This window comes from Lemur catta, chromosome 1 (genome assembly GCF_020740605.2).
Source record: "Lemur catta isolate mLemCat1 chromosome 1, mLemCat1.pri, whole genome shotgun sequence".
Classification (NCBI taxonomy): Eukaryota; Metazoa; Chordata; class Mammalia; order Primates; family Lemuridae; genus Lemur; species Lemur catta.
In genome coordinates, this window is record NC_059128.1 from 5,635,828 (window position 1) to 5,920,407 (window position 284,580).

Genomic DNA, 284,580 nt, shown 5'->3' on the forward strand with positions numbered 1-284,580 from the left:
CCGGGGACATCCGGCGGGACTGAAGGCAGAGGGGCGCGGCGCGGAGCAGGGCACAGAACCCCGCACAACCTCTGCCGCTTCCTCCTGGACCCCGGCCTTTCCAAATACGGTGGCCGGGGCCTGGCCTCTTGGAAGCCCCGGGTGCCCAGCGTGTTTCCAGTTTCTGCCCGGGATACAGGTTCCTCCCCCGGGGCGCTATTTAGCCAGGGAGGCGCAGGAGGCCTGGACTCCGGGGTTCCAATTCCACCACCCACTGGGCTAGGGGAGGGACACCGTGTAGCCAGGGACCAGAACTCCCACGTAGCTACTTAAAAATGGGGGAGGGGTAAAGGGCAGGCGGTGTTGCCCCCCGGACTCAAGAAGTGAAACCTAGGCCTAGGGTTGGGGAGGGAGGATGGGGCAGCCCCCATAGTCCACCCTGGGCCCCCACCCCCTGGCTTCTTCCTGTTCTCCCTTCCTGGGCCAGCAGATTCCCCTGTGGGGTGGGACCCACTGGGCCTCCCCCCTCACTCCCACATAGGGAGCCCTGATGGGTCTACCTCATGGGGTGGGCATCTAGCTCTCCATCCTGCAGCCCCTGCCCCAGCTTCAGACCCCCTCCCTAACACCACCACACACGTGCACCCTGCCTCACCCACCGCTGAATCTCACAGCACCAGAAACACCTCTGCACTTTCCCAAGTAGATCTCAGCACTTGCTCCTCCCTGGAATGTCCCTCCCCGTTTTCTCTAGCAAACTCCTGCTCTGTCTTTGTGGCCCCAGTGCACACACTCATCCTTTGCAGGTATCTTTGGGCTCCTCTGGGGAACCTGGTCTGTGTCTTTGTGCCAGTGCCCCTGGGCGGGCTGGGGGTGGATTAGGTTCTGCAGGGCCACGAGCTCTCGCAGGGTGGTGGCTCCAGCTGAACAGGTACAGTGTATGAGTCAGGGTCTCCACACAGGGCCAAACATCTCTAAGTATTTAAAACAGAGGGGATTTAATGGAGATAATTGATGACAGAGAGGCTAAGAGGCCATATAGGGGACAGTGTGGCAACCTCAAAATCAGCATCGGTAGGAAACATCCCCAAGTTCTTGATGGAGGGACAGCAGGAGATGTTATTGCAGCCAAGGAGCCATGGTCACCTGGCCAAAGCTGGGCCCCAGTGGGCCTGTGTGGTGGGAGGCAGCCACTGTTAGATTCTGTCCAGGACAGAGGGGGAGAAATGCCCTGGCTTCTCCCTTCCTCCCGCCCTCCAGCTTCCACCTGAGCCTTTCATTGGCTGAACCTAGCAGGGGGCTGCTGAGGCAGGAGGCTGGGAAGTGCAGCCTGCAGGGGGGCCCCTGCACAGACAGCCCGGCAAAGACAGAGGTGGCCCGGCCGGGAAGGGCATCTGCAAGGATCCAATCCCTTCTTCCCAGCCGGAGTCAGAATGAGGTGATGCTAACACATCAACGTAGGGCTGGGATGGGTGTACCAAGGTGGGAGTGACATATAACCTGGACTATAGCCATGAGGCTGGAGCTCCTACGGCCACAGAAAACACTGAACACAGCCCCACCACTAGCCAGATTAACATAAATCCACACACTAAAGACCCACTCACCTCACTTCCTGTTATCTAGTACTGCATGACTGGCTTTCCAGAAAAATTACAAGGCATGATAAAAGACAAGAAAAGTTCCAGCCTCAAGAAGCATCAGAACCAAACCCAGCTATGGCACAGATGCTGAAATCATCAGACAGGAATTTAAAATAACTATGATTAATGTGTTAAGGGTTCTAATGGGAAAAGCTGACAACGAGCAAGAACAGATGGGTAATATAAGCAGAGAGAGGTAAACTTTAAGAAAAAGTTAAAGCTATATTAGAAATCAAAGACACTGTAACAAATAAAAATACCTTTGCTGAGCTCGTTAGTGGACAGGACTCAGCTGAGGAAGGAGTCGGCGCACTTGGAGATACGTCAACAGGAACTTCTCAGACTGATATAAAAAGAGAAAAGAAGTTAAGAAAACAAACAGAACATCCAAGAACTAGGGAACAATTTTAAAAGATGTAAATACACGTAACCGGAAGACAGGGCAGAGAAGAAAGATGGAGCAGAAGTAACGGCTGAGAATTTTCAGAAATGAATGACAGATACCAAACACTAAATCCAGGAATCTAAGAGAACATAGAGCAGGATAAATACCAAAAAATCTGCACCCGGCAGATCATATGTGAACTGCAGATAACCAAAGACGAAGAAAACTCTTGAAAGAAAAGCCAGAGGAGAAAACACCTGCCCACACAGGAACAAGGAGAAGAATCACAGCAAACTTCTTCTTCGAAACGGAGCAAGGAGAGAGTGGGGTGAAATATTTTGAATTGTGGAAGAAAAAACCCATCAACCTAGATAGAAGTCTATATCCAGTGAAATTATCCTTCAAGGGGGAAAGAGAAATGAAGACTTCCCCAGAAAAACAAAAATGGATGGAATTCATCACCAGGAGACCTGCCCTACAAAAAATGTTAAAAGAAGTTCTTCAAGGAGAAGGAAAATGACATATGTCAGAAATTCCATGTATTGGGCGATTATAGCATGTGGGTAATTGAATGGCATAAGGGATGGGAAGGGGGATTGGGAATACTCTGTTACTAGTTGCACTGCGCATGAAGTGTTATAGAGTTATTTGAAGGTGGACTTATATTAGCTAAAGTGTATTAATATATTTCTGGCCGGGCACAGTGACTCACGCCTGTAATCCTAGCACTCTGGGAGGCCTGGGCGGGAGGATCGCTTAAGCTCAGGAGTTTGAGACCAGCCTGAGCAATAGCAGGACCCTGTCTCTACTAAAAATAGAAAAATTAGCCAAGTGTGGTGACACAAGCCTGTAGTCCCAGCTACTTGGGAGGATGAGGCAAGAGGATCATTTCAGCCCAGGAGTTTGAGGTTGCAGTGAGCTACGACGATGCCATTGCACTCTACCCAGGGTGACAGACAGAGACTCTGTAAAAAAAAAAAAAAATGTATATTTCCTTTGTACTATCTGCTCAAATTCTTCAGTAAATCTAAAATTACTCTAAGATAAAATGTATTAATAAAAAATTACTATATGAACAAAATGTGTATTCAATACTGTAGGGCAGCCACTAAAATAATTTTAAAAAGAAGTGTAATTGACATGGTTAGAAAAGTAGTACAGTGAAATTATATTAGTATTAATAAATGCTCAATTAAAACCAGAGAAGTCAGGAAAGGTGGGAGGGGAGGGAATCAAAGAACAAGTATCATGGATAGAAAAGCCCTGTACACATAGCAGGTATTAATCTCTAGCAATAATCACTTTAAATGAGAATGACTGAAACAGGAACTTAAAAGACATAGATCGTCAGAGTGGATTGAAAAACAAGGCCCAACTATATGCAGTCTACAATACCCACTTTAAAAATGAAGACTCAGGTGAAAAATGAGAGAAGGAGAAAGATGTACGTGTCACCGCTAATGGAAACAAAGCGGGGAGGGCTACGTCCGTTTCAGATAAAGCTAACCTCAGTGATGCAGGCTCTAGTCCTCTAGTCCCCCCAGGTCAGGCACCTCCCTAAGGACAGGGGCCCTCGCTGCTGAACCCCCAGAGTACAGCGCCTGGTGCCTGGTGGACAATTTATTACTTGTGTGAACAGATGAGCCCATGAATGGACAGACGGATGAGTGAAAGGATGAATGAGGGAATGATCAAATGCTCTGACTTGGCTACTTCTGAGGCCTGAGCTCCTGCCAGAGCCGGTAGCCACGGGCTAGACGACCAGACGATGTCACAAATGCGGTCTGGAGCCAGGGCTGTTTGCAGGGGGCAGGGAGAACACCCCCAGGGCAGCTGGGACAAAGCTGTTCCTTTGAGCCGAAGGTGCCTCAAGCCCTGTCTGATGGAAACGCAGCTCAGGAGCCCTGTGGGGGCTGAGAAAACCTCCCGATTTCCTTCAGCGAGTGGTGTAGGGCCCAGAGACTCCTGGCACAAGGGGGGTGCCCAGCCCTGCTTCAGATTCCCCAGGAGACCCCATGCAGGACCCTCCCCCACCTCAGCCTCAGTTTTCTACTCCTGAGTGGGAGCGGGGCAGCTCCTGGCCCGTCTGTGTCATGAGGGCCGCAGGGGGTGCAGGAGCGTTGCCCACATTTCCAAGAGCCCAGTGTGCCGGACCGGGACGCTCAGGCCAGCGGACACCCAGCGCTTCTCTGGCCAGACTGGCTCAGGGTGGGCAGCCAAGCACCAGCCCCTGTGGGCCAGGCGACTGCTAATTACATGGCTGTCACTCCTGCAGAGAGCCGCTGAGCTGCCTGTCCCTGCCGCCCCCTTTCTCTCCTGCCACTCTTAGCTGCAGAGTAGAATGTGCTGGGGTCGGCTTGTGCGTGTGGGGGTGAGTTGCTCGCTCTGCCGCCCCGGCAGCCGGACGGCCAGTGTGGCGTGGATCACCGCCAGGCAAGCGGCCTGAGCCAGCAGAGGCCTCAGACCAGAGCCCAACATCCCACACCGGCGGGAAATTACAGGGAACACGGGAAGGAGCACCCCAGAACGCACAGCCAGGCTCCACCAATGTTAATATTTGATCACATTAACCCAGATGTCTGAAATCTTTTTTAAAACATGAACTGTGAGTTCCAGGCGCACTGTCTGGAGAATGGACACGCTTGAGGCTCTGACTCAGGGGGATGGGCAGGACATGGACAATGTATATAACCTGAGCTTTTGTACCCCCATGATGAGCTGAAATTAAAAAAAAAATTTATCAAACATGAACAAATTAACTTAAAAAAACCAAAAACAAACATGAACTGTGCACCACAGCATGAGAGGCCGTGTCGGCTGTCCATCAAGAGCCCTGGGTTCGAGTCCTGACTCTGCAACTTACGACTGTGTGGTCTCAGACAGGTCATGCAACCTCTCTGTGCCTCAACCAACTCATCTGTTAAATGGGGATAATGTATGAAGCTGTGAGAACAGTGCCTGGTGTGTAGTATGTGCTCAGTAAGCGGGAGCTATCACAGGTCCTCACATACATCGGCTGAATGACCCTTTTCCCTGCCCTGGGGGACGTTCTTCTAAAGGTGGCCATGTGCAGGCACCACAAAGAACATAGAACGTCACCTGGCATGTCCTTGAACATGGTCCCTTCTTGCGTGATTTTTTTTTTTGGTAGCTTGTGTCTTTCCCCTCCCGCCAGTGTTTGCCACTTGTCTGTGCTGAAGGGCAACTCATGTGACTTAACTGCTGTCCAGGATGCCACTGTCTGTGCAGTGCCACCTGCTGCAGATCTTGCCAACCACCAAAAGCGACTCAGCCCGTCCCTGGAGACCTGCCTGTTTGCCAATTTGCTGGTCTCTTTTCAAAACATCTATTTTTATTTTTAAACTTGGAAAAAGAAAAAACAAAAGACAGAAACGGGCGTTTATTAAAGATCTGCCACTGTGCCGGGGCTTTGCCTGCGCCACCTCATGTGGGCCTCAGGCCGGCACAGTGGCACACAAGCGGGTCCCGTTGCTGCTCCCAGCCCCACCCAGCTGCAGCAGGACCCCCAGGGCTCTCCCATTGCTTCTGAGTCTCCAGGGGTCTCCCATGAACTCAGGGGCAAGTTTGCTGAGATTCTGCTGCCCCTGTGACGTCTCACACTGTGCGCCACCCCCCACGCCTTTGTTGCCAGTACTTTCCCCGTCATGTGTAGATGGAGAAACTGAGGCACGGGGAGGTGACAACAGTGAGTCATAATCAGGTCATAAAGTGAAGGGCCCAGGATTTGAACCCAGTGCCCAGTGGCTCAAGAGGCGGGAACTGTTCCCTGAAGGCCACAGATGGAGTTGGTGGCAGCGGACAGCAGGAACCCAGGTTCCTGACTCCCAGGACAGTGCTCAGGCCTAGACCCTCCGAGACCACGCATAGTAGGGCTCCCGCTCCGCATTCCAGCCTTGCCAAAGGCTCACAATAACTCTGCATAAAAATGCATTTTTATATGAGCCATTGATTGGAAAGAGAAGCGCCACGCTGCAGCCCAGGTGTCCCTTGCCCTAGAGGCCTGCCTTGCTGGTCCACCCTAGCAGGTGGCACTTGCTCTCTGTGCCCCCATGTCCCTCCTAGGCTGCAGGGCCTGGGCTACCTTATTCCTGTGGGCCTGTGTGTGACCTCTTGCAGTTGAAGAAAGGAATGAATGAATGAATGGGATAGAATCACCACTGCAGGGAAGACTGGGGAGGGTGAAGGGGAGCCCTTCTGCTAATCACAGAACCAACGAAGTCCTGAGAGGAGACCCTAGAGTCCAGGTCCAACCCCTCTTGGCCCAGACAGGGAAACTGAGGCCCAGAAACAGAGAGGCCTGGCCCAGGGTCAATTCCTTCCCCTGGGAGTCTTCCCCTGCCTCACCCGCACCCCCACCTGACTCCCCTGCCTATCAGTCCGAAGCCCCTGGAGTCTTTAGAGCATGGGTGGGGCTGGGGTGCTCCTTAGATTGTGCTCCCCGAGATCATTTCCAAGGAAGTGCCCCATCTGTCCGAACACCTCAATCGCTTTGCCCCAAAGTCCCCGCTCAGGGCAGTGCCAGGGGCTCCTGCTCTGCTTCCCGGATGCCCCCATCCGCCCTGCAGTCGGTTTCCTCCAGGGCTGTCCTGTCTGGGCCTCTGGGGTGCTTCCTCCTTGGGTCCCCCACGTCCCCCCCCAAACCCCGATTCTGCCTTTAGCACACTGAGTGTCCCTCACCCATGGCCCACCCCCGAACTCACTAGATCCCTTCCGGGTCACCATGGGAAGATCCCAGTGGGGATGTGCTTCAAAATTACCCCACAGAGAGGAGGCAGTGGGTGGGTAGGGACCCGAGGCTGGCCACGAATTGAGGACAGGTGGGGCAGGTGACGGAGACGCAGGGCTCGTTGTCATCACGCTGCCCGCCTTGCTGTATGTGTTTAAAGTTTCCTGTTAGCGCTCCCGGTGGAATGCCAGCCTGTCGCCTCAGCCTGCCTTTTTCCTCCAACTTGCCACCAGCTGTCTGGCCCCATCCCTCCAGCCATGCAGTTCAGGGCTCAAACCTTTGCTCTTTCCAACTTACTGTGTGGTGTTAGAGAAGGTCCTCACTGAGCCTCAGTTTCTCCATCTGCACCACCGTGTTCCTCATCTGCACTGCAAGGTCTAGCTTCTTCTGGGAGATTCAGACTTCAAATGTTCTCTTCTAACATCTCAGTGCTCTGTTCTGTAAAATATGGTTTCTCGGTGCTCTTAGCAGGGGCTGGGGTCACATAAAGTACCACGGTCAGATAGGTTTGGGAAACATCACATTCTAAGCCCCTCCTAGAGATTCAATACACAACTCTGCATGCGAAAGGCTCTGAAAAGTCCTGCAGCCAAAGCCTGGTTCATTTATTTGCCTAATTAAGACTTATTTTTCCTAGCGCACCTATTAACACTGTTCTAACCCACATCTAAGTCAGAGCCCTCACAGCGTCATTTCCTCATCTGGGTGGAGAAGAGTTAAATGGGAAATGTAGCAGAAGGGGCCCCCCCCAGAGTGGGGCTGCCAGATGCCACGCCAGGCCCCCAGCACCTCTGTCCCCAGCCCTCCCCCACACTCTCTCGCTGCACGGAAGCCCTGGGAGGCACGCGTCTGCACACCCTGAGCTCAGTTCCCCAGGTGGCCTTGGGCTGGGAGATTTTCCTGAGCCAACTGCGAGAGCTCCTGCCTCCAGGGAAGCCCCTCTGCAGCCTCCCTGTCCTCACCCCGAGTCCCGTGACGAATGATGCAGCTTTGCTCCTTCCCTGCCAGGCTCCCAGGCCTCCCGGGGCCACAGCCCTGCTCTAGGACAGGCCCTGACCCCATGCCCAATGCTCTTCTCCCACACTGGGGGCTTCCAGTCCCGTCCTGGACCTGGGGAGAAGGGGCCAATGCCAATCAAAAGGTATCAGAGCGTTTGTTTCAAAACCAGAGTTCCAGGGGAAAATCCTAGCACGTGGATGTCAGAGTTACAAACGGGACTGCTGTTTGCAGATGGGAAAGCTGGGGCTGTCACTCTCCTCCTCCGTGGGGGCAGCCCCCACCCGATAAGCCTGGATTTGGCGAGAGGAGTAGTGAAACTCAATTTAGAACGTTGGCCAAAGCCTCATCTAGGTCTGTTGTCCCCATCCCAGGACCACTCCATAGCGCCCTCATCCCAGCCTCAGGGGCCCTGGCTGGGCCCAGGCCTGGCTCACCCCACCCAACTCTGCAGCTCTCCAGCCACAGGGGCCCACATTCCACTGGCTGTGACATGGCTCTGGGGTCCCTGGGGTGGGCTGTCTTAAAGGTCTGCTCAGTTACTCTGGGGGTCTGCCAGACATCACAAGCTCTCCCTTGGTTGTCCCCACAGTGTCTGCCGGCCCAGCTTCCCCGAGGCTGCAGCTGAGACAGCAAAGGCTCAAAAGGTTAAGGTTGCTTCCGTGAGGGGCTGGCAGAGGCGTGTGTGCATGGCAGCCGCCTTCCCCCGTGCTCTGGGCACCTCGCCCCTCCGGTGGGTCCCACCTACCCTGGGAGGCTCCTGGGTCCCTAATGCAAATCCACCCGGCTGGCCAGCCACTCACCGCGCGGCCAGACCCGCCCAGGCAGGTCTGAATCCCAGCCACAGACAGAGCTGAGGGTCCGGGGGCCTGCATGCCACCCTCTCCTTCCCCCACAATGTCCATGCAGACAGTCACAGGTGTGTGTGTGTGTGTGCGTGTGTGTGTGTGTGTGTGTGCGCGCGCATAATGTGAGTTTGGAATAGCCCAAGGCTGGTGAGAGAGGAAATCATCACATAACTGTCTCAGGATCCCAAAGGATTGTAATCAGCTGAAGTGATGGGCCAATATACCATAATAGAGATTTAAAGGGATTAATTTAAGTCCAAACACTTGCCTGTGTAGGAACAGCGCCTGTGAAGTAGTCCAAACAGAAGTCAGGTGGTACAGCCACCCAAAATGCCACTGTGGTCCTGGCTGCATTAACTGAGGTCTAACACTCAGAGCCAGGGGTGAGATCCCCTATCAGAGCTTGGCTACTCAGAGCCACTTGGTGATAAGGTCAAAGGCAACATATTCAAAGGCAGAGTCTAGGATGGCAAGAGGATGTGATGTTAGGTTTTATGGGAAACTTGATATGTTTAGGCAAGAGAAAAAAGAGGGGAGACTGGGGACAGGGTGAGGTTTGGGGGTCCTTGAGTGACAGAGGGAAGCAGCCCTTCTCTGTGATGCCCAGAGAGTGGAGCTGCGGCCAACAGGAAGAAAGTTTCAGTTCAGTCTAATTAACAGGGATCAGATTTCCCCCAGAGGTAGTGAGCTCCCTGTCCTCAGAGGTAAGCCAGTAAAGGCTGCCCAGATGCCTCTCCGAGTGCATTGAAGGAGATCCATGCTAGGGCCTCAATGACCCCTAAGTTCTACTCCAGTGCAAGAGTTCGGGATTCTCAAACACACACGTACCCACACGTGTGTGCAAAGCTGCTCCTCCCCTTCCCTGCCGCCCACCCGGGGTCTGTGGTCCCAGATGGATGACCGACGCTCTAGTGCAAGAGCCAGAACCTAGGTCAGGCTGTGCCTCGCAGGCAGACGGGGTGCTGGTAGCATTGCTGGTCTCACCCAGCTGGCCCTGCCCTGTGTCCTCTCCAAGCCTCCTCCTTCAGGCTCCATCCCAAGCCCTGCCCCAAGTAGGTCCTCCTGGTCTGGCCTTGCCCTTCGGGCCCCACCCCACATCCCAGGCTGTCCTGGGGGGTAGACATGGAACCCCCAAGGAATGGCCAGAGGAGGGACTCCAGGGCACTATGGCCAGGGGGACAGTCACAGCCCGCGGCGGGAGAGACCCCTTTGGACCATAAGGAAAACACAGAGTTGGGGGGTGGAGTGCTGAACCAGAAGTCACAGAGTCCCTACAAATACTGCACAGAAAGAACCCACGGCTCAGCTAATCCCACACGAGGAGACAAGGGAGACCCCCTGTCCTGTGCCCCCAACCCACACGCCCGAGGGTTCCCACACGCCCGAGGGTTCCCACACGCTGTGGGTTCCCACACGCCGTCCTGTCCACAGCCGGCAGTGGCCTTGGGCAGACCGTTCCCCTCCGTCGACACCCTGCCCCACTCCGCAGTGCCCAGCACGCTCGTCTCACTCGATCCTCACCCGACTTTGTTGGGTGATATTATCGTAAACCCCTTTTTACATATGAGGAAACCGAGGCTCAGGGAGGTTGGGCTGGAGTCTAGGGTGGCCGACGCCCAGTCAGAGCCTCCGTTGCGAGGGCAGCTGCCCATTGCGAAGGTGTTTCTGCACAGGCTGGAGGGGGCGCGGGGGGATCGGCTGGGGTGAGTGGCCTCGGGGCCTCGGGCGACAGGGCTTCCTCTCTGTTGCTATAAACAACCACCTGCTGGGGCGTGGAGTCCCGTGTTGTCTGGGGCCTTGTACCAAATGGCCTCGGAATCCTGCCCAACGCTGAGATCCCAGAAATTGGACTCTGAGCTCCTTGGGGGCTGAATCCACAGCCGCTGGCAGCCGGTGGGCGCTCAGTCAACACTAGGCGTCCTGCAGATTCCTAAAAGGTTATCCTAGGAAAGGGAGCATAGACCAGGGAGATATATTTAAGGTCATCGAGAAAGGCTCTTTCTAGACTGGGAGTTGGCCAGTTAAGGGGTGAGCACCCCATCACTGGAGGCAGGCAAGTAGTTGCTGAGTAGCCCCTGTCAGTTTTGCTGTAACTGAGGGGAAATTAGGACACTTCCAAGTCCTTTCTGTCACTGAGTCTGTGGGTCTATGACTTCTTAAATCTTTAATTTTTTTAAGTATAGATAATACTTTTAGATAGTTCAAAAGTCAAAAAGAACAAAACTAAATCAATCCAGTGACAACAGTTCCTTCTTGCCCCATGCCCGGCCTGCACCCCAGCTTCCCAGCTAGCCTTCCGGGTAACCCCGAGTGGTGCCAGTCTCTCGTGTGATCTACCAGAGAGTCTGTGCCCGCACCAGCATAATCATTCATTATTTTAAAAATAAATACATATTAATATCATTTTTTAAAGTCCTACCCCTTGCTTATCTCACTGAACAATGGGTTTGCATAGTCTATCCTGTGGATGTCGGGCAGCCTGATAATACGGAACAGTCCTGTCCAGGAGTCCACGTGTACAAAGTGAGGGCAGTGCCCACCCATAGGGCTGTTGGGAGACGATGCTGCCCTGGGCTGGCACACGGCCAAGTGCCTGGCACGTGATCCTGGTCCCCAAGAAAGGCCCTATGTCAGTGGATGTCAGGGAGGGAGCCCGCCCCGGCCTGTGTGGCTGCAGCAACTCTTCAGGCCACCAGGGGGCCCCTTGATGCTGCCCATCTTGCGGGTGGCCATGTCGCAGTCCAGAGGTGACCAGGACAACAGGGGAGGCTTCTTGGAGGGAAGCACATGGGCTGGGACTCGGCGTCTCGAATTTCCAGAAGCACTGCCCTGTCTTCTATCCCCTGCCTTCCTTCAAGTGGGCAGGGGAGGTAGGGCTAGCTCTGTGAACCCAAGGGAAACTGAGGCCCAGAGAGGGAGAATTGACCCAACCGAGGGCACATGGGAAGTTAGAAGGGACTGGCTGGACCGTGCAACCTCGGGGGTGGCAAGCAGGAGGCAGAGGGATCCAGGAGTTGGAACAAGAAGCTAGGGTCACCTGTGACCCCACTCACCTCTCCTGAAAAAAAGCAGTTTTCAGCAACGCTTTTTGGTGTTGTCTTCATGCGGAGATGACAGAAAGGAAGAGACTGTCCCCACAGAGCCATGGTGCACCTGCCCCATCCCACCCCGTGCCCTCAGCACCCTGTGCCTGATGCAGCTCTACCCGGAGACCAGGCTCCCGCCCACTTGGAAGCACGCCCTGGGGGACCCTGGGCAGGTCTCGCCTCTCTCTGGTCTCCGTCCTCCCACGGATGCTGGTCACTGGCCAGTCCCAGCAGCCCTCGTGGCCCCGCCCCCTCCAAGTCATCCTTCTCTGGGACTCCCAGTCTGAACTGGCACCTCTCCTCCACCCCTCTCCCGCCCACAGTCGGAGCAGAGCGTGGCCAGGCACCCGGCCCTTCCTCCTCTTCCTCCCAGCCATTGGCTCTGCTCACCCGTGTGCACCCCCAGCCCCACTGTCCTGCATGGGCTCGTGCTGCTGCCGCTGTCCTGGTGCCCTTGTTGCCCCCTTCTTGCCTAGTGACTTCCCTTCTGCTCGCAAGGCCTGTTCCAACGCTGCTACCCGACTGGTGTGTGCTCTGACCAGGCCCAGCTCACCCCGCTTCAGCCACACTTCCTCTCCTCCTGGGCTGCCTTCCAGAGCATCCGTTCCTCGTCCCCGCTCCAGCCCAAATGAGCACCGGGACCCTCCTCATTCAGCCCTGGCACCCTGCACCTGGCACAGGACCCAGCACCTGTGAGGGGCTTTGGAGAGGGGTGTGCAGGGATGCGAATGCCAGCCACTCACCAGGCCCTCACCCCGTGCCGGACGTGCTGAGCCCTCCACACCCAGTATCTCATTTAACCCCACTCAGGCCTGAGTCGCAGGCTCTGTGCGCCCCTGTTCACAGCTGGGAAGGGAGGCAGAGAGATGTAGTAACTCGCCTCTCATCGCCCAGCTCGCAGTAACGGTGGGCCTGGATTCGAATCCTGCCTGAGCCCACACTCTGTGCCCTCGGTGACCATGCCGCACTGCGTCTGAATGACTGGGTAGATGCACAGATGTGCACATGGATGTGGGGGTGGACAGATGCGTGGATGAACGGCTGGATGAAGTGGCTGGTGTGGCATCACCAGTGACAGCTCTGCCTCTGGGCAGATTCAGGTGCGAGTGCCCTGGTGAGCGCTAACTCCACACCGCACACAGTCCCTGGTGCCCTCTGTCCCGAGCCATTCAGTGGCACCCACTCTCGCCCTGACTGCCCCGTGTTCCCCGGGTGGGCCCTGCAGGTGGCCGGCATGATGCGGGGAGCCTGAGCTGGGCTCTGCTAACTGACCCCTGAGCCCTGGGGCGGGGCCAAGGGAGCCGTTTCCAAGCAAGAAGCTCCTGTGTTGTGTCACCTCGGCACAGGAACCTGCAGGACAGAGGCTGGGGAGAGAAAGGGAATCCTGGCCACACCCCAGGTGCCAGGACCCAGAATTCTGCACCAGGAAGGTGACCTTCTCACCCCGTGCCTACAGAGCCATCCCTTGCAGGGAGCCTATAGACCGGGCACCTTTCTGTCAGGAGTTCAGGGGAGTCCACGGGGCCAGCTCTGGGCTGACACAGGTGCTGGACTCCTTGATCTTGAGGCAACAGCCTTGGCGTCCAGGCACAGAGTGGGGGCAGCTGGATGGGCTGTGTCCCAGAGGCCAGGAATGGGCCTTGAGCAATTGCCACCTCTTTCCCGCAGTCCCGGCTGACAGGACAGACCAGAACAAGATCTGGCTGGAGTCCTGAGGGAGCAGGGAAGCAGGAACCTGTCTGGCAGGCTCCACCATGGCCTCTGGGCTCCTGGGAACCAGGAGACCCCAACCTGTGGCCTCACCAGCCCAGAGCAAACGCCTGCTGGGGCCACAGGGCTGTCCCAGCATGGCAGCCACACATTTAACGCACTGGAGGGCAACATTCCCACAGGGTCAGAGCTCCCATACGGTTGGTCTGCAATCACTCCTCGGTGAGCCCCCTCCTCCCGCAGCAGCAGGACAGATGGCAACTTTGTCCCCACTGGGAGGGATAATGATGCAGACATTTGGTGAGCACCGACGTGGGCCTGACACGGGTCTAGCTCACTTTGTCCTCACAGCGACCTTGAATTTGGCACTGTTAAGCAGATGGGGAGACAGCAACAGGTGAAGTCACTGCCCAGGGTCACATGAGGAGTGGGCAGAAGCACCAGGCTCTGAGGCCAGGCGGTCTGTGCCCGTCGTCCCTGCTCTCAACCAGCAGCAGTAGGAGCCTTTCGGAGTAGGGTGGTTGGCTCACGTGGGGGATCGTGTCTTATAAAGGCAGTGAGTGCCCCGGCTGCGTTTTCAGTGTTCTTGCCCTTGAATCTCCACAGTATCTGTCGACAAAGGCGTCCGGGGCATCTGGGCAGGCTCTGGTGGAGGCCGGGGCTCAGCTCGGTCCTCAGCGCTCTCCTGCACAGCGCGCGGCTTGGACAGGACCCCGCCTCGCTGTGGGCACTGGCCAGGCCCCTGACCCCGACGGTGCAGTCACCCAGCCATGCTCAGTGATAATGTTAATCACAACGACTTATCAGTATTCTACTGTGATGACAGTAATGACCGCGGGAGGCCGTTTGGCGTCATGGGTCGTGGTCAGGAGACCAGACTCTGCGTCAGGCAGACCTGGCTTCACCTCCCAGCCGCCTGTGGCTGCGGGGCCTTCGGCCAGTGATCTGACCTCCCCACGCCTCAGTTTCCTCCTCTGCAGAGTGAGATGAGGCTGCCGAGAGGCATCAGTTCCTGCCTGCTGCCCGGGCTGCCCGCCTGGGACGGTGCCAGGACCAGAGCCTGAGCCGCAGCCACGGGAAGGCAGGCCCACGATGCTCGCTGCGTGCTTTCGGAGTGAGCCGCCAGCATCCCCAGGAACCTGCAATTAAAGGTGCCCAGGGCTGCACCTGCCGGCCGTCAGCCGCCGAGCATCGTCGCTTCCCGTAATGACAGCACCGGCTGGTGGCTGACCCACTTCACGCTCCAGGCACCATGCAATTTTCTCTAGGTCAGGTACTAATTATTTCTCCAGACTCCTCCCCGCCAAGGAGATGTGAATCCGATGGGCTGCCTGCCTCAGAGACGCACGGCGGGCAAGTGGCCTGCTTCGGCCTTAGGGAGGGCAGAAGGTCAGTGGTCCATGCAGGAATTCTGAATTTGGCCTCTGGTGGCTCCCTGAACTAGGCACCTGGGGACAAGGGAGTAGACCGGGTAGGCAGATGGGATCATGTTTGCTTGGGGGTGGCGGTTGGATGGAGGGAGCGCAAGTCCCTGGCTTGCAGAGGCCACCAGTCCCCGAGAACAAACTCACTCAGCAGCCAGCTGCCTGGGCCGCCATCTGCATCTCTCCCAGATCCCAAAGGCGGAGAAGGGGTGGCTTGTGCCTGGGTCAGGAGTGGGAACTGTGAATGTCTAAACACAGGCGAGTCAATCACAACACACAGACTTGCCCTTTACTGAGCCCTTGGCCCGGGTGCCGTGTCATCAACTTTGCATGTCTCTTCTGTCCCCACCACAGCTCCGTGGGGCAGGTGCTGTTGTTACCCCGTCCACAGACGAGCTGAGGCTGCACAGCTAGTGGGAGGAGGGCTGCTCTCAGACCGAGGCCCAGGTGCCCAGAACCCTTGTGCTGTGTCCTCCCACACGCCAGGGGCTGGGAGCTCAGAAGGAGGAGAAGGGCTGGGTGCTGTGGGGTGGAGCTGGGGCAGAGTCAGCTCTGGTTCCAGTCCTGGCTCTGCCGAGCACCTGGCAACCTCCTGGCCCCCTGGGTCCCCATTCCCCCACCTGCCTTGCCAGGCTGCCTTGTGGATTCAAGGATGTGAGAGATGCCCATTTTGAGCTTGGCACACAGTGGGCACTCAAGTAAAGTACGTTTCCATCTTTCTTTCCCTCAATGACAAAGCAAAGCGTTCCCTCTCCCAGACAAAATATTTACATTTTAATCGAGGCCCTTGTCTCTACCAGGGGCATGAGTGATGGTGGGATTGCAGGCAGCTGAGAAACACTCTCTGAACTCCTGGAATCACAGGAGCAGCCACCCCGGGAGGCTGGCGCCGCCTGTTGTGTGCAGGATTCACAGCCTCCTCCCCCTCCAAGGGGGTCTATCGTCATCGCACATGCGTCACTTCCCAAAACTCACCCGAATTCTCCAGCGCTGAGTTCATTTCATAATCTCAAGCTAGTGGAGGATGATTTCCCTGGACTCACACCTTAAGGAATGGTGGTTCTCCCAGAGCCAGCCTTACAGGGCAGTTGGCATTCAAAGAAATGCAGAGTGAAGCTGCTCCTCTGCACCGTTACACCCCTACTAAATCACACACACAACATTAAAATGATAAAAGCCAGTGCTGGCAGAGCTGTAGGAAACTCAGCACGTGGGCAACGTGGCTCTCTGCCTAGGATGTTCTGACCTACTCTGCCGCCTGCAAAAACAGTCGCCTTTCAGGCTCAGCCATGTCTCTACCTGGTCTTCCTCAGCCCAAATCGGTGCCCTTCCTAAGGTGGCCCCCAGAGCACATTGGTCTTGTTTATGGCACTCTGCGCTGCTGCCTCCTCCTCACTCCCAGCTGGACTGTCAACTTGAGGACGGGGACGGCAGCCCATTCATTCAGTCCACAGCATGCGGAGCACTGTATGCTCTTGGCCCGTGATCCTCGTAGCTACCCTTTAATGTGACAACCATCCTCATTTTACAAATGAGGAAACTGAGGCTCAGAGACTTTCAACCATTTGCCTGAGCCTGGCTGCCCCTAAGCCAAATGACAGCACAGCCTCTGCAGGGGCCCATGCCCCGGGTGGAAAGGGGGCCGAGCAGGCAGGCAGGCAGGCGGGGCCAGCCCAACACACCGGTGCCGAGACTGAGGAACCTGGGGCTCTGTGGGAGCCCAACAGAGTGGGGAGGATAGAGATGAACTTCTAAGCCTGTGTCCGCTGTGGGAGTCAACCAGGGGAAGGAGGACAGGGCCTGCGGCAGAGAGCGCTGTGGGCAAAGGCACGGAGGTGTGACAGATAGCAGTTGTCTGGGAAACGAGCCTCTGGCAGGATGGGAAGTGTGGGCTGGAGAGCCGGGCAGTGAGGAGAGGCGAGGGCTCCCCGGACAGAATGACCCCGAGATGACACTGTAAATCGGTGCACCCTGGAGTAAGAGGGTCTCTAAGGATGGACTGCAGGTCTCCACCTTTAGTCCTGCCCGTTTCAAGAATCTGGACAGAGCCTGGACAGGGCCGCCGGAGGCTTGTTTATCAGATGTGCCAACGGCAACACCCCATGAGAACATTGCACTTCCAGGAACCTCAGCAGGGGGAACAAGGGACTGAAACCAACAGACTGGAATCGAACAGGGAGAGCAAGAATAACCTGCACTCAGCACAGAAGGTCAAGTGCACAAACTGACAAGTTGTTGGCAAGGGTTTTTTTCCTTCGCAATTGTCTTTAAAAAGTGATCTGAGGTGAGACAGAGAGACCTGTTTCCTGGGCCTGCCCACAGGAGGTTCTCTGAAGGCACCTGTGGTCAGTGGGCCTGGGTGTCCTGGCCTGGGAGAGTCCTTCAGAGGAGACAGCCAGAGCCCCCACCCAGGACGGGCCCAACCCCAGCAATGCCCGGGAGGCCCCCATGCCCACCCACAACAGCTGGGGTTGGCCCAGCCCATGTAGACGCCCCCAGTCCACTCAGGAGCGGACACCCCAGCTGCCTCGAGACCAGAGGGCCATCTCCAGATGAACAGCCACTTTGGGTGGCATGGGTGCGTGGGTGGGGGTGATTTGTCTGCTGTGGGAGTGGACAGACCGCAGCCATCTGTGCCCACAATGAACCAGGGGCAACGGCTGGTCAAACTCGTCAAGAGGAGATTCAGGAAGCAAGGAGGCCAGGCACACAGCAGGTGCTTAATATATAGGGATGACTCACGAAGGCACCAGCGTCTAAACCATTTTAGACAATGTCTAAAACCATTTTTGCCCGTGTACCTCAGTTTCCTTAGCTGTAAAGTGGGCATAACATACTGAGCAAGGTAAGTAAATATTCTCCCTTCGCTGCAAGCTCTCCCCTACACCTCTGCCAAGATGGCCATGCTGCCTTAGCTTGTTCACACCGGGGACAGGGAACTCACTACCTGAGCCTGAGACAGGGCCAGCACTGGCCCGGCCTGCAGGGAATTCGAGGTCTCATGGGGAAGTGCGCTGATGAGAGCTCTGTGGCCCTGTGGGGCCCAGTGAATGCCACGGAAGGCCTGCCCCCGCTGCTCCTGTTAGAGGGTGTTGGGGGAAGGGTCAGAGCACTCCACAGAGGGCCCTGCCCTGAGGCCTGGCCCACCCACCTCTGCAGACAGTGTGGAGACCCTGCCTTCCTGTGCCTGCAGGTGACTTTTCATAGCTCCCCTCCCCCGCCTCCCCTCACTGCTCCCCTGCCCCCTCCTCCCTGTGCTGAGCATCCAAAGCTTTCAGGGACAGCTGGGAGGGGCTGACCCCTGCCCCTGGCTCACCTAGGTAGAGGAAGGGGCTTCTTTGGGGAGGAGCCTGAACACACCCTTCCCAAGCCTCTTGGAGGCTGGGTCCCCCCCAGGAGCCATGACCTGGGAGGGGGTGTTCCCTGCAAGAGGCCCAGGTCAGTGCAGGGCTCCCCCCAGCCCTCAGTTAGCCGGTTGGTCCAGTGGGTCGGGGGGCCAGGGCCAGAGCCCCTTGTTGTCTGCAATGAGAAGGATTATCTGCCCACTGGGTCTCAAGGCCGCCTTTCTGGCCTTTCCCAAAGCTGCTGACAGGTCTACCTCCCTGGGGAGCAGAGGGACAGTTTTCCTGCTTCCTGTGACCTCCACGCAGGAAAATCCATCACTGGCCAATGAGCAGTCCAGACATTGAGTCACCTGGGCCCTCACTGCCCTGACAGCCGTGAACGTGGAGCCAGTAATTAGCTCCTACAGGAAGGGGCCAGAGCTGTCATCTTCCTCCGGAAGTGCCAGGCAGGAATAGCCGGCTGCCCCTCCTTGAAGCCGGAGAAAGGCCGGATCCTCATCCTGGGGCCAGACTCCGCCGGGGATGGGGGTTAGGAGCGGAAAGACATCCATCCTCCAGTCAGGAATCCCACTTCTGGGAACTTATCCCAAGGAAACCATCCAACAGGAAAACAAAGCTGTGCACAAACACGTCCCCGTAGGAGTTCTTTGGAACAGCACAGCCCTGGAAATAACCCTTGTGTCCAGCAGCAGGGGGGCAGCCTAGCATCCCAGCTCGGTTAAATATGGAGTTTGTGAAACAGGGCAAGCGAGGAGGGTGGGGTGGGGCTCAGAGGTCCTGGCTTAGTCACCCCATGATTCCTGACTTCCGCCTGGTGCCGGCAAACAGATGGATTCCAGGGCTCGCCTAGAGGTGGTGAGTCTGATCTCTAGGTAGGGAGGCTGCTTAGCAAGCCTCCCATGAGATTCTTATCACAGGCAGGTGTGAGAAACCCTGTTTATCCTGCAACCTCAAGGATGCTGCATTTAAACTCTGTTAAATCTTAGTCGTGGCACCTCTAAAATGGACCGAACACCAGGGCCAGCCCCTGGGGTGCCGGGAGGGGCAGTGAGATCATGGTGAGGCTCAGCGTGTGCCCAGCCCGGTGAGGCACAATCGCCAAATCCAGGCCCACTGTCTCCTCGCTCCCCCAGGGTCTCCAGGCCACACAGCCTGCTTTGAGGACATCCCAAGGCCCAGGGCTGTGAAAGGGCTGTGCGTGATGCTTCCGCAGGGTACCCTCCACCACGCTCCCCCCTGCCCAGCCAGGCTCTGCCCCTGTCTCTGGGAAGAGGAGGAGAGAGGCTCTGAGGAGCATGTGGCAAGCCCGGAGCACCGGACATGCTAGCACCTCTCCTGTTCCTTTCCTACCGGGGTCCCCAAGAGCCAGGGGCATTCCTGGGGTGCCTGAGTCCCTGCTCTGTGCCTACGCCAGTGGCTGGTCCAGGCATTGGGATGGACCCTGTGGACAGGAGGCAGCTGAAGGGAGCTACTGAGCTGCACTCCAGAGAGTCTTCTAGAGAGAAGGAAAAGCCTGGCAAAGGCCCTGCCGGAGCTGGTAGGTTTTCTGCTGAGTGGGTGAGGCCAAAGGGACATCAGGTAGGTGGCTGCGTACACAGGTCTAGAGCTGCAGGTCGGGGCTGGAGGTGTGGGCCTAAGGGGCAGCAGGCTACAGGAGGGATTGCAGAGCCACAGCGAACGTACCTCTCCTGGCACCCGTGGAGCAAGAGAACATCTAAATGCGGAGGCCAGGGAGGACCCGGTCCCTTCCGAACGGTCTCAGTGTCTCGCGTGTTCACAGGAGGACTCGGATCAGGTCGGGGCATCTCGGCCCGGCATGGACTTTCCTCGAGTCCACCAGGAGCCGGCCACTGCCCTGACAGGCTCCCGGGGACTCCCAGGACAAAGTTCTGGGGGTTCCCAGAGATGCATGTCATCAATACCGTGAGGCTCCGACTTCACTGGTGAATGAGCCATGAGAAGTCTTTGTGCAGCCGCAGCTGTGCCAGCCCTTCCTCCTTGGTAGTGAGTGGTACCCACTGTACAGGGCACCCCCACCTGCTTGGCGAAATGCTCCTCCCCACAGACACACTGAAGGTGGGATGTGTGACTAAATATTAAGAAAAATACATGGTACAGTCAAGTGAAGGGTTTGTAGTCCCACTGCCGAGTGCCTCTGGACCCGGCAGGGTGGCTCCACCCTCTGAAATTCTAGCCGTGACTGCGTGTCCCTTGCTCTCGGGGAGGGTCCTCCACCTGCCTTCGCAGACGGTGCACCTGCCATGGGGGGGACCTGTTACAGACCCCCACATACACACCTGAGCCCCAGCTTCTGTAGGTGAAATGAGCATAGTCATTCCTGCCCACCTTGCAGGCCTGTTGGGAGGAAGAACCAGCCCGTAGAGTTTCTAAACTGGAAACGACTGGGGAAAGCGAGGGGCTGACAGGCTCCCCCCTCCAGCAGGGAGGCCCCGGCCTGGGGTGTCTGATGAGGGTCAGGTCTGGGGGCTTCCTTCAGGGAACGTTCCCGGTCTCGTTTGTTTCACGTGCCACAGCCCAGAGCTAGGTTTTGTTACTACTTACATAAAGTATATTTATATTGTAAATAAAACAATGCATGCACTTAGGTTTAAAAAATCAAATGACACTGTAATGTCTACAAGGAAATTAAGTGGCTCCCTGTCCCTTCCTCCCTTTTCCCACCCCCCAGGGTAACCCGTTTCCGCTGTTAGTTGTCTTTCGGGTCTGGCCTGCACATTTCTCGTAAGACACTGACATTGCTGCTTCTCGATGCTTCAATTCCAGACACTTCTGTGGCCTTCCTGTCGGGACAGATGAGGCTTCAGCTCTCTTAAAGGCCCCCCCCCCCCCCCCCCCCCCCCCGCTGTCTGCCAGATCTCCCCTCCCTGAGCCTCTCTAGAGGGCTTTATCCCTTTCTCAGTTAATTGCTGGTCAAGGGCTTTATTATGACGATTATGTAAATGTTATTCCGTGAAAGTCAGGGAATGGTCAATGGCAGTTCCTTGAACAGTGCTGTTTGTTTATGCCGTGGAGTTGATGCACTTTTTCACTGCATTTAGGTGTCTCTTCTTAATTTTTCATCGCATCTATTCTAAACCTAGCGATGGCCTTGCCAAATGCGCTGACATTTAATACCTGGCTCCCTTTGCCCTGGGCCCACCCTCCACCCTGGAGCTGGTTCTCTGCCCAGGAAGGATCCGCCGTCCTGGTGAGTGCCGCTCCCTGGTCTCTCCTGCCTGTGACAACACGCACTCCAAAGGCTTCCTAGATGGTGCACAGCAGCTAATTTTTTTGAGACCTTTCATTTTTAAAAGTATTTATATTCCAGTCTTATCCTTGGTTGATCCTTTCCGTAGACATAGAATCCAGGCAGGAAATCCTTTTCCCTCACGATCACTGCTCTGTGGTCCTCTAGCTTCCAGCGTCAATAAGGAGAGGTCCAATGCCAAGTGGTTTTTTTAAAATATAAAAACATGTGCACAGAGTTTCAAAACTAAAATTATAAGGCTTGTTAAAAAAAAAAAAAAAGCCCTGCCTTCTCTCCCTCCACCCGATTCCTGCTTCCCAGAGGCAGCTACTGCACTTTCAGTTCCTCTGCGACTTTTCTCCACGTTTGAATACAACACGCTGGGACTGTTACTTTATTAATTCTCCAACATTGGACATTTTCAACTGCCTTTCTCTTATGGATGAAGAGGGGTTAGTTCACTTAGGTCCTCAGGCTGCAAATGTCAGCCCCTGCCCCATCCTCGCACTATGGCTATATCACGATATTTTGTTAAATCAATATTATTCACATGTTAAACTACAGTCATGCCTCACTTGACAGGGATGTGTTCCGAGAAATGAGTCGTTAGGCGACTTCGTTGCCGTGTGATCATAGAGTGTGCGAACCTGGACGGTGTAGCCTACGACACACCTGGGCTGTGAGGTGCAGCCCACGGCTCCGTGGCTGCGGACCTGTGCGTCGTGTTACTCTACTGAACACTGCAGGCAACTGTAACGCAGTGGGAAGTATCTGTGTATCTGAACACATCTAAACACAGAAAAGGTACAGTGAAAGTACAGTATTATAACCTCATGGGCCCACCACCGTGTGTGCAGACACGACTGTATAAACCGGGCCACAGTCTGTCCTGTGACTAGATTTCCTTCCTGCTACAGCTTCTGGGTTTCCCTGGGGATTAATAACTGCCTCCTTGTTTGGACTTGCTTCATTTTCTTTGGACTTATCACCAAACTCTCTGACAGGGCACTAATCTTCTTCTCCAGCCGGCCAGGCCCCCAGGGAATCCCTGAGCTGTGTTCTCTCCCCGCGGCCCTTCCCACCCCACCAGCACTGAGGCTCTGGCCGCCCCCTCACCCTGCTGCTGCCCTGTGCCATCACCCTGCCATACCGTTTCCTGAATGTCATGTCTCCTTGTTTCGTGGTTCAATTCCTAATTTTAGAGAAAGGATATCTGGGAAATAATCCTCTGTTTTATAATTTGAAACTGTCTTACTCTAGCCTCACGCTTGCTTGCATAGGTACTGAAATTGTTTTACTTTAGGAGGTTGAGACATGGCTCTGTGATCTTCCAGCTTCTGGAGTTGCTGTTGAGAATGTCTCTAATCCAGGCACTTGGGGAGGGGGATGCCCCACAGAAATGGGGGTGTCTCCTTCTAGCTCAGCCTGATGCCAGCGAACAAGAGCCTCATCTCCGGCAGAGCTTCTCAGCCTGGCTGCTAAGGCACCACCCCTGATGGACTTAGCCTGGGGTGGGGCCGAGCACCTGCATTTTACAAGCGTTCAGGTGACTCTAAGGAGTGGCCAGGGCTGGAACCACTGGGCTTACTTGCCGCCCGGGTTCTGAGAGCCCGCCCAGCCGCCTCCTCAGGACCCTGATGTGCTCACAGGGACTCTGAGTGCTCAGGACGCTTAGCTGGTGATTCTTCATCATGCAATTATGTGTCTGGGTGCTGGGGCTTGAGAATCTGCATTCCAGCCTGGCTCTGAGCACTCACTGGCCTCCCAGCCCTTTCCCTGGGAGAGCAACCCCACCTGCCTCGCAGTGTGGCCTAGGCTTCCAGCCTACCTTTCCTTGTGCACTTGAGCATCTCCCCATCCTGCAAGGAGGATGCAATGATTTCTGTTCAGTTACAGGTGCAGATGCTCAGAGAGGGGGTGTGACATTGCCTAGGGCCCCCCCCACTGGTAGTGTCAGGCCAGAGACAGAAACTCTAAATCTGGAGCTTTTCTACTTAACCCAGCTTCCTTCTTTATCATCCATTCAACAAACATTTAGTGAGTTCCCAGGCACCATGCCGCGTGGGCCTTGGGGAGCAGCAGGCCAAATGATCTGGTCATTATAGTTACTCGTGTCACCGCTTCTCTCTGGCCAGCTGGGGATTGGGGGATTACTTCATTTCAGTGCAGCCTCACCCAGGGCAGGTCATGGCAAGGCCTGGGGTGCACGAGGAAGTACTGTTACTGTTGTTGTTGCATCAAATGGGAGGGGGCTGGGAGGGCTGGGCCTGCAGCCAGCAGAAGCCACATTAACAATTAAGGTCTTTGCGACTTTCATTCCACCCTCACTGCATGAAATATTCAAGCACCAGAGGAGATTGGGCTCAGATCTCTGCAGTGGGCAGGGCAGGGCCAGGTGGGGTGGACTTTCTGGTTATAGACCTTGGGCCTAGGGCAGCACTCAAGGCCTGGCCTGCCTGGCATCTGGAGGCTGTGGGGGCTGGGCAGGCATGACCCGGAGGTGTCTGGTACAGAAGGGGCAGCTGCAGACACCCATGGAGCACCACCTGGGCCAGGCACTGAGGGGCCCAGAGGAGAGGCTTAGTCCTCAAGGAGTGCACAATCGGCGGGGAGGCAGAAGCAAGCCTCCCATGGAGGCAGGGCCACCTGGCCTGGGCCTCATCCCTCCCTGCACAGTGGTGCCAACAGTCACGGGGATACACAACCTGGCTCAGAGGCTGTGTCTGGGGCCTGGAACTTATCACCTGAAGTGAACCCTGTAATTATAAGTAGCATAAATCATGTTGCATTGCATTTGTGTATGCATGAGAGCACCAATTTGATAAATACAAACATTTCAATTAAATCCCAGGTGGGTAAACTTGTTAGGCTGTTTTTTCTTTCCTTTTTTTCCCGCCTAATACACTGGGCACCCAGAGTATGAAATTTGGCCTGGGCTTCTCTCAAGAGCATCAAGAAAGACAAAGTGGGTTGTGGAAAGAGCAGGAAGGTTCACTCACCAGAGTGACAACCCTGGGCATCAGCGAGGACGGGCAAGGCACGCACTGCATCCTGCTGGCAGGAGGGCAAATGAGTGCCACCTCTCTGGAAAGCAGTTTGGCATCACCTGGTTGAGTTGAAGCTGTGCATGCTGATGACTCAGCCATTCTGTGTCTTGATATAGACCTGAGCAAAATTCACTCTCATGTGTACCGAGACACATGTAAAAGGACGTCCATGGCAGCACTGCTGGTGACAGCAAAAAACCCCACCGAAACCAAAAACGAACTAGAAACAAATGTGCTTCAACAGAAGAAGAGAAAAGTGAGGGCAATATGTGCATGCAATGGACATTAGATAGCTTGCAGTGGTTCTCAGCCAGGGGCAATTTTGTCCCCAGGGGCCATTTGGCAACATCTGGAGATGTTTTGGGGGGCTGCTTTCATGGAATGAGTAGAGGCTGGGGATGCTGGTAAACATCTGACATTGCACAGGACAGCCCCACACAACAAAGACTTATCTGGTCCTAAATATCAATTGAGAAACCTTGTTATGTGGCTTGGAAAATGAATGAGCCACAGCAACATATGCCAGTGTAACCAGGAGTGGAAAAGCACGCTGCAAATGAACACGTGAGTGTGATGCCGTGCAAGCAGGTTGAGAAGCATGCAAAACCGAGCACTATATTATAGGGGGAGTATAGTAAACTGAGAGCACAGGCATTACCAACACAATGTTCAGATTCCTGGTTACCCCATGAGACCAGGGTGTGGGGAGGTGCTGTTTCTTTAATCTGGGTGGCCGGTTCCCCTGTGTCTGCTTTCTTGATGTTTTGTCCAATATGAACTAGTTTGTCACAAGAATAATTTTTTTGGTTTTTGTTTTAGAGATGGGGTCTTGCTCTGACACCTAGGCCAGAGTGCAGTGGTGTGCCCATAGCTCACTGAAACTTCAAACCTCTGGGCTTAAGCCATCCTCCCATCTCAGCCTCCAGAGTAGCTGGGGCTACAGGTGCACACCACTGCCTGGCTAATTTTTTTCATTTTTTGAAAGAGATGAGATCTCACTCTGTTGCCCAAGCTGGTGTTGAACTCCTGGCCTCAAGTGATCTGAATAGCTGGGACTACAGGCACAAGCCACCTCACCTGGCAGGAGTAATGTTTTTAAGTGCTTTAAAGTAAGTGACAGCCAGCCCTGCACAGAGCTCTCCTGACTCAGTTTCCCCTGTGCCTTGAATCTGGCTCTTTGTCTGGCTCCTGGGGCAAGGACATAAGGAGATGTCAGCAGCTGAAGAGGGTGTGTTTCCATGGAGTCAGTTGGGAAGGGGCAGGGAGGGGTTCCGATACTGACAGTCCACAGTCAGTCCCTTTATCTCCATCCCCACTCGGATCCTTCTCACTGTCTCCCAGCCTCAGCTGCCCCTCCCCTCACACTTCCTGTTAAGTGCTCTCTGATCAAACACAAGTTGGGTCAGATCCCTGAACTCTGCCCTTGAGGTTCCCCACATTTTGGGTCCCATCCCAAATGGAAGGAGGTGGCAGCCCAGAGCCACCCAGCATCCTTTGTATCCCAGCCTGCCAGGGGCAAGCACTGGGTTTCCTGGACAGTCCTTGTTTCACCGGACTTTAGTGTGCCCCTAGAAAATGGGTATAAATATCCTTATGGGAAAACTGTCCTGGTGTAGAGGATGGGAGGACATGCAGGGACAGGAGGGGTAGCTCTCCTCTGCCAGGTGCTTGATGCTGGCCCTGTGGGGGATGGCTTGGATGAGAAGACTGTGGCCCAGAGAGGGTAAGGGACTGGCCTACGGTCACCCAGTAAGTCAGTGATGGAGTTGTTGCTGGGAGACCGAGCTAATGACATGCAGTGATCTCTTAGCAGAAACAGCTGGAAAGCTGTGACCACAATGCTGTCCAGGGACTCCAGAGTCTCTCAGGCTTGGTTCCAACATAGAAGGCCTGGAGCAGGAGGAAGCGGGTGGGGGACATGGTCCAGGTACAGCGCAGAGCCCCACATCACAGAACCAGCGTCACACAGAACAGACATTGCAGAGCATCCAGTCCACTCCTCCTCCTCGACAAGGGGGAACTGAGGTATGGGAGGCAGTAGTTTATGAGGTAAGGCACACTCTTGGGCTCAAAGGGTCCTGGGTTCAAATCCTGGATCACCCACTTGCTTGCTGTGTGACCTTGGACAAGTGACTTAACCTGTGTGAACCTTAGTTTCCTACTCTGTAAAATGGCGACAGAGGGTTCCTCACACGGCTTCAGTGAGGACTCAGCGAGACAATCTACATAAAACCCTAACACGGTGCTGGGTACAGAGTGCCCAGTTGACACTGTCCTTTATTGGTAATACTTGTAGTCACTTTTCAATGGGCCCTGATTTCTTACTGTGTCATAGCCTTTCAGAACAAGACCCCATAGCCCAGTAAAGTCACTAGACACTTGGGGATCCTGGTTCTATTGGACTGTAAGTGCTCTAGGGGCAGAGTGCCTCTTGCTGGACCCTGTGGACGTGGGCCCTCAGGGAGGCTCTGGTCTCTGGGTCCCTTTGCGTCATGACCCTGTTCCAGCTCTGGGCCTTCTCACTCCCTCCTGTTCTGCTCAGGCATGGCCAGCCCTGGTGTGGGAGCAAAGAGACCCTCTCTTAAGTAACACCAGCACCTTGTCTTTGCTCTGCTAGGAGGATGTTAACAAAGCTATGGAGTCTTCACTGGTCTGCATAGAAGATGCAAACAAACCCACCCCATCTAGATAGAGGCTTTGTTTCTCTCTTGGAAAGAACAACTGAAGCTGCCAGCCCTGGAGGATCAGGGGACACAGACACAGGCCATGGTCAAAGTGCAGTGTTAACTGTCTCAGAAACTTCCCTGGTGAGTGAGTGTATCCTACGGTGCATCCTATATTCACCCCATGATCTCCCAGCAGCAACTTTCTGTATACAGGCTTCGTTCTGCAGGCAGCCTCCAGGGCGCTAGTTAATCTGGCTTCCTGGGGGTAAAGACAGATCTGCAGCTTCTCCCAGGTGCAAGCTGAAACCCCTTCCTCTTGAAACCCAAACTGGGCTGGGCTGGTCCTGCAGTGCACAGTGCCCCAGAAGGGAGGATGCCCCCTCCCTGCAGGAGCTGGCTCACTTGGGGAGAGCCTGGGGGACCCTCAGCACTCTGTGGGTTAACCCTGGAAGCTGTGTTCCAGCTCAGCCTCTCCCGACCATCTATTTGGAGAGAGGGGGATGGGTGGGGACAGCCGGCGGTGGTGAACGTGGACTTCTCTGTGCCCTTCTCCACAGATGGGCAGAGTGAGCCTCTTAAAAGGTAAGCCAGGTCATGTTGCTTTCCGGCTAAAACCCTCATGGTTTCCCCAGCTACCTCAGAATCAGACATGATCTGGCCCCTCTGACCTCTGACCTCATCTCTCGCCCCTCTTCCCTAGCCCACCCCCAGCCCCCTGGCCTTCCTTGAACAGGCCACTAAGGCCAATCCTAGGGCCTTTGCACTAGCTGTTCCCCTCCCCCTGGAATGCCCTCCCCCTTATCTTTGTCCTTGTCGCTCTGATCTCGGCTTAGATGCACCTCCCGAGTCCCTCCCTGACCACTGGATCTAAAGTAACTGATCACCGCTTTCTGTGACAGCAGCTTGTCTTAATTCCCTGCACAGCACCCAGTCTGGTCTCGGTTATCTAGTTTATTATCTTCTCCCTCCCCCTCCCCCAGGACGCCAAGTCCCCCCGAGGGCAGTGGCACAATCCCCGAGGGCTGGAGCGCGGTGGGGCTGGAACTGGGCCGGCGGAGGGTGCACCATGGTTGAACGAATGGATGAGCAACTGTAAACGGGGACAGCAGCTGCTGCGCGGGCGCGCGCTCCAAGCCGTGGGCCGCTCACGGTCGCGTGCGCAGGTTTGATCTTTTTGCCGGTCCTGGGGGAGGGAAACCCAGCTCGGCCGGCTGGCAGCCGACGCTCCGTAAATGCGCTTTGGGGACCAGAGGATAACGAGACAGACTTACGGGCTGTGGGAAGAGCCGCGTGGCCCGCGAGGCTGCCGGTGCGGAGGGAGTTCTGCGGCCGGCCCTGCGCCCCGGGACCTCGGCGTTGGGGCCCCCATAGGAGACCTTCCCCATCCTTCCCAGGGGTTTCCCTCGCGAGCCCCAGATTCTCCCCGGAATTCCAGGGACTCAGCGGTCGAGTGGGCGGAGAAGCGGGGCTCTGAGCGCCGCTCGGGGCAGGGGCAAGTTCCCAGCTCCCTCGCCCAGTCCGGGCAGCGAAGGGCACACGGATAGAGCTCCGGGACAAAGCTGGCAAGGCCCGGCCCTCCCGGGGCTCAGACTCAAGAGCTGCAGTCCCAGGCTGGGATTGGAAACGCAGCTCCTCCGCGAGCTCCAGCAGGGGACCTGGGTGGGGATGGGGGCGGAGGAGCCCGGGGGTAGGGAAGGGACAAAGAGCAGCCCTGCTGAGGGAGGAGAGCGACCTCCGTGTCACAGTCCTATTGTTCGTCGTATCTCAGACTACGCTGAACTCTGGTGCCCCCGGGAGGGAGAAGGGGAGCTGTCGCCCAGATCGTGGGTATTTGTTTATTTGGGGTGAGGGAGGCAGGGCGGGGGACACGGGTCCGGGAGGGGCCTAGGCGCCCATTTCCTCGCGTCGCCTTTAAGGGAAGCCCTGCCCTACCTTTCCCACCGTGCCCCCCCGCCCCGCAGCCGTACCTGCATTTTAAAAGCGCCCTGTAGCCCTGGGATTGGCCAAGGCCGCGTCCTCCGGGCGCAGAAACTTGAACCGCGGAGAGAGGGGGTTGGAAACCCAGCGGCTGGACTGTACCATGTCCACGGCTTCCCCGCGCGCGCCCCACCCCTCCCACACACCCCCAAAGAGGCCCAATCAGACGGGCAGGAGGGCGGGACTGCGGCCCGAACGCGCCTCTGGCGGGGCGCCGGGCGGGCGGGCGCACCGCGCCGGGGGACGTCGGGGCAGCAGAGCCGGGCTCGCCCCACGTCTCCCCGGGAGGCGGGGCCGGGCCGCAGCGCCCCGCCCTCTCCCCGCCCGGGGTGGGCGGGGCGGTGGGGCTCCCGGAGCTGAGCCGGGGGCCGGCCTCCGCCTGCCTCTCCGGAGCCGGAGAGCGCCCGGCAGCGCGGCCCCGACTCGGCGGCCGTCACCGCTCGCTGAGCTCCGAGGCGCGCGGGCTCCGGGGAAGCCCGGGCGGGCGCTGCGCGAGGCGCGAGACAGCGCGGGGCGGGCCGCAAGCGCCCCCGGCCTCTCCCCGCCCGCGCACGGACCGGCCCAGCGTAGCCCCCGCGCGGGGAGCGCGGGCCGGGCGAGGGCGAGGGCGATGCCGCGGTGACGGCCCCGCCATGGCGAAGCCCGCGGCGGCGGCGGCGGCGGCGTCGGAGGAGCTGAGCCAGGTGCCGGACGAGGAGCTGCTGCGCTGGAGCAAGGAGGAGCTGGCGCGGCGGCTGCGGCGCGCCGAGGGCGAGAAGGTGGGCCTCATGCTGGAGCACGGCGGCCTGATGCGCGACGTGAACCGGCGGCTACAGCAGCACCTGCTGGAGATCCGCGGGCTCAAGGACGTGAACCAGCGGCTGCAGGACGACAACCAGGAGCTGCGCGAGCTCTGCTGCTTCCTCGACGACGACCGGCAGAAGGGGCGCAAGCTGGCGCGCGAGTGGCAGCGCTTCGGGCGCCACGCGGCCGGCGCCGTGTGGCACGAGGTGGCCCGCTCGCAGCAGAAGCTGCGCGAGCTCGAGGCGCGCCAGGAGGCCCTGATGCGCGAGAACCTGGAGCTCAAGGAGCTGGTGCTGCTGCTGGACGAGGAGCGCGCGGCGCTGTCGGCGGCGGGGGGCGCGGGCGGCGGCGGCGGCGGCGGCGCGGGCTCCCGCAGCTCCATCGACAGCCAGGCCAGCCTGAGCGGGCCGCTGGCGGGGGGCGCGGCGGGCGCGGGGGCCCGCGACGTGGGCGACGGCAGCAGCACGTCGAGCGCGGGCAGCGGCGGCAGCCCCGACCACCACCACCACGTCCCACCCCCGCTGCTGCCCCCAGGGCCGCACAAGGTCCCCGACGGCAAGACCGGAGCCACGCACCGGTCCCTGGACGACCTGTCGGCGCCACCGCACCACCGGAGCATCCCCAACGGCCTGCACGGTAAGGATTGCACGGGCCGGGCAGCGCGGGTCTGCTGGGTCGAAGCCCCTAACTTTGGCTGGTTGGAGGCGGTCCTCCCTGGCCACCCTTCTCGTGCCTGGGGCGGCCGCCTCTCCAAACCCCTCCTCCACCTGACCTCGGATCCTGGGCGGGGGGGATCCCGCGCCCACCCGCAGTGGGGCTTTGGGAGGTGGCGGCTTGGTCAAGTGATAGTGCCTGACCCTGTCCAGCTGGGAATCCCCAGCCGGCCCGCCCCTGGAAAGTTTGTCGCTTGCCGAGTTGTCGGTATTAGCATCTGGCACTGCGGGGCTGGCTGGGGGTGCTGCATCCCAGCCTGGAAATCTATGCCTGGGAGCGGGAGGTAATAAACGGAAAAAAATGAAAGGCCCCTTGAGCCCAAGAGAATTTCCCCCTCTTGTTGCTTCCAGGAGGGAGCAACAGGCGTCCCCCAAACCCAGACAGCGTCCACGTGTGTGCGGTGGCTGGAATTCCGCCCCTGCTTCTCCCTGTGGCGTTGGGGATTGGGAAGGAGCCCAGCAGCCAGTTCCTGAGGCAGCCGGGCCAGAGGACGCCCGGCTCAGCGCTTCCTGGTTGGCCATAAGTTCTGCACTTCTGGTCGGGTTACCTTTCTCAGCTGAGGCTCTAATACTTTCCCGAGGTTAATGTGGGTGGAATGGAGCCTGGCTTTTCTCCTCTGTGTGCCTCAGTTTCCTTGTCTATAAGATGGAGATGATGACAACCGCTTTATGCCTTTGAGGTGGAGATAAAGCCTCTGCAGGGATTTGGAAACTGCTGATCGCCTTACAGGAAGTGCTGTGGTCACCCGAGGCGGGGCGTGGGTGGGAGGACCTTTGGCCTCAGGAAAACTCCCCACTGTCTTCCACACCTGTGTTACTGCTGGGCCTGTGCCTGGGGGGAGAGTGCGCCCAGCTGGGATCTGCGGGCCCAGCAGCCTGCTACCTGTCCCAGCCCTCTGATGAGTCCGCTCCTGTCTGGCAGATGCGCGCCTCCCTGTTCTTCCACATTTTTGGTGGCTTGGCTCCCAGTTCTGGTGGCAATTTCTACTGCCTGGACTATTTGCCTGAAGGTGGAGGGTAAACAGCCCTTTCTGGTTCCCTTTAAAGACTTTCATAATGCAGGGAAAATGTATCCAGGCCTCAAATAACTGCTCTTCCCCAGAGTGACAGCAGGAACTGGGGAGGGATGCTTTCTCTTTGGTTTGGTGGCCAAGTGACCTCTGCAGGCGTGTTGGAGTGGGGGCTGCTGGGGGGGGGGGACTATACCATGGTGGGGAGGCGTGGCAGTGCAGCAAGTTTTTCCTTTATTTACCATGCTGGCCTGTGAGTTCAGGGCAGGACTGGGTTTAGAGGGATATTTTGTTACTGATTAGCAATCTATAACTGCAACTCAGGTTTCTCTTTGTAACTCTGTATCTACCGCACCTCCCACCACAGGCTCCTTAAGGCCAGTGGGAGTAGCGAAGTCAGGTGGTTTAATTTGTTGGAGATGCACCCCGCTGTTTAGAGCACTTCAGCCTCTTTGGCCTCACCTTCCTGGGGGCTTTTGGAGGGTCAGTTTTCTGGGCCTCAGTTTCCCCAAGTGCAGTGCTAAGGAGTGGATTGCTGCAGTCCTGTGGCTGGCAAATGAAATGTTTCTGGTTTTCAGCTGCGTCATCAGTGACACTTGGCAAGAGTGGTTCTCTGCGGGACACTGGAGAGGTGGAGTGTTGTAGCAGATTTGCAGGAAAGGTTCTGTCATGTTTTGGACAGGGACATGTGGCCCCAGACTGGCCCAGTGTTTCCGTCCCAACAGTGAATGATGAGGAGGGAGGATGAGCTAGACCTGGAGGTTTTCCACCCTACGTGGTGGGGTGGGAGTGGGGTTTGGGGTGTAGGGTTTCCTGCAGAATCTATGCTCCCCCCGAGTCCCAAGTTCACTTAGAACAGGACTGCTGCAAATTTTGTGACAGCAAAGCTTTGCTTTGGGGTGAAATGGAAATTCAGCATTATGATTACAAATTTCAGTTACAGATGGGATTGTTCTTGTTTAGTTTTGTCTCAAAGTCTTGTGCAGCCTTGAGATGTCCTCCCACCAATGTGAATAGAATGACTGGAAACAAGGAGAGGCCCTTTTCTTAGAAGCTGGGCTTTTCTATACTGGCACTTGCAGCTTTGAGATGAGTGAAGGTTGTGCCTGAGCTGAAAGAGAGAATGAGTCTCTGGGTGGTGGCAAAAGTGGAGTCAGATACCAGGCTGTGCCTTATGTGCTTGGTCTCAGCTCGTTCTCACAGGAATCCTGGAGAAGCAGTGTTATGCCCATTTTACAGACAAGCAAATGGAGGCTCAGAGAGCCTCCTAGCCTTGCCTGGGAAGGCAGCTGACATTGGAAGTGTCTGTCCTGGGTGGTGGTGCCACCAGGGTCATTTACTGCTCAGGCCACAGGCTGGCTTGCGTCCCTGGCCTGGTGTCATTTTTGCTGTTACTGTTAATCAGAGGACACTAGTGACTCCTGATTCTTAGTTCCTGACCCAGGTTTGCTCTCTTTCTCCCACACTGGGAAGTGTCACTTCCTTATCAGTGACCACTGAGCAGATGGTTGATAACCCCATTACCCGGAGGGTCAGGCTTGAGTGTGAATCTCAGCTCCTCCGCTCACCTTGGGCAAATTACCAAACTTTGCTGAGCCCCTCTCTGCTCTTCTTCTGTAAGGTGAGGTGAACCCAAAGTGCCCCATTACCCACATAAGCTCTAGGGAGGTCAGGATCTGCACACAGTAGGTGGGTCTCACCGGTTGCTAGAGTCCTCGGGGGCTTGCCAAACAGACTTTGGTTTTCTCTTTAAAACTGCTGTTTAGACAGCGCACCCGAATGTTTGTGTTGGAGTCCCTTGTGTGGCTGCACCTGCTGACGAGCTGGGAGTGGGGACGGTGGCCCTGCAGTCCTCTCTGGGGAACTGGTGGTGCCTGCCTGCAGCTCCGCTGGATGCCTTGGAAGGCCTCTAGTGGCCGAGGTGGGAGGTGGCCCATCTGTATTCAGGGCAGTCCCTGCTGAGGCCGGCCTGGGGGCCTGTGCATGCGTATGCAAATATTCCTGCTCCTGGGCCCTGTCTGATAGAGGTCTGGTCTAGGCTGACTGCAGTCTGGACTGGGGTGCTCTTCGCTCTAATCTAGTGTGGCACACGGAGGCAGGTGAACCCCAAACACCAAGAAGTCAGGTTTGATTTTCAAACAAAAGACTTTTCAGCTCTTTCTCCACCTGCCCCTCCGTCATCCCGGGTGCCCCATGGCAGCCCCCTGGTCCCCAGGCGTGTCTTCCCCTCCCCCCTACCCCTTAGCTAAACCAGAGAAACCAGAACCTCCCTGCAAGCTCGTGAATGGGCCCCATTTACTTTTTAAAGTTTGGATTAGAATTTTGAGCTTCTCAAAGTGAGACGGTTTTATTCTCCTGCTTGTGTTTTTGTTGGTTTAAAAGGGAGGATGGAGCGGGTGGTCTGGGCCTTTAAAAAAGCAGCTTGCCCTGAATAGGTCTTTTCTGTGCAGCCTCCGGGCTCAGCTAATAAGGCTGCTTTTCCTAAACCCTGGCAGGCTGAGAGCAAAGGTCAGTGAAGACAATGGGGTGGGTGAGATAAGCCTTTTCCCTCCCTCCTCAGCCTGTCCCTAGGGATCTGTCAATGGCCTTGGGGTGTTGGGTCCCCAGGGCCTCACACTAAAGGAGGGCTGGCCCTGAGGAGCACAGGCAGGCAGGAATGTGAGATGTGCCCAGCACTTCACAGTTTACCACACAGAACTTCCCAATCCCAACCCCATTCCCTTCAGAGCTTCCAGATGGCCCCAGAAGGGAGGCCTTAGCACCTCTCCTTTATAGAAGGGGAAACTGAGGCTTGCAGAGGTGTGGTGACTTGCTCTGGGTCCTATGGGGCTTGTTGGGGGCGCCTGCGATGAGTCTTGGGTCTCTTGTGTCAGACGACTGAGCCTGTGGCCCTGTGCCTGGTATCCAGCGAGTTCTAGAGGGTGGTGGCCTGTGCTGTAAATTTGGGGCACCTCCTCCCAGAAAGCTAGCCCCTGAGCCTAATTGCTGCTCCCCTGTTTCCTGGCAGCAAGAGGAGGAAAGTGGCGTGACACAGGCTGCCTTGTGGGGAAGGGGTATCCTTCCTCACTTTGCACTGGGATGGCTCCGCTGGCTTCCCCCTGGAGCAGGTGCCCCACCAGACCCCTCCCCCAAGCCTGGCCTTTGCACTCCTAGGACACACACTTGGTTGACCAGCATGAAACAAAAGGAAATCAGTAGTTGTACATAATCTCTTGGGGGGGTTGGTATTTTCCATACCACGCTTGCATAGACAATTGAAAGTCTACAGCCTGAGTAAGACTGAGACTCCGTCTCTACAAAACATAGAAAAATTAGCCAGACATGGTGACACATACCTGTAGTCCCAGCTACTTGGGAGGCTGAGGCGGAAGGATCGCTTGAGCCCAGGAGTTTGAGGTTGCAGTGAGCTATGATGACGTCACTGCACTCTAGCCCAGGTTCCTGAACCTCCGTGGGTCCCTGTTTTCTCATCTGCAAAGTGGGAAACATTACCAACCTCTGGGTTGGGGGAAGAGGGGGTGTAATGAAGTGCGTAAACTCAGCAGCATAGCCGCCATGGCTGCACTACTCCCCCCTGGGCGTGCTTGGGGTGTGGAGCCTGCTGCAGAGTGCTCTGGCTCCAGGGTCCAAGCTCTGAGTGAATCTTTGTCTTGCTACCTGCTCTATGACCTTGAGAGTGTACAGAACCTCCAAGCCTCAGTTTCTGCATCTGCATCCTGAGTACAATAATACCCTGGTCCTAGATCTGGGCCTTAAAGGATAGGTTCTGTGGCCTTTCATTATTTCAGGGACCTCCTTCAGATTTGCCTCCTTGGGGTGGAGGTGGGGGTTGGGGACTCCCTGACACACACTTGTGCCCAGCCCTGTGTTGGAGCCAGCTGAGTTCTTGTCTAGTTGAATGGAGGGAAGGCGGCATTCCAGGCAGGATTAAGCAGGATGGCTAAGGTGGGAAGGGGAGAGCCCAGGGCCTGTGAGGCAGACTCAGGATGTGTGTGGGGAAATAGCCCCTGGGGGGTTAGCACTGTGTGCATCAGTCAGGGCAGGTGTGTGAGCACCTGCCTGGACCGTGGTAAAGGTCGTTCCTGAATCCACTGTGCGGTGGGCAGCTCCGGGAATATTTGGTTGTGCAAGTGGAGAATCACTGAGAATTGTCGGAGGTGGGGGGTGGGGCTGGGCTGTTGAGGGCCAGCTGGGTAGTGGGATTTGACCTCACAGGCGGTGAGGGAATTTGCTCTTGTAGCAGGAAGGGAAGCATTAGTGTTTATTGAGAGTTTACAGCATCTGGCTTCTGCGTGCCTCTCTGCACAGCAAGTCATGCCACCTGGCTCTGGGAGTGACAGTTCAGGAGCATCAGTTTGGTGACCATTGTGGTATAGACTGAGCTGGGGACAGCCAGGGAGGAAGCTCAAGCCTGGGAGTGCATAACTGTGACAGAGGCCCTAGAGACAACCTTCTCTGCAGGCTCTCAGACCTGACAGGGTTGCTATAAAGTCCTGCCCCTAGCTTTTCTGCCTCCTTGTGACCTCTAACCTCCAGGGTCAGGCTGAGCTGTGGAGGGGGAGCTCAGGTAGGGCAGAGCCTGTGGGGGATGCTGGCTGCCCCCACGTGACTGATGCGCTCTCTGTATCTGCATGCCTAGTCCTACCCCTGCGCCCACTCACAGAATAGCCGCAGCCCACGGGTCACAGCCCACGGCTGCTCTCCCTGCTCCTACAACCGGGGCAGCCAGGATCCATGTCTGGGATCCATGCAGGACTGCTCTAGATGGCTGAGCTGGGAGGCAGCTAATTCCCATCTCTCTAGTGCATGTTGATGAGGGGCCCTGGTGGCTTCCCCAGAAACTTGGGAACAGAGGAACAGGCTAGTCTCCTAAAGGGATGTGATATTCCTTTGATCATGAGACGTCATGAGTGGCTCTCTCCCCTAAGCAAGCACCCAGAACTGGTCACTCACATGTTCCTCTGCCACTGTCCCTGCCCCACAGGCGGGGGTTCTGGCCAGGTCAGGAGCTGGTCACCCAGGGACGGATGCCTGCTCTCCAGCAAGTCACCACTGACCTCCAGCTTTCAGGGGAGCAGGGCAGAAAGATCAGGAGTTTTATTGATTGGCCTGTAAATGTTCCACGGTTTGCCCTGTATGTGCTGTTTAAACAGAGGTGGAGCATCGCCTAAGTAAAGCCAGGGCGGTGGCCCTGGGGGGTAAGTGAGCCTCCACTTCCCCTTCCTTCCTTCTGATTCCTCAGCGCCGAGACATGCTGCTGTTTCCTCCTCAAGATGGGCATTTTCCCTTCTCCCTGCAGTGCGGGGCGTGTCCTAGAGTCAGTGTGTGCATTTGCTCTAGGGTCTTCCCCTCCCTGGCCCTGGAAAAGCTCTTGAGTGACGGTATCTTAGCATGGAAGAAATGCCGTGCCTGGGAGAACCGGAAACCCCTGTGCAAACTGAAGGCACCAAGAGACTTGGAAGGGGAAGGGCCCGCCCCAGGCTGGGCCCTGGTCCTCTTGACTCCCAGCCTTGGCACAGAGGTGCAGGTTCCAAAAATGTGCTTCAGAGGGAACCAAACATCTGTCTGGCATTGCACTAGCGCTCCTGGGTTTCATCTCACTCGCCTCCCATGTTAGTTGCTGGTGCCCACTGGGACTCCGTTTCAGCTGAGGAACAGGGTCAGGGCAGTGGGGCCAGTCACCCCAGGGCAGGGGTAGGGGTGGGGACAGGTCCAGGAGCTCCATCTGAAGGGCCAGGTTTGGCTCACAATCTGTCCAGGCAGGTGTCCTGGGGCGCTGAGCTGGGCCTTGCAGGCAGAGGAGGGCAGTAAACTTGAGGAGAGAAGGCAGGAAGAGAACAGGCTGCAGTGGACATTCGCCTGGCACATTGGGTGCAGTTGGGTGACAGGTGATCAGGGACTCTGGACAGGGGGTGGGGTCGTGGGCAGGGCCGGGGCAGGTGGGGTCTGTGATGCTCCCCCCAATGACCTCACGTCACTGGGCGGGGCTTCTCCTCACGCTGTGAGCAGTCAGTTCCAGCTCTGATCTTTTCTGATGGACTTTTTGCAGGGGATCCAGAGTTCTCTGTGAGGGGTCCACTTAGAAACTGGGACCTTTACACAGCCTGTACCCCCCCTTTCCTCCTGCTCCCCACTTGATAAGTGCACACATGAATCATTTGCAGGGCCTCCCTGGCCCTGAATGTGTCCCCACATCTGGGGGTCTTGGGGGCATGGTGCTGTTCCATAGATTGGACAACGCAGACGGCAACCCGACCGTGTGCAAGTCCCTTCCTCTCCCTGGGCCCTCATTTTCCCGTCTGTACAATGGGAGGCCTGGATGGGCCGTGCTGAGGGTCCCAGTGGCCCTAGCCTCCTCTGGCCCCATGACACAGGCAGAACCAGGAAAGGCCTCCCCTTCCCGCCCTGCCTCTCACAGGGCTTTGGTCACACTTGTGGCTCCAGGAGTCAGTTTTGTAATATATTCTTGGGCATTCTCTCGCTACGCCTCACCACCCAGGTTTTGTCTCTTGCCTGGTAGTTGGTCTTCAGCTTGGGGCAGGTGTGGCTGCCTGTAACCGCATAGGTACCAATGTGGGGCCTTGAGATGGTGGCCTGTCCAGACACTGGCTGGGGCTGAGACCCCTGGGCCAGCCTGTCCTCCTGCAGGGCCCGATGGAATTACCTGCCTCCCCTATCTGATCGCCTCCGCGTGAAAGGACTGGGTGACGGGTTTAGTGCGAGAGGAGAGCGCTGAGCTCCGATTCTGGTGCAGGTCTGCCGGGGACAAGGCTGCCTGGACGTGAGAGGCTCTTCCGCTTTCTGCCCTAGTCCACAACTTTCTTGAGGACACAGTCCAGTCTTCCTGACGCGTCGTAGGCGCTCAGTCAGCATTGGAGTGAGGAATGAGGAGCCCGGGAGGCCTTGGACGAGACACTAGATGTGGTCAAGCCACTGTGGTCACCTGCCTTTCTTTTTTCACTTGTACTCTTGGCAACACATGGCCTTTAGCTACCTCCCAAAAAAAAAAAAAAAAAAAAAAAAAAAAGAAATCAAACCTCCCCAAGAAGGTGGTGACATGCACAACCCTACCTTCCCTGTTTCCCCTTACTAATTACTAAAAACATACCTTTTTGCTTTTATCAGTAGTTGCTAACTGGCTGTGTGTTAGGTTTCATGCAGGGAACTTTAAAAAATACCAGTGCCCAGGCCCGGCCCCAGGTGTGGGCCCAGGTGGTCACGGGGGCGTCAGAGATTGTAACTGCTCCTGGGGACTCGCCGGGCAGAGCCATTCCGGGAAGATCCGGCAGAAAAGCTGCCGGGCCTACGGGGGCCACTCAGGCTGGAGCTGGGGCCCGTCAGCGGGTCAGCCGGGGCGGGGTGGGCTCGAGGACACTGCCCCACACTGGACATCACAGAGCCTGGCTGGCTGGGGTCGGGAGGCCGGTGTCAGCTCACGTTAGCAGTGAGGGAGAAACGGGCCCGTGTGCCGCCGCTCGCTGACCTGTGCTGCTCGGCGCCCGGGGCCATGGCTGTGGTTCGGACCCAGGCCGGGCCTTGCTGTGGACGGAGCCTGGCTCGCGCCTCCCCGGCCGCCAGGCAGCTGCTCTCACCACCCCCGCTGGTGCGGGGCTGGGCAGGCGGGAGACGGGGGAGCCCTTTTTAGGCTGTTTTCAAGGAGACGATGCAGGCAGAGCCAGTGGCACCGAAACGGCAGCTAAGGAAAAGAGTCGACCCATTTCCAAAAATAGACCATCCACTGTCAGGGGAAGCATCTCTTTGTCTCCCCAAATCCGTCTTTCCGTCGCTCCCAGGTTGTAAGGCAAGAAGGAGGCTGCTCTTGTCTGGGAATCAGAGGCTCCGGCGGGCATCGTGCTCCCCGCCCGCCACAAGGGCCCGATTGTGTGGGGCCCTGAATGCGCCCGCCTGTCACCACCCGCGCACCGGCTCAGCTCCCTAATGAGCCCGCTTTGGGAGTGGCCCTTTGTGGCGGGTTCCGGCCACACTGCCCGCGCCAAGGCTCCATTTCCCGGCTGCTTAGCGTCCCTTGGTGGCTGGTGGGACAATGGGACACTCCCCTCCCCAGCCCCCAGCCCTGGCCTGCCCTTTCTCCAGAAAATTGGGAAGCAAGTTTCTCCTTCTTCCAGCACCCACTGCCCTGGCTGGCAGAGGGGCTGCCCTGCTCTCCCCCTGCCCGGCCCCCTTGCCTCTGCCCGGCCCCCTGGGCATCGTCTCTCCTCTTGTTCCCTTCAGGTCTGTCCCCTGGTTTCTTCTCTGCAAACAGGCTCCTGTTTCCAGGGCCAAAGCAATGCAAATCCCCTCCCTCCCACCATCCTGCCTCTCTGGCCCCTCCCTTCCCTGTGGGCCGGGATTTCTGCCAGGAGCCGCCACCCCCCCCCCCACCTCCCCACACACGATGCTCCTTGGGCCCCGGGCAGTCCCAGACCCTGGAAAGGTGACTCTGGCACTGTCCAGTGGCCTCTTCTCGTCCTGACCTCTCGGTGGCACTTGATGTTTTATCTTCCAAGACAGGGTGGTGTGCTGGTCACCCCCGACCTCCCTGACAGCCCCACCTGCCCATCGTAGGAAATGTGCCTCCTGGGCTGAGCCCCAAGTCCCTCTCCCTTTTGCTCCTGGTCTCGAGGTTCAGTTTCCAGTTTGCTACTGGTTGTCACGCTGTCGACCCAGTGCCCTTCGGGTTTGGGCCCCTTCCTCTCTCACCTGTGCTCCTGCACCCTCCACCTAACCTGTGGCCACCCCCGGGCCAAGCTTCCTGGCTCTGGCCCTGAGCAGCCCACAGGCCACATGTGGCTGCTTCCCTTCAATTCAATTACTTCTAAGTAACAGGAAACATTTCAGCCGCTCAATCGCACTGGTCACCCTGGGTTTGCACATGCTTGGTACCTTGCTGACAATGAGACAAGGAACATTCCACCACTGAGAGAGCCCTGTCGGCAGTGCTGGTCTAGACGATGTCCACAGAAGGAAGCGTGTGTCAGGGGTTCCTGCTGCCTCCCCGGTGGCGTCGGCGTCTTTCGTGCCCTGGCCCTGGCCTTATAGCCCCGTGACCCGCTTGTGCTGCAGGAGGCACACCACGGGCCTGTGCACGAGTCGCCCTCTCCTGCCTCCTGCACGGACTGGAATCTCACCCTTCCTCTGAGGCATAGGTCAGCCCTTGGGGGTGGACAGGCCACAGGATGGGGGGCCTGGAGCCCTCGTCCAGGCAGGAGCAGGGCACCAGGGAGGGGCTGACAAGGTGGGAGGGCAGCTCTGGGAGGTGGTCAGGAGGCCCTGGGCTGCTCCCTGCCCTCCTGCTGGGTCCACACTCCAGGGCTGCCTGGATTTGCAGAGCCCTAATCCCTTTCCCGTGAGTTGAAAGTTTGTCCCCCATGAGCACTAGCCTGGTGTGGGCAACGTGATCTGCTCCGAAGGACGTGGAGCTGAAGTGTTGTCAGAATCCCTGGATGAAAAGACCCCTTGTATTTGGCGCAACCCAAGCAGGAGGGAGGCGGAGGGGGAGTGGCCCTCCTGCCATCAGCAAATGCTCCAGGTGGGCGGCTCACCTGGGCTCTCAGAACCCTGCAGGGCAGGCAGGAGTGCTGGAACCTCCTGGTCTGGTGCTTTATTTGGGGGGATGTGACAGGAGGGAGATGCCTGGGCCACCTCAGGGCTGTCCCTGGACCCTCGGCAGCCCCTACTGCCTTCTTAGTCAGCCTGTCCTCCTCTCTGCACTGACCGAGTGTCAGTGACCTCTGTAGCCAGTCGACCAGTGCATCCTCCGTGGACTCCTTAACTGGCGGGGGGTGGGCATGACAGGCTTCAGGGAACCTCTGAACCCTGAAATGACTGTGCACTTGTGTGGGTTCCGGGATAGACCCACAGCTTTAGTCAGGGGCTGGAAGTGGTCCTTGGTCAGGAAAGATGAAGAACTTCAGTCCGAGGGTCAGTGAGGCTCCTGCCCGTAGCCTTTAAAAAACATGTGAGCATGATATGTGCTCACGGTCGGCAAACGCCACACGGAACACAAAAGCATCGTGTAGAATAAAACCTAAAGATCTTCTGTAGGTGGCCGGGTACTCCGGACATCCCAGTGGTCCCGGCTGTACCTGTTGCCCAGCAGCTTTGGACAAGCCCTGTGCTCACCCCCACCCCGGGCGCCCTCAGGTCACCCTGTGCCTCTTTCCTGGAGTGGTTTTATTTATGTGAGGTCTTGGGGTTGGTGAATGTTGGCATGGAGGCCTTTGCTTCCCGGGCTTCTTCCTTCCGATTGTTTTCTTTCTGCCTCATCTTTGCCCGATCTCCCTGGGCCTCAGTTTACCCATCTGTGAGGTAAGGCAGTTGGACCAGATCCATGGTGCTCAGAGACCTCCATGGAATGTAGGCAGCTTCCAGAAGCCCGGGCCGTCCCTGTCACTAGCCTTGCCTAGGGGCTGCTCCTGGCCCAGCCTCTTCTCCCCACTAGCAGAACCAGTACTTTTGGGGGTTTTTCTGGACATTCCTGCCGCTTTGGGGCCTTGAGGACCTGCAGCGGCCTGTTTCCTAACCTCAGGCCTTCACCTTCCAAGTGCTTGTCTGGTGGGGGAACGACCTGGCCCAGAATCAGAGAGGGTGGCGGGGGTACCCTTGCCAGCCCCGCCTGCAGGCTCCGCTTTCCTGCTGGCTCCACGCGGGCCAGCCCCATTGCCAGCAGGAGCAGAATGAAAACGGGGGAGTCTTCTTGTTTTCTTCTTTTGAATTGCGACCTTGATCTCTCCTCCTCACGCCTACAGACTGGGCCTCTGGTGACTTTTGAATAGGTCTGTGGGCTCCCTTTTCTCTGGCTAAATATACATGCATCGGGTGTCGTTGGCCTCAATGACAATGGCAGGCTTGGGAGAAACCGGGAGGGCCTAGGGGTGAGGAGAAGGCAGTGTGTGCCCAGGACTGGCCTCGGCGGGCACCCCGGGCAGACTCCCCACCGAGTTTGACTCAGAGAGGTGCTAATGTACTCGCATGCCAGCTGCACTCGGGATGTGTTTGTCGTAGTCCTCCTCCTCCTCCTCCTGGATGCAGTGGGGAAGGCCGCCCTTCGGGGGGTGCCTCCCAGGGCCATCCCCACTTGCCCCTCGCTGGCTTGCTGACTGGCAGCTGGAGGAAGTGGAAAACACAGTCCAAATGGAGAACCCAGCCCAGGAGGCCTGTGTGGACCTCGGGGTGTGGGGGGCCTTCGGGTGAGGGCTGGCAGGCAGAGGCAGGCTGGGAGGGCCCAGGGGAGACCTGAGGCTCTGGACTGGGGCTTGCCACGTTCTCCACGAGGACAGGGACACTGAGGCTCATGGGGAGGGTGATGTGACTTTGTTTATTTGCGTAGCAGGCATTTCTGTAACTAACTGGTGTGGGACCTCCAGGCTGGAGTGGCCTCCTGCCTGCTGTGGTGTCCTGCTGTGGCACCCGGGGTGAGCCTGCGGGAGAGGTAGGATCAGCGCCCCACCCCACCCCCTCACCCCCGGGTCGGGGGGACCAGGAGGGCTGCAGTCCTTGGTCCCCCTGGCTGTGCGGAGGCGCAGTCCTGCCCCGCAGCCCTGCTTGGCTGCACCCACCTCCCAAGAACACGGCTGCCCTCAGGTGCCCAGGCCTCTCAGCCTGTGTCTTCCCACCGTGCCAGGCCGTGGCCTTTCCCACGTGGGAACGCGGCTCCTGCAGCAGTGAAGGAGGCCATCGGCCCACAGGTGGGTGAGTGATGGTCTGAGCTCCTTGGGCAGCCGGGAGGGGCAGGGCTGGCTGGGAGCCTGGGAAGAGTCTCCGTTACCTGCGAAATGGACCCTTGGCTTAGAGATCTCCAAGGGCCATTCCGTAGGGACGTGGACTAAATTCATGAACCCTGTTCTTGATTTTTTTTCCTTTCTAAAAAATTAGGAAACTAACAAAGTCTCCCTTGAAGGCCCTAAACGAGACTTAGTTCTGACCATTGATGTCAGGAACTGAGGATATTTTTTGGTGATGGAGCTCTGAGGGCTTTAGCAGAGGTTAATTTCTTTGTAGAGGATGGTGGAAGGGTCTTGAGGGGGCAAGGAGCAGTGACCAGTGGCAATGGGGGTTTTGACCGAGAGCATCCTGCTCCGAACCCCTGGGGCTCTCCTGCGACAGGGGCTGCCTGGGGTCATGAGCCACAGCACCCTTTACCTCTGTTCTGAGATTTTATCCCTGTAATGCCCCAAGCGGTGTGAGGCCCTTGGCAGGCCTGGGAGGTGGGTCTGTGGGGAAGGGGAAGGGCCCAGTGGGGAGGCTGCCCTGAGCCTTGGGCTGGTGGGGCCATTAGGGGCAGGTGGGCCTGGCTGGGATCTTGGCCATTGCTGTGCGTTCCTGTCCTGCAGGGACTGTCCCTCCCACTCCCACCCACAGGAGCAAGCAGACCCCTGGGTGGGAAGGGCAGGGCCCCCGTGGCATGGGGGTGCCTATCTGTGGCTGCAGTGCCTGGATGTGGCTCACCAGCCTGGGCTGCCTGGTACGATTTGGGGCCGTGCCCAAGGTCCAGCTTCTCTCCAGCTGGGGAAACTGGCTGGGCAGCAACAGGGGTGGGAAGGAGCAGTGGCAGGAGCTGGGGTGGCATGGCTGGGGGCACCCCGCTGTCATCGCGAGCCTTGGCACATTGCTGTTCTCCACATCCCCAGTGGCTCAGATGAGAGATGCTTGTTTTCGAGAGTGATGAGTTGGCATCTGGAAATGATGCCTCGTTAAAGAGCTTTCTTTCTTAAAATGCATGCATTTATCACAACAGCGCTTTGGGAGGAGGAATCCTTGGGCTGCCTTGGTCTTATAAACATGCAGATGAGGAAATGGAGCTCCCCAGCCCATGGGACTTCACCTGCACCCCCTCCACGCCCCACATTCTAGCACGTTCCAGTGAGTTCCCCACTGTGGCACTTAGGCAAGTGCCCCCCAAGCCTGTGCCTCAGTTTCCTGCCTGTGCAAGTGGCGGGTTTGGTGGTTCCGCACCTGGACCTGGTCTGCTCTAGGCTGGGCCACCTCCAGCAGCAGCTCCCGCTGTGAGAGACGTTAGTGGCAGAGGGGACCCGTGCCTTTGGCACCTGCCGATGGCCATGCCCCCCCCCCCAGGCTGTGCCCTGGTGGCTGGTGTTTGGGAGACAGATGGGGTCTGGTGTTTCCAAGTTGGCTTTTATGTGTGTGTGGAGGGTGGGGGCAGGGTTTGCTTTAGGCACCCTGCAGAGGGGTCAGGGTCCCGGCTTGGGCCCAGTGTGGCCCTGGACTCATTGTGAGACTTTAGCCAGGCGCCCCTCCTTGGAGCCTCATCTATAAGGGACCCCTGAGGTCCCCTCCCGCCCTGCCCCTTTCTGGGCCTCAGACTCATGGGAGGCTCGTTGTGACTTACTGCTTGGTCTGGGTGTCACCCAAGGCAGGGAAGGGTGACCTGGAAAAAAAGGTCCACCCAGGCTCTGTGTGAGGAAGAGAAAGGAGGTCACCCATCAGCAGGCCTGGGCCCTGGCCCCCCGCAGGGCCACTTCCCGGCTTCAGGCCTGAGGTCCAGGGAAGCAGGGGCTTGGGCTTGGCTGTCTTGTCTACCTCCCTGCTGTGTTTGCCGGGTGGGTCCCAGGTGAGGAGGTATTTGGTCACCTGCCTGGCACCCTGAGGGTCTGTGCCACCCAAGAGGGTCCGGAGGGAGGGTCCTTGCACCTGAACTCTGGTCATGGGCCCACCTGTTTGATCCCAGACAAACGTGCATGCCTGCACGCCTCACCTTTGTGCCTGTTGAGTGAGGTGCCCCATCCGTTCTGTCCTACGGGCTGTTGAGGATCAGACAAGACGTGTACATAGTAACAGGAACTGTGACAACAATATGAGCAGGAACAATAAAAGCTAACAGTCGCTCAGTACTCTCTACGTATTCACTCTTTTAACCCTTACGTTTTCCCCATTTGACCAGGGAGGAACTGAGGCACAGAGAGGCTAAGTAGCTTGCCTGAGGTCCCAGTCTAGAGAGCACCAGAGCTGGGCTTTGAGCCCCCGTACCCTGGCTCCGGGGTCCCCATACCTACCCCCTTTTTCCCGCCTCTCTGTGCTCTGTCCACGTAAAAGCAGCCCTTCCCCCATCAGCAACTTGTTCATCTTCCAAAACTACTACCTTTTTACTGTAGGGAATTTAGAAAAATAACTACCTTTGACCCCAGCACCCAGATCGCCTCTGCGTGTGGCTGTGGAGGTGGCCCGTGGTGACATTGTTATCATTTCTTGGCCTGTGTCCTTATCACCCCTGGGGCGCTGGCTGCGGGACTGGGCATGGTGTGGGGCAGTTCTTGTTTGGCACGTGATTTCTTCCCCCGCCCGTGGCGCAGTTGTGTGCACTCGGTAGCTGGGCACTGGCAGGAGACTCATCCTGGCTCCGAAGCCATGCAGGATTTGCTTTTCGCAGCGTGCCCCACGTTGTGGATTTCTCCTGGTGCGTCACATGCCCCAGATGTTGTCTCTGCCTTCGGTTTGATCTGAGACGCGCAGCCGCCCTTGTGAGCCTGAGCTCTGCCTTCCTGATTTATCCTGGGATTCCCCTGATGCAGCCCGGGGAGGCGAGAACCTCTGCTGATGTGACTCGCCCAGACGAGCTCTGCTGGGGGTGGGGAGCGAGGCAGCCCCCTTTGTCTGGGCTCTGCTCGAGGGGGAGTGTGCGGGGACAGTGTGGCAAGGACGCTCACACGCTCCAGGCGTCACGCTTGGCAGGCATCCTGCCCGGGTGGGGGCTCTCTCACCTGGCCCTGTCAGACCTCGGGCTCCAAGCCCCCCGTTCCCCAAGCCCCCGTTCCCAACGAGACTTGTCACCAATGGAGATACAGATTATCATCTGCCTAAATAATCTGTTGCCCATTGTGGAAAAACTTGGAAGACACTGCAATGTTCAAAATCAAAATTTAAAAATCATCTATCTGTAATCCTGCCCTCACAAGAAGCTGCAAAGGTAGTACACAGGGCTCCCGGGTTCCCTCCCTGAACTTCCCCTGATAGTGACATCTCACGTAGGTATAGCGTGTCATCAAAGCCGGGACAATGACACAGGCACAACGCAGCGAACCAGACTGCAGACCTGAACTCAGATGCACTCGTCTCTGTGTGGGGGTGTGTGTGTGTGGGCACTTTATGAGATTTTATCACATGTACAGATTTGTTACACACACTTTTAAAAAAACCAAACTTCGTTATTTAGAGCAGTTTTAGATTTACAGAAAAATCGAGAAGATGGTATAGAGAGTTCCCGTAAATTCTGCACCCTGTTTCCCCTGATACTGACTTCTTACGGTGGTGGTGTACGTTTGTTATAATGAATGGAGCGATACTGGTACCTTAGTACCGACCAGAGACCATACTTTCTGCGGATGCCTGAGTTTTTGCTTAATGTCTTTTTTCTGTTCCGGATCCCATCCAAGACACCCACTTTCAAAAACGCATTTTGCCACATTGTGTTCCTACAGTTTTGGATCCCACTTTTTTTTCACATGAGCATGTTGAGAATATCTCATCACATCCTTGTCTGTTCTTTGCACACACCATTTCAGGTGGCCCTTTGCTCATTCGTTTGTACGGACGACCCCCTGGGACCTCGGGGCGGCCAGTGGCACAAGTGATGCTGCGTCCTCGGTGCAGCCACTGGCATTGTGCTTGTTGGTGCTGGCTCTTCCTGACAGAGCAGTCAGAGGGCCAGTCCTGGCACCACGTCTGTTTAAGGAGGTGACAGTTTTGGAGGCACACGGGCCTCTCCCAGTATCCCTGCCACCTCTGGGTGTGACCCCCTGAGCTGGCTGAGCCTGAGTGAACAGGCGGGTGTGTGTGTGAGACAGCCGGGCAGGGGCAGGGAGGGGGGATTCCTCGCGTGGAGGAACAGGTTGGAGCTTGGCCCTGCCCCCGCTGGCCCCCGGATCTTGGGCAAGTCTTACCACCTCTCTGAGCCTCAGTTTCCCTCTGGGGAAGCCGGGCACACTCAGATGTCCTTCACAGGCTTCTTGGGAGGAGTAAATGAGGGTTCGCCTGTGAAGGGACTGACTGTGACTGCGTCAGTAACAATTAAGACCACAGATTTTAGTTCTGGTGTACGACCACGCAGCCCGGAGATCAATTCAGTTTAAAATAGCTGCTCACATCTGGGGACATTTCCAAAGGGTCGTCAGCCGCCAGCCCCCTTTTGTGGCCTTTCAAGGAAGGCCATGAGCAGCAGGTCTCACCAACAGGATGTTTCTCTGCCAGCCCATTGAGAAATCCCCCTGGAAATCCTCCTTTGGCCCTGCGCAGGCAGGCGAGAGAATTGGAGACAATGGGGAAGCGGGGAACAAAAGGCACCATTGTTCCGGCTGCCCAGGCAGAGGTCAGGCGATGCCCCAGGCCAGGGCAGGCGGACCATCGTGCTGGTCACTGGATTTCTGCCCGCCAGTGGGGTGGCCGTGAGCACCCTAGGGAGGAGGAGAAGCGGGGCCAGACCCCAGGTCTGGGGCTCCGTGCTCTGTCCTGTCGCCGCCAGTTCCGTCCCGGGAGGTCGAGCTTCACCCCTTGTCTTCAGGGACTGCATTTTTGCCGGTGAGGCTCAAACACCCGGTGGGGCTGACCAGCCTGGTGTGGCATAGTTGGCGGTCTGCTCGCAGGGCTCTGTCCGCCCTGCCTGGCCCCCGAGCCGGTCTGAGTGTGGGTCTGTGGTCTCACTGGGCTGGGTGCACCTGCCGCTCCTTCTCTGGTGCCGATGGTGGGGTTTCACCCTCACACACCCACCCTCTGCTCCAGAGGTCCTGGGTTGAGCCTCCCAGCCACTTCCCTGCCGCCGGGACTGCCACCTCCAGCCCTCACACCGCCCTTCTGGAGTGTTCTTCCTGAAACACAGCCCCTACCCTGCGTCCCACCCTTCAGGGACCTCTCAGCCTCAGCATGAAGTTCAGGGTCCTGGAAACAGTTGGAAATGCTCTGTGACCTGGCTCGGAGTCCTTCTCCACACTCCTCTCCCATGTCTTCTGGAAACTTCCATGACCCCAGGCTAGTAGCAGTTTTTGAGTACCACCCAGCGGTTCCATATTCCCCTGCCTTTGCCCTGGTATCTTCTCAACCCTCAGTTCCCTTGGCCTCCCCCCTCCACTTGGAAAACCCCACTTGTCTCCCCACTGAGACGCGGCCTCTCTTACTGTCCAGCCACCCCTCCCAGTGGGCCAGACACCCTCCTGCCTTCATGCTGGTGCGTGGACCTCTGTGAGGCGTGTCTCTGGGCCGTGTCTGTCCCTTGACCTCCCAGGATGGCGCCGCATCTTAACTGCGCTTGGTCTGTCCCCCATGCTCCACTTGGGCTGTGACCCTGGAGTGGCCGGCGAGTGCTGGGGACAGGTGAGGCCTGACACTGAGGGCTGGGCCTGCCGAGCTTTGGGGCCACACCCAAGTTGCCCAGCCTCTCCTTCCTCTGGAGGCCCAGGGGGTCAGGCCTGCTGCTTCCTGTCCCAGCGGTTCCAGTCGCCTTGCTGACCGAGTTCCTGGAAGGGTCTGTTGTCTAGTAGTCGCCCCAGGAACACGAGATGGAGGGGCCAGCCCTGCCCAAGTGACTCACTCCGGGGTGTGGGAGGTTGTCACTGTGGCCTGCTGCTAGGGGCCGTACCCCTGGCCGAGACACCCGGAGCTCTGGGGCTGAGCCTCAGGCCTCCCCTGGTAGACAACCTAACAACCCTGTGTGCCTCAGTTTCCTCACTAGTAGGATAAAGAGATCCACCAACCCCTCCGCATGAGTCAGGGGTAAAGGTCAGGAGAGGTGGTGGCAGGCAGGGGCTGGTGTGTGGGGACCTCTCAGCTCCAGCCTGGACTCACATCCCCCAGAGCCCCCAGGCCTGTCCCTGCCACCCCGAGAACCGCACTTGTGCCAGGCAGCTGACTGCACTGTCCCAGCCCCCTGGGTGGCTGGGCCCCTGGCCTGCCCTCAGCAATCCCATGTCCTTGTCCACGCCTTTCCCCGCCTCTTCCTCCTGGGTTTCTTGCCTGGGCCGTTTGGGGCTGGGTTCTGGGCAAGGCTCCGAGAAGAGTGGGGCATGAGTCAGGCAGTGGGGGCTGGGGACGCACGTCCTGGGGCCTGTGGGGCGAGCTGGCAGGAGCCTGGGGTAAGGGGCGCCCCCTGCCCTGCCCCAGAGTCAGTGGGCAGCTTCAGGAGGCAGAGCGGCCGGCTGAGGGCTCGCTCAGCGCCCACCCCGGGCCCTCGGCTGGCGGGGGCAGGGTCAAGGAACAGGGCCCTTGGTTTGTGGGGCCATGAAGAGCTTGGCCTGGGGAAGGTGTGGGGTGAGGTGGGAAGGAAGGGTGGGGTGTGTGAGTGTGAGTGTGCATGTGTCTCCACGCACAGTGGCACCTGTACCCTGGACCCTGCATGTCTGTGTTTGTCCCCGCTGCCTGCCACGCTCTCCTCTTGGTCATGTTCAATTGTTTAAAAGCATTTCTCTCTGCCGCTTCTATTTTTGCTTTTGACCTTTAGTTAAATGCTCACAACTGCTGGGCCGTTGGCGCAGTGGTGAGTTTATCATGTGTAATTGGGAGAGAGGACAATTTTATTTCCTTTAATATAAGTGCTGCCCCCCAGCCCCCTTCTAAGAGCAGAGCTGGCTTCTCTAAGCTCTGTCCTAGGGTGAGAGTTAATGATCTGCTGGAAGGTGTGGCTGTGCCTGAGGAAGGGTCTAGGTGGCAGGTGGATGCGGCCAGTGTAACCCTGCTAGTGTTTATGGCTCCCTGCACCCTGCCCCTGGCCCTGCCGAGGGTCTGGAGGAGGGGACCCCCTGAACTCGTCTCCCCACAACCTCCCAGGTGGGGGTTGGGTGCTGAGATTGACAGCCCCTCTCCGTTGCTTATGACATTGCTATTGCAGGTGAGGAAACTGAGGCACAGAGGCTGGAGGGAGCTGCTCAGGCCACAGCGCAGAGGCCTGGTAGCCCCAGGTGGCGCCAAGCCCTGAGATGCCTGTGCCTCGGACACAATTAGTCCTCTGGGCTCCTGAGTGTGACACGCACAGTCCCCTGGGCTCCTGAGTGTCCTTTCCCCTGGGAGATGGTCAGGGAGACTCCACGTCCTGGGCTGAGGCTCTGCCTCTGGTCGTGGTGGCAAGTAAGACAGGGAAGTGGAGGGGCTGTCCCCCCATAGGCACTATCCTGGATGAGGCATCCCCATGGCACACCCCACGGAGCCCTGGGGCAGGCCAGGGAGGCCCAGCGTGACTCCGGCAGCCATCCGCTTGCTGGGCAAATTGTCCTACCTCTCCGAGCCTCAGTTTCCTCTGCTGTTGAGTGGGCTCAGGGAAACTCACATGTCCTGTGCAGATCGGGGATGCACACCCGGCTTGCAGCAGGTTCTTAAATGGTGGCCGTGCAGCTGTTTATTTGGTCTGTGTTTACTCCGAGCCTGGAGCAGGGCTGCTGGGAGGGGGAGTGAGGGGCGAGATGCAGACCTGAAACCAGAGAGGAGACGTCCCAGGGATCTTGTTTTCTGGGGTTTGGAATCGGCCCAGCCCAGTGCAGGCCTGGCCCCGATAGCGTCTGCTCTGACTCGCGAGGCCTCCAGCTTCGGTGCTGATCGGGGAGGGGAGAGCGGGGGTCCCTGGGGCCATGGTTCACTGATGTCACTTGGTGTCCAGGTAGCCTGGGGGGAGAAGGGGAGCTTGGCAGGGGGTGTAGGTGGGTGCTATGGTGAAGGCATCCAGGACAGTGTAGAAAGAACTGCTGCCTTGCTGTGTTACCTCAGGCTTATTGCTTACCTTCTCTGAGCCCCCAGTTTCCTGTAGAGCGATTGATAGTCTGTTCCTCCCTCCGAGTCCCCAGGGTGTTGTGCGACACCCATGGAAGCCGCCTGTCTCCAGGCAATCCTGATCAGGAGCCCTGCTCCCCCCAGCTCGGGGTGGGGGTGGGGGGGTGGTGGTGGTGGAACCGTCGGCATCCTGCCTGTCCCGGCATCCCTGTCTGCACTTGTGACTTGGCTCCTCGTTTTGGATTCCCTGGACCTCAGGTTCTCAGAGGTGAAGCTTTGGGGCCAGAGGCTGGTCTCACGTGTGGTTCACGGGAGGTGCATGGACAGCACCGCCCTGTCCTGGAGAGATGACGACAGGTCTGCCAGTCGCCAGGCAGAGGCAAGGGCAGGCCTGGGAGCCGCTGCTCCTCTGGACTCAGCCCGTCTCCTGGGCCAGCTTGGCCCTGCAGGTCGCAGCAGGAAGGGGCGCCTTGAGCTATGTGGCCTGGGGACCCTCAGGACCAAGCTCAGTCAGTCTTGGGGCCCTGGCCCTGGGTTTTAGATGGGGTCAGTGGGCTTTGGGCGGGCTCTGTGCCCAGCTGTGGGGAGGCTAGCAGCCACGCTCTGGTTTTCCTAAGGGACTTTAGGAATCCCCACCAAAATGTCACAGTCTGACTTGTGATCTATTTTTGCCTTGGATGTGCCCCCGGGCCCCTCTGTGGGACTGTAGCTATTTACTCTTTGGGGATGGAGGGGGATGTGACCTTCAGTGTGAGCTGTGTCCGGTGGAGGTGCATGGACCGCTGATGCTCGTGGGGCTGGGCGGCGTGTGCAGCTGGCTGTCCCCAGGGTTTCCGCTGCAGTGCGAGCTCTGGAGGGATGGAGGGTCCCTTCTCTGCCTGCAGGTGTGATTCCGTCTGGGAAGTGATTCAGATCCCTGACGCCCACCCCATCCCCGGCGGGCAGCTGTGAAACGCGACCTGCCTGTGAGGGTCAGTCCGTGTAGGAGCATGACGACTGCGGCCCTGGGAGCCGGCTCCCCATTTGTCGTCTGGTCTGTTTCATCTCTGACAGCCGTGGCTGTCCCGGTGACTCAGGGCAGGCCCACAGAAGCCTGGGGTGGGGGGCGAGGTCACGGCCCGCACCTCCCTGGTGGCCTGCTGCGGGGCCCAGCACGAGTGGGCTCACTATGCCTGACCGTGATTCCGAGAGGGCCCCAAAGCAGGGTGGGGGCTTGCGGGGCTGCCCTGGTTGTCAATTTAAGGGGAAGAAGTCTGCCATCACAGATGTTTGTGACGATTTCCTCTGGAGTTGGCAGCTTGTATTTTGTGCTGTTTTGAGTTCTTAGAGGAGTTTTCTCTCTTTCTTGTTGGGTCCTTCTGGCCACTCTTCGAGGCGTGTTACCTACAGAAGGGGACAAGGGTCCCTAAGCAACTACTCAGGGCTGGTGCCAGCCGGGCCCTGGACATCAGACAGGATGCGGCTGAGGCCCTTCGGGGTGGGCGGGGTACTGGCAGGGCCTGGTGGCGGAGGGACCCAGGACCCATGCACATGAGTCACGGAGGCTCCCCAGGCTCCCGAGGTCTTTGCCACTCCCCTGGCACAGTCAGGGCCGACCAGTACCCGTAAGCGTCCTAGTCCCTGTGTGCTGAGTGGGCTCTGAACGTGGCCCCGCCCCACCGGGGGCTCCCGTGTGAGGGAACCCGGGCAGGACAGGGCGGGATCCCGGGGCTGCTGCCAGCACAGCAGGAAGGAGGAGGGCACCAGCCTCTGAAAGGCCACCCTCTGGCTGCAGTCCCGACCCTCCAGGAAGCCTTTCTGCCTTGTTGCTGGTTGAAGACGAGTCACTGGCTTCTCAGGGACTGTGGGTGTAAACCTGGGGACGGCCCACGGGACGGCCAGCGTCCACTGAGTGGCTGCCACATCCGGCCCCTGCGGGAAGACCTGGCCCCTGACCTCCGTAGCCTCCTGGACCCCCCGTGGCAGGCCCTCGCTGGTTCCTTTTGCAGATGTGCAAGCAGGTTCAGGAATGTGCCAAGGTCACAGAGGTGCGGGTGGTGAGGCCCCCGGCCGGCTGGTGCCACCTCGGGCAGGCATGAGGACCAACCAGGTCAGATGATGCTGCTGTGCCCTCAGCTCCGACTGCCTTTCCTCCTGTCACCCTGACCCCTAAACTTCCCTGAATTCCACACTCGCTTGGCTCCCACCTCGCAGGGCTTCCTCTGTGAGCTCCAGCTTGTCACCTCTCTGCCCAGGTCTGGACTGAACTTGCAGGGCTCCCTGTGCCTCAGCCTGGGGGGGGGTGGGTCTGGCACAGTGAGCATGTCTGTGGCTCCTGCTCCAGGAAGGATCTAACTGCGTCTGCCAGGGAGCAGACAGAAATCCCCAGGGCAACTTTTACTTCTTTATTGAGCTTTGGGGTTGCGGGGGAGGGAGCCAGGGCGTGGTAGTCCGGGGGGGGGGGGGCGGGGGGCGGGGCAGGTGTAGGTCAGAGAGCACAGCAGGGTGACAGCTTCCAGGACTGGGACTCTTCTGGAGGCTGGGCCAACACAGTGGAGCAGGAGGAAGGAGCAGGTGCTCCTGTCTCAGAATTTAACCCTTGCGCGCCCCTGGCACCCGAGCCGAGCCCTTCTGTCAATGAGGATGTCCTGTCCAAATCCAAATGAGTTGAATTCCAAATGGCGGCTCCTGAATGGGGCCATCCCCGACTGTCCTTCATATCCCTGATGAGAGGAGGTGATGCTTCCAGCAAGGGAAGATCAGGGGGACCCCCTCGGACAGCCCCTCACTGCATGTCGGCTGTAGAGGTCTTGGAGAGGTCAGAGGTCGCCCTGCAGGTTGGTGCAGGTGTTAACGTTTCCAGAGGTCTGAGGCTCAGAGAAGTGATTCAATGGGGTCTGACCAGGCTTGCCTGGGGCAGGGGCTGCTGGGCTGGGGGGCTGTAGGGCGGGGTGCATCCTCCTGGAAGGCTGCCATCCCCTCCTCTGGCAGCAGCACCCCTGCCTTGTGTAATGGGATTGCGGTGCCACCCTGGGACTGTTCAGAGAGGTGAGATTGGGGTCATTTAGAGCTGAGTGCCGCTGCCTTGGGTCCCGCCCTGCCGGGAACTCAGGCTCCCGGCTGTGCACTGCCCTTCCAGCCAGAGCGCCCAAGCCGTGGGTCCTCACCACTGATTGCCTGCTGTCAGCAAGGCTCCGTTTAGCCAGCTACTGTATGGGGAAACTGAGGCCCAAGTGGGTGAGGGGCAACTGATCTCGAAGACTGTGGTCTCAGCTGGTTCCTAAATACCCGTGACAGCCGAGTTCTGTGCTTCCACTTGAGACTAAATGACCATCACTGGAGCTCAAAACAGCACTCTCCTAAGGGGACTGTGGAAATGGGAGCAGCTTTTGAAGCCAATGGAGCCCCCCCACCCAGCAAACCAGGCAAGCCAGCTTTAGAGCCCTGGTCACCCACAGCTCAGTCCCCTGCCGGGAGCACCCGCAGGTCCTGTGTGTCCGCCCGAGTCGCTGCTCATGTTCACTGTAGGTGGGAGGCTGAGCTGACGCTGCACAGCCGAGTAGCAGGTGCTGCTGGGGACATGGGGGCGCCAAGGGGAGTGAAGTGGCATATGGGACACTGCCTGGTGTCTGAGTGCCCCCAGGAACGGCAGTGGCTTTACTTGTCCCCTCTTGTTTTGGCACCAGGCTCTGTCCTAGCCTTTGTGTGTGGTGTCTCCTACGGTCACCACGAGGCCCCGGCTCTGAGGTCGCTGTCATCCTGTCTTGTACATGGCGAAGGCAGGGCTCAGAGGTCAGGTAGCCTGGTTATGGTCATCCAATGTAAGAGACGAAGAACTGGAACCAGGGCCTCCTGCCCCGTCCACGCCCTCACCTTCCTTCCTCGCTGTTTTTTGAGCGCCTCTTGCATAGAGGCCCTATTTTCATGCTCCTGGGATGCTTCCGTGATCACGACAGGCAGGGGCCTCCTTGGAGAGGTGGATGGACTAGCAAAAAAGTCTGGGGACAGCATAGTTCCATATACTGGCGAGTGCTGGGAGAATGGGAGATAGGTGGTGGCAGGGGGTGGCACCTTGAGGAGGGGCCAGGTGAACTGCGGCTTGGATGGTGAGGAGGGAGCCGTGGGGCTTTGCAAAAGCTGGACGGAGGCCCTGCTGGCTGGAGTCTGGGGACTGCAGGGGGCAGAGGGGGAGGAGCTGTTGGAGTTAGAGTTTTATCTGCAGCTTAGCAGAGGTGTGACACCATGTCATTGACACTTCTGAGGCTCTCTGGCTTCCCTGCAGGGGATGGGCCTGGGCGGTGGGTGCCTGGATTGTAGGCTGAGACACCAGTCAGGAGCCATGCAGTGTCCTGGTGACAAAGGCCACATGCCACAGCTTTCAGTCTCCTTATGGGAAGTTGAGGGGAAGAGATGGCAGCAGTAGTGTGAATGACGCTGACATGAGGCCTTAGGAGTCACATATATGTTATTTCTTGCAAAAATCAATTCATTTTTGGAAAAGCTCAGCTGTCCCCCAGGAATGGAGGGTTTCTTGGGGAGGGGCATGGCCTGGTTATTCATAAACATTGCTGGTGCCACTGCTGGGCTGACTGCTGCCGGGCCAGGGTCATGGAAGCCCACCCCGGAGGTTCCTCTGGGGGCCATTGCCCTGTGAATGTGGGACCTGGGACTTGGGAGGGCATGTGACCTCTGCCTTTGACTTCCAGAGACCACCAAGGGCTGGGTTAGGGTTAGGGCTGCAGGACACTGCCCAGGGAGAGTCTGGACTCCATGCTCTATGCACATGGGGTGGTCTCCAGCTCCACTGCCCACACCCCTCCCCTCTTGTCCCCTTGGCTCCTCTCCCAGCGTCTGTGGGGCCAAGCTAAAGGGGGCAGAGGGCTGGGCAGGCATGATGTTCTGGGTCACCCACATGACACGAGCTCTCAGAAGCAGCAGGGGAAGGGCAAGTGGGATTTGTTCTAATCAGCCTGGGAGACAGGCTCACGGAAACAGTCACAGGGCATCAAACTGGGCATCTGCCTGCCTGAAACATTCATACCAGCAGGCCCCGGACAGGCCACAAATTACCCTGTGCGTGTGATTCAATTTCCCATCCACCTTTTTCTCCAAGGAGTTGCTGGCATCATAAACTTTACTGCAAATGGTGGAGAAGAAAAGAAACTGAGATGCTACAAACTTTTAACATCCGTGGCTGTGTGTGATCTTCCTGTTGGTGGGGCCCCCTGCTCCCCTGCGGATGTCGGCAGAGCCTCCTGGCCAGGCAGGCCTGTTCGTTACGGCCGCTGCCTTTGGACCTGTTGCCTGACGTCGCTGCTCTGGGCTGCGTCTCACCTTTCAGGTGGGGCTGCCGGTTCAGCTCTGCTGTGCAAGTCCGGTGCCTGCACTTCCTTGGTCATCACAGCCGCTGGAGCTGGGTGTTTATTAGCAGTTGGTGGCCTTTATTATCACTGGTGTTGGTGGTGGTGCTGCTGTGACTGTGACTGCCCTGGGAGGAGGCCTGGCGAGGCTTGTTGGATTTTGGCGTGCTAGTTCTAGAAAGGCCCGTCTGTGGTGTCTGCTGGCTCCTCCCCCATGTCCTGGCCCTGGCTGGCCCCTGGCTGGGCTTCCTTTGTCTTCATTCCTCCTTCCGATCTGCGTGGGGTGGTCTGCCCTGGCAGATGGGGCCACCTGGGCAGAGGCGGGACAGCAGGGCGGGGCGGGCCGTTGGTGGGGAGGTGGCGGGAACCCGCAGGGGCTGGCTTTGCGCTGGCTGTGGGTTGGAGAAGCACCTCGAGGGGTCCAGGAGGCAGGACCACAGGTCCATGAGGAGGTGGCCACTTTCCCCAGGAGGGAAGGAGACCCCATTCCATTTCCTGGGACCACCCAGGCCAGAGGTCTGTGCCCACCCAGTGGGGTCTGTGCCACCCCTCTCTTTTCCGCCAATGCCCCTCCCTTTGTGTTCAGGGGCTGGGTCTTTCTGCCCCTCATCCAGAGCTGCATAGCCTGTGAGGTCTGTGTTATCTGCCCCTAGAAGGCTGACGTCTAGATAAGCTGGATCTGGCACTTGGAGGAGCCTGGGGGCCTGCAGGTCGTCTCTGGACGCATTTGTCTTTTCTCCTGGCTGGCTTGGTGGGTTATAGCCTGGGCTCAGGCCCTACTGTGTCCCTCCTTTGCACATAGACCGGGTCCATCAGGGACCTGCATGGAGGGTCAAGGTGTAGCCAGGTGCGCAGCGGCACTGTAGCGCTGTCTGGGGTCAGCGCCCCACCTTCCTGACCGCGTTGAGCCTGCTGGGAGGAAGAGCGCCCCATGTTGGCTGCTGTGTGGCCTTGGGTGTGGGTAACCTTCCTGTGCCTCTCTCTGCAGGGGTAGAGTGGGGAAATGCCAGAACTTTCCGGATGGCGGTTTATGGTGAGGGCTGGGTGGGATGAAGTGTGTAAGGCACTCAGAACAGACTGTGAAGGCTGCGCATGGATGTCACTGCATGGTGGTGGCAGTTTGGCCTCAGGAGAACACATTTTGAGCGCCCGTCAAAATTCCCTCTTTGGACCCCCCGCCCCACGGGTCCCTGTCCCACTCGCGTTGGAGCTGCCCAGGTTCAAGCAGGGCCTGGGCTCAGGGTCTTCCTAAGCTGCAGCGTCTAAGAGGCTCTAAGTGAGCCCCATCTGGGTTTAATCCCTCGCTGGGACGGTGACTGTAGTCTTGGACAGTCACACGCCTCCCAGCAGCCTCCCCGCATCGCTGCGGAGGGCCTGCTGCTTACAGGCAGTGTGCGCAGGGACAGAGGCACGCGGAACTCACTGAATGTCTCCCAGTCTGACGCCCAGGGCTGTGTGGGGTCTGGATTTGAGGCTGGACGCACCTGGGTTCAGCTCTTGGCTCTGGAGTGTCCTGGCTTTGTGGCCTGGGACAATGGGGTCACTGTCTCTTGTCTTCTCGAAGCCTTCCTGGGTAGGTGGCGTTGGTTTTTGTGGCTGTGGGCTTTATGCCGGCGCCAGGGGCAGCTGGAACTGCTTGGATCCCCAGGCGGCAGTGGGGCACTGCCATGGGGCGGGGCCAGCCTTACGGCGCCCGGGTGCCCCGGCGCAGATGTCACGGGGACCATTTTGGAATACCGTGTGGAGCAGCTGAGCACACACCGTGGGTCCAGCAGGCTGTTTGTTTTGGGGACATCAGCGCTTCAGAAACCAGAGCCCTGTGCCTGTGTCATGTGATTCCTGTTTCCTGGTTCCTGGTTTTAGCCTCCTGCCCGCAGAACCATGCCCAGGAGTCGGAAGGATTGGGGTCTTCCTTCCTGCTTAAACAGATGGACCGACGTGGGTCTTGCTGGTTCATTCTCCCGTTGCAGTAGGATATTGCCGTGGCTGGGCCTGGGCACGGGCTCGGCAGACTGCGAGGACAGAGGCCAGGAGTGGAGATTTGACCTCCCTCCAGTGGCCTCTCTGCAGCGGCCCCCTCCTGGGTCCCCAGGAACCCTTGGGCAGCCCACCTGTGTTTCTGAGGCCCGTGGACCCGGGGCTGTTCCAGGCGCCTGCCTCCCCAGGAGAGAGCAGCCCTCCCCACCTCCAGCACCCTGCAGAAGGCTGTTAGGAACGCCCTCCCCCACCGTTCCAGTCTGTCTGCGATGCAGTAACGCTCCCCCGTGTTGACAGCCTGGCTGATGGGCTGAAGTCACGTTTTATCTGCCCTTTCCTCAGAGCCTGTGTCTGGCTTTTGGCCAAACCACTAATAATAATGCAACTCGGAGTAATCCTTGCATTTGTGGGGTGTGCGGCTGGCCTGCCCCTCCTCCTGCCCCGAGGGAGGCCCAGCCGCGCCCTGCCCGAGGGTCCTGCCCCTAGCCCCCTCAGCTCCCCTGTGGCCCCTTGGCATCGGCACAAGGTCCAGTGGCCCTTCTCTCTTGAGTGTCCTGAGCAGAGTCACACTCCTGCCAGGCTTGTCGGCCAGCACCCCGGGAGGCTGCTGTCTCTGGAGTGTCCAAGGCTTTCACAGAGGAGGGGCCTGGGGCTCACCCCCACCCCCAAGGAGGCCAGGGAGGTGGGATGTGCCCCAGACACCTTGGGCAGAGGCAAGAAGAGGGGCAGAGGACACAGGAGGATTAGGAGGGGATCTGGGGCCTGGGGCCCCGCTACCCTAGCCTTTTGGAGGTGTGCACACCGGGCTGGCAGCCTGCTACCTTGGGGACCCAGATTCCTCAGGGTGCCACGGCCCAGCATGGATGCCAGAGGTCCTTCTCCAGCATTCTGTTGAGCAGCTGGGATGCCTCCAGATACACAAGGCTGGCCCTCCACCCAGCAGTGTGGCAGAGGCAGGTTGAGATGCTAGGACTCTGGGGTGCTGGTCCCAGGCTGGCCCTGTCCCTTCTGGTAGAGGCAGGAGGGGGCTGAGGCTGGTGCAGCTGCCCCAGTTTGGATGGTCCTGGTCTGGTGGCGCCTAGTCTAGCAAGACCCACATGTTGGGGAGCACATTCATGGGCAGGAGGGAAGGGGAAGCCCCGGGGAGGTCACAGACAGGCCCTGGAGGCTACCCACCCCCCTTAAAGTGAGTTTGCACCGCAGCACCTGTCCTGTCCTGTCCCGGGCTGGGCTGGGTTCCTTCTGCTGGTGAGTGCTCAGCCCTCACCAAGCTCTTTATGAAACTCCGGGGCCTTGGCGCTGAGGTTCCTCCCCTGGTGCAGCTCCCCACCTTGTCCACCTGCAAAACTGTCCCTCTCTTGACCCCCTGGGTGAACCAAAGCCCCCTCTGCTGTGTTCCTATAGGTCCCCCCTCTATGTGGCCTGTCTCAGAAGTTAGCATGTTAGCTGTCCCTGTGGACAGACCATGCCCTGGTACCTGGGCCTGGGCGGGGCCGTGGGGTGTCTTGTGAGCACGTAAGGAGCAGGCCTGCCTCCCTCGTGGTGTTATCCGCACAGCAGCACAGATTGAGCATCGGGACGGGGCTGCTTCCCCATTTCCTAGACGAGGAAGCAGAGGTCAGGCCCAGGGATGGGCTAGATGGGGCCCGGGTGTATCGTCAAAGAGCCTGGCTCTGGCAGCCCTGGATTCGAAATCTGAGGCTACTGAGTACCATTCAGGGTGATGCGGGCAATTCACACCCCTGCCCAGAGCCTTGGTTTCCCCCTCTGTAAAATGGGCCAGCGGTAGTGCTTACCTCCTGAGATGATGCATGTGACGTGCTTGGCACAGTGCCCAGTAGACACCGGCAGTGACAGTGACTGGCATGAGTCTTCCACTGGGTCGGCGCTCAGGAAAGACCAGTTTCCTTTTAAAGTTGCATTCAGTGCAATTCTGGAACAGACAGCTGGGAATCCCCTGCAGTATCCTTCCCTCATCTCCCGTGACCCTCTGTAAAGTTGCCTGCTTGCTGTCAGAGCTGCCCCCCTCAGCCGGCCTCATGGGCAGCAGCACCCAGGACATTTTGGGGCCAAGTTACGGCAGCTCGCTGAGCCTCTGGGCTCTGGGCTGGAGCAGCCACATGGCCGCCGGCTGCCTTCCCTTGCCTTGGGGTGGAGGTTGCTGGCACGCCTTGTGTGTCATTATGCCCCTTCCTTGGGGTCCCCCTGCTCCCCACCCTGGCCTGCCAGATGCCTGTTTGTGTTTTTTGCTATTCTGGAGTCTTTTCTGCTTGGGCTGGGATGTCCAGTGTAGACTCCTCCACGAGCAGAGCAGCTGGACAATGAGCTATTCAGCAGCGGGGGCTGGTGGGGTGGGCTGGCGTGCCCCTGGGCTGCCATGTCTACCTGCACCAGGGAGCAGAGGTGGCTCTTCCCGGCTGCCCAGGCAGCCTGCCCCCCTCCCAGTCTCCCCGCAGGCTGCACACATGGTAGGGACACACGCTGCCCTGGGTTGATGCACTCGGGGCACATTATCAGCCTAATTTTTAGGCCTCCAGTTATTCTAGAACTGGGATTTGTCCCAGGCTAGTACTAGTCTGGTTTTGGATGATCCGTTGTAGAGGGTCCTAGGTTGTCTACCTTTTATGGGAGGGACTGAAGCTCCTTCTCCTTGTAGTGCCAGCAGTGCCAGGCGAGGCGTCCCCGCCGCGCTGGGGGTCAGGTCTGCAGACCTTCGGGCTCTTGCTCAGAGCGGGGCCCTGCGGTTGTCACAGAGGAGAGGACCGTGTGGGGGGTGGGCCCTGGGGGGTGGGGGGCAGCGGACCTCAAGAACAGGGCCAAGTCCCATTGTCCCCAAGAGGCCATATGTTAGTTTCAGTAGCTCTTGGTGGCACAATCAGTGGGGATGGTGAGATCATCGGTGGCCCATGACTACAAGCTGAGTGTGGCCGCCTGGCCTGAGGCTGCCTGGGGAGGGTGTGTTTCCCCTCCCCCTTTGAAGGTGGCTGGTCACCCCCGGTGGCAGCTGCCACCATGCAGGTCCCTAACAGTTCTGGAGCATTCCGTGGACACACGCACGTTCCCTTGCTACGTGTTTCTCCTGCCTCTGCCCCCCACACCTCCTGTCCGTGCACAGTGTCCCGCTGGCAGCATGCAGTGTCCGGAAGGTCTCAGATTGGCTGGATTCCTATCTTTCTGGACGGAAAATTTAATTTGGACAGTTGCCAGGGGGACTTAAAAGGCTGGATGTTGTTCCCGGTGTTGTGAGATGGGCCTGGGCACTGCATCAGCTTCCTGACCGCCTTAACCAGTCCCTGCATGCCGTGGGGACCCCGTGACAGACCCCAGAGGGTGCACACGCAGGCCAGCTGTGTCCTGCCCTGGGGGACTCGGAGTCTCAGGTGGAGGAGGCTGATGCAGGACAAGGTTACAAGATGATAGAATCAAAAAGAGCTAGAGGTGCCGGTGCTGAGGGCAGATAGACCATCTTGTGCAACTGGGTAGGGCAATCTGGAAAGGCTCCCTGTAGGGGGGGACTTCAGAAACGCACTGACTTGTTCCTGCTAAGCTCAACCCTGGCATGCACATGCCCAGCTGCTCGGTGGGCCTGGGCATGTGGGGTGTGTCCTGCTGTCACTGGCTTCTCCACTGCCTTCCATCATGTGGGTGGAGGGGAGGATGCAGGACTGAGGTGCTTCCCAGGTAAGAGGACCAGCAAGCAGCAAGGAGGCAGCCTGGGGTGTGGAAAGGTCCCTACCTGTCTGACTCCTTCACTGCACAGAACCAAGGACAGAACAGAAACTTCTATGGGCAGACAGATGCTCCCTTCCATGGCTAATGGGAGAGAGAATGGATCCAGCCTCTCTGGAAGGCCGTTGGTAATTTCTAGACAATTGCAGAGGCTTGTCCCCTTCAACCAGTAATCCCTCCGCTGGGACTTTATCCTACAAGGAAACTGGCACGTTAGTGCGCAGTCCACTCACCCAAAGTGGTGCTTGAAATGGCCAAGTTTGGAGACAGCCACTGCCAGCGGTTCCCGGGGGCCGTCCTTAGAAAGCAGGCTCTGCTTGGCCCAGTCTGGCTCATGCCCAGGAGTGGCACAGCCCCCCTGCCCCTGCGTGTGCCGTTTCACGGGCCCCCTTGCCCATGGAGAGGCATGCTGGCGATGCTGGCACATGGAGACCCGTGCAGCCCACGGGAGGGGGGGATTTATGTCACCGGCTGGCGAGCACCATGCTATCACCTTCTGCAGGCATCGTGGGAAGCATGGTGCCTGGCGTCTCCCCGCCCTCACTCTCACCCTCCCCATTTCCTCCTGATGTCTCGCAGATGTAGAGTGACCACAAAGTCACCCGGTTCTGCTGCTCCCCTTGGGGGGATGTACCTGCTTGAGGGACTCCTGATAGCCCAGCTCTGCTTGAAGCCACCTGTGCCCATGAGCTCGGGAGCAGAAGGCGGCCAGGGAAGAGGGGGACGTGGCTTGGGCCAATTTCCCAGGTCTCCTGAGCACAGCCCCGCTGGGTCCCGACAGCATGAGCGATTGGCTTGCAGAGGCTGCTGGCCACGCCACGCCATCTGGCGGGGCTATTGTTGACCACACAAAGGATGGAGTGCGGCAGGGCAGGGGCTGGGGCCGGGAGTGGACGGAGAGGCAGGAGGGAGGGTGCCTGGCCTCCCAGTACACCCGGCTCGCTGGAGCCAGCCCCATTTGTCCTGCCACGCCTGGGTGTTGGATCCGTTTTACTGCTTCTTGGGCTGGGGCGGGGGGTGGTGAGGGGGTAAGGATGGCTCTCCACCCCTCCAGAATCTTCAGCTAGAATGCTTTAAACAAGTCTGGTTCTGAACTGATTTATTGCTCCGCTAAGATGCAAAGGCAGTTTTATGTACTAGGTAATTAAGTGGCATTATAGACGGCTCGAGAGTAAGTGGCTGCTGTTTTAATAATTAAAATAAATGACCCCTAGACTGCTTTCCGGCTCGATACTATTTTTCCTCAGTGTGAGGACCCTGGGGAGACAGAATGAGTGTGTGAGTGTGTGCATACCTGTATGTGCACGGGCAGGTGTGTACCTGTGCGAGAGCATACGTGTGTGCATGTGTGGCTGTGGGAGTATGTGGGCGTGCCTGTGTGTACGTGTGTGTGCGAGAACACGTGTGCATATGTGTGAGTGAGCACGTGCTTGCACACGTGTGCATGTGTGAGGTGTGCAGGAGGGGTGGAGGAGGAGGTGGCTCCCTCATGACCTCTAGTTTCCTGAGAGCTTGGGGCACACACTTTGCCCAGGCAGGAGGTATCCTGTCCTGGATAAACTTTCCTCCCACCTGGGAGGCCAGGCCAACCCCAGGCAGGTTTGGGTCTCATTTCCTCGGTGAGGCGGCCCCTATCCAAGCTCCAGCTCTGGCTGCGTGTGGCCATGGCCAGGCTGCCCTTCCTCAGGGGCTTGGTTCTTGTGCCTGTACCACGAGGGTGACCGGGTTCACACGTTGTGTGCCTGACGCCGGTTCTGCACGCCCTGGGTTAGGGCTTGTGGAGGCAGAAAGGTGAGCCCCGCTGGCCACTGCCTCAGGGGAGCCAGAGGAGTGAGGGGCCAGAGCCCAGGTCATGGGCAGCAGAGACAGAATGGGAACAGGACCCGGGGCCTTGGCCCAGGCACCCGGGCTGTCTGCGGCTCTGTGCGGCTGCTGCCTGCTCAGGGCTGTGCAGGCCCATGGGGCAGTGGGTCAGCCCTGCTGGAGAATGGAACTCTCTTCCTCCCGATGGTACTTCTGTTTCCTGGAAGGGCGGCCTTCTCTCAGAAGACATGGACCATGACCTACTATGTCCTCACCCGCTGTGGGGCTGACACTGGGCTATCCTCCCACCCCCGGCATTTCTGTGGATGGTTGGAGTTGAAGGGCGTAAGAGATCCAGTCCTCGGCTCTGCACGGAGGTTGCTGTGTGGGGAGCCCTGGAAGAGGGACGAGAAAGCAGGGGACACACGTGCCACCATGTGCCAAATGCAGTGCCAGGCTCTCCCTGTACCATCTCCTACTGAGCTGAGTTTCATTCAGTCTCACCAACGCTGCAGCAGAGGTGAGTCTTTCCCAGCTGGGTTCCAAAGTCACAAGGCAGGGCCGGGCCCTGCCCCCATGTATGCAGCCTCATCTGTCCCCTCCACGTGTATACTGAGCTTCCTGGGCACAGTGCCGGGAGCTTGCGGGTTCTCCAGGCTGGGCCAGCACTGCACCACCTCATGGTCCCCGCCAGCCCAGGGGTCCCAGTCCCTGCACTGTGCCTGTGTGGCCATCCAAGCACACTCCCCGTCCCAGGCCTCGGTTGCTCTTTCTGAAAAACAGGAGCGTCCAGCCGTGACTGGGCTGCGTGTGCCGCACAGCCACACTGTGCAACCCGGAGGGTGGCAGAGGGAGTCCCAGGGATGGGGGTTGTGACTGGGCCCAGCCGGGTCCCAGGCAGAGGTCTGTCCTGTCCATCGTGGCACAGTGGCCCTTGGAGGACATGTGCCACCCCTGTCGGGGACTGGTGGGTGCCGCCAGGTGGCCCAGTGCGCCACCCTGGCTTCCCTCCTCTTGGCTGCTGTGAGCTGCGGGGCAGGCCCTTGTCCCGTGTCCGATTCCAGAGCCCAGCAGAGAAGAGGCACCCGATAAGCGTCGGCGCCTGGGTCTACCCACCTGTGGGACAGCTGTGGGCATCTGGGCTCTGGGATTTGAGGCCCTCCTCGCTCTGACCCTGCCAGCCCCCGTGCGTCTTCCCTGAGCGTCTTTTCAAGCCGGGTAAAGGGAGTGTCACCAGTGTTGTTTGGTTGCCAGAGCAACTCACCCAAGCTCGTGCTGTGCTGCCGGGTGCTCAGATCCAGACATGCTGCCAGCTTAATTTCCGTCACAGCAGCGGTGGCTGTGGGAAGGCTACTCTCAGGTGCTCCTGCTTCTTGGACGGCCCAGGGCTCCAGGTTCTCGCTGGATGGGGCGTGTGCACAGCCCCCGGACGCTGCCAGGTGGTGGAAGGGAGGTACCTCCAGGGCCTGCCTCCACGGTGGGCACCCCCAGCCCGTGTGAGCCCCGAGTTTCATAGGCCAGGGGAGGCAGGCAGGGGGGCTTGGCCCAGTGGATGGTCCTCAAGATCCAGGAGGGCCCCTCGCTGGGAGGTGTGAGATGCTGGAGAAGGGTCGCTGTTGCCCGAGCGTCTCTCACAGGTGGGTGGGGCTCAAGCCCAGGCAGGTTTAGGGGTGAGCTGTTGGCTGGGAAGTGGGGGACAGAACCCCCAAAGCCCTGGGGGGTCTTGGCATGCTGAAGGGTGGCCCTGGGGCGGCTGCAGGTTCGTGTGCAGGGCAGAGGGCTGCAGGCTGTGATTTTGGAGCCCCTCTCTGGCTCCCGCTCCTGTGAGCTCTCAGCCCCGGAGCTCGGGGCCAGGCTACCAGTCACCGATGAGGGAACCCTGGGGACCAGCCCGTGGAGCATCTTAGAGTGACCAGGCGAGAAAGACATAATGGGCTGATCTCGGAGCCCCTGACACTGAGGAGGTGGGCCCTGAGGGTGGGTTCCCCTGTGCCTAGATGGCCAGGGGTGGCCTCCTGCCTCCTGGGTCCCTGTCCCTGGTGTCCAAGGCATGTCCAGGTTCGGGGGGTGCTGGCGCGAGTCAGTTCCTACGGGGAGGTGAGGAACACCTACCTGGCAGTGTGCAGGTGTGAGCGGGGCCCAGGTGCAGATTTTGATTTATTTTATGTTCTAATTTCAAAGGGGTACATGTTCATTAGGGAGACATAGGAGGATGTGGAAAAGTGGAAGAAAAACCCAAACTCACACGGCCCCGTCCGCAGACCCTGCCGGGAAGACGGTTTCTCTGTTGTTCTTGTTCTCCCGGCGCAGCTGGGTGATTAGTGTCGAGTTCGGCTTTTTGCGCTCCACGAGCATCAGGTGCCTTTTTGTCTTGCTCCGTGTAAGCCCGTCAGTGGCTGCCTACCCCGCCTTCCAGCGGCTTAACCCGAGTTCACTCCCCTTTATTGGACCCGTGTGACTGTTTCCCGATGGTATAGTCGGCGGGATTTTGTTTTCTGCAGTGTTTTTGGTCAGCAGCTGACCCCGGCTGGCTGAGGTTATGACCGGTTTGGGGGCTGTGGTGGGGACCCCGAGCTCCCCCGGGGAAGTGGCTGTGGGAAGTGGGGCCGACCGGAGCCGGGGAGGCGAAGTGTGCCTGGAACTGGCCTAGCACCCGCCCTTCAGGGATTTTATTTTCATGCTTACAAATCTACAAGAGAAGCCGTATTGGTTTCCTAGGGCCACCGCCACAAAAGACCACAAAGTGGGGGGCTTCAAGCAGCAGAAATGGGGACTCTCTCAGGCCTGCAGGCTGGAAGTCCAAAGTCAAGGTGTCTGCAGGGTTGGTTCCCTCTGGAGGCTCTGGGGGAGGCTTGTGGCTGCATCTCCCCCGTCTCTGCCTCCGTCGTCACACGGCCTCCCCTGTGTCTCTGTGTGTCCTTTTCTGTCTCTTATAAGGACACTAGTCATGGATTTGGGGCCACCCTAACGCAGTGTGATCTCTGGGTTGTTACCTTGACTACACCTCCCAAGACCCTATTTCCAAATAAGGTCCCACTCTGAGGTTCTGGGTGGACATGAATTTGGGAGGACATTCCTCAGTCCACTACAGAAGGTGTGTGTCATCCTTTGTCCCCCCCGGGGAGGTGAGGGGCTGGGAGGGGGGGGAACCCGCCTACGGTCAGGTGCTGGTGCCGAGTTCTCTGCTGTGGGTCAACACGGCAGCTCGTGGCTTCTGGGAGACACTGGGAGACCCCAGAGCTGTGCCTGGGTTTTCCCAACAGCGGCTTAAATAGTTGGCTGCAGTGGGCTCAGTTGATTATTTTTCTCCCCTGTGGTTAAGCTGAGGATGCATTTCTCCTGTGGTGTTTCATCCTTCGGACGATTGCGTCTTACGTTTGGAAGGATGTGGCCTAAAACGCGCTTACTCTTCCCCAGAGGGAGGCGGGAGAGAAGCGCCTCTTTGCCAGTCACGGCACACGCTTCGCCTCCCCCGGCCGGGCGCTCACCTGGGGAGTGAATCAGCGGACGCTGCACGGGTTCTCAACGCCCCCGTTGGAGGCGTCTCCCTAAAACACCAATTGGGTGGGTGGCAGCGCCCCCGTGCCCTGCCCTGAGCCAGTGTCTCCGCCCAGCTCTGTGCTCAGAGGGTTACTGTGACGACCAGGTGAGGTCACGGAGGTGAGGTGCTTAGCAGAGCACCTCCCACGCGCTTCTATAAATGACGCCGAAGATGTCTCTTTTTTTTTGAAATCTGTTCAAACTTAGAGAAAAGTGGCAAGAATATACCCAAGGCTCCTGTACAGCTTCATTGCCGCCTTCTCCCTCCCTCCCTCCCTCCCTCTCTCTCTCTGTGGACTTTTTTTCCTGAACCATTTGAGAGAAATTGCAGTTAACGCTCCTCGTTCACCCTACATACTTTGAGTGCATTTCTGAAGAATGAGGGTTTTCACATAACACGGTGACAGTACCGTGATCAGTATCAGGAAATTCCACGTTGACACGCTACTTGTCCCGATGTGATGCTCTAGAGCGATGAGTTTCTAATCCGGGATCACACGTGGTATCTTCTCCCTTTAGCCTTCCCTCGCTTGGAACCGTGCCTCCCTCTTTCTTTGATGTTCCGTTGCTGTTTTTGAAGAGTACAGACCGGTTCTTTGCTAGAAGATCTACCGATTCGGCTCTGTCTGATGTTTCCTCGTCGTGAGGCTTGGGCTGTGCGTTTTGGGCAGGAATGGCCCAGAAGGGATGTGTGTCCTCCGTGCATCCGGTCAGGGGGCAGCTGGTGTGTGACAGTTGTGGTGAGAGGGCTTGGTTAGTTGGGTTGGCAGGTACCCCCTGCTGTAAGGTTATTGTGTGTATGTCTTTGTAGATAATAACTGATTTGTGGGAGTCACTTAGAGCCTGTGCAGGTGTCTTGATCTCCGTCGGACGTTCACGCACCTGTTTTAGCATCCATGGTTATCATTCACGGGTGGCAGTGGTGATTCTGGACTTCTGTCCTTCCATGTTTAATAGTTGGCATTCTCCTCCCTGGGCGGCTCCCCTGCCCCTCAGTGGCCTGTGTGTGGGTGCTTTTCTACCAGCGTGGACTCCAGCATTCTTATATAATGCAACAGGGTTGTAATCCCTAGCTGTCATTGTCATCATCATTGCCACCTGGCCCGGGACAGAAACCTGGCTGTGTGCCAGGAAGGAGAAGGGATTTGATGGCCAAGGTGTGTGTCCTCCTAGGGCTGTTGTGGGGCCTGGGGGCCGTGCCGCTGACCTGGCCTGTGACCTCGGACAAGCTGGTGGACACCTTAGAGTCCCCTGTGTGCCCTGTTTGTAGGAGAGGTTAGGACGGGCTAACCTGTAAGGACCCTGTCCCACGAGGCTCTGAGGGTGCCCTCCATTGCCTTGCGCCATCTTCGTGCGGAGACCAGGTGTTGGCCGTGGGGCAGTGCCCGGCGGCCTGGCTGGCTGTCAGCCGTCTCCCGTGGGAGTGATTACACAGAGGGAGGCTTCCCACACCTGCCCCTCCCCTGCAGGACTGAGGCCTGTTTGTTCTCATTAGTAACCAAGCATTGACCTCACCCTGGCACCAGCTCTGCCCTGACCTTCGAGTCTGTTCTTGTTCATATCTTTCTTAAAGAAACACAGCCTTGTGGGCAGGGCAGGCTCTGTGCATGCCGCCTCTGCCTCCAAGGGCCTGGGCCCACCTGCGTCCACCTGTGCTGGAAGGATCCTTGGAAGCTGTCACCTCCCTCGTACAGACGGGTGCTCTGGAGCCCAGAGAGGGGAGGAAACCTGCTCAGAGTCACACAGCAAGGTGGTGGCGGGGCCAGGAGTCTCAGACTCTACCCCGTTCACTGTGGGTGCCCACGTGCTCTTTTTGTGATGACGGCCGTCAAGGCGAGACCTCAGGCCCTTCCCTTCTCCAAGGGCTGAGTTAGATGTTTGGAGCTTGGAGCCTGGGGACTGTGTCAGACCTGGGTGGGGGTGGTGGCCTCCTATTGACAGGGATCCTCGTTTGACAACAGGGCTAATGGTTCCTGTTGTCACCTGCTTGGGGCCTTCAGGGGTGAGAGAAGCTCACCGTGTGCAGGGATGTGAGAGTTGCCAACATTCTGTAATTTCCTTGCCCACCTGCCCCTGGTGCCAGAGCTCGCTGCTGGGGACAACACGCCGTGCTGGACGCTCCAGTATCAGAGATGTTCCCTGGCACTGGCCCCACACACTCAGGCCTGGCGGGGGGGGGGGCAGGGGCTGGTGGGGGTGGGTCTCCCTAGAAGCGGAGGACTTGGCCAGAGGTGTAGAGCCCCAGAGGAACTTGTGTGTTGGGACAACCATGGTCACCTTCAGTTGCCGGAGCTACGGGGTGGGGGCGAGGCTGGGGTGGCTGGGGTGGGCACCGCCGGGGAGTTCAGGTGGGGAAGTGGTGTGGGCAGACCAGAGGAGCAAGCTGAGCAGGTTATGCCAGCAGCCGCAGGTGGCTGGGAGAGCAAAGAGGCTGTCTTGTCCCTCTGGTCACCTGTACTCTTCCAGAGCACAGAATTGGCTGCTTCCTGGGGCGGAAGAGGGCAGGACTGTGGTCCCTCTCTCCCCCAAGTGTGGGCTAGCCTCTGGAGAGGATGGGCAAAGGGGACTGTCCCTGGCACAGCCCTGGGGGCTGCTCCCCTGGGTGGACCTGTCCCCAGCCCTGGGCCTTCACCTTCCATTCTTATCCACCGGGGCAGCACCCAGTCACGGGGCAGCCCTGTGGGCCGCATGTGTGAGGTGCCAGACACGGCCTCCTCCTTCCTCTGCAGGGAGGTCTGGGAAGGAGGCCCCCTTTACAGAGGCAATGCCAAAGCCCCAGCGAGGTCACCTGCTCAAGAGCCATCATGAGGACCCCGATAGGCTCAGAGACGGTTAGTCACTGGTGCGAGGTCGCACAGCTGTGATGTGGGATGAGCGTTTCCATGGTTGCAGAGAGGCCCAGCTGGCCTCAGGCCTCTCCTGACCTTCTACTCTAGCTCTGCCGGGGAGACCATGGGTCCCTCCCCTGTGAGGACCACACCCCCAGCCCATCCCCGGCACCCTGACCAGCAGGACAATGGGCTCCTGGCCTGTCGGGCCTATTTTGGGTCACCCTCTGATGTCTCAGTGCCAAGAGCCATGAAGGAAGCGGAGGGTTTTTGAAGCCCTGCCCAAGGTGAGCAGGTGACCCTTGAGCCCTGGAACCTCATGCCCCCTCCCCTTGAGGGGAGAACCTTGGGTCCAAAGGACAGTAATTTCAGCTGCATTTGCTGGTGAAAGGCAGGCTGGCCTGTGGGTCACTTGGCCATGGCAGGGCAGGGAGGGACCTGGGGTGGGGTTGGCCTTGCAGCTCCTACATCTCAGGCCTTGAGAGCTCCATCAGGCCTGCACCTGCAACTGGCTGGGGCCCCTTCCAGAAGAGGGTTGTGCAGGGTGCCCCTCCCTTGGGGAGGTCTGGGGAGCCTGACCCGTCCGTCTCCTGTGTACCGAGGGGACACTGAGGCTTGGGTGTGGACGCTCCTGCCCAGCACACAGAGCCAGCCCAGACTCGCTGGATGCACACCCAGGCTCTCTGTGCAGCACCACGGTGGCTCAAGGCTTTGCCTGCCCCCTCCCTGCAAGGCCTGGTCCTGGCTCCTGTAGTCCAGGCCTCCCTGGAGCCAGCAGGGCCCCACAGTGGCCCCGTGGAGGGCGGGTGTATTAGCCTTCCCAGAGTGGTTGGGCCACATGGGGGCTTGCAGCAGCCCCCAGCGGAGCCCAGGTCCTGCCCACCTCCTCCCCAGCATGGCAGGAGTAGCAGGAGGTGGCTCATAGCCCGATGGGCCATGGGGCTGGGGACATTCTGGGGCATAGGCTCACCTGGCCTGGGAGGAGCTTCACCCCTTCCACCCCTGCTGAGTCTCCCACCTGGACCCCCACCCTTGAAGCTTTCAGTTGAGACCCCCAGGTGGCCTGGACCAAGGACATTCTCCTTGGCCTCCCCTTAGCCTCAGGTCCGCACTGTCACGAGGGCCTGGGGCCCCGGGTTCATTTCCCCTCTTGCTGCCTTCCTGTCTTCTTTAGGGGCCTGGCTGCCGTCGATGGACCCACTCTTCTGCCTGGATACGGCTGGGGCTGTCTCTTGAGCTCAGTTTCCTGGAGGCTCTGAACTCAGGAGCTGATTTGCTGGGGGCGGGGGGCCAAGCCTGACTCAGGGGCTCTGGTCTCAGCCTGCCCTCACCTGCTCGCTCACTCACTCATCTGCTCCTTTCCCTGTGTGTGGCCTCGGGCAGGATGCCTGCTCTGCGCCCATGAACACGGGGCTGCAAGGTCTGCCCAGCTGCAGTGCTCCATTCCAGCCGGAGGGCATCTCCTCTGCCGTGGCTGGAATCGGCCTTAGTTTGCCCCCATGTCCCACTAGCTAGTGGTCCTAGTACTCTGCGCTCTATAAAAATCTCAACTTTAACATGGAGATGGGGACATTCACTTTATGGATGAATGATACTGCTTTTGTTTCAAACAACCTTCCAGTGTGGCTTTCCCAAATTGGATTCATACCCCACTTTGTTATGTTTGCTGCGCCGCGCCAGCCATTGCTGAGTCTGAGAAGGAGGCTGGTGCCTGGGGCTTGGCTGTCCCCATGGTGAGCTGGTGCTGGCATCTCAGCTCACCGTCCCTGTCGCAGGCCTATGGTCAGAGTGTGGCGGTGGGGCAGTTTTTGTGGAGCATCTACGAAGTCCAGGCCCTGTGCCAGGGCTTTCTCAGCTGGAACCTCCCCTAGTCCTCCCAGCAGCTTCCAAGGTTGGCTTTTTATCTGATTCTTAAAGAAAACTGGGGCTCAGAGTGGCTAGCCAAGTAATCTTAAAGTCACGTGGCCACGACTTTTAGTTCCTGTGTTAGTTTCGTATGGAAGCCATCACAAGGGACCACAGCCCTGGCGGCCTAAACGACACGGATTTAGTCTTACAGCTGTGGAGGTGAGAATTGCAAAATCAAGGGTTCCCAGAGCTGCCTGCACCCCTGTCTGGGGAGAATCCACTTCCAGCTTCCAGAGGCCACCTGCATGCCTTGGCGAGTTGTCCCTTCCCCGTCTTTAAAGCCCACAGCACTGCATGTCTGGCCATTCTTCCGTAGTCACATCTCCCTCTGACCGCAGCTGGGAAAGGCTCTCTGTTTTTATAGGTTTGTGCATTAGGTTGGGCCTGCCTGGATAACCCAGGCTTCTCTCATGTTGAGTTTCTTGACCTTCATCTCATCGGCAGGGTCCCCTTTGCCATGTCAGGTGACAGTCTCAGATTCCGGGGATTGGGACATGGGCCTCTTTGCGGGGATGTTATTCTGCCTACTACAATTCACAAGCCCAGGCTGAGAACATTATCCAGAACAAGGTCCGTGTGTGGTCATTTGGGGAAACCGAGGCCCAGGGTTGCGTGAAGGGCACTGCCAGGCCTGGGACTTCTGACCCAGTTTCTGTCCCACGCTATGCCGCCACTTCTGAACAGAATCCCGGTGCTCTCACGTGCACTGGGCTTGTGTTTGCATTGCTCAGCGCCAATTACCTCCTCCTGCTACACGCCCTGCGTATGAAAGGGCTGGGCCTCTGCCACGGCTGAGGAACGCGCCCTCCCCGGGGCCCCCGGGAGGACGAGGACGGCACCATTAAGCCCCGCTTGATGATGATCATTTCGGTCAACAATCACCCTGCTGTTGGCTTTATGTGAAACGGGAAGCCCAGTTTGCTGTCCCCAGGCGGAGTCTGTCTCACTTCTAACTGGGCGGGTCCTCGCTGCTCTGCCTAATTGCAGGGCTGGTGGGAGACTGAGTCGTGTCCCTGTCCTGCCTTCTGAGCCCTCTGAGTTATCTGGGCCTCCTGCCCTCATTTCTCTGGGGCCTGGGAATGGGAAGGGGCTTGTCCAAGGTCACAGACCAGGTTGGGGCAAAGAGGGGACCCGCTCTGGTCCCCTGCCTGCTGGGGGGTGGCTTCCTCCTGCTGCTAGATGACTTCCCGCCTCCCAGGTGGGTCCCTGTGGACCCCCCTTCTCCCCATGGGTCCCCGGCCTGCTGTTGATGGGCTGCTCTCAGGGCGGGGGTGGGGTGGGGAGTGTGGCACCAAAGGAGGTCATCGCCGGGGACATTTGGAGTTTTTCCATCAGCAGCCTGGGAATCGGACCGGGGAGGGAGTGTTACAGCATCAGCAGTTTCCAGTGTCTTTTCTGGAGGGTCTGTTGTCTTGCCCACACTTTCTTCCTTTTTTTTTTTTTTTTTAATTAAGAAATATATAAAAAGCAGTAAGCTTGGGAATAATGAGACAATTATTTCTCTGCAGACTGCCTTTATCGCACTGTCAACAACAAAGCATTTTAGCTTCAGATCTTTTCCTTCTAAGAAACGAAGCTTGACAGGAGCTGAGGTCCCTGTGTGTCATCCGTGCCCGAGCCCTGGCCCAGCACTTGGCACCCATCGTTCTCCTCCAGCTTTTCAGGTTCTCCAGCGTGGGAGGCCGAGAGCAGCATGAGGATGCTTTGCAGGTCTTCAAACTTTGTGTAGATGGTACAGCATCATGTGTCCTTTGGGAACTTGCTCCCCGCGAAGTTCTTGAGATATGTCCCTGTTGATACACGTGACTCCAGTTCATTCACTTTTTGTTTTTGTTGCTGTTTGGTTTGGTTTTTTTAGAGACAGGGTCTCGCTATGTTGTCCAGGCTGGTCTTGAACTCCTGGGCCCAAGCGATCCTTCTGCCTCCGGCATGGCTGGGACTATAGGGGTGTGCCACCACGCCCGGCTCTGGTTCATTCATTCTTATCTCAGTATAGTATTTCATTGTTTGGTTAAACCACAACTTATCTGGTCTCCTGAGGAAGACATTTAGGTGGTTTCTAATTTTTCACTAACGTAGCTGTGTTGGCAGGCATGTTCTTGCACCTGTCTCCCGGGACGCCTGTGCCGCCGTTTCTCAAGGAGTGAGCGTTGTCGGCTGGGGGAACCGAGCTGGTTGCCTCCTGATGTGCTGAGCCAGCCCAGTGTCCCTTGGGCTGCCCCTCCCTCCTGCATGCCATCCCACGGCTGCACCACTTTCTATTTCCTGCCAATCCTGTGGCACCTCATGGTCTTCATTTGTGTTTCCTTGACCACGCGTGAAGTTGGGCGTCTTCTCACATTCTTCCTGGCCGCTCGGGTTTCCTGTTGTGTGACTCACCTCTCTGTGTCGCTGTTGCCTCTGCTCATGCACTTCCTCATTGATTTGCAGGGATTGTGTGGCCCCGAGGATCCTTCGTCCACCCTGGGGTGGGGCGTGTGCCCAGCCCCTCCCAGGTGGCCGCCCAGTCTCCTGACCTGCTCCCGTTACCTGTTGTCCTGCACGGTTTTTAATATTCACGTAGTCAGGTTGGACAGTCTTCCCCTTTATGCTTTGCTCTGTTTCTTGATTAAGAAATCCTTTTCCTACCTGAAAGCTCAAGTTTTCTTTTAAAACTTTCTTTTTTAAAATAATAGCTTTACGGAGATAGAATTCACAAATTCTAAGTATGTTATGTGTATGTGTGTGTACATATGTGTAGATAGACATATGAAAGTGTACAGCTCAGTGGTTTTTGTTATAGTCACAGAGTTGTACAACCATCGCCACTATCTAATTCTAGGTCATGTTCATCACCCCGGAAAGAAACTCCATCTCTATCAGCAGTCAGGCCCTCCCCGGCCCCTGGAAACCACTAATCTACTTTCTGTCTCTACGGATTTGCCTGTTCTAGACATTTCATATAAATTGAATCATACAGCATGTGGTCTTTGGGGTCTGGCTTCTTTCCCATAGCATAACGTTCTCAAGGTTCATCTACGATGTAGTATGTATCAGAAAAGTCCAATTTTTTATTTATTTTATTTTAATTAATTAATTATTTTTGGAGACAAGGTCTTGCTTTGTCACCTGGGCTAGAGTGCAGTGGCATCAAGATAGCTCACTGCAACCTCAAACTCTTGGGCTCAAGTGATCCTCCTGCTTCAGCCTCTGAGTAGCTGGGACTACAGGTGTGTGCCACATACCTGGCTAATTTTTCTGTTTGTTGTAGAGAGCAGGTCTTGCTCTTGCTCAGGCTGATCTTGAACTCCTGGCCTCAAGTAATCCTCCCACCTTGGCCTCCCAAAGTGCTAGGAGTATAGGCCACCACAACCAGACAAAAGTTTTTATTTTTTTTAACTCTGTTTGTAGTTTTATTTTTTAGAGATGGGCTCTTGCCATGTCACCCAGGCTGGGGTGCTGTGGCTATTCATGTGTGACCATAGTGCACTACAGCCTCAAATTCCAGGGCTCAAGCGATCCTCCCACCTCAGCCTTCCGAGTAGCTGGGACTACAGGCATGTGCCACCATACCTAGCCTCAGAAAGCCCAAGTTTTAAAGTTGTTTTTTCACGTAGAATCCTCTGACTTTCTTGGAACTGCTTTCGGTGTATGGTGTGAGGTTGGGATTGAATTTTACCGTTTTCTAGATGGACAGCCAGTGGCTGCTGCAGCCCCATCCAGGGAGTGCTCTGTCCTTTCTCTGCCGGCTCCAGACCATGTCGGTCTTTTCAGGGCTCCAGTCTGCCCCTCCTCGTGGCTTTGTTGTCTTCCTATGGAGTCAGTACACACAGAGTGGTCTTCTCTGAGATCCCGCCACCCCAGGAGTCCTACCACCTGGCTTGTGAGGACTTTTTCTTGTTTTCACTGTGTCATTGAAACGCTGTCCCGATGTGTCGCTGCTGTCAGGTGGAACTGCCTGGAGCCCTGGCTCCCCACCAGTGCTGCTCACACACCGCGAGGGGTCATACTCACCTTTTCACCAGCTGTGCTCTGTGTGTGGGTCTGATGACCCAGCCACACCTGGATCCTCCTGTGTCCTGACCCTCTCTACCTTTGCACGCTGGGATATGTCCCCTGCTACCCCACCGCCTTCCAGGCCCCCCATGTTCTTGTCTTCTCTCCTGGACAGCAGGCTCCGGGAGGCAGGACAGTGGGGCCCCCCAGCCCCTTACAAGTGCCTGGCACCTGGTAGACTTGGTTGACATCTAGTGATGAGAGCAGCCCCACCCCCCTTTCTCCCGAAACCAGCAAAACTCTCCCTCTCAGGTCACTGAGGGGCTTGGCACCTACATCCCGGGGCTGAGTAAGTGCTGCTTCTCCTCTCCCGCCAGGGTTCATCCCTGCACAGTTGGTCTCATCGCAATCCCTGCAGGTCCTGTTGTGTTTGCTGCAGAGTTCAGCCCCACTAATTAATAGTCAGGGCCGGTGGGAGGGTGGAGAGTGGGGAGGCAGGGTCCCTTGGGGATGGAAGCTGGGAACCGGACGATTTGAACAGTCTCTACACAGCTTTGATGGGGGCTTCCAGCCCCAGGTGCACATTAGACTCACCAGAGGCCGTCTAGGATGTAAACTGCTGGCCAGGCCCTCCCCTAGCGAGTCCAGTTCAGTTGGTCTCAGGGGAAGAGATCAGATTTTAAAAGCTCTCCGGGGAGCCAGGCAAGTGTCCCAGGCAGCCCGCTGCTGAGAGCCACAGGCGGAGTGTGACGCGGCCTCTGTGGTTAGATGTCGCTGGGCTGGGCTGGCTGACGCAGAGTCTGCACAGATGTCAAAAGTTCCCAGGCATCACGAGTGCATGGGGGTTGGGGGAGCGCGGTGCGCCTGCCGCCACCTGCACCGTCAGCTGTGCACACAGGTTAATTCCAGATGCAGAAATCGAAAGCACAGGGAAGGAATTCCTTTCTCCCTTTGTCCCCTGATTTGAAACAATTACACAATTTTAATTTGGCCCTTCAGGCTTCGCCAGCAGGAGATGGAAGCATGAGCTTGCGTGTTGGTTTGAGAACACCAGAGGCAGCCGAGTAGATCCCAGCCAGGGTGCTTTCTAAGTGGGCCGAGTCTGGACAGGGCCTGCCTGCTGCTGGCTCCAGGTTTCAGGGCCTGCGGGGAAGCCTCGTGGCTTTTCCTGGATTGAACGCCGGGAGCCCCATGGCCCCTGAAGCAGGGGACAGGCAGACCGCCGACGTTTGGGAGTCCCGGCCCGGAGCAGGGTGGTGCTTGGCCCTTGAGGGGACAGACGGCAGCGAGAGGCAGGTGTTGCCTCGTCGGGGAAGGTGGAGGGGCCAGTTCTCATCAGCGCCGTCACTCCTGTTTCCTCATTGCCAGTTGGTTTTCTTTCTGCTGCAGGTGCTGGAAAGCGTGTTCTTGGCGAGTTAGGTTTCTGATCACGTGGTGGGAGGATGGCACGGTGCGGGGTGGAGCTCCGGTCATCGAGGTTCCTGGTTAGCACTTGAATTCATGAGCCAGGACGTTAGGTTTCCATGATCCTGTGACTCTGGGCACGGAGGGGGATGGTGGGAGGGGCTGGCGCCAGCCTGTGGGACATGCGTGACCGGGCGAGGCCCAGAGGCTGCAGGGTCTTTGGCTCAGACTGAAAACCTTACACCAAGTCTTTTCACACCTGTAGCTTGGAGCTGGTCTGGTGCCCATGGAAGGGAGATGGGGTCGAGGAGCGTGGAGTCCAGAGTGGGGCTCCCTGGAGCCTGGGCCCTGTGGTAGAGGCTCAATGTCTCCGTGCACCATGAGGAGGATTTCTGCTCTGGGAGAGGAGGGGTGGGGAGGAGAAAAAGGCAGCCTCCCAAGCCCCTCTGCCTCAGTGGGTGTTCTAGAAGAGCCCTGGGCATGAGGACACACATACTTCAAATCTCAGCCCTGTTTTTAGGAGCTCTGTGACGGGGTGGTTACAGACTGCTCTGAACCTTGGTCTCTTTGTCAGGGGAATGGGTGAAAGTTCCTGTGCCTCCTTGACAGGTCAGAGCATAGAATGAGCAGCCCTGCTAATGTAATCACCCCGCGGTGATGACATTCTGAGAGGCCCGGGGTCATCGTGCTGAACCCCCATGGCTGCTGGGGAGCGTTGAGGTGGGTGGAAAGAGCCTTGGCCCTAGACAGATCTGGTTCAAATCTCAGCCCCGCAGCATTTTCACTGTGTGACCTTGGGCTTGCTGCTTTTCTCGGAGTCTCTGGCTCCTTGTCAGTCGAGTAGTGCCAGCAGTGACAGCATGCACCGCATCAGCTTGGCGGGAGGGTTACAGGGTGACAGGGCTTTGCTTGGTGCATGCGGGCAGACAGGAGGGGTTCAGTAAAATTGGTATGTGTGAACGGGAAAAGCCGTTTGCTGTGCCCTGAGTGGATGTGAGATGCCGGAAGTCACTGCCGAGCTTGCAGTGGCTGTGGCCTGTGCCACCCTGCGTGCACGCCCCGTGCTGCCCCTGGCCCCAGCCTGCCTGGCTCACTGTCGCCGCTGCCGAGAGGCGTCCTCACAGGAGCCTGCCGCTCCCGATACGCCCCCCTCAGTTCTCTCGCCTCGTCCATAGAGAATGCCTGTTCCACGTTCGGCCGGCACCTCCCGGAGCTGCAGTGTCTGCCAGGAGGAGGCCGCCACCGGGACAGCCCCTGGTGCTGCCAGGCCCCGGCACAGGTGCGCTGGTACCTGCCGTGGTCCCAGCTCCCTGCCTTTGCTCAGGCTGTGCCCCCGCTCAGACCTGCCTTCCGTCTCCGCCACCCTCACCGCCTGCCCGTCAGAGTCCTGCTTGCTCTTCAGTGCTCAGCTCGTGCCTCCTCCTTCAGGAGGGCCCCTGTAATTGCCCGGCCAGCACACCTTGGTCAGGGCGCTTTACTCTGGTCCCGTGGGCATCGGCTCTGTGCCTCGTGCTGACCGTCCACTCTGAGCTCCCCCTTCTCCTCTGTGAGACGGGGCTCTGCCGCCTACCTGGCAGGCCCCTGCGAGGCCTGGAGGGGAGCAGAGTTAGCTCCTCTGGCACTGAGGTGGGTACGCGGCTTCCTGTGCCCCCCTCACAGCTGTGTCGAGAACCTTCAGGGTTCCAGAGGCTTCTTCTGTTCAGCAAAACGTGCCTCAGCGAGACCATGCAGCCTCTGCTTTCTCTCCCAGTGCTGGGGAGCTCATCACCCCACTGTAGTGTGGACTGTTATGAAAGCAGTGGCTCCCCTTTGGGTCCTAGATTTGGGGACTCCCTCTGCTCTGCAAGAATTCCATCCTTTGGTGACCTTTAGGAAGGCCGGGGTTGGGGAGAAGGCAGGCCTGGAGTTGCAATATCCTCTGCGTCCTTAGAGAAGATGGGACCATCTCCAGGCTCTGCCAGATCAGCCCTGGAGGGCGCTTCAGTGAACCCGTGCGGCGAAGTGTCCTGGGCCTTGCCGGGGGGACCTGGAGGTTCTCACGCACAGAGGGGCAGGGCAGCCAGGAGCAGGCAGCCCCGAGTGTGGCACGCAGGCCGTGGGTGCCCACGCACAAAGCACTGGCTGTGGCCAAGGACCAGCTTCTGCCCAGCAGGATGGGGCACCGCAGGGGGGCGCTGAGCCTGGGGCGGGGTGTGTGGGGGAGGCTGCCTGGGAGCTGCACCCTGGAGCCTGCCGTGGATGCTCCACCATTCCCTGAGTCTGCGGCTGTCAGTTTACCTCCTGGAGCCTCAATTTCTTCATCTGCAAACTGGGCATCTGATCACCGGCCTCACGGTGAGGAGTGGTGAGGACTAATGTGTGTGAGGCACACGGTCGGTGCTCGGTAAGCGTGTGTGGTAACTAACAGGTCTCTCTGGAATGACCGCACCTCGGTCTGTGTCCCTGGTGCTTGGAGCTCCCTGCAGTTGGTGGCCTGTCCTGCTTGGTTTCCGGGACCTGCTCTGTGTGTGCGTGCACCTGTGTGTGTGTGTGTGTGTGTGTGTGTGTGTGTGCGTGCACGCACACGTGTGTGCACGTACAGTGGTGTTTGGGCTAGTACGAGATGTCTCGGGTGTTCCTTCTGTAGGCTTTTTGCTGTGCCCTTGCTTAACACCAGGTGTGTGCGGACACTGCACCTGCCCCGCCCAGGTTAAGTCCTTGGAGTGGGAGGAGGGAGAGAGAGAAGTAAGAAACCAACTCGAGAAGGAGACGCTGTCAGGGCCGCTTCCATCCTCGGAGGCCAGAGAGGGAAGGAAGCCAGCAAAGGGGGGCTTGTGTTTAATGAGGCCCTCCCGCCCTGAGGCTGCAGCCAGCCCTTCTTAATGAAGTGGAAGGAGAAGGGATCTAATCAACCGAGTGCAGTGGAGCTGTCAGCCATCTATCTCAGGGAGCGTCATGGAGGAGGCCTGAGGCCCCTGTGGCTGGGCTCCTGCTAATGCTCTGCCACAAGCCTGCCTGTCCCTAGACTTTGCAGAATGTGACAAGGGCAGGGAAGCCCTGCTGTCGGGTCTCACTCAGGGGGAGGGGGCTGTAAGGGGGGCCAGCAGCTGGGGAGGTCGCCCCTTGTGTCACTGCATGTCACTGCAGCCCCCAGCCTCCTCCTATGGAGAGAGGATAACCCACACCTGCTGCACCGTGGCAGACACTGCGCGCCCACACAGATCCCGAGGTGCTTACTTACCGCTTCCGAGCCCACCGCAGCCTCACCTGCTGGCACCTGCAGCTCTGCCTGGGAGCTCTTCCTGTCCACTCTCAGGGGCGCGTGCTGGGTGTAACACCCCAGCAGTGAGCCCCCAGAGCCCCTTCCATCAGCTTCTTCCCTTCCCTGCCTCACTTCTCCACTCCCCTCCCGGGGCATCCTGGGCTCACTTCCCGAATAACCCACTGGAACTGCTCTCCTGTCTCCTGTCTGCACCTGACCCGAGGTGCCGGCTCCCGGGGAGCTGGGGGGGCAGCGACGGTGCCGGGTGCTGTCAGGTCAGATCTAGGAAGCAGGTGCCCTGGGCCTGGGAGTGCTGCCTCCCGTGGCCTCTGCCGGTCCTTGTCCGGGGTCTTCCTCCCCCTCGGGGTGGGGTGCTGGGTGCTCCCCGGGGGCTGTGGGAGCTGCTCCTGCTGCTGGCGGGAGCTGTAACTAGAGCAGTCTCCTGCAGGACAAGTGCCTGTTAGGGCTGCAGACTCTTCCCGAGGGCCTACTGTGTGCCGGGTGCTGGGCTAGGCGAGGAGGGGGTTACAGAGGCGATTGGACATGGCTTCTGGCCCACAGTTTGTACAGTCTGGACATAGGGGATGCTGCGGGCAACATCACTGTGTTGGGGAAAACCAGGCCAGGAGGGGTGATGGGAACCGGCCCTGCCTCATAGCTTCCGAGAAGGTCGGGTAACCTGTGGTCAGTGGCACGGTGCCCCGCAGGGTTCCGGGGAGGGAGCCAGGACAGCGCCAGTGGGGAGGGCCCGGCAGACCCTGGCTGTGTGTCTCCCGCCCACTGTGGGCGACACGGCTTCTCCTACTCTCTGGGGAGCAAGGGACTCACGAGGAGGGGTGAGGCTGGTGCTGATGTCTGGCTCCTGGAGGCAAGAACGTTGCAGGGAGACCTCTCCTCCCAGGCAGAAGCAGGATGGATTGATGGGCCCCTGGAGGGGTCTGGGGAGTGTCCATGGGGGCACCTTGGCCGGCCCAGGGTCCCTTTGTGGTCACCTCCCTCATTTTGCCCAGGAGCAGCCAAGCTGGGAAATGATGTTTCCCTCCCTGGTAGCTCCCGTCCTCATTACCGTAAACCCTGGGATTAATTTAATTACACGCTTGTCTGCAAGAGGCTGGGGCTCCCAGGCGCCCAGCGGGATCACGAGTTTCGAGGCTGCTGGGAAGGATGGTCCCCCCAGGGCGCCAGGCCCCTCCCGGGGTCTCCTGCCTCCCTGCCCCCCTGGAGGGTCTACCTCTCTGCAGAGTGCCTGTACCCTTGACCCGAGCCGCCTGGCGCTTGGCCCCTGGCCGCGTGGAGAGCCTGTCTTGGGGAGCTGAGTGTAGGGACGGGGTCAGGACTGGTGGGTTTAAAATACCAGTGACTTCGCCGGGTGGCCCTGTGATGGGAAGGTGCGATAATTTGATCTATTCTCCTTTTTTTCTTTTCTAAAAGAAAGATTTCTCTCTTCTCTGGAGGTAGATTATTTGAAAATTAACAAGAAGTCATATGAATAAAAAAAAAAAAATCACTGGTTCCCCCATCTGAGTAGTACCGCAGCGTTTCTGCCGCTTCCTTCCTGGATCCTCGTCCACACGCAGATATTTTAAGCACAGCAGCCATTACTCACATAATTTTGTGTCCAGCCCCTCCACTGGCATTTTAAGTGTCTTTCCTATTGTCTGGGAGAGAAACTCTTTCTAAACATCATTTTAATGATGACAGGGTGGAACCCTCCGCTATTGTAGGACAAATAGTTATTTCCAGTTTTGGCCACGATAAGTGAATGCGTTCTTCATAATTAATTCTTTAGGATTAATTCTAATTAATCCATTGGGATTATTCGATGGTCTGAAATATTTTTGAGACTGTTATATTGTTCTTTTGAAGTTAAAAAAAAAAAAAGCCCAACAAACCCTGGTGGTCTGAAGCGTATTTTGTTCTATGCAGCCACTTGGGGTTTGGGGTGAGCTTGAACAGATGGGCTTAGGGGGGCAGCTCCTTGGTTTGTGCCCTCGCGTGGCCCGTGGGGCGGCCCAGTGGCCTGTGGGCCGTGAGGTTGGGTGCTGGCGTGGGGTGGGGTGTTGCTGGTGCCTTGTGGGATGGCCTGCTTCCCTTTTCCGGGCGCTGGCCCGATCACGCTCCTCCCTGCCATCCTGGGAGGCGATGTTAGACCCTGGCTGTGTCCGAGGGCACCAGGGACGGTGTCGAGGCAACATGTGCCGCTGTGAGTCCCAGTCCCTGACTCAGACTGTGGTCTGCCTGGGAAGGGACACGCTGGGAGCCCCTCGCTCACCCCCTTGGCATCGGCAGAGGGAGATGGCTGGGCAGCGTGCCGCCTTCTGAGTGGGTCTGTGGCTGCTAAGGGCAGAGCAGGCATTAGTGCCATCTTGGGCCTCTGGGCACAGGTGGCAGCTGGGTCCTCCTGCTGTTTGGGGCTGCGCCTTCGCCTGCGGATTGGGCTGCAGCAGTGTGCCCAGCCGAGGTCTGACCAAGACCGGCCTCTTGCCATGAGCCTGTGCCAGGCCCTCTCCAAGGCTGGGTGCTGTCAGCTCTTCCCAGTGTGGCCAGAAAGCGGGTGGGTCCCAGGGACTGTTGTGGGGGTGGCCTGGGTGGAGGGGAGAGGGGCTGGAAGGCTCACCCACAGCGAGTGGGGAGCCTTCGTTCCTCGTGGCCTCCTCATCTGGGACATAGGGACAGTGGCTTCTTGTCCCCCACAAGGCTTCAACCAGGCGCAAGATGCAGGGGATGCTGCGTGTCCCACGCGGGGCACTGGGCCCTCCCCTATGGGGTCAGGTAGTCACTGGGGTCTCGTTGTCTTTACTGGGTAAGGATGAGGGAGCTGGAAAGGTCTATGGGTTTACCTGGTCCCTGCTTCCAGCAGGTGTTCCAGGGAATTCTCCTGTGAACGGGATGCAGGATGGAAGGTTTGGGGAGCCCAGGCTGTGCCCTGTCCCCTGGGCTCAGGGGGGCCTTTCCCCTCTGCCTGTGTGTGTGGGGCGGCTGGGAACTGCTGTCAGTGCTGAGGGCGCTGAGCCCAGGGAGGGCGGGGCCTGGGCAGGCTGGGATCGGGCTGTGGTGACCCCAACCGGAGAGGGGCATGAGGGAGCCCGTCTCACAGTGGCCAGGTCATGGGCCCCGGGGTCCTGAGTGGAGGGGCCTGTGGGGTCAAATCCCATCTCCCTGCTTTCCTGAAATGTGCCAGAATGTGTCACTGAGCCTCTTGGAACTTTGTTTTGTTAGAGCCGGTGGTACTGAGGCCTGAGGTGTGCTGTGGTCACCCTGAGGGCAGGGGTGTGTCTGCCTGGCTGGGGAGCCACCCTTCTCTCCTCCCTAGAAGGCTCCACATTCCTGAGAGGTGACTCAGTTTGGACTGGAGGAGGAGGAGGGTCTGTTTTGTGCAATTCCCCAGCAGCGAGTGGGCCGGGCTGGGCTCAGAGCACCCCGGTTCCTGCCTGTGGCTGGGCCTGGGTCCTCCCAAGGGTCCTGCTGACGGCGTGCTGGGGGTAGACAGACGCTTCCTTGCTCTCTGGGTGGCATGGTGGGCCTGGCCCGTCCCCAGCAGCACCTGAGCCCCCTCTGCCCAGCCAGGAATGTTAAGAGCCCGTGGAGTCCATTCCCCCACCTGGGTCTCCCGCGGTGGTGGTGCGGGATCAGTGGTGTGAGTCTGGGAAGACCCTATGTCCTGTCGGGGCACGGGTACGGCAGGAGGAGCAGTGACCGCCATAGGGGTGGACGGTGCCTGGGCCGCAGGACTTCCGGCCAGAGGTGCAACAGCCTGTCCCTTACCCATGGCTGCGTGGCTACCGCAGAGGTTCCTCATGCCATCTGGCTCTCAGGGGCCCTGGGCCAGGCCTTGCTGTCCCCTCTCCATCTCCCGCCCTGTCTGCGGGTCCCTCCCTGCCCCCAGCCCTTCTGCCCTACGTCACCCTTGGCCTCCACTGAGGCAGACTCCCCCCGTCCTGGCCTGGGCTGGCCAGAAGTGACCTGGTCATCGCTCTGCCCTCTGTGGCAGTGCCCGGCCTGGTGGGGCAGGCCCGGGGCTGTGGGTGGCTGGGTGAGGGTGGGATTTCACCTGTTTTTCTGATGTCATTGAAGAGCTGGGTGGGTGTGGTGAGGGCCAGTGGATGTCACCCCTGCAGTGGCGGTCTGTCTGCACCAGTTGTCAGTCTGGCCTCCCCTGAGCCTAATTCAGAAACGGGGGCCCCGTGACTGGGAAGGCCACAGGAGTGTCTGGCTGGGGCTTCCGGCCCACATCTGGCTCCTGGCCTGCGATGTATGCCGCCCGCACGTCGTTTGTGAGCAGTTCCTGGGCAGAATGGCTCACCTGGGAGCAGGCGCAGTGGACCAGCATGAGCTCCAGGTGCTAGAGTGGCATGCTTGTGAGCCTCAGTTTCCCCGCCGCAGAGGGGAGAGGGGCTCCCTGGACCCTTGACCCTGGGGTGGGCTGTGAGTGGCTATGAGAGCTTTTCTTGGGCCTGAAGCATCTAAGAAGCTGAAGGAGTCGTCCCCAGGGCCCGGCGAGGGAACCCTCCATACCTTTGTCTAGATCCAGAAAGCCGGGCTCAGAAGCCGCAACCAGGAGGGGCGGGGGCCGGAGTGGGTTCTGCCTGTTGGAGGTGGAGTCTGCTGGAGGCTAATGTGCCCTTCCTCTGTGTCCTTCCAGATCCCTCGTCCACCTACATCAGGCAGCTGGAGACCAAAGTGAAGCTGCTGGAGGGTGACAAGCTCCTCGTGCAGGTAGGCTGGCTGCCGGCGGCGACTGCGGTGCCCAGCCCAGCCCCAGCTCACCCCAGCTCCCTTCCCGCCAGATGCCCCCACTCCCGCCTTAGTCCCCTCCTGGGAAGCTGGGGCCACAGACCGAATCCCGCCTCCCACACTCCAAGACTTCGCTCCCGCCCAGCCCCCACGCACACTGCCCCCAGTGGTCTGTGAGCTCCTTGGCGGCTGGCACCGGGCCTGTCCCGGGGATGGTAGGGGACACTCAGTTGGTGAAGACATGGACTGCTCTGCCCCTCTAGCAGATGGGCAGATCCAGGCAGGGGAGGGGGGCAGACTCACATGGAAACCTCCCCGCCTCTGCCATGCCTGACTTGCTGGCCTGTTCCTCTCGGGGGGAGGGTCCCCCCTCCGCCCTCCTAGTCCTGGCCCTGCAGACAGATGAGGCTGCAACCCCTGTGCAGAGCCAGGCAGCAGCGGCAGGCAGGTTGGAGACTGGGTGAGGGGTGTGGGCTGCAGGGAAGAGGTGGTGTCAGGGGAGGGTTGGCTGTGCCTCTCGAGTGTGGCTGGAGCGTGGAGGGGAGCTGTGACTGCTGGGTCCAGGGCCTTCCCTGCTGTGGTGGGGGCTGGTGAGGGGTGGCTGGGGCAAGCTGCCTTGGCTGAGCCCTGCAGCCTCCGACCCCTCGTACCATCCGTCCCTGGCTTTATCCCAGCCTGCCCCCCTGCCGTCCTCGCTCGCCTGGGATGCCCGAAGCGTTTCTCTGGGAACCAACCCCAGGGATGGCTCAGCTGCCTGGCCCCGTTGCTAGGCGACCAGCTGGGCTTGGTGCCGACTGCCCTGCTCAGGAAGCCCGAGGTACCCTCTATGCCCGCCGGGTGGCTGCTGGGAGGCTCACGGCCCAAGCAGGGGGTTCAGCCCCAGCTGCGGTCATCCCCGTGTCTCGCCCCTGCATGGGCCATGGGGACAGTCCCCACAGCCCAGCAGGACTGAGCAGAGTGCATGGCCTCTGTTTGGCTTCCTCTCACCCTTCTCCACCCTCACGACCACAACACACGCCCAGGTGCATAGCCGGGCCAAATGGCAAGGCTGGCTGGTGTGATTTTATAGTTGGTGCAAGGTGCTGTGTGGCAGGAGGGCTGTGGCCCAAGGGTGTGCTGGCTTTGCGGGGCTGGACAGGGCAGGGAGCGGGTAGGGAGGTGGCTGGGGTCTCACCTGGCTGTGGGGTGGGCTCCCTAGACCCAAACTTGCCATGCAGGCTGACAGGGTGGTCGTGGTTGCTCAGGAGGGTGTGCAGGGTGGGCTGCGGGAGCTGCAGCAGAGGTGATCCCAGGAGTACTGGTGGGGCAGAGGGGCGTCCGGGTGCAGAGGCCTTTGCTTTGGAGCAGGTGCCCACCCCGTGAGCGGGGCAGGCACTTGCTCCCTCCAGGGCACAGCAGGGCCGCCTCCTGGGGAATGGGCGGCCACTCTGCGGAACAAAGGCCAGGCCCGGGTGCCTTGTGCGTCTGCCTGGATCTGGCCACGCTTTGTTTCGTTGTCCCTGTGGAGAAGCAGGTCGAGGGCTCAAGCTGCGAATCTGGGGTGCTGTTTGCCACGTTCTTTCCACGAGAAGTACATTAGGTCCAACCAGAGACCATGCCTGGTCTTCTTACCACGAGGACAGGTGTGTCCTTGACCCCTTGGTCCCTGCTGTCCTGGGCCACATTGTCCCACTGGGAAGATACACCCCAGTTCCAAGTGTGGCCCTGACCGTGGACTCGCTGGAAACGTGTGCTGGTTCCAGCTGTGGAGCAGCAGCCCTTCCTCCCGCCGTCCTCTCAGGGCACCCGGGTCTCGCCAGGAGGCCTCCCCTCCCCGCATGGCCGTGTCCTCTGGCCCCACCCGTCTATGCAGAGTGTGGAGAGTGGCTCTGCCCAGGGCCCCCTCTGTCCCCAGCTCTGCTTGCCCTGTCCCGTGGAGGCAGCAGCAGGGTTCTGCCCAGATCCTCACCCCCTACCCGTGCCCACGCCCTGGGCCGGACCCGTCCGGCTCAGACACTAGACGCCCATCCGCTGTGCAGGTGCCGGCTCTTGCCTGGCCCCAGACCCAGGCTTGCTGCCTGCGGGCGGTTAGACTGGGATTTAAGGGCAGAAACCTGCTTTTGCCCACTTGTTGTTAGATACAAGGGGATGCGGGACTCAGATCATCCAGTGCAGACGTGTTCAGCGTGTTTTATTTCTTAAGTAGGAATTTGCTTTCTTCCCAGACGAAGCCTCTCCAGGCTGAGCTGCCTGTGGTAGCTGAGTGAGCCCGTGTGTGTGTGTGTGTGTGTCTGTGTGCTGTGGGGGGAGGGAACCCAGGTCCCAGCCCTAGTTTCTTCTTCAGTGCGGGCTCTGCGGCAAGTGGGGTCTTGCTCAGGATCTCAGCAAGTGGGTGCTGGCGCCGTACCCAGCATCCCAAGAAGAGGGTAGCCTGATGGCGCTGGGGCCTTGGCCGGAGGCATCGGCAGAGCCAGAGAAGTCTCCTGGGTCGCGGCCCTGACCCCTGAGGGTGTGTGGGCGCTGCTGGCCGTGGAGGAGGGCTCTGCTGTTCTGAGCCGTGCAGGGGAAAGAGAGGAGGAGAGACAGTGTGGGGAGGGCCCCCAGCCCGCTCGGGGTTTCCCGGTGGCAGTTGGTACCTCACCTGCCTTTGGGTTTCTGGGGCAGCTCCAATGACACCAGCTCTGTGAGGATCCCCAAGCCACTTCCTCTCCCCAGGCCTGTGTAATGGGCACACGCCCACTAACTCAGTGTGTAACTGACACCTACGGTGTGTATGACTCTCGGAATGTGGGGTGACCTGGCAGGGCCTGCCCTTGTCCCAGCCAGCAGGACTCGCATGCACAGAAGGGCTGATGGGGGACGGCACAAGTGTGGAGAGCCCGTGGCAGGGCTCAGGCCACGATGAGAGTAGTGGTCCCCTTCTCGGGGGGGCCCACGGAGGATGCGGTTTGCTTAGTCTCCTGCCTCCTGGCTTGTCTCCTGCCCATAGCCCTCCCTGACCACCTTCAGGTGGCCCAGCACGTCCTCTGAGCTCTCTGGGTCCTGGGCTGCAGTCACCTCTGTGTCTCCCGCGCTCAGTGCAGCTGGACGGGGAGAATGCACTTGGGGAGCCCGTGCCACTCCCTACCTAGTCTCTGAGGCCAAGGGAAGAGGCTGTTTCTTGCTCAGAATAAGGAGGGTCTGCTTAACCAAGGGAGGGCTGCTTGTTCAGGAAGTGAGGGCACCATCTTTGGAGGTAATCAAGAGATGGCTGGATGGCAGGTTGACCACATCTGGGAATCTTGAAGAAAGAGATTGTGACTGTGAGTGGCTGTCCTCAGCCTCATGGGCTCTGGCCTATGCAATTTTATGATCCTGGCATTGAAATCTCGTCAGCGAAATCAAATTGTACAGAAACCCCCAGCTCTGGGCAAAGCGGGGACTCTTCTGTTGGTGAAAAGCAGGAGAGAGGAGTGGTGAGATAGCACAGGGTGACATGGGTTTGGCGGGGGAGGGCAGAGCGCCCCTCCGGATTCCCACGCCCCACTGCCCTGCCCCTCCCCCCACGGCCTCTATTTAACTCTAAAATAGCTTTAATTAAAAATGTGCCAGCGTGTTCACAGACTAAATTACTGTATCGCAGTTCGTATTTTCTTTCTCATGTTGGCTTTAAAATTTCATCAACACAGCTGCTTCCTCCGCGATGATTCATCCCAAGACTCGGTGCACGTTATTATTTTTCCTGTGGATTCGCTGTGCCCGGCCGCCCTGGGGTGGGGGCGACTGTAATTGACGCTGGGGCCTCCAGTTCACTCCCCTGCCGGGCTGATAAATGAGGCCTCCATTGTGCGCCCAGAAGCTGGCTTCACAAAGGAGCAAGACGCCGGTCCTGTTCTCTCTGAGGCCAGAGGCCGGCTGGGGCGTGAGGCTCAGCTCCAGGCGGGGGCTGTGAGGGGCCCCGGTCCGCCCCCTTCTCCTCACCTCTACACCTCTCCTGCGTCCTGCCACGTCCCGCAGTGCTGCTGAAAGGGGCCCAGGGTTTACACCAGGCACAGATGGGGAAACTGAGGCCTGAGTGGAGAGAGTTTCCTAACGTGGATGCTGTGTTAGTTTGCTAGGGCTGCCATAGCAGAGTTCTACTGCCTGGGGGGCTTAGACAACGGAGATTTGTTGCCTCCAGTTCTGGAGGTTAGAGGTCCAAGGTCACACTGTCGCAGGGTTGGTTCCTTCTGGGGCCTCTCTCCGAAGCTGTGGCTTTCTCCCTGTGTCCTCACGTCGTCTTCCCTCTGTGCGTGTCTGTGTCCCATTTCTCCTTTTCAGGAGGATGCCAGTCATATCGGATTAGGACCCACACTAATGCCCTCAGGATCCCCAAATGTGGTCATCCAGACATCTAGCCATCTCTCGATTACCTCCAAAGATGGTACCCTCACTACCTGAACTTCTTCAAAGACCCTTATCTGCAAATAGGTCACATTCAAAGGTCTTGGTGGTTAGGACTTCAACATGTGAATTTTTGGGGTGACACGATTCAATCCACAGCAGTGGTATTGGCCTGATGGTGTAAGAAGGTGGGCATGGGCCCCGGAGGAGTCTAGGCGCAGATAATCCCTGCCCCAGTGCTCACCTGCTGTGCAGCTTTAGGCAAAAACCCTTTATCTCTTGGCACCAGTTTCCTCACCTGTAAAACAGGGCTGATGGTGACACCCAATACAGCACGTGATGTGGAAGCTGGGAGCAGTCCTGGGTAATGCCTGTCTTGCCCGCATTTTCCTGGTCCCATGGGCCTGGGCTTTGCAAGGTGTGGCTGACTGTGCCCCCAGCTGGTGGCGTGGGCCTGGCCCATCCCAATGAACTGCTGAGCTGTGTCTTTTGTCTAAGCTTTGAACCCATCCAGGCCTGGGGAGAGAGGAATTATCTGCCACCATCTCTGCCATTGCCAATGCCCCAGTTGTTTCCAGTGTCCCTGAGGAGGATGGCGCTGTCCTGACACCTGGGTTCCTCTGGAGGCATGGCACCTGGGGTTGGCCGCCTTGTCCCTGTTCCTGTCCCCTCTGTCTAGGTCTCTGGAGGACTTTAAGTGCTTCCTTAGCAGAACCTTAATGCGGGTCCAGCCTCTCCCTCGGCCAGGGAGGGAACCGCCTCTTCCCAGCCTGGGAGCAGATGGCCAGTCTAGCACCGTGGGCGGGACGGGAGACTGAGGATTCCAGCTCCGTGCCCTGGCACCGGGGGCTTAGCGGGTGTCCGCCAGGCCGAGAGGCCATGCCCAGGACTCTGGAGCCAGAGGGCCTGGCTCAAGTGCCTGAACCTCTGTGTGCCTCAGTGTTCCCCTTTGTAAGATGAGGATGCTAACGGTGCCTGCCACATATGTTGTTCAGAGGATGAAAGGGCAGATTGTGGGGAGCACTGAGAGTCGGGGCGGCTGGTGGTGAGGGTGGTGGCTCAGCCCTCGTGGTCTGGACTGTGTTGTGGGCCACCCCGCAGCCTCTGCCGACCCCAACTTATGGGCAAGCAAACTGGCCCAGAAAGTGGGTGAGTTGCTCTGATCTACCCAGGCAGGGTGGGGTTTGTATTTTGTTAATCTGCCCCTCCAGTCCCACAATGGGCCTGTCCCTCACTCACCTCACTGGAATAAGCAGGCCCTACAGAGGGACCCGTGGAGAGGGCATCAGTCATGGTGACCTGGTCCCGGGGTTGGCCCGTCAGTCACATGCCACGTGGTCCTGGGTGGTGCAAAAATGGGATTTAGGGCATGAAATTGCTGGGGGAGTCGGGGGCAGCAGTGCCAGCTGTGGGTATGTCATACTGGCCACATGCGTCAACCACACACTCCACCTCCACTGCCTGGCACGAGTGCAAATGGGGAAGGAGTCTCTGCACACCCAGCTGAAGTGGCAGCACCTTTGTTCTTTTTTTTTTTTTTTTTTTTTGAGACAGAGTCTCACTCTGTTGCCCGGGCTAGAGTGCCGTGGCATCAGTCTAGCTCACAGCAACCTCAAATTCCTGGGCTCAAGTGATCCTCCTGCCTCAGCCTCCTGAGTAGCTGGGACTACAGGCATGTGCCACCATGCCCGGTTAATTTTCTCTGTATATTTTTAGTTGTCCAGATAATTTCTTTCTATTTTTTAGTAGAGATGGGGTCTCGCTCTTGCTCAGCTCGTCTCGAACTCCTGAGATCCGCCGGCTTCGTCCTCCCAGAGTGCTAGGATTACAGGCGTGAGCCACCACGCCCGGCCTCCCTTTGTTCTTAGGGCCTGCAACTGAGTGCTCTTAGAAATTAAAGGACCAAAAAAAAAAAAAAAAAAAAAAAAAAAAAAAAAAGACAGTAAATTCAGTTATTATTACTGGGTGGCTCCTGCAAGGGACCTTGCGGGCTGCCCTTGCCTGGAGGAGGTTAGACAGGGGCTGCGTCCCCACCTGCCCTTTCTGAGCTGGCTGTGATCTTGGGGTGCTCCAGGCTAGTGTACCCCACTCGAGGGCCTCTCAGAAGGGCTGCTTTTCCCTGGGAGGGTGGCAGGGTGCTTGGGGCAGCTAAATTCTGGTGTGAGCTTTGGCTGGGTGCCCCCAGGGCCCCAGGGCCCCAGTGCCTGGCATGTAGCAGTTGCTCCATTTGTCCTTGTTGAATCTGCAGTTTCTAAAGACACGCGCTCGTGGGAGTCACCTTGGCAACCCCCACCCCAGCCACGGCCCTTGGAGTGGGAAAGCCACTCTGGCCCAGCGGAGGTCCTGGAGGCTTCAGGCTGACAGGTGTCCAGGGAAGGGCTTGGGCAGAGGTGACGGGTGTGGCTGGCGTTTGCTGTGACGCTGTTCTCCTTTCTTCCAGCTGCCCCGCCCCTATGGCCACCCGAGAAGCTGGCTCCAGGTAGCGTTGCCCCATGGGAGACCTGTTTGCAGTGGTGTTGGGGGCTGCTCGGAGTGCGGTGTGTGTCGTGTGCTGTGTCCTCTCTCCAGCACCCTTCTGTCCTTTCTTGGGAGCACTTCCTTCCCAGGGTGCACTGGTCCTACCTTTGGATTCCTCTTGGGATGTGCCCTCTCTCCAAAGTGGCATTAATTTCCGGCTTTGCAGCACAGCAGCGAGAGAGTCATGCAGCGACCCCTTCCCATGGGCACCCCACGGCAAGCCCTTTCTCGCCCACTTGGTGCAGGACCCTCCCGACGCGGGCACTTGGCAGGGCTGATGGTGACCCCATTTTGCAGTGTGTGGCGGGAGGAGGGGCTTGCCAAGGGCACGCTAGTTAGCGGTAGAGGCGAGGCCAGGGCCTGCCCGGCTATGGCTCCCTGTGGGAATTGGCCCAGGTGCCCGAGTGAGGTCTCGGGGCTGCTGAGCTGGCTGGGCGCTGGGTGGGGTCAGATTGTGCTGTCCTGAGGGCCAGCATGCGTGTGGCTCCCTGGGCTGCAGTCGGACCCCCACAGGACAGGGCCTGTGGCTGGGAGCAGCTGGGCCAGCTCAGCCCTGAGACCCGGAAGCGGGACCCTGCAGGCACTGGCCACTCTCCTGCCAGCCCTCAGGCCTCCGGGTGGCCTCATCTCTGTCCCCTTCTCCCAGGCCTGAGAATGCCCACCGAGGAGTACCTGCCCTGGGACGTTACCCTCCCAGGGTCTTCCACCACCCTGTCCTGCCTGGCCCAAGGTTTCTCAGCCTCAGCACTGCGGCACGTGGCCTGGAATTCTTGGTTGTGGGGACTGTTCCGTGTGCACTGCAGGATGCTGAGCAGCCTCCCTGGGTTTTATCCACGAGGTGCCAGTACCCACTGCCCCGGTTGTAAACATGAGAAATGTCTGTGGACATTGCCAGGGCAAGGTCACCCCCGCTTGAGAACCAGTGAGCTACAGCAACACGACTGCACGCCAGCCCTGCGCTTGGGGCCACGCTGCGAGCCACACCTGTCCAGACACACACACCATAAACCAGCAAGGCCATTACAAAGTGCCAAGGTTGCGCCCCTTCCCCAGCGGCCCACAGCCGTGGCTGACTGGTGTGTGCACTCAAAGCCCCTGCTTGCCCTAAGTGGAGCCAGCTCTGGCGCAGTCCCTTCCTGGAGTGCCCTGTGGGGCAGTCAGGACAGTGGAACCCAGGCAGGCCTGTGGCCCTGGCTCCCCTGGAGCTGCCAGGGAACCCTGGTGGGAGAATGGCCCCCCGAGGTCGTGCAGTCCAGCCTCTGCTTCCAGGCGAGTCCCTGTGCCCCGCCAGGGAGTGGTGAGCCGTTTGCTCACGTTTGCTGGGTGGAGATCGCAGCTGTTCAGGCTGCCAAGGCCCCGGGTTTGCTATTCAGCTCCTGGACCGTTCATCATGCTGTGCTGACCAGCCCTGGGCCTCTCACAGTGCTTCCTGTCACGGGGACAGGGGACAAGGAGGGGGTCGCCAGACCTTGCAGACAGGGTGGTCACTGGGCCCTGGTCTTGCCCCCTGTGTCGCACCTGCCGCCTCCCCAGGCCCCGGGAGGTTGGCCTCTCTGTGGGAATGGGATCGGCAGAAAATGTGAACTGAGCTCCCTGCAGCCCCGGCCCCCAGCCTGGTCCCGGCCCCCAGCCTGGTCCCGGCCCTGGCGTGGGAGCTGCAGAGTGGTCGCCTGGCCCGGGAGGCCATCTTGGCCCACGGCCACTGCAGAGGTGGTGTCAGTGCCTGCAGCAGCTGCACAGGGCCTTGGCTCCTTCTGGTATTTTCCTGCCAAGTTCCCATCCCTGCGAAGGTAGAAGTAGACTCCCCTGCAGACAGCGCACCCACCCTCTCCGTCCGCAGTAAACTGACCCCTTGCGAGGGAGCCCCTGAAGCTCCCCGCGGGCCTGAAGCAGGAGGGAGCCCAACCTGGGAGAGCCGGGGCCCGGGAGGCCCCTGTTTGTGTCCAGGTCAGACACGGTCATTGGCAGGACCCGGGGCGCTGAGGACGTGGCTGTGTTGCTGTCCGCCGCCTGTGCTTCCGGACCTTGGCCACACCCAGCCGCCCAGCCAAGCTGCGCTGCGCTGTGCCACACAGTGCCGAGGGTCCCCTCGCTCCTGACAGGGGCCCTGGAGGCCACTGAGGGAGGAAGAGCCCCACAGGTGCCCATGCCCTATGAGGTGCCCACCCATCCTGCCCTGGGGGCTGAGGGACAAGTCCAGAGTCACTTGGGATGGCCCCCTTGGAGGGGGCTTCTGCCCCTGGTCACTCCATACACATCAACAGGCTCTGGTGATCTGAGTGGTCACCTGTGGGGCAGGCTGCCAGGTAGGGACACAGGGCGCCCCCCTCAGTGCCCACCCTCCACCCCTCCCCCACAGCCCTCATGTCACCTGTCATGTGCCCTGCCAGGTACACAGCAGGTGCTCTGTGTGTGCTTCTTTTTTTTTCTTTTTTCTTGGAGAGAGAGAGTCTCAGAGTCTCACTCTGTTGCCCCAGCTAGAGTACAGTGGTGTCATCATAGCTCACAGCGACCTCAAACTCCTGGGCTCAAGTGATCCTCCTGCCTCAGCCTCCCGAGTAGCTGGGACTACCGGTGTTCGCCACCATGCCCGGCTAATTTTTCTATTTTTTGTAGAGACGGGGTCTCGCTCTTGCTCAGGCTGGTCTTGAACTCCTGGCCTCAAGGCACCGTCCTGCCTCGGCCTCCCAGAGTGCTAGGATAACAGGTGTGAGTCACCGTGCCTGGCCTCAGTGTGTGCTTCTTGAACACATAACTGCTGCAGCAAATGGCACATCTGAGGGCCCAAATGCCCTCTGGGAACAGGAGGGAGGGGTGAGAGTAGTTCCCATGTGCAGAGCCCAGAAAGGGGGTTCCTGCCCACAGCTGCTGCCGCCCACCTGCCTCCAGCAAGGAGACGTGAGGGGACTGACCCACGTGGTCGGTGGCCTCTTATCTCCAGGTGCCACCCCCTTTCTGTTCAGTACCCCTCTCTGACAGTGCTCCCAGCGTCTATCCCAAGGTGGCCCCAAATGAGCCCCTGCAGCTTTGCAAGCAGGAATCCCCGGGAAGACGGGAAGGCCACGGACTGGGTGTCGCTGCTGCGGAGCAGCCTCTGGCAGCATCCCAGGGGCCCAGAGAGGCTCGGGGAGTACCGGAAGCTCACACAGCAAGTCTGCCCTGGCCCTGAGCAGGGCAGTGTTGCCGCGAAGGCCGTGGACAGAGCCCGGGGGCCGTCCTGAGCTCTGGGGCCTCAGTGCAGGAGGGAGACCTGCCGCCTCCTGGGTCTCTTCGCTCCTGCCCGGGACTCTCGGGCAGCCCTTCAGAAGCCCTAGAAGTGGGTGCTGGGGATTGGGCCGCCACGCCTGCCTGCCTGGGCGGGGTGGAAGGGGCTGCTGACTGTGCAGAGCTGGGACCCACAGTGTTAAGGATTTGGGAGGTCTTGTTCCCTCTCTGAGCAGGCAGACAGCCTGCTCTGTGTGCAGGATCCCCTCGCCCTGGGTCCTGAGGGATCTGCCTTGGGGAGACAGGCAGGGCACCCCCCTTGAAGGAAGGGCACCTTCCCCAGCCGCCAGCTCTGCTCCAAGTGCAGACCAAGCCCGGAAGGTGGTTTCAGCCATGAAAACCTGGGGCTCTCACTCTGCAAAGGGGCCAGCATGGCAAATAGCAGCATTTTTAATTTGGATTTAAGTGCAATCATGGTTACTCATTTGATGCGTCATTAGTCACATTGCCCCTTAATGAGAGCCTGTGTTTCTCCTGCCTGGCTTTGTGGCTTGCTAATAAACTTCTGTGGACATGCGAAATGTTTATAGATGCTCACGGAAGGCAGGAGTGGGAATTGCATGCTGCTAATTAAAAAGCTCCCCCACCCCCGGGTACACACCTCCTCCCAAGAAAACTGTCTTGGTGGGGGGGAGACAGCAGCGCAAACCTGTGTGTTCAGTAACGGCACGTGGCTGCCCGGGGCCCACGTGGTGGAGGGCCCGAGAGGCTCTGGGGGAAGAGTGGCTGGAGCCCAGAGCCTAGGTGGTATGTGGGTAGGGACAGGCGGGGCCGGGCTGGTGGGAGGGATTGGGGGTCAACCCCCGATGGCCGTGTGGCCAAGTAGACGTCACGTGTGTCTCTGTGTGTCTGCGTGCTGGGCCAGGCGCCCGCCTCACGCCTGTTCTTTCTCCCACCAGCCCGGGGCAGTGGTGGGGTTCCTACAGAATAGCATCACAGGGGGAGGGGAGGGGCCTGTCACACCCTCCCGCTGGGTTGGGGTTTAGAATGCACTCTCCATTGGAGACGATTTTATAACTGTCTTTTGCAGAGACCTGGCCAGAAAAATAATTTGATTTGGGGCTTTTGCCTTTGAGTGGAGCTGGGGTATACCCCTGAGGGGAGATGCTCCAGGGAGGCCGGGCTGGCTCAGATGGGGTCACCTGTGGTGGGGCCCAGTGGGTGCTGGGCCAGGGGTGGGCTATGGCCTGTTTCTCTTTTTGGTACCTAGTGGGATGGGGGCTTCACTTGATCAGCCCCCCGGCTGGGTCAGGGAGGATTAATACACTGTGGGGTTAACCCGGGCAGGGCCAGGGGTGATCAGGGCATGGCGGACTCTTCTGCGGTTGAGGGCTGTGCCCACAGCCCCCTGGGGAGACCCTGTGCGGATGATGCTGCTGGGCCATCCGAAGCCCCACACTTTGGGGTCTGCCGCAGCAGGGTGAGTCCCCACTTCACTCTCCCTCATGTCCCTCTTGCCCCTGACCTTGGATCACACCCATGTCCTCCCTGAGGCCCAGGAAACAGCTCCCAGTCTCCCGGTGCCGGACTGCTGTGGCCTTTGAGCAGGTACAGACCGACTGACCCCGCTGTGTCCCTTTCTCTGGCTAACCAGCATCTCCGGGGTTTGAACCTGGGGAGCGAAGGTGCTTTCCCATTTTGCTCTGACCACCCCTTGGGAGCCTCGTTAAGTGAGCAGTCACTCCCCTCCCACCACCTGCAGGACACCCAGTGCCCCTGGAGCCAGGCCCTGAGACCTCACAGCTGGGGTGGGTGGGGTGGGGGCGGGGCATGCCCTGGGGTCTGATTGAGGTGGGAGAGCAGGATGCCTGGGGGACCCCATGAGAGATGAAGCTAGTGAGCTGGAGGAGGAACCCCCAGACATGGCTGCTGCCCATCCTCCCCTGCCCTGCCCCCGCCCCGGCCAGGCCCAGGCCTCCTCTGCGCCCATGGTTTGTTTGGGTAACTCAGCCGCCTGCTGATTTATGGGACGTGCGGCCACATTTTATCTGCCCAGCGGCTTTCTCTCCGTTCCTCTGAAGTAGAAAAGGGTGTTTGGGCTGGAAACTGATGCAGAAGGGAGGGCTGCACCTTGTGCTGGCCGGACCAGGAGGGAGGCCAGTGGGTGCTGGACTGGGTGGGCCACCCAGGATGAATTCTGCTGGGACCTGTGGGTGCAACTGATGAGCTCCTGGCCCCACCCAGCTTTGGGGGAGGGCACGCTTTGCCCCCAAAGGACCTGAGGCCAGGCATGCTGCTGTGCTGGGTGTGGATTCAGAGGGGTGATGCCCAGGCCTGCTTTGGGAGCCCCCTGTCCGATGGCAGAGGCCTGAGCGGGGCGCTGTGCCGAGGCTCAGAGGGAGCCCCCCGAGCCCGGGGGAGGCGGGGGCCTAAGCACGTTGCCCCAGGGGCTGGAGATAGTGGGCCCCAGGCAGGGTCAGGGGCCTGGCCTGTGTGAGGACCTAATTGCACTCGGGATGCTGGTGCAGAGGAACCAGGGTTGAAGGGTGCGAAAGCCATTCACTCATTTGTTCACTCTCCTTCATTCATTCCCCTGTTTATTCAGCCATTCAGCAAATGTTTGCAAAGCAAACACTGGGGAGTGGAATGCCGGCACGTGGGTGGGGAGAGAAGGAAGAACGGCTGGTCTCTGCTGCGAGGACAGACAAGCCAGGGAAGGGAGGCTTGGGGGCCTCCAAGGTGGAGCCTTTGAGCAGGTTGGGCTGCGGGAGGGAGGAGCCACTGCCGGGACCCTGCAGGCTGCACTGGGGACCATACTTTGCCTTGTCAGCCAGGCTCTTCAATCTAACCCCGCTCTCCCTCTGTCCCCTGCAGCAGGCGGGCTCTGGCGAGTTCCGGACACTGCGGAAAGGCTTCTCACCGTACCACTCGGAGTCCCAGCTCGCGTCCCTGCCGCCCTCCTACCAGGACTCGCTGCAGAACGTACGTGTCCTCCCCCCGCCCCGAGAACCCTGGACGCTCTCGCATGAGAGGGTGAGGCTCAGGCCAGTGGCCCACCTGGGCGTGAGGGCTTGGGCCCCCGTCTCAGCCCAGCTCTGTGTCCAGGGCCACCAAGGGTAGCAGGACAGGGCTGGGGCTTGTGGCCATGGTGGCCTCCCTTGTCCCCTGCTTCCGTGCCCACCCTCCCAGGAAGGGGCGCTGGGCTCCCCAACCCCTGGAGCCTCATGAGGGCCAAGTGTTGTGTTTAGAGGTGAAGCCGCAGGTCGGAGCAATGCTGCCAGAAGTGTGGCCAGTGTCCAGGCCCTGTGGGGTGGTCGCAGGGACTCACTGGGCCTGGAGAGCCCAAGTCCGGTGCTTGGGCCCCTGGAGAGTGAGGCCCCGGCGCACCTGGGCAAGTCTCCTTCATGGCTGCTTGTGGGTGGCGGGGCACAGAGGTACATCAGGTGGCTCTGCGGTGGCTGTCAGCCCCCTGACAGGAGGAGCCAGGCTGTTGACAGGCCCCTGGGGAAGATGTTCTCGCCACCTTTTTTTGGCCAATTGCCTTTGTTTTTGAGCACACAATTGAGAGGCACAAAAGGCATGTTCACAGAGCTGTGCAGTCATCACAACAGAACATCTTCACCCCAAAAAGAAACCCTGTACCCATCAGCAGTCAGCGGCCCCCAGCCACTGGCAGCCGCCAGTCTACTTTCTGTCTCTGTGGATTTGCTGTTGTGGACATTTTATAGAAATGGAACCCTATGATATGTGGCCTTTTGTGTCTGGGCTCCATCGTGTTTTCAAGATTCATGACCGGAAGCTGCGTTGGTCTCCATTGCTTGTTTCGGCTGAGTGGCGCTGCCTGGGGGCGGGGGGCGCTGGCCACCCGGGCATCCACTGACGGACGCCGGGTTGTCTCGCTGTGTGGCCGTGGTCAGTAGTGTGGCTACGAATACTTGTGGACGCGTACTTTGTGGACGTTTGGTTTGTGTTCAGTTCTCTTGGGTGTACACCGGTCTCCCCACTTCTGCCACCAGCTCTGGAGGTCCCCAGACTTGGGTCTGAGGCCCAGCCCATGTTTTACGAGCTGTTCGGTCTGGGGCAAACCATTCTCTCACCCTCCGTGCTCTGCTCATCCCTAAAACGGAAAAAGGTAGCGTCTGCCCAGAGGGCTGTCGTAAACACTCAGCGGGCTGGTCCGCCCAAGTGGGTGTTTACTGAGCAGGAGTGCCACTGGGCTCTTCCAGCGTGTGGCCCAAGGGCGCAGGAGGGGACACGGAGTTCCAGTGCAGCTTCGGGGTGTGCTGCACCTGGGGAACACAGCAGAGGGGACGGCCCGGCTTTCGCTACTCCTTATGCGTATTGTCTAGGTGATGGTGGCATTTACAGGACCCCAGACCACGCCCTCCCTGGCACTGCCACCACCCAGTGGGGGGCAGGAAAGGGCTAGCTGGCACAGCCCACCCCCGAGGCTGCTGCCCACCTCCTGCCTGTGCTCCAGGCCTCAGGGCGGGGGAGCAGATGGTCAGGGACCCGGTATGGGTGGGGACATGAGGCGAGAGGGGCCAGGGGTCCGCTGACACGCGGTCTTCCCTAGGACAGGGTGGTGGTGCTGGCAGGGGCACACATGCACCAGGGCCGGGCACCCACGGCCTCCCAGGGCCGTCCGCGTGTGGCTGGCGCCCCCTGCTGGCCGGTGTAGGGAGTGTGGCCTCTGCCTCAGGCCAGGCGCCTCCGCTGCCGCCCAGGGAGCACCCCTGGGTCCCTGTTTGGTTTCCCTGCACGACAGACCTGGCCTGGGAACTGAGACCAGCCCCAAGGCCGCGGGGCCTCCAGAGGTGGCTAGCGGAGGTCCGGTGCCCCCTTAACCTCAGGGCGGCTGGGGTCTGCGGGCAGAGCCGGGAGCCGGCAGCCTGCGAGGCCCGGGGGCAGGGCCGGGCCGGCCGGCGGGGAGGGCGCAGAGCAGTTGCCGCCAGGGCGGTGGAAGGTTCTGCGTGGCCCAGCCCGGACAGGGTGTGGTGGTGACACCGCATGGGCCGCGGCTGGGCAGGGCTCGAGCCCAGGCCACTAGGAGGGGTCACCAGGGGCCCGCGGACCGAGAAGGAAACACTCAGTTTCCGAGGCTGGCCCGCGGCTGCCCGTGTGGGAACTGCACGGTGGCCCCGCCGTTTCCTGTCTGCTCTCCGGCACTGGCAGGTGCCCCTCGAGCCCACTCCCCGTGTCTTATGGCCTGGTTCCTGTGGGCCCCCCAGGGGACCCCACCACCATCTGAGGCCAGAAGCCTTGCACCCTGCCCCACGGCCACCTGGACCCCTCGGGAGGGAAGCTGGGGGGGCCTGGGCCCATGCCCTGTGCAGACCCTCAGCTTCTGCCAGAGGCTGCGTCCCGCTGCCCCAGGCCTCAGGTGGGAGCCGGCACCTGGGGCAGAGCCATCCCCCAGTGGCCGGGCCAGGGCCAGGAGGGGGTTCTCAGCCCCGGGCATTGCCGGGGTGGGAAGGGGGAGGCTTTGCGGTCAGCCTGAGTGGGGTTTGAATCCAACCTTCTTGGTCTTGTTGTGTGATTGGAGTCTCCTGCTTCCCTGGGCTGCACCTTGTCTGCAAAACGCGCTCCACGTGTGGGTGGGCTGCTGCAGGGGGCCTGCGGGACATGGTGGTGCCCTGCACTGCTCTTCTCGCCTCTGCGCTGCGAGGGACCATGCCATCTGCAGAAGACCTGGTGCGGTGCCAGGAGAGGACTGTGACGATGGGGCCGGGGGCTCCTCGGGTGCCCAGTCCTCACACCTGCCTCCTCCGTCCCCACTTCTGCCCGGGCCCTGGCCCACAGAATCAGGGACCTCCCTGAGCCGCCCATCACGCCCGCGGCCATCACCTGGGGGCAGCCAGGGTGAGCTAAGGCGTATGCTTCCTTCCCACAGGGCCCGGCTTGCCCTGTTCCTGAGCTGCCCTCGCCACCCCCCTGCCAGCTACAGCTCCGCAGGGCAGAAGCCCGAGGCTGTCGTGCACGCCATGAAGGTGAGTGCCACCACCTGCTCTCCAGGAGGTGCCGGGTGCACTGCTGGACTGTGGGACCTGTGACCACCCATGCCCTCTGAGTCCGGGGACATCTGAGTGGCAGGGATGGGGTTTCATCTCCGTGCGGGTGGCTGGTGACCATGGCAGGCCCTTCTCCAAAGCCAGACTTAGGGGCAGGAGGGGGGCTGGAAGGACTCCCAGGCCCTGCCTCTGGGCAGCTGCCACCCTCACAGGCCCCAGGTGCAGATGGGCAAGTCCACGATGCTCTGGTTGCTCCTGGGGCTCCACACCTGAGCCCACTCCCCACTTCCTTGACATGGACATCACGCACAGGTGTGCACAGACACACCCACACTTGCACCCGCACCAGCAGCGACTCACACACGGCCCACGTGTGCAAGTGCCCGCTCCTCCCCAGCTGGAGGGCCCTGGGTTGGGGTGATAGGGTGAGCCCACCCAGCCTGCCTGCCCTTCTCCCAGCACGAGCTGGGGCTGCCAGTTCCCTGTAGGTGTCCACAGTGTCACCAGGTGAGGGGACCTGGCAGCTGGGGTCCTCAGCTTTAATTTGCAGCAGAGAAAGCTGAGGCTTGGGGGGCCAGGCGACCTCCCCAAAGCCTGCTGGTGGCCCGTGCCCCTGACCCTGGGACTGTCTTTCAGGTCCTGGAGGTGCACGAGAACCTGGACCGGCAGCTCCAGGACAGCTGTGAGGAGGACCTGAGCGAGAAGGAGAAGGCCATCGTCCGCGAGATGTGCAACGTGAGGCACTTCCCAGGGCTGGGGGCAGGGGCCCGGCACCGGGAGGTGACCTGCCCAGCATGGCCACACCCTTCCCTGTGTGGGACTGCACGAGTGCCAGGTGTCCTGGATGGCTGGGAGAGGCCTTGGAGGCCCTGGAACCCAGGCCTGTCACCACTGCCCCTGTCCCTCCCAGAGGTCCCTGGTCTCTGCAGATCTCTTCCTCCCCTGGGGAGCCAGGCAGAGCCCGTGCTGCCCCCCACCCCAGGACTGGCCTTGTCCTCCCAGCTTGCTGGTGGCCCCTGGTGGCTGCCAGCTAGGCAGGGGGTGCTCAGAGCTGGTGGTGCAGCGGGGACCCTCCACCCCGCCGGCCTACAGGGCTGCGCTGCCTTTGCTTTTAGAACTGGGACTGTCTCAGAGTCTGCCCAGGAGAGCCTCTTCCCTGGCCCACCTGACCACTGTCATCCCTTTGGACCCTTGGGGGAGCCAGCAGGATGGGGGTTTCACAGGGTCTGACCCTGGGGTCCTGATCCCCCTCCCCACTGCCTCCTGGGTCTGTGTCCCCGCTGGGCAGCTGCCAGGCTGAGCCACACCCCCGCAGGGACCTGCCCTGCCCAGGAGGGCAGGTGTGAGGTGAGGGTGGACGTGCAAAGACCTGGTCTGACCAACTCTGGGCCTCCGATGCCTCAGTTTCCCCTCCTGGCTCCAGGGCTCTGGGGACATGGGCGACTCTGCAGAGCACCGAGGCAGCAGGTGGCTCAGGGTGCGCCCTCCACTCACATCTCGCCCTCCCCACAGGTGGTCTGGAGGAAACTGGGAGATGCCGCCAGCTCCAAGCCCTCCATCCGGCAGCACCTGTCTGGGAACCAGTTCAAGGGGCCTTTGTAGGGCCGTTCCTCCGTGGGTGCGGGCTGGCCCTGCCTGGGGTCCCCAGGAGGGCTTCGGGCCCCAGACATGGGCAGGACCTCCGCTGAGCCACTGTCGTCTCTCTCTGTGGTGAATTGTACATAGGGCCCCGCTGCCGCGGCCCGGCACGCGGACGACCAGGCCTCCATCTCCCGCCTCGCACACCAGCAACCCGGGACGCCGCTGACCGTCCCCGCGGCAGAGCGGCCGGGACAGCCTCAAGCCACTCTGCGCCCGGCCCCGGCCTCCACAAGGAGACGCTGAAGGCTGCTTCTGAGGTGCCAGGCCCAGGGACTGTCCCAGGCTTCTGTGTCCAGCCCTTCACCCCTAGCTGCCACCTGCACTGGACAGAGGCTGCGGGCACCTGGATGCTGATGCAGGGGCACCACTTCTTGCCCGCCTGCCGGCCTGGCCCCCGGCCCACCGAGCACTGGGTCCCCTGTGTCACGGACAGAGAAACTTGCCGGCCCATGGCTGGCTGGAGGCTGCTCTGGGGCTCTCAGCCCCTTCCTCTGACACTCAGTCTGGAGCCAGGACCCCTGCCCTGCCCGGGGGGCTGTGCCCAGCCACCCTGATGTCAGCTGCTACTTGTTTTTAGAGTTCATCACCCCCACCCCCCAACACTCTCTGCAGTGCCCCCCACCCTGTGCCGGGTGTGCCCCATCGTTTGGGGCTCCTCCTGCCCAGAGCCTGAGGCCCATCCCTGTCTGTGGTTTCCATTGTCGGGCCAGCTACGTAGGAAGGTCCTGGGGAGAGTTTCTTTCTCCAGGTGGGTAGCACTGGGCCACAGCTGGGCCTCTGGTCAGCTGTGGCCTTCCCCAGGGCCCAGCCGCATCCTGGGTCACTGTGGACAGAACTGCCAGGGCCACAGATGACAGAAGTTCTGTTCTCCCTGGGAAGGAAGGAGCCCAGCCTGGTTCTGGTTTTAATTTGCTGTGTGACCTCCAGCAAGTCACTCAGCCTCTCTGGGCCCCTGGTGGAAAAATGGGGTCTCCAGGGTTCCTTTCAGCCCTGCTCCCAGTTCAAGGCCATCCAGCTCCAGGTGGCCTGGGTCCTCCTTGACAGCATGACCTGAGGGGCCGACCTGCTGGAGAGGCGCCGGGCAGGTGGGCTGGGTGGAGGCCCAGGCTGAGCTCCGCTGCCACGCTGTCCCATCACAGGCAGACAGTCACCTCCCCGCTGAGCCTCAGTGTCCTCAGCTGCAGAATTGGCAGCATAAGCCCCTCCTTACAGGGCTCTGGCGTCACATGAGACCGGCAGTGTAAACGACCACGTATAGACCGTAAAGTGTGACAGGCGACCGTGTGTGTGTGTGTGTGAGGAGGATGAGGCCCAGAGGGGCTAAGATATTTTATGGCACATTAGAGATAAGATCCCAGAACATGTAGGACAGGGACAGGCCACTTGCCCGACATCTGTGAACACGCTTGTAGCTGGCCCCTGGCACCCCCCGTTCTGTTCCTCGCCCCCTCAGACTGCTGCGTCCCAACGGTACTTAGCGCTCCGTGCTGCCAGCATGTGAGGAGCCCAAAGAGGTGGTCTTTGGTATCAGCAGGTCTCATTCAGGCCCAAGCAAGGGCAGGGAGACGGCTTCTCCCTCTCTCCCCAGCGGGAACCTCATTCTGAGCAGTTCCCGCTCCGTGTCTGCCATCAGCACCCTTGGGTCGCACACTCTCAGGGGAAAGGCTCGTGCCCTCACTGTGCCCAGGGAGTGCTGAGCGGGTGCTGGCAATGGGCCTGGGCCTGCTGCTCTTGCTGTGGGTGTTACCAGAGGTTCCCCGGGCTCCTTCTGGAAGGAGCGTGCCCTCTTGTCACTAGAGGTGTGAACTGAAGCTGGAGGAACCTCTGCTGGTTATGGTACTGGGCGATTCCTGCCCAACTGGGCAGCTGGGCTGGGGAGGGGGAAGAGGCCCCTCTGGGTCTTGGAGTCCAAAGAACCACAGGGGGCTGGGGGCTGCGGGTCCATTTTGGGTGGGGTCTGAGTCTGGGAGTCCACGTGAGTCCTGTTTGGATCAGGTTGGCTTGGCCACCACTGAAAGCAATAAGCAAGGGCTCCTGGTGCCTGCAGCTCTCCTGCAAGCTGGCCAAGGGAAGGGCAGCCTTGAAGCGGCCTTTCCCCTCTGGAGGGAAGTGACCCCAACCCTAATGCTGCAGTGGCATCCAGGGGTCTGTGGAGCATTTCTTTGAGAACCCTCCTGCCTACGATGGAGGCAATACAGCTGTGCCCCTGAGCCAACACAGCATTCGGATGGTTTCCTAGGACAGAACTCTGTGACAGTCACATCTCAGACATACTAGCTGATTTAAAAAGCCAGCAGTGACTCTGACCCCACGTTCCTGGGTACAGGTGGCAGTTGCAGAGAGCTGAGCCACAGGCTGGGGAGGGTCCGATGGGGCCTCCCACGGGGGGAGCCTTGGGGGGCTGCAGCTCAGTGTGACTCCTGGCTCTGCCACTAGCAGGGTGCCACTGGGTGATACTTCCCTTCTGGAGCCTTAGCTCTTAAAGCACCTGGCGGGGTGTCCTTCCGGAGGCCCCTTTCCATTCTAGGCTCGGCTTGCGCTGGGCTTCGGGTCCCACTGTGATGAATCGCATCCTTCCAGCCTCCCCAGGGGGCCCAGCCCGTCCTGGAGTCATCATCTGCTGAGCACATTTTTATCCAGAAGTTGTTAGCTACACATCAGTGTTTAAAGAGAAAAAAGTGACCTTTCATTTTTTTTTCTTGAAACTTGAGAGGAAACAAAATACATACTACTGATTTTCTTTCTTTTTTTTAAAGAAACAAACTACATGCATGACTGCAGAGGTAGAGGGGTATATTTTTCATACTGTGGGGGGAAAGTATTTGTGCTGCTTTTTGGAGATGGGCTGGAACGTCTGGTTTCTGTCCCCAGGCCCAGCAGCTGTGCTCTATTTTCTGTAGACGGTGACTGCGGTGAGACCTGGGGCCGCCCTCCCGCCCCAGCGCCGCGCAGCGCCAGGGGCCCAGGACTCCCGGCCCGCTTCTACCTTCTGTCGAACCACTTTGATTTGGGGAGAGAAAAAGAAATAGAACTTTTTGATAGTGTGGTAAAAACATTGATTTGAACTATTTTAGTAAAAGGAGTAACAAATAAGATTGTGATAGTGTATACTTTGAGCTAGATAAATAAAGGCCTCTTTGCGAGCCTCCCGGCTGGGTGCTCAGTGCTTGTTTCCTTTGCGGGTGGCAGGTCGCTGGGCAGACAGGGCCATGGCCCCTCAAGCCCCACCCCCAGATGTCGAGCCGTTGCCCCTCAGGTGAATGGTACAGGCCACTGCCAGTCCAGCTGTGCTAGTCACAGCCAGAAATGGAAAGGATTTCCTGACTTTGGGACCTGTGTTCTATGCACTCATGCTTGGAAGTTCCGAACTGGTTTGGAACTCATCCAGTTCCTCCAAGGAAAACCCATGCAGACGTGGGATGGTGGCAGTTGTCCCAGGAGGCAGCGGCTCCAACCCACCCAGAGGTGCCCTGGGAGACGGCAGGGCTGGGTTTGGCTGCTGTGAGGCTGCAGCTGGGCCCGGGCCCCGACGTCCAGGAGAGGCCATGTGCTTGTGCAGGTCTTGCAACCCCCGGGCTGCTGAGGCCGGGAGCCCCACCTCCAGCCCGCAACAAGCAGAGGAGTAGTTTCAGAATGGATTTTATTTGGATAACTGATTGAAGGAGTCTCACTTGTAACCAAGATGGAATTCACAGTATGTTGTTACATTCACACTTAAAAAATATATCTTTATGTACAGGAATTTGCAAATAGATGTAAACATACATTACTTTCCAAGTACACTTCTCTCGTCCCTGGAGGAAAAAAAAGCCATCCAACAAGACAACCCCTTCAAAATAATTTTAATACAAAGGATGCAAACATTTATAAATCAAAAACGTGGTTCATCTGACCCTCTGGGTGTCATGGGAGAGAACGTCACTGAATAAAAACTATGACAACAGCTTGACTTCAGATGGAATCGGACTATTTAAAATTGAGTTTTCAGGAAAAATAGGCACTGATTTCTAGAAGGAAAAATCACTCCTTACTGAAGCTATTTATTGAGCCAATATGGCTGGTTAACATTTTTACTAGTATAAAGTAACCCAGTGCAGGCCTCTCAGACGACGTCAGCTGAAACCAAGCGCACACGGTTGGACGGCAAGTGGTGCTGCCGAGGCTACGGGGAAAGCTGGCTGCTCCCATCCTCCAGATGTGAGGACGGCCCCAGCTTCATCCCAGGGGTCTGGTCCCTTCTTTCCATACTGCAACTGTCTAGCATTATACAAGGTACCCTGCTGCTCACCCACTTAAACTACTCTTCAAGTTTATTAGAAAAACTCTTGTTAAAAAAACAAAGGGAAAAGGCGTCGCGTTATCTCATCCAGGCTGCCCGCCCTAGCCCCCCGACTGGAGGCATGCCAGGTGGGGGGATGGGTGGGGGCACAGGTGGCTGTCCTCCAGGGGGGACAGCAGGAGGTGGGTAGCTAGCCGGTGGCAGGCCCAAGCCTGGAGGAGGATGGGGTGGAACTGCATGAGTTGGGGGCAGACGCGGGGGTGGGGGTGGGAAGTTGGGGTTGTAGGTAGGTGGAGGTGGGGGGTAGCCAGGAGTGGGGGGAGGAATGGTGGGTGGGGGGAAGGAGGCTGGGGGAGGGGGCACAGGTGGTGGGGGTGGGTTGGGGGGGTAGACGTGGGGGTGGTAGGGAAGGTGAGCGGGTGGGCCATAGGCTGGGGGCAGGGCGCCATAGGAGGGGCCCTCAGTCTTCATCATGGACTGCAGGCTCTGGTAGCCCTCTCCAGACATGTAGGAGCTGGTGGTGGACATCCCCGTTATGTAGCTGGAGGGGGGGTGGGGGCGGCGGCCGGTGTGGCAGCGGCGGTGGCTGGTGCACAGGGGCCGGGTGGGCTGGAGGAGGAATCTGGACTTTGGGGAGGTCACTGGCATCCACTGGGCCTGGCGGCTCAGCCTCACCTAAGGCAGCGGCGAGGGGAGGCTTCCGGTCTGCAGAAGAGAGACAAGTCAGTGCCCAGCCCCGGCTCAGTGCGTCTGCTCCCTGTCAAGGGACTGGCAGACAGTGGTGTCCCCCAGGGCCGTCCTTACAGAGGAGCAGGGAGCAGCTGCTACCTCTGTGGCCCAATGTCTGTGCCGTCAGGTATCTCCCCCCACCACCTGTCCGAACGGCCCTCCCCCGCTCCAACGACTCTGGGTCTCCCTCCCTCAGCCCTGGAGCCCCTCTTCCTAGCACAAACATATACACGGGCTCCTCCGTCTTTCTGCCTGTCTCTGCCCCCGGAGACTGAGCCTGGGAGCCAGGGCCGCATCGAATTACTGTCTGCAGCACTGGCATTTTGCAGAAAGCCCGAGAGTTGGTTAAATGAATGCAGTGGCATTTAAAAAATGTACAAGTCTCTGACATTCCCAATGTACTCATCAAAGTAGCAACTTTGGTTCTATTTTACTAAAGAGAAGCTAGATCAAACCCCACTGCATACTCTGTTTTCTCAAAAGATGAGTGCTTGTATGTGTGCGTGTATGTGTGTAGCAGAGTAGGCAGCACGTGGCATTCCTGAGACGCTCCTGTGCTCAGAGCCCACCAGAGGCCTCTCCTACAGTGCTCCACAGCCCACAGCCCACACTCCCTTCCCCAGTGCCTCATCTGACACACTTTGGCCTGTGATCCCTCGGTCACGGTCAGAGCCCTGGACAACGACATCGGAACACCCCACGACGGGTAGCCAAACACTTAGAATGTATGTTCTTTCCCCAACATAGCCCAGAAGACAAATCACAGGGAGAAACTTCTGGTTCCAGAAAAGAACACAAAACAGGAGAAGCAAAGGCCATGAAGAGGGTTTCCAGTTCCCCAAGCACCTGCCCCTGTGTGCTCTCCTGGACGGGGCATGGCCCGGTCTCATGGCTGTGCAGATGGCAACAGCAGGTGCACAATGCTTTCGTTCTCTTGGACAGCTGGCCAAGCGAGGGTGAGAATTTCAGGTTGGCCACAGGTATGTCACTGGGGCTGCCTGTGCCCTACCCAGTCAGAAGGCCAGACACACCTGAACTTAGAGAACCTGCCTAGGCTCCAGAGTTCAGGGTCAGGTGCCCTTTGGTTCTAGAAGCTGACTAAAAAGACCCATGTGTGAAAGCGCCAGCCCCCTTTGATGCCTCCATGTGTCACAGGAGGCTGACACGTTCCCACACGAGCCTTAATGTCACAGCAAGGCGCGTCCACAAACACACTCTTCCACTTTTAAGAAACCAACTCTCGTAACAACTCTGTGGCCTCTTCAGTCGCCAGTGCACCCAGCCTGTCCTTTGGGACTGAGCTGGAACAGGATGTGGTCTCCCCTTAGCACCTCCCTTGTGCATACTAGTTCCTGACATCTGACCGCCACATGCTGCCACCAAACTTCCCCCACTAAGCATCACTGCTGACCTGAACGTCTCTCCCGCATCTTGTGCCTCATGGGAACTGCAGCTCTCTCCTTTCTTCACTGCCCACCTGTGTTGCTGCCTCGACCTTAATAGGTGCTGTGGCTGGCGGGCTCTGCTCGCTCCAACCATGGCCCCCCAGCAGCTGTCTGGGGGCGCTCCTAGGTCCCACTCAAGTCCCAGGCCCGCTCCCAGCGATCCACAGTGGGAGCCCCAGGCAGCAGCTACTGGAGGCTCAAGCACGGGCAGCGGTACTGCCGACTGCCCTGGGTCCCCACACGCCACACGTCTCCTCAGCGGAGGCACAGCCCCTGGCTCAGGAGCAGGGACTGCACTTGCTGAGATGCTCCATAAATACTCAGTGAGAACCGCAGGCATCTTTTTAAGCAAGGTTCATATTAAATTGGGGATTGTGGGATTTGGCCCAAAGTGGAAAATGATGCCTCTGTTCTCTCAAAGCATATATACCTCTGTGATTGAACATAAACAGAACGAAAGTTACTCAGTGGCACATCTGCTACAGGCACACATTTCTATGAGCCACGTGTGCGGGCCAACAGCGCAGCAGACTGAAAGAGCTGTGGCCGACAGGGCGCAGAGACGTCTCTGGAACTGCCATTAGCTTTTGGAAAACACACATCGCCCCGGCCTTCTCTAGTTTAACGCTTTATCTTCCAAAATGGTCCCCCAGTTAAAGAATGCTGTATTCTTTACAACTTTCCTCCTCTGTCCCTAGTGATGTCAGAGAGGCTTCTCAGTTCCCTGTGTACCTGTTGAGAACTTTTCACTCTTTCATGTACTCACCATGTGACTCTCAACAATGGCTTATTCTTCAAAATGCACTGAGAAGACATCCTGCCAACAGGAAGCAGGTGTGAGAGAGACTGGAGTCTAGTATCTACAGCAATCCTGCCTGGATCTGGATAAACGTTCAGCTGGCAGGGTTTTGTTTTCCTAAAACTGATTCTAAATCCATTTATCCTGTGTAGTTCAGCATCTCTGGATGTGAGAGGTCAGAGAATATTCAGATGAACTTAGAATTTACATCCTCAAAATACCTGGTTTGTCAAAGTAAGGACAATTTTTGCAAAATCCTTGCTCATGGCTGTCTTTTAAATCTTGGCCACGCAGTCCCCTTTCTGTGAGTTCCGAGGACCTGCCACATCTGTCCTTCAAACAGGTGACGAGGGCAGCTGGCCAAGCTGCTTCAGCAGATGCTTACCTGGAGGTGGGTGGGCTGGAGGCAGTGGTGGGTGAGTGGTCTCAATTTTGGGGATTTTAGGTGGTGGTGGTTCTAAAAAGAAAAAGTGGATTAAAAAAAACCACTCATACCTTTTTATGTGAAAAAGCATGCCATAAAGAAAAAAGGAAAGAACCTGTACTGCCAGAGAGTCCTTTGGGAGAGAAAGAACAGATATGACCAAGACTTTAGGGGAACTTGAGGAAGGCTCCACATGCCTGACCCTGCTAAGATAACAAAACAAATCCAATACCAAAGAGAGACCCACTGGTCACAGCCATTGCCACATCCATCTGGTTTCCTCGCTGACAGCTGCAGGCAAGGCCTCCAACGTGAGAGCCACAGAGCAGCATCTCAGTGACCAAGTGTCATCCACTGAGTCCTCGCGTGTACAGAGGGTACAGAGACAAGCCTGAGTAGCAACAGAATGTCACCGGGCCCCTCGTGCTCACAAGAGGAATTTCTACTCTTTTATTTTTAGCATATTTTTATTTTCTCTCTCACAAATACTATTTCCAGCTGGCAGCATGTCAGAGGCAGCGCACTGACTGGAGTCAGCAGAGTGACGGCAGCCGATGTGCTCACGGGAGGGAGGATCCACCTCTCATAAAAGCACAAAGCCAGGACAACTCAGAGTGGGAAAAACAGTCTACCCTTTGGGGTCAGGCAGCAGCATGTAACCAGCACCCACAATGACAGTGCTAGGTCTCCCAGACAGGCTACAGGAAGTCCAATCTCTTCTGTTTAAGAAGGCAAACAGCATGCACACTCGATGGAAAAACAACGCTATCTTTCTGCTTGTTTTTATGTTGTGGCTCTTTCTTCCTGAAACATACTTTAATCTGCCTTGTACACCACTCAGATCTGTGTCTCCTCTGGTACTGCTGACCACTTTCGCTTAGTTTCCTTTCTCTCAAACACAGGCTGAATTCAAGGTCCAGGGACCTCTTCTCTCTTTACCTTCTTCCTCAGAGACTGAACCCCCTCTAAGTGGATGACTGTAAACCTACATCTCTGGCGTCCATCTCTCCACCAAAACCACAGGCCATCCCCAGACCAACCAGCCAGCACCTTGCACCCCACCTTTTCCCTGTGTCTCCTGTAACTGGTATTACTCTCACCTCAGGCACCCACCTCCTCCCTCTCTTCTCGCAGCCAGTCAGCTAAAGCTGTCTAGATCAGTGCTGTCCAGCAATATAATAAGAGCCACATATGCACAATTTTAAACTTTCTAGGGGCCACGTTAAAAATTAAAAACAGTTGAAACTAATTTTAATAGTATTTTATTTAACCTGATACGTCTAAATTTTTATTTCAACATGTAATTTAACATAAAACTTTACTAATGAGATACTTTACATTCTCTTTTTTTACAAACTCCTGGAAATCTGGTGTGTACCTTGTGCTGCTGGCGTGTGCATTGCTGCAACCTCACACCATGGGGGGCCAGCGCTGCCTGTCCTCGCTACCACACCTCACTGAGGTGCCTGTAAGCTTCCCCCCATTTCCAACCATGTGTCCTTTTTACTGCTGCCAGGAGACTGTTCTCAAATGAAACTTGGACTCCACCATTCCCCGGCTATCTCCAATGGCTTCCACTGCCTCTGCAAAATCCATATTCCTCCAGGTGGAATCTGTGATCTGGTCCTAACCCACATTTTCGATCCGATCAAAAGCTATTCCCTTTCAACTCTTCATATTCCAGGACTCCTCTCCATTTCCCCCCAAATGCTCAATTCCTTTGCTCACTTGCATCCTTCTACCTAGAAGCTCCATCCCCTGAGCTCCAGCTACTCAAAGGCAACTCTTCCTCCAGGGTCACTGTGGCTTGTCTCCTGCTTCTCTGATAGACCCGCACGTGAGCTCGACCTGACTGCACACTCCACGTGGCATGGCCCACTCTTGTGCCTCACGCTTAACGTCTGCCAACTTGGAGCTAAAAAAAAATTCACCTGTACTGAACTCATGATTTCCCTAAAGATACTGGGAAAAGAAAGAAAGTAGCTTTATCCTAACTTGAAAATCTCACATCAGTTTAATGAATAATTTACTGGAACTAAGAACTAAGCAACAAAGAAACAGAAATGAGTGAATATGACCTGTGCCTTCAAAGAGTTCAGTTTCACAGGTCATACTGACACAGAGACAAAACATTCCTAATTTTCTGGTTCTGTAATATTTCAGATTTTGCTCCCTCCTTCTGTTTATTTCCAATATAGGAACAAATTAACCAACTTTGGGCTCTACGAATGTGAAAAACCCCCACAGCACTCAGAAGAGGCCTGGCCTGCATCAGCAGCAGGGCTGGGCCACTGTGGCTCTGGGTAGCAGCCCACAGCCCACTTCCCACCCTTCACCACCCCCCCCACGCTGCCGCTCTGGGTCCTGAGGGGATCCCCCTGGCCCGGGACTCATGCTGCTGTGATAGGCATAACTAATCTCTAAAAAAACATTGCTGCAACAGTTCTCCATAATTATATTTTATATATGTTACTGAGTTACATTTTTATTGCCAATAAGGTTTTTCGTATTGACACCTATTGTCAGAGTACAACCTAAAAATATATGGTCAGGTGATAAACAGAGATGGCGATGCACTTTTTCTTACAGACAGGGAAATGCTTTCTATGCACTCTATAAGCTTAAATTTTAAGGTCAATTTACGCATGGAAGGAAACAATGTTGGCTAAGAATTTAAAGTTTTGTATAGAGACACATAATACTAAAAAACAAAACATCAGAATAGGATATTACCTGCTGCTTTGTTCTCTTCTTTGGGAGAGACAACCTGTTGCAAAAGAAAATATACAATTGTTAACTGAGTCTTGGTATGGTGAGGAAAAATAAGGATTATCCAGGCATTCCCAGAAATGTGACAGAACATGGCCTCAGATAAAAATTACTTCTGGCCTGAACTTGTAGGACATGGCACCTCATAGATCATCGTTGCTACTTCCTTCCTCTTTCCCTTTTCCAAATCAGACAGAAAGACTCACTCTCAGGAACAGCGGGTTCTTAACACTATTTCTGGCTCTCTACTGCACTTCCTACAGGGGATCCTCGGTTTTGCTGATGTGGGCGCATCCCACATGGCTTCCTGTGGGGGCTGGGCAACAACAAATGGCTTCTTCCCCTGGCCAGGGTTGCTACCATGGACAAAATAGATTTGTGCTCCTACTACTAGAAACTGTTACAAATACCCTGTGTCACTTAAAGAACTCAACGCTCAAGAAGAGCACTGAAGAGACAATTACTCTGGCAGCCAGCATACAGCAGTCAGGACCACTTGGGGTGGAGTGAACACTTCACCCTTCGGGTCAGGCAGCTGCACATAACCAGAATCCACAGTGGCAATGCCAGGATGCAGAAACTATATATCCTAATAGGTTTCAGAGCCCCAGCAGAGAAAACTCAGGCAGTAGGGGCTGGAGGAGGAGGACAGAGCCCTCCTGGTTCTCAGAGAAGCCTTTCCTTGGAGCACATGCAGTCAGACAGTGAGTTTGGGTGAGTTGCCCCCTGCTTCTGGTGTTCAGTTCAATCTGTCAGAAATGGGAAAAGTGCTCAGGTGTGGTGCTGCCATTGGGAAAGCCCACTATGTCCAGCGCCTGCCATGGCTCACTCACCACGGCTCGTTTAGCCTGCCGGGGAGGACTAGGCTGTGGAGAGGGTTTCTTGGGCTGCTGTGCTTGTTGCTGCTGCTGCTGGGCTGATTGCTGGGAGTCCTTCTGCTGGGGTTGGGACGGTTCAGAGCCTTGAGACGGTTGTGACTGTTGTACTTGTGGCACTTGTGGTGTAGGCTGAAGAGATGGGGGCTGCTGCAGCTGATGGGGGGTATGATGAGGCATCTGTTGTTTTCCTTGTGAGTAAAGATCCAGGATTTGGTGGCAGATGTCTAAATGATAGCCAACGATTATATTTAGCACAAATTGATTACTTTAGATAAAACTTTACCTAGCAAAAGAATCAGTTATGATTCCCCTAGAAGGACGAATAAGCAGGAATCACATTTGCAATTTCCTTCATCTTTATTATACACAACACTGGTATGTATTTTTTAGTTCACCAAAACTATGTGCTTGGATAAAGTGAAAACTATATTAAAAATTTTTTAAAAAGATGCTCTGAAAAATTCCTTACATATGCCTATTTGGGAAAATCCATTCTTGGCACTCAAGGTTCACAGGCAAGAATAATCGTAACATGAAACACCATCGCAAGAAAGCTCAGCATGCCCAGTACCTTCCAAAACGTCAACAGGGACATCTTGAACAAACTGCTCCCACCATCTCCTATACATGGGTTTGGAGGTCCATTCTTGTATTTCAAATTTGCACAAACGTCCTGCGAGATACATTACAGCTACTGCTATAATTTCTGGTTCCCACTGTAGTGACAAGGTGGTGCAGAGACTAGTTCAATAAGAAAAAGAAAAAGATTACTTGATTTGTATGATCTAACACTTACGATTAAACAATGCATGGAGATTAGATGCTATATCTAAATGTTAATTTGCTTATTCTCCCTTAAACATGATTAAATAAATTACTATAAATAAAAGAGCAAGTCTTTACTCTTCTAAAGGTATCAAAATAAGTTAACCATAGTTACTAAAAGTTCCTTAAAGAATCAGAAGGATTCTAGCACATTCAAAAATTGCTACATTTCATGAAATACAAATGAAAATGGTTTATATTCTTTAAACTTTTGAAATCCTAGCCACTGAACTGCTTCTTCAAATGAAATCTTATGGGGATGTCAAATATGAGACACTTCTCTGACTGCTGTAGGGTAGGGCTGACAGCAACTCCATCCACAGGCATTTTGCTCCTCACCATGGCACCTCATTAGATTCTGGGCTCTAAGAAGAACACGAGGCTCTGAAACCATTACAGGGAAGTCTATTTTTACAGAACCAAATGGGGTCTAAGTATTCAGCTGCCAAAATTCTCTAGTGTACTGTTTTGGATTTAGGTTTCAAACTGGTGATAAGATTTCAGCATCTCACACCACCATGACATGGCAGAGCAGAAAGAAACCCCTCTGCTGGGAAGCAGATGACCTGAACTTTAGCTCCAACTCTGCCATTAATTGGCAGAGTAGGGGCAAGTCAGTTTCCTCTGATACAAAATAAGGGGTTTGGGTTAAATGAGCCATAAAGTCTTTGCTTATTTTAAAATACTATAATTAAATTAACATTTGAACACAAGTACCTGTCATTTACAAATGTCCATGCCATTTGAACCAGCTTTTGGATTTTGTTTTTATCACCTAGAAATGGGGATAAAAGGTAAATTAATAGCAATAGGAAAAAAAGCTCCAAAAGCAGCCACAAATAACTTCCTATGGAGTCGGCATGATTCTAATACACAGCAAAGAGCTTTAGCCTGGGAAATGAGGACAAATGATGTGGGTCCACATCTTACCTCTGTTCTTTTTCCACATGACCTATACTGAACCGCCATTTATGGGAAACCTGGCTCCAAGGATAATTTTATTAGTCTATTTAAAAAATTCTAACTCATTTTTCTGTCTCTCATATTACTTGTCGATTAGATGACAGAATCTGTTTATGCATAAAAGGAAACAGCATTAGCTGGCGCAGTGGCTCACGCCTGTAATTCTAGCACTCTGGGAGGCCGAGGCGGGCGGGGGGGGGATCGCTCCAGGTCAGGAGTTCAAGACCAGCCTGAACAAGAGTGAGATCCCGTTTCTACTAAAAACAGAAAGAAATTATCTGGACAACTAAAAACATATATAGAAAAAATTAGCTGGGCATGGTGGCGCATGCCTGTGGTCCCAACTACTCAGGAGGCTGAGGCAGGATTGCTTGAGCCCGGGAGTTTGAGGTTGCTGTGAGCTAGGCTGATACCACGGTACTCTAGCCCAGGCAACAGAGACTCTGTCTCAGGGGAAAAAAAAAAAGGAAACAGCATTAATAGCTATGACATTGAATTGTCTGAGCAACCTACTCCTTTGGTACTTTACAAATTGAACTTTGTTTTCCTCTTTTGAGAAGAATAATCTGAGTATCATCATATTATAAACACGTGATTTCAGAATGAAAAAGTTCTTTTAAAAACTTTTTTCTTACCTTTGAGTTGTTTTGCATATTTCAGTAGAAATTGGTATGGATGTTCTACCTGTAAATCAAACTTTATGGTCTGTAGTAAGATTCTCTCCAGGACCATTACTTCTTCCTAAAAATAAATAACAAATGTTGGGATAGTAATTACAATCACAAGTTTCAAACAGCATTAAAAAAATGAGTTTTCTTGTCTATTTGTTATCTCTTCAAGTTATGTTTTAACATCTGTTTATTATTCCTTTTCTCCTCTTTCCCACTCAGGTTTTTAACATGCTCAGAGACACTAATAGATTCTAAGAACTCAAAGTAGGAAGATAAAACAATCACAGGGTTAACTAAAAAAAAGCCTGGAAACAAAATAAAGATCATTAGAAATATTATTACTTTCAATACATACATGACTCTCTCTTTATAAAACTTAGCTTTGCTTTATAGATTCTTTAACTGAATTGCAGTTACTTTCAAGACCCCCATTAAAAAAACAATCCCTGAGGAATTTTCATTGAAAACTTTAAGCAAGAAAGAGATTATGATAGCCAGCTTCACGAAAACTCAGACGTAAGTTGTATCTGCGTGTGTTTACATGTGTATATGTGTACTCAGGCATGAATAGTGTATGTGTGAACAGAGGCACATTATTTTTATATCTAAATCTTTCATTTATTTGAAATTAGCTGTTCCAACATCATTTGATGAATAAGTTATCATTTCCCATTTTATTTAAAATGCTATCTGTTTGTCTACTTCTGTACCAGGATCAAAGGAATATGGAAAGGATACAGTAGTTCCATCATTATTCCTCCTTTTCAAAAAGTTTCTTGTTTTTGCATATTCCTTCTCACCGAAATTTTAGTGTCATTTTACTTAGTATAATCCCAGAAAAAAAAAAGCTATTGATATTCTGATTGGGAACTCATTGAATTTACAGAGCAATTAGGGAAAATGGAGATTTTAACTATATTGAATCTTCCTGTCAATATTTGTTTATTTATTAAAATCTGTTCAGTCCTTTAGTAGTTTTAAGTCCTCTCTACCCCCAACAAGGTTTCTACAAGGTTTCTCCTTGGATATTTAACTGTCGCTATTGTAAATGAAATCTCTTTTATTATGCTCTCTAACTAGTTAATGTCCCTCAATTGGTACTTCTTAAATTCAACCACTGTACAGCCTGACTGTACGTAGCACTTAAAAACAATGTAAACCACAATCAAGACACTGTGGAGGGCCGGGCGCGGTGGCTCACGCCTGTAATCCTAGCTCTGGGAGGCCGAGGCGGGTGGATCACTCGAGGTCAGGAGTTCGAGACCAGCCTGAGCAAGAGTGAGACCCCGTCTCTACTAAAAAAATAGAAAGAAATTATCTGGCCAACTAAAATATATATATACAAAAAATTAGCCGGGCATGGTGGCGCATGCCTGTAGTCCCAGCTACTAGGGAGGCTGAGGCAGTAGGATCGCTTGAGCCCAGGAGTCTGAGGTTGCTGTGAGCTAGGCTGATGCCACGGCACTCACTCTAGCCCGGGCAACAGAGCGAGACTCTGTTTCAAAAAAAAAAAAAAAAAATTTAAAAAAAAAGACACTGTGGAGGAAGAATTAGAATTACTTATTTGGCATCAGAGAAGAAAGAACTTTGTAGAGGATTGAAAATTTCATCAGCAGTTGCATAAACCCATTAATTCCAGTAGACATGTAGGTAACACGCTTTCATTTAGAAGTATGGCATTACTTCATAGCATACAAAATGATTCTATGATGATATTTATTATTCCAAATAACATGGCAAGACTAAGGTTTTTCTACCCTAGTTTCCCAAGTGTTTTCTCATGAAAGCTTTTTAAAATCTTATACACTTTCACACAGTACGAAAAAAATCTGTTTTTTTTTTTTTAATTCACCTGTTATTGTCACTACCTGTTTCCCAGAAGCTTCAACATTTCCTCTAAATTTAGAAACAATTCTTTTACCAAGTGTACCAATTGGTTTCCAGGCTGTATCCCATTTAGTGTCACAAGATAGCCCAAGGCCTGCCCTTTCTCTGTGTTAAATATTCAATTAATGGGGGTAATTATAGGCTTTTGAGCAAACATCATTCCTCAGGGAAGCTTTCCCTCAACCCCGTATTTCTCTGGGAGACTTGTCTGGGTCTCTGGGTAGAATGCTGTTACAGCATCTTTAAATGATCTTTTATAGCATTTACCATAGCTCATAATCAAAGTTATTGATATGATTATTTGATTAAAATTTATCCTGTCACTCAACTGTAAAATTCATGAGAGCAAAGACCATGTCTATTTTGCCAAGTGTTTTATGTCTAGTGCCTAACATAGTGGCTAAAATATTTGCTACATACATGCAAAATTAAAATTGTTGGGAAAAGCTACACAGTTAAAGCAAAGCCATTATAATTAAGGCAAAAAAAAAGTTCCATGTGATTCATGATCTTATTTTTCCTAAATACTTATACTGCCTCCCCCAAATAATTGCCTTCCTTTCTGCCAAGGAAAGCATCCTCCATAATGTCTTCACTGCTCCCAGATTTAGGGTGCTCTCCTTTGGTCCCTATTCCCCAAATCATGTCTGGGGAGGCTGCACACGGCAGAGGAGAGGGGCAAGTTGCGGAGCCCTCTTGCCCATTCAGGTCTAATTGGTAAGGCACTCCCCCTTCTCCTACTCTCTGGGGCATTGTAGCTGTAGAACCTCTACTTTACTGTGCCTGGACCAGGTCTTGGTTTTCTGATTTGATGATACAGTGGGTACAAGCTCAAAGTAAAGGGGGACTTCTCCAAGGCACCCTGGGACAGTACACATAAACTGCTGCCACATACCCTCACCCTGCCATGGTCCCAGATCTGTGTGATGTCTTACCCTTAACCACAGCTTGTCAGCCACAAGGTTCACCTGCCCCATGACCAAGACTTGACTGAACCACTGCATGTCTCCACAATGGTCACATCAGGGACACAGAGCCTCTTGATTTAGTAAAAATCAAATACCCATAGGCGTCAAAAACTTTATCTAATGGTTGAGTTTTTGATTATTGTTAATATGAGTTCCTAATAGGTTTAAAGTTTTATAAATAGGCTAATAGATTTATAATTAAGTTTAAGCACAGAATTACACTGACAATACCTACAAAATATTAGTGTTAATCATAACCACAATAAGCACAAAAGCATCTCAGGCCCCTGTTAACTACCCAAAGCAATGAGGAAATGACTACACATTTTATATACGCATATATAAATACTACTTGGCAGAGAGAAGGATAACAACTGTAAGACAACCCAAGCTAGTTAGAAAAAAACAAGACCATGACTGGTGCCGAACTTCATCGCCTTAGCTGTAACTATGATTTTGAATTTTCCCCTATAACATTAGTCATTTACTCCCCAAGTACCTGCTGAATGCCTCCTCTGACCTGCCACTGAACTAGGCACTCCCCCTTTTCCTATTCTCTGGGGCATTGCAGCTGTAGAACCTCTGCTTCACTGTGCCCGGATCAGGTCTTGGTTTTCTGATTTGATGATATAGTGGGTACAAGCTCAAAGTAAAGGGGGACTTCTCCAAGGCACCCTGGGACAGTATACACAAGCTGCTGCCACACGCCCTCGCCCTGCCATGGTGAGCAAAGACACAGTCTTTGCTCTCATGGATCCTACAGTTGAGAAGAGGAGAGAGTTATGTGTGATTATTTGATAAAAATTTATCTAATGGAAACTTAAATGTATAGTACTAAGTGAAAGAAGCCAATCTGAAAAGGCTACATCCTGTTTGATTCCAGTCTGTGACATTCTGGAAGAGGCAAAACTATAGAGATAGTAAGTAAAAAGCTCAGTGGTTGCCAGGGGTTAGAAGGGAGGGAGGGAGGGATGAATGGGCAGAGCACAGAGGATTTCTAGGGCTGTGAAAATACACTATATGATACTATAATGGTGCACACATGTCGTTATACATTTGTCCAAACCTACAGAATGTAAAAAACTAAGAATGAACCCTTAATAAACTATGGACTCTGCATGATGATGTGTTGATGCAGGCTTATCACGTGTAACAAATGCACCCCTCTGGTGGGGCATGCTGTGCATGTGTAGGGCAGAGATCTATGGGAAACCTCTGTACTTTCCACTCATTTTTGCTGTGAACCCAAAACTGCTGTAAAAACTAAAGTCTTAAAAAAAGCTATCAATTATAAACTGTGATAAATGCTATGAAGGATAATTAACAGGTGCTAGAAGGGTTACAACAGGCAGACCGTGGCAAGAATGGAGGTGGAAGAAAAATGCCATTGGTTCCTGAAAGTGGTATTTTTAGAACACAATAAATGCATGTGTTCAATTATTTGAGCACCATTTGCTAACATTGGCAGAGGTTGTGGGGAAGGAATAGGATGGATGGTATGACCAGTATCAATCTCTGGGTGTCTGAAAATGCTGCAAACGTTAATCCTTCTGATATTCTTGGGAAGCAAAAGACACACAGCATATATAGGCATCTGCACATGTACATGTAGCATACGCACTTCTGTTTGACCCAGAAGCTGGCTGGAGATGTGACCCTACCATCACCACCAAACTAAGAAGTGGAGTGCTAATGGCAATGAGAGGATTTCTGCTCCTATCCATAAAACATGTTATTGTCTCTAAAGTGCTTAGAACACTACTAGACACATTAGGAAGGACCACATGAGTGTTGGCTACATTATCTTCCCTCCTGTCTTACAAAAGCAAGCAGTACCTTCTACAGAAGGCCCTCGTAGGAGCTCAAGGCACTGGCAGACACAGGAGCCAGAGCCATTGCCAACATAAGGAACAGTTTCCTGATGCTACCCCGAGAAATCAAGATTTGAAGGCAGTAAGTTATGGTTCTTACCTTTGGGTCATCTCCAAACTGGCCAAATTGTACATCATTTAATAAACTACGAGCTGTTTTGATGATATCTTTACATTTTTTTGGTGTTTCTTCTACTTTCCCAGCCAGAAACAGACAACAAGCTCCTGTCACCTAAAAGGGAGATAAAAGCTCTTGATCTTTGTTATCAAAGATCAAACTGCTGGCACATTGATCTTGAATTTTGCAGCCTCCAGAACTGTGAAGAGTAAGTTTTTGTTGTTTAAAAATTACCTAGTCTACAGTATTTTGTTACAACAGCCTGAACAGACTAAGATGCTGTTCTTCCAGCTGCCTCAACCCTGGTTCAGTTCCTGTATCAGTGAGGTCTGCACCACTCTATCTTCAGCTTCTCTTCACCCACTCCAATCTCTCTCACACCCCACTCTCCTCACATAATCCCAATCACACTGGATGTCAGCCACTATGCCAGGGGCACAAAACTGATTCTGACGTGGTTTTCTCCTTTAAGAACTTCACAAACTAGTAAGGAAGATATGAATACAAATCTAAGTAAAATCTTTGCACCCTGCCCCCCCAGAGCCAAAACAAACCAATAAAATGACCTTCCTGTTAAGTCTAATTATGTCATCTTCTTCATGAAACCATTCAATCACTTCACTGTTTACCTACTAAAGTCAAATTTCTGCATTCTGGTATTCAAGGCTTATCATGGTCTGACTCTGCCTACCCTTCCACCTAGGGTCCCACTGTTCCCTTCCTGCCAAAGAAAGCTCCTGGCTGGGCTGACAACATGCTTGGTGCGTCCCCTTGCATCTACTTACGTTGGTTTCTGTTGGACTACTGACCTAGCCCATCTCAGCACATCTATGCTCTATGTATCTTCAAGGCTTAACTTACCACTGGCATCTTCTTCTTAGCATTTTTCCTGCTTCCTCTAAGATGCAATTAATCTCCCCCTTGAATGCCACAGCCCTCTATCTGTACCTCTCCCATGGCCTCACTTTCTCCCATGTATTCTGTACTTGTCATACCACCTGTCCTGGGCTAAAAGCTACTTGTGGCAGCTTCCCTGTCTGGATTTCCTGTAGAGAATAAGAAAATGTGCAGCGTCAAGGAGAAACTGAAGATTGAGTGACATAGCATAGAGAATTTCCATCCCATATTGCTTTCTTGGTCTTTGTTGGGTTTCAATTATAAGCCCAGATTTATCTTGTGAAAGGTAACAAGGAAGTGAACTTTAATACAAAGTACAAGATGACTATGGTCTATGCTAGCCTAAATGAAAAAAGATTTGAACACGGTTAATTGGAAAAAAACAAAGTTTAAATCTGATTCTGTTTATATCTAGTATTTACCATATAAAAATAAATATTTTCTCGAAAATATGATAAAAAGAGAGACTATAATCAATCCACAAAACTGTGTGGAAATAATAACATATGACAGAGAATTACAACAAAATTCAAACACTTACATATCTTGGGAATTGCTTGAAGGAATGAAACATATAGAAGCGATGAAAATAAATTATTCCAGTTGCCAGGGTATCATAGTGTCTGTTGTTCTGGTTAAGGACTCTAGCCAATAACTTTATAGGTATGCTCTTAGTTAAATGCAAGAAAACAATAAGGACAAACAACAACAATAAAAAAATCAGTGGTAAACAGTATCAGTGGCAAAGCAGGCAGATAGGAATCATGGCGTGTTGGAATTCCGGTACATGAATTAGCGAGTTGAAGTTTTATGCTTTTATAAACCTTTAGAAACACTTCATCTATGATCTTAATGGGTGCCTGTTTTCCTTCTTGGTGGCCACAGGCTCAATGGCTAAGTCTACACTTTTGAATGATAAACCTAAAACAGAAAAACCCCTGAAGAGCCAGGCAAAGCAGAAACAACATTTAAATAACACATATATTTAAGAACTGTTCTGGTACAGAGAAACTTCTGTATATTTTGTCTATGGTATCTAATTTAATTCCTGGTGGCAGTGGTGGGAGCCTATGTACAACAGATTCCAAGGAGTCAGGATACAGCCCCAAACGTGTTCCCACATCAAAGATGAACCGAGCCCCCTCTCGGCGGTACCGGGCCTCAGTGGCTGGATCAAGTCCTTCGAGTTGTGAGGGTGTATGAGCCAAGTCTTTCTTATCCCAGTACCAACATGGTTTTGTGTGGTCCAGGTTTGCTGAAGTTACTGAAGGGCTTGAATTTTCTTTATTCTCCTTCATTTATTGAAGTAGACTTGTTCTTTCCAAAAGGTTCTCTGAAAATGTTAGAATCCTAAGACAAAGAAAAGAAAGCAAAGTTGGAAAGGGATACTCCACACTATAAGCAATCCCAATCATTATAAACAATCTACAACCTTAGATTGTACCTGATTTGGGATTAAAGTTTCCCATAGAAACTACACTAATCAATTGCCCAAGCTAACCTCCAAGGCCAATTTAACACATACTATAAAGTGACCCCAGTGCTAATAAATCCCAAACTTCACGGTAGTTTAAAAGGAAAGCATTTCCTCCCTCTCTTTTTCTAAAGGATGAAAGCTGTTTGATAAAATCTTGGAAACTTAGTACATCTCACTTCCCTTCTGTTTTTCTTCACCAGACAAATAGTTCTCTCATGCTGGCCTAGATTCCATTCTTCAATCAAACATGGGCCTGTCTTAATCCTCTACAAAGATTTATGCTCCAAAATTATTCATCTCTTCCATCCCGCACTTGATCAAATTTTCCCTTTTTTATTTTGATTTCTACTTAGAAAAGCCATGGGACTGGGTTAATTCACATCTACACAAGTCACTGAATTGAAGAATATAAACCAGGTGTGGGTGTAGTGATTCGGGGGAGTAGGTGGGAGGAGGCAGTCCGTGAGGGAAGGAGTTCCTTTAAATTGTTCTTGCTTTCTCATCCTTTTTCCTTTCTTTCATTCAAAATAAAGAGATTCTCTAAAAACTCCATGTTGAGAGAAGAAAAAAAACAAACAAACAACCTGAGTCTCCCATCTAGAGGCTATTCTAATAGGTAAATTGTCTGTAAACTGGATCAGAGACAATAGAAATTTTCAATAGGGCAGCAAAAGGGTTCCAAAAGAGGTGGCTGGAACCAGGTTAGTCTGGTTACCCAAAAAACCAAACCAAAACAGCAGCAAAGCAGATCTGTGGCCAGGGTCCCCATTAGTTCACCTTTTTCTGTGTACCTGCCTCATTTCTGGTGGGAAAACGGACATGGCAGTGCTAAGAATTCTCCTCCTTGCACCTTGAAGCTCTAAAGAGTGGATCTTTAGATCTTTCCTCCAAGAGGAAGAATTAAGTACCTGAAGAAAAGCAATCTGCTTGAACTAATAACTTACATTTTTGTGTGTGATTGATTAAACTGAGCAATGTTGGAGGGCTGGAGGAGGAGAGACCAGTTAATTAAAAGCCTCAGAACAATATGACCAGTTCATAATCAGATATCATACTGAAATGTATTTCTCACATATTGGATTGGCAAAAATCCAAAAGTCTGCCAATTTACTCTGTTGGCAAGGCCAGGGAGAAGCAGGTAATCTCATACGTTGCTAGTGGGAGTATGAATTGGTACAAGTGTCACAGAGAGGAAGTTGGCAATATCTAACAAAGTGACACATGCTCTTTGACCTAGCAATTCCACTGCTAGAAATCTACTCTGAAAATACCATCACAATTATAAAACAACATATGCACAAAATTATTCACTGCAGTGTTATTTATAATGGCAAAACTATAAACAATCCAAATATCCATCAAAAGGGTAGAAAGAAATATGGTACATGAATATGACAGCATACCATGCAGCTATTAAAGAGAATGAGAAAGACTTTTAAGTACTGGATGGAGAGATCTCCAGGGTTAGCAAGGTTAGGACAGTATGCATAGTATGTTAGCACCTATGTAAGAAAAGAGGGGAAAGAAGAATAGACATCCCCAGCTTTTAAAAAACTAAAAAAATGTTTACCAATACGGAATGGGGAAGAATAGAATGGAAAATATAGGGATGGGAACAAGACTTCTCTGAGCATATGTCTTTTTATATAGCTTTGACTTTTTACAAAACTTTTTGTTTTAAAATAATTGTAGATTTATAGAAGAGTTATAAAGATAGTAAAAGAGGTTTTGTCTATATCCTTCAGTCAGCTTCCCCTAATGTTAATATCTTCCATAACCACGGTACATTTATCAAAACTAAGAAATTAACTTTGCTACAGCGTTATTGAGTAACAGGGCAGATGACATCAGAACTTGTTTCCGCTGATGTTCACCATCATCTCTTGGTTAAGATAGGGTCTGCCAGGTTTCTCGCTGTAAGTTAAATAAATAATATTTTTCCCTTCCCATTTTCTGTTCCTTTAGAAGCAAGTCACGAGGTCCAGCCTACACTCAAGAACAAGGGGAATTAAGTCCCACCTTCTGGACGTAGAAGTATCCAAGAATTTGAGGACATATGCTAAAATCACCACAGTAATAAGTAAATATTTTGGGGGAAATATTTTACAATGCAAAATACAATGCAAATACCTGTTTCTCCTTAAACTTTCATCTACCAACTTTAGCATTCATTTGAGGATTTTGCCTGCAACAATTATTGTGGTGCTCTAATGGTGATTTTCTATTTCTTTCACTCCTTCAACATTTATTATTTGGAATGCTTTTGTAAGAAAGATTTGTTCCTTCTTCCCCATTTATTCATTCAATCATTTCTTTTAGCATGGACTTGTGGGGTCTTATTCTTTGGGTTATAACCCAATACTATAATATCATTATTTATTTTGTTGCTCAGATTGTTGCAGTGTGGCCACTGGGTGCTCTTTCAGGTTGGCTCCTGAGGCCTTTTGAATCATGTAAATATTTAACATAATCATGAACTTAACTAAAAATAAAAGCAAATCCTAAAACTCAAAATAAACCCATTGTACACCAAATGGGCAATATAAACACACAGAAAACTATTTCAATTAACTTCTGATCTTGTTACATCCTTAGTGAGATACATTCTAAGGACAAAAAGAACTGCAAAGAAATCTTAAACTTCATTAATGCACTGTTAGTAGTAGCATTAATATCATAATTTTCAAACATTTTTTGTATATTGCAGGATAAAGCAAATATGTAAATATGTTAACATTGTTAGGAACCAAGATTTCCAGTGCAAAGGAAACAAATACAGACATGCACAAGATCAAAGGTTAAAAAGATCAAATTAAATCATGGTTAAAAATATAGACATGTATATCCCAGCTCTGTCAGTTTCAAGTACCAAGAAGCAATGACATCCCTATAAGGGACATGCCTAATACCAAATCTTAGTTTTTCAATATCATCACCCTCTAAAGGAAGCAGGCTTCTTTCCAGACTGGGGTAGGGGCCTGCCTGGGACGTACTCAGACTAATCACAGCTTATCAAAAGACAAAGGAGCCAGTATGATGGGTGCCCACCGGACAAACTCTGGGTAATTTGAAGAGTAGAAAGAAAAATGACTGTGGCTGATTGTAAAATAGGGAATAAACAATCTGTGAGTCCATAGTAATATTAATATATAAAAAGAATAAATCTACTTTGCCAGCACTGGTAATAACCACTGTTAAAAAAAAAAAAAGGATCTTTGTCTTAAAATGATCAAACTTGGTATCACTAATAGGGTGATAACCTGCCATTAAATACCTTCTGATGTGATGCAATGTGAAATAAATACTACCTACCTATGTAGTCTTCTGGCCTCCAAAAAGCTTAACCTAAATTCAAGCAAGCTTTTAGACCTAACTTTCAGTTTATAGTAACTACTGGAGGTAGAAGAACAAGTTAAATGGGACAACAAGGAAACTATCAGTCACATCCAGAAGGTGGCACACTCTACTAGACAACTGACCTGGTCTCTTCAAAAAAGTGAATGTATGAAAAAACAAAAAGATGGGAGAGACTGTCCTCGATTTGAAAAGGCTAAAGAGCCCTAACAACCAAATGCAACATGTGAACCTTAATTAGACTGTTTTTTTTAAAGCTATAAAAGAAATTTCAAACAATTAGGGAAATTTTATTTATTATAAATATAGACTATATATTAGAGGATACTAGGAAATTATGTCAGTTAATTTTCTTACGGGTAATGATACTGTGATTACATAGGAGAATGGCTATTCTTAGGAGATGCACGCTGAAGTATTTCATGCAAAGTGTCATGTTTGCAACCCACTTTTAAATGGTTTAGGTAAAACACAATCACATGGCAAAATTCTAACATGTGTCTAGTCTAGACCATAGGTAGAAGAGTAGTCAATGTATTATTCCTTCATGTAATAAAAAGTAGGGAAAACAATCAGATGGGACTGCTTAGGAGACCAGAACTCCTTATATCCTTACCTCTTCTAGGTCAGAATTTCTTAATAGCCAAGGAATATTTGCTTATGTGTGGGTAGTGATTTTATAAATTAAGGCATTTTTAACTGAATTATAGCATACAAAAAGAAAAGTGCACTAGATATAGGTGTATAGTTGATTAATTTTCACAAAGTAAACACACCTGTGTAACACTATCCAGTTGAGAAACAGACTATTACCAACATCCCAGAAGCTCTCGTCAGTCCTTTCCTAATCACTATCCTTCTAAAAAGAACTACTACCCTGACCTCTACCTCCATCATGAGTTTTGCCTGTTTTTGAAGGATTGTGCAATGATGCAGTGTCACTCTTTCACAGCTGGGCTTCCTTTACTCAATATTTTTTGTGAGATTAATCCCTTCTGTTGCGTAGAGTAGTATTTCTTTATTCTCATTGCTGTATAGCAGTGGTTTTCAACCAGGGGCAATTTTGCTTCCCAGGGGACATTTGGCAATGTCTTCAGACATTTTTTGGTTATCATAACTGGGGAGCTGCTACTGGCATCTGGTGGGTAGAGGCCAGGAATGTTACTGAACATTCTGCAATGCACAGAATAATCTCCCACAAGAAATTATCTTGTCCAACATACCAAGAGTGCTAAAGTTAAGAAAGTTTGCCATGTAGTGTTTTATTCAATAACACAATGTATCTATCCATTTTACTGTATGGACATTTGAGATGTTTCGGTTCTTGGTTATTAACAAGCATAAAATATTTATGTACATTTTAGCAGGACAGAAGGCAACTGGTCAACTCACTGAGGGAATCAGCATCTTAGCAATTTATTCATGGTACACTAGTTGGAAATCACTACTTTAAGACACCTAAACCTAACAGCTCTCCATGTACTTTTTCATTCAAATATTTGCTATGCATTTACCATGGGCCAGGCCCAAATGGCACAGCAGAGAACAAGACAGGCAAGGTCTTTGCCTCACCAGATCCTTACATTCTAGGGGGAGAGGCAAAGAGAAACAAATATGTAAATATTGGTCAGAGAATAATACGTGCCATGAAAAATAATAAAGTATGGCAAGGGAAGAGAGAGTACTTTGGTAGGGGCTGTAGAGGAAGCAAAAAGATCAGTTAGGAGACTACTGTAGCATTTTAAGTAATACCTAATACAGGCATGTCCCTGCACACTGGCAGTGGGAAAAAGAGGGGAGTCATAATTGGCTATGAGGCAAAGAATCAAAAAAGATGATTTCAAGTTTGACTGACATAGAACAGTAATACTAAAAAGAAAAATGGGGAAGACACAAGAAATACCTGGTTTTAATGGGGGAGGGGAGAAAAAGAAGAATTTGGTGCTACAAATTTTAGGTTTGAAGAACTTGTAAGATACTTGTGTGGAAATATCTTTCAGACAGATAAATAAGTCTGTTGAAATCTGGAAAGAACTTATCTAATTGTAATACATCTAGAGAGATGACAACTATTAAGTCACAGTGACAGAGGGAGGAGAGTGAAAAAGGAGGGGCCTGGGGACAGAACTCTGATGAACTTGTAGCATGTAGGAAGAATCCCTAAAGGAGAGAAAGGGAAGGAATGGCCAAAGAGGCAGGGAAACTTTCATCCTTAATTGCATAAGAAACCAAGGGATATCAGCTTTAAACCAGAGGTGGTAGTCAACAGTGACAAATGCTACAGAAAAACTAAAAGACAAGGAATTAAGGAAAGGTTAGTTGAATCAGTCATTAGTTGTTTATTAGAGAGACTGAAGTTGATTGTGGTGATGGTTGCACAACTCTGCAAATACTAAAAACTATAGACTTGTATACTTTAAACGGGTGATTTACATGGTATATGAATTATATTTCAATAAAGTGATACACATATATAAATAAGAGAATATTTTTAGAAGTACAGTGGGGGAGAAGGAAAAGTGCAAGCGGTGATAAGGAATGAACAGGCTATGAAACAGGTTATTCTTTTTAGGCATCTGTTGCTCATAGAGAGTGACAGGATGGAATAGCAGTGGGTAGGTTTTGTTTCTTATTTTTTTCAGCATAAAGGAGAATGAAAAATGTCTGCAGCCACAAGGAAAGGAATCACTAGAGTAGTCTGAACAAGCCATTGAGAGGGGGTTAATTGGCCAAGGGATAATTCAAAAGAATGGTAAAAAAATTAACTTTAGGAAGTTCTTTCTCTGAGAAGGGAAGGAAAAGTTTGAGAAAGATTTAAAAAAAAAAAAAAAACTCTTTTGGCTGGGCACAGTAATCTCAGCACTTTGGAAGGCAAGAGGATCACTTGTGCCCAGGAGTTTGAGGTTGCAGTGAACTATGATGCTGCCACTGCACTCCAGCCTAGGCGACAGAGCAATATATATGTGTATGTGTGTATCTATATATACACACACACACATACATCTTTTAAGGGAGAGGAAGTAACTTATAAAGATCTCAGAGTTCCTCCATTTTCTCTGAGAAGTAGAGTATCAAGACATCTACTGAGAAGAAGGGCAGAATGGGAAAAAATGTTAGGTATAACCCAGTAGGGATGAAATCATAATGGAAAAGAATCTCAGTCACTCTGGTTCATGCGTATAAACCCAGTGTGCTTTAAAAAGCTAAGGCGGGAGGATTGCTTAAGGCCAGGAGAGTCCAAGACCAACCTGGACAACATAGTGAGACCCTGTCTCTTAAAAAAAAAAAAAAAACACACACACAAAAAAATTAGCTGGGCATGGTGGTACACAAATTCTTGAGCTGAGTTCCAGCCTGGGCAACAGAGTGAGACCTTGTCTCTAAAAGCAAACAAAAAAAGAATCTCAGTCCGCAAATAGATAAATATCCAAGTCTGTTTACCTTGCTATCATTGGCCAAACTCCATGCTAATAATCTCAGTCCCTTTAGACTCTGGGGCAGAATGAAAATACATGAAACAAAATGAAAAAAAGTGTACATAAATAGAATAGAAACAGTCCTGTAAATCACATATCTCTCTGAAAAAGTTCTTGCCTCAGTTCTATAACCCTGTTCCTGATTACTTGCCAATTATTTTTTCACAAGACCCTAATGTTATAAATTTTCTCATTAGCAGTTTGTGATTACTGTGAAAATGACTGGGATTTATGAGATCCATAAAATGAAAATCTCTCCATAAACAAGCAGCATGTCAAGATATTTTAGCAGCACCTTTCAGGAATGTGCTTTAAGTATATCATTTTACATGATGAAAGATTAAATACATTTTCAACATTTAGAATTATGGAAACAACAATAAAGTTCACTACTCAATTCTTTCAACAAGTACAGAAATTCCCTCTTAATAACCACAGTATGCGGCCACTCACTGACCTTGTTTGGCCACTTGCATGAATGAGAACTTTCTAGTTTACAAAGCAGCCTATGGCATTGTTGGGTATTAATAATTGGTGTTCACATAATTTCTGTATTAATCTTGTATTGATTTTTATCTGTTCTGTTCATTCCCTAGATCTGCTACATAGATGGCACAAAATAATGAATGAATGAAATCTGCCTTTTAGCAACTCTCTGTAACACTCACCTAGCTCCCTAAGCCTTGAAAATACATTTCCCTTATCTACTGATTGCTTTTCAAATATGTGAAGACAATTTTTACATTCCCTTCTCTTGTCCAGGGTAAACAAATCTAACCATTTTTCTCAATGTGGTTTTTAGTGTTTCAAGGTCCCCCCAAATATTAGCAATCAAAATGGAAAAAATACTCTTTATATGATCTGCATAGTACATGGGGGGAGGGAGGCTACTAACACTTAGCAACATGTTCATTGTGTGTCCACTGACTTACAGTGTGCTTGCAAGGTATATTTTCTTTCTTTTTTTTTTGGAGACAGAGTCTCGCTCTTTTGCCCTGGCTAGAGTGCCATGGTGTCAGCCTAGCTCACAGCAACCTCAGACTCCTGGGCTCAAGCAATCCTTCTGCCTCAGCCTCTCGAGTAGCTCGGACTACAGGCATGCGCCACCATGCCCGGCTAATTTTTTCTACATATTTTTAGTTGTCCAGATAATTTCTTTCTATTTTTTAGTAGAGATGGGGTCTCACTCTTGCTCAGGCTGGTCTTTAACTCCTGACCTTGACCTTGAGCGATCCACCCGCCTCAGCCTCCCAGAGTGCTAGGATTACAGGTGTAAGCCACTGCGCGCGGCCGCAAGCTATATTTTCTTACCCTCACAACTTATCACTGAGAAAATGGAGCCAAAGAGACACAAAACAACTTGCCTAATTCACACAGCTATCAAACGGCAGAGCCACAATCTGTCTTACTTTAGACTAAGATACAGTCTTCCCTCAATGCAGACATCGCTTTGCTTCTGTAAATGGAATATTATTACATCCTAGAACCACTTTTGTCAAGCCAGCTCTTCCTCATTTCAAACATGTACAACTGAGTTTTTATAAATTTAAACACCCCCAGTAAATTTATATTGTCAGTTTTTTCCCCTATTATTTCAGCATTTAAGAACACTTTGAGTGTCATCTAACATACAAGCTAATTATCACTACACAGTTTGAATGTATTTATTAACTTGAAAAGCATGCTTCTTACATATTTAGAGTTGGTAATAAAAAAGTATTGGCCAGAGTAAGGGCAAGACCAGAGCCCTGTAGCATTTCTCTAAAGACCTCTTTCCAGGCTGATACGAACACATTACTCAACACTTTGGCTTTGGTAATCTGAGTGGATATAAATCCATCTAACTATACCTTATCCAGTGTATATTTATCTCTTGTGTCTACCGGGATAGAGAGATTATGTTGAGTGTCTTAAGGAAACCTAAATGGACTTATGGCCAGCAAGCCTCCATTCACTATCAGTCTAGTAAGCTTGTAACAAAAGGAAATATGATTTGTGTCACCTGACCTTTTCTTACTGATGTTCCACTAATTTGGGGGAATCAGATCTCCTTTCCCAAGTACTCACAAACTCTTTTTGCTCTCCCAACAAGACTGTAAAACAGATTATGAAAAAGTTCTAGCATCCAAGAGCCACCTAATTGCTTGCTGTGAAAACTGAGATATTTACCAGACTCCAATCTTCTGCTATTAACTGTACTTTTAGGATTTCTCAAGAGCTTTGAACAATGATTTTACAATCTTATCTGCAATTACTCTGCTATATAATTTATCTGAGCTTGAAAATATAAATTAGACTGAACCCAGTTAGATATTCTTTATAAGCTCCTCAATTGCCTTGTATTTAATTCCTTTTGATTTTGTCTGTCCTTAGGCAGTTTTAGAGCAAACAAGCAGAAAACATTTTCTTTCCTTTTAGACACTTAGCAAATTCATTGCTTTCAAACATAATCTCTTGAAATGAACTAGCTCATTTTATAGGCCAAAACTATGACCATTTTTTTCTTTATGACATTCAATTTTAGAAGTAGCATTTAAAATTTAAGAACCTCGTTAACAACTATGTCTCTTTATTGCTTGTTGGTGCAAACTACATTTTCAAAATGGAACAAATGTTAAGCGTGATATGAGCAAGAATCAACTAATATGCTTGAATAATCCACACAATATAATAAAAATGAGACAAAAGGGGGGAAAACCCTAAAATTAGATGCCAATGGTAGTCATTCTGAAAAAAATAAGACAATCCTTGATAATTATTACATTTATAGTCAAGACTACTTAACGGGTAAACATCCTAAGGACACTAATAATTGTAATCAAAATGTCCGTCAATACTACTACCACTACCATCATCCGTCCATTTTTTCATTCAGCAATATAGAGGGCTTACTAAACGTCATGCAGTGTTCTAGGTGCTGAGGATTGAAAACTCCGCGCTTTCATTCTAACAACATCACTAACGCAAACCTTTAGTGGGCACCCACAATTGCAAGGCACCGTGCCAGACAGCTGTAAAGAGCGATTTAGAACAGGCTACACAAACATTACCAAGTTGGCCTTAAAAACATAAAAGACCACCCTTTAGAAACGCTATTTAAAGTCGTTCCTAACCTCAGATGACTTAGCGTAAGCTCCGCTTAACTGGAAATCCAAATTTAGGGAGTGGTACCGAGCGTACTTTGTGCAGATAATAGTTTAAGAGCTTTTCGATAACCTCTAGACTTACTTACGCCCCAACTTTTTAAAGAATCATTCCTCCCGTAAGAAACCAAATCAACCACTCAGGAAAGGGTAGGAAAGGACGATGTCTCGGCAAGAACGAATCTAATCGCGGAAGTGTCTTTTCCCCGTTCCTAGTCCCACCCTTGTTAACGTGGCTCTTCAAACTCCAAAGTCGGAGTACCCAGACATGAAACAATCTCCAAAGTCTCAGGCCTACCTAAGGTTGGGACCGACACACCGCGAAATAATTGGGAAGATGCGGGTAGTCTGTGGCTGTGAATGGGCGCGTGGGTGCAAGACCCCTGCCCGTTTAACACACATGCCAGAAAGTCCCCGAACTCTAACCGCCCCCCGCTGCAAGGGCCGCAGCCAGTTCCAGGATCCGCCTGGCCTCGCTGTCCCGCCCGGTACCTCAGACCTTCTTCCAAAGCCCGCCCCACAGCCCCGCGTCGGCCGCTAACTTCAATGTGCAATGGGGGTTATCGGAGGGAGGCGGAATCCGGAAAGAGAAACTCCGCCAGTGGATGGTGGCAGCTGACTATACCCCACTCCAACCTCCAGGTACGCGGCAGGTGGGCGGCGCTGCCCGCAGTCGGTCGGTCGCTTACCCCTCGCCTCAGGCAAGCCCCTTAGCGACGTCTCTCCTTGCCGACTGCGGCCATCTTGGATGTGGAATGTCGGGGACCTACGTCATCACGCTGCGTCTCGCGACGAAAAACAAGCGACGAGAGGGGCGGTGAGAGTCGGGTGCCTGTCAACCAATCAGAAGAAAGTAGATCACTCAAAGGAGGAACGAGCCGCCTGTCTCCTCCCCGTCCGCCCCGCGGGTCAGTGGCTGCTGCATGCAAGAGGAGGAGCTAGCCAAAGGACCCAACCCGTTGGTCCCGCCCCCCGGCCGAAAGGGATTCTGAAGCAACCGAACCTGCTAACGGAACTTGGACGCGGGGGCGGGGGCGGCGCGCATGCCATCCAATCAGAGCTCGGGCGTGGGCGCAGTCCCGCCAATGGTGGCCGCGGGGCTGGCGGCGGCTGAACCGGCCGCTCTCGCCCCGGGAAGCTGCCAGCCCACTGGCTGGGGAGTACCCCGAGCGGAACGGCGGCTGGGCGGCGGGGCGGGGCCGCGCCCATGCGTCTGAGGCGCGGGCCAATGAGCGGTGGCGGCGGCGGCCCGGGGGCGGGGTCCGGGGGCGGGCGGAGCCGGGTTGGGCCGCGGCGGCGGGGCCGTCTCAGGCCGCCGTCCCGCCCCTCCCGTCCGGCAGCCGCCGCCGCCTCCGCCGCCGCCGCCGCCGCCTGGGGGTTGGTTGAGGCGGACGGTGGGGTCCGGGCTGGAGTGTGTCGCTCCCGCTGCGCGAAGGGGAAGCGGGCAGGTGAGTACTGGCCTCCGCGGGCCGCTGGAGAAACTCGCGCCGCCGCCCCCTGGCGCTGCGATGCCGTCCCCTTCCCGGCCGGCGTCCCTCGGCCAAGGTCTGGCCCGCGCCCGGCCGGCCGCTCCCGGCCCGGGGCGCCCTGGGGCGGAGGTGCGCCCGGAGGGGGGCATGGCGGGTCGGGGGGCAACGCTCGGCTTCTGCCCTGACGGCCCTGCGGGGCGGGGGCGCGCGCTCGCCGCTGCCCCCGTCCCCTCCTGGCGCTGACGCTCAGCGTGCCCGCGCCTCCAGAGGCCCGGGGGGTGGCAGGTGCAGGGAGCGCCCTCCCCGCGCTCGCCCCTCATGCCCAGCCCCGCGCGCCTGCTCTCGGGTGGGGCCCGGGCCCCCAGCACTCGCACTCGCCGGCTTGGCTTTGCGCGCGGCCGGGTCGCGCTCTCATTTCCTTCCTTCCTCCCGTCACCCCACTGCTGGGGGAAGGCTGTGTGGTTTCCATGTTCCTCTCTCTCCAAACCTTAGGTGCCCACCCGGCTGCCTGGGGACCAGTCCCTGCTTCTCTCCTGTCACCGTCCACTTATAAAGACAGTCGTAGGAAATAGGTCATCTTTCTTCCCACGCGCCCCTGGCCATATTCCACACGCGCAGTGCCCTACTAGGGAGAAGAATTCACTGCTTCAGAGTTTGTCATTCTGGTTTTAAACTCTTCCTCCTCGTGGCTCCAGCCTGGCGATGCAACGCTGCCTCTACCCCGTTTCCACCGGGGAATAGGAGCTGATCAGTGACGTGTGCCACTTGCTGCCGGGGGCCTCACCCCCGCTGTGCCAGTGCTGGGAGGAGGACATGTGTCAGTAGGAGAGGTACTCACGTGTTTAGAAGCACTCTGAGCGTATTTTGCTCTTCTAAACGAAGGAGGTGATGTTTCAAAGGCACAAATACTTGTAAAGTATGTTGACAGATTAATTTTGCTTTTAAGAACCTTCCAAGAGTTAACCTTTTAGCGATGGATCTGTTCATAGCTTGATTGTGGTGGTTACACCACTGTAGGCGTTTGTCAAAACTCAGAACTGGAAACTGAGAAGTGTGTATTTTGTCTTGTGTATACCTCTCCCTTTCCCGTTTTTCTTCTCAAAATTGAGCTCACCGTTATTTCAAAACTGAACTAACCAGCAATAGTTTTGGGGAGGTGTTTATTATTTTAGGTGAATGTATTTAACTCAAGAATACAGCAAAATAAAAGCAGCTATTCTCTCCACTGGTTAAATTTGCCAAGACTTGCTTAACCACACTATACTGTGTTTATACCGGCTACTCTCGTAGACTCCTGCAGTACCAAATTAGTCCCAGGGGCTGCTGTGATTGATATTTTGGTAAAGTTCCAACAATTTACGGGGGAGTTTTTCTCTGGCCCAAGAAAGTAGTTTGCAAAACCAATATCTCAAACAGTTACAGAACAACCTCTTTCTTGGTACCCCAAACAGCCTTGGTTTTTAGCCTTCTGCTACCCCTTTTCTGTCTGCCCTCCTTTCTCTCTGTGTATTCAAGGTTGTAAGTTAATATCTCAAATGGAACTCTAGTCTGAGTTTTGAAATGGTTGCTGCTCCTCTCTCTTCTCCACTATGCTAACATCTCAGTGCCTTTTTTCCTGAAATAGGAATGATGTTGGAGTTGAAGATTAAAACACTTACATCTGCATATACCATGGAAGTGAAAGTTTCTGTTCAAGCCCTGTCCACAAGAGTGCAATGAGATTGTCAGTAAAAAAAGTAATGCTACTGAGCTTCTCTTCCATGTCGTGGACATTTAGACCACATTTTAAATGATGGTTAAACTTTTGCTTTAGAAGCCACTGGATAATGAGAAAAATGTGAAGGTTATACTCTGATGTTATTCTGTTCTAAAGTTCAACCACTAGAAAACTGTTTCTGTTTTGAGAACTCTGATAAATGGTCACAACAGCCTGTTGTGGTGCTCTCCCATCTAAAAGAGAATGACAAAGAAGGTGACAGCAGTAGGGGAAACTATCAACATCAGCATGATAGAGGTGGGCTTGTAAATAGCTAGTAGATAATCATTGAATTCAATGAAAACCAGGTATGTAATTTGTACTGTGTGGAATTTTAGCAAAAAATATGAGTAAAAATCCTACCTCCAAGACAGGGTTACTCAATGATGTTGACTAGATGTCAATTTAATTTGAGGCTTTCCAAGTCTCTTAAATGTTTAAATTACATAGCCTTTTTTCTTACCACTAGTCTGAAGTAGCTTTTAGAAATGTAACTACTAATACTGTATCTTTTTTGTGTGTGGTTTGATGAATATCTTCCACTGGGGAGGTTGTTTAGAAAGTGGTTTGCTTGTTCCCTGGCTGCTGTGTGTGGTGCTTCTGTTGGGGGTGAGGAGGAAGAATTTCAAGTGCCTTTCGTCCCATTGGACCAAAGTCCTGGGAATGGAGTGATCATTTTGTTCCCCCAAAGGCAACAAGAGTCATTTATTACTATGGTATTAAATATTTTTGACAGAACAGTGAATATGTCTTTATTTTTATGTTACTTTGGAAGTTGCTTATGGCCAGTTATTTTCTTTCTCAATTGGCTACCGTTATATATGGGCCCATTTTTTAATCAGTGAAAAATATTTTGATTTGCTGTGCATCCTTTCACTCTTGCTACAGTCATGTAAGTGCTAATCTGGGTTAACAGGTCAACCTGGGTCATATTTAACCACTTAAGAGTATTAGAGTAAGGATTCCTTGATTTTAAAATTTTCTGCAGTTTTTACTTTGTTGCATTTGCAAGTATACCATACTCGACTAAATGGATTTCTGTACTGTTGGATTTCCTTTTATCATGTCATTTTCTTATTCATAGACTTGAGGATGTTAAATATTTTGACACCCAAATAGAGTTAATTAACATGTTTACTCTCAATGTAAAAATAAATTTCTAACAAAATATTAATAGACAATACATTTTTGTATTACAAAGAAATTGAAACTTGGTGTTTTTTTTTAAAGTCATTTAACAGTCTTATGGAAAAGAAAACTTAATTAGCAGAATCTGCAAGATTAGAAGTCCTGCTTTTTATTGTTAAATTCACCCAGTAATTCAAACCATAGATTTGCTGTGTCAACCCCATATCCATTTGGGAAGCTTCTCTAGGTTTTGGAAATGAACAGATCATAAAACAAGAGGTAAAAACAAATATTGACAGTTTTTGACTGAGATAAATTTGAATGAAAGAAAAATATTTCCAATTGGTTATAAAATTCAAATACCAAAGTTAAGACTTTGAAATTGTTGTTTTCTTATTTCAAGTGCTTTCCAAGTAGAAGTGAGCTAATAATCAAGGTTAAGTTCAAACCCTGTTGGCTGACTAGAAGACATGTCTATCTCTGGAGTTGAGATTTTGAAATGAATCTGCTGATTACTGAGCCAAAGAATTTTTAACCTTTTATAAGACTAGCCTCAGTAATGGGTGGGGAGATTGGGGAGGGCAGAGAGACAGAGCAGGAAGAAATACTTCTACCATCTTTTAGAAGGACAAAAAAATGCCCTAGAGCTGTGGTCCCCAACCCCTGGGCTGTGGACCCGTACCAGTCTGTGGGCTGTTAGGGACTGGGCTACACAGCAGGAGTGAAGCTTCATCTGTATTTATAGCTGCGCCCCATCGCTCAAATCACCACACAAGTTCCGCCTCCTGTCAGATCAACGGCAACATTAGGTTCTCATAGGAGTACGAACCCTACTGGAAACTGCACATACGAGGGATCTAGATTGTGGGCTCCTTATGAGAATCTAATGCCTGATGATCTGAGGTGGAGCTGAGGTGGTGATGCTAGCGCTGGGGAGCAGCTGCAAATACAGATTATCATTAAGCAGAGAGGACTGACTGCACAGTAAATGTAATGTGCTTGAATCATCCCGAAACCACTCCCCCTACTCTCTCTTCTGTACAAAAATTGTCTTCCATGAAATTGGTCCCGGGTGCCAAAAAGGTTGGGGACTGCTGGTCTAGAGAATGTAATCGAGTGTCTATATAGAACGTATTTTATTTTTTTTATTGATAAAAATTATGTATTTAATAATACACAGTACTGTTAATAAATATGCAGTATTTTAGGTTTATTACTATCTATGATCTGAGTTTCATTTTGCATTTTTCTAGGATACAATTCGTTAGAGCATAACAAGGTCTACTAAACTCTTCTGACTCAATCGGAATTTCAATCTTAGAAAATAGGCATGACTCTTTAATATCTGTTTTCTATTAAGCACAGTTAAGAGAAAGTAAAGATTAGTGTTGAAAAATACTTATTAAACTTGCTCTTGCCATAAAATACTTACCAGTGACTAATAAAGTTTTTCATTTGTTGATTGTAGTAATTTAGCATTGATATATGTCACGGTCACCCGACTGGTTTCTGCATTTTTGACCCACGACAAGAGTGTGGCATAGCAGAGCTCACTGTGGGTTGTGCCAGATTGGGCAGAAGCTCTTTTGGAAGTTTTGCTCATATCCCAAATTTAACCTGAGGCCACTCCTGTGTATTTGAATAAGGCCAGCAAAATAGCTCTATACTTTTAAAAGGCCAAAGAGATAAAACCTTTACATGTGGATGTTTTTCTGTTGTAAGGGAATACTGTTATGTTGAACATCAGAGATAACAATGAACTTTTTTGGAGCCTTCATAAGTAAGTTGGTTTTGAGCTGAACTCATGAAATACTATTGAATATCAGTAAAATTTGTCATTGAGGTGTGCTGGTGAGGCTCTGCCACAAAACAAGTCTATCATCTTGCATAAATTAATTAACCTATTTGTCAGCTTTCTCCTCTGTAAAAGGGACACAGTAATATCTACCTTATCTATTGTGTAAAATGCTTACCTTAGTTCCTGATGCCCTAATGATGTAATTGTGATGGGGGGATGATCACGTTGGGGGACTGCCACAGGACACTATCATGGCAGAGATGATAGAGTTTCACCTGCCTGAATTGTGATCCTGAAACAACACGACAGAATGAATAATTGCATTTAGGTTCAAAAACTCAGTTGTTTAATATAGCACATCTATGTTGCTGAAGATCAGTTTATGTAACAAAAGGCTTTAGTTGATTACTGTCTTATCCTAAAGGCTGTGGTCCATGTCCCATTCATCTTTGCGTTTCAGATTAGATAAGAAAGTTGCATGGAACAAGTGAGGAAATTCACTTGGCTTGTAGAAAAACTGGAGCAGTCTTAGGAATATTAGTCAAATCTCCTTGAGTAGAGTTCCAGGAAGGCAGTAGTTTCACTGAACTCTGCCCATTTCAGAGCACATCTAAAGAAAGGGTTTTGTTGACTTTTTAAAGACAGTTCATTGAAATATAACATGCCTAAGTGGTTTTGCTCACTTTTGAGAAGTACATCATGAGGGGCACATTAAGCCTGGAGAAGAGAATACTTTGGGGAGGACAGGAAAGCTGTCTTCAAAGAATATGGATATGGCTGGCTAGCAGCCTCACACCTGTAATCCTAGTACTTTGGGAGACCAAGGCAGGAGGATTGCTTGAGGCCAGCAGTTCGAGACCAGCCTGGGTAACCTAGTGAGACCTCCATCTCTACAAAAAATAATTAAAAAATTTTCCAAGCCTGGTGGTACATGCTTGTAGACCTAGCTACTTGGGAGGCGGAGGCAGGCGGTTTGATTGAGCCCAGGAGTTTGAGGTTACAGTAAGCTCTGATTGTGCCGCTTCACTTCAGCCTGGGCAACAGAGTGAGACCCTGTCAATAAATAAAGAAATAAAAAAAGGAAGGAAGGAAGGAAGGAATTTGGACAGGTCAGAGAGGATGGCGAACTTTCATGCAGTAGAGTACTGGAGTGGCTCACAAAGTTGGAGATACTGCCATGGAGTAGCAGCTGCTCCTTCTGTCAGAGGAGCCCAGGACTCCAGTCAGGAGCTTTGGATCTCGTTTCACCTTTGCTGCTTACCAGCTTATTAGGGATAACGTGCTGGGTCCTGCCTCTCTCTCGTTCTTTTCAGACCTGCATCAGGCAGAGCACTTTATAACTGCTCTCGTAGACGCTATTCTAAACGTGTGGGGTTGGGGGTTAACATAGATAAATAATCCCAAAGGTCTCTTCCAGTCCTAATGCTCTGCAATTCCAGAATCTGGAATCCTTATGTTAGGAATGTGGGTGGTTCGAAAGTAATTTCTTGACAGATTACAGCTGTTACTTCACACTTACCATTGTCTTTTTTATTTTAGAAAGATGTAATAGGAAATGATTATTCATGATACCAAGTGATTCTTAGCGTACAACAGTTTTTTTTGACAACTTCCTTTAAATAGGTGCCTCTTGTTAATTTAAGTATATTTACAATTTAATTCAACAGCAGTACAAAACTAAAAACTATTATGTGTTGAAAAGTCAGTCAGATACGGTGTATCTCTAAAATTACTGTGTAAACTAGTGGAAAAATAGCAAAAAACATTTTGAAAAGCAACAGCTGTATTTTTAAAATCTCAAATTATAGTACATACATAGGACAGGCCAAGTTATGTTGTATAAGGATTAAAATTTTACTTTCATGCAACTTGTAGGTCTATATTCATCCCAGTACTTTAATAGCTCCTGAGTTAAAAGTAATTCCACCTTCCTTCCTGCCTGCTTGCCTTGACTTCTAGGTACTGTAGAGTTATGGCCCTTCAGCACATCCTTTAGAGATTGGAATTGGGGGTGCCAGGTAGCCATGTAAACTGGTATAAGTTAGTATGTTGTGGCCCTGCTGCTATGCAAAGCCAGGACATATTTCTGATATGCACCAGTTTCAGTTAACATGGTAACATGCAAAGCAAGGACTGTATATGCCTTATCAGTATCTATAGGAAAGAAACCATTGCTCAGTTAAATATTTTTTAATTTGAGAGTGCTTCTGTTTTTCTAACTCATCATCTTATAATTTGTGTATTTTGTTCTGAATGTAGCGATCTGATCTCGATAGCCTGCAAAGTATTTTAGTGAGATGGAGAATAGAATGTTTCCTACTCTTCCTACTCAAGGACTAGTCAGGCAGTACGTTTTACAACTGGGAGCCTAAGCTGGGAGGAAGCCATCCATAGGACCATTCTCTGCTTTAGTCAATCCAGCTGTCAAATAGGGTAAATGCAACTTGAAAAACAGATGTTGTGCTTGGGCTAAGGTTTCCTGGATAAATTGCCAAATAAGTGTAATCAGAATCGCTTATTCTAGTTGTATTTAGTTGAAAGCAGCCTTTTCAGGGGAACTCAAGGATACAAATAAATATCCTTTCTATTTAGAATGTTTGAAAAAAGACGCAAGTGTCAGTTTCAGTGTGTGAACTATACTTTGTAAAAATGGATTATGTACCTAGCACCCCCTACCCTGTCACCACCACCTGCATTAGTCAGGTCCCTAAATGTGCTTTGTCTTATTTTTCCTGACCTATTTATTTGTCTGTATAGATTATGTGGAAAAGAATCATTTGATTGGTCAAAAGTGGTTGTTGATGACAGATGTCCCTGCATATCAGTCAGCAGTTTAAATAATAACTGAGTATACCATTGATTTTTTTTGTCTTTTAAAACCTGTTTTGTCTTTTAGGTAGGGAGATTGTTGGTGAATTTGGCAAATAGTTTATGTTTTAAAGGGCCAGAATTTGAAGAATCTGTAGATTTTTAAAATATCTTGATGGTGAAGAAATGTAGATATATGTGAAACTCTTAGCTACCTGTTCCTTTTATAGGTATCCATTCCTTTCAATGACTCTAACTGTAGTTGTATAATCCATTTATCTATCAATCCTGTATTGCTATTCTTCGTGTTTTCTTTTGTCTTAAGTATTATTTAAATCCTTTTTCTTTTTTGCCCAGTACTTCTGTTTCCTCAAAGATAATTCAATAAATATTTGTAAATTATACTTGATTTCACATAAACTTTGAGGGGAAAAATCTTGCATTTAACATTGTACCTTCTGGCTCATGTATGTATTTTAACTTAGCGAACACATAGATATTTAATTTAGTATGTGTTTATATTTTCCTAATATAAATATTTGTAATAAATATTAAAGATAAATATTTGGTTATATTTCCTAATATAAATATTTGTAATAAATATTGAAGATAAATATTTGGTATTTGTGGGAACTTGATGAATGTCTAGTAGGTAGCTGTTTTTCACTGAGAGCATTAAGGATGTTTTGGATACCTATTTGACTGTTTCATTTGCTTAAACTTGGAATCTAGCCCTAAATTTACCTGGAATCACAATGAAAATTATTCATTGTATGTAACAAATTTTTGAATCATAAGTGAAAAGGCTTGGGTAGTTATTTCAAATCCATAAGGTTGAGGAAATCACACATCTTTTTTGATAGCTAAAAAAGGCAGAAAGGGGTTGAATTTAGGAAACCACCCATGCTGGATACTAACACCTTCTCAAACTGAATCTTAAAATTTAGTCATCCTTCTTGAATTGTACTTTATTCTTTGCCCTTCTATGTTTAGTTACTTACGTATTTTAGGAATTATCCATGCTGCTTTATTTTGAGTGTGAGTCTTGGTTCCTCAACCTCATCCTTGAGAACCACAGGCCTGCTTTTCTCAAATTTTGTTGCCTTCTATAACAGGCAGCACAGTGTTAGGCACAAAGACATTGGAGAGCTTGTTTAATAGTCAGGTGTGCCTATACTTAGAGTCTGCCTGAATGCTGGAGCTAATACAGGAGTTCAAGTTTGCAGCTGTGGGTCTGCTGCTTGGCAGCTATGGTCTCCTGATCAAGTCACAGCCCTCCCTAAGCCTCCTGACAACTGGCTGTGGTCACCACTGGCCTCAGTGGGTTTGGTGGGAACACAGGGCAGTCATGGGTAGATGCTCATGTTCTTGGTCACAAGTGCTCATGGGAGCTTCCAGCTGTGCTTGGACCATAGTTTTTCTTTTCTATCAGAAACAGACAAATTCCTGCTCTGTTGCTTTCTAAAGATCAACAACATTTAAAAAATTCAAGTGTGTCTTTCAGAGTTTCTCTTATTAAATTTAATATTCTAAAACTTTTCTATTTATAAACTGTCAGCTCCCAAAAGAAACCATCTTTTCAGTGTGATACTACATAACTTTAACCTATCCCTGACCCCTGACCTTCATTCTGTGGCCAACCTATCTATCCACCTATCTCTTTATATATAGGTTTATAGTTTTGCCTTTAAGGGTTGCCCTAGTTCCTTAGTAGAAGTAAATATTTACTAAATGTCTCATTTTGACTACTGTTCTAATCATAGGTGGGAGAAATGTCAAAACTAGTAATACTAATATATCCAAATATGATATCTAAAGATTTTCCTTCATTCAACAAATATTTGACTATCTTTGTGTCCATGGCACTATTCTAGACCCTACAGATAATATAGAGAGGGGAACTTTAGTTTTTTTCTGCCAGAAGACAGTGGGTACAATAGGTACATAAATAATCTAGACCACAGTGGGTGAGGTCACAGAGTCTCAGGGGCTGTGGAGTGAGGGAGGAGACCTTGTCGGTGTGGTGGGCTTTTAGCTAAGACTTCAGATAGAGGACTTTACCACACTCACCAAGGGGTAAGGCTGTCTAGCTGAAATATTGGAGCAAAGAGTATGTAGATCCGGGAATGGCAGCCAGGCCAGGGGGCTGAGGAAAGGCAGGGTATGGGGAGCTGGTTGATGCAACAGGAAAGCCTGATGCTTTGTGGAGTAAATATAGGGCTTCTGCCTTCCAGGTGCTTTGAATTAGGGATGACCCACAAATACTAGAATTATTGCCAAACCCTGTCAAATGCAGAGGCAAAAGAATTTTATAGACGTTGATGACTTTGAGTTCAGAGTAGCATCTGCTGGGCCGTAGAAGTGGTACAGAGAAACACCTGTCCTCCAGAGACTGGGTTTGTAAAGTAATCGTAAAGGCTAGGTGTCAGCCCCTGACTGCCTGGGATTCAGTGTGCAGAGGGCTGAGAATTCTGGGAGCTCCTGGACCGGGCAAGCCCAGGCATGGGCAAGCTGTCCTGGAAGGGCCCTGGAAACACGACTTCTGGGTGGAACAGATTAAGAGATAGCCTGGGCCTAGGATCCTGAGCCCTAGGGAGATCCATTCACTGGGGACAAGGATGGGCAACCTTCCCCCTCCTTAATTAAGACGATTCTCTCTGCCTGCTTTCTCTCCCTTGTGGCCCGTATCCCTGTGGGAGGGAAACAGTCCAAAGAGACCTCCAAAAGACTGAATCTCAAGGTAAGCCAAGCCTTTAGCATCTGTTAATGACCTTGAATTTGTCCTTTTCTTACTGACTTTCATGGGAGTGAGGGCTACATGGAAGAGCCCAGAACTTCCCTTACAGCCACTGAGGACATTTTGGTGGAGCCTCAAAGTATGTGAACACTTTTGCCAGGAGAAGATGGGGGTTAAGCAGGGGGCAGCTGCATTCTAGAAAAAGGGAAGAACTTGAGCAAACCCCTGGAGCTGTGTTGTGTAAAGAATGGGTAGAATGAAGCCGGCCAGGTGAAATGGGGTGAGGCAGTGCACCCCTGGAAGACCGTGCTAGGGAGGTTAGCTGTTATCCTGTGAGCTGTGGAAAGATATTATGTTGGGTGAAAGAAGCCTACATAGTGTAGAATTCCACTATGTAATGAAGTTCAAGAACAAGCAAAACTAATTGATGGTATAATAATAGAAGTTAAAATAATGGTTCCTCCTGGGGGTGGCTCTGGACTGGTGAAGGGGTGTTGGCAAGGGCTGGTGTGTCTGCTGCCTTACTCCAGGTGGTGGCCTTGCGTGCATGTGGATAAGTCCGTGAAGCCAGGCACTGTGTGCTTTGTATTTTATACCTCGATTTATTGAGGCTGACCCTTGACAGTATGGTGGGAGAGCGGTTGGAGGCAGGGAAGTGAATCAGCAAGGGACGGAAGGAGCTGGAGATGAGGGTCTTAGCTGGGAGTGCTTTAGTGACTGCATAAACATGGCCCTGCAGGACTTCTAAAGATGACACTCCAGTATATCTGTCCTCCCAGGGGCTGATTTACTGATGTGTTTTGAAGTTTCACCTCTGCTGTATTTCTGTACCTATTACTCATTTCTAAATGCAGGCAGTTTTCTGGCTTAAAAAAGAAATTTTGAGAACAATTTTAGTTGTAGGTACTTGGCTGTAGAATATTACTGCCAAAGGAATCTAGTGTGTTTTCAAATCATTGTACCTATATATTTAATGGCCTCTCATATGGAGCAGGAATTAGGCATTTTCAGTATGTTCCGTGGGGATAGAAAGTTGGGTGGAAGCTTCAGGAATACAGATTTTGACCTAAGAACTGTCCAAATGCTTTTCCCTGGAAGCTGAGGGCAGCGTCCTCTATGGAGCACCTGCTGTGTGCTGAGGTCTGGGCTAGATGTTGGGAGTGCAAATGTACAAGGACAGAGAGGGTGCCCTCAGGACCTTGTTATCTGGGAGGAAGCTAGTGTGTGAGCAAACCTTTCAGTACTGTGGGGTCCAGCAGTAATGGAAGAACGCGCAAGGAATTGCAGGGGTGCAGAGGAGAGAAGATTGTGACTAGGGGGAAGGGGATGCTTGGGCATCATTTTTAGAGAAAACCAAGAGCTTGTGAACAAGTGACTAAAGCGTTGCAGTGGAGGGGTTAGATGGGGAGGTAGAGAGACAGGAGGCCTGTGACCAGGTCTGGATGAGGGACAGGAGACATTGGTATTGCTGGAGCATTGGGTGCTGGGTGGGGTGGCAGCATGAGGGTAGATTTAAGCAGCAGGGATGGGCTCGGGCAAGGAGACATGCAGGAGACTCGTGTTATGGTCTAAGTAAGAGGGCGAGTCCGGGAAGTGTGCAGGAGGAGGTGGCTAGGGCTGCTCAGCTGGGTGCTGAATGGCTGCTGGCAAGGACGTGGGAGTGTGTGTCATAACCGAAGGTGTATGGTCTTTCAGCCCTCTTGGACCCTGCCGCCTTAGCTAAAAGTACTTTTTGTCTGTATTTAAACAGAAGCAGTGTGGTAGTGGCTCTGAGTTCAGATGCTAGCTCTGCCTCTTACCTGATGTGTGATTTTGAACAAAGAGAAAGGGCTTAACCTTTCTGAGAATGTCATCTAAAAGATGAGGATAATATCTACTGCTTAGACTGTCTAGAAGATCAAATGAAGAGCCGTATCTTAGCCTAGTACCTGGCAGAGGGTAAGTACTGAATCCTGGGGATGGCAGCTGCCATTTTAATGAGCACTTGGCATTGGGTGGATGGCTGAGGGAAGGCTCTGGGGAGGTAAGCGGCAGCAGCAGAGGGAACAGAGGCTGTTTTGTGGTCGTTGGTTGGCACCCCCATGGTGAGGGCCGGTGCAGAACAGCCTGGCCACCTCAGGCTCACTTGCTGTTAAGAGAAGGGAAAGGGTCTTGGAGCTCCTCATCAAAGTGACGTTCTTGAGTCATTTAGGGCTCACATGACAGAAGGTTTTGTCGGCAGGGCTGGAGGGAGAGGCCAGTTCAGCCCATCACTGACAGCGTGATTCTGCATCTCACCCTGCCAAGACAGCAGATCCACTATATTTGTAAGTGTGATTAAAGTCCTTACCAGACTCCTTGGTGGTTTCAGTTATTTTCAGGTTAAGTTCAATGATCCTCCACAGAGATGCCCTCAGTAGATGCGGGAGATGCTCTGTCCGGGCTGTGCCCTTTCTCCTGGCTGTGAGCTGTAAACACGGGAGCTTTTTCCCCCTTAAGAAGGTAGTCCTTCAGTGTAGTAAAAGGTGCTTAAGCTATCCTTCCTTCCACCCTCCCCATACTTAGTGTTTTCTTCTTTTGATCGCAAAATGACTAATTCCTTTTATTGCTGCAAAAGTTTACATATTTTTTAACAGTTCCCTTTTATTCCAGAGTGACTGACACTGTGCATTTCACACTGTTTTTTTAAAGAAGGTTTATTAGATATATAAGTTACACATTATTCTTTACACGTTATATATATTCTTTTTTTTTTTTTTTGAGACAGAGTCTCGCTGTGTTACCCGGGCTAGAGTGAGTGCCGTGGCGTCAGCCTAGCTCACAGCAACCTCAAACTCCTGGGTTTTAAGTGATCCTACTGCCTCAGCCTCCCAAGTAGCTGGGACTACAGGCATGCGTCACCATGCCCGGCTAATTTTTTTCTATATATATACTTTTAGTTGGCCAGATAATTTCTTTCTATTTTTTTTAGTAGAGATGGGGTCTCGCTCTTGCTGAGGCTGGTCTCGAACTCCTGACCTCGAGCAATCCACCCGCCTCGGCCTCCCAGAGTGCTAGGATTACAGGCGTGAGCCACCGCGCCCGGCCTTATATATATTCTTTATACGTTATATACGTATATTCTTTATATGTTAGATATGTAGGAGAAGATAGCCCCTTAAAGAATGCTGTTTCCTGTTATTTTAGCACATAGCCATATTTGCATGGATTTAGTTACAATGGAATCAGTGATCATTTGTATAGTGGAAGAATATGCATTTTAAACCTTTGCATAACACAGTTCTCCACACTGCAATAGTCTTTTTTTTTTTTGAGGGTCTTGCTCTGTTGCCTGGGTTAGAGTGGTTTCATTATAACTTATTGCAACCTCAAACACTTGGGCTCCTGCCTCAGCCTTCCAAGTAGCTGGGACTACAGGCACATACCACTATGCCCAGCTAATTTTTCCATTTTTTTGTAGAGACAGGATCTCACTATGCTCAGGCTCGTCTCAAACTCCTGGCCTCAAGCCATCATCCCACTGTGGCCTCCCAAAGTGCTAGGATTACAGACATGAGCCACCAAGCCCAGTCAATGAGTTACTTCCTTTTGTAAAAAGTAAATGGATCAAAGTATGCTTTTGGTTCTCCCTTGGGATTGAGGGTAACTCACTGGTCAGCGGCTCCATGGAGGACATCATCGTGTGGTTTGTTACTCATCGCTCCACTAGCTTCTTGGCTAGATGCTCTTTCTCCATCTTCCTTGGTTGTTGTCCTAATGCCTTTTTTTCCAGAGGATCAAAGCTGGACTCCTCTGACCACGATTCTTGCCCTCTTTCAGTGGCACCTTGCTGGGCTCCCCCAGGGAGCCCTCTCCAGCTGGGTGCTGTTCCTCACTGCACTTGCCTCTTGCTTTTCTTAGGCCTGTCCTTCCTTGTCTTTGAATTGTCCTGCCCTTCACATGTCCAAGGCCCTTACCTTCTTCAAGATTTGTTGTTGTAGAACATTTTCAGAGAAACATCTCATAGAGGTTTTTACCCAGAATGTCACTGGTGTGTCCTGTGTCACACTGTCTCTTCTGCTTGTGAAATATTCTAGTTATTTCTCATGTGTCCTCAGTACAGGACCTGTGGGTGGTCTGAGCGCCAGGCCAGAAGGTGATGGGAGACCTTGTTCAAGTCTAGGGTCTGCCATGAACTTATGTGAAACCCTGGGCAAGGCACTTGGGATTTTCCACTGAACAAAATCTAGGAGTTAGACTAGCTCTCTAAAGTTTCTTTGAGCTCTAATATATCTTCAGCCAGCATTTGTCTAAAAAGTTTAATCAGTCACTTATGATATAGTTAATGGGAAATGATTGTTTCTTTCTTTCTTTTTTTTTTTTTTAAGACAGAGTCTTGCTTGGTCACCCCTGCTAGAGTGCAGTGGCATCATCATAGCTCATTGCAACCTCAAACTCCTGGGCTCGAGTGATCTTCCTGCCTCAGCCTCCAGAGTAGCTGGGACTACAGGCGTGTGCCATGACGCACGGCTAATTTATCTATTTTTAGTAGAAGGGGTGTCTCACCCTTGCTCAGGCTGGTCTCAGACTCCTGAGCTCAAGTGATCCTCCTACCTTGGCCTCCCAGAGTGCTAGGATTACAGGTGTGGGCCACTGTACCTGGCCAAGGGAAATGATTCTTTTAAAGCAAAGTGAAGAGGGAATATATAGGTCTTTGTGCCCTTATGATAGTTTGTATGTATAGGATGTGTACATAACTTTTATCTCTGTAGTGATAAAAGAGACACAATAAAATCTATGTAATTTAAAGAAATTCTGGAGTAAAATTTGCCTCTACTATAGGTTTTGTGGGTGAAAAGCAACGAACTTTTCTTACAGAGACTTCAAAGCAGATTTTTTGTTTGTTTGTTTTACATTTGACAGCCTCTAACTACTAATATTACACATTTGTTTTTCTGGAAGGAAACTTCAGAATATGGCATATGTGAGGTAAGATCTTAGCATCTTAAGACGAAGACAGTGCCGTGCCACATTTTACGAAGACAGTGCTGTGCCACATTTTATTATTTGATTTTGTTCTTTGGTAATGTAATTTTTTTTCTTTTTGTCTTTTCTTTCTCTTCTCTGTAGTCAGAAAATGGGTAAAAAGAGTCGAGTAAAAACTCAGAAATCAGGCACTGGTGCTACAGCAACTGTGTCACCGAAGGAAATCTTGAACCTGACCAGTGAACTGTTGCAGAGTAAGTTCCTCTCGATGCCCTCCCTGCCTGTGTCTGGGGGGTGTGCCCGTCACTCCTGTGTGTCTCCAATGCCACGTGTAAAGCTCACTGGCGTGGGGAAGCATGGGTCGAGCGAGCTTGCGTCACATCCAGCTTATTAGCTATGTGACCTGGGCAAGTTACAGAATTTCCTAGTCCCTGTCTGTGTAGGGGAGATTCTGGTACCTGTTGGAACTTCGCAGCTGTTAATGAGGCGTGGATGAAACAACGAATGCAGAGCTTCTAGCACAGCCACCGAGGACTCAGTCTTCCCTGGGTACCAGTGGGCAAGAACAAGCTCTGCTTCTTTTTCCCAGTGTGGTCTCAGACAAGTTACTGAACCCCTCTGAGGCCCAGGGTTCTTGTCAGAAAACGTAAATAATAACTGCCTCAGGGAGCACGAGGAGGGCCGTGTGAGATTTGGTATGTGAAGGCGCATCGCGGGCTGTCAGCCCAAGGCGGGTGCAGCATGCTTCTTAGAGAGCGGCCTTTGGAGCTGTGCACCCTCCTGGAACACTCACCTTTATTGTTAGTGATTCAATTAATAATGTTTCTGATTTTCACTTGCTAAAATTTGAGAATTCTTGGTTCAAAGAAATGAAATACCTGTTAAGTGCCTGTACTTGCTTTAGTGAGTGAGTATAATTTGGTAACTTTTAAAAATTTCGCATTTAAATTAGTGCCGTGTATGCCTCAGTTTTAGCTGTGATCATTCCGTTGACCTTTTGCCCCTTATGTTTCGATCATGTGACAGGCTAAACCTCAAGTAAAAATTTAGCTTTCCCTCCTTGATTGAAATCTGGCAGTAGCTGGGTCAGGGTCAAGTCCCTCCTGAGTGTTCCCCTGGACCCAGTGGGCCCCACAGAGTGCAGCTGTCCTTACCCCACACTGGCTGTCTCCTCCACTATCTGGGGCAGCTTGAGGACAGGCTTGCGTCTTCCTCACCCTTGTATCCCAGGGCCTTGGTCAGTGCTTATTGCTGCAAGATGAAGTAAGGTTGGTCAACCTTAACAGTTAGGAGTCAATACCTAGCCAGTTATTGTTAATTATTTGCCATATATATTTTTTTCCTTAGAGACTGAACGGGGCCGAGAGCTTTAGCAGGAGCATGGGGAGGGGCTCTCTCTTTACACGACACAGTCATGTGAAAGGAACAAGCTGCCAACAGGCGGGGTGCCCAGCTGTAGCCTTGCAAACCCACTGGTCCTGGTCTTGGGTGTTGATCTTTCAGTTCTGGCCCTACAGTAGAATCTTAGCTTCTTTTTTAGCTGTGATTGTGCCATCTCATTTTGTAACTCCCCCAGAGTGCTAAATATAGTGCTGTACACATGGATATGAAACGTTTGTCGACTGATTGTCCTTATGTCCAATTTAACTGGTTCCCTTAGAGAGCCATTGTTGTGGGGTTTAACTTAAAAAGAAATGTTGACTTTTAATATTACCTTCTTTTTGCCATCTAGAAGAGTTTTGGGGAAATATTTTGCATTTCAGCTTAGCTTCTTAGACTTTCCTGTTTATAAGTGTATTCTGAGGAAAGGTTAACAGAGCAGCAAGAATAAGGCAGGTGCGATTAGGTTCTCACTCTGGGGTACCAACTTGCAGTTTAGTGAGGGGCGTTTCTATGGTTTCAGAGGGCTTACATGCTTTGAGAAGTAACCTGCTTTATCCTTCTCACATTTATCATCATGGCTGTAGCATCTCTGCCCTTTAAAACTAAACCAACCAGAGCAGCAACAACAAAATCCACATCCTCTTCCTTCTGCAGACTAGTGGGTTAAGTTGAAGGAGAGAAGTGTCTCAGTGGCATGGCTCTTTTGTTACAGAATGCAGCAGTCCTGCACCGGGCCCAGGAAAAGAATGGGAAGAGTATGTGCAGATCCGGTCTCTAGTCGAGAAAATACGGAAAAAGCAAAAAGGTAACGTTGCTAGAATGATAATCATATTTTAATAATGTTATGTAGTAGAAACTTGGCTAAGTCAGAAAGTTTTGAGAGTAGTAAAGGTCTCAGTGTCACTGATGCCATCTGAAAGGGTGTTGCAGATTGATAGAGAGGTCACACGGGTGACTGTCAGTATTTCTACCTTTTCTGCAATGCTATTACCTGCTTGGAAAGGGTACGTATGTTGAGCTTTAGGGGAAGAAAAGGTTTGTATCTGGGGGCCAAAATGATACATTTATTTATTTATTTATTTATTTTTTTATGAAATATATATTTGAATCTGTTTTTCGTACTGTATTTCCTTTTGGGTTTTAGAACAGTACATAATACTGTATATGGTCAACACACAAATATATGCTAATTGGCTAACGTATTATCAAGTGTTTATGATTAACTCAAACACATCTTGTTGAATAACAGGTATACTTATATTTCTTAAGCTGTGTTTTTACAGGGTGCGCTCAGTAGGCATCATAATGATTCTCATCCAGGCTGGCAGTGGGGCTGTGTCAGAAACAGCTTTTTCAATATACATATTGTTTTTGTCCTGTAAAGCACAAAAAGTAAAGATTGGTGTGTCATAAGGAATGCGCATTTGAAAGGATGAGGCCCTGTAGTCCCAGCTACTCAGGAGGCTGAGGCAAGATGATTGCTTGAGCCCAGGTATTGGAAGTTTGCAGTGAGCTATCATGAGGACACTGCATTCTACCCAGGGTGACAGAGTGAGACTGTGTCTCCAAAAAAAAAAAAAAAAAAAAAAAGAGGTGAGGTAAAACCTTCTGAGACTCCCTTTCTTACAGTCATGAAAGAAAGTCAGAGAGGATATGGTTTTTATTTGCCATCCTAAGTCGTGCTTTTCTTGCTCTACCATACACACCTGTAAACATGTGGTCTTTAGCTTAGATGGTCTCAAACTCCAAAATAGTGAGCAGCTTCCTTTCTAATGTGTTTATTTGCCCTAAATGGTGGCCCATGCTACCAGTCTCACCAAATAGATAGCTGAAAGAATTTTTGCATATCCTGAGGCTCTATTCTGAGTAGGTACGTCACTAAAGTTAGAGTATTCGTTATTTCTCAATGCATGAAAAGTAAATTCTGTCTTAGACTATTCCTACCTCCAGTCATTTTTTGTCATTTAGCTGGTATCTTTGCATATCTAGCATGGCATAACAGTGTGCCAGCACCTACCTCATCACAGAGCCAGTCACTGTTGGTTATACTGGGATGAGATGGCCACAAGCACCTGGGCTAGGGCCACGCCTCATGTTAGTGAAGTTCCTGTTCTTCTCCTTTTATTCATCAAAACATAATGTTTTTTTTCTGTGCATGACTTTTCATCTTTTTGAGTATTTCAAACACACTGAAAAGTCCAGAAGTTAATATGACAGATGTCGAAGAGTCTACTACCCAGATTGCGCACATGCCAAAGTTACCTTGGTTCAAGTTCTTTCTTTCTTTCCCACCTACTGGTCAGCTTCCCTTTCCCACCCTTGATCCTTAGCTTTATTTTTGTATTTGCTTTTAAGAAATAAAACATTACAGACATAGCCAAAGCCTTGAATTTCTATCCCATTCCATCCCTCCCTCCTTGGAGACTGTTCATCTTTGCTGGGCATGTTTTTCTGCTTCATGTAACCCAATAAAAATACATGATTATAGTCGGTGTCTTAAAAATTTACATAAATGGTGTCATACTACTTGATTTAAAAAAACTCACAGTGTTCCATTTTGTGTTTCATGTGGATGCGTCTAGAACTAACTCACTGCAGTCGCTGTGCAGCATCTGCCTCAGAGCCCCGCAGAGTTGTGTCCTCAAAGTCGGGGCTGCACTGCACCCCCACCCCAGTCTGCTTGTGTGCATGTGCGAGCTACTGAGTTTTGTTTTAGTGGGAATTTTGTTAAAGCAAATGTGAATATGAGAGATGGCATATTGGACTTCTAATGGAAAAACTGCTCTATAAATCCATAGTAGTGGTAATGCAAGTTTTTTTCCCCTTTGCCAATGCATTACTTAGTAGTGCCTGATATTTAATATTCATATTACCTAGTATCAGTAAATATTTCTGTGTAACTGACAGGGAGTTTAGGAGGTTAATTAGCCTTTCGTATCACTAGTTAAGATATGTACTGTAATTATCTGGTCATTAGTTTTGATTATTTCAAGATTAGAGTGTTAAGACTATTTCCATTGTTAGTTGTGGTCTGTTTTTATTTTCTGAGATATTTATGAACGATATATGTCCTAAAAGTAGCTCTTGTTTTCTAAAACATGGATTAATATAGGTCTGTCCATTACTTTTGATGGGAAAAGAGAAGATTACTTTCCTGATCTAATGAAATGGGCCTCTGAAAATGGGGCTTCTGTGGAGGGTTTTGAAATGGTCAACTTCAAAGAAGAGGGCTTTGGTTTGAGAGCAACAAGGGACATCAAGGTGAGTTTATAAAATTCTGGTGTGAGGGGCCCACGCGTGTTTGAACCGTGGTGTGGTGTAGAGGGCACACGACGGGGGCGCAGCTGCCATGGGCTGCTGTGGAGCCCGTGGGCAGAGGGGCAGCCCAAAGAGCCTCAGGCCATGTCCGTGGCAGCCTCTCCCAGCGCATCCTCCTGGGAGCCCTGCCTTGAACCTGTCACGCGAGGCAAGTCAGCTCACATTTCTGAGCCTCTGTTAGGAGACTGTGGAACATGCCTCACAGGATTTGGAAATTGAACTAAAGAAAAGCATGTACACTTGTGGTTTGGAGGGAGAGCACACAGGATCCTGTGACGGCTTGGAGGTGGGCTGGGTGGAGGGCGGGCAGTGTGAGGATGCTTACATGGGTAACTGCACGGCCGGAGGCACCGTGTGCTCCCACTGGGATGAGAAATAGACATCTGCTGAGGGAGAAAAGCTTTCTCTCTACTCTTGGTTCTTCCTTCCACATGAAGAGAGCAGCAGTAACTTAACATTCCTGGCCTCTCTGTACCCTCATTCATGCCTCTTCCTAAGAGGAGGCATAATTTAATCTGTTTGCCGAGTTTGGGAGAAGGAACTGGGCTTGGCTTTTTTTCTTGGTGAGAGCTGGTTGCCCATACACATTTATTCCGCTCTGCTCTCTGCACCCCGTAAGCTTTACAGGGTAGGCCCACACAAGGGGAGGGCTGTGGGGATCTAGTTCTGCCTGTAACTAGGTGGGGGAGTCTATCTGTCTAATTCTGGGATTCAGTAGGTGATATTTTGGGTGACCATCTGTTGTATTCTTGTCTTCTCTCAGTTGGTTCAGAACTTGGGTGGAGTAAATGGATGTTAGATGTTTGGGCCCTCAAACTTCCAGCAACATTTTTGGTCAAGTTGTAGTGGACCTTTCATTGATACATTGGTAACTACATGCCTGTTTGTTAGATACCTGTTAAGTATCTGCTATGTGAATAGTACCTTGTTTGTTAGTGCACTAGGCTTCCAAAAAAAAAAAAAAAAAAAAACCAGAGTCTCTTCCCTTATTGTTCTTATAATCTGTAGTAAGGGATAAGGCACATAAAAATAATTCATATAGTAGACCTTGGTGAAGGCAGGATGTCACATGTTCTTCTCTTATTTCAGGCATGAAGCATCATTAGTGGATTGCTTCCCAGAATGTCTTAGCTGTGGTCTGTCTTCACCATGTGCTTTTTTTGGAAAGGGGGTTGGGTTGGTGCTTAAACAACAGACATTTATTGCTTACAATTCTGGGAGCTGGAAAGTCCAAGTTTAAGGTGCTGGCATCGTCTGGTTCTGGTGAGGACATTCCTCCTGGTTTGCAGACAGCGCCCTCTTGCTGTAGCCTCACGTCTCGGAGAGCTATGTGAATGTTTTCAGCAGTATGGGCACATAGAACATACCAAAAAGAAGCATGTCATATTGCCAGAAAATGAGATAATGCTTTGAAAAAAATGAGTAAACCAAAGATTTTGCTGGTAACTATTGTGTTTTAAAGACAAATATGTAGAGGAAGGAATGTTACTCTGACTTCAAAAACTCAGTAGGAGCAGTTCACATTGACAGATTAGGGTTTTGGTTGGAGGCAGAAGTTTTATTTTGTTTTGGTTTTAGAAATTAAAAATAAGTACAGCAGAGAATAAAACACCTTTGTGCTCTACTGCAAATGTTGTATTTGCTTCATGTTAAAGATGAAAGTCCCTTTTTGACTTTTTGCCTTCTTAGCATATGTAGTTTTTCTAATGGAAACAGGATTTTAAACTACTCATTTCGCTATAATGTAAGTGCTTACATTTTAAAATACATTTGGCATTTAGAAATGAAATGCTGATATGCAAACTTTAAATTGTATTGCATGTGTGATTGGATTTCTGACCATAGATATAGTTGGATTGAAGATTATAACATGTTTTGATGATTCTACCATTTTCTTATTTTTTTCCCTAGGCAGAAGAATTATTTTTATGGGTTCCACGAAAATTACTAATGACTGTTGAATCTGCTAAAAATTCAGTGTTGGGTGAGAATAATTTCTGACTGTTTGTTCAAGGCAAAGTGAAAATGACAAAAATATATAAAATTCCATTTTGTGGTGCTAAGGACCATACTTGGTTGTTTTCTCAGCTGGTGAAATATTCCCTCAAATATGCATTAAATGTTTTCGATTTAATGTCAAAAGAAAGATGCACATGACTTTAAATGTTAAAAGACATCTTAGGTTTTTTTATAATTTTAATATATATTGTGAATGAATACTTTTTAAAGAAGTTTGTGGAACTTAAACGATGTTAACTTCTGGGTTAATTCAGGGCCCTTATATTCTCAAGACCGAATTCTGCAAGCCATGGGAAACATCGCGCTGGCCTTTCATTTGCTGTGTGAGCGAGCCAGCCCTAACTCCTTCTGGCAGCCCTACATCCAGAGCCTCCCCAGTGAATATGACACTCCTCTCTACTTTGAAGAAGATGAAGTTCGGTATCTTCAGTCAACACAAGCTATACATGATGTCTTCAGCCAGTATAAAAATACAGCTCGACAGTATGCCTATTTTTATAAAGTTATCCAGGTGAGCTGCTGTTTGCTGTTTAAGTGTATGTTTAACAGAGTGGGGAAGAGAGAGGAATTGATTGCATAAATGTTCAATTTGACATCTTATTAAGAACACAAACATTTTACCTTTTAGATTAAAAATATAATCAAGTACATTTCATTGTTTCCATTTTCACAGAAATATCACTGAAATAGGGTTGTATATCTCATTTCATCATTGTCAGTGTTGATACAGCAGCAGTTATTCTTGAGTTATTGAAATCACTTAAGTTTTTTGAAAACAAAGGATTACAAAGAAATTTTGAAAGTGTAGCTAATACAAAAAGGTACTCTATGTATAAATTTTTCAGGAAAAGGAAAGTCCATTTCTGTTTTTTTAGAATGTATGTTAATAGCAAAATACTGACAATTAATTTAGTAAATTATAACATGATTTATTTATGTTTTTCGAAGTATGTATTTTGTGTTATTTTAATTAGTTCTAAGCAGAGGTCTCATGTAGAAATCTCTAAAAGTCTGTAAGCATTTGAATTGCACATGATTACACCTTTCTGTATTCCGGTGGTGCATTTGCAGTTGAACAGCAGTTAGAAGGTTTAGGGCCAGTGCCACAGTTCCTTTCAGAGCCGAGGGAGGTGATTTTTGCTCCTGACTCTCTCTCTTCTCAGTCGCTCAAGAATCAGCCCCTGGGCTGCTGTACCTGGTATGTGGCAAGTGGGCATGTGAACTCCTTGTTCCCATTCCCTTTTATTTGGGCCATTTGACAACCTGAATTAGGCTTGATTTGGTTGTTTCTTAAATGGTCTGTCCCTGATGTGTTTTATGTGCAAGAAATGGTAATCTGATTTCATTGCTGTGGGTAATATTGTTTGCCATTCCATTCATTATTTTCACTTTACAGCATGCTTACTGCACAAGAATATTATACCCAGAGTTTTATCTTTCCCCCCACCGAGTGCTTCAGATGTGTCAAAAATTATATGACTCTTGTCCTCAAATAGAAATCACTTTGTTTTTCCAGACCTTGAACTTTAGGAAGTTTTAAGAATGATCATACACTATAGCTTTTATTTCACGTTTGCGTGATTTAAAACCTATTGATGGAGCCACATCAAAATTTGCTTTCTTCCTTCAGTGTGCGCCTGCACACCTGCAGTCTAAAGTTTGGCATGGCTCTTCATGACCTAAAAGGGTTGTGCTTTTATTCCTAGTTCTCAATTGTGTATCTTTCGGTGACTAAAGTAAAGCTGCCTTTAGTAGATGTAAGTCCTTGTCATTTTCTGTTGTTGCACAGTGAATTGCAAACTAGTTCTTTTCGCTAATGTGTGTCTCAAACCTGGACTGTAACACAGATGTTTGCAGATCATTTGGAGGGGTGGTCCAAATTCCACAATCCCATTTGCAGATTTTAGTTATGATTTCCTGGGGTCCTGTAGCAAACTGTGCATCTGAAGTGAAACCTATCACTCTTCTGAGTGACTGCTGGCTTGAAGGTCTGCAGGCCACAGGTCTCAGCCACTGTCTCCCAGTACAGCAGGGGTGGTAGCAAGCGCAGTTCAGTTCTGTGTGTCTGTGGTGGTGATCCTAGTACTTGGGAGAGGGGCACAACAAAGTGTTGATATCCATTCAGCCTTACATCTTGCTTGCGGGTTTCAGGTTTTATTCTAAAAGCACCAGTACTAAATTCTAGGAATTTAAGTCTTTCTGGGCCTCATCTGTATAGCAGGGGCTTGGGTTTTAGGATTTTTGAAAAGTCCTTCCAGTTTTTATATTGTATCCTTCTTGAGATGTTCAATATACATTGTATCTTTTAGGTTTCAACAGGTGATAGTATGTAACCAGAAGCTTCAAACTCCAGGAATTTTGAGAGTATACCTTGCATTAGGATACAGCACCTACTGGTGAAACATTATACTGCAGCTTAATAGTTGAGGAATGTCAACACCCAAACTCAAGAAGCTAAGTTTAGAAATTGTGGCTAAGCCAAATGCTGGGAGAGGCTTGTGTGAAGTGGGGCTAAAATTTATGTCAGTTTTTGAAATGGGGGTCAGGGGAGAGAGGACTAATGGCAGAAGGCAGAACTGACATTTAAAACTGGTGAAGAGTTTTAAACCTATAAAAATCCTTCTAGCACAACAGAACATACTGAAGTTCAGCTCCAAGTTCAGACTTTTTCATGGAAATATATGACCAGTTTCGTGATGGAAATCAGTGGCAAAGTAGAATTTGGTTTAAACCCAACTCTGAAATAGCGTAATTGTGTGAAAGGGAAGCACATCCTGTCACCTTTTACTCACCTTAACATGGTTGGATGGGAGTCCAGATATTTTTCACATATGTCAATGAAAAAGAAATTATAGACCGTGTTAATGGACTGTTCATTTAATTGATAATCAGTCACTTGTAACAGTTGAGGTGCTATAACCTGGGGTGCCAGCTTATCCTAAGATTAGGAATTGTCTAGAGACATGCACATTTTCCTGTGTTGTTGAGATTGAATATTATGCTTTTGAAGTAAATGCAAGTGTACAGGGTTTAACAGAATAGAGGCATATCTGTTAAATTAATTGCTACTATTTTTCCATTGATGTCATAAGTGATTTGTCACACCTTACTTGGATTTCCTCTTTTGTGTTGATCCAATAATTTTAAAGGTACAAGGAAAGGTATGGAGATGGAGAAACTCATTGGTGTGTTAACTGCCATGAATTTTATTTTGAGGCAAGCACCCATTGCCGCAGCCTCCCACTTCTCCTGCCTTATGCTTCAGGATGGAGTAAGGCATTTTAAATTGGCTGTCTTCCTTGAACAGGCAGCTCCTCCTGCCTGGCCAGGGCTGGAGTGGCAGGAGAGACGAGCAGCCGTATTCACAACTCACTGTTGCTACAGCCTGTCTCTGAAAATAGGGCCCGCCAAGAGGCAGAGGAAGATGTCACTTTTGGTTCTTGGCATCCTGTGGCAGTTGTGGCTAAATACAAACAGTTGCTTCTCCCATTTCCCACTCTTCTACTTGTCTCTGACAGAGCCACAAGAACAGCATAAGATGTGAATTTCCAGAGATGTATTTAGCCTATGTTTTCGTAACGCTCTAATCTACATATAGAAATCTGGTAATGCATAAGGCCTCCAGGAATGTGCACCAAATTAGAGAAAAACCTCTGGGCATCAGCTTACTTGAAAGATCCCAATGTCCTGAAACTCATGGAAAAATATCCTCAGTATCTAAAGCTCTTTATAGACACACTGCTCCAGCAACGGTGTAAGGGAAAATATGCATGTGCATTTATATAACTTTGTCTCCTCTAGTGGCAGAGGTTGTGCACAGGTTGTATTCCAAATTGTCACTCGGAATTGGTGTGGGGTTGGCTCTTCTCCTGTAGCTTTTCTCACTGCTGGCTCCCTCCCCTCTGCTCAGAAAGCTGGTGAAGGGTCTTCATCCTAAACAAGCCAACCAGCTCCTCCTGACCTTGGACCTTCCTGTAGTTACTTCCCTATCTTTTTTGTTCTTCACCCATTGTATCCTCTTAATTATTTAATCAATTCAACTAATATTTACTGAGTGTCTCTTAAGTGTGAGGTATCACACCTGGGAATGGGGACTAATATCTCTGGGGATACACAGTTTTTTTAACTTTTAATTTTGAAATAATTTTAGACTTAAAAAAAAGTTTCCAAAATAGTGCACAGAACTCCCGTGTACACTTCACCCAGCTTTGCCTAACGTTAACATCTTACACAACCACAGTACTGTGATCTAAACCAGGAAGTTGGCCTTGGTTCAATACTATTGATGTTAACTATCTGCAGACCTTACTTGGATTTCTCCAGTTGTTCCACTAATGTCCTGTTTTCTTTTCCAGAATCCCACATTGTATTTAGTTGTCACATTTCCTCAGTAACCTCCAACCTGGGACGGTTCCTCAGTCCCTCCTTGTCTTTTGTGACCCTGCCACTTTTGAACAGTATTATTGGCCAGTTGCTTTGTAGCAGTTTCCCAATGTGCATTTGTCTGATACTTTGTCATGATTACACTGAGGTGACGGCATTTTTGGCACTATCACAGAAGTGAAGTTGTGTCCTTCTCAGGGGATACGTCAATCAATAGATCCTATTACTGGGTTTTTCACCAGAAGTTACCATTGTTTCTTTCTCATTAGTGAGCACCTCATAGAAAGACGCTTTGCGACTGTGCATATGCCCAGTTTCTCATAGTACTTTCATCACTAGTTTTTGTATCCATCCTGATCCTTGTCTGCAGCAGTTACCGTGCTATTTGCTAAGTGGTGATTTTCTATTTGCCTTCTATACGTATTTGTTGGAATTTTACTGTAAGGAAGAGCTGTCCTTTCTTCCCCATTCATTCATTCATTCATTCAATCATTCGTATCAATGTGGACTCATGGATATTTATTTTGTTTGCTGGATTATATAATCCATTACTATATTATTTATTTGGTACAAAAATTGTTTAAAATGGCTCTTCATATAGAGCTATCTGAATATCTCCTCTGTTATAATTTGAGTGTATGTGTCTTTTGCAGTATTTAAAGCTAAGTGCTTTATATAGTAGGTACTTAATAAAATATGGAGGTACTTAATAAAAATTTGTTAAAATTAATTGATTCACAGCCCAACGGGTTACTTATAAAGTTTACTTGGCCTCAAAGTTGAAAGAGTGGCCATGGACACTGCTGCCCAGGTACCATTCTCCTGACCTCAATCCCACTTAAGTTTTTCCGTGGAGGCACATGTGTTCCCTATGTGACTTTTTTGTTCTCAGGGAACTTCCTGGTAACATCACATCTTCTGATAGAGGGGTATGAGCTCGGGACGTGAGGAGGGAAGGAACAGAGTCAAAAATGATGGTGAAGGTATGAGGCGGCCAGTGTCATAGGCTGGGGGTGTTGCGATTAATGAGCAGTGAATCTAGGTTTAGTCCTTGCATTCTGTGGTCATGGGAACTGGGTAGAGATTATGGGGCATAGAAGGGAAAGAATGTTGTCAAGTTGTTCATCAGAGTTGGCTGAGGGACTTTCCCAGTTAGGTAAGTAGAGTTCTCCACTGTGTGCCGGTGGGACTGTTCTGTCCGAGTGGCTCCTCTGCACATCGTAGGGAACCTGTGGCTGCAAACAGAGAGCACAACATGGGGACAGAGCTGAAGCTCTGCTCAAGAGCTGCAGAAGATGCTCTGGCTGCTGTCACCACTTTAATGATGATGAATTCAGTCAGAGTGACTCCGCCTAGTGCAGAGCCTCTCCTCTGGGGGCTTTGACCCTTCCAGTCACCTGGTGAGGGAGGTATGAGTCCTCATTTTGCAAGTGAAGGGTGGGAGATGTTGAACAGTCTGCCAGAGGCTTATGACGTCTATGTCCTAGAGCTGGATTCAGAGCAGGTTTGTTAGACCCAGAGACTGTGCTCCTAACTACAGGCGCTCACCAAGCCACAGTCTTAGTCTTTAAGGTTATTTCCCATCTTAATTTTGGGACAAAGACATAGTCTGGTTTTAAGAGCAGAGCAATCTTGCCTAGAATCTCCTCTCTTGGGCCGTTATTTTTATAGAAAGTTGAGTGTGGCCCTGCTGACTGGTGGGCCACGTGCTTGCCAGGGCCAGCTGGTGAGCCTGCTGGCTGTTTCTTTTGGCTTCTTAAAGGGTCACCCTCCTGTCCAGCTCTGTAGTTTTACTCTGCACCAGAGATGGAAGATGCTCATCCTTAGAGGAAGTGATAAGGCCATTTGCTTTTCCTCCGTAGCTGTGAGGAAGCTGGTAGTGCTCTATTTTTTTTATTGTTATCCTTACCTATTTGACTTTTAATGATATAAAAAATGTGAAAAAAAAGGAACGTGGAAAATCAATCCATGTTTGTGTTTTCTCTGGAGAATTGCCAGTGCCTTTGTCATCTTGTTAAAGCCATCGACTGTCTCAAGTGCCCTGAACTGTGCCCTTGCTTGTTCTGATAGCTGACCTTGATTCTTATTAATTTGTGTTAAATGTGTAATAGTGTCATCCTTATTATGTACTATTTAAGACTTCCAGTTTTGTAAATTATTCCTTCTAAACATGCATCTCATTTTCACCATTTTCATAAATAATGGCTGTAGATAGATCATTTTAAACGATCTTATTTGTGCTTTTAACTATGTTCACTTCTTTTGTGTAATGTTATACCAGTTCACATAGATAGAGACTTTACCTTCTGGAAATTTAGTGTTCCTCAGTTTTTTCTATTTTTTTCAGCTTTAGTTTCAGTGGCTTTTGGGAGCTCAAGAAATGAAACTTTTTCTTTGTGTTTGTGGTTGTAGCCAGGGGAGCTGTACTTGGCGTCCCGTCTGTGGTCTGTGGCCCTGTCTTGGCAACCGGGGGAGGCACCGTGGAGTTCACTGAGTGGTGTGCCCACATAAGGTGCATGCTAGTTTCTCAGCTCAGATCCTGGCCTCTGAGCCTGCCCTGCTGGCCCCTGTTACCAGCAGCCCTCCTGCCAGACCATGACCTTCCTCTTCTTCCTCATCTCCCCACCTGACTACAGTCCTTGGCTCCTGTAGGAAAACTTCTGACTTTGCTGATCAGCTCAGGAACTGACGTCCAGCACAGCCATGCACATCTGTTGTCCCCAGTCTCCTGTCTTACCTGTGACCTAGGTATTTACACGGTAGTGGAGCACCCACATGGGTATGGTAAGCAGACTTAAAGGGGCAAACACGAACTCCTAGTGGTAGGACTGCAGGCTGGCAGCCTGTCCAAAGAAGGAAAGAAAATGAACATTTATGGCAATGCCTGCTGTGTGCCAAGCTCTGTAAGACTTTTTTTCACTTTTATTCTTACCTTGAGGAGTCATCTGGAACTGCTGCCTTCTCGGAAAAATCTGAGACAGAATTAACCAAATTGAGTTCAGAAGAAACCTCTAATACCAGGTCCAGGCTGCAGTTAGTAGTTTAATATTTTGTGTACCAGCCAGAAGACATGCCTGGCTCCTCCTATGGCGTTCATGGAGTGCCTCTGCATGCCACCTGCCCGAGGGCCCGCCGTTACCCAGAGCTGGGCATCATCCTGTGTTACAGGAGGGGAAACAGGCTTGGGGGCAAGAAAGTCACCAAAGCCACTGAGTGGCCTGGTCAAGACAGAAGCCCTAGAGACTGGTTTTCCTTCACTGCCTATCTGTCTCTGTCCTCTTTATGATTCCTGCTCCAGCCCCGGCTGTACTTGCCCTGGTTCTTTCTCACAAGTCTGATCAATAGAACTTTGTGAAAATCCCCAGAGATTTAAAAACAAAAGAAGCTTCAAAAAATTCTTTCTTGAAGCCTGCTTTTTTTTTTTTTTTTTTTTAAAACCCTGAAGTCTTTATTTGCTGAGTAAATTCCTATCCTCTGGGACAAGAGTTTTAGACTTTGTTTTTTGTTGTTTTTAATGTGTGTGGTAGAAGAGGGAACCTGCTTATATTTTTCAGGTGACCCTGAATAAGCGCCCTTGGGGAGAACACTCTGCCAAGTTAACAGACACAGTTGCCTAGGTCGGTTGATACTGGTGCACATCATACTCTGGCGTCCCTGCAGAACTGCGCTGTTGTGTGACTTCTCATGGTCTAGGTAGTTGAGGCTGCAGCCATCCCTTGGTCACCTTTTGTATCCATCGTCTACTCTCAAGGAAGAAAACAGTGGTGATAAAAGCACAAAAAGGAAGAACAGGGGTATAGGAGTATAGGAACCTCTAGGACGTCAATCATTAATAGAATACTTTTAATCTGATCGAGATGGGGACTTCTGAGCAGCCTGGTGTGGAAGCACAGTTGAGACTTTTCACCCCTGCTGCATTTTAACATCCAGTGGGATAGGGGATTGAGCTTCACTTTAGGCAGACCTGAGTGAATTTACAGTGAGGTGGTGAAGTGATTGCCCTAACAGAAATGGGGGGAGTAGTGGATCTTCGTAGACAGGGTTCGAGGGCACGGCATATTTGGTTGCCATTAGTTTATAAGGTGCCGTTGACTAGACATCAGTTTGGTTCCAGTCGTCCTCGTTTCTTTGCATTTGAGAGCCTGAATGTTGGTGAGGTTTGGCTGCTGCTGTTCATTTGGGATATTGCAGAGGAGGATTAGGTAGCTTTCTGCATTTGCATCGCATATTACCTCTACCTGGGATTGACACTGCCTGTACACTCCGTTTTGAATATTTTTGCTTCATTTAAGTCTTTAGGGGCTTACAGTCTGCTTCAGGTGGACCTTTTCTTTTACTGTCGTGGAAATTCATCTTAGTAAGATTCTACTGGACAGATTATCCCAATAAATGTACCCATGTGATATAATATTTTTAAAAACAGTCTTATTAATGGCAGATTCTCTGACTCTGCCCTGCTATCCCTTCTACACACAGCTTGCCAACGTTGACTGTTTCATCAGTGTTTCAGTAGGATGCAGTGTACTGTGGAAAAAAGAACAAGACCTCAGAATTGGAGGTTGTCATCTGCTACCTGAATCTGGCCAGGTTAAATTGGAGTCTTCAGTTCAGTGTAGAAAGGGGCTGTGAGGGGATAAAGAAGGTGATGCCTCTGTGGGGCCCAGGGTGCAGGGACTGAGTCCTGCATCGATGCAGGGTGCTGTGGACACTCAGCTGTGTTAGCCACCCTTCCTCCCGGAGCTTGACCCTGCTCAAGATCCAGTTTTGCTAAGCAGCCCTTTCCAGTGTTAGAAGACTTTAGTTGGAAAGACATTACTTATGTAGAGGCAAAGTTGGCCTCCCTCTCACCTTCATCTAGTAGTTTTGTTTCTGGCTTTTAGAGCAAGAGAGTTGATTTCATCTTCTGCCACATGAGAGTCTTTCTTACTCACCAGCTGAAGCATTCATCTAGCAGATACCTTTGTTGTTGGGCACCTGCTTGGAACCAAAGGTTTACAGAATTAATCAGAATAATTCCTGTCTTCTGAAGCTTACATTCTGGGTATATATAATTAATTCAGTAAAAAATGAAATGTTAGGGCACAGTTTAAAAACAAAAACAAAATCGTGGGAGTTTAGAGAAGGAGGCATGCTTCTACTGAGAAGTTTGAGGAGGATGTTTAACTTCTGTTTTTAAACAGGAGAAGCAGAATTTGGAGAAGTTTTGTTTTGTTTTGTTTTGTTTTTTTGAGACAGGGTCTCACTCTATTGCCCTGGGCTAGAGTGCAGTGGCATCATCATAGCTCACTGCAGCCTCAAACTCCTGGGCTCAGGCGATCCTCTGCCTCAGCCTCCCGAATAGTTGAGACTAGAGGCACGTGCCACCACGCCTGGCTAATTTTTCTGTTTTTTTTGTAGAGATGGGGTCTTGCTATGTTGCGCAGGCTGGTGGTAGTTTTTATAATGTAAATAATCTGTATTTCTATAGGACCTTATAAAATGCATTCACTTCCAGCTTCACAGTTCATCCTCACAATAATTCTATTCTACAGGTGTGTCACTGTCATCCCTGTCAGGTGATAAGAAAGTGAGACTCAAAGGGGTGGCTTGGCCAAGGCGGATGGGGCCTGTGCCATGACCATCAGAGCCCCTGTGTGTGTCAGGGTGTATCATTTGTGAGCATTTCTTGGATCGCTGTTCCAGTGTCTTATGGAGGCACCTGGGCATTCACTACTCTTTTACCTTGCTTTGCTCCTAAAGCAGATTAGTGCCTAACAACATATTTACAGCTGACCCTTGAACAGTGCAGGGGTTAGGGGCACAAACCACCTGAGCAGTTGAAATTCTTATCACTTTTTATTTCCCCTAACTACCGATAGCCTACTCTATTCACCAGTATCCTTACTGATAATGCAAACAATTAACACTTAAACGTTGTATGTTACATGTATATATACTGTATTCTTACAATCATGTAAGCCAGAGAAAAGCAAGTGTTATTAAGAAAATCATAAGGAAGAAAAAATATATTTACTAGTCATTAATGGAAGTGGATCATGATAAAGGTCTTCATCCTCCTCATCATCTTCATGTTGAATAAGCTGAGGAGGATGAAGAGGAAGGAAAGGGTTGGTCTTGCTGGATCAGGGTGTCTGAGTGGACCTGCACAGTTCAAACCTGTATTGTTTGAAGGTCACTTGTATATTTCTTCATTTGTTTGTCTGTCTTTCCCAACTTGAATCTAAGTCTGCTGAGGACAGGGACTCTCATTCCCAGCGAGGATGTGCCTAACACATAGATGGTGCTCACTAATTATTTATTGAATGAATAAAGCAGTCATTAGCTAAAACAGCAAACAACTAACATTTAATAAAATTGCCAGATACTGTGTGTTATTTCTTCCATTCTTTCAATAATCCAGTGAGAAGGTGTGGTTACTTTTATTTTCTGAGGAACTGAGATCCCCTGAAGTTTTGCAGCCAGGAAGTAGCCAAGTTGGGTCTCAAATTCAGATCTGATTGCAGAGCTGGTGCTCTCTGTTGGGGGCTTCACCCCTCCTCACCCACTTCGGAGTCACAGAATTGACGCCACGGTCATCTGACCACCATCGTTCAGATCATCTGTTTAATGGGCTTTTCTAGAACCTGCCAGGGGTCAGGAGCAGACACTTTTTTTTTGTGGTGACAGCCCTATTTCTTGTATTCAGACAGTTCTATAATTTTCCATGGTTTTTAAAAGATCACCAGCAATGCTGTGTACCATTACTTTAAATATTCAAGGTCAGATTTCTTTTTCTGGACAGACTTGGGTATTTAAATGCCTGGAGCTTTCTTACTATTTGTCTCACTTTAGATTCAGTTTCCTCCCAGAGATGACTCTGTCACCGAGTCGAGGCCACTGACCTCTCTGCCAAAGGGTCTCTCCGCCCCTGTCCCCTGTCAGTCTAGCTCTGCGTATAGAGGTAAAGGGATCTTTCTGGAACATAAATGATAAACCCTGTCATGCCACACTGAGAACAAGCTCAAGAGGCCAGGGCTGCCCAGCTGGTTGCTTCCTCCACCTCACTGCAGTCCACGCCCTTGGCCTCAGTCAGGTCCTGGGACCCGTGAGCCTCGCCTGCCCCAGGGCTTTGCTCTTGGCCTGCCTGCGGCAGTCTTCCCCACTTATCCTCAACCTTCCAGTGTCAGCACAGAGTCGCTCCCTGAGTGAGCCTTTTCCTGGCGTGGGGCACATCCCCCTTGTTGTCTGTGTTAGCATGCTGTTTCCTTCTTTTCCAGATGTGTCACTGTGATTGCCTTTATATTTGTTATCTGTCTCCTCTTCTGCAGAGTGAGCTCTAGGGGCTGGGGCCTTTGGCTCCTTGGGCACTGGTGTGGCACTGCCTCCCAGCCTGGCACCTGTCACGCAGGAGGGCTCAGGCAGCACTTGCTGAAGGGGGAAAGCAATTGCCTGCTGGTTCTCCACTTGTAAGCCGGGTGTGGCCTGGCCCTCTGAGGGCAGGGAGCCCTCTGTGCACATGGAAGTGCCTGGTTAGAAGCGGGTGAGCCCACTGTCCAGCCCACCCTCCATGCCCAAGCCATGTCTCCACCATCCTGGGTCCTCACAGGTGAGCAGCTTTCCCCAGCTTGTACATAGGTCCCCATTGGACACTTTCATCTCTCTCAGACACTTTTATCCCTACTGGGACAGATGCTTAGCCTGATGGGCCCTCGGAGTAGCCAGCAGAAATGAGGATTGTCAGTCTGTTAGTGTTGAGCCAGGAAAAACTAAGGTAAATGAGGATTGTCAGGGGTATGACAGAACATACTGTCACTCTGCTTACAGCCTTCGGTGGTCCTGAGCTTTGGTATTCCTGTCCTTTCTTTCTCTGTCTTCCGAGAGATGAAATTCATAGTGAGGGAAGAATTTAGCAGATCCTCGGCTTTTAGCAGATTTAATGTAGAAGCTCTCCAGATAACTGGCTTATGTTCTCGTGAGCTATTATATTTTTCTCCTTGTTAAAAAAACAGTTGCCTTCTATATCCTCCAAAAGATGGGGTGATGTGAAATACACTGCCATGACAAGATCAACTCCTGCTTTTTCTTTTATCCTCACTCAGTGTTCTCTGCGAGGCCTCTTACCCCCAGATTCAAGGAGTTCTGTGCAGGCACGCCCTGTGCCCTCTCTTCTCCTCCTCACCCAGCGCCCTCCAGTGGCCCTGCTCCACCGTGCGTGCGCTCCGGCCAGGGCTTTCCCACGCTGAGGCTCGGGTGTGCTCCTGGTGGTGTTCACGTGCATTATCCTCTGTGTGTCCTGTGGACATCTGAGGCCATCTGTGTTGCTCCTGACCCCTCCCCTGCTGTCTCCTCCTGAAATCCGTGGATGTGTTGGCCTCACTTGTGTAGCAAATGCCCTACAACCACCAACATTGTAAACCTGGATTCTGTCTTTGCAGGCTGTTACTTTTAGGCCTGCCTGTGTTCTGTAGTCCTCAAGCTTGGTCACACATTATGATTTGGGTAATTTTGTCCTTTCACAAGTCAACTTTGTTCTTTCAGCTTAAAAGAAAAAGTGAGTTCTAAAATAAGCAATAGAAAACATGGCACGGATACTGTGTTTCTTTTTATTTACATTCAGTCTCTTCAGGAAAAAATAACAATAGTATTCATTTCTTATTCTTATAAAAGAAGTTGAATAACTACCTGTTTAAAATACTTTCTGATAATGATGGAGTTTTGCTGAATGTGTCACCTGTAGTTCAGTTGTAGGTGCTATGAGGAGATATAAAAGTAACATGAGGTCCTTGCCTTCTGGAAGTATTTTGTGGAGATGGGAGAAAAATAACAAGCAGGAAATACTGAAGAGAAAAAATGGTAAACTGAGGCAGCGACTCTGCTGTCTGAGCTCTGTGGAGCCTGGGGCAGTCAGGTGGTACCTAGGTGGGGCATGGAGGTAAAGTTGTCTGGTTGGGGAGATACTGTCAGCAAAGGTCTGGGGTTGGGGGTGAGCCGGGCATATACGGAGGAGCGTCAGGAGAGCAGCCTGAGCTTAGCAGAGGACACAGCCCGGAGCTGAGAGAAGCCAGCTCTGCGTCTGCAGCGGGAGTGGCTCCCAGGAGTCTGACGCATGGATCACCCGGGGATGCCTCTAGCTCCTGTGGCTCAGGCCAGAGTTGGGGTGAAACGGCTGCTGCTTTAGCAGTTCTATTTATGTGACACCTACTCAAGCTACTCAGTCACCCTGAGCCTCAGTTTCCATATTTATAACCTACCCTGTCTCTCAGACTTGCAAATGCAGCTGAGCTATAATGAATATAAACATGTTTTTAAAATGCAAGGCATTCTATTAATGTAATTAACCAGAAGCTGGACTTGAGCACCCTTCTGTGATGTTGGAAAGGAAATACCTGTATTAGATGTAAAAGGCAAGAAGATGAAACAGGCCTGTCCCCAGAGAGAGGGAAAGGGGCCAAAGGGGCCAGGCCATGAAGAGCCTTCAGCAGGCCATGCTAAGCAGCTGGGAGTGTGTCCTGCAGGTGACAGGGATCTGCGGGAGCCACATGGTTAGATGGCATGGGTTCTTTGCTTGCTTAAAGATAACTTCAGTGGCAGGGAGGTGGATGGTTTGGAGGCCAAGAGACCTCCCTGGTGAATCTGAGAAGCATTTACAGGCAGAATTGACAGTGCCTGGTGACAAACTGGATGTGGAGCATTTGGGAGATAGTCAAGGGTGGTCTTGAGGTTTCTGGAATAAATTGATTTTAAGTTTAGCTTGTTCATAAAGTGACTTTATTGACCTTTCTATATTTCAGACCTTTATGATTGAGAAAGGAAATCTTCAGTCCTAAATTCCTAGCTTACTCTAACTTGTTTAAACCTGAGACACACCAAAAGTAATCTACTTTGCATCTGAGTTTTCAGTCTAGACAGGTTTATTTTGTATTTTGGAATGTGTATTTCAAGCAGAAAATTTTTGTATGCAGAAGGCAAGCCTGGAGCAAATTTTTATTGTTAAATTATAAGCTTGTGAAAGTGAAGGTTTTAATGGAAGTGCTCACCCAACCTTAACTATAGTGACACACAAACGGTAGCAAGTCTACACGAAAAGCTGTCAGAATAAGCAGATTTCAATTTAAATATATCAATGATTTCAAGACTGACTCTAATGAGTTTTAAAATCTTTGTGTCAGTCTCATGTTTTTTGCTTAAATACTGTGAAGTCATTTAAAATTAATAAGCCGGTTTATATTTGGTAGAGTTTACAACAGAAATGCTGCCATTGGCTTTGAATTCCTTACTCTCATGTTGTCTTTTCATTGGTGAAAAGTGAATTGGTGGCTGTGGTTTCTGGAACCAGAAGGACATGGGCTTCCCATCAGTGGGCAGGTGGACTACCCTGAGGGACTGCGTAGGTATAGGTGCTGGTATCTTAACAGCAGACACTTCTCAGCTGGACTGTAGGTGATGAGTGACACAGGGAGAATTCAGTTAATGTGGGTGTGAAATGGAGTTTCTTTGAGCCATTGAAGTATTGGACCAGGTTACACTGAGGTCTTCGGGAATAGTATTCCCAAACTGAGGAAAATCTTTCGGGAAGAATCAGTCTCTCTCCCCCTCTCTCCCTCTCTCACCCTCTCTTGCCCTCCTCTTCTCTCCCCCCCACATCACACAATCACACAATCACACAGAAATCTCCCTGCATCGAGTGCCTTTTCTTTTTTGACAGTTACCACCTATCAAGCACCGCTGATCTGTGAGGAACATTGTTAGGGGCTGGGGCTGCAGAGAGGTATGCATGGTTTCTCTTTGCAAGGAGCTTTCAGTCTAATGGAAAACCAGATCCAGGAGGCGGTGTAAAGCAGCGGTGGGGAGTTAGCCCAGAGGCAAGGAAAGCAGCAGGAAAGGTGGGAGTCAGGAAGGACTTCCCAGAGGGGGGCCTGGTCACTGAGCCCTGGAGAAGGTCTAGGAGTTGGCCTGGTGGAGGACAAAGGGCACAATGTGGTCACACAATGCAGCTGCAGCATAGTGTGCATGGGGGAGGTGGAGAGGGGGACAAGCTGGAAGGGAAGGAATAGAACTTGCCGGGTCGCACTTCACCCAGTGCTGGTGTCTGCATGACCACAGTTCCCCGGAATCCCCACAGCAATCCTGTGAGGTCCAGTTACTGCTGTTCCCATTTGACAGTGAGGAAGTTGAGGCCTGTTTGCCAGTCTGTCTCAGGACTTCAGTTCGAAGGTAGTTGGTGGTATGCCAGGACTTAAATTCATATCTAACTCTGAACTATCTTCTCTAGCCACCATATCATGCTGACTTCATCTCATAACCATGGAAGCTGGTTGTTCATTCCATAAACTTCCATTGAGTGCCTACTGCTCACCTACTGCTGATTTACATTTCCACACAGACTGTTGAAATGTTTTAAGCAGTAGAGAGAGGTGCTCCAAAATCCTGCTAATATGGAAGAGTTTTGCTTAAATTGTTCAAGGACCTAGACCAGTGCTGACGCGTAGTTAGGACTGAGTGAGCACTTACTGAATAAGAAATACAACTTCTGTATGGGGCCAAGAGCTGGAGGGACTGTGTGTGTTGGATCAGCACTCTGCAGCGCAGTGTTGGACTTTCTGTTAGTGTGTGGGTGGGTGGTACCCTCCTGGGGAGGCCCTCGGAATTAAAGCATCGTAAGAACATAGGAACGGCCTGAAGCAGAGTGCGTTAAGAAAAAGTCATTCCGATCCCACCTGACTTGTTTTTTCCCTGTGAATGTAAGGGGAGCTGCTTAGTCTCAGCCAGACACCTGTCCCTGTGCTGTAAAGGAGAGGTGCCACCTGAACATGGTTACAGTTGGTGAATGGCTCTAAGGCCACAGCGAGGCCTCTGGCGGCTGGTCCCCAGGCTCGGTCCCAGACCCTGTCTTGCCTATACTTCTGGCAGGATGGAGAAGAAGACCTAGAAGGCATGCCAAGGTGGTAGGTCCAATGACTAGACATCGGAGCCCTGGAGTTGTCTTTTTTCTTTGTCAATTACTTGTTTTATAACCATGGACAAGTCCTTCTAGCAGTCAGAGCCTTAGTTTCCACAAGTAGCTGGGACTACAGGCATGTGCCACCATGCCTGGCTAATTATTTCTATATATTTTTAGTTGTCCAGGTAATTTCTTTCTCTTTTTAGTAGAGATGGGGTCTCGCTCTTGCTCAGGCTGGTCTTGAACTCCTCACCTCGAGCAATCCTCCCCCCTCGGCCTCCCAGAGTGCTAGGATTACAGATGTGAGCCACCGCACTTTTTTAAAAATTAAGATTTAACTTACACGTTGTAAAGTGCACATGTATTAAATATAGATTGGTTTTACACTCAAGTAATCAGGACCAAGATCAAGCCATGGAACGTTTCTAGCACCCTAGAAAGCTCCCCAGAGTCCTTTCCCAGTCAGCACCCACCCCCCTTTTCAAGGAGTGACCACTATTGTGATTCTGTCACCATAGGGTAGCTTTTGCCTGCTTGTGGGTTTCACTTACGTACAGTCTCACAGTGCGAACTCTTTTGCATCTGACTTCTTTGGTTCAATGAAATGTCTGTGAGATTCGTCCGTGGTGCTGGGCGTAGCAGTACTTTATTCTCTTTATTGCTGTGTGACTTTTCACTGTATGAATGTACCATAATTTTTTTTACCCATTCTTCTATTAAAGGACATTTTGGTTGTTTCCAGTTTGGGGCTATTGTAAGTGAAGCTGCTATAAGTAATCTTGTATATGTCTTCTTGTGGAAATATACGTTTATTTCTTCTGGGTATTCTCTTGGGAGAAGAATTACTGGGGTATTTGGGCAGTCATATGCTTATTTTCAGTAGACCTTGATAAATGAACTGTTTTCCAAAGTAGTTGAACCAGTTTACACACTCACCAGCAGCACATGAGCATTCTAGTTGCTCCAGTCCCTCACCAGTACGTGGTCTTTGGAGGCATTCTGATGGATATCTGGTAGTATCTCATTGTAATTTTAATTTCCATTCCTTGATGATTAATGGTGTTGAGCATGTTTCCATAGGCTTACTAGCAAGTTGGATATCCTGTTTTAGGAAGTACCTGTTCAAATTTTTCACTCATTTAAAAAAAAATTTTAATAATATATTTTATTTAACCTAATATATCTGAAATCTGAAATATTATCCTTTAAACATGTAATCAACATAAAAGTTGTTAGTGATATGTTTTACATTATTTTGTAAGTCTTTGAAATCTAGTGTGTATTTTTCAGGGGCCTGCATTACATTATTAATTTTTTAATTTATGGTAAAATACACATAAAATTTGCCATTTTAACCATTTGTAAGTGTACAATTTAGTGGCATTAATTGCATGCACCATGTTGTGTAACCATCACTGCTATACATTGCCAAAACTTCATCACGCCAAACAGAAACTCTGAAAATGTTAAGTAGTAACTCTCCGTCTCCCTCCCCACCACTGCCTGTTTTTAATTGGCATTTTCTTCTGGACGTGTATCCTTCATAAGACATAGGTTTTTGTGACTATCTTCTCCTAGTTTGTGGTTTGCCTAGTCACTTTCTTAATAACATTATTTGATAATAGAAATTATTAATTTTAATGAGGTCTGATTTATCAGTTTTATTTTTTAAAGATAGTAGTTTTTTTGTCCTTTGTAAGAACTCTTTTTCTAATCCAGTGATTCTCTGCTGAGGATTGTCTCTTGTGGTTATGGTGAGATTATCTGGCTGTCACAACTGGGCCTGGGATGCTGGAAACATGTCACAGCACACAGGACAGCCCCGCAACAGAGAATTATCTGGCCCAAAATGTCAGTAGGCTGAAGTTGGGAAACCCTGGCCTCTAGCATAAGATAATGAAGATGTTCTTGTATGTTTGCTTCTAGAAGTTTTATTGCTTTGCCTTTCACGGTTATGTCTGTGATCCATCTCTCCTTAGTCCTTGTGGATATGATGAGAGGAACCTGAGAGAAGTCTTGGTCGTTCTACAAGTGACCTGAGACTTTTCTTTAAAACAAAACTCAGTATGTTAATTACCAGGAGCTTCATGTGGACCATTTTAAAATATGGAACTAAAGTTTTGCTATTTGGTGGTTTGAAAGCAATATTTGAAATATGAATATAAATGGCTTTTGCAGAAATCCAAGATTTTTCTTCTTTTCCCCTTTGATATGATTATTGAGAACTTGATTGAGAGTTTTTGTTGCTTTTTAGCTTTCAGATCACAACCATAATGAAAACTGAGATACTAACTTTTTTTCCCTGTACAAAAGATTCAATTCAGAAAATAAATTGACTCAAAGTATGCTGTTAGTTTTTATTAGGACTAGTATCTTGTTCTTTGCACTTAAATGTCATGATTAACTGGACCTTTGCCAGATAGAGGGGAATTTGTCCTTTAATTTTTTTCCTTGTAGCTCAGTTGTATTTCCACTTGTCAGGTCTTCCATAAAACTGGTCATTTAAATATAGTAATTTAGTAATTTAGGATAGCAAGACAAGAAATACCTTCAGAAGTGGTGTTCTTGAACACATGGACAGCTGTCATTCAAGACAGAGAGTGATGGAGAAATGTTGTTATGAAAACTTTTCTCTGTGTTCATGATCATGTTGAAAAAATTCATAGTATCTTTGTGTTAAAATCTGCACAAGAATTTAAGTGGCCAGCCATGGTGGCTAATGCCTGTAATCTCAGCACTTTGGGAGGCCAAGGCAGGAGGATTGCTTGAGTCCAGGAGTTTGAGACTAGCCTTGGCAACACAGAACCTGTATCTACAAAGAAAAAAAAAAAAATAGAAAAATCAGCCAGGTGTGGTGGTGTGTGCCTGTAGTCCCCGCTGCTTGGGAGGCTGAGGCAGGAGGGAGGATTGCTTGAGCCCAGTCCAGGAGTTTGAAGCTATAGCGAGCCATGGTGATGCCACTGCACTCTAGCCTGGGTGACAGAGTGAGACCTTATCTCAAAAAAAAAAAAAAAAAAAGAATTTATGGCTATAGGGTGGTAATCCCAGTCACGAATGGGGTGCTGATAATTGCTCTTCTGTTGAAACTGACTCTGGCAAGGGGATGATCTAGGTTTAGACACTAATATGTTGTTTTATTAATAAAATCTTTGCTAGTGCTGCTATTTGGGGCCTGCTGGCTCCCTCTTGTGTGTCTCTGTGTCACAGGCATGGTGTGCACTGGAAAGAGTGTTGGAGTTGGAATCACAACTCCTGGTTTGGGTCACAGCTCTGCCTCTAAATAGCCAAAGGGCAGGCAGGTCACCTAGCCTCAGTTTGCCCATCTGGTAACGGGGTGCCAATAAGTGCCTTGTGTTGATATTGGGAAGATTAGATGAGAGGTACTTTACTTTGTTGAAGTATAAATCTTCACAGAAATGTAAGGAACCAACTTCGTGGACCCACCCATTTTTTTCCCTAAAATTTCCTATTGCGATATATGTTATATTTGTAGAGAGACAGCACTTGAGGTGGCCAGGTGAAGGAGTTTGGATTCCCCTCCACTTACTAGCTGGGTGACCTGGGGCTTGTTTTCTCTGGGCCTTAGTTTGTCTGTAAAGTGGGGGCGACGGTAGCACCTATCTTGCAGGGTCATGTGAGATCTAAGTCTGTTAATGTACGTAAAAAGCTTAGGAAGTTTTATGTGCCTGGCACATAGTAGGCCCTCAGTAAATGTCAATTGTTATTTTTATTGTTACTGTTAGAGCTGATTTAAATAATAGTGAAATTCAGGACCTACCTCAGTCAGACTCCTTTCTGCACAAACTGACCAGTCCACTGAAACAGGTGTGGTTCATTCTTGAAACATTTTGTTTTGGTTGTCAGCACTATGTAGTAAAGTAGGCATGATGGTTCCTGGAGGATCTGCCGTGGGAAAAGCAAGTGGCGCGTGAGCCAGATGCTCAACATTTACGCACCTCTTCAGCTCAGCAGATTTGGAGGTTTAATCGCTCGTTAATGAGTCACCTGCTTCATTTCGCTAATTTCTTTAACAGCGCCATTTTGAGCCCCTAGAGGGCTAAGAACAAACTCTTCCTTTTTGTTTCTACAGTTCTTAGCCTAATGTTTGGCACTTAATAAATGTCTGTTGAATAAATTTTCATTATTTGCAGGTTAGGTCAAAAGGTGTATTAGTTATCCCGAGGAAAAAGTAACATGGCCAGTGTAATTTGGCACTGACATAGGAGACCTTTGACCTTTTTCCTCTTCTTTTTAAATTAAATCATTAAAAAACTTACAAGTCATATATACATACAGTATAAAATATTAGAAAATATAAATCAGCATAAGGAGGAAAATTAAAGTTTCATTTATTCTGTTCGACATGGTTTCTGTGATGACCCAGAACCTCAAGTGGGAAAGCTGGACAGAGACAGGGCTGGGAACCCTAGTGTGAAATTCAGCTTCTCCCATACTCCATCTCCCACCATTCGTATGTGTGTGCATCTGTGTGCGCTGGGGACAGGGAGGGATGTAATCAGATAGCAAAGATCTTCACTGTTCTCCTCCTTTGTGGGAGCCAGCACTGAACCCAGTTCCCAGATTCAATTCAATTTGAGCATAAGTCACCAGTAAAACTTGTTAGAAATGGTGTTTCCTGGGTTCCCTTCTCTGGGCCCACAGGCCTGGACTGGAGGCCAGGCTGCAGCGCACCCCAGAACAGCATCCTGGGCTGCAGGACTGGGTGTAGCCAGTGCTTGCTGTTGGAGCCGCTCCAAAATTATCTTACCATTTCCTGTATACTTCACAGTTTAGTTTTTGTCTGTTTCAAAGAACGAAAACAGGTGTGTGGAATGGAAGAGACCAAAATAAATCCTTAAACATATAAGGTAGGCCTTATGGAGGCCTTAAAATTGCCTGATTTTCATAAGTAACTTTGAGAATTGAAGAAATTCAGGTGAGTTTCTATATTGGATTTGATTCTGTTCAAGACCACCAGTGTAGAAGCACCTATTCATCGTGTTTAGCCAGCATCTTTGTTCAGAGTGCATGGGTATATTTCAAAGAACTGGGATATATTCAAAAGCCATAAATTTAGGACTGAAATAGAATAGTAGTTTTCAGGTGCCTAAGTGAATGCTGAGCATAAAGGAAGACAAAAGGGACAGGAAATTGCGTTACTACGTTAATGGTCATAGTAAAACAGACCCAGTACACTCACCCTAAGCAGTCTCTTGCCTTTGGTTTGAAGAGAATTTAGTTTTCTTGACTTCTTTCCATCTCTTCTCAGAATTTTTCCTTACCTTCAACCATGCTTATTTTCTTCACTTTTCTGTTCTTATCCAGCCTGTGCTTGTGTCTTCTCCCTTTTCTCTTTTAAATCTTCTTTCTTTTTTCCTGCAAATATGTTCAGTTCCTCTTTCCTGGAAGGCAGAAAGGCACTAACATTTACCAGGTGCCTGGGTCCTAAAGTGAAGATCCCCTGAGCAGAGGCACAGCCAACCCACAGGGAACGTGCAGTGACTGAGAAAGGACATGTCACTGAGGTTCTGAAGACACTTAACTATGACAAACTCTTGTCCATCCTGACTGTGTCATGTGCTTGTGTGAATATTTGTGAGGAGTACACCCAGAAGTTCATAATTTAAAAGTAAATTTTTTCACTTGTTTCTTAGAGGATTAAAACAACACACATCTATTATCTCAAAGCTTGTCTGGGCCAGGAATCCAGGCGTGGCTTAGGTTCCTGCTGCAGGTCTCCTACAAGGCTGCAGTTGGTCTCATCTGGAGGCTGGACTAGGGAAGGTTTGCATCCACACCCGCTCCTGTGATTGGCAGCAGGATTCACTTCCTCAGGGCCTCAGTGTCTCGCTGGCGGTTGCTGCAGGACAGCCTCGGGTCCTTGCCACGTAAGACCCATAGTTTGTTTCAGATTCTCAAGCCTTACCAGCCCCTCTCCCCTACTTTTTCCATTTCCTCTACCTCCATTTTGATCCGTCTTTTGTTAGATTACTTTTATGGTGACAGTCCTCTTCATCATTTCCCGTAATTTACGAATGTCTACCAAGTCCTTATTGCTGGAAGGGTACTAACTTATTGATGCCTCCCAAGTGCCAGCAAACCTCAGTGGTAGGCATTGTTCTTCACTTAACACGTGAAACTGACAACAGACAGGGAGTGGCTGCTCAGGGCCACACAGCTGAGACTGGCGCTCTTGCTCTGGCACTGTGCCACCCTCTGTGGGCCTCGTGTGCTCAGGCTCCACCAACCTTGCGCCTTTTCACCCACTACTCCCCACCACGTGGTAGTTGACTCTGCGAACTGCAGCTGCTCGGCTTCCCCAGACAAGCCCTTCCTTTCCTGCTGCTGCCATTTCTGGTGCTCTCTGCCCAGGATGTGTTCTACCTTCCCATGTGGAAAAAACCTGCCCATCTTCAGAGACCTAATTCACATGCCACCTCCTCCATGAGTCATTGCCAGATTTCTCTCATCCCGACAATGTCTGCAACTCTTCTCTGAATCCAGCACATGTCGTTTATCCTGGTGTGACACATCCTAGCCTGCCCATCTGGACTCCCTGCTACGACTTCGTTAGCTTCTTGAGAGTGGAGAGCCCGTTTTGCTTGTTCCCCCACGATGCCTTGCACGTAGCAGACGCTCAGTGAAGGTTTGGGGAAGTGGTGAATGAAAGCTAGAAAGCTTTACCATGGGTTTAAAGTAGCATTGAGGATGCAGAAATATCCTTTAGCACATCTAGGATAAAAGTGTTCCGACTAATTGACTTAACCTCCTTTATTATTGAAATAATAGCTGCTTTACTTTGGTAACTCTTCTGAGATTGAGCAAAACCTTTCTTAAAAGTTTAACACCTGTTCCTTTTCCTACTTTTTTGCGTATATAGTTCATCCTAGTTTTCACGCTAGTACTTGCTCACAAGAGTAGCGCAGTAAATATGACATTTATTTTATTATGTCCTGTTCTTTTAGTGGACATATGTGTTAAGTAGTAGCCAAAAGATGTGGTTACTGTGGTTATCTGGTTATCTTATGATGGGTAACCTATTTTCACTAAAAGTGGTTATTGAATTGAATGGAGTTGTCCATTTCATAATCCAAAGGTATGTTTTCTTTGTCAGCACCATTAAGTTACCCTGAATAATTTGGAGTACTTAGCTTTATTTTTCAAACTAAAAGGTTAATTTGCAAAGTGACCACACCTGGGGAAGTTAGCGGGCACTCTGAAGTGCCCAGGACACTCCCCACTGCCCACCCAGCTCCCTTCAGAACCAACCACTCTGCCAAGCCCCAGCCTCAGTGTTACAGCCTGCTTCTTCCTGCACTTCCCACCTGAGTTACTGTTAGACAGGGGGCAGCACCCGAGGGGGGTGTGCTTGTGTGGGAGGGAGCAGGGGACAGTATACAAAGATGAAAGGCCAGGCCTCTGCCCTCTTTGGCTGAGCAAGGCTGTAAGTGGGCACGGGAGGATGGGGCAATCCTGAACCTGATGTCTGGGACTGGGAGCTGCTTTCTTGATCTCAGCGCTGCTGCTCTTCCAGTGTTAGTTTAAATGTGCTTCCACCTGGGAGATACCACTTCTTTTTTTTGTTCGTTTTAAATAAAGGACCAATTAAGAAAGAAATCTACACATTGCCAGTGATCATTACAAGATGGACAGTCTCTTCCTTTTCTTCCAAACTAAGTTTATGGCTTCTGGGGAAAACAGCCAGTGGGAATAGTGAATGAGGGGTCGGTCGGTCCGTGTCTGTGGACACCTTATGTTTGCCGGGCCCAGCAGGAGAGCCAAGGGCCCCCTCTGCTGGGCCCCTGTCCCACCCTTCTTTGCGGTGAGGCCCCAGCCTTGCCTCTACCTGCTCCGCCTGCCCTGACATCCTGTTCCCTTCGCTGCTCCCATCCCACTGTGGTGGTTCCTCAGTGTCTACCATCTACCTGGCAGGAACCTCCTGGGGGCAGCAACTGGATGTCTCACCCCCTTGTTTTCCATTTCACAGAGTGGGCAACTCATAAATATTTGTTGACTGAGTGAACAAATGCCATGAAGCAACTCAAGAGCAATTTAATATGGTGTAAAACTAAAGTGCTTGGTGACATTTTGTGGACTGCATTTGTTAGAAATTTAGAGGTCACTGGAGATCATGTGAAGGTTTGAAGGAAAAGGGATCTTAAACCGTGTTTTAGGATTTGACTAAGTGAATGGGGGCGGGGGGAGGGTGTTGGGATTATTCCAGTCTCGAAAATTGTGAAAATGGGAGGAAACTGTTCCACATCACACTTTTTCAGGGATAAATAAGATTACATCCAGCTTTTGTAACTTGGTTTTTGTTTTTTTTTCTAGAAATTAAAAGGTGAATAAAAAAATAACGGTCATTTTGCTGAGCATAGAGTCTTAATTGACAAAGCTAATGATCTAGCAAAACCTATGTTGGAAAATGTCACTTGATTATGTGTGTCTGGAAGTGCAGATGGGAAAACAGATTTTTTTCTTTTTGCAGTGGATTCATTAAGTGTTTAGGAAGAAGCTTTCTTATGTACCATCTTCCACAGCCTGAGTAATCTGAGGCTACATCCACACTCCACATTGTCATATGCCTCTTACAAAAGAGGTAGCTGGATTGCCGTTGACTATCACTTGGACCGAGGTCCGTCTCTAGGCTTGAAGCAAGGCATCTGCCAGTACCTTGCTTAAAGTCACATAATCCCCTCTGCAGCTGACATGTACAAAGTGAATATGGCAGAAATTAAAGAATAATAATAACAGCTGACACTTAACTGCATGCTTACTGCTTGCTAAGAGAGTTCCACTGAGCACAGAAAGCCTGGGCTCCAGGTCATCCATGTTCAGAGTTGGCTGGACACAGGACTGGTACTCTGACCACTGGGCTCTGCTGGGCCAGACGGCAGCCCGGCGCACCAGCAAGACTTTCTTGTTCTCATATGTACCTGCCCCTGGTAGCTCCTGCCCTAGGAGAGTTGAATACCAAGGTATACACGTTGATGGCAGAGTCCCTGCTTGACCTTGGAAAGGTAGTCTGCTAATCTCATTTTGTAGAGAATAGGACTCGTTAGCTCAACAAACCTGGTGAAGTGTTATTTTGTGTGGTAATACAGCAGTTAACATCCACATGGAAATCATTTCTAGTCTTGTTTCTTTTTGTGTGGTGCAGTTTAATTTCAAAGTAGAGAGTATTTCAAGTGAGCCTGGTCTAGGCATGATTGGAGTGCACCCGCCCTCCCTCGGTCTGCCATGCCCTCCTGTCTTCGAGGGGGCACCCTCTGTAGCACTCTCAGATTTCTTACGTTTGTGATCATCGACATCCCCACATCCTCCTCTCTGTCCCCTTCCTCAGCTTCTGCCCCTGGGCCCCGGAATGTCATGAAGAGTATCCAGGTGCCATGACAGCACCATGGTGAGTCCACCCTCCTCTGCCTGGCCCCTGCGTCTTACTCCTGTGTCTTACGGGCTTCTCTGTCCTTTCCCTGGGCCTGGTTTCAGAGTCTTGTCTCAGCTGTTCCTGGGCTCCCCTCATTCCTACTCTGCTGAGAAAGCTGAGACTATGGGATAAGAACTTCCTCTGTTTCCTTGTATTTAATCATGACATTATCAAGAATGTGCCACACTGGAGAGTTCTTCAAGCCCCAGCCGCCTGCAGGGCTGTGCCCTCTGTAGGGTTTGGGCTCTGGGGTTACAGGGCCAGTGGCCTCTGTCTCTGCCCACCCTCCTTGCCGCCCCACATTCCTGCTTCCTTCTCTCCGCTCTTCCTTCTCTAGGCTTCTCTGGCACTGCCACTCCTGTCCCCTGAATATAAGTGTTCTCTGAGTTTCTGGGCCTTGGGTTGGGAGTCAGCTGACCTGGTTTTCATAGCCCGGTTCTGAAATCTTTTCTCATCTATGATTATAGTCAAATGTCATCTTATATCAAAGGATGGCTTAACAAAGTCAATATATTGAATTTCTTATGTTCTGTTCCAAGTGAAAAATTTAATAATTATCTGTTTTCTATGTAGTGCTTAAACGATACCCACTGATTAAACTATTCCTTCACTGAATAGTTGTTGTTCAGAAATTGCTCCAGCAAAACACTTTTACTCTTAGAATGTGAGATAGTATTTCCTCTGGGGGAAAAAAAAACCAGAGTGAAATCCATTTCATAACTATTGATCAGTAAAGCATTTGATTAAGAAAATATAAGGCAAAATATAATTTTTTATGGAAAAGGAAGTAGTCAGAATTACATTTTCTAACTTGTACTCCTTGGCTGTCACTTGTCTTGGCCTCATAAGATAGAAACCAAGGAAAACTTGGTCTATTCCTTGTACAGTTTGGCCTTGCTGCTTTCTTCTCCCAGATTTTATACCCTGTTCAGTTTAAAGGCAGAGTCTAACAATACTTTACGAAAGAATTTTTGTTTATGACTTTTTTTCCTTACGAATCTTAATGCTAATGGGGAAATAGCCAGCAAAGTACTGATGACATCTTAGTGCCACTTTTTTTATTTTTTTTTGTAGAACAATGCTTAAGAGACTTTTGGTACCTGTTTTGGTTTGGACTCTTAATGAAATGAGAGGGAATTCTTTATTAACTGAGGATAATATAAAATAATTTTGCTTAATCAAAAAGAAAACTCTTAGCTACTCCACCCAAGGCATGGACATCTTAAATTACATTTGGTTATTCAGGTGAAAGTCCTGACTTACTATAATTCTGTTTTGACGCTAATAGATTATAATCCTATAATTCAGTTCATTGCAGTTTTAATGGGGACATTTTACCAGTAATGCTAACATATTTGTTTTATTTATTAAATGTTAGGGTACTGTGTTTGAAAGTTCCCATTTCAGAAGATATAAAAAAAGGTTATTTAGATTTTTCAGAGCTATAGCTCTTTATCAGTAATATTGCATTACACAAACAGAAGTTTTGTTATATCTTGTTCAAAGGCCTGTATACCTCTCTACTGTAGGTAAGAACATTTGTAATTTTGCTCTGCCTAGAATGACCCAGAGAAATAGTTCTGAGATTGTCTCTGATTATTACCTTTTGAACACTCCTTAACTATGGGAAATAGAGAAAAGGAGGGAATGTGAATAACTGAAAACTGCTTCCCTCAAGTTACTGAGACTCTGGAGATGGAAGAGTAGATAGAGCCAGTACACCCACAACTTGCTGTGTCCACAGGCCCTGTGCACCTAGGCGCCTGGTGCAGCTGCAGGGCTGAGCAGGGTCGTGCCCTGGGCCTTCACTGGTGCGAGAGGCTTTGAACAGTGTTTTCAGCCCTGCATCTTCACCCACCTCCTCTGTGGCCAGCAGCTGGCATGGTGCCCCAGGGACCTTTACCCTAGATTTTGTTATCAGTGAGCTTTGCCAGAGTAAACCCATGGCAGCTGGTGACAAAGCAGTATATGTGATGTATGGATTCATGGGGTGCCTGAGAATGTGGGTGTCTCAGAGGCTCACTCAGTTATGGCAGTCTTCCTAAATCATCAGGATTGACTTATTACGTCAGAATTTGTCTTGCCTTTACCAGAACCTCAGATATATAGGTTCTCAGGTTCTGCTACACCCCTAGAGCTCATTACTCACTAGCCACACATAGACATCTTCAACTTCCTTTAGGCTTAAAGGCAGAGCATTTAAGGGACCAAAGTTCATTTCCCTAACAACATGACAACTAGGAGAGTTGAAAGTAGCCCAAAAGATAATGCCAGTGTAATAACTTGGAGATATACTGGTTTAATGATTGATAAATCTATGGGGTGTCTTAGAGGCTATTCAGAGTTATCATGAAAATGATAGGAATTCCAGATAATGGGATATTGGAAGTTACTGGGATACCAATGTGGCATAATTCTAATGAAGAAAATACCAGAAAATGAATTCCACATATGCTGTCTATTATACATGTCTTTGATACACACGTGTTTTCTGGGCCAGAGTTCTTCATGTGCACGGTGAAGGAAATTGGGTCAGATAATCTGTAAGTTACCACCCAGGTCTGATATTTTATGACTGAATATAAAAGACGTATAACTAAATATGGTGTCCTTTCAATGCTAGTTTGGAAAATAATATTCATAGTCTTAGTTTTGGAAATATTGCCTGCCTCTAAATTTTATAATGCTTTTTATAATATCTGTATGGCAAATTTTAAATGAGAGCAATATTTGCCAAGCATTTTTCTAGAATTGCACCCAGCAAAAATGTGTTTACCGTATCAGAACTTATAAGACTTTATTTATAAAAATAGGACAACTAACTGTCCTTTGCCTTGGAGTAAACTCCAGAAAGCTGCTGTGTGGGTTGTTCTCCCAGCCTCATCACTTATTAACTGGGTAGCCTTGGGCGCTTTGTTAACCTCTCTGTTCCTCTGTCTTCTTATCAGTAGAACGGGGCTAATGACAGTGCCTATTTCATGGAAATCCCCATGATTAAATTGTATGCAACCGAGAGTTCTCAATCTAGTGCCTTGCACAGAGTGGTTAGCAAATGGTAATTGTTAGTATCTATCTCCCACTCTCCCACTCTCTCTTTCTCATGGCAATAACAGCCAGCTTTCCTGTATACCAGCGTTCCCATTCTAGGACAGGGTTTGTACACATGCTCTGAATGTCAGTTACCTTATAAAGGAAGTCAGTTTCATAATGGTGGTCATAATGCCCTTTTCTTAGAAATGACTGGTGACTGTGGTCATGCTAGCTTATGTAAACAAGACACCAAAGTATTTATCCTGAATCATTGAAACTTAAAATAGCTGAAATGAAAATGAAACAATATATTATGAAACTGATGATGAATAATTTTAACCTGCTTTTTTGATGCAAGTGTGTTTTTATAAAACAACTGCTTTTACCATTCTGTTTATTTCTAGTGTGTTTAATGATAAGATTGAGGAGTTGCAAGTATATGTACCTTTTGAATCAGCACTGATCACTTAGTTGGTGAAGTTGACTTTTTGCAGACCAAAGAATGAGGCTTAATCATGGTTTAGAGTCCTTAAGTCAGCTGGCAGATTGGGGTATTTGGGGTGGGGAGGTGTCAAATGGCAAAAAAACAAACGATTTAAGATCTTAAAGGAAGATGGAAATAACTTGTCTGACCCCCTTTTCAGATGAGGAAATAGAGGCACAAGGGGGTTGGGTGGCTTGCTGAGAGGACCCAGCAAGTTGCTGGGCTAACATCTTCAAAGGGAGCGCCCTGTGCACTTGGGCTGAGTTGGAATGTAGTGGACGGAACTTTGGTGACCATTTGATATAGAGGACTGGTGGGCTTGGTCTATTTTGCTTCTTTTTGGGTTCTTAAAATAGAGTAGGACTTTCTCAAATGTGTTTAAAGACAGATCTGAAAATAAGAAATAGAGAAGATCCTCTGACCCCTAGATGGTAGAAGAATACTCTGTTTATAAGAATTGGAACATAGAAGAAAAAGAAGTGGAAAGCTGTGTTTCTGAAAGCCTGTGATCACTGCCTTGGTATGGCAGGGGTGCCCCCATGGGCTGGAGCTCTCGGAAGAGGAATGTAGAGACCAGATTCCCCTGGGGCTGCCTCTCAAGGCCTGTGGGGTATGGTGATTTGGAAAAGTCATTACTTCCTGTATTCTTACCTATAGTTCAGGCCCTTACAGATCAACAGAGAGGAAGCCTCCAAAGTCCACCAGGTCACAGCTCTCCTCTGCTGTCCCAGGGAAAAGGGCAGGAGAAGTGTTCCTTCTCATTTGGACAACGGATTTCTTTGAATGAGGCATCGTGCTAGGCACTGGGGACTCATGGTGGTCAAAGGAGACATGAGCCCTGCCTCGCTGAGCTTACCCACTGCAGGGGGATGTGCTAATCAATGCCCACAGCACAGGCACTTGTCAGGTGCCACCTGAGGACAGCATGGACGACAGGTCCCAGAGGAGGATTCCACAGGACCTGGGAGGGCGGAGAAGGTGGCCTTGAAGAAGAGGGGTTTGAGCTGTGACTTCTCTCATGTCTTTTTTTGTTGTTATTCACGTACCTGTCTTTGCTGTTAGGCAGTAACCCTCTGAGGATGTCAATGATGTCCCTTTTCTGCTAGTCACAGGGCACCTAACAGTGCCTTTCACTTGGGGACATTCAGTAAATAAAATATTTGTTGAATGGATGAATTGTTAGTCTTAACCTATATCAGTTTTTTTTCTTTCTAAAAGAAATATTTGTTGAGTGAATAAATGATTGGCAGTCAAAAATGTTGATTGCTTATGACTAAATTTGGTTCATAGTTGGTTGTCCATCTTCGGGATATACAAATGATAACTAATAAAAAAGTGTTTAAAGAGGCATACGTTTATAACGGTTCAACAAATTTTAATTAAATTTAAAGTGGATGTAGATTATAGATTCAATGTCTTCTAATGGGAAAAAAATCTCCCACCATAAAGTAATTTTATAAATTTATTGAACAATGTTATTTTTCCACTAATCTCATTTTTTAATTTAAATTTTTTACTTATAAGGTAATACACATTTGTTACAGAAAAATTTTATATGTAAAAAGCAGAAAATCTTAATTTAATGTGTATTGACATATTTAAATTTTTATTTGATCATATTGAGTGAATTCGATGAACTTTATGATGAAAAATTCCCTGAAGTGTTGGATGTAATCTGTGTTAAAAATAAAAGTCTTAAAAATTGACTTTTTCCCTCAAGAGCCAAATATGTGAACCATTCTGATTTATTGTCATCAAAACTAAATTCTAGATTCAGTAGATGTGTTGCAGTTTGTCATTCTGTTCAACTGTGTTGTATCCACTTAGAAAATAAAATACCAGCAGAAGGGTTGATTGACCCACTAGAAACTTACTGTCTTGTATGCTGCTTCTAATTAGCCTTCATTTGGGCATAGAGAGGAGAAACCTTGAGGTATTTAATGTAAATTTTTCTCCTGCCTGCGATCTTTTCAGTTATCAGCTTCTTTTTGTTTCTCATCTCCTATTTCTCTGTCACTCTGCTTTCTTCCGGAGAAATCTCTCTTTCCTTCTTATCCTCCCTGTCCTTTCCCCTCTGTGGTTGGTGCAGGATCGCTTTGAAGAAAAAGAGGGTCTCTCCAGGCCTCCAGGACAGGCGAGGGAGCCGTCTGTTGCATCTCTTCTTTCTCCTCAGTTTGCAAAGAACTTGATATTTGCTAAGGCTCTGGAAGCCACAGTGGGCTTAGGGAGGATGCAGCAGGCTGTCCTGCACAGGGATTTCTCAGCTGGCATTGAAAGCAGTAGGGGCTCTTGGTCATGTGAGATAGGGTCACATTTCTGAAACTTAGGCAATTGCATCCACCCCAAAAGATTGAATGTGAGGTTCTGTGATGGATCGCAGCCCTGTAGAAATAAATGGAGTGGAACCATCACTAGAGTTAGGTGTGTCTGTCCATGTTAATGATAGCTCCTGACTGTTCCTCTTCATATATGCTTAAGAAGTAAAGCAAAATGCAATCTAGATGTATTTTAGTCAGAAAAACGCAATTGCCTGGTATTATGGGTTTTTATCAGAACAGGCTAGGTACAACTTCTGAATTAAATTTTGTCATTCCTGATACCATAGAGTCATCAAACAGAACAGTCACTGAACTGCCGTATATATATTTGAAACTAATAATTAATTATGTGTTATAGCAAGGATATAAATTCTTTGAAATACAGTATTTAGGAGTCATTTTTATAAATTGAGCAACTTTTTCCTTTTAGTATATTTAAATGCGTCATTGAAGGTGATTACTTAATGTATTCAACTTGATTTCCTTATAAAAATCAGTTTAGGTAGAAAAGGATATTCTTTAGAAAAGTAAAGATCAGATTTTGAGAAATGTTTGTGTCTTAGAGGCCATGTATGTTTCCTAATCATTTCTTTTTTTTTTCTTTGGAGCATTTTGAATCTTCCTTTAGGTTAAATGTGGTATTTTTTTTAGAATTGTTTCTGGAAATATCTCTCCATATATTTATGGAAGTACTTATGTTTATTTTATTTTAAAAATGCTTATCATTAAATATTAAAAACAAAAAACAACAAAAAACCCCCTTAACTTAAATGTATTTTGTTCCTGTGGTAAGCTGTTAATGTTTCAAAGCTGTTTCACATAGTAGATGTTTCTGAATTAGGGATTCACATAATAACGATTATTTTGGTTCTCCACAAAGGTTTGTTATATGAGCTTAAAATAAGACTACAGCTGACTTGTGTAACACACATTAGCCGTGTGTTTAGTTTAAGTGCACGTCTGCGTCTCTTGTTTCTGATCAGCCTGAACGATTTGCATGCTGCACAGCAGCCATCTTCTTTTATACTTTATTAAATATCTGTCAATTATAAATATCAAGGTTTTACATTAATGTCAAGATAGTACATCAAAAATTCATGGAATATGTGACTTTTTCCAAGGGTATTTAATACTTAATGCATTTGTGTCATTTTTCTTTCCAGAGATATTGACAGGTTTTATTAAGTGTTTGTTAGGGAGATTTCATTTTTATCAAGGGACTATAAAGAGAAGCTGCATGCTAAATCAATTTTTTTAAGCTGGAATATTGTTCATTTTTTCATCTTCAAACACTTATAATCCATAGGTTTTATTTAAATTTCTTCTTGGTTATTTTTGTTTTATGTGAGTGATAGTTCAAGACAGAACTTTAATAAGGATCAAATATGCTGACTGTAGTGGTTTTTAATTTCCTTAAGCATAGCTAGCAGACCCATGCAATATGGTAAATTCTTCAAAATGTCATACTTACATATTTAGCAATATTGCTCCTTTTTATTGAAGCCAAACAAACAATTTTAGATATTAATCTTTCCCAAACATAGTGATTATTTTGTACTAGGTACAATATTACTGTCTCACAAGGAATGCCTGCTTTTGATGGAAAAGGAAATGGGAAGGGTGCTTCACTGGGTTGCCTGGGTTGACAGAAAGAAAACCAGAATCCTCTGTTGCAAGTAGGCTCTTTAGTGTTCCAAGTCTGATTATGAGCTATGGCAGTTGTTCATTTTTCCAACTTCAAATATTTATTATGCTCAAGAAAGTAAAAATATCAATCACTTAAGAAGTTTGCAGAAAATCAGTGGCTAGTTTCTAACCCTGCATTTATTGGGGGGTTTGGGTTGTGGGGAGTTCATGCTTGAGCAGACCCACCGTCTGCTCCTGTCGGGCCAGTGCCTGAGGACCCCTGCCTCTGTCGTCTCTCCGACAGTGGCCAGACAAAGCTCTTTGGGGACCCTCCTCACCCATTCCGTGTGCAGCTGTGTCTTAGAAGTCATAGTTACAATTCAATTGGACAGTAAAATCAATTGGCCACAAAGAGTAAGTTTTCTGTTTTAATTTTACATTTTTATTTTTGAAGTATAGGCTAGGAAGTCTTCTGTTGGAAAAGGCTGTTGTGCTCAACAAAAACCCTTTGGGAATTCACTCTGTGAAGTGAGGAATGTTCATTTATCCTCTTTATACGGTGTGAGCTTAAATACTTTCATCTAAGAACATTTTAGCAACTTTCAAGTAACCTCAGATTAATATTATAATTTTTGGAAGATGTATTTTTAAACCATAACTTGATTTTCAACAGAGAAAAGGGTTGGTGTTTTTTAAAATAAAATCATCCTTTCTAGAGCTTAAGTGAAATTTGTTTGGAATAGATGTTTATCTTATCCTTGTTCATTTTCTCAAAATAAGTAAAAACATTTATTTTCACAGTTAAATATTTTTTTACATACAAATCATTTCCAGTATGTGAATTTTTCAAAATCCTTTTAAAAATATTATATAATGATTTTGAGAGGTAGGATAGAATTTTTTTTAGAAACCGAATTTTACTTGAGTAAAGCTGAAGCAGTACCCATTTTTGATAAACCCGGTTTGGTTTGGAATAAGTTGCTGCAGAGGCCTTGCCCTGGGAAATAATTCCAGAACTCTGCGACTATAACCTACTCTCCTCTAGTGCCAGTAGGTGGCGATAGTGTTCCAGTAGTGAGAGCCTTGTTGAAATGAAAGTTATTTCCTTTCTCCAGTGTCACATTTTGCTGTTAAGTGCATGTGTCAGTGGTGAATAGCTTTTTATACCAGAGCTGCATACAGTGGGCACACCCTGTTTTTTAAAGAAGATAAGAACAACCATTTCTAACAGATTCTGCAAATATTATATAACGATACAGCCAAAATAATCTTCAAAATTAATCTGAAGAATGCATTTACACATTTTTTTTCTTGTCTTTTTTTTTTTTCCTCTTTTACAACTTCATCAGGACTGTGAGCATGAACGTATATGTTGGGTAAGAAATGTGTATGATTAGTAGAAAGGGAAACATTCTGGAGAGTTAATTTTCCACCTCTTTGGTCCCGGAGATCACACATGTTTTGAATAGTGTTACAGGGTCCCAGGCTCAAGATATCTGAGGATTGGAAGATTGTTCTTCAAGTCATTTTGACATTCAGCATTCCAATAATGCTGATAATTGTGAACTTTTCTGCTATTTAATAAGTCAGACTTTTTTTATTGGGAGTGTCAAATTTTTAGTACTTGTGGGGTTTAGCATTGGAATTTACCAACTTTCAAAATACCATAGAAAATTCTACAGTTTAAATGAATTAAAATACTTAAAAATAACAAAAACAACACTTTTCTCCTAGCACATGAAAACAGACGGGATATGCAAAGTTCCTAGTTGATCAGACAATTTGAAATTTCACTTTATTTTAAGTGAAAAGAAATTTTAGCAATGGAATTCCCTTTCTTTACAGTTTCTCAGTTTTTCTGTGGTACTTCTTGTGATCAAATTGGTTTTGGGGGGAGGTGATTCTTATATGCCAATTTGCACTTTTGTAAGGAAAAACCTGAACGCTGTTGCGGTTAAGTTTAATAATTAAGTGGAAAACATCTTTAGGACCCTTACAAGCGAGAAGCTGCAATCCCTCGGGACTCTCACCTCCTGGCTGCATTGCCCATGCTCTTGGTCCCCCCCCCCCCCCCCCCCCCCCGCCACCCCCATGGGATTTCCTGATCTTTCTGGAGCAGCTGGAAAATGTCCTTGGGCAATATGTTATTTTATATGTTGACCTAAAATATATCTCCTTTAATTTCATTTTTGTTGTCACAGATATACATTTTAAAAATTATGTGAATATATTTTTACATTTTGACTTTTCTTCCAAAGGGTTAAAACTGGGCTAAAGACTGAAGGGGAGAGGCGGCACCTGGGAGCTAACACCCATTGGCAGCCTTTTGTAATACATAATTTGCCTAAAATTGTGCGCTGAGCACAAGCTTTTGTTTTCTAATTGATTTACGGTTTGAGCCACTTTTACCTCATCCCCTACTGTCCTGCACTCGGTGCCAGCGAGTACATTACAGTGAGCGATGATAAATTACAGTGCACTTGTGATGCCAATGCGTCAAGAGTAAAAACTGCATGCTACACGGAGCTTCGTGTGTTAACAGTGGTGCGGAGACAGCCACAGCAGAATTTCATTTGTGTCTCAGAAATAACCATTTGTTCATTTGATCACTTACTGCAATCTGTCTATCAGACTGTAATTGAAACTGAAGATTAAAATTATACTGTTAGAGCTTTTAATTTCTTAATTGAGACAAAGTTTTTAAGTGCTTAAAAGGTGTGAGGGGAGGACGTTGTGAGGAGAGAATATGAAACGTATAATATTTTTTCGTAAGTGTGAAGTTTGGGATATTTTTACCACATGTTCTTTTTGTCCAGAAAAAATAGTAGTAAAATTTACATATGCTGATCTCTGTTTTATCTTTATCTTGTTTGTTTTGTAATCCTATTTTATATCTTAGTTTATCTTATTTATTTTATAATCTCATAAAACTGTACTCCTTTGGATTTTCTGCACTTGGCCCACATTTGCTGTGTATATGATTCATTTGCACATAGCAAGTTGATTCCCATCAAGTGATTTAAGTAAGAGATGAATGAAAGAACCTTCAATTTATTAGAGTGCCTTTAATTGTTCCTTTTATTGATACAAGAAGAGATTTGAAATCTATTCCAGAGGCCCATGTGGCACATCATGGCATGAGGTGTAAGGAAAGGCCAGGGCGGACACCTGGCCCTGGAGGCTCTGCTTCTGTTTAGATCGAATGCTCAGTGTGGGTGTGCCTCCCTTTGGGAAAGTCAGTCCACCTTAAATTTTATTTTGCACGGTGTCTGTGGGTGCTAGTATCGAAATATGAAGAAGCAGATTTATGGCGGCTGCTGGGCACAACAAATTAAGTTGACAGTGATGTATGAGAGCATAATAGCACGATGATCCCTCAGTAGCGCGGCTGGGCGCCTCCTGCTTCATTTGGCTCTTGTTAGGATCTGTTAGGCAGCTAAATAATGAAATTCTGCTGACTGATTTCTGTTTTCCCTTTTTCTCTTTTCACCTCTGCTTTCTAAAACTTCTAATTCCCAGACCCATCCTCATGCCAACAAACTGCCCTTGAAGGATTCTTTCACTTATGAGGACTACAGGTTGGTGCGGACTGTGTGTGTGTGTGTGTGTGTGTGTGTGTGTGTGTGTGTGTTGGGGGTGGTTTCTAAGTGAATGTGGGGTATTGGAAATGAGGGAAATGCTTCAGTAAGAAGTGACCTGCTGTGACCATTTAAAGCATCAAAACAGATAGTCTTTCAGAAGTTATAATGAACAGCTTGGATAAGTATCGGCATTTTAATAGCCATGTAGAAATTGCCATTAACCTGCAGTGGTAGGCGATTAGTTGAGGTAGCCAAATGCTACTTAAGACTAACGTTAGTGTTGGGTGGTCCTAAGGATATTTTTTTCTTATTTAAGAGAGACTCCGTTAGTGTAAAATGGGGATTTTTTTTTAAAGAAAAGATTTAATTCACTGCACAATGTAATAAAAAATCAGATTTTACATTTCATACAATTCTTAGAGGATTCTGATCAGAAAGCAGTTTTATCATTTGCTTCTCATTGAGGCTTAATGTAGGTGCAGAGTCAGCATTTGGGGAAAAGAGGGTAGAGTTGGTTTGGGGAAGGAGGTTTTGTGGATCACGAACCCTCCCTGGAAGGGCCCTGAGACCTGTGCACAGCCTGCCTTCCCGACTCCTCCCCGTGAACAAGGGTTTCCCTTAGTCTCTTGCCCTGCACTTCCTCCGGCTCTCCTTGTCCATCCGTTTCCCCTCATCCCCTAAAGCTCAGATTTAGTTGTAAATGATGGTGAAAGCCAAACATTACCTTTGGTACTTAGGAAAAAGCTTTTAAAATTTGTGAGAGGTCAGCTGAACCTAAATTTCTGGTCAGGTTGTTCTTACTGCAATTGGCTTTTAAATGTTCCATCCTTAAATCACCTTTTTTCTCATTGTTATAGGTGGGCAGTCTCTTCTGTCATGACTCGACAAAACCAAATTCCCACGGAGGACGGTTCCCGGGTGACCCTGGCTCTGATTCCTTTGTGGGACATGTGTAATCACACCAACGGCCTGGTAAGCGTCTCCTTCCTCTGTGCTGTGTTTGGTCCGGGAGGCTGTTGTTGCTGAGCTTCCAAGTGGACATTCCCCACCGTCATGGGCTCCCCTCTGCCTGCCTTCAAAAGGAACAAAAAGGGCCACTCCTCCCCACCGCCCACAAATAGAAGCTGGTGTTTTTCTTTCACTGTGTTAATACTGAAAACTGGGAATTTGAATCTTACACCATTTTCAAAAACCACAGTGAACTACATTTATTTGCTAAGCCATAATTCCAGCCTAAACATTCATTTTCTTATCTTATTGTACCACAGACTAAACCAAAGTTTCTTTTTCTTATTCTTTTAAAAATACTCATTTATTGAAAAAAATCGTCTTTCTCATTTCCCTTTTGTGTTCTTTTTTTTTTTCTCTCCTCCCTTTGCTGACTCTCTGCTTCCCGTTATGTACTTTTCTGTGATTCTTTCCTATCCCTTGTCCCTTCCTTGATAGGCTGACAAATCCCTGGCTGTGTTTATTAATCTGCTTTTGTTTGGGAGCCGATACTCACTTTCCCTGGTATGGAGGGATGGGGAGGAAGGGGACTGCACCTTTGCCTCCTGGTCCTCGAATGGGGGAATCAGTTGGCGTCATCAGACATGGGAAGCACTGGGTAGGAGATTTATTATTACTGTAAAGTGCAGCTAGCACAGGGGGATGGTTTCTCTGTTTCTCAGCATTCTTGGGATTCCAAGCAACAGCATAGGCTGAAGCACCCTCTGTGCTGAGGTGGTTGTCTGAGAAAGATTTCCTGATGTTAATAGGTAGAAATATGATAAATTTAAGATTATTTTGAAATTTTAGACATTATTCTACTAGTATACTGGTTGGTTAGTTTTTTGTTCATCCTTTCTTAATGTTAGCTTTCTTTGTTATTATTAGCAGTGTTATAAATAGACTAAAGAAATGCTGTAAATGATTATTTCACATCTAATTCCACAAAATGGCCAGAACACATGTAATGTGTGCCAGACACTTAAGATAGAATATTCTAGTGCTAATTTGGGAAGGTCTAGCAACAAGTAAGCTCTTGAATCTTAAACGTATTTAAATTTTGCCATAAATTAGATATGTTTAATTTAATTAGCAATACTAAGAAATAGTAGCATGTTTTATAAATTGTTTTCATTAATGAATATAATTTTGTATTTTTTGTTTTTTTCTTCAAAGGTATTTTAACCTCATCATAAGCTTGAACTTTTAAAAATTTACAAATAACTTTTAATATATGACTGTAGTATTTTTTTCTTTTTGGATTAGATCATTGGCTCCCAAACGCGATTGATCTTTAGGGTTTATTTTCTTATTTCTAAAAATTTTTTTTAAAAGTACATGCTTTACTTTAAACAAACAGAAAGACTTGACCAACACAGAAGACTCTGGAGTAAGAGGAGAGGCCCGTTTCCCAGCGCCCCGCGGTGCACTTGATGCCCCAGGTCACTCTGGTCTGTGGCTTTGTTCAAGTCTCTCCCGTCCTTTCGCTGTGCATTGGCACTGTCACACACTCACATACGTGCTGGGTTTTGTTTTGCTTCCATGTAAATGGAATAAAATGATTCACCCTTTTCTCCCCTAAAAGTAAAAAAAAAAAAAAAAAGTTAGTTTATCTCGAAATACACATAATGAATCGATGACAGTGAATACTGTATCTGCCCTAATACTATTCAAATAGTTTTTAAACTACCACAGTCCTGGCAAAACCTTTAGAAGGCTTGTTCAAGATGCTGGTACTTTTTCTGATAATGGTTATTTTCTTTTTTTTCCTTTTTGTTTTTTTGAGACAGAGTCTCTGTTGCCCGGGCTAGAGTGCATGGCGTCAGCCTAGCTCACAGCAACCTCCAACTCCTGGACTCAAGCAATCCTTCTGCCTCAGCCTCCTGAGTAGCTGAGACTACAGGCATGCGCCACCATGCCTGGCTAATTTTTTCTATATATGTTTTTAGTTGTCCAGATAATTTCTATTTTTTTTTTTTTTTTAGTAGAGACAGGGTCTCTCTCTCTTGCTCAGACTGGTCTCGAACTCCTGAGCTCAAACGATCCCCCCGCTCGGCCTCCCAGAGTGCTAGGATTACAAGTGTGAGCCACCACGCCCGGCCAATGATGATTATTTTCCCTGCATACTTTACACCTTTGTTGAACCATTTCCCATTTTAATTATAAGACTTTGTAGGAAATTTACTGTGGTAGAATTTAAGAAATTCTCTTCTTTAACACTATAAAGTTGTATATTGTACATATTAATAATCTATTTTTTAAAATAAGGTACTTGAAATCAAGGCTCAGCTTTTCAGACAAGAGATTTTGTTTTTTGTGTGCGTCTATCCTGACGATCATTTTCTTACTGTCAGTCTATCCCGACTGTCACTGCGGGAGTAGGTGGAAATTTGTAACCCAGCAACACTGTCTGCTTCTAACCGTGTCCCAAAAACCTGATTATGGCAGTAGAAACCAAAGAATCAAGTCGGTATCAGTAATGACAAACCAGTAACAGCGAGGAAGTACAGGAGAAAATAAGACTGGTTGCACACCATACCAGAGATCCTGGTGAATGTGTACCGCTCTCCGAGCCGGCTGGAGAAACATGTAGGAAAGGTTAGAAGGTATAGTACTAACTGTAGGAAATAACATGTCTTTATATCCCGCACGATTTGTCCAAAATTATTATAACATAAGCAGCAGGTTTTCTTTCTTGAGGTTGTTAAGTTTATTGGAGAAGGATCCCTCTAAGTGATTTATAGACAGCAGTTAGTTCCAGTTCATACAGTGTGCTGGAGTAATCAACCCTTGCATTTGAATATGCAACTCTACCAGCCAGGATGAAAGGGCAGAATTGAGGGAAGCTGTTTCTGAATTGCTTTCTTTCCATTTGTGTATTGAAGAAAAATTGAAAACCTTTAGATTTAGATGAGTCTTAGTCTCAAAGTAAAAGCCCGAGTTTTTACAGCAGTGGCTAAGGCCCCTACACAGCCTGTTCCTGCGACCCCCGGCCACAGGTGTGACTAGCCTCGGGTTCTTGACTGTGGCTCAGGCCCCAGCACATGCCCACGTCAGGGCCTTTGCGCTTGCTGTCACCTCTGCCTGAGACGCCGGGTCCTCAGCCATTCCCAGGACGCACAGACTCCAGCGAGGCTATACCTCCCGGCCACAAACCCCACTTCCCACCTGTTGGGTTTCCCTCCTTTGTCCATATCCTGCGTTTTACCTGTTTATTCTTGTATATTGTTGGTTCACCTCCTTCCCCATTAAAATGGAAGTTCCATGAAGGCACAGTGAATGTCTTTGTCTATTTTGTTCATTGCTATATCCCAGTACCTGGTATTTTTTGAGTGAATTCATGAATGGTGAATAAATGAACGTGAAAACCCATGCCTAGGAAAGAAGACCAGAGAGAAGTAAACCAAAATGTTGACATAATTGTTAACTTTTTCTTTGTTTTTTTTAAAATATCTTCCAAATTTTATATGATGAGCCTATATTACTTTATCTTTCCCCCCTGCCAAAGAAAGCAATATGATAGGTACTTGCAGAAAGTTTGAAAAATGTAAAAAAGGAGGAAATTTAAATGCTCTATAAGCCTCACTCAGTTTACATCTTGAAGGGGTGTGTGTGTCATGGTCTTCCTCCTATATCACTTTTGTTATATAAATTAAACTAGAAGGCACCTGTGGCCCTGGCTGGCCAAGTGTGTTACAGAGCCCAGCACAGGTGCGGGTGGGGAGCTGTACCCCCCGCAGGCCGTGGCCCCTCCCTGGCGTGTGCCGGGGTCCGCCTGCTTGTGCCCCTTCCCAGCATTGCCAGCAAACTCCAGCTAGCCAGGCCCAGGCGCCTCCGCCAGGCACACCTGCAGCTCCTGCAGGGCGGTTCTCAACTCCACGTGTGCTCTTCTGTTTTTCTTTCTTTTCCTATGTCTGTCCCCCACTAGATGTCCCTGTGGGTGGGGACTGAGGCTTTTCACCCTGTTTTCCAAGTGCCTGGCTTAGGGCCTGGCATAGAATGGGCACTTACTAAATATGTGTAGAAGGGAAGTCAGCCGAGGGCGGGAGAAGCAGCATATGGAGGGACCCCAGCCCCACTCCTTCCAGCCTGGGCTTTGAGTCGGTACTGGTCAGTGGCCGCAGATTCCTGGTTGTGGGTGGTAATTTCCAGGGGCTCCTGGCAGAGGGCCCTTGCCGAGCAGTGGGGTCCCAACAGCCCAGGAAGGCCTCTGTGGTTGCCTGTGCTGGCCGCCTTTTCTGAATAACCGTCGGGCATTCCCAGGGAGAGCAGAGGCTGAGAATAGAGGCTCTGGACCACTCTGCTCCCAGGCAAGGGAGGGGCTAGGTCTGTGGTTCCTTGCATTTTGATGAATCTTTGTTGCCACCAAGTTGTACACTCAGCCTCAAAACATTATGCCCCTTGCTGAGAAAGGGCTGCAGGAGGGGGCAGGGACTAAGCCTGTTTGTGGGCACAGGAAGCTATTTCTTAAGCCTTGCTGTTCACTGAGGTTACTGAGAGTGGGAGATACCTGTAAAATATCCTTAAACACCCGTGATCCTTTCTCCGTCATCTCCCTAATTTCCCTCCTCCTCCCCCTCACTGCAGTCCTTCCTGGTTACTCTACTGGTGGGGGCCATGTGTAACACACCACCGATGCCCGGGAGTGTCCGGACTTTCCCTTCTTGGCAATTTCTTATTCCGTACTTTGTTACTAGGGTGATGTTTTGGGGTCAGATGTTCATGGAGCTGATTTTAATTCAAATAAAGTGTTTAAAATATTCTGTGAATGAAAATGTTCTAGAATCCTTGGCCTCATTTACTTCTCATTGCTACATACTGCTCATTGGTCTTTGCAGGTCAGAAGATGAAGGCTTCTAGATATATGGTTAATAAACAATTGGTTCTGGGGATCTTGGGTTTAAAGATTGGTGTTACGTGGCCTTCCCTCCCAAAATATCATTCCCTAGACTCAAAAGTAATCTTCTTTTGAATCTAAGATGTTGATATCTTTATTAGCAAGTAGCTCTTGTAGCTGTCTGTCTTCAGTCTTTGTCCAGGATAAACGAGTAGGTCAGAAAGTAATCGATGAGTGTGAACAGACAGTCTAAGAGCTTGGGGGACTACTCCAAGGGACAGAACTCTGAAAAGGAGCTTTTTATATAAACTGGGGACCTGTTCTTTCCCCTGGGGGTTCATGCATCAAGTTAATGTTATAGAAGGCAATGCCAGGTGTTAGGTTCTGTGTGCTAAGCGCTGGGGACAGGGAGATTAACTGGGAGCTCCTGGTCTCCAGCTCTGATGGGCGGGGAGGCAGGACCACAGATAACATGACTCTAGGCTGGAGGGAGTGAGGGCAGGATGAGCGTGGCTTCACAGAGAAGCCAGGCCTTGGCTGAGTCTCGCTGGCATACCAGGAGTAGAAGGTGGTCCCAGGCAAGAGGGCACTGGCACGGTGCCTGTTATGGCAGGTGAGTGGCAGTTCCTGAGGCCTAAGGGAAATGCGGGCCTCCTCTTAGTTTGGCCTTGCTCAGGAACTTGGATTTTATTCTGAAGGCAGAGTGGAGTCATAGAAAGATTTTAAACAGGAGAGTGACATTGTACAATTAGCAATGCAGGAAGGACGGTACTGGATTCTGAGACCAGGTTTAAAAAATTGGAAGGTTTTTGCAAGTAATAAGCTAGGCAACAAAGAATAAGGACTGTAGCAGAGGAATGAGGAGGAAAGAAATAATCCAAAAATATTAAGAAGATAAAATGCTGCCCAGTTGAGGTGTGCTGAGACCATGGCATTGCCTGACCCTCACTAAGACAGGAGAGCTTAGGAGGAGACGCAGATTTAGGGTATAATTAGAGGATATCCTGTATTTATTTTAATGGGCTTAGAGACTCTCACGTTATCTCTCTCAGCAGAGAAAGAGGGAATAAGAAATGACTAAGTTATTTTGTTTTGCTTTTGCTTGCCTGAAAGTTTCGATTTCTGTAATTTTGGAGTAAAAAATATATATATAATTCAGAAATAGAGCTTTTCTTTTCCCCTGATTGTCCAGTGGAAAACCCACTTTGGTTTCTTAATGGCCAAACATTAGGTAAAGATAATACTTGCACCTAAATGAGAGTTCTCCAGAGATCCTGCTTCCTCCAGATCACCAGTGAATAGAGGCTGTCTAGAGAGAGGGCCTTACGTGGGAGCTGTAGCCTGTGGCCCCCTGCTGAGGGCGGGGCTCAAAGGCGGTCACTTGATAGTAAGTGACTATGTTTGGTTGAGACCAGCATGTGACAATCTGCACGATGTATTTTCCTAGCAATACTTCCTTCATTTCAGGCAAGTAACTTTCCATAAGAATCTCTGGTATAACTAGAATTAATCAAAATACTCAAGCAGTTCTTTGCTCGATTTTATAAAGCATGTAGGTATGTACTTTTGAGTACCTTTGGATGCCTTTTATCCTCAATTGCCAAAAAAACTTGGTGATCGAGTGACGTAGACATGTTTGCTGCATCATGACTTTGTCCTTTGTCCTGTGGCTAGATCACCACTGGTTACAACCTGGAGGATGACCGCTGTGAGTGTGTTGCTCTGCAGGATTTTCGGGCTGGAGAGCAGGTAGGTTTCATACAGATCTTGCAGAATGTGGGCTGGCCATTGGGCATGGAAGTAATACTGCGTTGTAATTTTAAAAGGTATTTAACTTTGGGAGAAAAAGTTGGGATTCTTATTTAGGATTGTTTGTTTTCTGGGACATATCTTGAGACCTAAAGCTGAAATACACATACTGTGCTTTGAATTGTTCTTTGGGTGCACAAAGGAAACGATTTAAGTGCAGTTATTTGCACAATTGACCAAATATTTGTAACACTCTTAACTGAAAATAAACTCTGTGTTATGATACTAAAATAATTTTTTTAATTTCATGAACCATATTGCTTTTATTTCTTTTTCGGTTGATTGGAACTTTCTTTATAAAGAAGCATTATTTAAAAGGGGCAGTATTTAAGTGTCAAAACCATAAGGGAATCAAGAATCTTAAGATCTGTTGTCTTATACTTTCACTTTAATCTGTGATTTTTTTTTTAATCTGATGATTTGAGTGGGAGCAGGGTTAAGCCTTTCAGTAATATGCATCTATAAATACCTGCATTCTACCTATCAGTCTTACACCTAAGCAGATAATACAGAAACAGAATTGATATAGACTACTGACATTCCAGTTAAGATAAAATGAAAAATATTAGTCTAACAAAGTACTTACTGATCTGGTCTTTCTTCAGAAAAGTTCCCAAACTCTCCTGCTAGGCTTGGAATTAATTGCCACAGAATCTAGAAATAAATTTCTGACAGACATTGCTTTAAAAGAAAAGTCTCTCCTATATTAAAAGGAGAGGAAGAACATGGCGAATTTTAAAGTGTGCATAAAGTAATAGCCTTGCTGTCCCTTGGAAAACAAAGAGGACTGTAAGAGAGGCCCAGGGACCCCGGGGATCTGGGATCCTTTGTGTCCTAGTGAAGGCCTCGGTGAGTGCTCTCCTTGGTGGTCTCCCCTCTGCCACGTGTTGGTAGAAGTGGGTGCTCAGCCTCACTGCATCCCGGACAGTTTGGGAAGCTGGGAAAGTTGCACACCTTCACCTTCGAAATACCTGGTTTATCAAATAGGTGTACAGTTACTTTAAGCTATTTAATGTGAAGCAGCATTAAATATAGGAGAACTAATCCTTTGCCTTGCTCTGTATTGAGAATGCATGCTAAGTTTGTTTTATGTCCTTTATTTTTTCTTTACTGCATCTCAGATTTACATTTTTTATGGCACTCGGTCAAATGCAGAGTTTGTGATCCACAGTGGTTTTTTCTTTGACAATAACTCACACGACAGAGTGAAAATAAAGCTTGGAGTGAGTAAAAGTGATAGGCTCTACGCCATGAAGGCCGAGGTCTTGGCTCGAGCTGGCATCCCCACGTACGTAGAAAAACTTGAAATATTTCCAGTTGCATGGTGTTTACTTGGTGTGTTAATAAAACTTCTCTACAGTAGCTTGTCGTAATCCCTTTATCCCTGCTACACAGCAAATTTAAACCAGAGTGATGCTTGGTGATTTACCAGCGGTTTCAGATAAACTGAATTGTGTCATTGGGAGCATTTGCAGTCAGTTCTAGGGGATATGGCCTGAAATCCTCATTAAGTTAAATAAGTGCTTTGGTGTCATTAATGTCTTTCACCTTGAAAAGGTTAATGACCTGGATCAATTTGTTTCGTTTAATTCTTTGCCACCATTAGTTTCTATAATGAAGTCATGATCCTCAGTGATTTCAAGAATTTCAAGTTAAATTCTTTAAGATTTTCTTGCATTTGAGGTGTAAAATGATAAAGAAGACAGGAATTATGATTTATTAGTTCCCCAGGGAATGGAGGAATCGTTTTTAATGAAAATGGATCATCTAGACCTTTTTTTATTGAGCTTATCAATATTTGATTAATGATTAAAGTGTGAACTCAACATAAATTATTATTAACATTTTTTGAGAACCATAAATATGTTTAATTCTCTGAACATGTTGTGTGCAACCTAAGATTCTTGCTGTTAGACTGTAAGGAAGCCTGGCGGAGATGGGCCACCAAGGCATGGCCGTCCGGTCCGGCCGCCCCCGACTGCTGCATTGTGCAAGTACTGACAGTTGTGCATTCCTAGTTCAGATGAGGAGTCGGACTCACTCCAGCTGAGCTCTCCTTGAGGACGGCTCCACGTGCAGTAGATTTAAGGGCTTCACTTTGGAGCCAGTGGGTAACTGCTGCGGGGTGACTGATCTTGCTTCCTGCTTTTGTCAGTTCCAGCGTTTTTGCGTTGCATTTCACGGAGCCACCCATCTCTGCCCAGCTTCTGGCTTTTCTCCGCGTCTTCTGCATGACCGAAGGTAAATCATGTCAGGAAGAAAGGGATGTTGACTTTTTTCTTTTTAATTCATGGAAGTATAAAGCATAGGGATTCAGATTAAAGGTGAAATTGTTTAAAAGTAAAGCACTGTTGGGAAGCATTAAGGTGGCAATACTGAAGAAAGAAGAAATTGATCTGTTTTACCCTGGAAATGTTTTATTAAATCCTCAGTGTGTTGTTAATATTCATTTGTAACACACAAGTAATTCTCTACCGCGTTAGAAAGAAACTTAAAGCATCTTGGATTATGTGAGTATATACAAATTCTATATTTGTAGATGGGAGTTTTTGATGTACTCTAAGACTGACAAAGCATAATTTCACTCACAGGACACTAGTCTCTAACTTACTGGAGAAGTTCATGATCAGTTGACACTGATGTCGTGTCGTCAGCAGGGGTGTATGTGGACCGTAGGACTTGGTTTGCTAACCAATTCTGCACTCTAACTCTGAAATTGCCAGCAAGCGTTTAGCGCCAGGCATCGTGTTAGAGTAGATAACATTGCAGACAGAGTCTGCGGAGAACACACAATGTTCTTGGCTACAGCCTTGTATTTCAGGCCCAGAAAGAGTTAAATAGATGTATTGAGCATCTACTTTTGTCTTTGCTTAAGACAAGTCCTCTGGGGTTTCTTATACTGAGATTTGACCTCTTGTGGTTATGTTCTTATTTTCTCCTAAAATGTACTCCTCCAAATTCCCTGGTCCTAGATTTCATTTTTAAGTGTGTGTGTGTGTATGTGTCGGTGGTGATACTGTTATTTTGGTAGACTACCTTAAACCCTGTGCAGAACAGATTGGGTACGAATAAGTGAATGAATGCGTGAATGATCGACTGAGTGAACTGACAGGTAAGTCTCCTGGAAGGAAGCTGCTGAGTGCAGGGAAGAGGGCTGCTGGTCAGAGCAGGCAGTCGTGGCCCGTGGCAGGGACACTCTGCGCCTGCTGTCTGTGCCTCTTCACGTCTGGATCCAGGGAGCTGTGCTTCATGAGTCCAGGGCTTGACATTGCACAGGAGGCAGAAGAAACTTAGTCCCAGAATACAGAGAGGCAGCTTAGACACCAGCCACAGAAAGTAGAGGAAGTGAGATATAGTAATTGTTCCTTATAAGGAACCGTATTGCTGTAACTTTACTGTCATTCAAGTGGGAGCTTTTGGTGATTTTTGTACTTTGGTAGTGGTTCATCAATTCAATTTAATGAACACAAGTTAAGGGTTAACTGTGGGCTTTTTTCCATATATATGTATGTTTATATACATATATATTTCTTGATATATTACATATATTCATATACAGATAGATACAAAATCGAATGTCACAGTTCATATCCTCAAAGAATTTACAATTAAGAGAGCTGAGGGTGATGATATTCCTAGAATTTGTGGAGCACTCACTGTGTTCCAGGCACGATGCTAAAGGTGCTATATACTTAATTTTAATTTTACCAGTATTGAGAGATAAGTATGCCCATTTTACTGTTGTAGAAAGAAGGTAAGTAACTTGGCCAAGGTCACTCAGCTAACAAGTGATGACCCTAACATAGAGCCCAGCTCTGTTAACGTGATCCATGGAACAAATTCCTAGCCCTCTAGAGGTTTGGAGGAAACAGCGTTTGAATTAGACCCTGGGGCACCATTAAGGTTTGGCTTTGGTGGGAGGAGGAGCAGGAGGAGGGCACAGCTATAAGGACATTCCCTGCAGAGGAGGAGCCAGGCTGAGGGGCAGGGGTCCTGGGCTCCGCACTCTCCAGGGTGACCAGACACACAGCTGCCTGGGCCAGAATGGGGACCGGGCTGACTGAGGCACAGGGAGTAGCATCGGGGACCTGTTTGCTGGCAGGAAGCGGGGGAGGGCACCTGCTCCAGAAGCACTTGGTTCCTCTCCCGTGTTCCAGGCAGGTCACGTTGCTACGTTGTCTTACTCCCCTTCTTTTAGGTTTTATTTCTCTAGGGATGTGAAATGAGTCCAGTTTCATGGTAATAAAGTAGCAGAGAGAAAGCTCTACTACTCACCCCTCAGCTTTCGTCATTGCAGAGTAAAACCTGGGCGGGCTGAGGAAGGAAATAGTAACCTTAGTGTTTGGGGCTTCTGGAAAGGAATTTTCAACCACTGAGGAAGATTTTATTTAAAAAAAAATCTTCACTGCTTTATACAAAGAATATAAAATGAAGAATCAAAAATCTAACTTGAATTTTATCATGACCTTTACTAACAGTTAAATACAACTTAATAAACTTCGTTTTTGAACATTAGATAACTTCTGTTTCCTTAAAAAAAACAAAACCTACTTGAATCCTTTTAAGTCCGTTGATTCTCCTTAGTTTCCCATTAGTCATAGGAAGACAATTTGTCATGTCAAGACAATTGATGTATTCTTTGAATTACTCTAACTAATACTAATAAAAGTTTGGTTTGCTGGCAGCAGAAGTTCTTCAATTTGAATTGTAAATAGTGACAGCTGTGGGGCATTTTGCTCTGAAAGAGCTACTGTCTCATAATGATATAAGAAGCGTGGGTATATTTCTTGAGCATGAATAGGATCGACATGTTTTGGTCTTTTGGAGATAATGTGAGATAAAATGGGAGATAAAGTGCTCAGAGCAGTTGCTTGGATTCTTTCCTCTTCTTAAATATATTTGAAGGTAATTGAGATGTTCACGTTGTGTTTATTTGTAATTCCTATTTAAATTTCTGACAAGTGAAAGATATGGCCATATTTTTCATTACCTAAGGTTTTTATAATCCGTTTTCTTGTTTCAGTTTGTGGCTTACTCGTTGTAAGATGAGATAAATAGCTTTGCAGGTCAGCTGCTGGAGTAAGCGCTGATCGGGTTTAAGTGTAGAAGGGTCACTAGATCGTTGTGACTGCTGTTTGTTTTCGCTGTTTACGTTGTTCAGCTGGATGTCTTTTGACCCAGTTGGCATGACTGAGCTCAGAGATAGTGAAAAAGGTATTGTCAAAACAAAGGTTACGTGGCCCCATAGATTGTCTTCAAAAAAAATCTTGTAAAACTGTCTAGAGGCTCTCAATGCCTCTCATAAAAACGGTGCAAAATGGAGTGCCGTGCCAAGGCCTAACTTGGACTCCAAATATAGGAGACCTCACCTCTTTTTCCTCCCCTGAAACCTAGCTCTGTCCCCACCTTGGAGAGTCTAGCGATGGCCTGGCTGACTGATCAGGGAGGGCTTTTAACTGTGGGAAAATGACACTGTTGGAAAAGATATTTGCTAAGGTGGATTGCTTGTTAAAATGAGAAGTGGCACTCTTTTTTCCTCCTAACAGATTGTTGTTTGTATTTTTTGTAGAAGAACTGAAAGAACATTTGCTAGGAGACAATGCTATTGATAGAATCTTCACCTTGGGGAACTCTGAATTTCCTGTTAGCTGGGACAATGAGGTCAAACTTTGGACATTTCTTGAAGATAGAGCCTCACTCCTTTTAAAAACATATAAAACAACTATTGAGGTAATTAGATTGAATAAATGAGGATTTGTGCTTTGTTGTGTTTTTAAAGATGTCTAATAAGAGATTTCTTCCTAAATGTAAATTATTGTAATTTTTTTAGCAAAATTAATTGTATATTTGGCATTTTTCATTTAATATATTACTATTTTTATGTTTAACATGTTTATACTTAACCAAAAATATCATATTTAGGCATTGTTCATTAGAAGATATACTTTTTAAACTATTTAACACCTTTTCCAATTTTAATTTATGTGATTCCACAAACATAAGTTTTCATTTGTGCCTTTAAAGTTCACCATTGAGCCACTAACTTCAAATATGTCTTTTTCTGTCCTCCATTGGTATCATTCACCCAGTTGCTGCCCTGGGGCTACCGTAAGACAGAGGATGGCTTTAAAAATAAAGTTCTCTGTCAGATGTTGTAACACTGTTTGACTCAGGTTCTTTCTTGTTTTATAACAGTTTTGTTGAGGTATAAGTTACATACAATAAAATTCACACTTCCGAATTACACATTTGTATGTGTCTAGTCATGCACCCACCTGCCCAGGCAAGTGTTAGAACCTTCCATCACCCCAGAAATTCCCCCATCCCCTGCCACAGCCGACCTGCCTTCAGTCTCTGTGGTTCTGATTTTGACTTCTTGTAATTAATTTTGCCCTTTTTTGTTTTCCAGGAAGATAAATCCGTCTTGAAAAACCACAACCTTTCTGTTCGTGCAACAATGGCCATCAAATTGCGCTTAGGTGAAAAAGAGATTTTGGAGAAGGCAGTGAAGAGTGCAGCTGTCAACCGGGAATACTACCGCAAACAGATGGAGGGAAAAGCCCCGCTTCCCAAATACGAAGAGAGTAACCTTGGGCTGTTGGAGAGCAGCGTGGGGGACTCGAGGCTCCCCCTGGTCTTGAGAAACCTTGAGGAGGAGGCTGGAGTGCAGGAGGCCTTGAACATCAAAGAGGCCGTCAGCAAAGCCAAGGCTACAGAGAACGGGCTGGTAAATGGTGAGAACTCTATCCCCAACGGGACCAGTTCCGAAAATGAAAATTTAAATCAAGAAGAAAGTAAAAGAGCGATTGAAGATGCCAAAGGATCTTCTTCAGACAGCACTGATGAAGTTAAAAAGTAGCTCTGAGATGAAGTCCGAGCTGGTGGGAAATTCAGTTTAGCAAAAGTTCGTGGACAGTCCATTCACATCGCTGTGTTTCCTTGTTAACATTTTTCTTTCTGCAGAGAGGAAAATATGTTTTTGCTGCTTTATATAAAAATGATTTTTTTAAGTTATTTAAAAAATCTAGCTTCCCATTTTGATTAAGATTGCCATCTTACTTTTAGGGAAAACAAACTAGTTAACAAACAACAACAAAGGGGGAAGAGGTGCCTTTGGAAGATTTTGCAGACCCATTGTGGGCAAATGTATTTTCTTCCTGGGGAAGAATTCAGTTCCTCTATCAGCTGTGCTTTTGTGGGCCTGTCATCTTGACAGCCAGAATTAAGGCCTGCTCTGCCTCCTGCCAGCGCCAGTTGCTGGTGGGACTCTGGGTATTCTGCATGAAGGTGGAGAAACTGCACGGCGGAGAACAGGATGGAAGTTGGGAAACTTTAGCGTCTGGGCAAAATCTTTGGTTTTTCTGCTTATAAAAAAACTCCCCAGTACCAAAAGAAAAGGTAAGGTGGCAATCTTATTTTTAATAGTTTTAAATGTTGATAATAATCCTAATTACATAAATATATATATACGCACACATATATATCTAGTGATTTCTAAAAATTTGTTTACTTTTTGTGTTCTGTTTTACTGTATTAAAAACTTGTCCTTTCTTCTTGAATCAAAGTAGGACATGCATCATCCTCCTAATTTTAAATGTTGGCTCTGATTTAAAGTGGTGCATTTGATTTCCAGCGTTGGTAATGGAGAGTTTGCAAACACAGCGGCCCACAGCCTTACATGGTGGTGTTCAAAGTGAGGCAGCTCCCCAGCTTTTCTGGTTTTCACACCAAGCTAGAGATTTTCAAAGCTACACTTTTGAGTAAAAACCCTTATTAAAAGGAAAACATGATTAATAGTTTTGTCTGTTACTTTTTTTTGGAATGGGACAGGCCGTTTGAGTCGAGCTTTTATGCAAACCATCATTCCTTATTCCCCAAGTATTATTTGAACCCTGACTTGTGCTGGGGGCTTTGCCCACCTGGGCACACAGAGAGGAACGAGAAAGCTGGGTGAGAGAGCCAGCCGTGGGGCCGAGAGGCCTGCAGTGGGGCCCCGTCACCCACCTGCCCACGAAGGCAGCAGGAACACGGGAAAAGGCGTACTTAGCTTTTAGGGGAAGTAAAAGGTTGGGACAGTTTCCTGGGGTTGGAGCAGGAACTGTCCCCAGAAAGCCACCAGTTTTCAGGTTAATGATTGCTTAGTCTTCCTTAATCACAAATATTCACATTGTCTCTGATATCCTAACTATTAAGTACACTGCTTATTTTGAAAATGCTATGTAACTATTCACCCAACCGGTTTGATAAACACTGCCGCAATACAGGTAGTCCGAAGGAGTTTCTCCTTGGAGAAGACGCGGCTCTGCAGATAGATTGCCTAATTCTCTCCTGATAGTTCAGATGATTAACTCTTGAAGACACTGCCTTGAATTGCTCCGCAGGTTAGGTTTGCCTGCTACCCTGGACACTCGTGGCAAGCTTCATCTCTGTGGGAGTTTGGGAGTGTTAGTTGGTGTTGACGCCAGTAACTTTCCTAGGCCATGTGTACACAGTTTGAACTTACGGATGAGAGGAAGCATGTGACTGCCAACTCTCATGTCATGAGATGCTTTACTACAAATATCAGATAGTCTGTAAAACTTACCTGTTAATTTCCAAAAGGCAAAAGTGCTGTGGCACTCAAGGAGTTTTCTACTCCAGCATAGGAGCCCAAGAGACTAGAACTTTCATGGCCATTTTGCCTATGGATACATTTTTCTCATTGAATGAAAAGTTTTAAGCCTAATATTAAAAATGTCCTTTTTTAAAAAAAAAACAAACATATACCCAGCTAAAATGTAAAATAGCATCAGGAGACAGGATAGTTTTCAAAATGTTACTTGGAAAAGGTTCACATTCCAATGTAGCTGGAGGAGGCCGGACTGGACAGACGGGGTCCCAAGCTCCAGCCCCGGCGCCACCTGTAACGGGTGTCGTCAAGTCTGCTCCTGGGACCTGTTTCTTCATTACTTGCCAGATGAAAGAATGGCACTAAATTATCACATTTCCTTGCTTAAAAATACAGAGACCATTTTCTCCTGTCGATTAGTTCATGGACAGTTTGTCAAGTTATGTAAGTTACGCTTCCAGCCGAGAGCACCTTCTGCGTTTGTGACGTAGTAGTGGTGCTCATGAGAACAGAACCATTCAATGGCAGAAGACAGTATCTGTTGGGCAGCGCTGCTGGTCTGAGTGGGTTGAATTGCCCTAAAATGACTCCTGAAGGCTGGCGGGACCACCGCACACTTCAGGCCCCGTGTCTGCCCCGTGCCGGTTCGGCAGCTACAGAGTTGCCTGCACAAACACTTGGAGCTACAACTTAAGCATTTGAAAATTGCGGGAAAGTGATGAAATTGGCATTGAAGAACCCTCATTGCCATCTGTCATGAAAATAGACCTTTCTCTCAAATCATTTTAAAGTTTACTTTCTTAATGCTTTTGGATAAGAAGCTGCCCAGGCTGGTCATTGGGAAGACGCCAGGCTCCACTTCTGTTTCGTTAGCTCTGTGTGTTATTTGTGTAAACAGTTAGCAATTAGATTGCACCAGCCTAGAAAAAAACACCCAGTTTTTCATGGAAACTGGCAATTGATAGGTGTTTTCCCCCAATAGTTTCTAGAATAGGCTCACTAAAAGATGTATTTAATTTATTTTTTAAGAGATGGGGTAAGACATTAAAAATATTCCCAGGTTCCCAATATACAAGATTATGCTAAATTAAACCTCCTCTTAAAAATAAGGGAATTAATTTTCTGTAAATCATTAATTTTTTTTTTTAGTGGTTAATACGTACATGTTGGAATGAAAGATTAAAAAAGCTAATCCAAACAAAGTACCTGTGACTTGAGCTCAGGACTTAAATGTCACTGACTGTAAAGACTCAGTGATGGTTGGTTGAGGGCTGGGTTTCAGAGCCCAGATCTTAGTGTCACTGCGACCAGCCATAGCTATGGTGAGAAGCTTTTCATGTATCTTGTGCCGTGTTCCTCTTGTGACTGATCTTGCAAAATGAGTGTGTTTTATAGGGTATAGCTGATAATCTGACCCAAGAATTTGGCTCACTTTTACTTAAATGTCGATTTGAGGTGGGTATAGAATAGAATCCAGTAACCTCATTAAGGGTCACCCTATTATTTTAATCAGCGGCACCTTATATAATGTATTCCTAAAATTCTGTGTGTAAATTGAATTTGAGTAACTCAAACCGTATTTAAATGCACTGACAAATTTGTTATTTAAATGAAGCTGAGGTGCTGGTCCTGGTGTGCTTGGGCTGGAGAGAGGAAGCCTTTGGCAGGGACATGATCTTCCTGTCTTCATGTATTTGAGGAACTGTCGCATGAAGGAGGCTCTGACTTCCTCTGCAGAAGGCACAGTGGGGGAGGTAGTTTCAGTCGTGGGAGGGAGCTCTCTCTGAGATGGCCATGAGAGGGCTCAGGCTCACTGTCCTGGATGTGGACAGGCCACCAGCTGTCAGACTATCAGGGAGGCAAAACATGGTAGCTGGGACCCAAGTTCTGCATCCCACAGACCTGGTTCCGTGAAGCCTGCTTCTCTCCGAGGTGAGGGACCCTGGCCATTGTTAGATGTATTTGTAGCCTCCTTCAGGGCATCTTGTGCTCTCTGCCTCTAGGGAGTGCTGGGACCACCAGATGGGATGATGTATAGATGAGCTTCAAGTCCAAGCCACGCGGGTGGCAGAAAATGTTTGTGGGACTGGAGTTAGCAAGATTATCCCTGCCCTGCCCATCTGCTCGTTGATCCAGGAACTTCAGCCCTGGACTTAGCAACAGTGGTGTTCTTGGTGCAGTGCTGGGTTCTGCGGGCAATTCAGAGACCCTGCCATCACGGTGCCGAGGCAGACTTTTGACCCCTAACTGGCAGAGTACGCCGTGGTGCCCAAGGGTATCGTGGACACATGCTTTGGCCCTCAAGGGAAAGCAGCACTGGAGGCCACAGCGTGTGGCTGGGCTTAGGGGGCTCAGTTTGTGAGCATGTGGAGATGGGGCAAGCCCTTGAGGGCAGCGAGGAGGCCAGGTGTTTGCAGGGGGTGCTGAGAAGTCCAGGCCCCCAGGAGGAATCCTGCCAAGAGCGATTCCTGAGTGCCTTGCTGGTGCCCTGGTTCCTGAGAGGAGAGCGCATGTGCGATCGTACAGATCTTGTAATGAATAAACTTTAGGAGAAAGAAAATGTAGTGACTGCCAGCTCCCTTCAACACAAATGCCACCCTTGGTAGATTCCTTAGAAACAAGGTGAAAAGTGCCTAGAAACCTGTGTTCCTGGACTCCTTAGCACAGTTTATGGAGTTGGGAACTTTTAACTCAGACTGTCAGTCACACTGGTGTCAACTCCAACTCCTAGTCTTTATCTAACAGCCTCTTAATATGCTCTCACTTCTTTGGGCCACTTTCCTCGGCCCAGACTCGAGCATATCCATGTGCATGTGTGTCCGTACATATATTTTGCATATAAACATATATTGTATATATAAACACATATATACACATGTGTGGATACATACACATGCGTGTGTCTATAAAACTTTCCCAAACTCACATGCTTCTGCTTCGGGCAACAGAGGAGTTACTGGCTGTGGTTTAGGCAAAACTTCACAACAAAACAAGTGTGTAAATTCTGGTGCGGGTGGGTGCTGCCGCCTTGTCGGCTATTTGAATTCCTAGGGCCTCGTGTGGCACGTGGCGTGCACTGAGGGCTCCGCAGGGCTCCTGGACTGGTGGACGGGACGCTCGCAGAAGACCGGGAGGCCCCATCTCTGGAACCGTGAGTGACGCACTCTCTGAGGAACCTCCAGGTTGGCCCTGAAATCTCACCCCTTTCCCCCATCTCCACCCCAGCCCCCTCTCCTTGCCTTCCTGTTTGTCCTCGGGAGTGTTCTGGTAGGAAAGGATCGAGTTGTGGCTTGGACCTCAAACATCCTTTTCCGTCTTAACCTGGTTATGGGAGAGCTACTTTTAGGATCACAGGGTCAGCAGGGGCTTCCCCACGCCCGTTCGCAGCCCGCTGCCCCATCTGTAGGGTGTGCCAGGAGCCCTGTCCTCATGCTCTCTCCACCTGTGACTCACACAGCTGCTCTTCTGAGAAGGAACTGAACAAATTCTCACTCCAGCGTCAACGGCTGGTAAGACTCAGCGATCCTTTGAGAGTATTTGCACATTAGCCTGTGCAAGATTTTAGCCCAGAGAAGAAACTGCTCACCCGAAACATATGGGCCACGTGGGCTTTGAAATCAGCAGACCTCTACCACCGTCAGTGACCCAGAGCAAGTCTCTTGATGCAGTGACTGGGTTTTCTTATCTGCAAAATGGAATAGCCCTACGAGGTTGCCGTGATAATACGTGGAAATCTAGCATAGTGCCAAGAACGTAGCAGGGGTGCAGTGGCTGGTTCCCACCATGAATGGGCGATTGCCAGCAGTAAGCCCAAGAACGGAACTCATGGCAGGCCGGAGGCAGATCCTGATGGGGAGGTTGCAGATGGTGCGCTCCCGTCAGCCCTGTGGTTCAGTGTATGGGCCTCAGCTCAGTACACCCCGGTCATAGTCTCCAGTTCTACAGCCTGGGCACGTATCTCGAATTGAAAATATTTAGTTTACTTATTTTATACATATGTATATATATATATTTTTAAGTATGAACATCAGTCTAATATGCACCTCTGAATTTGTTGGCTTTAAGTTTTCAGGTAAATCTTACTCAAAACAAGCCCTCCCCCAAATGTAGGTGCAGGTGATAACTGATTGGGATGGCAGTTGGGATTGTGTACCACTGCAACCAGCCTAATTTTGGAAATAATACTCTAGCACCAGAACATGTCAAATGAATCCTGAAATGCATCTGGGAAAACAGTTACTGCTTTTTCATACAGAAATTAAAAGAAAAGGGTTGTATTATTTTGGTCATTGGCAATTGTCAAAATAACAGGCTTTGGGCTGATGGTATCTGATGAAGTAAGTGTTGATACCATTAAGACTGCAGTATAATTATAGTCAGGAAATTCAGTTGTAACATTCTTGGGATTTTAAAAGGACCAGAATGAGTGTTTTTGAAAAGTTGTATCAGGAAAAATGGAAAATGGGATTTTATTCCCGGCTCTGCTCTTCTGTGCTGAGTATCGGCCTAGATCAAATTAAAGGCACGTTAATAACCTCCTTCCCTTCTCACATCCCTCCTCCTCTGAAAAAGCAGGCGCTACAATAGAAACCCTGACACAACTGTAACTGTATCAGCGCGGCTCTGACAAAGGTGGTGTTTTACATAAAAGCCTCTCACAGTGTTATTTTTGCAAGACTTGGGCTCTGAGTGGATACCGCGTGCAGCGCAGCCGGGTTCTGTGCGTCCCTGCCATACACCGAGATGCCGTGGGAGCCGGTGACTCATGCGCCACCAACATTAACAAAAGCTACCGACTCAGAACAGAGTGTTTAGGGGAAGGGCTCTGGCTACTCTGCATAAGTTGAGCAGGATGAGTACTCAATGTGCCAAACGCCAAGTAACATTTGGCTTTCAGCTTTCACTTTGCAGTGACAGAAGAGGCTGTCTCCTCCTTCAGGTACTCACTTAACGGGGACTGACCTGGAGTTGGCCGGGGAGGGGGTAGGGGGTGAAAAGGGCACCCAGAGGACACGGGCTCCCCGCCACAGGTCAGGTACAGCAGCGCACCAAGTCCAGAACACCAGAGATGCCGGACCCTCCAGGCCCGAGTTCTTCCGCACAGGCGCTGCCATGCGGGCGGTGGCTGCTGCAGCTCCTGTCCACACCCAGGTGGTCGAGGTAGGTGGCAGGAGCCCTGTCTCAGAGACACATGTAGGTCCAGTCACCGTGTTGAGCCAGTGGGAAAGTGAGACGCAGAAGTCTGCATGGTCTCATCCGCGTTTTCTTCCCTAGTATGCCTTGAATCGGTGACATCCACGATTCACTGGGCAGTTATCAGAGTGCCTGACACATGCCCGGCGCTATGCTAGGCCCGGGGCTGCAGACCGCGAATGACGTAGGGGAATAGGACTGCCACCCCGCCTGTCCCCGGGGACTAGAGGGCTTCCTGGGGGATGCTGTGCCTGAACTGTGCCTGAGCTGTGTGTCCCATTTTTCTTTCTTAATGAAAAATGGGCTGGACGAGGCTTTCAGTCCCCACCATATGCAAAACGATAGATTACCTGTGTGTTTTCTCTTAGTCTAACTTCTACCTTTTGCCCCCACAGAGGTTCGTTTCTATTACCAAACGATAGAGAATTTAAGTCTTTGGGGTCCCCCCTCAATTTAAGTGTTTTGGAAGCATGCCTCTGGAAACCAGGATCATCTTCATGTTTTCAGGTATTACATTTCCAGATTTTCTAACATCCTGGGATCTCCCAAATGAGCGGTGCAATTAGAAGAGGGGACCTGGGCATCATAGCTTTCGGCTGACCTGATAAATGACAGTGAAGTCTCTGTGTCCTTTGCTAAACCCGAAGCCAGTTATGAGACTAGTCTGTGGGAGTAGTGGGGTTTCCCAGTACTGGTTTGCAGACATCCTTCCATTCCCAAAATGATGACATTTAGAGACCACTTCTTACTCCCATTTGGGGGTCAGTTGATTTGTCCCCAATAACAGGGAAAATCATGCCAGCCACACCTACTCCAGTATATCTTAAATGGACAATAGATAAGGAAATTAGAAACTCCATGTTCCATGATGGACCATATCTGAGCATAGAATCTCATCTTCTGTTTCCATTTCATTCCTGTGACAAGTTTTGTTGTTTCCTGCCCAAGCTGCCTGTGGCTAAAGCAGCTAGGGTCTCTGTCCATGAGCATTTTACTGTCTAGAAATCCGAATGCACAAATACACCTCCCTGAAACAAATATGAAATGACTCTGGTAGGCATCAAATGATTCTCCAGGCTATCTCGAAGGAAGCCAGGATTTCCAGCAGCAATTAAATTGCATGATTGGATACAGGGAAAACTTTATAATTGCTCACAGGTAGCAATTTATTAGGATAGATGTTACTTATGACATGTGTCAAAAAGGTCAAAGTTTATACTTCCTTGGACATTAACCTAATCTTTGAAACTCTAAAAGTTACACTTTTTGGTCATTAATTTTTTTTTACAAGCAGAGATTTTGACAATTAACCCAGTTAATAAAGGTCAAATTTCAATTTTTTCCAATTTCTGGAGCATTTAACTTATTCCTTTTTGAAAATGGGAAGATAGAGGATGATAAATAGTTATTAAATGAGTACAAGGATGTAGTTCTGCTGTCAGGGTGATGATTATAAAACAGCTGATACTGGAAGAATAGAATTGCTGTGTATCTGATGGGAAGGAAAGTAGATTACAAGCTGAGGAAATAGAAAAATTAAGCCCAAATAATGTGTGCAGTTAGTAGGATAATGTGAGTATATGCGCTTGTTAAATCACCTCAGGATTCTAGTCATTCAATTATGTAGACTTCAGACTTCAACTATTGAATCTGCACATTTTAAAATAAGTAATTTCTGCAAACTTGCAACAAAGTACAACTTGGGCTAAGAACCAGTTGTCACCCACCAGGCTGCATCCCTCAGATGAATCCACAGACAGGCGGACAAATGGAATGAACAATGGACCAGGGGCCACAGGCAGGGGAACCCAGGGCTGCCCTTCCCCCACACTACCAACCAGAAGCAGCCCCCGCCTGGACCAGCGCAGGTGTGTGGGTTAGGGGCGGGGTTTTAGAATCTGCCACGGCACAGGAAACAGCAGAGAAGGTCCACAGAGCCCTCCTCTTCCACCCCGGCAAGGTAGACTGAACCTTCCTTTCCACCCCTGTCAAAGCCAAAAGAGCCACATGCCCTCCCTTTAGCCCTCGGGGAGCTCCCTCTGGAACAATCCGCGTATCCCCTGCTCTGTTTGCGCCCCCTAGTGGCTGTGCCACCTGGACCGACAGCCCACCAGGATGCTGCCCAGTGAGGCCAAGTAGAGAGAGCAGGTGCCTTCCCAGACCCAGCCAGAAACAGACAAGGGGTGGCTTCTTGTTTGCATTTGGTGCATTTGGAATTTCATGCTGCTGTTCTGTTGTAAAAACCAGATTTACACGGCATCTATTCGTCCAACAGGTACTCGGGAGGGACAGGAGCCAGCACCTGCCTCTTCTGCCCCCAGGGCAGCCCGGCTTCTCCGTGCTTAGACTCCACAGTGAGGCCGTGGCTGCAGCTACGCTGCATGGTGTAGCTCCCTCCCCGTGCCGACTGCACTTTGCAGGGGACTTTCCGGTTCTGTTTATCACCAGGGCCATGTCCAACCCAGCTCTGTGTACATACTGTTCCTTTTACATAGCAGGTGCCCAGAAAATCCTGAAGAGAAAAGTCCAAGCCATTTAGCTCAGCAAGAGACTGTTCGTGAACCAAAAAAATCATCTTTAAAAATATGCAGTTTGGAAAATGGTTAGAATGGTGGCTTTGACTGTAACGCTTTCTTCCCGACAGTTCCATCCACGTCACGCCTAGGAACAAATGTGGATAGATGCCTTGGCGGGAGGAAGTGCAGGGTGGTTACTTGCTTGTAAGAAGGATTTGTCACTTCACCAAAGATTGGTAGTCAGGTGACAGAAGTGAGATCTCTATCTTTGTCTCCCTCCTCTTCCCTCTGGCTCGCGGGCCCTCCTCCCTCCTCATCTCCACCCATTCTTCCTAACTCCGCTTCTCTCTCCTTTCCTCAGTGCACTGCTTCGGAGATGTTATTGTGTCTACAATTTGCTCCACACCTACAGGGGGCCAGGCTCCCCCAAATGGATGGAGCTGGTGTGGGCAGATCAGAGGGGTGAGTGCCTGCCCAGGGTCACCCCGAGGAGGAGATGTGGGAGCCCAGCCCCGGCAGACAGCGGCTCCCCCGGTGGACAGGGAGGTGGCTGGTGCCTGGCTCTTCTGGAGCTGGGCTGAAGTGGAGAAGGAACCCCTTCGAAGGGAACAAGCCCATTGCAGAGTCTCCCACGCCAGGCAGAAGCAGCTTGCCTTTTCCCTTCTAGGTAGTGGCTCTTTGAATTTCGGTGAGATCCTTGTGGGGTGCAGTGCATTGGGGATGCTAGGCTGGAGGTAGGGAAGTGCTGGGGTGTCTCAGGGGAGGTGGGGAGGCCCAGCCTCCAACAGTCCCAGGAGGAAGGGCAGGTCCGATAGATGCAGGTGGGAAGGGGAGATCCCAGTGATGATGGCAGGGGCCCAGGACCACCCAGACCACAGCTTGAGGATGGGGGTGCCATGCTCCAAAACAGCTCGAGGACGGGGATGGGAGCAGGTTTCCCAGGGAAGAAATAAGCTCACCACCCTGCCCCCGAGAAGCTGGCAGCCTGCAGTGACACGAAGCGTGGACGATGGACTCTTGCTAAGTCTTCCTCCACTGCCTCTTTGATCGTTTCAGGGTTATTTAATTGGCCTTCGTTTCTCCGGCTGTAAAGTGGGAGTGCAGGGAAGGAACGTGGGCAAGGACCAGGCCTGGATCCACACACTTGGACAGGACTCTCCCCTCTCTCCACCCTCCCTCTGTTGACTCGTGGCAGAATGCAGGACCCGGGAGCAATTCCACCTCACCATGAAATAAATCCACGTCTTCATGAAGCATGGTGTTTAGCTAAATTTTAGCAAGTCTGACCAAATTTAAATAGTCCACCTGTGTGAGTGGATCCCTTCGTAATCCATTTCAGCCCCCCAAGGCACTGGCCCCACTCACGTTCCCAGCAGAGACCACCACAGGCCCTGCCCAATGCTTCACCCTCGTGGGGTCTGTGTTAAAGAACTGCATCCAAGCGCAAGAAAAGGCTTTCTGGCCATCCCTCAAAACCCAGAGGCAGCAAAGGATGGATAAATTTGGCTACATAATTTGTTTTCATTGCATGACAAAGAAAACCCAAAACCCACCATAAACAAAGTCAGAGACTTTTTCCCCCAATAAACTGGGAGAAAATATTTCATCTACCACTGAGAAAGGACAAATATCTCTATTATATAAAGAGCTCTTTTTTTTTTTTTTTGAGACAGAGTCTCACTTTGTTGCCCAGGCTAGAGTGAGTGCCGTGGCGTCAGCCTAGCTCACAGCAACCTCAAACTCCTGGGCTCAAGCGATCCTCCTGCCTCAGCCTCCCGAGTAGCTGGAACTACAGGCATGCGCCACCATGCCCAGCTGATTTTTTCCATATATATTTTTAGTTGGGCCAGATAATTTCTTTCTATTTTTAGTAGAGATGGGGTCTCTCTCAGTCTGGTCTTGAACTCCTGACCTCGAGCGATCCACCCGCCTCGGCCTCCCAGAGGGCTAGGATTATAGGCATGAGCCACCGCGCCCGGCCAAGAACTCTTAACTGAAGGACAAAGGACCAAAAACTTGAAAGAAAAATGGGAAAAAAACATGAACAGACAATTCACAACCCAAAAAAGTCCTCAAATGAGAAAAAATGTCCAAATTCACCCATCATTGAGAAGTGCAATTTAAAGCAATACTAAAGTACCATTTCTCACCTATCAGATCAGATTAGCCGAAATTAAACCATGACCACACGTCCTGTTGGCAAAGCTGCAGGGAAACAGACACCTCCCCGTACTCCTGGCGGAGTGCAAATTAATGCAGCCCTTTTGAAGGGGACTTGGCGATATCAGACACAGCCGTGTGCACTTACCTGTCAACGCACCAACCGTACTTGTAGGAATGTATCCTAAAGATACACCTGCAACAAGAATAGGTATACACAGCTTATTTGTTACAACATTGTAATTGCAAAATATTGGTAACCACTTGCAAGTTCACAAATAGGAGAGGGGTTGAATAAACTATGGTACCTAAACACAACAAAGTACTATGCAGCTGTGAAAAAGAACAAGGACGATCTTTATGAACTGAGATGGGGTGATTTCCAGGATGCACTGTTAAGTGAAAAAAAGCTAACTGCAAAAGAGTTTCTGTAATATGTTCACTTTCACATAAGAAAGGAGATATAAAGAAATACACATGTATCTACTCATTTGTGCAAAAGAAATGTGGGAAGGACAAAACAGACACTAAACAGGTTAGTTACTGGGAGCAGGTGGGGAAGAGAACCCGGGGGGCAGGGCTGAGGAGGGAGGGACATGGCTCTGAGTGTGCCTTTTGTGTAGCTCTGACTCTTTTTAACCTTTGCAGTGTCTCCCCGGCCCTTCACATATACTCCCAAATAAATAAAATACAGCAGCATTTGGGGAGAGCCCAAAATGGCACAAAATCCCCAGCAGTGGACTGAGCCATACTACAGATGAAAAACGGAGCCGCTGAAGGGGCGGGGAAGGAGAGAACCAACCTAAGCAACTTTGGAAAGCACCGTATCGGCCAGATTCTGTCAGGCTAAAGGCAGAAAGAATGGCGCTTAGGTGTTGTCATCTGGTCAGTGAACGTGTTTCCCACGGGGGCGTGGGTCAGCAGTTCTGAAACCACCCTATGTGTCCAGTAGAATTGAACAGTATGTCATTATATTGTAGATGAGAGCTGGAGTTCTCACTGTTGGAGGAAAAAGTTTCAAATAAGGAAAAGGGGAAGGCTGAAATGAGTGTGGTGGTGTATGAGAAGCACAAGTGTCAGTATGAACGCGTGGTTTTCAATACATTGATATAAGCCAGGTGCAGCGGCACGTGCCTGTTCCCAGCCCCTCGGGAGATGAGGCAGGAGGATCACTTGAACCCAGCCATTTGAGACCAGTCTCAGCCAGACCCCATCCCAAAAACCAAACAAACAAAAAAGGAACCAAGGCCAGGCATGGTGGCTCATACCTGTAATCCTAGCACTTTGGGAGGCCAAGGCAAGAGGATTGCTTGAGACCAAGAGTTTGAGACCAGTCGGAGCAACATTATAAGACCCCGTCTCTACAAAAAATAACAACAACAACAAAATAGCCAGGCATAGTGGTGCATGCCTATAGTGTCAGGTACTCAGGAGGCTGAGGCAGGAGGATCGTTTGAGCCCAGGAGTTCGAGGCTGCAGTGAGCTATGATCGTGCCACTGCACACCAGCCTGGGTGACAGAGTGAGAGCCTGTCTGAAAAGGAGAAGACACAGAATCATAGATGTGTGTATGTGTGGCTCAGCCCTCGTATGGCACATGTGCTCCCAGCTCTGACCACTGAGTGGCCCTGGAAGCTGCGACACCCACTGACAGCACACCAAGTCCCCACCCTCCGTTTCTCAGCAGCATCCTCCAAGAAAGGCTCCGTAGACAAATGGTTCCACGACGGGGGCAGTGAAAATACAAGATGACCTGGGATGTCTTGTGCTGCCAGAAAGTGAGGATGTGCTCGGAAAAGATGGGGGTTGGTGGAAGGACACAGGAGCCAGAATGAAGCCTCTCCCAATGGCCAGACTAGAACAGTTTGCCCAACAAAATAAACAACGATACTATGGAGTATAGCATATAGGATAAAATACATAACCACGAGTCTGTACTGATGTAAATAAATAATCAATTCAATACATCGGGAGATGGGACAGTTCTTCCTTCAGTACAGTTCCTGTTGTTAACGTAAAAGGAAAGAAGAAAATAGGAAATCACCATTAGGGAAACACCACAGTAATGAGTGTAGACAAGACCCACCGATGAATGCTAATTATCGTGGGCAAAAGTTTGAGAAGACACAGGATTCACATGAGATATTTATCAACTACAGAGGAAAGAGTCACTTCACGGGGAAGGCTGGCAGACAGCCGTCAGCCGAGCCTTCAGGGTCAACATCACCGGTGACTAAGACGGTGACACCAGGAACCCTGGCGAGAGGCACCGAGAAGGACACGACATCACCCCTGTGGGATTCTTGCCCAAAACACACAAACTCAGCCCAAAACAAAACATCCGACAAACCAAAACTGAGGGACACTCGACAAAGTAACTAAGTGCTCTCTCTTCAGAAGTGTCAGGGTCATGAAAGGCAAAGACAGACTGAGGAGCTGTCCCCGGCTGGAGGGGACGAAGGAGAAGCGACAACTCCGCAGCGTGGGATCCCTGACGGGACCTGGAAGAGAGAAGGGCTGCAGTGGAGACGGTGCCACCTGAGTCGGGCTGCAGGTTGTTAATGGCACGTACAGCGACAGCCAACCGGCTCTGCACCAGGGTCATGTGTGATGTTGACCTCAGGGGCAGCTGGGTGAGGGATGTCGGAAACTCTGCCCGTTGCCACAGCTTTTCTGTGAGTGTAAAATTAGTTGGAAACAAAGTAACACAGAACCCCGCGTCCTGGCTAAGCCCGCCCTGGGTCCCAGTCGTCCCAGCAGGATGGGGTGGTCTGCATGAGAGCCCTGGGGAAGCTCCAAGGACAGCACCCCAGGGCCGGTGGCTGCATCCTGGTTGCCACAGGCAAGTCAGCTGCCAGGCTGTACAGAGAGCTTTTAAATTTCTTTTTTAAAAGTACAGCGAGAACTGCAGACAAATCTGTAGCTGCACATAAGGGTCCAAGTGTTGCTTTTTTGTTTTTCAGATGAAATACTGAGAGGCTGGTAGACCACACAAAGGAAAGAGGACAGGGTTTTTCAGGCAATTTGCAAAACTCAGCCAATAGCAACACAGGCTGGTGCTCCGTCTCCAGGGGAAGGGGGGTGACGTGTGCCGGGCACTTCTGTGGGTGGCGGCTTTGCAGGTGCCGCCCTGCTCCCAGCCAGGCTAAGGGGCAGGGGGCTGCAGTGCCCCAGCCCAGCCTCCCCCTTGGCCTGAAGTGCCTGGAGTGCCCTCCTGCCACCATCTGCCTACCTGACCTCCTCTGACTCTGCCCGGTGACCCTCCCCACACCGCAGGCCTGAACCCAGCCTCATGTGTGCTCCACTGTCCCCGTAACCTTGGCCCTGCACAGGTGCTGGTTAATACAGCCCCCTCTAAGACTGCCCTTGGTGACTGGCAGAGATGGGAGGAAGAAAGAATGGGACAAATTTCCAAAGTCTGTCCTTCTTATTGGGCATTTACCACGTGCCAAGCTCCCCTTGGAGGAGGCTGTCACTGGGTCTGCTTGGCAGATGGAGGACGCTGAGGCCCGGTGAGGCCAGTGCGTGAGTGTGCGTGCACGTGCAAACGTGTGTGTGTGAGCATGTGTGTGTGTGAATATGTGCTCGTGCGTGTGCAGATGAGGCAGGTGTGGGAGCACGTGTATACATGTGTCTGAGAATGTGTGCACACGTACATGCGTGCAGTGTGGATGTGTGACCGGACCCAGCAGGCCGGCTGCAGAGCTCTGCCCTCATCCCCTGCACCAGTGGCTCCCACAACGACCCTGCAGGGTGAGACTGGCACCTTTTTCTAGAGAAGGAACTGGCTCCAGGAGGCTTGTGACCCACCAAGGGGACACAGCCAAAAAGAGGCCAAGTGGGGCTTCCCACCCAGCAGCCTGCCCTCCACGCACGCAGCCGATTGGCCTCTGGTGGCTTAGGAGCGGCACTTCTGAACTTAAATTGAAGCGACCAAGAAGCCTCTTGCAATGATCCCAGGGTGAACAATTCCACTTTTGGAATTCCCTCCAGGCTGTGGCTCAGATGGCACCTCCTCAAAATGAGTCACTCGCCCCTGCCTCTCCTGTGGGCCTTAGTGGGTCGTGAACAATTTGCTTATATGTCTGCCCCAACACTAAACTGTGAGATGTTCACATGCTAAGCCCTGGGCCATGCCACAGCGCTCTGCCCTGGGGGATGCTCATACCCCACGCAGGGACACTGAACACAGGACGGATGACCGGCACACACCCGCCGCACTCTGGGGCCTTGCGCATCCACTGAATCCTTGCGACTCCAGCACGTCTTATTTCTCCACCAAATTGCAGGATCCCTCCACCCCGTGCCCTTCCAGGACAAGGCTAAACTTCTATGCCCAGGAAGAATGTAAAGTCTATTACCCCCATTTTCTAGAGACGGAAAACTGAGGCCCACAGAGGTCAAACTCATTCCTTCCCGTTTGCACAGGCTTTTGTGAGTTCAAGGGCTTTCTTACCCAAGGATGACTCGAGTGCACCCCAGGAAAGCCCTGGCTCATGGACCGGACATGGAGGATCAGCCTATTAGGGGTGAGTGGTAACCTGGGGACTCTGCCAGGACCAGATTCAGCTGAGACTCGAATGAACCCAGCCTTGCTGCCCTGGTCCCCATCCTCTCTCCACCACACTCTCCTGGAGAGAATTCCATGTCTGGGATCCCCTCCAGGGCTGTGTGCCTGCCGCACCCGTGTGGGAAATTCTACCTCGAGGATGCAACTGCTCACCTCTCTTTTCTCTGATTAAAAACAAACTATTTTTCACCACCCACATGCTGCACACAACTTTATTAAAATACTCCCTTCCTTGACTATATTCTATTATGTGGTATTACTTTTCCGCCATCTATTTATCTTGCAAAGAGAAGTCGTAATTCTAAAGAAGCTTACTCTCTATTACAGAAAAGGGGCTCAGCGTTTATTAGCCTGAGTGAGTCTGTGTGATGGAAATTTATGGTGTGCCCGGGAAGCTCGGGGCCAGTGAAGGAACCTCAGACAGCAGGAGGAACAAGTGACTCAGAAAAAGAGGCAGAACCACAGAGCACATCAAATTGGGCATAAACTGGGCCTTTCTCGGCTTTGGATAAGCAGCACAGCTTGGCAGTGTGAGCCCACGGCACACTCTCACACCCCGGCAGACTGCCAGGCCCCAAGGCAATCCCATCAGATCTTCAGCCTGGCCAGCCGGGATGGGCAGCGTGTGCAGCTTGGTCCATTTTGCAGATTAGAAAATTGAGGCTCGGGCAGGCAAGGCAGGCGGGAACTCAGGACTCCTGGATCCAGCATTTCCTGTTTTGCCCCAGGCAGGCCCTGCTCAGGAAGGGGGCTGCAGCCCGGAGCAGCAAAGCAGTAACAGTAGGATGACCCCAGAGAACTGCAGGTAGCAAAAGGGAAAGAGAGCAGGTTGGTGAGGAGCAGGTGCTGGAGAGGGCAGGTGTGCAGGGCTGGGGAAGCTGCCGCAAGTTCCCTGGGGAGAGGACGGAGCCCTCAGGGGTGGGGGGGTCAAGGCACAGAAAGGTCCCCTTGGCCCACACTGGGTGATCTGGATGAGCCCCAGGGAGGGCCGGAGTCAGGGCTCCTGGGTTCCCGGAAGCTCTGGGTGGGGGTGCTGGGCCCCATCCTGAGAGGAGGCCACAGCGGGGAGAGGGAGTCAAAGTTCCATTCGGGCCAGCCCCATTCCAGATGCCTGCCGGGCGCACGAGTGGAGCGTCAGGATGGGTCAAGGTGCCCACGGGAGAGTGGGGGCCGGGGGGCTGATGGCGCAGCTCCCGAGACGTCTGGGTAGGCACCCTGTCCCAGCCTTGCGGCACGAGGTCCAGCGCAGCGCTGGACTGGCGCCAGCAGCCTGGAGATGCCGAGGGGCCAGATGGGGCGGGCCCTGGCAGACACCCAGGCCAGTCTACCTGCACAGGGTCCCAGCCCAGGCTGGCTTCGTAGGGAGGGGACTTCGGAGCTTCTGGAAGGTCCACTGCAGCCCTCACTCAGAAGCACCATCTGCCACGGCGAACCTTCCAGAGAGGCCCCTCTGACGGGTCAGCCTGTGTCCCATCAGTGAAAGAAGTTACAGCTGGGTCCAGGCCGTCCTCGATCCCAGCCCAAGACCGACACTTGCAGGGCAGCAGCCGCGCGTGAAGGCACAGAAGGTACAGCATGGGATGTCCCTGGGGCAGGGGCGCCAAAGGGGTGAGCCAGGACTCCCGTGGTGACGTCGTGGTCACAATGGCTGTTTCACCAGGGAAGTGAGCCTCCTGGGAGGGCAGAGGCGGCACAGCCGTGGAGCCGGGTCGGTTTGAGGGAGGGGAGGCGAGGGAGCGCCGCCCCACTGCGCTGGTTTCTCAGTAACTGGGGCGGCGGGGCGTCACCGGGCTGTGGGGAGCAGGATGGGAATCTGGGGGAACTGGGAGGCGGCGCTGCTGGGGCAGAGAGACGCACGCCAGGAAGGGGCTGCAGGTGTGTGAGGGCAACCCTGAGGTTGAAGCGAAGCGCCGGTGCCAGGGCACACTCTGCGGCCACTGTCGGTGGCTCAGGCGCCGGTGAGGGGCGTGAAGTTCAACTCGCTTGGTGAAACCCAGATCCAGGTTGGCATTTGCAGAAAAAGGGGCAAGGGGCATGAAGCCCTTAAGGGACAAAATGTCGGGCCCAGGGCTCCCAGTTGGGTGGGCGGCAGGTAAGGACCCAAGGGGTGTGACGGGACGGACCAGAGGCTGGAGCCGCTGTTGGAGGGGTGCAGAGCAGGCCGGGCGTGGCCACGGGCAGGTGCAGAGACGAGGCTGACGCCGCAGCGCGGGAGTGAGAAGGTGGGCTTACCCTAGAGGGGGCTGCACGGAGCGGCGGGAGGCGGGAGAGTGGCGTGCCAAGCGAAGGGCTCTTTTCCAAAGGGGCTTTTGACAGGGCTCAAATTTACCCCAGATGTCATTCTTGGCTCCGCTGGGTGACACCAATGGGGAGGGGTCCCCATAGAATGAAAGTCCCCCTCCCCTTGCCAGGAGGCCGAAAGCAGCAAACAGAGCCGGCAGTCCCAACGTTATGGAAAATACTCGGTAATTTCTGGTAATGACCGAGAAGAACTGAAGAACAAGCTCCCCTGAAAGGTCATTTATCTGAAAGAAGAGAATTACTCCTTTTCCTGGGGGCTGTCATCTTTTGCTTTAATTAATATCAAACGCGTACACTCTTGGCAGTGGCTTCAGACGTTCGAGTGGACTTCCTGTGACATTTCTAATAAAAAGAATGTAAATCCTCCTGGGCTAACGTGAGGCCCTGGGTGTCTGTCAGAGGCTTCTCTGCCGCACGGGAGCCTTCCTGGCGGACGGACGCTGGCCCAGCCTGTGGCCGGGGCGAGGCCGGGGCCCGGGACACACTGCAGCAGGGACTCCCCGGCTTATGCGCTGGTTCACTCACTTGCTCGCTGGGAAGGCAGCGTGGAAGGATAGGGTGGCCTGTGTTCGAGTCCTCGCTGCCGCAGCCTCATCTTCATCTATAAAGTGGGGCAGTAACAGCACCTGTTTCATGGACCGCATCAAATGCTTTTCATGGGTGTTTAACTGGCCGGCTGGAGTGACTTGTCACTCTATTTACGTCACCCATCCCCGTGTGCCCAGCGCTGTGCAAGGAACTGGGGTGCAAGGCTGAACTAGCCAGACCTGCCCTGCCTCCAAGTCTGGTCTAGAGGTTTGCTCTTCCAACCCAGGACGGCTGTCAATCTCTCTCTTTCCAACCCTGAGGCCCCCACCGTGTCCTGGTTGTTTACATGCCTGCTGCCCCAAGCAGACTGATGGCGGGACCACGTCTGATTGATCCTCAAGGGCTGGCCAATCGCAGGGCCCTGGGAACTCTCAGCGTGGAAAGAGTGGGGTCTTGGGGCCCCGGGTGGGGGCACAAGACCCTGAGACAGAGCCTGGGACTCCAGTTCCTCTCTACGTGGCTGCAACAGAGTGTCGAGTGCAATCAAACAATTATTGTCGTTTCAATTTTCAAACAAGAACATTGAAACTTTGGCGGTGAGTGCAGGGGTTTGCCCCGAGTCACAGAGCTGACCTACCACTCGAGGAATCAAGGGATGAGCACGTTCTTAAGAACAAGCCTTCTCTGCCGTGCAGGTTGGCTTCCTGATCCTCAAAGATGAGCTTTACAAAGACGGGGTCCAGCGAGCCCACTCCGCCACCACCTCGGTGGTGAGTGAGGCAGACCCAGCGCCCTTCTGGGTTCCTGCTCCTTCCCCAGCGACAGGCACGAGCTAAGCAAGAACAGCACAGCGAACTTTTTCCCTTGAACTCTTTATTTCAAGGTGCTGACACAATGTCCCATCAACCACCACCAAAAGCCCTTAGTGTGCATTTCCCGCAAACAGGAGCACTCGCTTACTTAACTGCTCCACAACCATCAAAATCGGGAAATTACCGCTGATACTGCTCCCTCTGACCCTCAGACCCCGTCTGGTTTCACCCGTCCTCCCGATAGCTTTATAGTGCAAGGATCCAGGTCGAGCCTGGCGTTTAGCGGTCGCTCCTCTTCCGTCTTCTCCAGCCTGGACGCCGTGCGGCACTCCGGCACGCTGGTGCCTCCGACACTCCCAAGGACCGCGGGCCTGTTACTCTGTAGAATGCCCCCCTCTTGGCGTGTGTCACTTGTGTCCTCTGCCTCTCTGTCAGCGATGCCACAGAAGTGATGCTGTGTTCTGCTCCTTGTGTCCTATCAGGTGGTACAAGATGTCGATTTGTCCCTTTGCCTGTGATCATGTTACCTGTGATCATTTGATTATGGTAGTTTCTGCCAGACTTGCCGGCTGTAGAGTTACTTTTTCCCTTTGTAATTAATGTGTGTGTGTGTGGTGGTTCCATCGTGTGTGTATATATGTAGGTAGTGGTGGTTACATTGTATGTATATGTAGGTAGTACTGGTTCCATTGCGTTTGTGTGTGTGTGTGTGTGTGTGTGTGTGTGCGTGTGTGGTTCCAGTGTGTGTGTGTGTGTGTGTGTGTGTGTGTATGTGCCTGTGCACACACACACCTGCCTGGTCTATCACCAATGGTATTCATTTCGATGCTCAAATTGCTGGCGATTTGGCCGGCGGTGGCCTTGCAGACTGGGCCGTGGGTGTGCTGTTCTTGGAGCATCTCCATACCTGCTCTCACAGCCAGACATCAGATGTACCTTGTGATCTGCACCCCGGCCCTCGACCCCCCATCTCTCTGAGAAGCCCAGCTTGTCTCAGCGGAGCACAGCATTTGTGACCCAGAGCTGGACCCGGGTGTGCTCCTGCCTCTCGGTGCCTCAGTGTCCCAGGCCCTCTCAGGGGACAGAGCCAAACACACGTGACCCCATGTGCCCATTTCCCTCCAGACTTGGCTACGTGTCTGTACAGACCAGAAGCCGTGACTTCGTGCCTCCAGTTCCACCCCAGCACCGCCGAGTCCACCCTCGTCTTGTCCCTTTCCATGTAGGTGACTTCCCTCTCCAGCCTGAGAACCGAGGGTCCCATTATCCTCTAAATGTTCACTTACCCATCAATCCCCCACAAGTGACCAGTCCTTCAGAGGAACCCTCCCCCTTCTGCTTGGTCTCCAGTGTCCCACCACTGTCACCCTTGTGTGTGGGGACCCTACTTCCCTGCCTCTCTCTGTGACATCTCTGCCTTTCAATGCTGGGCTGCACAATGCCCTCTCACCCCACTTGGGCTCCTGATACCCCATTTGTTGGCCTCCAACACGGAAAGTCTCCTTGCCCAGTGTGGACCCTCTTCCCAGTTCCTTGCCCCCCCACCCCAGTGCGGGCACCTACCTTGCTCAGCCTGATCGAACAGCTTTCGGACTGAATATGCAAGAGAAAAATAAGGCAAGCAGGCTGTGTATTAAATGTTAATAGATGTTGCCAAATCGGTCTCCAAAGTGACTTTACCCATTTATAATCTCACCAGTGTGTGGGAGAGAACCTACTTTCCTACAAGCCCTCTAACACTTGATGTTGGCACATTTAAATTTTTGCCAATCTGATAGAAAAAAAATATGTCAAATTAATTTGCGTTTCCCTTTTTACTAATAAGTTGAGCGTCTCTTAATATGTGTATTAACCCTGTGATTTCTGTTATGTCTTGTCTGTTCCTGTCCTTTTCCTCTTTTCTTCTTTATTTAAGCAAGAACTTTTCCTATTTTCTTATGGAAGGAATCTTTGTATATTTTGGAGACTAATCCTTGGTTTGTTATATACAGTGATATTTCCTCCTTATCTGCTAGTGCTCCTTTAACTTTCTTCATACAGACTTTTAAACTCTGCAGTTAAATTTATGAATTTTGCTTTTCAGTAAATCTTATTTAAAACTCTTCAAGGCCATAAACATATTTTCCAATATTTTCTTCTCTTACTCTTGCAGTTTTTTTTAAGAAAATATTTTTTCTTTGATCCATTAATTTTTGTTAATGGTGGGAAGGGGAAATTTTAATTTTATTTTTTCCAGGTAGCAAATTGTTCCAGCATTTATCAAATAACCCACTTTCCCTGTACTGATTTGAAATGCCATCTTTATTCATATGCTAAATTCCGATATATACGTGGGTCTGTTTTTTTGATCTTCTATTTTTGTTCCAAGGATCTATTTATCTATTCGTGTGCTAATATCGTGTTATATTTATTAAAGCTACCTTATAATATGCTTTGACATCTTGTCGGGCAAGATTCCCCTCTTTGGTTTTCCCTTTTTCAAGCTGTCTCGGCTATTCTTGAACATTTACTCTCCCATCTGAATATTAGAATCGGCTTGTCAAGTCCCGTTAAAATCTTGATCAGGTTTTGATTGGGGTTGTGTGGAATTCATAGATTTATTGGGGTATTAAAATGGAGCAAAATATTAATTCTTAGCACTGTGATATGGCATAGTGGGGGGTGGGCGGGAACTTCTTGCTGAGTCAGGAGCCAGCTCTCCGTGGAAGGTGGGCGTCCCACGCACTCTGGACGGTGGAGGCCATTTCTGGCCCTGGGGTCAGGGAGCCTAGTGTGGGGCACTCCGGTGGCACTCAGAGGTGGCCTGAGTGGCAGGTGCTGTGTTTTCCTCCTGAGTCTTGCACGGCTACCAGGGCATCCTCCAGAGGGTCTGGAGTGGCCCCCACAGGATACAAAATCCTGGACTGGAAGGATGGCTTCCAAGCCCTCTCAATACTACTCACTCACCCCATCAGATGCTCACTGAGCGCCTGCCCTGTGACGGTGCCTGGTGCCCAGTGACCCAGGGGCCGGCGAGAAACTTCTGTCTCTCTGAGGGACCTTCCTCCACATTCTCACAGGAGAGTGGGGAGCGGGGGCGGGGACCCTGAGGAAAGAGCCCCTCACCATTGCCTGGAGGGGACAGCCTCTAGGTAGTCCCCGGGAGACACAGGGAGGGAGTCGCCTGAGAGGAGTGGGGAAGGGCAGCTGGAGAGGGAGGCCCATTTGAGTCTTGCTTGCGGCTTATCTGGGTGGGGCTTGTGTGCCACGCAGGGTGGTGGGTGCCCAGGGCAGGCGTCTGGTAGAAGGCCCAGGACTGGTGCAGAACGCCTGGGTGGGTGTCCCTGGGGTGGGGACAGGGGAGAGACCAGATTCCCGGGTGTAGTTGAGTCTTTGTGTCTCAAGGGCCAGTGGAAGTTATTTCCATGTCAACTTCAATGTTTTTTAAAGGCTAAGTAATAAAATGGCTAACTTGGATTGTACACATATTATTATTAAAACCCAACATAACTGCAGTAATTGTTCAGAATTCAGACAGATTCCTTTTCAGAGGGGGTTGTTTATCACTGACATGCTATAGACTTGCAGGTACGTGGAGATAATAAGAAGCAGACTGACTTTTTGTCGTCGGTTGTACTATGTGTGACAGGTGACAGCTCCTGCCACCCTCCCACGGTGCTCTGCCACCTGACCCTGCCTGCTCTCCAGCCACTGCCTCTTCTCTTTCCATTTTGCAGCAACCCCTGCCTCCACTTTCTCACGGCCCATTCTTTGTAAAGTATTTGCTTAGTTAAACATTGAGACTATACAAAAGAATATTTGTGAAAATGCACAAGGTATGAAGAGTGACAGGCCACAGACATTCAGGTCTCCACCAGCCAGTTTAGGACACGGGACAATATATGAACTTGGAAGCCCTCGGTGGACCCTCCCACGTCCCCTCTTTTCTCCCGTCCTTCAACGGCAATCAGAAGCCTTGAGTTTTGTTTGTTGATCATCCTCTTGCTGTTCTTTGTTGTTTTACCACAGGCTGGTGGCCCTAAACATTGCATGTTTGGGAACCTCATGTAGTTGAGTAATCTTGTATGTGTTCTTCTGCGCCTCGCTTCTTTGGCTCCAGCTGATATTTCTGAGGTTACCCACGCTGTGTGAGTGAATAGGTTTTTCCCTGGTGTATAGCATTCTGTCCTATGCATAGACCACAACTCACGGGTTCATTCTTCTGATGACATTTGGGTGATTTCTAGTTTGGTGGTTTTTTTTTTTTTTTTTTTTTTTGCTGTTTTAACAGTGCTTCTTGTACAAGGCCAGTCTTCTGGTGCTCATGGGCCAGAATCCTCTACAGTAGATACCCCGGGGTGGAACTGCTGGGTCATGGGCTGCTTCTTTCTTCAACTTTACTACATAACACAAAAGGCAATTTCAATAATTTAGACTCCCACCAGTATGAAGTTCCCATTGTTCCACATTGTCATCAATACTTGGTATTGTTATTGCCTAGAAAGTTTTACATTCTCAATTGTTGGCACTCATATGAATGATATGACTGGGTATAGGATTCTGAGGTCACTGCCTTTTCCCCCCGCAGTAGAATCCCGTACACTTCCAAATCAAAAGGGCACACCAAATTTCAGGTTGGATTAGCTTGGTGGAATCCCTAAATTCCAGGGAAAACTTTGTATAGATTTCAAAATTCCAGATAGAGATTAAAAATTCACTTACTAAGTGACTATCAAGTGAAATCAGACTTCTCATTTGCCACCCTAAGAGTCAGAAGACAGAGGAACAATGTAATCATTACAACAATGCCGTAAGGTCAGTGCTATAATTATCCCTACTTTACAGATGGGAAGACTGAGGTTAGAGTAAATTCTTTAAGTTTACAAATCTAGTAAGTAACTTATGATTCAGGCTTATATTGTCTGACTTCAGAATACACAATTGTATCTATTTAATTCTCCTAAGTAAGATTGGAATATTGGAAAACTGCTTAAACATGTAAAGGCCTTTTACACAAAATGAACACCAAATAGAAATTCTAAAGCCATTGCATTAAAATTAGGACCAAGAAAGGGACGCCTGTTATCACCACTGTTGTTTAGCACTGCTCTAGCTAATGCAATTGGAAGAGAAAATGAACTATGACTATCTATGTAAAAAAAGAGATAAAATTGTCTATATTTGCAGATGATATAATTATATATCTAGAAAATTCAAGCAATTCAAAGCTAAGGTGGCTGGATACTAGATAAATAAGCAAAAACAAAGTAGCTTTTCTTTATATTAAAAATAATGAGAAATAGAAATGAAAGTCATCACATTCACAATGGGAACAAAACTAGATTTTTGAAAGACAGAATACAAAATCTGGATAAGTAGAAAGAAACACAGTGTTCTTGGATGGAAAGAAAAGTATTATTAAAAGGTCAATAATTCTGAAATTAATATATATATTTTTAATGCAATTCCAATGGGAATCCTGGCAGGTTTTTTTTTTTGAGAGCAAATTAGACAAAATAATTTCAAAGTTTATATGGACAAGTAAATACCAAAGATTTGACAAGAAAAAATTTGAAGGATAGCAAAGGGAGAGATGCCCCACCAGATATTAAAATTTCTTATAAATCCTTTCTAATCAAATAAATAGGGAACTGGCACCAAAAGCAGTAAATATTGATCAGAGGGGAAAAAAGAGGGTTCAGAAGCAGATGCAAATATACTTAGGTGCTTAGTATTGATGAAAATGTTATTCCAATCAGAGGGAAAAAATAGATAATTTGATAAGTGGTTTTGATACAATTGGCAATCATCTGCAAAGAAATAGTTATATCCTTACCTCACACCATATATGAAAATAAATTCCATATGAAGTAATAATAAATGTTAAAGCTAAAACAATTAAACATTAGACTAGAGGAAAATATTTTTAAAGTCTGGAGGGGGTTGGCTTTATTAAGCCAGGCAGAAAACAGAACTCTAAAGGAGATGACTGACAGATTTGCCTCCATAAAAATGCAAAATAGCTCAATGGCAAAAGACCCCATAAATAAAGTCAAATGACAAATGACAAACTGAAAAAAAATATTTCCAAAACATTTGCCAAGGGATTCAGAGCCCTAAAATAGAGAAATTTCCAAAAATTGATAATCAAAAGACAAACATAGAAAAGCAGACAAAATATATGAATAGAGTATTTACAGAAAAATGTATGACCATTAAATATATAAAATACTCAGCCACACTAGTGATCATGGAATTGAATATTAAATTATATGAAATATCACTTTCATTCATCAGATTATCAAATATTAAGATCAATAATATTCAGTGATGACACCATGTATAGGTAATGCACACTCTCAATACCGTGTGGGTATCAGGAATAATTTCAATTCACTTCTGGGAAAATGTTGGGGTACCATCTATTAAAGTTTAAAACATAAAAACATACAAACACAGAAATTCTACTTCTGGAACTCTATCCTATGGAGACCAAAGCACCAGTATGTAAGGATACAGTGTGTGTACAAGGCTAATGTCTCTGGCATTATTGGTGCCCCACCCATGCACTCACCATTTCAGTATATGCCCATAACGTCCTACAGCACCCCTATAACTTTCTGCCTGAAAGTTCTCTTAATCTAGGATCAGACAGTGCATTAGTGCCCTGGGAACAGTCTTCAAGAAATGATAGATAAGAGTTTGAGGATAAGTAACCCAGCTTCTTTGCCCCTTGAGTGGAATAATTCTGAGATGTAGTCTATACTGTCTTCCAGAATTCCCCAGAGGACTGAGCCTCAGTTTCCCACAGTGTGATTTGCTTGATAATACATTCTTTGTTGGGTTCTTTCCTTCCCTAAATTGATTCCCCATTTCCTTACTACTATTTCCTGGGATCAACTCTTTGTACAGTCAGCCCTTCATATTTGTGGGTTCCACATCCATGGATTCAGATCAAAATATTTTTATCAATATTTGAAGATCACAAATATTTGAAAAAACTGAACAAGTACAGATTTTTTCCTTGTTGTTATTCCCTACACAATACAGTATAACAATTATTTACATTGTATTAGGTATTATAAGTAATCAAGAGGTTATTTAAAGTATCCAGGAAGATGTGCATAGGTTATTCTCAAATACTACACGGTTTTACATCAGGCACTTGAGCATCCATGAATTTTGGTGTCTGCAGGAGGTCAGATACTGATCCCCCATGGATACCAAGGAATGACTGTACTCAAATGTTGTCTCAGAGTCTGCCTCTGGGGGACCCAACTTCAGCCAGTTAGCTAAGATAGCACTGTGTATAATAGAAAGAACTAGAAACAACCTGAGTGTTCAGCAATAGGGTAACTGTTGGATAAATGATGGAAAACCCATATTATGGAGTGCACATGTTAAAAAGAAAGAGTTGAGAACTGAGCAGCATGGCAGCATGAGGAGCTCTATGGACCCACTCCCCAGTGAAACTGGTGAAAATTATTTAAAAATGGCTATTTAAAGTCTCTGAATATGGTCCTAAGAGCATATAGCAAGTGAAGAAACATCTGTTCAAGAAAATCTACTAAATTTGGGTAAGAAGAGCCAGAGTCTGTGTTATCTGAACCAAGACCACTTCCTCCCTTCCCATTCCAAGTTCATTGGGAAGGAAACTCCACTCTGGGCTGGTGTACTCAAGAATGCAGGACTGTCTCCCCAGGAAAGGCAGGACATCAGCATTCCCATCCCACCCCAAGATACCTGTTGCTAAGATCTGGATGAGTGTGACCAAATGTTGACGGGTTCTCTTCCTCTGCCCAGCTCTCACTTGTTGGACAGAGGCTCCACCTTGAGCATAGCACTGCTGAGAACACTGGCTCCCTGACCAGCCCCTGCCCTTGCTCCTCATAAGGCAGAGGTTCCATGCTGGAAGGGGTGAGCTGAGAATACCTGGAGCTATTGCTCCCACTCCCCAACCAGTGCTCAGCTCCTAAAGAAGTGATGATGTTATTGAGAGAGAAACTCCTAATCTCTTCCCCAAGGAACCGACTTTATTTGCAAATGGATCATGGAGAAGTTCAAGCCTAAAGACATCCTCAAAAACAGTGGCTGTATTGGTGAAGGGCAACTGGAAGGAGATTGATCGATAGATTCATTGGTGCTATAGGATAAATGGTAGACCAGCTAGTTTGCTGGAGATAACCAAGGAAAGAGACAGCTGATGGGGCTTTACTGGGTCTGAATAAATTTCAAACATTGAGTTTGAGAACTATCTCTGCAAAGGAGCCTGAATTTGATTGGATTAGCCTATAGAGCCCCCAGAGTATTGTTGAAAACAATAGAGCATTTGGCTAGCAATTAGTGGAGCATAACAGCTGGGAATGGTCAGGGAAAGAGACAAAGAGAGCCTGATGATCACTGTCATCCCGGGGTGATCGTGGGCATACCCAAGCCTGGACCCCCTGAGGAGCAACATCACAGGCTTAACACTCCAGGGAGGAAATAGACTTCATTAAAATAATCCACCCAGTTATTTAAAAAATAAACACAAAAATAACAATAAAAAGCCCCAGAGGGAGACTAGTACCAGAGTTACTACAATGTATTATCTAAAATGTCTAGTCTCCAACAAAAATTACAGAACAAAATTGTAAAGAAAGAGGAAGGTATGACTTATACACTGAAAAATGTGGGCAAAAGAAAGTCCCTTTGAGAGCAAACAGATATTAGAGCTAAAAAATAAGCACTTAAATGTAGCCATTATAAAGATGTTCAAAGAACTAAAGGAAACCATGACTAAAGAAGTAAAGGAAAATATGAAGACAATGTTGAATCAAATAGGAAATATTAAAGAAGCAGAAATTATTTTTTTAAAAAAGAATCAAAATAGAAATTCTGAAGTTGGCAAGTACAATAACTAAAATTTAAAAATTTACTAGAGGACCTCAACAATAGATTTTATCTCCATGAAAAACAGTTAGCAAACTTGAAGAAAGATAAGTTTATAGAGATTATGCAATCTGAAGAAAAGAAAAAAAAGAGAGGAAAAATGAACAGAGCCTCAGAAAGAGGTGGGACATCATTGCACGAACATAAATGTAACATGAGCACAGGAAGTTGAGGAGAGTGAGAAAGTAGCAGAAAAAAATAGTCAAAGAAATAATGGCAAACTCCCAAATTTATTGAAAAACAGTAACCCACAAATCAAGGAACCCACACATCAATGAATGCCACATAGGATAAATGCAAAGAGATCCACAAACAGACATCATGGTAAAAATATTGAAAGCCAAAGACAAGAAGAAAATCTTGAAAGGAGCAAGAGAAAAGTCACATGTCAATTACTAGGGAAGCCTAATAGATTCAGAACAATGTGAAAATGAAATCAAGAAAACCCACTTATAGTATCAAAAAGAATAAAACACTTCTGAAGAAATTTATCAAAAGCACAAAACTTGTACTCTGAAAACTATAAAACATTGTTGAAAGAAATGAAAGGGAATCTAAATAACCATCCCATGTTCACGGATTGGAAGACTTTAGTATTATTAAGATGGCAATACTCACCAAATTGTCTACAGATTCAGTGCACAATCCCTATCCGAATCCCAACTGACTTGTTTGTAGGAATCTCTAAAATGATTGTAAAATGCATATGAAATCATAAGGGATCTAGAATGGCCAAAAAAATCTTGAAAAAGACAAATAAAATCGGAGGACTCACACTTTCCTGATTTCAAAACTGACTACATGCATGGCCATAACAGAGTGGGATCATAGACACTGGAGACTCCAAAAGGTGTGAGGGTGGGAGAGGAGTGAGGGTTGAAAAATTACCTCTCAGGTGCAAGGTACACTATTCGGGTGGTGGGTATGCTGAGAGCCCAGATCTCATCACTACACAATATACCCACGTAACAAAACTGCACTTGTGCCCCCACCTATAAAATGAACAAACAACAGCACCAAGAAGACAAAACTTACTACAAAGCAACAGTAAGGAAGACTGTGTGGGACTGGCAAAACAGTAGGCATATAAATCAATGAAGTAGGATTGGGAGCCCAAATAAACCCCTATGTCTATGGTGAACTGATATTCAACAAAGGTGCCAACACCATTTAATGGGGAAAGAATGGTCTTTTTAACAATTGGCACTGGGACAACTAGACGGTCACATGGAAAAGAGTGAAGCTGTGCCCTTGCCTCATACCATAGAGAAAAATCAACTCAACGTGGAGATAAAAGACCTAAACTAAACTAAAACAAAAACTATAAAACTCTTAGAAGAAAACATAGGGGTGAATCTTCTTTTTGGCAGTTTTGGCAATGCATTCTTAGGTATGACACCAAAAGCATGAGCAACCAAAGAAGGAATAGATAAGTTCAACTTTCTTAAAATGAAAACTTTTGTGCTTCAAAGATGCTATTAATAAAGTTAAAAGGCAGAAAAGATCTGCAAACCAGGTATCTGATAAGGGACTCGTATCTAGAATATATAAATAACTCATCTTGTCCGTAAGACCAATAACTTGATTTAAATAACCTAAATTAAAATGGCTAAAGGACTTGAGTAGATATTTCTCCAAAGAAAATATACCAATGGCCAATAAGCACATGAAAAGATGTTCAACATCATTAGTTATCAAAACTACAATGAAATACCACTCCACACCCAGTAGGATGACTAGGTTAAAAAAAATCAGCCCGTAAGTGAGGGTGAGAACGTAGAGAAACTGACACCATCATACCTTGCTGGTGGGACTGTAAACTTGTGCAGCCACCTCTAAAAACAGTCTGGTAGTTCCTCAAACGATTAAATGTAAGAGTTACCATACAACCCAGCAATTTCACTCCTAGGTATCTACCCAAGAGAAATGAAAACATTGACACAAAAACTTGTACATAGATGTTTATTGCAGCATCATTCATAACAGCCAAATGACGGGGACAACCCAAATGTCCATCAACTGGTGACTGGACAAACCAGATGCATGTGGTGTATTCACGCAATGGAACAGCGTCAGCCCATAACAAGAAATGGAGCACTGGCACAAGCTGCAGCATGGGTGAATCGTAAAACATCACGCTAAGTGAAGGAAAGCAGTCACAAAAGACCACACAGTGTACGGTTCCATTTATATAAAATGCCCAGAAGAGGCAAATCTATAGAGACAGGTAGTGGAATAATGGTTGCTTAGGGACGTGGAAAATGGGGAGAGGGGTTGGTGGTAAGGGGTGAACCATAGATAAACGGTGGGGTTTCTTTTTGAGGTGATAAAAGTGTTCTAACATCGGCTGTGACAATGATTGTACATATTTGTGAATACACAAACAAGCCATTGATTTATATACTTTAATTGAGTCAATTGTATGGTACGTGAATTACAGCGCAATAAAGCTGGGTTTTTTTTTGTTTGTTTGGTTTTGGTTTTGTTTTTTAAAGAATGAGTTAGAACAATTGACCTGGAGGGATTTGTATGATAAATGCTTAAGTGAAAACAGAAAGTTGCAGCATGTTAGGGGTCAAATTGCATCTCGTCTTCCGCTCTTTGCCCCAGATTCATATGTTTAAGTCCCAACTCCTCAGTACCTGAGAATGTGATTTTATTTGGCAACAGGTTCAGTGTAGATGTGATTAGTTAGGGTCATACTGGAGTAGGGTGGGCCCCTATCCAATATGACGGTGCCCTTATGAAAAGGGGACATTTAGAGACAGATACACACAGGGAGAACGCCAGGTGATTTGGGGGTTCTGCTGTCACAAGCCAAGGAACTCCCAGAAGCTCAGAGGGAGGGCTGGAACAGACCCTTCCTAGTGCCTCGAAGGGAGCAAGGACCTGTCGACACCTCGATCTTGGACTTCCAGTGAGGTTATTGTGAGACAATAAATACCTGTTGTGTGAGCCACTCGGTTTGTGGTTCATACTTTGCCACCCTAGCAAACTCACACACACAGTAACAATGGAAATAGAAGTTAACTTATATATTTATGTGTTTATATACAGAGCGGTGAGGAAAGACGCCTTTCCTATTGTTAACAATGGTTATCTCGCAGGAACAGAGTGGGAGAGGCTGTTAGGTTTATAAATATGTTTTTATTGTTTAATTGTTATAATGAGCATGTATCTTTTTTTGCATTTACAAAACAAAGGATTTTAAAAAGAGAGCTAGGATGCAAGCTTTAGGGGCTCTCTTCATTTATTCTTTTACCTTTCACAATTGGATATTTCAACCGCCTTCTGGAAAGGTCTTCCTTTTCAGACCCCAAATTTTTTGGCTAAATATACTCTCTGAAGTGGTCTGGAAAATCTGTAGAACACGGGGTATGATGAAAACAAGGAAGGAAAGTGGCTCTTGCTCTTCTGGCCTGGGGAGTGGAGACTGACGGCGATGAAGATGATGATGGTGGTGGTGGCCGTGGTGGTGATGACAGAGGAGGAGGAGGAGGAGGAGGAGGAGGGGGAGGAGGAGGAGGAGGAGGATCGATGCATGTTGCAATTTCCAGTTTGCACTTTCCCCTTGCTTACCCCGCCTCATTTAGCGCTCTAAGGGCAATATCTTTATTTTACACATTTGGAAACAGAGGCTCAGCAAGGCTAAGTGACCTGTGTAGGGCCCACAGCCAGTGCATTGGGCGGCCAGCGCCTACACCTGGATTTTCCTTCCAGCTCGCAGGGGCTTCAAACATGGCCGAAGCTGGAAGCGGCACAGGGTCCCTCCCCACCTTGTCCTGTATCAGGCCTCCTCCCCAGCTTAGCAGGGACCTTTTCTTGTTCAAAGCAGTCACGATCTGGGGGCGGAAAATCCGGAGGCTGCCACCTTCTCTCTCTGCAGTTTCCCAGCGGCCCCAGTTGGTTTGCTGCGACTGGGGGCCTGCATTATTCAAGCCCATGGAATATTCAGGCTGCGGGCCGAGGAGCTGAGCCTGTCAGGGCTGGCTGCGCTGCTTCCTCGCAAAAGGCCCCTGCGGGCTGGGGAAGCTGCATGTCTGTGCGAGGCAGGCTGCGCCCGTGCTAGGACAGATGTGCCGTCCTGGCCTGACCCAGGAGGGGGTGAGGGCTGCCTCCGCCACCTGATGGATGTCCTCATTTGGGGGGAATGCATTATTGAGCACAAGGGCTCTTTCCAACCACACTCCTGGACAAAACGGCTCAGCTGTGTCCCCACTGGTGGGAGACCCACGCCCCAAGCTAAAAAGAGCCCATTCCCAGGTGGCGTGGGCCCAGTGCTCTGTGACTGTGATAACTTTTCGGGTAGTGGATACTCTTCCCTGTGGGTAGCCAGACTCCAGAAGAAAAACCTGGAACTTGGGACACCTTGGTCTCAGCACTGTTGTCAGCCCTGTGACTGCAAGCACGCCGGACCCATCAGGTTGAAAGCCCTGGTCCTCTGTGATGGCTCAGCTCCATGAGGTCAGTATGAACTGGGTCCCTAAGCAAGATGCAGAATGCTAAGCCATAATTCCAGAACTCCTCCTCCTTGAACCTTTGCCCTCTTGAATGTGTGTGCATAGTTCTAGAATGCGAGAAGGCTGGGGGTACAGTTCTGCAGTCCCAGGGTCGTTGGTTCCAGAATCCCAGTGGGCAGGTCTGGAACCTCAGAGTCAGTGGCTCTAGAACTGCGGGGGCTGTTCTGGAACCCAGCATGCCCAGTCTGGAAACCTGAAGCCGTCACACCTGTGCAGAGCTCATTTTGCCCCTTCTGGGGCAGAGCCCATCGAGGAAAACATGGTTTACAGAGTGAGCACCTGGCAACAGTGAAGGCAGGTGCCCCCGCTTTGCCCTTCAGGGTACAATTAAACAAGAAATAGTGGAAGGTTCTCTGAACTGTGACAAAGCTGCTCATCCACCAGTTAGGGCTGCCGTTGCGCCTGCCTTCCTGAGCTGATTTACATGGGGGAGACCTTGCATGCCAGAGGGGCAACCTCCCCTCCCCAGGTATATTCCCTGCTCCCTCAGGAGTGCAGGCAAGCACCCCCCAGGGGGGGCACCCACTGTTCCCTCTTCTCCAGGTGCCCTCTGGGCTCTGACTGGGGTGGAAGTCCACCCACGTGGGACCCCCTGGTCTTCCTCCCATCTTGCAGATGGGGAATCTGAGCCTCAGAATGCCCTCCTGGGTCTGGTCCATGGTTTCTCAGCCTCAGTCCTAATCACATTTTGGGCTGGGTAATCTTTTGTTGTGGGGCTGTCCTGTGCACTGCAGGGCGTATAGCAGCATCCTTGGCTGTAGCCTCCAGATGCTGGTAGCATTCCCCCAGTGTGACAAACAAAATGTCTCTAGACATTGGCAAAGTGCCCCTCCAGCTGCAAACGCTGGTCTATGAAATGAATTCCTGAGCCTGGGGTTGATCCCTGAGGGGTGGGCGTGGGAGTTTGTTCTCAGGTCCCTGCCCACCCAGCTAGCTGCTTGGCCAGCCCCCTTCTCAACCTGAAAATGGCCCCATTAGGATCCATAGAGAATAAACCAGTTATCCCCATTTTACAGAGAAGGAAACAAAGATTCAGAGAATGTAAAAAGAGGTTTGAATTGTTCAAGGTCGCACAGCTGGCCGGTGGTGGAATTAACATTCAAACTCATATCTCTGTCAACCACTCCCTCATTCCTGCTGGGATCCGGAGCCCTCCCAGTCATTCCACAAGTATTTATTGAGCATGTGCTACGGACCAGACCCGATTCTGGATGCTGAGGAAATTACAGTCAATGAAACAGATCTTTGCTCTCACGGAGAGGGGTGTGTGTGTGTGTGTGTGTGTGTGTGTGTGTGTGTGTGTCTGACGACAAACAAAACCCAGCTTGGAGGCAGGATTGAGGGCAAATGAGAGGACCCCATGGCTGTTCAAATGCCCCCTCCTTAGCCGGGCTGGTGACTCAAAGCTATAAAAGCTACCACCAATAATGAAATGAGCCAGTCTCCATTCACCTTGTTGTCCCAGGTAACCCAGCCCAGAGAAGTGTTAGCTCCACGACTCACCTCCAGCCGGTGGATGCTCAACTTCCCGAGAAGGCGGCTGAGGAGCCAGGCCAGGGCAGCAGCTCCGGGCAGGCTGCCCTTGGGGTGCCTTTCCCTTCTTTCACATCCGTCCAACTTGCAGCCGGGCGCCCAGCCTGGTTGTGCAGACTCAGGCCCCCATAAATTATGCACATCACTCCCATCTCTAGATGGAGGCACAGGAGAAATTACAGCTCCCATTAACTTAGGCTGCGCAGGCAGCCCAGCTGTTGCTCCCGCTCTGGCCGCTCCCTGGCTGGAAGGGACGGATTTGGCCGTGGGAGGGCCGTGAAACACTCCGCCGCTCCGAGCTAATGCCGCTCCGAGCTAATGCACAGCGCCGTAACTGCTTGGCAGAGAGACGCCTTCTGCCCGCGGCAGGTATGGCGCTGGCGCCCCGCTAGCTGGTCCGACGCACGGGGAGGCCAGACCAAGGCCCAGAGGTGCTGCTGTTCACGCGCCCGCTTTGTGGATGTGGGGCTGGGGGCTTCAGGCCACCTCCCTGGCGGTCCCCCGCCCCTCCACTCTGCTCTTCCCTCCACTTGTGTCCTCAACCCAGCATGTGGTGGCTACGTTGCCCTTTTCCCCATGTGCCACGAACAGCCCAGGAACAAGTTTCTGAGCATCTGGTATAAGGCGACCCAAGCAGGGCCAGCCACTGTCCCATCTGCTCGCCCCATTTTGCAGATGACAGAGGAAGTGTCTAGTCCAAGATCACCGGGAAGGTAGTGGTGGTGACAGCCGAGGGACCGAGTTCTCTTGACACGGGGCTCTTGCTGGTACACCAGGTGGCCCCAGGGCCTCCGAGCAAGCAGGGCCACCTGTGCCTCTCAAGGCGCAGCCTGCCTGGGGGCTGATTGGACCAGGGCCCGAGGGCGGAGCCAAAGGTCACCATAGGTGTGGTGAGCTCTGTCCAAAAGGAACGTCCTTTACTGGAGCCCAAACCTGAGCCAGTCAGCGCACCTCATGGGGGGCTATAAAGGCTCAGGGAAGGCGCCCTCTTGCAGGATGCCTGCTGTTCGTGCGTTCCTGCCGTGCGTGGACACTGCTCCCTGCCTTCCCCAGCAGCCTCTGGTGTCTGGTCAGCACCTTGCGACTGAACTTCCAGATTGTACCGATGCCCCCAGGTAAGACAGGCCTCTGGAGGGGACTAGGGGCATCACAGTGACAGCCGGTGAGGTACAGGCTTTCAGTAACGTCACCGCTAGTGAAGTGCGCATCTGCAGACAGACTGTTGAAGTTACACATTGGAAGGGCCAGCGATATTGATCAGCATCGATATTTATAAAAGAGGTGGGTGTTTCCATGTTGAAAGGGCCTGTCTGCTGCCCCTCAGGGTAGTAAGTGTTAGGCCCAGGGATAACCAACCCAAACTCTCCCCTGCTCGGGCTGGGATGCCAGCCCAGGCAGCGGCAGAGCCCCGCCCCCACCCAGGCTAGAGCTCACAGTTGTCTGTGCGTCAGAATGAACTCTAGGGCCCCTCTATCTAATCATGTTTCTGTTGGTTGTAACAATTACAGTGATGGCCACCCTTTTATTGGATGTGTGTGCCTGGCTTCTATTGGTCACTTTATATAAATTATCTGTAAAGTCTGTAAAGCCCTCAATGGTAAGCTTCCTCATCTTCTTTATAAAAATAGGAAAACTGAGGCCCAGAGAGATTACACAATTTACTTAAGACCAGATCTCTAGAAATGGTGAAAATGGAACCTGCAGCTCAGCTTCTAATTCCAAAGCCCTTGCCCCAGCTCTTGCCTGGCCTTTGGTTGGGTCTTGAGGGGTAATGTTGGAAAATATCTGTTCACCTCATGTATGTGCTAATTCATTCATTTCTTTCATTCAGCAAGCTTATCTTACAGTTCTAACAATTTCCCTCTTAGCCTTCATAATCATCATAATTTTCTTGTTTATTCACTTGCTCTCTTGTCAGTGACTCCTAGAACATGAGCTCCATGAAGGCAGAGACTGTGTGTGTTTTAAATCCCCAGTGCCTAGCACAGGGCTGGCCCTCAAGAAATGTTGGCTGAATGTTGAATGAATTATTGGAAATGGAGGAGTCAAGATATACTTAATTGTTGAATGCATGTAGAAATGGTCAAGCCTAAGTGAATACATGGATGGGTGAATGAACTAGCCTGAGGCCATCTTCTCATCTGTAAAGTGACAGCTACTGTCTCTCCCTAGTGGGGTGGGTCAGATAACACATGCGTGGAAGTCACTAGGGTGGTCATGAATTTTCCAGATCCCCTTCTGAGTGCATGTTAGGGTGCTGTTCCCTGCCCCTTTGAAGTTACATGAGGCCAAGTGACTTCTTTGGCTGATGAAATGTGAGTGTAAGAGATGAGTGTCCCTTCCAGGTAAAGCTTTAAGAGCCAGTGAGAGAGAATCACCCTGTCCCTTCGCCCCTGTGATGACACCCAGGGAAGGTGGATCCACGTGGGCCCTCTGGCTACTCTAGGTGCCTGAAGGGCCGTGATGAGCAGAGCTCCGCTGCCGAGCTGTGCGGAACGGATGGTGTGAGTGAGAATGAATGTGGTGTTAATAGTGTAGCACTGTCACTGCAGCACGACCTAGCCCATCCTGACTAACGCACAGTGTGGTCGCCATGGGCAGCCGGGAAGACTTTCCTGCCCTTCACGGTTCGGCAGGCCTTTTGTTTCCTGGATGCCAGGGACACTGTCTTGGGACAATGGAGACATTTTTCTCCAGCTCTTTCCCAGTTGGCTCAAAGCAAAGAAACCCAGACATGAAGTCACCACTTGTTTGTGGCGAGAGAGCAAGAAAGAAGCCACAGCAGTACTGTGTTTGCCTTATTAAGGCTCATTTTCTCATTACAATTTTCCCTCCTAATTGCTAATTTTTCCAGCTTCTCCAAGAGCCATTCTACTTCTGCCTTGTTCCTCCCCTCCACTCCAAGAGCTGGTGCTTCAAGAAAGTGCCACAGATGGGCCAAAGAGAAACACACATGCTTGTTTTTAATTTACGTGAAATCCTCTTCTCTTGCTGCTACTGGGACGGGCAGCTGCCAGGCTCTTCTGGCCATGTGGCCAGGGACTCAGCCCTGAGGACGGGCCTTGTGGAGGGAGGGGCTCCATCCGTGGCTCCCTGTCCTTCCCGAGGGCGGACTCTTTGGCAGTGGGGTGGCCCTCTCCTGGCCGGGACTTCTGAGCCTCATGAGCACCTGGGCACAGCAAGCTGGAGGAACCATGGTCCTGAGTCCTCAGATGACTGACACACTCCCTGAGCACCACTGTGTGCCCAGAGCTGTGCCTGCAGCTGCTCCACCATGCCAGCCGTGCCTCTGCTGTCCCCTCTTTGGGACAGGGCAGATGTCACCCCCATTTTCAGATGGAGAATCAGAGTCAGAGAACTGAGGTGCCTTGGTCCAGGCTGCTTCCCTAGATAGCAAGGACAGAGCCGCCATTTCCCCTCTGTCTGTCTGTCTGTCTTCCCCAGGGACTCCTCCCACACTACAGGCCGCCCCAGATCATGAAGGAGCTGTCACAGGGACAGAAACCTTTCCCGGTTCTCCTCAGGGCCAGGTTTCAATCAGATGCACCACTGCTCACTGGCCACAGAACCTACACACGTTCCTTCCCTCCTCCAGGGCTTGGTCCCCACCTTTGGGCTGCGGGATTAGGATCATGGTGTTGGTGTGATAATCTCTGTCTGGGGTCTTCAGCACACTCTCAGGGCCGCTCTCCCACAGGCAGGGAGGACAGGTCCTTTCCACGTGATGTTATAGGTCGATCAGACCGACAGCCCCAGGCCCGGGAGTCTGGATTGTAGAGTGTTTGGAGGTGTCACCTGGCTCTGCCCCTAGTGGGTGCAGCGCTTCACCTCTCTGAGCCTTGACTTTATTATCTATAAAAGGGAGGTCATAATCTTTCCCTCGGTACGGGGCATTGAAACCTCAGTGTGAAGTCACTAGCTCAGTTTCTGGCATTCCTACAATGGCAGTTGCGACTGCCATCATCACCGTCACCATCGTCGTTGTTTTTGTAGTTGTTATGTAGACTTTTTTTTAGAATTAGAGAAAGCCACAGCTGTTATAGACCAAAAAGTTCACCTGGTCCAACTTCTGTTTTTTTACAAATTAGGAAACCAATTTCAAGAGAAGAGAAATGCCATTCTCAACCTGGGTCCCACAGAGGACTAGGAGAGCTGAGTTTAGAAGCCGGGGCCCTCCATTCTTCCTTGTTGCACTCCTCTTCCTCCTCTTCCCTACCGTTTTTATGGAAAAATAAAAGCACCTGCATCTGAAAACAACTGCACCGACTTGTCAAGTCGACTTGTTGGATCTCCATGGGGAAGGCCCTGCTGGGCTCGGCTCCTGCTGAGTCTGGGGTTGTCCCCAGAATCGGAGCAGCCCATCCTCCATCGGGGTTACCACAAGGCTGGGCAGCAGCAGAGGCCCCCAAAGACGAGTGCCAAGTGGCTCTACCTCCGGGAGCCCTGCAGTGACATTAGCCCTGCCCAAGGCATCTTCCTGGGACCACCTATGCTGCTTAGAGGAGCTGTTCTTCAAGGAATACAAACCCATGTTATAGCCACTTAAGTGACTGGACTGTCCTTTCTTTCATTGGAATTGTCACAATGGTGACATTTATTGTGATGCATGTGTCTTCAGAATCTGTTTCTCCTGCTGCACTGCGAGCTCCACAAGGACAGGAGCTCCTCTTCCCTGCCCTGGACTCCAGAGTCCAGCCCGGTGTCCAGCGCTTTGTAGGGACTTGACAGGGCAAAGGAAGAGAATGGAATCCTCTGCATCTCTTTACCAGTTTTTACTTTGTGAAGTTCCTTTATGTCCTGAGGGGTAAGGATTCATCATCCCATTTTATAGATTGGAAAACAGAGGCTCAGTATTGCATTTGAAGTTGTGTTGGTAGTATCGTAGCAATTGCCACTATGTGGCTATTTAAACTAACTTAAACTGGATAAAATTTTAATTTAGATGTTTTCAGTTCCTCACTTGTATTGCCTACATTTCAGGGGCTTAACAGGTGGGGGAGGGGCATTCGCTACCCTGCTGGACAGCAATAGTATAGAATACTTGCAGCGTTGCAGAAAGTTCTGTCCAACCAGGATGGGGTGAAGTGACCACCGCAAGGTGGCTTAGTTATTAGGTGGCACAGTGGGGACGAGGAACCATGGTTTTCTGACTCTTAGTCCAGGGCACTTTTCAGGGTCCCCTGAAAATGGAGTTTGGAGTGTGGGAGTGGAGCGTGGGGGCAGCTCCCAGAAGCCCTCTAGGCCCGGGGGTTCCTGCAGGTGCTTCGGATGTGGGGGCCCACCTTGCCCGTGGGCAGGGCTGGGTATAGGAATGTCTTTCATCTTCTTCAGCATGAGCAATTTCTGTTTCCTGTTTTGTATCAAACTAGTAAGAACTGCCCCACACGCTCTAACATTTGTGTCTCGTCATTTTTGTAATGACACAGCGGAAGCTCCGCCATCAGCAGGATGTCCAGCTCTCCCGTTGGGCCCGGATCCTCTCTGCCCGGAAGTGGCCAGGCCTGGAGCTCAGGCACTCCAGAGGGCACTGGTTGTCGCTGGGATCCTTCTCCTCTGCCCAGGTGGACAGGGGCTGTGTCTGAGCAGCCTGCCCCCCAGCGGCATCTGAGCTACCCTGAGCCTCCCACCTGTCTGCTGGAGGATGTGGGGCCCCTGTTGCTAATCTCGGGGGTGCACGGGAGCCTCCAGGAGGGAGGCTGGTGCCCCTGTTCCCCAGGCCTGGCTTGGCTCAGAGCCAACTTCCTCTGGCCCCCGGAGAGGAAGGATTCAGGTCTCAGCACTGCAGGCCAGGGCAGCCATCGTCCAAGTGACCACGGGCCGGGTGCTCAGTCAGAATCAGAATCAGGGGCCACTTCCCCATGTCAAGTGGCCTTTTCTCCCTCCCTACCCTTGAAACTCAGGAGTCTGGATTTGCCCCTTTGCCCACCATAAGGGTCGCCCAAGCAGGAGGGATCAGACACACTTCTGCCTTCGGGACAGGGAGCTCTGGATGATGCCAAGGTGGTCTCGTTACCTCACCCTAGGGCAGAGATGAGTGTACTTGTTGGTGGGACCCTTCCTACCTACTTAGGGGCATTGTGGGATATGACTGAGGCTTCAGCTGCTTAACAAACACACACATTTGAAAGTCACAGGTCTTGTCGTTGTGCCTTGTTTTATGGATGCTGCCATGGTCTGAATGTTTGTGCACCCTAAAATTCATATGTTGGAATCCTGTCCCCCAAGGTGATGGTATTAGGAGGTGGGGCCTTTGGGAGGTGATTAGGTTATGAGGGTGGAGCCCTCATGAATGGGATTAGTGCCCTTATAAAAGGGACCCCAGAGAGCTCTCTCACCCCTCCCACCAGAGAAGGTGCCATCTGTCAGCCAGGAAACAGACTCTCCCTAGACACCAGATCTGCCAGCACCTTGATCTTGGACTTCCAGTCTCCAGAACTGTGAGAAATAAATTTCTGTTGTTTATAAACCACCCAGTAGAAGGTATTTTATTATAGCAGCCTGAGCTAAGACAGATGCCAGTTGGAGGCTTAGCAAAGGGCAGGGGCTTGTCTAAAGTCGGCTGAATGCCCTGATCATATCTGTAGATTCTCAGAAAGCATTTCATGGTGAACTCATCTTTTTGGGAAATCCACCTTCTTTCCCAACCATAAGAGCCTCCATTCATCCACTGGGCTACCCTGGTGTCCTCTGGCTGAGAAAAGGCAGGAGAATTCCTCCCTGGGAGGTGTGGCAGTTGGCTTGGAAATGCAGCACCTGGAGGGGTCATAGGTTAACTGCAAAGCTGTTACCTGCTCAAACCCAGTCCTGCCTCCAGGCGCCAGATGTAAACTTGGACTCATCCTCAACTCCCCCTCCCCCTCCGTCACACTCAGCCAGGTGCCAAGCCCTTAAAGCTCCTGGGGTCTCTCCTCTGCCTGTGTCCCATCCCACCAGCGCTCTTTGGTTTAGTGGAATAGCCTCCTCACTGGTCTCCCTGCTCCCTCCCAGAGCCTGCAGTGCCCCTCCTGTACCCAGACTAGACTGAGTGGTCCCCTGGGGACAGGGAGGGGGAGTGGGGCATCTGCAGAGCTGTGAGCTTCCCCATCAGGGGCAACAGGGATGGCAAGTAGGTTGTCCCCACGTGCCCACTCCAGTCAGTTGGCAGCACCTGTGCAGCGTGGTACCTGGGGTAGACATCTTTAAGACGGGTCCTGCAGCCGTGTCCCACCTCAGTGGGAAATAACACTGGGGCCAACTGGAAGAGCAGGGCCTGTGGGGCTCTTCTGTCCTGGACAACACCTGACATTTGTTCCTTCTGTGGCACCCAGGCTTTTCCAGGGCTGGCCCGCCCTGCTCCTGGCCTTCTTTACTGCTGTTCCACTTGCCCTCCACGCGCCTGCACGGCTTCCCTGTCTTCCCATTGCCTTCTGCATGGACGCCCTCCCTTCTCCCACATCTAGGGCCACCTGCCCCTCTGTCTCAGTTCTGGGACCTGCTCCTCCAGGCAGCTTTGACGCTCCCTGTTGGAAGAGGCCTTTCCGTCTGGGGAGAGCCTGGACTCAGGAAGGGCGAGGAGGATGCCGTGGGGTGCAGGGGGTGCAGCTGGGGCTTTCTCTCCAGCTCCAGCCTCTGCCCCTGGCTGTTGGCCACCTCACTCTCTGCAGACCACTCAGCCCCATGGTGGGAGGTAAGCCAGGGCAGCTCCAAAGCTTTCTAGTTGACCACCTTATGCAAGATTCCACCCCTGCTCAGTTTGCATTAGAAAAATCCCAGGGAAGGGCTCTGATTGGCCCATTTGGGCTAGATGCTCACCCCTGGACCAGTCAGCTGTGGCTGGGGGGCAGGTTGTCCAAGAACAGGTGCTCCTGGCTTGGCCATGGGGGAGGGAGTTTCTGGGGACAGGGAATGGAGGGCTGGGCAGACCGTACGTGCCCACTCCACACCTGTGCCAGACCCAGCCAGAACTCCCACTTCTCCTCCATGTGCCAAAGGCTGCACCCGGCGGCCAGCTCAGCGGCACAGGGTGTAAGGAAGGCAGGAAAGGTGGGTGGAGAGGGTGGGTGAGACCAGCTCCGGGGAATGTGTTTCTAGAACTTGCTGTGAGACAGGTGGGGCTGGAGACTTCTTTCTGAATACTCTTTCATTTAATTTTCCTGATAATCCTTCCAGGCGAGTAAAGATTCTCTATTTACTCAAGATCATGCAGCCAGTAAGCCAAGAACTGCCGAGTGCTGGGCTGCCAGGCACAGGGACCCTCCCCAGGGAGGGCCCACCGTTATCCTCCCTCTACGGACCGGGAGAAGGAGGCACGGAGAAGCTAAGCGACTCTACCAGGGTCACGCGGTTAACTGGGGGTCAGATCTGGATTCAAACCCAGGACTGTTTGACATCCCAGCCCTACTCTCTGAAGATGAAGCAGCCGAGATTTTAACCTTGTGGCTCTGTGGCCTTTCAAAACTTCAAGGGCTGTGGGGCAGTGGGGAGGTGGAGTCAGACTTTTCTCCAAATCCTGGGGTCACACTGGAGCAGTCTCCTTATAATTCTTGTTTCTACTGCCCTAGAGTTTTCTCTGCCTCCGTATGTTGAAAAGAAAGAAAACAATTTAACGACAACAACACAGAAAAACTTAGATCATTTAAAAAAAATACAAAAAAGTCTGACTTATGTGAAATTTAATTTAATTTATTTTTATACCAGCAGCTGTCAGTTCAAAGAACAACAACAAAGTAGCCATCTGTGCTTAATTTCATCAATCCGCTGTCGATGGTCACGTGAGCGTGGCTTTGGACTGAGGCAGAGCACGTGGCCAGCTCTCAGCCCCCCACGGGCCCTCCGTCCAGGCAGGGGGAGGGGTCCTGGTGGCCAGCTTAATGGGCAGAGGGGGCTCCGTGCAGGGAGCTGGGGGGGGCACAGCACCTGGGCACTCGGCCGTCCACCTTGACTTTCCACCTTTGCTCATATTTCATTCACTCCTCATGCCAGTGGGGGATGGGCTTTTCACCTAGAAAGATGGGGAAACTGAGTCTCAGAGGGGTCTTTCACCCAAGATGAGATACAGATTCACACCCCCATCCGTGACACCCCCAAACCCATGTTCTCTCTATACCGTGTGGCCTCCTGAGCTTGAAGCCAGGGCAAAAAATCTCTGGGGCCAGATTCTTGTACACAGGAATTCTTGAAATCCGAGAGAGACCAGGGCCCAGCTAGGAGAGGGGACCCTTCTGGTCGCAGGCAGGGCTGTGCCCGCCTGCCAGGCTGAGGTGCACGCAACGCTCCCTGCTTCTCCTGCCGGCCTCTGCACAGCAAGGAGAGGTGACACTCGCAGACCGCAGCTGATGTCTCCCGGGCTAAGCTCCTCCATGGATGGACACGTACAGTCCTCGGTGAGGCAGGTGGGACTTGCCCGAGGCCACGCTAGGCACGTGGGTGGAGGCCAGGTCCACTCTTGTGCAGTGCCCGGCCTGCCCAGAGGCTCGCAGTGCTCACCCAAAGCCCTAGAAACCCGTCCAGAAGACCCTAAACTGCAGCACCGCCTCTCAGGACCCCGGGGATTGGCCAGACCGAGAACACGAGGCCTGAGAAGGGGAGGGGCCTTCCCCAGGTCACACAGGGTCATCGGTGGAACCGGCCTGGGACCCAGGTTTCCCCATCTTGACGGTGCAGCCCCAGGCTTTGCACTGCAGGGCCAGCTTGTCACATGCCACTGCGGCCTGTCCTCTCTGAACAGGGCTGCGGTTGTGGGGCTTCCCGGGGCCCCATTTCTTTGTGATTCAGGGAACAAACCCTGAGCAGGAACGGACCCCTTCATGTGGGCAGCCTGGCAAAGCCCTCCTCCCTGCTAGAAAAAGACCCGGACCCCAATACAAACTCAGTAAGAATCCCCAGTTGGGATTCCTGGGCAAATCACAGCTTTATTTACTGCTGAATTAAAAGAAGTAAGAGTGAGCAAGTCAGAATCATTAAAATATAGATCACTAAAGTCACATTTTTCGATTTGCTGTATTAAAGGGGAGGAACATGCCAATTGGCTTGTCATCTTCTCATTAAATAACAGATGGCAGCTGAGTCACCGCTCCCGGCAGTCAGGACGATGCTGGCCCACTGGCTCCCTTGCTGGGGCCCAGCCACCGGGGACTGAGAGGCCCGTGGGGGGCAGCGGAGGAGGGAGCCTCACCTCCTTCCGCCTCTTCCTCCTCCCTCCAGCCCCATCCGCTTCCTGTCCCCACCTCTGAAGCTCTGCACAGCCCATCTGTTCCCCTCTCGCTCACTTGACAGACGATTCCGGCACCCCCCATGTGCCCAGCCCTGTGGTGGGCTGGGGACGCAGCCCCTGTGCCCATGGGGGCCCCAGTCTGGCCAGGGAGTCAGAAGATGGGCAAGAACAGGGAACCCAGAAATCAGGTTCTGGATGAGGACGCCCAGGGGCTGTGGGGACCCAGAGAGGTGCCTGTCCCAGCCTGAGGCGAGCGGGGCCTGGCCCTACACAGCTTGGGCAGGGGCTTCTCCTCACAGAGGACCTCTGAGGCAGGCCACCCCTGAGAACTCTACCGCCTCAGGTCTGGGTGGCCCTGCCTGGAGTCAAATCCTGTCAAATGCCTTGCCCCAGGGCCCTCCCTCCCCCACCCCCACCCCCACATCTTTACCCACCTTTCCTCCATCCCCTTCCACGGATGCCTGCCAGGCACAGGGCTGGGCAGAGGCCCTTCCTTCCAGGACCTCGCGTCCACGCAGAGACGCCATTTCTGGCCGGCCTGTAGATGGCACATCCCTCTCCGGGACCTGCTGGCTTTCTCTGTCATTGCTTTTGGGGATTCGACTGCTATCCCCACTGCTGTCAGCGTCCCCTCCTGGGCAGTGTGTCTCACACCCCACCCCACAGCCGGCACCCTCTCTAGAGTGCGGGCAGGGCTGCAGGGCCCCGGGCAGGGGCAAGGGCAAGAGGGCTGCAGTGGGCTGACGTCTCCAGGAGCAATCGCCAGGTGGGGTTCCCAGTTCTCTCTCCCTGGTCTCTCCTCACAGGTGGCACAGGCTGTGTCTGAACCCGCGCGCCACAGGCCGAGAGGCCTTTGGTGTCACAGGACACGAGACTGTGCGACTCCCAGGGCTGGCGCCGTCACCTGTCTCTGTCGAATTCAGAAGGAAACACCAGGCCATGCCACTTGTGCAAACAGTCGGCACTGCTCACCGTGGCGTGTGCTCTGGGAACAAGTGCAGCTTAGTAGAAAAAACCTGGCTTTGCAATCCCAACTGCATTTCAATGTATCAGACGCTCATTCTTTAAGCACTTTAGACACAGTTACTGTTTCCTCCCCGGTTCTAACTCCGAAGCCGGTGTTGCGATGGGTTCTGCTGGGGCCCAGCGTCGCACGGTCCTTACTTCCCTGCCCTCAGCCTCCTCCCAGGCTGGCATTGGGGTCGGGCCCTGCAGCTGGGCGTGTGAGGATGGCACAAGAGGGGCAGGGGCCTGGCCCAGGGGTGGGGAGCGCTGGACAACAGCACTTGCACTCTCCTGTTTGAACTGTGGGTTTCCAGGCCGAGACCCCTCCGGCGTAGGGTGGCATCAGAACGTCTGGGCCACCAGGCTCCCTCCAGAAGCCCCACTTTGGGACGTGGGGATCCAGATGTTGCCGCTTCTCCATGGCAGCGATTTTGCCCTGAGAGCAGGCGCCGTGAGGCGTGTCTGACACTGCCGGTCATCAATTGGTAACGGGCAGTCGCCTTAGACCCCTCCTGCCTGAGCATTCCTGTCCGACCTGAAACTCCGGGCTGCCTGCCCCGACCTTCACAGGCCCCTCTTGTCTGCGGGATGAATTATGAAATTCTTTGCATTTTTTGTGCAACAACATCTGGTCTCCCCGATCTGCAGCCGATGATGAATGGGTGCTGAGGTCTCTTTCCTGTCTACCCTGGCCGGCCCGCATTTTCCACCTGTTTGAAATCAATATTCTCAGGTGTCAACTGTGACATGTGCTGTGCACCATGCCATGGTCCAGGTTTTCTCCCGGCAGCTCCATGGCGGCCGCACGCCCTGCTGGCTCAGCGTGCGGGGTGATTTCCGGGATCCCAGCTGCCCGCCCGCCCTCGGAGCAGCTCTGTGCTGGTGGGCACGTGGCTCCCCCCATTCTCCCCTCACCCGGACGTGCCGTGGACACCTTTGATTCAGCACGTCCAAAAACCACAACCCCACTCCCCAGACCTGCCCTGCCCGGCTTTCTGATCTCTGTGAAGGTCCCCACCATCCACCCAGCCACCCCGCCACTCTAGCCTTATGGACTTACCTCCTGAAACATTCTAGAACTCTCTCTCTTGTTCCCACACTCCCGCTACTGCCCGTGAAGGCTGTTGGAATAACTCTTGGGCTCCATGCCTGCCACCTTGCTGCTCTCCAGGGCCTTCCCTGGCCAGCCTGGAGAACCACCTTTCCATGACACAAGTCTGGGAATTTCGCCCTCCCTCTGCCTTCCCTTGTCTGGACACCCCCCACCCTGCTCGGCACCTGGCACCCGGCCCGCAGCAGGGCGCTCTCTTCTCCCGGCTGCAAATGCCCTTTCTTCTCTGGTGTCGGACACACTTCAGTGACTCCTTTTGAATCTCGGTCCTCTCCAGACTTAGTATTTCTTCCATGCCTTGTACACGCCTCTGCGGCAGAGCGGGCGGGGAGGCGTGGCTGGGAGAGGCTTTCCCAGCTGCCTCCGCATCCTGGGGGAGCCTCACGGCCACTGGGGTCCAAGGGACTTGGTCACTTGCAAGCAAAGAGGGGAAGGGCCGGGCTTCCCAGCCTTTCTCTTGCCCTCTCCTGGCCTCCATGTGGCGGCACCCGCAGCAACCCCCGTGGAGAAGGCGCTGGAGCCGCCTGGCTGCAGGAATTGGTGTCTGGATCAAGACTTAGGGAGGGCTGCCCACTGCCCAGAAGCACCTGGCGGCGGCTTTTCATAAGCAAGAGGTAAACGTCCAGCTGCACATTTCGCCTTTGTTTATACCCCTGGCTACCATTGCCCTGAACCCAAGGGTCAGCGAGCCACAGCCCAGGGGCCACATCCGGCCCACTGCCTATTCTTATAAATCTGGTTCTACAGGTGCACTCACCCATCCATTTGCATCTTGTCTGTGGCTGCTGTCACACTATGAGTGGAATGGATGTGACAGAGACTGTGTGGCCCGCAAAAGCGAAGATATTTGTTCTCTGACTGCAGAAGTTTGCCAACTGCTGCTTTGAACAAACACCCTTTTCTGAGTTGTTGATGGCTGCATTTGACGCCTCTACGTGGCGGTTGTGGGCTTGTCTGATTCACCTACACAAAGCACCTAGCATGTGTAGGTTCACGGACAGTGCTCAGATAGTTGCTCTTGACTGGCACACTGTGGATGAGTTGCCCAGTAAGAGTATCAGCTTCATTCACTTAGACTTAGCTAGCTTGGAATATCTGATACTTGCTGCGGGCTGGGTCCCCGAGCTCCCCCCAGCCCCGCAGGTCAGAAAAGGTAAGAGTGAAGCCTTTCTTCCCACCTTCGTCCAGAACTCTCCCAGAAGCCTTGAGAATGCTGCACGCTCCCGGCTCAGAGGCAGCAGATGGTGGTGCCCAGGGAATTCAGGGGTGACCTGCGGAAGCCTCTCGGGGGTGAGGCCAGGTAGATGGGCTGTGTATGGTCGAAGGGCCCTGGACAGGAAGGGAAAGCGGTGACACCTGCAGCTGCCCCACAGCTGTTGTTCTTGTGCATTAGCTTACGTCACACCTCTCTAGGGGACTCCTCGAAATGCTGAAGTCGGGTACTTGTGTATCGGGGTGACTTTGCAGGGGCTGTGGGCCCGCGTTAGTGGGTAGGTGCAAGAAACAGCACGACATAGGACCCACATCCGTTCACTAAACAAATACATCAGTGGTGCTTGGACAGCCTCTGGGTCTCGTGCAAGGCATCTTGGGGCAAAGTGAAGCAGGGCTGCCCTTGCTCTCCTGACCCCAGAGTCCAGGAGGAGGTCAGGACAATGGTCGGTGGTTCCCTTTTGGCTTCATCCGTCTCCACTCCTGCCAGGAACCCCATATTTTGGGGGGGAAAAGTCTACTAAACACAATAAAAATTTTTGGTAATATTTGATTTACTCTCAGGGATACATATAACTGCTAGTGAGTGGGTGTGTTGTAGATGAGGTAGCCAGACCGATGAAAGTCCAAAGATTGTTACTCTAGTTGGTTAGTGAGGCTGGAGCACGGGTTAAAATCGAATTTCCATTCAGTCCCTTGGAATATGCAGTAAGTTCCCAGCCCCTCTCTTACCTCTGTGAGGGGCTTGGTGTCGCCGGGCAGCCTGACCCGTGAGGCCCGTGTGCAAACAGCCCAGCTCCTGGGGCAGGAAGAGGTGCGGGGAGGGGAGGGCAGCCCGTGGCTCGTGGTGGGGGCTGGGAATGGAAAGAGCAGGAGTGAAGAATGAGGTTAGGAGATGCGTGCCCGGGGTGTCGTAAGACATCCTTCTCCTTCCAGGTAGTTAACCATCGAGACCCAAGTACATGTTCTGTTTCTCCCCGCTGAGGTCCCTGATTACCTTGGGGACAAACACTCCCTGGCTTCTCTGCCTCTGCCTGGGCCTGTTAGAACCTCTGACCCCTCCTTCACCATCTTCTAGAATGCTCCATCCCCTCCCTCGTTGCAGCTTCTCTGCTGTGCTGGGCTCTGCTCTCTGCACCTATGGCTCAGCTGCTGTCCCCTGGGCAACACCTGGGCTCTGCCAGCTCTGAACCGGGCACGTCATGTTCTTCGCACCCACCCTGTTCACGGACCTGGACTTCCTTGGCTTCCCCGTCCCGGCCCCACCGAGACCTGGTGGGGTCTCTGCTCTGCCTTGTGAAATGGTCAGTGACCATGCCCCCTCCCGCCCTCCAGGAACCCCATCAGGGTTTCTGGGAACCCGACCAATGTCACCAGAATACTGCCTCAAACCCCATCACATTCCATGGGACAATACCAAACGTCACGAAACCCTGACAAAATTCCACAGTATTCTACAAAATCTTGTCTTCTATTATCAGTATAGCCCTAGAGGATAGTCCTCTAAGAGTTAAAAATATATAGTGGCTAAATATGGTGATGGAGTCCAAAGGGACAGGTGGCCCAGGATTCACATTCCCACCTGCCTCCACGGTTTACAACTGGAGTGAGCCAGGATAGACACACGAATGGGCCAAAGCCAGGGTGAGCAAGACAGATGCCTCCTCTGGGAACATTTAGTCATCAACATGGCACTTAGAGTCCAATAAAACACCAAGGTAGCAACCTCGTGGGAAATCCTAGACACTGTCGCACAGCGAACCCTCTCCTTCCTCCCGGATGGCTCAGTTTGAGAGGAAGCCGGGACTCCAGCAGCTCACCACGCCCCGCACAGGCTCTGGGATCAGAGGACTTAGAAACCCAGCGCCGGCCCTGCCACCCTCCTGGGGCGTCTGAGGCTCAGGTGAGAGGGTACCTGGTTCCTAGAACTGACAATACAGCAGCCGCAAGGAGTCTTCGGGATCATCTAGTGGTCCAGCCTCCCGTGGGAACAATGAGAAACTGAGGCCAGAGAAAAGCATCTCCCCCAAGATCACAAGACTGGAGTCTGTGACTTTTGATTCTCCATCCAATTAACTAAAAGTGCAATTTAAAAAATGCCCACCTGTGCATTGTGCTTAGTGTCTGACAGCTGGCAAAGCATTATGCTTAGATTCCAACATAATTCTATGAGTTAGGGTGGGGACTTGCATTTTCATCTTGCTGATGAGGAAACAGAGGCGTGGAGAGGAGAAATGGCCACCTGGAGACTGAAGTGGAGGTTCTGACACACAGATGTCCTGGATGTCATATTCCTCCCTCCCTCCCTGCCCCGTCCATCTTTCCCTCGTTAGGCTTGCACCCCTGTCCGCCGACCTCTGCTGGTGCTTTGAGATCAGCTGGTCCAAAGGTCATGTCGTGGGTGGGAGCACAGGCTCTCAGGGACGTTGTCTGACCTGCCCGAGATGCCTCAGGTTTCTGGGTCAGGTCCTTGGGTTCTGGGGCTGTGTTCTTTCCGTCAATCCCCATGTCCAGCTCCATCTCTGGTGGCCCCTCAGAGCAGCAGCAGAGGACTTTGGAACACTTGGCTTGGCGCTTTTTTCAGGACAAATTAATGTGCCCATCACTCTTGTGCCCACGTGGTCCCACCTCCTCATGCTCCTCTGCTTGGGTTGGCCACATTTGCATTTCTGCCGACTCTCCCATTTGCTCAATTAAGAGCCGGGCTCCAGGGGTTGAAGCAAGACTCTTGGGGTGACAGTCAACAGAGGTCCCCTTGCTGGGCTCTGCTTCCTTGGGGACTGGCTTATCTGTCTTTGAGAAGAGACACCTCCCACCGTCTTCCTGGTGGGACGGCAGCAGGAGTTCATCCGCCCACATCTGCAGCTCCGAGATGCTGTCACGGTTATCTCCCTCGCAGGCTCCTGAGAAGGGGCTCTGTCACTGTGCCACCTCCGACAAGTCCTTACCTCTCTGGTCGTATTCCTCATCTGCAAAGTAAGGTTCTGTGTGTGTGTGTGTGTGTGTGTGTGTGTGTGTGTGTGTGTGCCCGCACACATACATGAGTCAACTCTAAGTACCTCTCCAGGTTTAATAGTTTATGGTACCGGGTCTTTCCCTATCTAGGACAAAAGTGTTCTGGTGTTGCCCCGTCACACCTTTCGGTGAAGATTCTCCAGCAAAAAGGAGCTTAGGTCCCACGGACGTTGAGACCAAATTCGACATTGCCACACGCAGCCGATGCTTGGTCTTCAGCAGCTCGGGATAAAAAGTGAACACATGTATCTTTCCGTATTGCAATTAATCACACTCAAAGCCCGTCATCCCAGTGGTTTCCGGAGTGACAATGTCATTCTTCTCTCCTACTGGCCACTACCCGAGGACTCAGCAAAGCCTGGCCCTGTCTCCCTGTCTCTGACTCAGACACTCCCCCTGAGGCTGGAGGTCTTCATTACAGCTACTAGAGAAGGATGGTCCCGCAACAGAATTGGTGCAATCCCAGTCACAGCTTTTTTAATGATCCTTTTTGTGCCACGTGGCTGAATCAGACTGTTCTGGAAACAACCCCCCACCCACCTGTAAGAAATCCAATATCACCTGGCAAGATCTCTTGTTCCTCATCATGCTTTTCCCCTTCAGAAGTCCCTGGAATCTTCTCCTGCCAGTGGCTCCTTAGATGGAGACACCTGGATTTTTAGCTCACACATTACTAAAACAACAACAACAAAAATAAAAAACCACTACATTTTCTAGTTTACTTTGCAGCTAAGTGAATAATGTCTGGCCAAGGACGTATAAGCAGAAGTGTCTTGTGGGACTTCCAAGAGGTCATCTCTAAAGAGTACGAGCATGCCCTTCTTTGTTCTTTCCTCTCTCCTACTACCAGGAACATGGATGCGATGGCTGGAACTCTAGCAGCCACCTTAGATCATGAGGGTTGCACTTCAGCAATGGTGAAGCAATAAGCTGGAAAGAGCCCAGCTCCTGATGGCCCTGTGTTCTTCATATCGGTCCTGTATTTCCTACTTCTGTGTCTCTGTAATGTGAAAGAGAAATAAACTTCTCTTGTGTTTGAGTCATTTTTATTTTGAGTTTTCAGTCACATGTGGTTGAACATGATCCTAACTGATACGCCAAGCAAGCTTGATTTCTAAACAGAGAGGAACTCTGAGGGTATTTGCAGACCTCATATGTTCCTTTCTCTATGGCAGCTATAGAGCCTGTCTTCTGTGAGGGGACACACAGATCCTTGTGTACCTTGCTTAAGAACAAGAGACAATAGTTACAATCTGTTAATCCCATCTGTTTTCCATAAGAGGGAAAAATAGTTACATGGTGGTGACAGAAATCCTAGGCCACATAGAGGGGTCTCCCACGAATCTCCTATGACAGCAACACCAAGGACTGAGGGTACACAAAGAGGAGACACTTGTGGAACCTACTTACAGGGGATTTATTACCAGCACTGGCATAGTTTGTAATTTTCAAAGCCCATTTTAATTCATTGTAACTACATTAACCCCAGCTCCTCTTTCTCCTACCAAGTACTCCAGTGACAACATTATTATCCCCATTTTACAGACTGTGAACTTGAGTCTTAGGAGGTGGCAGGGCTTGCCCAGGAGGTAAATGGTTAAGCAGGTCTGCCCAGCTCTGCTTTGTCGTGTTTTCTCTTAGTGGAAGAAGAACAATCTAGCAACCAAATTTCCAAGACTTTCCAGAAAAATTCCAAGTTTATCACGTTGTTTTTTTTCCCCCTCCCAAAGCACACTTGTTATAGACAGATCCCACACTAAGTTCCAATTGGGAAAATATACTGGTCATTGGGAAAACGCCTTTTAAAATCATTGTCATGCAAAGTGACAAGTGTTTCAAGAAGGATGGAGAAAGCGCTGGGAACTTCAGAAGACTTCCTTCATTGACCTGAGATGGAGTGCTGTTTCTCTCGAGATAATCAGAGAGTATGTGATGAGAGGAGGTGATGGTGAGGAGTCGCCATGGAAGGTTAAGAACATTCTGGGAAGAGGAATCAGCACGTGAATTACAAAGGCAAAGGGCTCAGGTATATATACCCAAAACACATACACACACACACACACACACACACACACACACACACACAGAACATGAGAGCAAATATATGTTAGGCTAATCTGAATGAAAAAAAACAAACAAGATTTTCAGGTTTTTTTGTTTTGTTTTTTTGAGGCAGTGTCTCACTCTGTCACCCAGGCTGTAGTGCAGTGTCGTCATCATAGCTCACTGCAGCCTCGAACACCTGGGCTCCACCAATCCTCCCACCTCAGCCTCCTGAGTAGCTGGGAACACAGGCATGTGCCACCACACCTGGCTAATTTTTTAAAAATTATTTTTTCGAGATGGAGTCTCACTATGGTTGCCCAGGCTGGAAGGTTTTCAATATTATTCATAGACTAAGTAGCTTCCAACACAAGGCAAAAAGGACCATTTGAGTAAAGGTATAACCCACAATGTGGGTATAATATGTAACCTCAAACCTTATAAAGCAAAGCTATTAGAAATATCTGGAGGCCGGGCGAGGTGGCTCATGCCTGTAATCCCAGCACTCTGGGAGGCCGAGGCGGGTGGATTGCTTGAGGTCAGGAGTTCGAGATCAGCCTGAGCAAGAGCGAGACCCGGTCTCTACTAAAAATAGAAAGAAACTATCTGGCCAACTAAAAATATATATAGAAAAAATTAGCTGGGCATGGTGGCGCATGCCTATAGCCCCAGCTACTCGGGAGGCTGAGGCAGGAGGATCGCTTGAGCCCAGGAGTTTGAGGTTGCTGTGAGCTAGGCTGACACCATGGCACTCACTCTAGCCGGGCAACAGAGTGAGACTCTGTCTCAAAAAAAAAAAAAAAAAGAAATATCTGGAGAAAGTGGTAGAAATTCTTTGTAAGCAAAGCTTGAACACACAATCTTTAAGCAATGAGAAGTCAACTGATAAAAAATAAGTTAATAGAGATTTTAATAATATAACCAGTAAGGTGTTTCCCTTTGTGCACGGGAGTGCAGATACCTCTTATTTTCAAGCATCCATGGGACACTGGCCAGAACTGAATGTATACCGGTCAGAAAAATCCTACTGTTGTCCAAAAGACATAAATTTCACAGATCACATTTTCTGATCAAAATAAAATTAAACCATAAGTAATTGTAAAATTTTTTAAAAGTCTTCTTAAAAGCTATTGGAACAAGAAGAGCAAAGTGCAATTTAGAAAATATTTGGAAAGTAATGAAAATAAAAACCTTATACCTTGGAAGAATAAAGATGTTTTCCAAGGCAGATGCAGAGTACTGAGTGTATTATTTATAAAAAGAAAAAAGCAAGCTAAAGCATGATGATTTAAGTATTCAATTCAATAAATTAGAAAAAGAGGAAAAAGCAACTCCAGCAACACAAAAAGGGTAAAGCTAAAGTCAATGCAGTAGAAAACAGCTGACAAATAAATGTGAGTTGATTTGAAAATTAAAGAAAATTTGATAATCTGGTGATTCCAGTTAAAGAAAAAATTACAAAATGTAAATAACACAGCAAAGGGAATATAATTTCACAGAGCAGGTTTATAAAAAGAATAAAATATCTATATATATTAATAATTATGCTAATGCTTTGAAAATCTCCATCAAAATAGACAATTATCTGGAACACTATAAATTATCAAAAATCTTGAGAAGATATCAAAAACTTCAGTAATTACATAACACACTAAAATTACCATGAAAATACTTTTTAAAGAAGGTTGTAGGCCAGGTAGTTTTAAATGTGAGTTATTTAGAATATTCAAGGAACAGATTTTATTTGTTCCTTTATATTTATTTATTAATATTTATTTATATATATTATATATCTATGTGTATATAAAGTATAACTCTTCCAAAGCATAGAAAAGACCCAAAAGCTACCCAAATAATCTTGCAAAGTTAAATAATCTTGGTACTAAAAATCTATCAAAGCTAACCCCCAAATAAAACAATTGACCCATCTCATTTATGAACACAGATATAAAAATTCTAAATATTTCTTCTCTGGTGATATCCAAAAAAAAGAAAGAAAGAAAGAAAGAAAAGAGCAAAAATAAAAAAAGAGAGAAAAAATAAATAAATAAAATACTTACAAGTCAAATTCAATAGCATGTTAATTATTCATCAAAGTCCCACAGACTTTGTCCCAGGAATGTAAGAATGGTTTAATGTTAAAGAAAATCTATTAGTAAAAGAAATCACGTCAATAGGTTACGTAAGAAAAAACATACATGATTATCTCAATAGATGCCTAAAGGCATTTGATCAAAATGAACATTTATTCCCATTCTTAAATAATATCATTTAATGTAGGCTGGTTCATACTGAGTGCCGGCCGCTATGCTAAGTACTTGACAAGGTTTATATTATTAAATATTCACAGTGACAACTTGAGATGGGTCCACCCGCCAACATAGGACCGATCCCTCCACCTGTCCATTAAGTCCTATCTGCTCCTCTTCTCACGGACCTCACATGATCAGTCTCCTGCACACTCGCCTCCTCCCTGCCCCACAGCCGGCTCCGTCCCACTAATATTTAAATAAACTTAAGAACTTTCAAAAAACTCTCCCTTGATCCCATATGACCTCCTCATGACCCACCCCCATCTTCCTCTTCCCCTTTGCAGCTGAACTTGAAAGTCTTTACACTCTTCCAGAATCTTCTCTGGCCACCGGTGACCTGCCTGTTGCCCAGCCCACTTGACAGGTGTCAGTCGCATCGCACTCGAGGTGACGCTCCCTAGGGCTGAGTGACAAAGGCATGTGTGACAGTGGAGGAGGCTGGGCTCTGCTGGCAAAGATGCGTCCCCAGTCCAGTGGCTTCACGGAAACGGTAGAGCTGTGTTTCCCGCTGTCGTCCTGGGGGAGAGATGTCTAGCTTGGTGGGCGGCTCTGCTCCGGGCAGTGACTCAGGGATTCAGGTTTTTCTTGCATTGTGTCTGTTATCAAGGACAATCATCCCTCCTGTGCAGATGGTGTTTTTCCATTTTACAAAGCGTGGACATTTTAGAGAGCACATGAGCTATTTGTTATTATTCCGCTTTTGCAGAGAACGCAAACCCAGAGGCGCCCAGCAAACAGGAAAGCCTCACCCAGCTAGGCGGAGCCAGGCCTGGAACGCGGGTGCTTCCTCCAGCTCCAGATCCTGCCTGCTTTTGCTCGGCTCACACCGCTTCTGGTGGCAGGTCGCCTCCCACAGGCCCACCCCGCTGCCTCCCGCAACCCCAGGTCAGAGGAACCTGCAGGCAGGTGCTTTCCTTAGACTGGAGGCTCGGAAAAATCTCCCTGGCTCCTGGCACTCTCTTCCCTCCGCCCTGGAGCTTTCCCAGTGTGCCCGGCAGCCCCTCTGGTACACACGCAGGGTCCTGCCAGGAACCTTTCAAATGTTCCCCAAGAAAAGGCCAGACCCGTTCACTGGGCTCCACGCTGGCCAGACACCACCCTCTTACATGCTGCGTAGAAATAAAGCGTGGAGGTGACAAGCACTTGGAGGAGCTGAAATGTCAGCACGACACCCTGAAGTCTCCTCCGAGTGTGTGACTCGGAGACGGTAAAGGTTGCCCAGAAAGCAAACTGTTAGAGAGGAACCGAGGAAGGTTCCTTGTCCGGGTTCTCGGAGCCAGCAGCTCCAGCAGAAACGGTTCTGCTGCCAGGAGCCCACCCCGACTCGCAGGCAAGCCGGCGCCCGCCAGGCGCCTGGCTCCCCAGCCCGGCGCTCCAGCCCTGCCAAGACACTTGTGGCTCCCGGGAGCTCGGGCCCTCACCTCGGCGTCCCCTACCGGACCGGCCTCCGCCTTGCTCTCTGCTCTCACCCCGGGCAGCGTCCCCCAGACCTTGCGCTCCTCAAGGGCGGAGACAGGATCTTGTGTTTCAATACCCCGGGGACCTTGCTGGGGTTCCGGCACAGAGGAAGGGCTCAATCGACATCTGTCCAGTGAACAAATGACACTTCCCGGAGCTCTGCATTCTGGGTGACCCAGAGGCCAAACCTCATGTCCTTAGCACTGCCTGCTGGCGGCCTGGAGAAAAGGCCACCTGTGTCCAGGTATCAAAGGCAAGGACAGCGGGCACAGAAAGATGGCTGGATAGGGTGGGCCTCCTGTCTGCCCCCAGTGCCGCTGCCCCATTGGGCCAGGAGGTCCTCATCTGCAGGGGGCTGGGGGTGGATGACCCCTAGGGCCTGTCCCAGGGCCAGCTCTGTGCTGTGAACTGTGTGAATCACTCTTCTCACGGGTGTTGTCACAAAAAGCCTCGCCATGGCCTTTTGGTCTCCCCTTGGGTTTGACTTCTCCCAGCCTTGACTGTGGCTGCTCCCAGGCCCTCCTGCTGCGGCTTTTTGCAGACCTTAGAAGGCCCTGCCGGTGAGGAGCCCTGAAGCCTGACTTGTTGGCTTCACAGAAAACCCACCTGGTGAGTCCACGTCTGTGTGTGTGCGTGTGTGTGTGTGTGTGCGTGTGTGTTGTGTGTGCAGGTCCTGCCTGGGGCCTGTTCAGAAGCGAGAGGAGGTGTGTTGGTGGGCAGGTGAAGGCCTCAGTAAGCAGACATCCTGCCAGCATCACTACTCACCTTTCCTTTTTTATCCATTTTCAAGTATCGATCGTCATGTCTGAAAATGCTGGAACGGCAGCCGCGGTTCTCTGAGCCAAAGTGCCGTGTGAACTGTGAAAACTGTCTACCCCGTGTGGGAGGCGGAGACGGTTTCCTATTTTAATCCTCTCTGAGACTCCAAAGGTTAGTGGTTTGCGTAGATCAAACCGCAGGGTCACACTCACGAGCCCTTTGCAGATGTCCTGGGTGGGGCTGCCTGGCTGGCCGGGGAGACTCCTGAGCGGCCCGGTGACCCTGTGAGGAGACATTCGTGACTCTGTGTCTCCTCCAGCATTAGAACCTTACAGCCGCAGGGAACCTAAAAAAACCCCAGGAATGGTTGGGGAAATGGACATTCAGTGAGTGGGAGTGACACACCCAACGTCACGGGGGAATCTGCTCAAGGTCATACCCATGTGTCCAGCCCCAAAGAGGGTGTGAGTGGGAGGGCTGAGGCCCTTGGGGACGGTGGGCAGACCCGGGAGGCAAAGGCCAGGGCAAGGAGATGGGGTTTCCCATGGGCAGTGGGAGCCGTGGATGGTTTATGAGCAAGAGAGGGACACGCTCTCTGGCTTATTGTGGGGAACTCATCTGAGTTCCAGGTGGTGCAGAGTGGAGCGCCGGGCCAGGAAGGTGGGACAGGGCTGGGGCCAGGGCTCCAGGGCGGCCTTCACAGCGGTCAGGTGTGCTGGAGAGTCAAGGGATGGGGGCCTGGGCTCCTGTAGGCGAGGAGGGGCAGGAAGGGCTGTCTTGGGGGAAGAAAGTGCCTGCAGGCCGTGGGGAAGTCCAGAGGGGCCTGGGGGACACCAAGTGTTCTGGCGTGCGGTGCAGTGGTGGCGGCAGTGGACGCTGAGAAGCCAGGCGGCCCCGAGAGTGGACAGCCTCTTGGCCCCTCTCCCCGCAGGCCGGGGTGTGCCCTAACCGCTTGGGATGGGGAAGGACACTGGTGACACTGGAGGGGCGGATTGCCAGGGCAGGGAGAAGCACAGCTGGGGGTGGCCGGGAGCAGGGGAGCCCGTTCTCCAGAGGTGCCCCCTTTCAGTGTGGGTCCAGGCAGTGAGAAGGTGTGAGAGGAGCCGGTGAGATGCCCAGTGAGGGAAGAGGAGGCAGGAGGTGGCCTAAGATGGGCCCCCATCACCCCTCCCACCCTCCTGTGCTGTCTTTGGACAGCCAGTGGGGCCAGAGAGATGACCAGCTGGAGAGGCCTTAACCTCTCCCGCAAAGTCCAGGGATAACTGGGGGCGGGGCCCAGGGCCCTGGAGCGCCCAGCGTGCCACGGTCCGAGGGCACAGTCTGAGCCCTGGACTCTTCTGGCTGCAGCAATGGGGTGAAAGACCCGCTCCCATCTCTCCCATGAGCTTACGAAAGGACCTGCCAGATTTCAGACTTGGGGTGGTGACAGGGTCTGTCCTAATCCCAGCCCTCCCCTACCAGGTGTGGCAGTTTGATGCCACCTCTGCAGGAGGCTGCCTCCACCCCACGCCCCCTCTCTGTCTCTCTCAGACGGCCCTGAGCATGACACATTGTCTGAGAACCAGCAGTGCACGTGTCTTGCCCTTTTTGTTCTGCGGGGGGATGTCACCTCTGCAGGCTCAGTCCTGGGCACATCCCCCACCTGGCTCCCTTCCTTGCTGCTTCTTGAGGAAGGCGTTGATGGCTCCATTTTCTAGACGGGGACACTGAGCCCAGAGGGGTGAGTCACTTGCTCAAACAGCACAGCTGGTAAGAGGCAGTACGCAGCCAACACACATCTACCCGACAAAACAGGTGAACCTATCATTTAGGAGTGTGGGCCCTGGCGCCAGAGCCCTGGGTTCAAATCTGCCTCCACCCCAGCCTGCCGCCCAGCCGTGCCTCTGTCTGCTCACCTCTCAGGAGAGGACGGTTCTCGTGCCCACCTTGCTCGGCAGGTGAGTGAACACGGAAGGTGTTAGAGGACTCCTGCTACGTTCGAAATGCTCAGCCAGTGTTGCTGTTGTCTTCAGCATCTGACTCAGGGCCCCTTCCTCGAAGGCAAGATGTCAGCATATCTCCTTGTGCACGTTTGACGAGCGTCCATTCCTACCAAATTTCTACCCAAATGTATATGCATTTGTTGAGGCTGCTGTAACAAAGTACCACACAGTGGGCAGTTTAAACAATAGACACTCATTGTTTCACAGCTCTGGAGGTTGGAGGTCTGAGATCAAGGTGTCAGTAGGGCTGGCCTGTCCCTGCTCCTCTCCTGGCTTCTGGTGGCTGCTGGCAATCTTTGACATCACTTAGCTCAGAGATGCATCCCTCCAATTTCTGCCTTTATCTTCATGTGCCACTGTCCTTGTAGACTGTGTCCAAATTTCCCCTTTTATAAGGACGCAGCCATATTGGATTAGGGCCCACCCTAGTGACCTTACCTTAACCTGATCATCTGCAGGTGTGTCAGTCTCTGCCCATGAACTCTCAGCCTGGCGGGAAAATGAGACACGACAAAGGCAGGTGTGAGATGGGGCAAGGTGTGCCCCGAGAGAGGGGAGCAGTGTCCCCAACACAGGACGGGGAAGCAAGGCGATGCCCATTTCTGGGCCCCAGTGGCCTGGTATGCAATAGGCGCTCACTCCTTTTTTGCTGGCGGATAAGCGAATGAGAATAGATTAGAAGAAGCCTAGCAATGTCCTCCTCGGAGCTGTCTGAGAAGCACTGAAGCCACTTACAGGGACAGGAAGGAATTTCTTGCCCCCAGGCTCCAGCTCCTCGGGTGTTGAAAGATCAAATTCCTGCAGTTCATCTCCTCTGTCTACTTGGGCCTCCCTTTATCCAGCACAGAGACCCAGGGAGATGCTGGCAACATGTTAGGGCTTGGCGGAGGGGGTGAGCTGGCTCCACGTGCAGCCCGGATTCCAGAAGCTGCCAAAGTCAGCTTGTTGTATGTTTGGTGTCAGCATAGACTCTTCCTGTCATGCAACTGTCCTTGTCTCAAAACTGGAGGCACAGTCCCTTTGAAACTGATGTCTGGTGTTCTGGAGCCATGTGACTAATAGTTACTGGTGTGTAGGGTCGCCACCCCGGGAAGGCAAAGCGTCCACGGGGCCCACGCAGGGTGGACGTGGCTTTGCAGCCGTGGATGTGCGGGTGTTGCCTTCCTTCTCCCTGCGTGGGCTGCCCATTCTCACTCCGTTGAAACTGGTGTCTGGGCGGCTTTAAGGGGCAAAAGTCCCGTGATGGGGCCACAGAGTTCTTCAGTTGGTTCAGTGGCCAGAACAGGGGTCTGCCCGCCTTTGCAGTTCTGGCAAGCCACTTTCCCTCTCTGAGCCTCAGTTTCCCCAATGGTAAAACATGAACTAAGATATCAGACTGAGGTGATGTATTGGAATCATTCCAGTTTGAAGTTTAGGGCTTGGATGAATTTAATGCTACTGTGGAGGGTGTGAAGACCTCATACTCTGTTCTAGTCTGGTCGTGATCTGTCATCTCGGGGGGAGCCTGGTGCTGATGCTGACCTCACAGCAGGTGAGGCGGGAGGAGTCGACCGTGCACCCCTGCTCTGCCTGCCCAGCAAGGGCAGTTGTGCTGTGTGTGGTGCGGACAGGACTCAGAGGCAGGTCACTTAGTTCCCCAGCTCCACCCCTGTCTACCTCCAGCCCTTGCTCTCCGTCTGCTCCCTCTACGCACAACACAAATAAAACGGCAGCATTTGTGCTCCAGCCAATGTCAGGTTCAACTAACTCCTTCTGGCGTTAGCCAGAGAGGCATGGCCGACATTCAGTCTTGGAAGACGAAACCACTCTTTCCAACCTCAGCACCCTAAACTGGCATCCCGGAAAGTCAGCGTTTGTGAGCATTTCGAGTGTGGGGTCATCACATTCTAGATGCCATCAATGGGCAAACCTTTGTCATTTGTTGAACAAATGGATGAATATTTATTCTGGGGCAAATGGGATATTAGCAGAGTCTCTCTGTCCTTGACACTAGCCAGATTATCTGCTTTATCCATAAAGAGAATCACAGAATTTTGGGTGGAAGACCACAGTTTAGGTTGACAGGCAGGCCCCTGGCTGTGAGGAAGCCCGCCTGAGAGGTGCAGTGGATCGCTCGAGGTCCCCGATAACCTTCCAAGGCAGATGGGCCCCAGCCCAGCTCTCAGTCCAGGTCACACCCCCTGCGGCCACCAGGCACAGGCCCGGCAGGCATACGGGCTGGGGTTTGAGGTTCGTAGTTCCATTGGGTGGCAGTGACACCAGTGTATCCACTGAGGGCCCTTCAGGCCCTTGGCTCATGGCGTCTGGCCTGCGGGAGCCTCCGGGGCCACACGGGTGCCCTGGAGGAGCAACCCAGAGCACCCCGGCTGCCGGTAGGGAAACGGGAGCCACGAGCATCGTGCTGGGACGTGGATAGACTGTGCTCAGTCAATGCAGTCTGGTTCAAGAGCTGAACCCCACGTGAACGAAGCACTTCAGTCCAGGAGAGGAGAGAGGAGAAGAGGGTTCTGTCTCGGGGCAGGCTAAGGTGGGAAGCCCCCAGGGGCCTGGCTCACACAGTGGGGCCACGGAGGGTGATTCGTGCAGAGAGGAGGGCAGGGCAGGAGGGCTGGCCCTGTGCCTCGTCTCTGTCCATCCTTCTAAATCCGAAGAAAGTGAGGGAATTGGAAGGAAAACAATGGTAGAAAAAGAAGATGAGGCCACGGTGTGGAAGCGCACAGAGTGTGCAGCGACGGCCTGGGGCACTCTGAAACTGCACACTCGCTCGTCAGGGCTCTGAAATGCACATTTGACTGGGCATCCTTTTATCTTTACTTCCTAAATCTGGCAATTCACACGGAGGAGATGGGGTGATGGTGCTGCCAGGGTACCAGGAATCTTTTGGGCAGCTTCCCACGCTGCCGGCGACGTGGGCTGAGGCGTGACGCTGGAGCGCAGGCCAGTGGCACCGTCCGTGGGTCAAGGTCAGCAGGCGCCAGGATGCTGAGCTCCCATTTGGGCTCTGGGCGGCTGTGACAGTTAATTTTATGTGTCAACTTGTCTGGGCCCCAGGGTGCCCAGATATGTGGCCAAATGCTATCCAGGTGTGTTTCTGGAAGAGATTAGCATTGGAATCTGCAGACTGGATGAAGCAGACCGCCCTGCCCAGGGAGGCGGGGCCTCATCCAATTAGTTGACGGCCTGGGAAGAACAAAAGGCTGACCCTCCCCCTAGTAAGAGAGAATTCTCCCCACCTGACAGCCTTGGAACTGGGACACTGGCTTTTTGCCACCTTCAGACTTGAATGGAAACATCAGCTCTTCCCGTGTTTCCAGCCTGCTGACCTTGGGACTTGCCTGTCTCCAGGGTCACATCTCCATAACTGTGAGAACCGATTCCTTTATGCATGTGTGTGTCCTATTGGTCCAGTTTCTCTGAGGAGCCCTGACTTGTACAGGGTCTGAAGCTCCTGTCCCTGACAGCTCGGCCAGCTGCAGCTGTCCCCATGGCCGGCCCCACAGGCCTCGTGCGCCAGGCACAGGTAGCCTCGCCCGGACGGCGGGGGCCCAGCCGCGGGAGTTTGCTGCCTGCCTGTGCGGTGACTTGGGGGCGCCTGGGGCCGCTTCAGGAAGGAAACAGACTGAGTTTTCAGGAGGGAGAAGTGCTCTTTGTTTCTTCTGAAATTCACCGAACGGCACAAGTCTGCTTTTTAAAAGTAGGGAAATGTCATGTTCCAGGAAGGAGGCGGGGAGGAAGCATTTATTAGGTGCGTTGTGCCATTTCGGTTTTTTATTCCTACGAGGACCTCAGGAGCTCAGGATTGGGTCACTGTGATCCTCTGTTTATGCCACACTCTCACGACTGGCCTGATGTTTATTCTTATGTGTGTATGTAAATGATAAACCCCGAGAACCCACCACTTCACACAAGAGAGCCAGAACGTTGCCGAGAACTTGCTTCTGCCGAGGGCCTCTCTCCCCTCACCCAGTGACCCCTCCTGAATCTTGTATTTGAATTAAGAAAGAAAATTACAGTTTTTCACATGTAAATACTAGAAAAAGTATGTTGTTTAGTTTCACTTTTAAGAAAAACTTTATTAAAAAAAAAAACTATCTCTTTTCATCTTCCTGGGACGGCATGGAGTCAGGCTTGCCACGCCCATTTCAAAGATGGGCAAGCAGAGTCCGGGCCCAGCAAGTGGCTGAGCTGGGATCTGAGCATGAGCCTGTGTGGTTCTGGGTCCACCCCTGCAGCTCTGGGCAGCTGGCCCCCCGGTCAGGCGCTGGGCGGGCCCAGGTCTGCCTTGCTCAACACAGAGCCACTGGGTCCAGCAAGTCGAAGGTGCCCGGGGAATGTTTGTTGAGTCAAATCATTCCAATATATGCACACACATCAAAATATCACATTGTAATTCATAAATATATATAATTCTTATTTGCTAATTAAAAACAAAAAGTAAAAAGTATTTGTTGAGTAAGCAGACGTCCTTCCCTGTAAGTCTATACTGAAAACAAGGGGCATTGTAGGGACCACCCTTAGGAGCACAGGCAAAAGGTGTTTGGACTATCCTCATAAGAGGTGACATCAAATTTCCCAGTTAACTTTTTATTTCATTGAGGGAAAAACGAGCAAGTTTCCCGCTCCACAAAATCAGTGGGCATAAAGGGCGACGTGGTTCCCTCTACCTGCTGTGGCAGAAGCAAAGACTCCCCCAGAGGCTCCGGGAGGGCTCCGGGTGCCTCCCTTCTCCCTCTGGCCCTGTCCCCACCAGGGGCCCCTTGGACCCTGCCTCCCATGGCTGCCAGACCCGGGCTCCGGATGCCAGTGGGCCCTGGAGGCCCACCGTTGCCCCCAGGACCCCACAGAGGTGTGGGGAAGGCTGGCCGGGCTTTGCTTCCTCTTGGGTGCGGACTTGGGTCCCCGAGTGACAGCTGGGGAGCTTCCTCACCCTGCACTCAGACTCCCTGCTCCAGGACCTGTGTCCCGGCCGTGCCCTGTAATGGCACGATGAGGCTCAGAGAGGTGAAGTAACTTGCCTTGGCTCACACAGCTAATTCATGGGGAGCTTGCACTCGAATGGAGGTGTTCGTAGTCACAACACCTGGAAGTGTGTGAATCCTGGGGTGGGGCGGGGTGGGGCACAGCAGAGGTGGACAAATTGGGACCCCCGTTCACAGCCAGTGTCTCGGGAAGGATGGGAAGGGGCGCACCTGCTCTTTGAGCTTCTGCAGCCCACGCTGGGTCGGGGCTACCGGCCCCTGCTGCAGATGGGGACACGGAATCCCAAGCTCTGTGGTGACGTAACAGGGAGGCCAGGCTCAAACCTCAGTGTCCTCATTTGTGGTCTACGTTCTTCAGTCCGACAGGGCTGGGAACCAGCCTTGGCCAGAATGATTTTCCAAATGACGCATTGTTGACCTCGCTAGGGAGGAACGTGTTCAGGCCTTGTTTTGGGGGCCAGGGCCGCCAGGCACGAGCCCTGGGCACGTCGGGTCCTGGGTGCGGAGGGGCTGGGTCAGGCTGAGACACGACTCACAAAGGCTGGCACAGCACCGTCCACGGGGCACAGGGGCTGGGGCAGGGCCGCAGCAGGCAGGGGCTCCGAGGGCGCTGATGCCACGTGGGCCACGGGAGGGGGTCAGGGGCCAAGGGCCAGGTGCACGTCAGGGGGTGGTGGCTGGGACACCAGCAGGACCGAGCGGGCACCGCGGTGCCTCCATGTGCTGGCCTCCAGGGCAAGACCAGGTCACGGGCTGCTGGTGCAGCCAGCCCTGTCCCAGACCCTCATTCCAATGTTTTCTTCTCCCCCAGGGAGCTGGAGGCAGAAACGGGGGTGCCTGGGAGGGAGAACTGCCTTGGGGAGGGGACCCCCCTTTGCAGCATCTCCAGGAAGCTTCCCCTCAGGATCCAAACTTCTTTGAGCAAGAAGATGCTTCCTGGAGCCTTGGAAGGAACGGAGCACCGTGGAGTCCTGGGGTCGCTGCCAAACCCAAAGTTTGCTCCTCAGGCAAATGCCGGGGCGGGGACGAGAGAGCAAAACATATGGAAAAACCAGCGTCTTCCATGCCGCCGAGAGGTGCTGCCTGGGCTACAGGTCTCCCAGGCAGCCTGCACTCCCTCCTTTCCTTCCTGTGTCATCTGAGGAGGCCTTCCATGGACAGCCACTGGGGGCCCTGGCCTCCCTCTGTGGGCACTGGGGTCACACCGGCCCCTGCCTTCCGGCTGTCACAGAGAGGAGGGAGAGACAGACATGTGAGGTTAAAGGACGATGTGGCCACAGGGGGAGGTGCTGACTTTGCCTGAGGAGATCAAGGAGGCCTTCCAGGAGGCGGTGGCAGCTGAAGTAAGCTGGACTTAGGTCAGAGTGGAAGAAGTGATGGAGGTGTGTTCTCAGCCACGTATGTCTTTGAGATGTTTAGACACAAAGAAATTGAAGCTCAGAGGTGTTTGATGAGTTTTGCCCCAGATCTTACAGGTAGTAATAGGCAGGTGAGGGCAGGATTTGAGCCCGGGCAATCAGCCGTGGTCGGGTCTGTGCCCAGGTGCACGGAGGTAGCCAGGCCTGGGTGACAAATGAGGTTGCTGGGAAAGAAGTGTGACCTGTTCATCCTGGGACGTGAACTGGGAGGGCGTCTTGGGGCTGAGAGACGACGTGGACGTCCCTGTTCTTAGGGGCCAGGCTAGACTCGGCGACTGGGCTTCCAGACACACCCACGGCAGGGCCTCGAACCCTCCAGACTTTTCTTCCCTTGGCTGTCAGTGTGCCTGGGGGCGGAGGGGCATGTGCGTGTGAGTGGGTGTGAGTACATGTCTGAGTGTGTGTTCACACACATGTGCGTCTGCCCTCAATAAACCACGAGGACAAGGTCCTGCAGAACGACACCAGTGACGCGCAGGGTGTGTTTGGCCTGCCGAGGACATGCGAGGGGGCGAGGACGGCCCGTGCACGTCTGTGATCTGCTGGCAGTGCCTGTGGCTGCAGCGTCCACACGGGCTGAAGACAGCCAGGGGTGCTGGGCTGGAGCCCTCAGCTCCTCTGGCCTCTCTCCCGAGAAGAGAGGCCCGCGCAGGCCAGGAGCTCCTGAGAGGCGGCCCGGATCTTGGCATCGTCATGGGAGGGTCCCGGGGCAGCAGGGCAGCCTCCCCACTCTGGGCGGCCGGGGGTCAGAGCCCTGTACTTTGCCCGTGAGCGGCCCCTGACCTCCCGTTGAACCTGACCGGGTAGAGCAGGAGTCACAGCTCCACCGGGAAGGTGTGCCTCGGGCAAGGTGCCCTGGGTCCCCGGAAAGAATTGCCCATCAGCCATCTGGGGTGTCTGGTCAGCGCAAGGCTGTCCTCCCCCCTGGACCCGCTCCTAGGGGCGCTGAGAGTGACGGGTGGCGGCCCAGACCCGGGCAGTGCAGGGAGGAAGTGGACGCAGAGACCACACGGGTGGGCGGGGGTGAGAACCTGACCGAGGCTCAGTTCACAGGCATTTTCTCACCCTCTCCACACGGCTCGGTCCCCGGCCGCCCGGCCTGTGTGCTCAGCCAGCTGGCCCAGGCTCTGACTCCCACGGGCCACCTCTCCCCGGCCACCCAGCTCCCCAGGCCTGGTTCTGCATGGTTCCACAGGACACACCCCGCAACTGTCCCGGGGCCTCTGCCCTTGGCCTCCCTGCACCCCTAAGAAGCCACCTGACCTCGCTGGGACTGACCCTCTCCGGCCCATCTGCCACCTGAGTGCATTTAACTCAGCAGATGGGGCCGGCCCACCTAGGGCCCCTCCCGGGGGCCAGCACGCGCCTGGCACCACCCACCACTCTCGCGCAGAGCGACTCTGGGGTGCGGGAGCGTAGGTCCTGCAGACTCCCAAGGGCCACCGCAGCACGGACCGGGGCGTGCCAGCTAACGTGGCGCCCCCTTGTGGCCCCAGCAGGAACAGTTTGCAGGCCCCCCCAACCCCCCCACCCCCGCCCCACCTGCGGTGAGGTAAGATTTCTTGCTGAGCTTTCTGATGGGGACGAGGGCAGTGGGATGTACCTTGATTCCAGTTCTGTGTGTCCCTGAGACTTCATTCACCGTGTCACATCGTGCTGCAGCGAATCCTTGTCATTTGGGTTCCGCAAAATGCAATTCACCTGTATGTTGTTTTGACCTTTTACTCAAAACATCACAGGCCCCAAAATTATTTATTAAAAAAAAGTAGAAAAGCTGCACTCATTTGCCCAGAAAATACTTCTCAGGAGTCCCCTCCTGTGCCGGACTTTGTCTGGGAAGCTGGGGTGTCAGGAAAACCAGGGCAGCAACTGTGTCCTCAGAGGCCCACGGCCCCCCAGGGCGGACGGACGCTCACAGATACTCCTTTTCCAAAGTAATCTGGACACAGACTCCCTCAGTCCTCAGTCCAGGACAGTCACGGGGCATTACGATCCCATTTCATGGAGGAGGAAACTGAGGTTCAGAGAGGTGCAGAGCCACGCAGTGAAGGGGGTGGGGCCTGGGGCTTCTCTAAAAATTAAGTGAGAGAACATGCAGAAGCGCTCTGCTGTGTCTGGCGCGCAGTAGGTGTGTGCCCAGTGTTTAGAAGCTGGAGACAGGGGCTGCTAGGCACAGAGCTACTCCATGCTCCAGTCCCTAGACTTGGACATTTAAGCTCTTTCCACCTCTGCCTGGCGCCCACCTTACCGTGGCCAATGTCACAGCAGTGAGACGGCACGTTGTGTGTTGTGTTTGTGCGCCAGTGGCACTGAGGATAACGTGTGTGACGCTGGCACCGCGGCACCATCCACAGGGCGGTGGCTGTAAGCGTGTGCCCAGAGGAAAGGGCAGAGCACAGGGGGCGTCTGTGGGGGCCGGCGAGAGTCTGCCCGTCACCTTTTTATTTGCAGCCTCACCAGGATAATTTCCCCCGGTGTTTTTCAAGGCCTGAGGCCTGGGCCTTATGTGGCTGCGGTGGGTTTTCTGACCAGTCCTAGCCGGGTGGGGCCCACACAAAACAGCCCTGTTCCCCACCCCCCACCCCGCCACTCTGCGCCCTGCCTGGACTGTCACACGGCTCCTGCCTCCAGAGCAGGGGCTCTTGCAATGCTTGACGCACAGTCCCTTGGACAAAATCCTGTGCTGTTGAAAACTTGGGTCTCAGACCCAGTTCCCGGCCCCTCTCGCACTCAGGGCTTGATGTCCCCTGGCTGGCAGGCCCTGCCCGGACACCAGCTCCCATGCAGGGTGAGTGCAGGGGCTGCGCCATGGCATGGGGTCATCCCATGGCCTCAGGCGGCCTTCTCAGGCCGGGGGAGCAGGACAGCTGAGACCCCATAACCTGGCCTGGGCCGTCCGTGTCTCATGTTCTCATCCCCCTCCCCAGAGAGGCCCGGCTGGGGCAGATCAGCAAACCCACCGCCCAGGGGCGGGCCGGCTAGAGAGGAGCTCACGCCTGGACCCAGAGCAGCTGGGGGGCGGGTGCGGTGAGGGGAGGAACCCCAGCCACCCCTGCTGTAGCCTGGGCGGGAGTGGGGGGTAGAGCGGTGGGCCCTGGCCTCTTGGCCTCCCTGAGGGAGGGCTCGGTCCTCATGCTGGTGTCTCTCTTGGGCGGGGTCCTTCGGTAAACACAGACCCAGGCAGGAAGGGAGTGTAACTCAGGGGCTTTTCACAGAGGTGTGAGCAGGGTTAAAGGATCTGTAGGGATGTTGCCACAGGGCCAGCGGCACTGGGAAGCGGGGAGCCCCCCAGCTAGAGCGGGAGGGCAGCACAGGTGTGAGCCAGAGCCACGGGGGGGCTCTCTGGCAAGGGCTGGAGCCGTGGGAGGACAAAGCCACTGCCAGGACCTGGGTGCTGACCCGAGGAGGGAGCAGGGCAGAATGCCGACCTCTCTGCACCCGTCTCCAGGCCGGGTCTCCCGTTGGCTGGACCCGGCGGGCAGCCAGAGGGCCCAGCAGCCCATGTCACACAGGCCACGAGTGAGGTCGGCCCCCAGCCAGGGCAGGGCAGAGCAGGTGGAGGACAGGCTGTGGGGTGGGGAGCTGGTGGCCCGTGGAGAACGCTCGGGGTGGCTTTGGGCACTGGCTGCCAGCTCCAGAATGTCAAGGGCAGCCCCACTCCATATCCATGCCATTCCCACAAATTTCAGAAAGACCCTGGGGGGACAGCCATGCCTCCAGGCTCTGGGGGGCGGGGGGCGTGAGGAGCCTGCCATGCTCGGGCCCTGGCTGGGAGCAGCCCCTGGGAAGCCAAGACCTTGGCCTTGTCAAAAACCCAGTGATGGATTTCAGAGCACAGCAGGGGGCAGGGGCCATAGGTCAGCCGGTCGCCTTGAGGCTGGAGGTCTGCAAGGTGCACTGTCACCATGCCAGGGTGGGAGGACACCCCTGCCAGGCCTGCTGCGAGGACTACAGTGAATAACCACGGCATTCACCGTTCACCGCACACCCGCTGCGCGCCACGGCTGCTGGGTGCTGCTGCCCTACTCAGAGATGCCGCAGCACCTGGCAGGTCCACTCTCCAGTGTGATCCCTGCAGTTCAGGGACCCCTTATGCTACAAAGAATAACCCCTAAGAGCCTGCACTGCCCTGGACATCACCCGCATGGGAGTGAAGTCCTTACCAACACCCGGACGCAGGCCGCCCTGGGCTAGAAGAGACCGCGTGTCACTTGAGACATCCAGGGCCCCGTCCGCAGCAGCTGCAGGCCCAGGCCTCCCAGCGAGGAGCGCAACCTCCCCACCTCCGTCCTGGGCTCGGTTCCCACTGTGTGGCCAGGACAGCTGTTGCTTGGGAGGCCAGTGGTGGACTCTGGATGATCATTTACAGATTCGGAGGGGGAGATAAGGCTCTCATTGCTGCCTGTTTATGTGCCCTTTATGTGTCATAAAGAGATGGCACCGCCGGGGGCCACGCTCCCATGCCAGCTCCCCTCACTGTCCCTTTCTGCCTGGCTTTTATTGTCCACTCTTATCTTTCTCCCTCCCCACGCCCCACCCTGGTGCAGAGCCCCAAGACCATAACCTTCTTCAAACTGCTGCTGGCTTTTCCCGACCTTCTGCCCCAGGCACGGAAGGTAACTTTATCAGCACGGCTGCTGCGGGCTTGGCTGGGGCCCCAGCCCTGGATGGCCAGAGAGGGGGGAAATTCTGCCAGCTTAGCAGAGACCCACAGCTGCACAGCGTTGTGGAGAGAGAGACTATAAGGAGTCAGAGCCAGGCTAAAACATTCCTGTCTACCCCTATAGTGTTTCCCCCAGTCCACAGACCCCTGCCCCGGGGTTGGATTTGGCCCATCTCTCCTTGTCTGTCCTCTGCACAGTGATGGCTGCTCTGATCAGAGAGTGGGGCAACTGACAGACACAGGCACTGCTGAGCCACCGGGACCATTTAGGGATTCATGGGTCTGTCTTTGCACCTCGAAATGGTTTTGGGCCCTGGTGGTTAAACCCTCTCATGCTAGTGACAAGAACAGTTGCCTGTGGATGTGGACAGCTTTCCTCAGTTCAAGAGGAAGTAAGATGTACTGGAAATCTCAGGGGGCATGGGATCAAGTGACTCAAGCTTCAACCACTACCCACTCCTCCCTCGCATGGAGGCTGAGCCTCAGTGTGCACACCTGCCCAGTGGGGCTGCGAGCCCCACCTCACGGCCACCACAAGAGGGGATCAGTACACGTTTGCTGAAAGGGCTTTCCATATGCAGCCAAGAAAGAGGGCAGCTTTGGAATCATGAGGACTTGGGTTCAGGTCTCGGTGTCGCCATTGGGCCAGTCCACCTCTCTCCGGTTTCCTGTTTGCAAAATGGGGACAGTGAAGCTCATTTCTCAGGTGTGGGAGAATTGGAGAAAGTTATGTCCTTGCTAGTGGCAAATGCTCAGCATGTGGCAGTGGCTGGTAATGACACTGAGAGGAGACATCAGTGTCCCCATTTCACAGATGAGGAAACTGAGGCTCCAGGAGGGCAGTCAGATGAATGGTGGGGCTGGGTCAGCTTTAGCCCATGTACTTGCTGCCCCTCCCAGCCCCTTTTCCTCTGGGCCTGACCCAAGCAGAAGCATTTGCTCTTGGAGCAGGTCCCGCCCCAGCCCCAGCCCCAGGCCAGGGGTGAGTGTGGCTGGAGTGCATCTCCTCTCTCCCTGAACCCAGGGCTCCTCAACCTACCACCACCAAGGGAGAGATGCGGGTGGCATCCCAGTGGATGGGCCTTGGGCATTTGTCTCCAGTGTTCCAACCAGCTTTGTGGGCTTAGGGGTGCCGGGAGGCATGGCACAGGTGGAGGGGTGAACTGGCTCACTTGAGTCACTCTTCTCTGGTGCCCAACCCATGTTTGTTTTGTCTTTCTGGGTTTCAGCCCTTTGGCCAGTGGAGGTTAAAGATTACTGAGGCAGCTGACAATAAAAGTGCCCAGTGTGCTGGCCTTTGACCACCCATTAGAAGGCAGTGGGATCACATTCTACACAACCGCCGCAACGGCGAAAGTGGCAAGGGTGTGGGCGAGGGGCACACCCTCCTTGTATTAATATTAAGCGGACAGTCACTCTTGCCTGGGCAGTTGGGCCAAGTTTCTCTTTTATCTGAAGCCAGGGCCACAATGTGGCATTGTTCTTCATCTCAAAGGCCACCACAAGGCCCCAGAGTGGACCTGGGACGGACTCCACCTGGTAGAGTAAACAGCCACCCAGAGGTGGCCGGTACCAGCGGGGAGAGAATTCCCTTCCTCCTGGAGGAGACATATTTCTTCCACGTGAGTCTGGGAAGCAGAGACCTGGAGGTGTCGTTACACCTACCTTCTGGGCCTCACTTTCCTCACCTGGACCAGGTGCTTTGCTGGCACGAGGTGCTCCAGGGCAGCTATTCTTAATCTTTCTGTGCCGTCGATGGGAGGAAGTCAAAGCAGCTCCTTCTCAGAATAATGTTCTCTTAATGCATAAAATAAAACCTGAAGATTACAAAGGAAGCTAATTATACTGAAATACAGTTATCAAAATATTGAAAAACAAATTTGAGATAATACACATGCTTCTTTATGATTGCACTAAAGAACAAGTCCTAGCCACCAGGCTACCAACTACTGTCGTTTCAAAGGAGTGATGGGGGAAAATTATATTGCATGATACCTACGACAACAAAGTCACAGGCACAATCTGCATTTCTGAGGGTTTTGCCTATATTTACCTGTTTAAAATTTTTTATTTGAAATAATTATAGACTCATAAGAAGTTACAAAGATAGTAGAGAGGTCCCACTTACCCGTGTCACTTGCTTCCCCCAATGGTGATATATTATAGGACATAATTATGTACATTATCACAACCAGGACAGGGACTGGCCCAATACAATGCACTGGGCTATAGACCTTCATTCAGGTCTCACACTTTTTGCATGCTCTTGTTTTGGGTATGTCTGTGTATAATTCTACATTTTGTCACACATATAGATTCACGTAACCCACGCCGTAATCGAGATGCACGACTCTTGCCTCAGTGCAAAGGAACCACCACTTCAGGCTGCCCTTCATGGTCAATGCCACCCGCTTTCCTCGGCCTGCACCCATCCCACTAATCTGTTCTCCGTCCTGTACAAATAATGATAGTTAACTCGCACCAGGCACTGACCAAGCCCTTTCCCATGGTCTAAAGAGGTAAAAACTGAGGCCGAGGCCACCCAGCGGGAAATGGCAGCGCAGGTGCCACCTGCATTCAGATCTTCTCTGTTCAGCCTCACCCACACTGCCCAGGTGGACAAACCCGGCCTCGGTTCCCAGCTCCGCCACCTGGTAGCTGTGTAATTTGGGGCATGTCCTGGACCTCTCTGGGCCTTGGCGTCTTCAGGTTTCAGAGCCGGGAAGGAGTGATAAGCCCTCCTTGATGAAGAAGTGTGCTGGGTGGACTCGTAGAGGACTGGCCTCACACCTTTGGGGGCGCTCCATCCTCAAAGTGACACGTATGCTGAGTTTTCTGAATTAGCCAAAATCCTTTTGATTGCAAATGACAGAATCTCAACTAAAATTGGCTAAGGGGAGGGAGGAAAGAGTATGATTTGTTGGTTCATGTGAAAATAACATCCTCCAGGGCACGTGATCATGGGCCTTGGACAACACAGCATCCTCCATCTCCCTCAGCTCTCTCTCTCCCTCTTTCTACCTCTGTCCCTCTCTGCAGGTTGTTCGTGTGTAGAGGGGGCTGGAGAGGAGTTCATGGCCACAGGTGGTTCCAGAATCAGACCCTCCAGCTTAAGGACTTGAACGGAAAGAGGACATCTCCACAGGTGCCATCTAGAAGTGTCCCATCCCGGGGCAGGATTCGGCGGACTGGCTTGCGTCCCTTGGTCATGTCTGGACCCGTGTCCAGGACAAGGCTCAGTCTGGATCATGAGCTGGTCCTTGTGGTTAGGTTGAGGGATCTGTTCCTCAAGGACAAGTCAGCCGGGGAAGCCGTTTTGGGCTGAAAAAGACAGCAACGAAGTGAGACTTGCTAGGAAGGTGGCGGGGTGTCCAGGGAGTAGCATGGGACTGTCTGGAGAAGCTCATCAAGGACAAGAAGGAAATTCTGGGACTGCCAGTGGGTAGCCGGCGACAGTGTGGACGACTCAGGGAGTTGCTAAATGCATGCTTGGAAACTTTCATTAAAATTATCTCACGTCCTGTGCACGTACTGAACTGGCAAAGGTGTGTTATCTGGATGCCTCAGTTCAGAGAGGCTGGGCCAATTATCCACTCATTCATTTATTCATTCGTCAAATATTTGTAGAGTGCCTGCAATGCACTAGGCGTTGGACATAAAAATTGATGAGTGAAGCAGACACAGTCTCTGCCTCAGTTTATCGATTGTGTCAGTCCTCTGCTCCCAAGCCTGCAGGGGCTCCCCAGTGCCTGAGGAAGAAGTGGAAACTGCTCAGCCTGCCACACACCCACCTTCGCTTATAGGCTCTGCCGTCCCTGCCTGCGTGGACAGCTCAGCTCCCCGAGCTGATCCTGCCTTGTGGGCCCCCGTCTTTCATTAGTGCCACCCCCCTGCCTGGGACCTCTCCCCAGTCTCCCTACCCACTGTGGACCCCCCATCAGCGCTGGCTCACGTCCCCCTCGTCTCTGAAGCCTGCGCTCCCTGGCCCACCGCTTGCCGGGAAGGCAGCGTCCTGGCACCAAGACGCTGAGTCAAGTGGAGGATGTGGAGAATCTTTGTGGCACTGAGGGGTGGCTACCTGTCCTTGGAGGTGGATTCACGTGGAGACCTTTGTGTGTGTCACCACTGCTCCCTGAAGACGTCTGACTCCTGTTTCTCATCACAGAAACTTTGGTTTACTGCTTATTTGCAAACTTGTTCCCTCATTTGGTCCCCCCAGTAACCATGGGTGGCAGGGATAGAAGCCCATTTTGAAGAGAAGAAGACAGAGGCCCAGGTACTTCTGTTTCTGGCAACACTGTGGACCAAGTAGACAATCATCTTACTGGAAACAGGTAGAAATCTTGGACTGAAACAATATTAAATGTATGCATAAGCGGACGAGATAGTAAGGTATCCTCGGGCCAGGAAATAAGTGAAGACAGAGACTCAGAGAGGTCCACTGGGGACTGAGGCCAGCTTTGACTCAGAGGCACTTGTTGAACCAGGCCGGCAGGAGCACTGATTTTATGTATCTTGAAGCGAGGAAGTGAGATGACACAGCACAGG

The 284,580-nt window shown here is 50.9% G+C and overlaps 3 protein-coding genes and 2 long non-coding RNA genes across 6 annotated transcripts; 2 read left to right on the plus strand and 3 right to left on the minus strand.

Moving 5' to 3' along the window:
• Positions 1-20,770: 20,770 nt before the first annotated feature.
• LOC123640120 lies at positions 20,771-29,203 on the minus strand. Its single transcript, XR_006735876.1, has 3 exons — positions 29,090-29,203; positions 24,409-24,574; positions 20,771-20,963 (listed from the first exon to the last, which is right to left on the minus strand). It is a non-coding gene; the product is annotated as an uncharacterized LOC123640120 (long non-coding RNA).
• A 434-nt stretch (positions 29,204-29,637) lies between these two features.
• On the plus strand, positions 29,638-106,646 carry CCDC85C (coiled-coil domain containing 85C). The gene is given in 7 exon segments (XM_045561018.1): positions 29,638-30,518; positions 85,693-85,766; positions 98,721-98,828; positions 101,740-101,775; positions 101,777-101,836; positions 102,494-102,592; positions 103,370-106,646. Coding segments are annotated over 7 exon segments (1,254 nt in total). The 5' UTR covers positions 29,638-29,731; the 3' UTR covers positions 103,460-106,646.
• On the minus strand, positions 43,345-45,371 carry LOC123644757. 2 transcript variants are annotated; one of them, XR_006737247.1, is made up of 4 exons: positions 45,320-45,371; positions 44,954-45,017; positions 44,560-44,607; positions 44,268-44,280 (listed from the first exon to the last, which is right to left on the minus strand). It is a non-coding gene; the product is annotated as an uncharacterized LOC123644757 (long non-coding RNA). The 2 variants fall into 2 exon arrangements; XR_006737249.1 differs by lacking the exons at positions 44,560-44,607; positions 44,954-45,017 and adding an exon at positions 43,345-43,372 and having other exon boundaries at positions 44,053-44,280; positions 45,320-45,346.
• A 677-nt stretch (positions 106,647-107,323) lies between the features above and the next one.
• CCNK (cyclin K) lies at positions 107,324-135,303 on the minus strand. Its single transcript, XM_045561006.1, is given in 12 exon segments — positions 107,324-108,329; positions 108,331-108,482; positions 111,136-111,207; positions 113,908-113,941; positions 114,777-115,045; positions 115,393-115,562; positions 116,364-116,421; positions 117,245-117,350; positions 122,107-122,238; positions 123,563-123,644; positions 124,123-124,371; positions 135,161-135,303. Coding segments are annotated over 11 exon segments (1,746 nt in total). The 5' UTR covers positions 124,320-124,371; positions 135,161-135,303; the 3' UTR covers positions 107,324-107,855.
• A 395-nt stretch (positions 135,304-135,698) lies between these two features.
• On the plus strand, positions 135,699-210,029 carry SETD3 (SET domain containing 3, actin histidine methyltransferase). The gene is made up of 13 exons (XM_045561037.1): positions 135,699-135,919; positions 151,256-151,365; positions 153,207-153,299; positions 155,607-155,755; positions 157,724-157,796; positions 158,086-158,342; positions 194,539-194,597; positions 195,458-195,572; positions 202,099-202,173; positions 203,355-203,521; positions 204,389-204,474; positions 207,803-207,963; positions 208,643-210,029. The coding sequence occupies exons 2-13, from the start codon at positions 151,263-151,265 to the stop codon at positions 209,090-209,092; spliced, it is 1,788 nt and encodes a 595-aa protein (XP_045416993.1). The 5' UTR covers positions 135,699-135,919; positions 151,256-151,262; the 3' UTR covers positions 209,093-210,029.
• The last annotated feature ends 74,551 nt before the right edge of the window (positions 210,030-284,580 follow it).

Bases quoted from the DNA above. Each gene is read 5' to 3' on its own strand.
- SETD3 (XM_045561037.1), top strand. From the start codon at position 151,263: ATGGGTAAAAAGAGTCGAGTAAAAACTCAGAAATCAGGCACTGGTGCT. The intron at 157,797-158,085 runs GTGAGAATAATT...GGGTTAATTCAG, and splicing joins TGCTAAAAATTCAGTGTTGG to GGCCCTTATATTCTCAAGAC. The intron at 204,475-207,802 runs GTAAATCATGTC...TATTTTTTGTAG, and splicing joins CGTCTTCTGCATGACCGAAG to AAGAACTGAAAGAACATTTG.